Consider the following 281,357-nt stretch of genomic DNA (forward strand, 5'->3'; position numbering starts at 1 on the left):
GTCTGCGGACTGAAATGTCCCAGGTTCCATTCCGGTCAAGGGCATGTACATTGGTTGCGGGCACATCCCCAGTAGGGGGTGTGCAGGAGGCAGCTGGTCGATGTTTCTCTCTCATAGATGTTTCTAGCTCTCTATCCCTCTCCCTTCCTCTCTGTAAAAAATCAATAAAATATATTTTAAAAAATAATAATAAAAAGCAGACAGGTGACAGGTGCACCCCGTCCGGTGCAAAGCCGAGGTCCCCCTTCTCGCCGCGGAGGAGAGGCACGCGTGCTCCCCGCGGGACCCGCCCCCCGCGCGCTCAGCCCCGGCCTTTGCCGGCTTCCCGGCGGCCGCGCTCCGCCGCTCCCCGCGCGGGGGCGCTGTCGCTGCCGTCGCTGCTGCCGCTGCTGCCGCTGCCGGCGGGCGGGCGCGGCGGGCGCCTCCGCGCGCGGACCTCGGGCTCGCCCACGCGCGGCGCGGCCTCCAGCAGGAACTCGCCGCCCCGGAAGGTGACGCGCACGTCGGTGCGGGGGAACGTGCCGTACGCGCGCCGCAGCTCGCGGCGCACCGGGTCCGGCAGCGCCAGGCGCGCGCCCCACGCGCGCTCCACGCGGCCCCAGCGCAGCTCCGCCCGCAGGCTGCCGCCCTCGGGCCACGGCGCCCGGCTCGCGGCCGCCGTCTCCGCGGGCGCCGGCGCCAACGATCCCGGGGCGCCGGGCGCCGGGAGCGGCGGGGCCAGGGCCGCGGCGGAGGCCGGCGGGAGGGCCCAGCAGAGCGGCGCGGGCCCCGGCGGCGCGCCCGGGCCGTGGAAAGTGTGGTATTCCCGCGGGGCCGTCCAGCCGCCGGCGCCCGGGCCCGGAGGCCGGCTGCAGACGGTGTGGGCCCGGATGCAGGGCAGCAGCAGGGGGCCGGGCAGGTAGGTGTAGGCGAGGGGCTGCAGGGGCGGCCAGGCGCCGTGCCCGGGCGCCAGGCAGCTGTAAGCGTACATGGCCGGAAGCTCAGGTGGCAGGCGCCGTCACTGGGGCCTGGTCCCGGTCCAGACCTGTAGGGGGTGTGTATGGATACACTTCGTTCTTATTAATAGATGCTAAGTCCCTGGGACCCGCTAGTCAAGGGCTCTGGGTCATCGCTTGGGGCTGAACTAGCCTCCTGATTTTAGGGAACTCTTCCTAAGATGTTGACTCCTACCTTACCCCGTCCCAGGGTTGGGTGGGAACCCTGCTCTCCCAGCACACAATAGGACCCAACACCTTTTCAAGCAAGCCCTTAGCCCAGAAGAGCCGTTCCACTCACTCACTCACCTCCTTCAGCCAGGCGCAGTAGGTCCTCACAGGCAGGGGTTCCTCTCCCGCTTTTTCGTTGAGCTGCTCCCCTGCAGGCCCTGTGCCTCAGCCACACCTTCCCGTTTCCAGGCAAAGGGAAACACCTTGAGCTGGCCAGGAGCTAGCCAGTCTGAATGAGCCTGCTGGTTGTGCCCACAGTAACCTGGATGTTGAGCCCTGTGCTCCGTGATACCCTCATCACAACTTGCTCAGGCTCACACAGCCAGTTATGGTAAAGGGGCGGTTCAATCTCATGTCTGTCTCAAGTCCATGCTGTGGCTATCTCACCATCCTCCTGCTCTACAATGTTACATAAAAACTTAAGAGTTCTATATATATATAAAATTGATTTCAAAGAGAAGAAGAGAGAGAGAGAGAGAGAGAGAGAGAGAGAGAGGGAGAGAAAGAGAGAGAGAGAAACATCAACGAGAGAATCATTGATTGGCTGCCTCCTACACGACCCTTATTACTGGGGATCCAGCCTGCAGTGCATGTGCCCTAACCAGGAATCCAATGAGACCTCCTGGTTCATAGGTCAACGCTCAACCACTGAGCCACTCTGGCTAGGAAGAACTTCTAGTTCTTAATAATCGTGTGCAGAACATGGTGATATCATTCTCATTTCATAGATAAGGAACCAGAAACTCAGAGAAGTTAGGCCATTTCCCAGGCTCACTGTTGGTAGGTAAATAGCACAGTGATTTGAACCCTGATTCTAAAGCCCAGAAGCTAGTTGGGGGAAGCCAGAAAGATTGCTTCCGGTCGCTCCCTCCACCTTTTTCTTCCCCGATGGGTGGATAGTAAACACTGAATGATTAAAACCGGTGCCCTCTCCCAGCTGCTGCGAGGCCAGGCCACCATCATTTCCTTCCCCCTTCTGTTGACTCAGACAGCTCTGGGTGGAGCTTGGGGGGAGGGATTGAGGGGAAAAAAAGAGAGAACTCGTGGACACTGACAATAGTGTGGTGATTGTGGTGGTGGTGGGGGAAGAGGGGGGTGGGTGAAGGTGGAGGAGGGTATAGGGTGATAAATGTTGATGGAAAAAATAGTATATATTAAAAAATAAAATCACAGAGTTCTTAAAAGAGAGAGTGTTGAAAATGGAAACTTGGGGGACCCTCCCTCCACTTTTAGAAAGCTCTAGAAAAAAGTGAAGGAGACTGAGAAGTTGTTAGGTAGGAGGAGAACCTGGGTCAGAGAAGTTGGAAGGCAAGGAAGGAGAGAATTTCAAACAAAGACATTTTTGTTTGTGCATCTATCTGTACCAGGATCCAGGAACTCGGATATCATTCAAGAAGTCAGGCAAGCAGTATGACCTCAGTCACACCTCCTGTCCCCTCTTAGTTAGCTCTGTGCTTGGCAACCAGGAAGGGAAATCGGAGATAAGCACAAGGCCCAACCCAGGTGACAACATGAAAGGATAACTGGCTACACTGACTGTAAAACCGGATGGCTGGGAAGCCTCAGTGTGTAACCATAGGGGCCTAGGTGCAACCCAGGGGCCAAAGTCTTTCCTGTTACTTCACGTTAGTTCTGGCCCTTCGGCAGCCTCCCCCTTCCCTTGTTCCCCAGTGGGACACCCAGGGAGGGCTAAGTAAAGACTCAGGGTTTGCTTTGACTGAAGGCACATGCTGGCCAGAGATGGAAAGGCAGGGGCACCTCTTTCATCCGTTTACGGAGGCCCTACCGTGCCAGGCTCTGAGCTGAATGTTGGGTTTCTTGTCCTCTATTCTCACAGCCAGGAATGCATAGATGAAGGTCAGGGAGGGATGGGAGAAATGGCCACCTTCCTTCTAGCCATGAAGCTTTCTGGAGCAGAAGGGGTTGCTGCAATTCCTCGAGGTCTAGAAGAGAAATGATGTGTGTGCGTGCCTGTGTGCCTGTGTGTGTGTGTGTGTGTGTGTGTGTGTGTGGCTTCGGAGAGATTTAGGAGGTAAGAATAGGGTCTGAAGGGGCAAGATTGGGAAGGAGGGAAATGAGACAGGCTGGCGGGAGATGAATTCTGAGGGCAAGGCCCTGGGATCCCTGGTTGCACATGCTCTGGCCCTTGGGTGTTAGGGTTTTGTGTTGGACCATTTGCTGTGAACGGGCCCTTTACCAGGATGTCAGGAAGGAGGAAGAGAATGATATTCCTATTGACAACAATCAACAAAGGCATAAGGACCAAAAGTTTGCAAGGCTTTTATGCCCCTGCTTCTCATTTAATGCCCACAAAGTCCCCATAAGGCATACTCATGGCTTACAGAAGCGGGGTCCCATCACCAAGAAGTGGAACCAGGGGAAGGAGTCCAGGTTCCCCAGCAGCTGAAGGCCATGCTTGTCGCCCTCTTTCCCGGGAAACAGCAGGTCTTGGGTGTGTGCTGCTTGATTGCCTGGAAACCTAACCAGGCCTACAGGCCTGTGGGAGAAGACATGGTCATCCTCCCCAGACTACACTGAGCAAAACAAAACGTTGAGGGCCTGCAGGGGTAAGAAGAGAAAAGACTCTTGTTCGGAGATCCAGCTTGTCTGGCCTCTTTGCTTATTGTATATATGAATGTTGGTGAATCTCTTTGAACCTCAGTTTCTTCATCTGAAAAATGGTGATAATAGGCACCTGCCTCCAAGGAATGATGTGAGGATTCAACAAGAGAATGCACATAGAGTTCTTGACACAATACAGGGCACGGTGTGAGAGCTCATTTCTCCTTATATTTTATTATTACTATTATAAATAGGAGGAGTTTGGGCTGCATGTTAGCTGTCTTAGGGCTGGTGCCCACAGCTCAAGCTGGGTCTGTCTGCTCTTGAGGGGCTCACAATCCAGCGGTAGGGAGTCCCAGGTCATGCCACTGCCATCTCTTTATCTGTGTCATCTGTGCATCCAGTCAGACAAGCCTTGAGCTCTCATTTTTTTAAAAAAATATATTTTATTGACTTTTTACAGAGAGGAAGGGAGAGGGATAGAAAGTTAGAAACATCGATAGATGAGGAACATCAATCAGCTGCCTCCTGCACACCCCCCACTGGGGATGCGCCTGCAACCAAGGTACATGCCTTTGACCGGAATCGAACCCAGACCCTTGAGTCCACAGGCCGAGGCTCTATCCATTGTGCCAAACCGGTTTCAGCTTGAGCTCTCATTCTTTAGTGCTAAGGAAGGACAGGGGAATTGATTTAAACTTGTTGTCTATAAATGAATCAGGAGGCTTTGGCTAGACATAAACGATAAAGATTTATGTGATGGTCTTGGGATTTACAAATGGGAAATACATGTACAACTAGGCAATACCCAGAGTGTTCCTAGTAAGAGACAAAAGCTGAGAACTCTTACAGTAAAAAGTACATTCTTGAGAAGAATCAGTCCTTGTCTTCTTAGCCTCTGGGATTGATCCGAGATAGGAATCTCACAGATGTCAGAATCTGGTCTGGACACTCAACATTCTTTCCTAATGTTTGCGGGGTGGGTGGTGGTGGTGGGGGTTTATCTACACATTTCCATACTCCAGGCATTGTTGCACAACTGAAACGTTCAAAAGTTTAAGTTCCCAGGCCGATTAAAGCAAGACTAGAATCATTTCCTCATGCCTCGGCCTACTTTGATGTTAGTCATGTAGCCTTTTGACCACAAGGACTCCGTTTTATTTCTTCACTCTGTCCTCACCCTGAAAGGACGTGAAGCACTGAGAAGGGGATGAGCAGGTCGGAGTTAACAGGCAACCCGTCCCTTCACCCACGTTCTCCTTTGTGGTCCCTAAGGGCAAGTGCCCACAACAAACATGGCGGCATCGGCCTCGGGCGCGGGCTCCCACCTGCCAGCGGCTGGGCGGTCCCGGGGCTGCGCCGAGCCAATCGCTGGGCGGGGGCGGGGCTACGGGCCGGGGAAGCCGCTCTGGGCGCGCAGGAGCACGGGCTGGCACCTGGCTTCGGGCAGCCGGGAATGGGCTTCGGCTGCCACGATTGCGGTGAGGGGGTGGCCGCGGCAGGGCTGAGGGGCAGGAGCGGGCCGGACTGAGGGCCAGTCAGACCCCAAAGGCAGACGGGAGGGGGGCGGGAGTGCAGTCCGCTCTGGGAGTCCCGGGTGCTGCCTGCGGGGTCCCCGGGGTGACCAGGTTGTGGTTTGGGAGAGCCTTGGGTCAGGATGGGAGAAACCTGAGCGCGTGGAATCCTTGCACGGGGGGCTCCCTGGGGCTGGGGCGCAGCATGCTTGGGGCCCGATCCATTTTATTAACCTAAAGGCCCTTAGCCCAGGTGTGGTAATAGAACCTGTTGGGGAGCTTCAGAGGAACACCATTCTGGACCCCATCCCTAGAAATCCTGATTTAATTGGTCAGGAGTGAGGCCTGGGCTTGGGTGCTATTGATTAGGTGATTTTTAACGTGCAGACCGGCTGGAGATCCATCTCGTGTTTCAGCGCCAGCCCCTGAGTAAGGAGCTCCTGCGGGGGACGGAGAGGGAGAAGGTCCCTCCCCTAATCAGGTGAAATTCCATTTCCAGCCTGAGGAGGAGGAGGAGGAGGGCAGGCCCACCTGTGTGGGTTCCCCCAAAGGCCCTGTTCGGCTGTGCCCTGCTGTGGGGACACTGGGCAGGAAGACAAGGTTCCCTATAGCCAAGGAGAAGGCAAAACTGAGAGAGACAGTGGGGTCTGGGGGTGCTGCTCTTCCTGAGGGTTGGAGGGTGCTCATATTGGCCTTTTAGGGGCAAATCCACCCACCATGTATTAGTTGAGCACCTACTGTGGCGAAGGAGCCTGGTGGAGGCAGGGAGCAGAAATCAGAAGTGGATCTGACCTGGCCCTGCCCTTAAGGAGCCCATCGGAGGCGGGAGGAGGATAAGGGAGGCATTGGGGTCTGATCCAGGAGCCAAGGGATTTGAAAAGGAGAGAACACCTGACTGGGTGTTCTTTGGAAGGCTGGTGCCACCAACCTGGGCCTTGAACCAGCAGGATCTGATAAAATAGAGGTGGGCATGGTGACATGAGGAATGCTGAAATGTTTTAGTCAAAAACCCGTTTTGAATCTTGGTTTCAGAGGTTAGTAGCAATAATCTCTATAGTGCTCACCATACATACCATGCTAAGTGCTTTTCTCATGGACTCATTGACCACTGACAGTAGCCTTAGGAAGGTTGGCCCCTATTGCAGATGAAGAAAGAGGCACAGAGAGGTTAAGCAAATGGCTTCAGGGCACACAGGGACTAGATAGTGAAGCCAGGACTTTGGAGACCTCCAGTGTGTCTTCTCTCAGCTCTGTCACGTAGAAAGTGCCACAACCAAGGTACATGCCCCTGACCGGAATCGAACCTGGGACACCTTTCAGTCCGCAGGCCCATGCTCTATCCACTGAGCAAAACCGGTTTCGGCCAGACCCTCTTTCTTTAACAGTCAGTTACTCCCAGAGCAGAAGTGTCAAGTTCAGCCCATTCTCCTTGAGCGGTAGGTAGAGGGAGAAGACACAGGCCCTGTCCTCGAAGGCCCCCAGGCAGGCTGCAGTGGGGGCAGGCAGGAGAGTCAGCTGGGCAGGGGCAGAGGTTGACGGATATGCTCATGATCTCAGTTGTGGCGATGGTTTCACAGGTGCATACATGTTAAAACTGACCAGACTGTACACTTTGAATATGTGCAGATCGTTGTATGTCAGTGAGGTTGACGGATATGCTCATGATCTCAGTTGTGGCGATGGTTTCACAGGTGCATACATGTTAAAACTGACCAGACTGTACACTTTGAATATGTGCAGATCGTTGTATGTCAGTGAGACCTCAGTAAAGCTGTGAAAGGTAAGGAAACATTTCCCACCAGCCGTTCCTTCAGGGCCTCAAAGTTCCAGAGAGAAGCCACTCGGCCATCTTCCTGCTTTGGGGCAAGGTAGGACCATTGTGGCCTGGGAGAGGTTCTTCTAGACTGAGCGGGTAGTTTCAGGTAGTTTTGGCTGGTTCTCCTTTTCTCATTCCTCCACCACTAGGCAGAGACTGCCAACAGGTTGGGGGTGCGTACACATCTCTTGAGTGATGGCCCCTTGGCTTCCAATGAGTCTGAGAGCAACACCAGTGAGATTCTCTCCCATCAAACCCTCTTTTTTAAAAAAAAATTAAATATATTTTATTGAGTTTTTACAGAGAGGAAGAGAGAGGGATAGAAGGCTAGAAACATCAATGAGAGAGAAACATCGATCAGTTGCCTCTTGCACAACCCCCACTGGGGATGTGCCCACAACCAAGGTACATGCCCCTGACCGGAATCGAACCTGGGACACCTTTCAGTCCGCAGGCCCATGCTCTATCCACTGAGCAAAACCGGTTTCGGCCAGACCCTCTTTCTTTAACAGTCAGTTACTCCCAGAGCAGAAGTGTCAAGTTCAGCCCATTCTCCTTGAGCGGTAGGTAGAGGGAGAAGACACAGGCCCTGTCCTCGAAGGCCCCCAGGCAGGCTGCAGTGGGGGCAGGCAGGAGAGTCAGCTGGGCAGGGGCAGAGGCAGCAGGGGAGTTGGAGAAGGTCTCCTGGACACAGTGCTGGCTCCTGAAGGACGGGTGAGATGGAGACAGGGGGGTGGGGACGGTGCTCCTCGGGGGAGGCTCCAGCAAGCACAAAGGCCTGGCCAGAGGGGAGGGTGACTTGAAGATCCAAGGCAGGCCAGACTGGACAGACTGGGAGAGGCCAGAGAGCAGAGGCCCCTGAAGGCTGGACAGCGAGTAGGCGCCATGGTGGGTAATGGGGGAAGGACAGGTCCTATGTATGAGAGTATGTGTGAGCGTGTGTGTGTGTGTGTGTGTGTGTGTGTGTGTGTGCGCGCGTGCGCGCTCACCCACACACACATGTGTGCAAGGACATGTAGATGAGGCCCATGGGCAGGCTTGAGTCACAGAGGATCAGCCCCCAAGGGTGGATATAAGTCTCCGAGGGCTGCTGTAACAAATGACCACAAACTGGGTGTCAGCAGGGTCATGGTCCCTCTGGAAGGAGGATCTAGAGGTGTCCTTCCTCGCCTCTCCCAGCTGCTGGCAGCTGCCCTCATCCTTGGTATTCCTTGACTTGTAGCTGCATCACTCGAATTTCTGCCTTCGTCTTCATCTGGCTTCTCCCTTCTGTGTGTGTGTGTGTCTGTGTCCAAATTTCCATCTCCTTATGAGGAAACCAGTCATGGGGTCAGGGCTCCCTCTAATTCAGTATGACCTCATTTTAACTTGGTTACATCTACAAAGGCCCTATTTCCAAGTAAGGTCACACGGGTGCCGGGGGTTAGGACTTGAACGTATCTTTTGGGTGCAGCTGAACTCACAACAGGGAGTGTGAGAAAAGGAAGCACCCGTAGCTTCCCGCTGGGGGTCAGTCAAGCACAGATGGGATTGTTTTTCTAACAAGAGAACGGCAGCTTTGAGCCTAACAAAAACGATGGACTTAGTGCCTCACTGTTTCCAGTGCACTCATGGGCCAGCAACGAGGTGTTACCTGGGAGCCTGTTAGAAAAAGAAATGCAGAATCTGCCGGGACTGGTTTAGCTCAGTGGATAGAGCGTCAGCCTGCGGACTAAAAGGTCCCAGGTTTGATTCCGGGCAAGGGCATGTACCTTGGTTGCGGGCACATCCCCAGCGGGGGGTGTGCAAGAGGCAGCTGATTGATGATTCTCTCTCATGGATGTTTCTAACTCTATCCCTCTTCCTCTCTGTGAAAAATCAATAAAATATATATTAAAAAAAAAAAGAAGAAGAAATGCAGAATCTCAGGTTCCTTCCCAGACCTTCTGAGGAGGAACTGCATCTTAGCAGAGCCCTCGGGTAACTTGAAAGCACACTGCAGTGTGAGAAGCAGTGCTCTATTAAAAATCCTGCTTTTATTTCCTTTCCCACCCATGGTGATGAGTCCCGTCAGCCAGCGTCTGCACAAATCGGCCTGGTTGGGAACCAGGCAACCACGCTGTCCTTTGTTCTCCCTCTTCACGCAACGTGTTCTTGAGTTTCTCTCCCACGTGTCGAGTTTCTCCGTGTGCTTCCGCTTTCTAGAGAGCACCAGCTCGGTGAGCCAGTCCCTTTGTTGTGTTCTTGGGCTGTGTCCAATTTGTTGTTGTTTATAAACGTGGCTGCCATGAACATCTCTAGTCACATTCCTTTGGGGTTAGCTCCTGGAGGAGGAATTTCTGGAATCAAAGTGCATGGGCAGTTGTGTCCCTTATTACATTGTATGCTTCTGTATCATCTCAGCAGCTTTCTCCATTTTATCCAACCGTTTGTGGGAAGCCGATTTGGGAGGCCAAGTGGCAGATAAGGCTTTGGAGCCAGAGAGACCAAGGTTCAAATCTACATTTTTTGCTGTGTGACATTGGGCAAATTACTTAACGTCTCTGAGCTTGGCGTTGCTCTATAATATTGTAATAGTGCTATACACTTTGTAGGGGTTTTATAAAGCTAACAATGACATCGCCAACACCCATTTACTGAGCACTTTCTGTGAGTTGCCTTGTTTAATCCTTTAGGTTTCTCTGCAGAGTAAGCATGATCATCTCCTTTTCCCTTCACAGAAGAGGAAACTGAGGCTTGGGTTAAGTAGCTTGCAGTTATATTGTAGGTACGCCGCCTGCCCAAGCCCAAGGTTGTAACGTCTAGAGATCACGAAGGGCAGATGGTGCCCATGAAAGAAGATACTGAGCACAGAGCCCGAGCAAGGTTGGACCTGGCTCAGCACTTGTTGGACGCCTGCCTTTGCTTCCCACGCCTTTATCGGTTTTCTCGGGTTACTCCTGGGCATGGTAGCGAACACAGCCTTGTTTCAGCTGTATGTCATTACCAGCTCCCCGGCTTTATTTTACGTGCAAACTTTCTCCCAGTTGAAAATGAGTTTTTAAACAACTCAGGCCTGTGGTTTGGAGCACAGCTGGCTCTGATCTTTGCAGCTAACGAGCTCCTTCTTCCTCAGGGACAAGGATGGCCAGGCTGCACGTGGCCACGAGTGCGCCTCAGCGCTCCTAGGCTGAGGCTGGGCTGCCCGCCATGGGGCTGGGCGGGCCCCAGGCCTGGCTGCTGGGCTTGCCCACAGCTGTGGTCTATGGCTCCCTGACCCTCTTCATCACCGTTTTGCACAACGTGTTCCTGCTTTACTATGTGGACACCTTTGTCTCAGTGTACAAGATCAGCAAAGCTGCCTTCTGGGTCGGAGAGGTAGGCCAGTGCTGGGGGGCGGGGAGGGGGGGTGCGGGCAGATTGCAGTGCTGGGTCCCGCCCGGAGCCGGGAGCATGGTGCAGGCCAGGCTGCCCACTGAGGCTCAGCAAGAAAAAAAGCTGAGCTGGAGGCCTTGATGACGCTTCAGTGGGGATTGCACCAGCTCTGGCCACTGTCCTATGAGCCAGGGACTGTTTTATGTAGTTACACACGTTGGGCCATGGCCAGGTGGGCTTTTGATGGGAGCAGTGGTGTGTAGAGTGGGTTTTAACAGAGGGACTGACCTGAGCAGAGTTTGGAGGCAGGAAAGCTGTTGTCATCTTTAAGAGGTGGTGAGCAGGCGGGGGAGGGGAAGCCTGGAAAGGAAGCTGCCTGGAGCCCACCCATCTCCCCTCTGCCCGCAGACGGTGTTTCTCCTGTGGAACAGCCTCAACGACCCCCTCTTCGGCTGGCTGAGTGACCATCAGTTCCTCAGCTCCCAGCCCCGGTTTGTGTCCTGGGGGAGGCTCACCACTGGTCCTGTCCCGCCCCACCCTTCCCCAGGCCTGGAGGAACCCCCACCTGTGTTTGTGGTGGGGAGGGAGAGGGAGACCATTTTCAGCTATTGTCCAGGCTTCCTCCGCTCCCTGAGGTCAGGGCAGACTGGCCAGGCTGGCGAAGCGGCCTTGACTAACTGCTGGCCTTGATCACCTTGTGGCGAGATTGACCTCAGGTCCGCTTGTCTGTCCCTCGGGACTGGGCACTCAGTGTACATCACACTGCTGCTTCCGGCAGGTTATCCCACCCCCGCCCATCCCTGCCCCAGCCCTGAAGAAAAGGCGTCACACTCCTCTTTGGCCCTCAGCCCTGGCAGGCTGGCAGGGAGCAGAGCAGGGAGTACCCCCTGGGGAGTTGTGCTTCCTAATGGGAGGCTGAGGGCTCGAGGGTCAGTGGGACACCCAGGGGTGAGTCCCACATTCTGGGCCTCTGACCCTCTTCCGGGTCCTGAGCCGGGGGAACTGGGACCCAAGGCCGCACGGGCACCTCCCAACGGCCCTCCTCTCCCCGGCAGGTCAGGCACCAGGCTCTCCTCGAGGGCCGTGGTGCTGGCACGGGTGCGGGCTCTTGGCTGGCATGGACCGCTGCTGGCGCTGTCGTTCCTGGTGTTCTGGGTGCCCTGGGCCCCGGCGGGCCTGCAGTTCCTGCTGTGCCTGTGCCTCTATGACAGCTTCCTGACGCTGGTGGACCTGCACCATCACGCCCTGCTGGCTGACCTGGCCCTCTCGGCCCACGACCGCACCCACCTCAACTTCTACTGCTCCCTCTTCAGCGCAGCTGGTTCCCTCTCTGTCTTTGCCTCCTACGCCTTCTGGAACAAGGAGGACTTCTCTTCCTTCCGTGCCTTCTGCGTGACACTGGCTGTTGGCTCCGCGCTGGGCTTTGTGGGGGCCACACGGCTGCTGAGGCAGCGGGTAGAGGCTGCTGGTAGGGAGCCAGGGTGTCCAGAGCTGGCTGCGGATAGCGGGTGAGTGGCCAGCACTGTTCTGAGCCTGATTTCAGTGCTGATCCCCTTTCTGATGGGTGGCTGCCCTGGGGCGGGGGTGGATCTGGCCCAGCCCCACGCTGTTCTTGACTCCCCTCTGCCCCATAGCCTGTGTGGAGAGGAGGTGGGCAACATCACCTTGGGCCAGTACCTCTGGCAGCTGGCGCATCACCGGAACTTCCTGTGGTTCGTGCTCATGGACCTGGTGCAGGTACGGGAGCAGTCTCCCCACCCAGGATGGGCAGCGCAGGCCTCACTCAGCGGAATAGGTTTCTCAGGCGCTGGAAAATCCTGGGCTTCGAGTGATGACTGTAGGGTGATTTGAAGTCAGGGACACAGGTTGGGTAGGTAGAAGACCTGGGTTCTAGCACCATCTGAGCTTTTTTTTTGTTTGTTTGTTTGTTTTTTTTAAATTATATTTTATTGATTTTTTTACAGAGAGGAAGGGAGAGGGAGAGAGAGTCAGAAATGTCGATGAGAGAGAAACATCAATCAGTTGCCTCCTGCATACCCCCCACTGGGAATGTGCCCTTGACCAGAATCAAACCTGGGACCCTTGAATCCACAGGCTGACACTCTATCCACTGAGCCAAACCGGATAGGGCACCCTCTGAGCTCTTAACTCCTTGTGAAGTCTTAGGCAAGACTCAGCCTCTCAGGGCAGCCCCTCTGGGGACTCTGTGACAAACTTGTAAAAATACCAAGAGCCACACCTAAAACACTGGTAGTATATAAGCTAGCCAAATAGTTTTTATGTCATTAAGCTTGTTTACGAAGGTGTTTTTAATTGAAAAGAAAAACACCTTTAATTGTTCCAATGACAATGTTGTCATTCCTAACTTTCAGCGAAGTTCGGTAAGCAGCAGGAATTGGTTTTAGGTGTTTCCTGTTGAGGGTGGGATAAAGGCCGCTCCTGCCCGGCTGCCTCCTCACCGCCTGTTGGGTTTCAGGTCTTCCACTGCCACTTCAACAGCAACTTCTTCCCGCTCTTCCTGGAGCATCTGTTGTCAGACCACATCTCCCTCTCCACCGGCTCCTTCCTGCTGGGTGAGTGGGTGTCTTGGGCAGGCTGGAAGGACAGAGGCTTGCACCCCAGGACCCCTAGCCCAGCTGCAGGCAGAGCCACTCCCCAGCTCGGGCCTGGGTGGCAGAGGGCAGGACCTGTGGTGGGTTGCACCTCCAGCCCCAGCTCTGTTTTCCTGAGGAACGGGTGGAAGGAAGCCTCTGGTGGGTAGGAGGGGGCGGGGCTGCTCTCACAGTGGTCCTCTCGGGGACGGCGCCATCCAGAAGCAATATGGCACAGTGTGCCGGGCCCGGCTGTGAGTCCGGACTGTGCTCATTGACTGTTTGGCCTTGCGTGTTTATTTTATATCTTTGGGTCTCCATTTCTCACCTGTGAAGTAGGAATAGTAATATTACTAACCTTAAAAGGCAGTGGGGATTAAATAAAAGGATGCAAACTATAATAGCTCTCAGCAGAGCCTGGCAAACGTTGATTCTGATTGTTCGAATGTGGACGATTGCGGGAGCTGCTGCAGTGTCCCGACAAGGCCGCACCCCTTCTCCTCAGGCATCTCCTATGTCGCCCCCCACCTCAACAACCTCTACTTCCTGCCCCTGTGCCGGCGCTGGGGCGTCTACACCGTGGTGCGGGGGCTCTTCCTGCTTAAGCTGGGCCTGAGCCTGCTCATGCTTCTGGCCGGCCCCGACCGCCCCGGCCTGCTCTGCCTCTTCATCGCCAGGTATGCCCTGCCCTCCCTCCCCCCCGCGCCTCTGTTGCACCCCTTCACTCTTGCCTGCTCTCTCTCTCTGCTGGCAGCAACCGTGTCTTCACGGAGGGCACCTGTAAGCTCTTGACCTTGGTGGTCACTGACCTGGTGGATGAGGACCTGGTGCTGAACCGCCGCAAGCAGGCAGCCTCGGCGCTTCTCTTTGGCATGGTGGCCCTGGTGACCAAGCCAGGCCAAACCTTGGCCCCGCTGCTGGGCACCTGGCTCCTGTGCTTCTACACAGGTGAGAGCCCAGGGGCTGGCAAGGGGCTTCCCTGGCACACTACCCGGGAATGGCTCTAGGTGTGGTGAGGGAGAGAATGGCAACTGGATCACCCTGGGTGCCACACCTCTCCCCCATGAGTAGAAAAACTGGGTTTCTGATTCTTCTTTCGAGAGTTCATTCATTGATTGAACAAATATGTATATACTGTCTCTGCCAGGTGTTGCTCTGAGTGCCACGGAGGTAACAATAAGGCATACGGGGTCCTTGCCATGATGAGGCTTATGTTCTAGTTGGGGAAGAGGGGGATGTGGTGGTATGTAGCCAAACAAGAAAATAGCAGATAGTGGTAAGTGCAATGGTAGAAAGACAGCCGGTCTTCACAGGTGGGGTTTTGTTCAGTGTTGTTGCATTAGAATGTTGATGAGATGCTGTAGGAGCGTAACTTGTTTATATCAGTTATCCTATGCTAGAATTAGTTCATTACACATTGTTTCACTTAGAGTCACAGAACTTACTGATGGCATTGGGTGAGGACTTATTGTAATGTGTCTGAAAAACTACTCAGTGTGGCCTGGGAAGGTCTCTCTGAGGAAGTGACAGCCAGATGTGAACTGGATGGGAAGGATCTGGTCTGCGAAGATCTCAGTGGATCCAGGCAGAGGAGTGACAGGTGCAAAGGCACAGGTAGCAGGAGTGGTTAGATGAAGCTGGAAACGTTGATGAGGGCTCTGGAGAGCAGGGCAGGGTTTGGATTTTATTCTCAGTTCAAAGAGAAGCTATTGGAAGGGTTTTAAGCAGAGGGTGACACGGTCTGATTTTTTAAGAGCTGGCTCTGGCTGCTGTATGGAGAGTGGATTGTAGGGAGGCTGTGGCGGAGGCGATAGAGGCTTGGACCAGTGGTGCTAGGAGGCTGGGAAGAAGTGTTTGGGGCTGGGGTGTGTTGGAGTTGGGGGGAGGTGAAGGATTGGCTGTTGGGGAGTGCTAAAGTTAACCAAGGAATCTAGGAAGACTTTTAGGTTTTTGGCCCATTGGGTGGATGCTGGTGCCATTAACTGAGAAGCAGAAAGGGAGGAGCAGGGTTGGGGTAGAAATCGGGCTGTGTTTTGGTTGTGTATGTGTGGCATCTGAGATGTGGCACCGTGGACTTGAGAGGAGCACAGGGCCGACTGCTTTCTGCATGCGCTCTTGTCGTAGGTCACGATCTCTTCCAGCAGCCCCCACTGACCCCTGTGGTGAGTGCCCAGCCCTGGCCAGAACCCCCGGCCCCACCCCCGGTTCAGGCCCCTACGCTCCGCGAGGGCTGCTTCTACCTGCTGGTGCTGGTGCCCATCATCTGTGCTGTGCTGCAACTGTTCGCCTGGTCCAAGTTCAAGCTGCATGGGAGACACCTGCGCATGGTCAAAGCCCAACGCCAGAACCTGTCACAAGTCCAAACCCTTGGCATTAAGACAGTGTGAGAGGGGCAACAAGGCCACTCTGATGAGGACACTGCCCACAGCTCTGGGCAGGAGCCACTTTTGCCAGCCTTGAGTCCTGCTCCCCTGCCTTCCTTGGGTGCAGCCTCGGGATCAAATGGCAGAATGGGAGCTTCTGGGTCTGAGCCAGGAGAGTCATTGGGTTTAAGACCTTGCTTGGCTATCTGGCCCAGCTTGGGCGAGAGCTGTGCCAAATTTGCTCAGGGACCTGCTTGCCCCTATGGGCAGGAGTAAGAAAAGGACCAAGAAGGGATGGGACTGCCCTGTGGTCACTTGGGGTTGCCACAGGGCACAGAGGCCTATCCCGCCTGCCTGGGGCTGGGGCTTCACTGCGCTCAGGAACCACTTTGATACTGCCTTTCGTCCAGTCAGGGGAAGCTGACTGGGAGCCCACCCCCCTTCCCTCCGCCCTCCCAGTGGTCTGGCTCTCTGCTTCAGTTGTGCCTGAAGTAGCTGCCCCCACTGCTGCAGGGCTTCTCCTCGCCCACCTGGCCTCCTAAGAGGGTTGGCTCATCAAACGGATTAAAGTCATTCTGTTCCCATCCTGAGGTCTGTGCTGTGTGGGCGTGGTGGGGTTGGGGAATATGACCCATTTAATGTGAAAAGCACTCAAGAGCACTTTTCCAAAGTGAGTTGAGTGGCCACCCACATCCATCACAGAGGCAACAGGGAGAATCTGTGGAGCGGTAACTGCAGGGGCACCTGGGATGCAGCCGAAGCCCCAGGGCACTCCAGGTATCACTGCGGATCACCGGACACCGTGATCGGAGGAGTGGCCCCTCTTAGGCCAGAGCCCTCCACCTTACAGACACCAGAGAGCTTTCAAAGATGGTGATGTCTGAGTTCTGTTTCCCAAGGTTCTGCTTTCAAGGGTCTGGGGTTTGGAAAGCTGTGGTTATTTTTCCTCTGTTCTAGGCCTTGGCAGCCCTGGCCTCTGCTTAGATGCCAGTAGCAGCACACCTGCCCCCACCCCCACCCCGCCCCATCTTGTTGTGACAGACATTTCCAGGCATTGGCAAATGTATCTGGAGGGCAAAACTGACCTGATTTTTGGCCAATGGTTTGTTGAGGCCTCATAGTGCCTAAGAATGCAGGCTCTAGAGCTACATTGCCTGGGTTCAAACCCTAGCTTTGGGAAATTACGTGATTTCTCTGTGGCTCTATGTCCTCATCTATAAAGTGGGTGATAAAAATATCCTATATACATTGTTGGATCAAATGAGTTAACATTTGTAAAGTGCAGGGCAATTTCCCCCCAAGTATATAGAATTAAAATAGAGAACTGATTAATCAGAATACCTGAGCATGGGCCTCAGGTACTGCATTTTAATAAGCTCTTGAGCTTCTTACACACAGAAGTTTTGAGAACCTCCAACTTCAGGGATGTCAAATTCTGCTCCCCTCATTTGGGTGGTCTCACCCATGGGCTCGACAGGCTGGCACTTGGGCTAAAGCTGGCCAAGTTTGGCTGGGGCAACAGTGCCCTCTAGAGGACGGATGAGGCCTCAGATTCAGGACCTTGGCTCCTCCCTCTTCCCCGCCCAGCACTGACTAGACAGAAACCCAGCTGACGTGTCTATTGGAAGGACTTTATTTAAAGTACACTGGGCCCCACCAGGCAAGGCTGGTTTGTGGTTTGTGCAAGGCTGTGTGAAGGACAGGCTTGGGCTAAAAGAAGGGAGGTGAATTGGTTAAGCACACTGCAGTCCGCGGGCCGCAACATCGCTTTCACACACACGTGCTGCTGTGGCCCACACCTGGACGGGCCTTTCATCGTTGGATGGCATGGGGAGAATACTGTCTGAATCTGGGCTTGGGGCAGACCTTGGTGTCAAGTGAGGGTGCCGGTGGACATTGGTCAGCCCCAGTTTGTACCATCGGGGCTGAAGGGCCTTTGGACCACTGCTAGGCCAGCCCAGTCCAGAGTACGTGCTTGCCCCACTGGACCAGGGATGAACCTGAGCCCACCAGCTCCTGGCACCGGGGTCTGGCCTCCTCGCTAACTAAATAGGTCCAAAGTAAAGAATGGCACAGTATCAGTCCAGAGGGGGCCTTCTCATCTCTATAACCTAGCCCCTCAGGTCAGCTAGAGTGGGAAAAGGCAACTTGGTTCATTGCGGCTCTTTCTCCAATCCTAAGGGAGCTAGATCCCCCAACATCCCTCCTTTGCTAGGGCCTCTGCCAAGGAGTGATTCTACCACCGGCTTCAGAAAATCCAACCAGCAACCAGCCTGTGGATTCTAGGGAAGTGAGCAAGTGGAAGAGGGAGAGAGAGAGGCTGTGGGAGTGACTTTGAGTGTAGCCTCAGATCCCAAATGGCCCCAGCCTATGGATACTGTCAGTTCACCCTTAGCAGGGAGTGGCGGGGCCCTGGAGGCTATGCTAAGCTTAGATGCTGTAAACATTAGTGTGAACAGGGTGACTGGTGGGCAGGAGGCAATAAGCTCCCTCCCTCCAGCTCCCATACTGCACAAACAAATAAATAACATGGTTGGAAAATGGCATTGCCCAAGGATGGATGAAAAGTAAGTAATGGCCTGGAGCCAAGAGGCTCCTTAAATTCTCCCAAGATTCCCTAGATGGGGCTTGGGATTGGAACTTGGACTCTGCCGCCAATCAAAAGTAGCACTACTACTGCCTTCCTCAAATGCCCAGTGTGGTCCTGGCCCCCAGGTAAAGTTAAGAGCATCGTGCCCTCCTTTCCAGCCTCCCAAACCCAAACTGCAATCAAAACCAGATAGAACTCAACCCCAGTTCCAGTCCTCAATCCATGACCAAGAGGCATCAAGAACAGAATGATGAACAAGGAAGGCAGCAGCTGCCTTGGGCCTCGGCACCCGGAGGATGGGGCCGGGGTGGTGTTTAACTAGCCTAGGATGGGCAGCAGCAAGGTCTCCCTGGGGTTAGGTCTACCTCCCTCTGTCCCTATGGTAGGTAGTAAACAGTCCCGCACAGCCAGCCAGAGGCCCAGTAGACGAAGGAATGGAGCCCTCTGCCAGCATTCTGTCCTGTCAGGGCCAGTTAGTGGTCAACCCCAGGCCTCAGGCCATCACCATCGTGGGTAGTTCATCGTCCTTTCTGGGCCCTGGGATCCCTGGGCCACACGGCACTCGCATAGGTGCACATACTTGTACACACACACACACACGCGCACACACGCTCGCACACACGCAGTTCCTCGCAAACACTTCGACTCAAGAAAGCGAGTTTTAAAGTGGAGTTAACTTCAGAGAAAGGTGAAGATGATGTCCCGGCATTAGAAGGTTTTCCTGTGGATGGAGCGGGCACCGTCTTCCTCATACTCCTTCTTGGAGACCCACATCTTCTTAAAGGTGTCCAGGGAGGCGAGGATGGAGCCCCTGGAGCAGAGGGAATCCAAAGGACCACGGTGAGAAAAGAGCGTGGGTGTTTGCTTCCTATTCCACTCTTATTCCCAGAACTACTCACCCGATCCATGTGGAATACAGTCTCTCCTGAGGTGCAGATATCTGCAAGAGGAGCAGAAAGAGGAATCTGAGACGTTCATCCTCTCCTCTCACTTTTCCTTTAACTCTCTCCTTTATGGCTAATTCTCACCACCCAAGACAGTGGATGCACTTCACACAACAGACCACGTGGACCTATTGGACCCTGTGGCCTCTCGCAGCCCTAAGTACAACTTCTGAAAGGCTGGGGCTATCTGGGGGTGAGATGCCATTGCAGGAACCACACTCCTCTTAGAACCCCTCCTTTCTCAGGCAGGCTAGCTCCCTCAGCAGTCACTAAGATGTTGGGCTGTGTCACAGGGAGTAGCAAAAGTCAACCTCCTATCAATGTCAGTTTCCCTGGAAGAACACACGTGGGGCCCTCAACCTAGCACCTGCGTCATCTGGGTATTAGAACTGTCCCCCTCTGTCCTCCACTCTGGCAGGCCTCAGGGTGAGGGTGGAAATGGGAGCATCTGGCAGTAAAAGCCTGAAAAGCTTGGGCAGAGCTGGAAAGGGGCCATACCATATGGCACTATGGACCCTTGGAAGCCCAGTCCCACCCAGCCCTAGCCTGCACCGCACTCCTACCCTGATCTTCACATCTTTCGGAGCCAGTTTCTTCACTTCACTCAGCAGCCTGTCACCAAATCCTGAATGGGCAAGAAAGGAGAATCGCAAGTCAATTCTCTGGGCATCTGGGCCCAGCAGGATCTGGAAACTTTCTGGGGAAGGGCCCAAGAGCAAAGACCAACCTTTGAACAGGGTGGAGCCTCCTGAGAGGACAATGTTGGAGAAAAGGGTGCGCCTCAGGTCCATGTCAGACTTCTGGATGGCAAACACCAGCACCTCGTGGATGCCCTCGCTTTCCTCGCCTATCAGGTCTGGCCTGAACAGAAGCTCAGGGGCCCGGAACCGGGAAGGACCGATCTGCAGGGTGGAGGGCAAGCTTCAGAGGGGGGACTGGGGATGGAAGAGGCCCCTGTGCCCACCTCTTAGTAACCAGGTGGCTATGAAGGCCAGGCTTAGGAAAGACCTCGGATGTCAAGGTCTCCAGGAACAAAGATAGAATTCCTGGGAACAAATAGGGAACAAAAAGAAACAGGGCTCCCAGGAAACTAGAGAGAGGAAGTTCCTGTGCTTAATCCTAGCTCTGGCATTATCCGACCCAGAGACCTTTGGCCTTAATACATGGACTCATTCCCTCATAAAAACTTCTTCCAATCCATGGAGGTCTGGGGAGAGGCAACTCAGCCTCAAGTAGTTAAGGACAGCACTAACCACCCTCTTCCTAATCCTATCCTGACCTAGGAAAACGCCTCCTCCCCACACAAGAGAAGCAAAGTCCCTGGCACTCATCGCTGGGCAGGAGACGGTGCTGCTCAAGAGCTCCACTGCTCCAGGCCAGACTGACAGACTGGGACATCCGACTCCGGCCTCCCCATGAAGAGTTCTGTTCGAGCCCAGAGCTTCTGGGGGCCTGAGGGCATGGGTTCAGTCGCCTACCTCAATGGTGCTGCCATCGGGCAGGTAGTACTGAGCCTTCTCCGTCTCTAGCGTCTCATCCTTCTGGGGGTTTATGGATAGGTAGCAGGCTCTCTGCAGAACCAAGCATGAGTCAGGCAGGCAGGAAACCTGGCACCTACCTGGTCAAAGTCCCTGAAGACTGACATGCTGCTGCAGAAGTCTGCCCATCGCAGTGATTGCCCTAAGGTCGTGAGGGCTGCTGCCCTACAGCAGGAGCAGGGAGGTTTCGTTGGCGTCCACTAGCTGGCATTTAGGATAGGAGTTCCCACCCATTCCACCTTCCTGGTGGGCAAGTGTGGAAATGGGGTTCCCTGGATCTGGGTCTGAGAACACAGCCTAATCTTAGTCCATACTCAGGCATCCTTCTTCTATTGCTCATATGGTTCTGGGTCCCACTCCCCAGCTCAGAGGTTACCCTACAGCCCCCGGTGCAGGAGGACTCAGTTTACTTAAAAAGATAAATGTATTCTGAATTCCTCAAGGATGGAAAGAACATGTAATTTGTACAGAAGGTCTGAAAAACAATGATCACCAGTGTACCCATCATCCAGCTTAAGAAATAGAAGCAGCTCCCTTTCCCCTACTTGGGGGAGGGGAGTGTGTCAGGAGGTCTCACGCTGTCAGGAGGCCTGACCCAGGCCCCTAGGACAGGAGCTTCACCTCTTTTCACTCCAGGTCCTGGAGGTCCTGATGCTCCGTTCCCATCCCCTAGCCCATCCCTGGGCCCACGGGGCAGCACTCACTTCTTTGATGGCCTTGACAATCTCAAACTCTGAGGATGAGTGGAAATCATAGCCCTCCTTACGCAGGTAGAGTCGAAGGAAGCGAGAGACGTCTCGGCCAGCGATGTCGATGCGCATGATTGAGTGAGGCATGGCAAAGCCCTCATAAATGGGCACAGCATGGGTGACGCCATCCCCAGAATCCAGCACCACTCCTGTGGTCCTGCCTGTGGCATAACTGAAGCAAAGGGGGCAAACCATCACTAAACCCTGACTCCTCACTCTGGGCAAAAACTTACTTTGTTTAAAGTTCAATGTCAGCTGAACTAAAGCTGGGGCCTGCCTTTCTCCAGGGCCCGGAAACTGGATGGAGTACTAAGGATGCTGAGCACTGAAGCAAGCTGTGGAAGATCTGAATGAGAGGAGCTGAGCCTCTCCAAGCTCCCTGCCCAGGCCCAGAAGAGCAGGCCTTCCAATCTCGAGATGGCTGGCCTTCAATGGTTCACAGACCCAGCCTGAGGGCAGATTTTACTCTCTAGACAAGAGGAAAAAACTCAAATGCCTACGAGGGCCAGGCAGGGCAAGTAAATGAGTAAAGGAAAAGAAGAATATTTTCACTTCCACAAAAACTAGCTTTTCTCCCACATGATTCCCTAGTTTTTTCTCATTTGGTAGAGACAAGGAGACAGACATATACTTCTGTGGTATGGTGGGGGAGAGGGTTAACCTTATAATGTTTGATAATTAGCAGCTGACACACGGCCTTCGTGCTGGGAGGACAAGAAATGGAGTGAACTATGGTGAAGTCAAGCTGGCAAAACCTAACAATGGCAGCCTATTTTAGCTGGTATTTTGCCCTATAGGAATGCCAAAGGAACTGCTTTCCCCAGGCTGCTACTCACAGGCTGAGCACAGCTTGCATGGAGATGAAGAGGGCTGGCACATTGAAGGTCTCAAAGAACACTTCAGCAGCTCGTTCTCGGTTTTTCCGTGGGTTTAAAGGCGCTTCTGTCAGGAGCACAGGATGCTGGTGAAAGATGTCCAGACAGCAGTCAGGTTGAGGCCAGACGCCCACCCTCATTAGTGCTGGAGGAGAAGCCCATGTATGGACGGCCAGGGGACCTTAGTTGGTCTCCCTCCAAAAAAAGACAAGCTGGGCCTATCACTTACCCCTGCCCAAGTCAGACCCTCAACTTTCCAAAACCATGCCCCCTTTAAAGCCTCATTCTGACCTCACCTCCGCCCCTTTATTACTCTTCTGTTCTTCCATGATTCTTACATTACTATTTCTGCTATATATCTCCAGTTGTCAAAAAGATTTTGCTAATAAGCTATTGGAATTATAAAAATAGTTTAAATTTTTAAAAAAATAGAAAGTTAAATTTTAATATTGAACGTACTTTTAAAAATTAGAACATATCTCTCCCCTGGGAAATTCTGGTCCAACTAGTCTGCACATTCCTCGGTGTTCCTGAGTGGAGAGTTACTCCTTAGAAGTTAGAGTATACTCTCTGAAATCTGAAAGATGTGGGTTTGAATCCCAGCTTTACTTTATTCATTGGGTGATCTTGGAAACACTGCTTGGCTTTTCTGAACTTATCCCCCTGTTTGTAAACTAGAGAGAATACTACCTACATCTCATAGGAATGGTGTGAAGATTAAATGCAAACATATCTAAAAAGCACATGGTCTGATGCCTGGTACATAATAAAGACTCAAATACTCTCGGCAGCTATTGTCATCTTTCTCATCTCTGAGACTCTGCTCTGCACTCCCTGCAGGGCTGCCTCCCACACAGAACCTCACCTCCTCTGAGAAAGTCTGCAGCTGATCCTTAGAATAGACATATTGCCAGATGCGCTCCATGTCGTTCCAGTCCTTGACAATGCCATGTTCCATGGGGTACCGGATGGACAGCAGCCCTCGGTGCTCCTGGGGAAAGAGAGCAGGACTTACAGCAGCAGCCAGAGTAGAGGGCTTCTGCATTTCCATGGGCCCTTGGGTGTCCTCAGGGCAAGTGACAGGAAACACCCTCTTCATTGCCTGATCCCAGGACATAATCTCCTGGCCCCCGCCTCTGGGTCTCAGCACTTGGAGCAAGGCTGGCAACTATGATTCTGTTGTTCTGCTTCTAGAGGCTCTGCCAAACTGTTAATTAACTCATCCCCAGGGTACCCCAGCCAGGATCTAGCCCCCCAATCCCTTTTGCCAAAAAATAACCACGCCAGTCATTTTGATTATTGGCAAGGTAGTGGCAGAATACAAAAGGAAGGCAGAAGCTCTGTGTCCTAGACTGCTCTCTGTTTCACAAAATTAGTGTTTTCTTTCCAAAACCAGAAGCTGCTCCTGGGAGAAAGAAATGGATGAGGTCTAGGATAAGAGACCTAACGGGGAGATTTTAAGAAGAAATCACTCTTTTTACTCATCGCTATGTCCCTCTGCTGGGACACTGTCCATGTGGCGACTAAAGAAGGTCTTCTGTTAGCTCGAGGGGTGGGAATTACCTCAGCTTTGGGGCCAATGAAGATGTCACCTTCGAGGGCTCCTGCCATGACACGAACATGCTTGGGTCTGCCCACACTACAAAAGAAAGTGGGGAGGACCCATCACTTTTCATTTCACAACACATGACAGAACACAGGAAAGTTCTATAGAGGCACACACTTAGGAAGAAATATACTCAATGCTACTATGATTATCTTCAAGGAGGGAAGTTACAGTTGATTTTTATTTTCTTATTTCTCCTTTTCTGCATTTCCCATAATTTTTACAATGAACATGTATTATTTATGTTTTATTTTTATACTAGAGGGATATGTCTGATTGCAGGTTTAGGCCCTATTGGACAGGAATCGGGTCTAAGCGGCAGTCAAATATCCCTCTCATAATCCAGGGCTGCTGGCTCCCAACCGTTCACCTGCCTGCCAGCTTGATCATCCCCTAACCGCTCCCCTGCCAGCCTGATCTACACCTAACTGCTCCCCTGCAGCCTGACTGCTCCTAACTGCCCTCCCCTGTTGGCCTGGTCTCTCATAACTACCTTTCCCCGCATGCCTGGTCACTCTTAACTGCCCTCCTCTGCAGTCTCTCTGCCTGAGGAGGAGAGTCCCGAGAACTCATTCTCACTAAGGCTAAAGGTATGGCTTCATAGTTAACCCCATCCTGGGTGACAGGAGAGTTTTAGAAAGAGGGCTCCATGAAGAGACAGTCACCCAAAGCAATGAGTTCCTGATGAGAACATTTTTGGCATCAGATAAAATCTGCCAGTGCCTCTCCAATTGTACTATGTAGGCTGTCTCCTTAGCTTCCTCCAAAAGCCAGCTCCTGTCCTTTGCTTGTTGTTTTGAGTACCAGGGCTGTCCTGAATGACAGATCCCTTCTCCCTAAAGGATGGAGGGCTGAGCCTGTAACAAAGCTGACAACCTTCTAAGCTTCTAAGTTACAGAATGACTTACTAGTTTGGAAAACAGTATTTGGGGATCTGATCACCAGCAAAACCAGCTTTAATCACACCGGATCCCTAAGGAGAAAGGAGAAAGAAAAGTCAGAAGTATCACAAAAACAAGAGATTTATATCATACAGCATGTATATGGTTCTATTTTTATTATAAGTGAGAAACCTTAGAGTTGTATATGATATATCTATCTATATAAGCATTTGTACAGTGGATGCATGCCAAAGGGAAGGAAGTGAGACTGGAGAGGGTGAGAACTTTCACTGTACACTCAGAGTATCAATTGATTTTTCTGTATTCTTTGACTTTCCTACACTGAACATGTTTTACTTTTGGCATTAAACATAATGTTAATAGCTTTCCAGTGACTGAGAAGCTGGGAAGTCCCGGTGGGCTGAGAACGCCAGATCTCACTGTCCTCCGGGCTTCAACCATCCCCTAAAGGTCCTCAATAAAATGGTTTGATTCCCCCTAAAAATACCCCCCCCCCCAACATTAATAACGGGGAGAGAAAGAGAAAACCTGAGGAGAGAAGAGGAAAGTAGCTAGAAGCACCAAAGCAGCCAAGTTCAGGAACACAACCAAGGGGGGAAGACGGTATGACTCAGTCATACACCACCAGATGTGGGAACTCTCCCTGCCCCCAGGTGTATGACAGACACCACCATGAGCACTCCCACGGAACACACACTGTCTGCTTCTTACTGCAGGGACAGACACTCTGCTTTGTAGGGCTTTGTGGTTATTGTTGTTTTTTACTCTGCTTTGTTTTACGCACTCGTAGGTCTCCTGATGATAAGGAGGCCTAAACCATTGTCTGAGGAGAGAAGAGACCCAACATTACAATCCTGCTGCTCCAATTCTTGGTACGCTGGGTGGGATGCTCAGAAAAGAACCCGACTCCTCCCTCCAGCATCTCTGATACCACCCTGAGCCCAACCAAAGTAAACACTGATTCTATACACACAGATACTAACTCCACGCAGGGCAGTCGTCGAGGCTTGATATTGTTTGCAGATATAACCTGTTCTCTTCCTTCTCAGCTCTTCTACCTCCACAGCCGATACCCTTGTCCTTCCAGCCCAACACAGTTTGCAGCTAACTGGGGGCAAACCTTTTCCTGCTGCCTGTCACCAGGGGCTACTAATCCTGGGATGGAGTGTGATATTTCCAGAACCCACATGCAAGCAGTAAACATATCAGGAGACACTAAATAGCCAAGGTTGTCTGCGCCAAAGGCTTCCCAGCAACATCCCTGGTTCCCTCCCTGTCTCTTATTTCTGCTCTTCCCTGAGGGAAGGGGTTGGGATGGGCCATCCTGGTGCCTGACTGCGGCATCACAGGCAGTAAGTAAGAAGTGGCTGAAGGACAGGGAAAGCAGAAAGGTGAGCAGAGCAAGCCAGTTCTCTAAGACAGCAAGAACTTCTGCCAATAGGAAAGAGAGAAAATGGGAGTTAAGGGCAAACTCATCGGCCTGAGCAGAACAGCAAGAAGCCTGGGAAAGGTGCAGCTATACACGGAGCTGAAGACTGGGAAGAAGGAAGAACTCCCCTACTGCAAACACTGGGCTCTGGGGCAGAGGCATGGGAGTGAGAACAGTGCTGCATCAGAGAACTCGGGGAGCGTGTCAGTTCAAGCTTCCTATAATTGCTCACTGCCTTCATCTGGGTGTGGTGATGCCAACAGACTCATGGGATCTCCTGGCACAGGTTGAAAAAAGAAGAGTAAAGATGAGACCTGTACCTCAGACTCTAAATATTTCCCTGGATATTTGATTTTGTGTTTACTAGCAAAAGGACTAGAGTCTAAGTGACAAAGCAGAGTAAGATGATAGGTTCATTTCCTCCTCTCTGACCTTCCTAGCAAGATTATAACAGGCCCAGTTCAAATATCACTGTCTTCCTCCTGAAAAACAGTCCCTAGGTGGGATTAATTATCCTTGTCCTATTAAATCACAAAATCACCATTACCAATACCACTAGGTAGATGTGTTTCGTTCTGCTCTCATAGTTGAACTTTATGGTTTCCATTTATGTCTCTTTTCAGCCTAAGTTCCTCGAGGTCAGAGACTTTATATATCAGCAGTAGCTGGCGTTTGCAGGGTACTCAAATAGACGCTGGATGACTAAAATGAAAATGAAGCTCATTTTTGGCAGATGATGTCTAATATATGGAACCCGAATGGGCAGCGGGAATGCCAAAAGCCCCAGGCAGAGGTGGGGCAGGAAAGACCAAGGCAATGTTGGGAAGATGCACAAGACCCAGGAACCAGACCCAGCTTGTTCCCGCAGCCCCACGAGCTGGCCTGCCACGCCAGCAGTTGGGCGAAGAATGAGTGAGGCTGAGGGAGATGGTTTCCTCCTCCTGTGTTGCCAGAGTTAGGCACCAGGATGTCTCATTTCTCTATTCTGCTCAAGCCATACCATGAGATCATATAAGAAGGTAATCAATTTCTTTAACAGTATTTATAACTAGGAACTGTATTCTTGGCAAATGGGCTGCCACTCTATTATTCACTGTGGCAAAACCAAGTAAACGAATGCCTTGTAGAGGCTTCTTGAAAAAGTAGTCTCATTAAATATTGGATTTCTGAGGACTCAAATCTGCTGCCAGCCACTGCTGACCGAATATTCATTCTCCTGCTGCTGCAGGCAAACAAATAGCAAATCCCTTAGCACAGCTCTCCCAGTACCTGCTGGCTATAGGCCTTATGGCTTGGGTGACCTTTATTCTAAGCTCAATGATTATTCTAGACATGCTGAAAAGAAAACTAATTGTCTCCCATTTTACAAGTGGAAAAAGGATGCTAAGAGACGGAGCCTCAGATTCTAGGATATTGGCCCATTTGGGGCCCAAAGACATATTATGTTTGACTCACAAAGTACTTAAAAAAACACACCCAACTTTATTGACATAAAATTCAATTTACCCATTTAAGGTATATAAGTCAGTGGTTCTTAGTATATTCACAGAATTATGCAATCATTACCACAATCTAACTTTAGAACTTTTTCATCATCCCCCAAAGAAACTGTGTATCCATCAGAAGTCACTCTCCATCCTATTCCTCTTCTCCCACTCCTAGTCCTGGGCAACCACTAGTCTACTTTCTGTATCTATAGACCACAAACTATCTTTACATTAATTTCTGACAGTTAAAAACTGGAGACTCATATGACATTTAAAATTTCTAATTTATCTTGAAAAATCAGATCTGGTGACACTGGGTCTGCATTCCTGCAAATATGGTAAATATCAACATTTATTAAATATGGGGGGCAGACACATGCTATGTATGTGCTCATTATATACTTCTCTGAATTTTTCTTTAGGTTTAATGTCTTTCATTTTTTTTTTTTAAAAGGGGGCTGAAGCAGCACAACATTCCCCAAAACAGTAAAACTCTTATTGATACCGTTCCTGCATTTAGGCTCCTATAGCCACAAAGGCAGTATTTTTGTAAAAAAAAAACTTATTTTTATTGATTTCAGAGAGAGGAAGAGAGAGGGAGAGAAACATCCATGATGAGAGAGAATCATCCATTCACGTCATTGAGCCTGCAACCCAGACATGAGCTCTCACTGGGACCCCCCAAATCTCCTCAAATGGTGGTGTCTCACTGAACTCAACCTCTAGCTTTTCAAGTCAGAAGCCATACTCCTAGAGAGAAGGAAAGCTAACAACAAAAACAACTTTCCTTGAAAAAAGTGAGAAACTTGGCACCCGATCTCAATTTGCCTCAACTCACGAACCTGGCGGTCTGAATACTGTTATTTAAGCTCTCCAGGCCTCACTTGCCTGCATCATCTGGGTTAGTTATTCCCATCTACCTACCGGATCGGAAGCTTAAATGAGACGATGCCAATGAAAGGACCTTCTAACTTGCCTAAAGTCCAAGGGCTGGGTCAATGGAGCGAATCTGACAGTGGGTTTAGGACAGAGGGAACTGGCAGTTTTGCATCAAGGGACTTGGAAGGGGCACAGAAAAGGTCAACCGACCTCGGTGGGACTAAACCTACAACTGGGTCGAAACCGGTTTGGCTCAGCGGTAGAGCATCAGTCTGCGGCTAAAAGGTCCCGGGTTCAATTCCGGTTAAGGGCATGTACATTGGTTGCGGGCACATGCCCGGTAGGGGATGTGCAAGAGGCAGCTGGTCGATGTTTCTCTCTCATCGACATTTCTAGCTCTCTATCTCACTCCTTTCCTCTCTGTAAAAAAACATTAAAATATATTTTTTTAAAAAGTACTTGATCATGAGAATACTCTTAAAAAACAACCCTACAACTTGGAGACAGAAATGCAGTTGTTTTACAGTTGTCCCCCTCTGCCCACAATAAGAGCAGTACTTAGATTCCATCTGTCACTATTTATGCCTTTTCCTGGCGTTCTGGCAAGAGGAATAACGAATAAAGCACTGGATTTAGGGCACCTCTATTGGATGACCTTGGGCTCACTTTAATTCTTTGCGCTTCCATTTTCTCATTTATAACATGAGAATCAAACTTCCTGCCTTAACCATTCACCCAGTTTTTGTGAGGATCCAATTCGAACGCATGTGAAATTCCTCCTCCGTAAGCTCCAGAGAGCCTGGCAAATATTTTCACCAGCAACTAGGCATCCCTGCTTGCTTGGTTCCTCTTTTAGCCTGTCGACCATTATTAACGCGGTGATTTACAATCTCAGAAATAAATGAAATCCTCGGACCCCACCCAAATGCACAGCCTAGATTCCCGGCTCTGGACAGAAGGAAACTTAGCCCTTCTCCACACACGGGCGGGCGGGCCCTAGTCTGTCAGACCCCACCACGGAAAGTTCCGGAAGCCAATCCCAACAGCCCTCTTGCAGCGCCCCGCCCCTTAGAGTTGAGAAACATGATGGCGGCCCGGAAGAACTGCAGGGGCGTAAGCCAATCACTGCAGAGGTTAGCCCTCATCCGGCAAGGCTCAGAGGCGGGGTCACCGGTCAAGATCGACAGCCAAAGCAGCCAATAGAGTTACCGAGAACTGGGAAGGGGTGGGTACCGAGCTCACAGAGCGGTTAAGGCCCCTGGAGCCCCGGGCCCAAGGACCCGGCTCGGACTGACAAGTCTTTCCTTTATTCACCCCATAGCGCTCCAACCCATGGTTGCCGACCGGCCCCCCCTGCCTGGAGACTATGGGTGGGAGTAGGATGGAGGCAGCGGTGGTTGAACCCGCCTGACAGGCCTGGCCAGTGACAAAGAGCTGGCGGCATCGGGAAACGATCCCTTCGGGGAGGATAGCGTAAGTCCCTTTAGAAATAGAAAAGATGCAACTCACGTTGTCGATTACCACAGGCTGGTTGGCGATAACATCGTAGGACTCCATGGCAGAGGAATCTCTCCCTCCGAGGAAGGAACTGCCTGCCCGGTTCGCTGCTAGTGCCACTGACACGCATGCGCAGACTAGCCGCCGGTGCAGGGCGGAGAGGGAGCGGCCCGATCTTGCCTTCAAAGAACTACAACCCCCAGCATGCCTTGCAACTGAGGTTGGAGGGCCAGGCAGTTTCCGAGACACACCTAGTTTTAAGAGATGGAGTGACACAGTACCCTGGGTTTTGTAGTCTCCATGGGTAAGTACAAGGGAAGCAGATTTTTTTTTTCCTTTTTATTGAATTTTTTAGGATGACCAAAATTACACAAGTTTCAGGTGCACAATTTTACAACATGTCATCTGTACACTGTGTGTTCACCACCCCAAGTCAAGTCTCCTGCATCATCATTTATCCCCCCTATACCCTCTTTCCCCCTCCCCACGTCCCCCAGCAATCACCAGACTATTATCTGTGTCCATGAGTTTTTTCTTTTTTGCTCAATTCCTCCACACACATCGCCCCCATCCCCAGCTATCAGCTTGCTACCTATGAGTCTCTATTTTACTTGTTAGTTCATTTTGTTCATTAGATTCCACATATCCTATGTAATAAAAGGCTAATATGCAAATTGTCCCATGGAGAGTTACACCTACCAGGGACAATTTGCACCGACCAGCGACAAATTGTCCCATGGAGAGTTGACCGCTCGCTATGACGTACGCTAGGGGGCGGTACAGAATGAAGGATGGCCCAATTGGCTCTTATCCCGGCCAGGCCTATGGACCCTACCTGGGCACAAATTTCATGCACCAGGCCTCTAGTGAGTAAAATAATATGGTACTTGTCTTTCTCTGATTGGCTTATTTCACTTATGGTAGGACTCTCCAGTTCATCTATGCTGTCACAAACCCTAAGATTTCCTTTTTTTTTTTTTTTTTTTTTTTTTTTACTGTTCTGTAGTATTCCATTGTGTAGATGAACCATAGCTTTTTCTTCTTCTTTTTCTTCTTCCTTTTTTAGTGCAGCCAAGGTGGAGCTTTATTAAAGAACAAGTACAGACACCCACATGGGGAGAGGGAGAGAGTCCCACAGAATGGACTCCCATGGGTGGAGGGGGAAGAGGGTCCCATTGAGTTCTTTTTTCCTATGTGTACCACAGCTTTTTTATCCACTCATCTACTGATGGGCTACTTCCAAATCTTGGCTATTGTAAGTAACGCTGCAAAGAACATAGGGGTGCACATATTCTTTCAAATTAGTTCTTTGGGTTTCTTCAGATAAATTCCCAGAAATATAATTGTTGGGTCATAAGGCAATTCCATTAAAAAAAATTTTTTTTTAAATTGATTTCAGAGAGGAAGGGAGAGAGAGAGAGAGAGAGAAACAGCAATGATGAGAGAGAATCATTGATCAGCTGCCTTCTGTACACCCCCTATTGGGGATCAAGTTCCCAACCTGGGCATGTGCCCTTGACTGGAATTGAACCTGGGACCTTTTCAGTCAACAGGCTCACGCTCTATTCACTGAGCCAAACCAGCTAGGGCTGATTATCATGTTTTTATTTGTTGATTTATTGATGATAACCATTTCATAAGACATTAATAAATATCGATCACTATCAACACTCTAATAAAGAATTTAATACCCATGGGGAAGGACATATTCCCAGAACAAAGGAAAATAATTTAAATTGCATACAAGTACTTTTTTTTCTTTTTTTCTTTTTGTATATTTTCCTGAATAGGAGTAAACTTTGCAGGAGGCTAAAATTCATTTGTCTGAAGACTAGCACTTGGAACTACTGGCATATAATTGACACTGATAAATGAGAATATAGAGATGAAAAGAAGTTATGTGTCACTGCTTTCAAATGAGCTCAGCACATTTTTCTCTAGATGATTTCCTCCCCCGATTCAAGTTGCAGGAACCCTTTTAGCTAATAGCACTGTTCTATCCCTGTCTCTTGGGATTCTTTAAGATCATTGAGTGGAAGACATTACTTTTTGGGAAAAGTTATTGTAAACAGGAAAATAATTCCCAAGCAGGTGCATTAGGAATTAAAAATTCTCCCATTAAGAAAGAGTAATGGGGAAGGGCAGGCCCATAGTAGATAATGAATACTGGTATTCCTCAAGGCAATCTGCATATATATGCCTAAAACACAACAAAGAATAGATTATCATCACTAAAAATATTGAGTAAATGATTATCATTTTAAGAATTGATCATGGTTTACTTAATTGTTACTTTCCTGTTTTTTAAACTTTCCTTTTAAAAAATATATTTTTTATTGATTTCAGAGAGGAAGCGAGAGGGAGAGATAGAAACATCAATGATGAAAGAGAATCATTGATTGGCTGCTTCTTGCACATCCACACTGGGAATTGAGCCTGCCACCAAGACATGTGCTATGATTGGGAATCTAACCGTGATTTCCTGGTTCTTAGGTTGATGCTCAACCACTGAGCCATGCCCTCAGGCCAATTCTTGTTACTTTCTGACAGAACTCCAAAATAGGTATTTTGACATAGAACCCCTGAATTTGGCAGTGTGTCAGTCAGTATGATCAAAGGACATTCAAAGACATAGGAAACTTTTAGATTTATAATCTATTAAAACTAATGTCCCATGGCCCATAGTGTGTGGCTCTGTGGTTGAGTTTCCATCTATGAGCCAGGTCACAGTTAATTCCTAGTCAGAGCACATGCCTGGGTTATGGGCTCTGTCCCTGATAGGGGGTGTGCAGGCGACAGCAGATCAATGATTCCCTCTTATTGATGTTTCTCTCTTCCCTTTTCCCCTCTCAGAAATCAATAAAAAAACCAAAACAAAACACTAATGCCACATGGACGAATGAATCAGCCCATTGCTATATCCTATATAATAAAAGGCTGATATGCAAATCGACTGTAGGGCAGAATAACCGGTCCTGGTGGTCAGTGCGCTCTCACAGGAATTTCGTGCACTGGGCCTCTAGTTTATGTTTAAATAAATAAGGTTTGCGAGTCAGAAAACCAGTGACAGGTCCTTTGTTGGCCCACTTCCCAGTGCTTTTGAGGGACCCTAGCACCTCAGAAGGATGCCTGCACATCTCCATTGAAACCTGGGTTCCTCCTAACACTAGGGGGAAGCCAAGAGCTTTGGGACGCCTATAGGGGGAGGCGAGACTTACTGCCGAGGCACGCCGCCTCTGTGACTGGCACGGACGTCAGCCAATGGGGTCTGGGATCAGGCGCGCCGGGGCCCCGCCCCCTTGAGCGGCCCGCGGCTCCCCAGGCGCTCTCGGGCCCGCTCGGCGGCGGCCGCGGCCTGGGCGGACGGCTCGCCGTGCGCAGGCGCGGGTCCCAGCCCTCGCTGCAGCCCCCAGCGCCTCTGGGAGTCACACCTCCGGGGTCCGCCCGCCGCCGGCGCGTCAGTGCCCTCGCGCTCGCTCGTCTGTCCTCCCGGGTCCTCCCAGCGCCGGGATGGCGGAGCTGCGGCCTAGCGGCGCCCCCGGCCCCACCGCGCCCCCGGCCCCCGGCCCCACCGCCCCGCCGGCCTTCGCCTCGCTCTTCCCCCCGGGGCTGCACGCCATCTACGGAGAGTGCCGCCGCCTGTACCCGGACCAGCCGAACCCGCTCCAGGTCACCGCCATCGTCAAGTACTGGTAAGGGGCCCGGGCCGCGGGGGACGGCGGCGGGCCGCGAGGAGTTTAAGCACCCGCGGCGAAGTAGTTTGCGAGGGAGGAAAAGGAGGAGGAGGAGAAGAAGGAGGAGGGGGAATGGTTAAAGTCCTGGGAAGAAGGGCTTCCTGCTGGGAGGGAGGGAGTTAAGGCTCCGGTTAGGAATGGGGACAAAGGGGTTAAAGAAGGCTGCGGGCAGCGAGTGGCTGACGGGGCTGCGGAGGCTGAAGGGTTAAGGGGGTTTGGAGAACGGAGTGAATTGGGTGTGTGTGTGTGGTGTGTGTGTGTGTGTGGGGGGGAGCCGAGGGGGGTCGGGAGGAGAGGGGGACTGTAAACGTGGTGGAAGGAGGGGGCGCCTGCAGGGGGTCACCAGCGGGCGGGCCAGGGGAAGCCCGGAGGGGGTTGCGGCTGCACTGGGCCGGGGCCGCGGTGGGCCGGGGCGGGGGTGGGAGTGGGACGGCGGGGCGGGGGCGGGGGCGCCGTGGCGGGGCTTTGCAGGGGCGGGGGCTCTGCAGGAGCGCGGCTGGCGGAGCTGGAGGGCAGGAGACTGGCCCGGGTCCGGGTCCGGGTCCGGGTCTGGGGCCCCGGGCTCCGCTTTGGGTGAGGGGGGGCGCTCGCTGTGAGCGGTGCGCTTGGGAAGCGGTGGAGGAGGAGGAGGGCAGCCTTTCTATTGCTTTCCGGGGAGCTCAGACATCGTGTCAGCGCCGTGCTTTTGTGTCCTAAGTTTCACGAGACAACTTTTCCCCCCGATAAACTTGGTGCTGACTCCGCACAGTTCTCGCGCCGAGCTTCCCGCTAGCTCTGCAGCTGCTTTCCTTTATGGCACTGGCCAGGGCAGAGGCAGGGCCGGGGAGAGCCAGGGCTTGGCCGGGGATCGAAGGGGACCAGAGGAAACCCTCCAAGTGTGGGCCTCGGACAGGGAGGGGGGAAGGCGGTGAGATGCGGAGGAGCTTCCTAGCCACAAGCTTCAGGATGCAGGCAGCAGTTCCTCAGGGGGTCTCTGAGGGATCTCCGTTAAGGATCAGACCTTTTGCAGAGGGGCTGGCCTTGAAGTAGGAATGGTCTTCTCTAGTTTCCCATTCCTGTTTCATCCTGCAGCCTCAGGGCAAAACGGGCGTTATGGGAACTGTGGGAAAGAAAGAGCCAATCTTCATGATCTTTCTGGACCAAAAGTTGACTGAGGGATTGGTTGAATATGTCCAGAACCACATTCTTGCAGGCAGTGTGTTAAGATGACCCCTTCATGGAGCCCTGAAAGACTGTTCAGGCAGCTAGCCGCTTGGGATGTGGCCATAGATAGGATAGACCTGGGTGGGGGGGAGTGAGTGGGTGTCTCTTCTGGTTACCTCTCCCTTTAGGACTGAGTCTCCCCCAGGACAGTGTCTTCCTCCAGAAGTGGCAGAAGGTAGGCTCCGGAGGACTGGAGCATGTGAAGAGGTGGACGGTGTGGAGGACCAGCCACCTGCTCCTTAGGGGGAGCCGTGGGGAGCAGCCTGCTTCTGTCTGGTGGCCAGGAGGTGTGGCCAGTGGTACAATTCTTGGGTTGAGACGAGTTTATGAAGAGAGCTTCTGAATGAAAAGCAGCTCTTGATAACTTAATCCCCATTCTAATTGCACCTCTGTATTTAAATGCGTATTGTGTTGAACTCTCCCGGATTGTGTCATGAGAAAAGTGGGCCTGGCTCTGCCATGCTGTTTGTTCAGGCCTCATTTGAGTGTAAAGAGGAATTGCTACACAGACTTGGGCGACTGTCTCTGTCTCCAAAGGATAGAGTTGTGTGTAAAAGGTGGCCATGAAGGATAGAGTTGTGTGTAAAAGGTGGCCATGAAGGATAGAGTTGTGTGTAAAAGGTATGGGAGCACAGGCAAAGGACAAAGACTAGTTTGGGAAACTTGCCCCCCCCCCTCCCCGCAAGCTTGTTAACCAGGCAGGACTTATTTTCAGAGATGGACTAAATTCTAATGATGAGTCAAGGCAACTGTACAGCATTCTTTGCAATTAGAAATGCTTCCTAGATTCGGGAAAATATAAGAGGAGACAGCTTGGCAGCTAGTTCTTTCTAGATTTGGAGGATTGTGCATGATTAAGACTCTGAAATTAATCCATCGATTTAATTTGGGATTCCTCCATTTGGGATTCCACCAAGGCCTCTTCAGTTCTCCTAACAGGATGACTGACTGAGGCTGCCTGGGTCTGGCTGTGGCCCAATGTACCTTGGGATTCCTTTTCTTGCAACAGAAGGGTGGCTCTTGGCTAATGGACCCTGGTCAGCAAGGACATTCTGAAAGCTGAGACTTCGGTGAGTAGGGATCCGAAGCAGAGAGGCAGAGCTTGTGCTCTGGGGCTACTCTAGTCCTGGGGAGTGAAGTCAGGTGTTCAAGGTACTAAGTTGAAGGATGCTGGGTCCTTGGATAACATCTTTTCTAAGTACAGAATATGAAAATTTTCTGCATACTCATCTGCTTCCCATCAGGTTTCTGAGTAAGTAGAACAGAACTGTCTGTGCCTGGGGATGAGGTTCGTTTGGTCTGACACTTGGTCATTCCCTGCAGTTGGAGTTTCAGGGTAAAGTCTCTCTCCTTGAGAGTGCGTCCTGGGAGCCGTGGCCAGAAAGAGGGTTGTTGTGGAGTGGCAGGTGAAGCATGGAATGGCGGATGCAGTTTGTCACTTGTTGCTGGGTGGACCAAAGCTGAAGGAGGGTAGGACTGGGGTTTTGCATCAGGACAGTGGAGCATACATGGAGCCTGTAGTCACTCCATCTGTTCTTGGGCTTTGCACTATCCTAGGGTCCTTTCAGAGTTAGCTGCTCTTTGCTTTTTTCCTTTCCCCGACAAGCTCTCCTAAATCCAACTGGTTGTGGAATTAGTCAGATGATTTTGGCAAAATCTGAGTTAAGGAAAGACAGGGAGATTTGTCCTTTTTTCTAATCCACTCAGTTGAAATTCTAAGCTATTTGTAGCAACTTTTTTTTTTTTTTTTTTTTTTAACAAGTTCTAGAAATAACAGCATTTCTTAGCGGAGAATAAGGATTTTTACAAAAGCAAATAATATCCTGGCAAAGAGGATAAAAAGAGACCTACTGGTTTTAAATAGTGCTTTAATTGCATGGTGTTGGCGTGCTTGCTGGGATCACAGATAAGCATGCCTTTTATTTGGTTGTCAGTGTTCCTTTAGCATATGAACCCAGTTGCAAAGCGCACTCCATCAATGTCCCAGGAGCAGCAAAGTTTTTGCAATCTGTGGAACAGTCAGATGTCCGAGGCAGCTCAAATGCAGAGTGTCTGTGAGCTAACTGCAGACTTCCTTCCACTGATGGTTTCCATTTATTTCATCTGTTTCTCAAGTCTACCAGTTTCCCTATCCATTCTGAGGAAAAGCAGGATTTAAGAAAAAGAGAGCACTAATTGGTCTACAAAAGGGAATCCTTATTGAATTAAATCCTCAGAGTGAGGTAATGACTGAATCTCTTCCTCCACTGCCTTTCAGTTGGAATTATGTGGGAAGTTTAATGTGGTCTTCAGAGGCCCCAAATAATTTAATGTACAGTTCTACCTTTGAGATGGTAGTCTGCTAGGGTCATCTTCCAGTTCTGGAGCTCACAGGGCTCAGCCTGGCTTCTGCTGCAGTTATCTTTATCTGTGCTGAGGTGAGCTAGCCCAGGTTTGGCTCTTGTCATTTGCATGATGAAAGACCAGCTTTGGGCCCTGGCTGGTGTGGCTCAGTTGATAGGAGCATTGTCCTGTACACCAAAAGGCTGTAGTCCAATTCTCAGTCGGGCACATGTCTAGGGTGCAGGTTCGATCCCTGGCCAGTCAGGGCATGTGCAGGAGGCAACTGATTGATGTCTCTTTCCCCTCCCCTCTCTCTCCCTCTCAATCAATCAAAAAAAATGTCCTTGGGTGAGGATTAAAAAGGTTTCCCAGCCGAAACCGGTTTGGCTCAGTGGTAGAGCGTCGGTCTGCGGACTGAAGGGTCCCAGGTGCGATTCCGGTCAAGGGCATGTACGTACACTGGTTGTGGGCACATCCCCGGTAGGGGGTATGCAAGAGGAAGCTGGTCGATGTTTCTGGTCGATGTTTCTCTCTCATCGACGTTTCTAGCTCTCTATCTATCCCCCTTCCTCTCTGTAAAAAATCAATTTAAAAAAAGATTAAAAAAAAAAAAAGTTTTCCCAAACAACCAGCTTTGGTCTGTGGGGCACAGGCATGGGTCTGAAGGCATTGGGTTTGTTTACAACAAAATGTAATTAGCGAAGGGCACAGTTAGTCTAAGAGGCAAGAGTGGAGCTGAGCCTCTGCTTCCAGGAACAGTGCCCATTGGGGATGCTGAGGATGGTCTTTCAACAGAGGCCAATTGGATTGACAGATGCACCTCTTGCCTTGAAGCATGACGTGTTTACAGGCACCAGGAAGGAGAGATAATCCCTGCCAATCGCATTTGGGGGATTGGTAGTTTGAAACAGGAGGAAGCAAAGGGGCAACCATCCAATCTGTTTTACTTCTAAAAGAGGTCCTACCTGTTGGGGATAGGAGGAAGGAGCCTGTCATACGTGGGGAATTAGACAACTTCTAGCCACTTATCCCATGGTCTTATCCCAGGGAGAGGCGTGGCCTCCCTTTAGTTACCTTTCACCCCCGTTTCCTTCAGTTTGGGGCCCCTCAGGTTTGTAAGACATCCCTTAGCTTCACACTGTCTGCTTTCAGACTCACACTAACAATCCTGTGTCTTGTCTTTTGCAGGTTGGGTGGCCCAGACCCCTTGGATTATGTTAGCATGTACAGGAACGTGGGGAGCCCTTCTGCCAATATCCCCGAACACTGGCACTACATCAGCTTCGGCCTCAGTGACCTGTATGGTGACAGCAGAGTCCATGAGTGAGTGTGTGCCGCTTGTCCACCCTTCGCCTGCCTGTTCCTTAGCTTGAACCTTTTCTCTGAGGTTTTTCCAGCGTAGAGATGATGACGTCATAGTCCTGTGGGATTGGTACTTCTCTGGTGGAACCTCTGGGTGTCTGTCCTCTGCCTATATCTCCTTGTGCCACCAAGGTCCAGGTCAGCACCTGAGCTCTGCTTACCTGTACAGGAAAGTGTCGATGATGAGCAAGAGTTCTAAAACTATCAGGTTTTCCCAAGCTCGCTCTGGTGTTTGAGCTCAGAGGACAGGCAGCGTAGCTATGACTCAGAATTTGTGTTGATGCTTTTACTAAGTATACTTCTTTTCTCCTACTAGCTTATTATGAAAAAATTTAAACATAAAGCAAAGTTGAAAGAAGCATATAGTGAATACTCATATACCCACTACCTAGATTCTGCCATTAACATTTTACTCTACTTGCATCATCAAGAATATAACCATGTCTATAGCCATCTCTGTCCCTCCATCCATTTTACCTACTTCCTCTTTGAAACAGATTCATGGATTCTTATTTAATTTAGTGTTTAAAGATGAGGTAAGAATAGTGAAAGTTCTAACTTCTAGCCTAAGTGCTAAGAGGTGTTAAATTGGAATTATGGCAAGTGAATTTCTGGCAACATTCTTCTTCCACTGTCTTTTGTCTTCTCGTTGAGTGAAAAAAGGCCAGAAGCATTGGTTCATTCAGCATACACTCATCAAGCACCTATTTTGTAATAGAGATAGAATGTCATATGTGTTGGGAATAAAATCCCAAGGACATAGTTCTTGCATTGAGCTCGTGTTCTCGAAGGGAAGGAAGCGTAAAGAGAAGGTTGTAGTACTGAGTAATAAATGCTGCAACCCATGGACGTAGACATGCTCTGGGAGCAGAGTGGAATGAGTGACTGTTAACCAGCCTGCGGGATCAGAAGCTCCAGGAAGGAGGTGACATTTGAGAGGAATCCTGTAAGAAGGGGTCTGGGGTGAGAGCTGCACCTGACACTTGAAGACACCAACATTCACTTTGAGGACTGCGAGAGGCTTTAAAAATCTTCTAGCCCCATGTTTCCAAAACTTCTAGTGCTGCCTACATAATTTTTGCCACCTGTAGCATATTATCTCCTGGGTCTTCTCTGTAAACTAACCCTCCTTTTAAAAATTGATATAAATAAATCATTAAAAGTTAAATCGCTATCATATATGGAAACCAATATCATTTGCTATATATTTAAAGGTAGTTATGGAAATAAAACATAGTAATAACAAAGCATGGTTATTAAATTCTAGCTTAATACTGTGGCCTGTCACAGAATATTCTAAGCCTGAGGCCACCTTTCTCTTTGTTCAAAAGATTAGCAAGACATATGAGAGAGGTATTTAAAAAATATGTTGAGCCCAGCCTATGTGACTCAGTGGTGGAGCATCAACCTGTGAACCAGGAGGTCATGGTTCAATTCCCGGTCAGGGCACATGCCTGGGTTACAGACTTGAGCCCCAATGTGGAGCATGTAGGAGGCAGCTGATCAATTATTCTTTCTTATCATTGATGTTTCTGTCTTTCTATCCATCTCCCTTCCTCCCTGAAATCAATAAAAATACATTTAAGGGGGGGAAAAAGATATGCTAATACCAAATAGAACCTGACACCAGATATGATTAGAAAAACTGAAAGAGAATTGAAAAGGGAACTTTTTAAAAAACATGATTCAGTATTATCTATTGTCACAGATAAATAGGAAACACTGATCTAGCCCACCTCCCCTAGTTGTACAGCTGAGGTAAGTCCAGCAGCCTGCCAAAGGCCATATAGCAAGTTAAGGAGAGCAGCAGGATCTCCTGACATTCCCACTGTTCTCTGCTGTCTCTTATGATTGGGAAGAAAGGAGTGTATGGGGCATTTTTTTGTCTTTAAGATGATAATACAAGCAAACTTTAAAAATATATATATATATATATATATATATATATATTTATTGATTTCAGAGAGGAAGGGAGAGGGGGAGAGAGAGAGAGAAACATCAATAATGAGAATCATTGACTGGCTGCCTCCTGCACACCCCCTACTGGGGATCGAACCTGCAACCCTGGGCATGTGCTCTTGACTAGAATCAAACCTGGGACCCTTTGGTCTTCAGGCCGATGCTCTATCTGCTGAGCCAAACCAGCTAGGCTGCCTTTCCATTTTAATTAATCCACAATATATATTAAACATCTAGTGGGTAACTCCTCCCATTAATATCTTTCCTTCGCCTCACAGCTTGTGGAGGGTAGACAAGCAGAAGCCCAAGGGTTCCCTGCATTTCTTGCCCCTGGCACACTTGCTTTGGGGGCAGAGGAGAGCCCCATCCTGGTAGCCCTGAAAAAGGGTGAAGAGTAAACTGATTGGATGAGGCCTGGGATGGCTAGTTCCATCCAAGTTTTTTTTCTATTTACATTCATGAAAGGAAACAGGGCAAGAGAGCACTTGTTTGGATTAAAAGGTTCTCAAGAGGCTGTTTCTGAAGTTGGAGAGATGGAACAAGTTCCAGCTTGGGGCAGCCACAGGGGAGAACGGAGTGCTTTTCTGCGGAACCTAAGGCTACTCCCAACGACTTCAGCAGCAGAGACAGTCCTGTTGCTCTTGCCTGGACTTGGGAGGTGTGAGACAGCTGAACAGCAGCTGCCAAATGCTTGTTGGAAGCTTGCAGCTCTGGCTTTTCCTTTGTGGCCAGACAGCTGTGGACTGGACTGTAGAGATTTGTGGGGCTCTGCAAGAGGTGGCTCTGTGAGGATTTTGGGCTGCCCCTGGTGCTGCCAGCAGCCCTGGCTGGACCCATACTACGCCAGACCTAACCACAACGCACTCAGCTGTCCAGGTGTAGAGTATTTGTGATCTCAGGCAGACTCCCCTGATGAGATTCCACTGGGCAGGTCATCTGTTAAACATGTCGGGCTGCTTCCAAAGACAGCTCTGGGAGGTATGGCCCAAAGGGTGGCAGCTCCACAGTGGGGAGCCTACTCCTCCCCTGCAAACTGGCTTCTGGCAGGTGTGTCCATGGGGTTGGAGTTGTACTCCCACCCCCCCACCCCCCCCGGGGGGGACTGGTTTTCTATGGCCGCCTCAGGTTTTGCTTTTCCCCCACAGGTTCCTCTGAGCTGGGCTCTGCATGGAATGAGTTATTTATTAAAACACTGGATACAGATTAACTTTTTCACTTGTTGTTTTGTGTGGTCTTGGTCCTCTACAGATGGGAAATGCTAATTTCCTTCTTACAAGCCTGGTTGGCAGGAACTTTTGTGCCATTTCATCCTCTAGGGTTCCCAGTGGAAACCCTGCCTTTGCCATAACACACCTGTCCTGAGAGCATGTTTCCCTCTCTGGTTGGGCATTTGCTTTCATCTCAAAGCTCTCACGAGACTAACAACTGGACTGCTTTTGTAAGCCACACACTGACAACAGGTCCCCGCCCCGCCCCTAGCTGGGCCCAGCAGGCTGAGGAAGTGCTGTGTAGGCTCATTGGAGGGCAGGCCTCCCTGAAGCTTCGGTCCCACTGCCTTTCTCTCCGCGGTCTCGAGTTTCAGGATGACTGTTGGTGTGACACGGTGACCGATGGCTGAGGGCAGGGATCTGGGCTCCCGTGGGTTTGGCCCAGGGTGGAGTAGGGGCCAGCAGTGGGACCAGGGCTCTTCCCGAAGCTGAAACCACCACTCTGGGTTGGATGTCAGGCCTCAGGTCTCTGACTTTTGAAATGTTGAGACTTTCTTTTCTTTGGTAATCACAGGAACACCTAAGGCAGTGTGGGGCTCCCAGCAGATCTGTGCAGGTGTGTGGTTTCATCCTTTATCTAGCATTTCATTTGCAGCATAGATTAGCTCTTCCTCCATGGGGTAGTGATTCCAAATTGTCTCCTCAGCACTAAGGGACAGTGAGAAGAGGTTCCTTAAGCTGGCTCAGTCAAACTCACTTTAAAAAGTCCAAGAGGACGGTTTGGCTCAGTGAATAGAGCATCAGTCTGTGGACTGATGAGTCCCGGGTTTGATTCTGGTCAAGGGCACATGCCCAGGTTGCAGGCTCAGTTCCCAGTAGGAGGTATTCAGGAAGTAACCAATCGGTGATTCTCTCTCATCATTAATGTTTCTATCTCTTCTTCTCCCTTCCTCTCTGAAATCAATGAAAAAATACATATTTTTTTTTAAAAGTCCCAGAGGAGATGATTATGAGACTTATTGTGGTGAGTACTTGGTAAGGTATATACATGTTGAAAGACTGTGTTGTGCTCCTGAAATATGTCAAATATGACATAATACTATATGTCAGTTGTAACTTGTAAAAAGAAGTCTGAGAGGCCTAACTACTGACCAGCACTGGGGATTTCCTTCTCTTCCTGCAGAGAGAGGCATACTGGAAGCCTTTATGGGTTTGACTTGATCAGATCTCTCAGTCCTAGGATTCTTCCCTGTTCAGCCTGTCTTTCTAGACTCCCATCTTTCACACTGTGACTTCTCCACATTGAATTCTGATCCTCACACCTGCCATGTTCTAGGTCTGTGTTTGTCAGCATCTCATTGCCCAGGTCCTGAATCTGGATTTTAACCTTTGACTCCTAAATTTATTCCTCTCTCCTGCCTCTGGGGTATCCCACTCAGCTATGTTTTGTTTCAGTATCTCACTTCTGATGTCTGTTCCTAAGACATGTGTGGAGTGATCCTATCCTCTGACTGAGCCCTGTAGAAATGGTCTTTTCTCCCCTGCACACATCCTTGACAGCGCACTGACCTGCCTGCGAGCTCTCCTGCACTCAGTGTTGGACTGTGCAGCACATCCCACCAGCAGAGTTATGCCAAGTTCCCAATACGAGCAGACTGTTGGAGAAGATGATAAGTTGGGGTTGGGGACAATGAGAAGTTGTCATATCCCTAACTCTGGTTCCTGGAAACCCCAACATCTGTTTGACAAGAAATGGCAGTGGCTGGGAAAGATGAAAGAAGATAGTGTGGATTGGGGCTGGAAACAGCTTTTGACTTTAGCTGACTTCTCTTACCCTGTGATCTTCGGTGCTTCCAGAGACTTAAAAAATGTAACAATAGCAAACCCTTATAGTTTTTGCTGTGTGCAAGCACTCTTCTTAGCATTTTATATGAACTCATTTCATCTTCACACAGTCTTTATGGGGTAGGGATTATTAATATTATTTTCCAAGGAAACTGAGGCACAAAGATGTTGAGGTACTTAGGTACTTAGCTAGTGAATCCTGGAGCTGAGCTATAAATTCAGGGACTCCTGCTCCAGATGTCCTCACCTTTTCCTTCCCTTCCTTTACCTGTGTAAAGAGGAGGGTAGGGCTAGAGACCATTATTACAATTATGCGCCTAAGTTCAAAGGTATCTTGTCTTAATGGAGTGTGAATAGTTAAGGAGGAATTGCTTTGTAAGGGAAATGTTGAGCTGGATATTGAAGTAACTTTACAGAGAAGAAAGAGTCCTGCTGGGTAATGGAAGAGGGTAGAACTGGAGAGCAGGCCACAGAATCCTGTGTCAATCTGTGAAGGATTTTTGTTCTGATAAAAGATGTCTGCCCTGGCCGGGGTGGTTTAGTTGTCTGGGCATCGTCCCATGTACCAAAGGATTCCGGTTGGATTCCTACCTCGTCAGGGCATAAGCCCAGGTTTCAGTTCTTATTTCCCAGTCAGTAGAGGGCATTTAGAAAGCAGCCGATTGATGTTTGACACAGTGATGCTTCTTTCTTCTCTCCCTCACCCTCTTTCTCTAAAAATCAGTTTAAAAATATTTTTTTAAAGAAGAAAAAAAAGATGTCATCCTGCAGAGGATATTTTTTCCTTCAATCTTTATATGAATACTAAGGCCCGATGCATGAAATTCATGCATGGTGTGTGTTTGTGTGTCCCTCAGCCTGGCCTGCACCCTCTCCAATCTGGGACCCCTCGGGGGATGTCTGACTGCTGGTTTAGGCCCAATACCACAGTTGAACATCCCTCTCACAATCTGGACCACTGACTCCTAATTGCTTGCCTCCCTGCCTGATTGCCCCTAACCACTCCCTTGCCTGCCTTATCTTCCCCAACTGTCCTCCCCTGCTGGCCTGGTCATCTTTAACTGTCCTCCCCTGCCGGCCTTGTCATGTCCCCAACTTCCCTCCCCTGCCAGCCTGGCTGCCCCAACTGCCTTTCTCTGCAGGACTGGTCACCCCCAACTGTCCTCCCCTGTCGGCCTAGTCACCCCCAATGGCTCTCCCCTGCAGGCAGTTCATCCCCAACTGCCCTTCCCTGCAGGACTGGTCATTCCCAACTGTCCAAAAGGAAGTCAGATGTCTGGAAGATGACTGGTTGATCTGGTCTAATTGGCATAGTACTCTTTTATTAGTATAGACTAGAGACCTGATGCACAAAATTTGTGCAAGAGTAGGCCTTCCTTCCCCTGGCTGCCAGCACTGGCTTCCCTCTGGCACCCAGGACCAGGCTTCCCTCTGGGCAGGCACCTGGAACCCGGGCTTCCCTCACAGCCCTGGCTTCATCCGGAAGGTCATCCAGAAGGTTGTCTGGAAAGATATTGGGTATGATTAGCATATTATACTTTATTATTATATATACTAGATTTTCATATCATTTTTATTTATTTATTTTTTATTTTTATTTATTTTTAAAATATATTTTATTGATTTTGTACAGAGAGGAAGGGAGAGAGATAGAGAGTTAGAAACATCGATAAGAGAGAGTTATCGATCAGCTGCCTCCTGCACACCCCCTACTGGGGATATGCCCACAACCAAGTTACATGCCCTTGACTGGAATCGAACCTGGGACCCTTCAGTCCCCATGCCGACGCTCTATCCATTGAGCCAAACCAGTTTTGGCAGATTTTCATATCATTTTTAAAAAACTGTTTTTGGCCGAAACCGGTTTGGCTCAGTGGTAGAGCGTCGGTCTGCGGACTGAAAGGTCCCAGGTTCGATTCTGGTCAGGGGCATGTACGTTGGTTGTGGCACATCCCCAGTAGGGGTGTGCAAGAGGCAGCTGGTCGATGTTTCTCTCTCATCGACATTTCTAGCTCTCTATCTCTCTCCCTTCCTCTCTGTAAAAAATCAATAAAATATATTTTTTAAAAAAAATAAAACAAAAACAAAAACAAAACAAAACTGTTTTTGTAATGGTTTTTTAAATTAGTAGACTTTATTTTAGAGTAGTTTTAGGTTTACAGAAAATTGAACAGATAGTATAAAGAGTTCTCACATACCCTTTCTCTTCTCTGCTTATAGTTTCCCTTATTATTTAATACTAGAGGCCCAGTGCAAGAATTCGTGCATGGGTGGAGTGCCTCAGGGTGGCCTGCAGGGATCGGGCCCCAGCTCGCCCTGCAGCCCCAGCTGGCACCCTGCTTTGGCCTGGTGCTTCCCCCTCACTTGCTCCACCATCCTGCCTGTGGGGCAATTGGTGGAGGAGAAGGGAGAGAGGCCCCTGCCTGACTTCCTCAGCACCTAGGAGTCAGGTGGCAGCCTTGCCCCCTCCTGCTACCACTGCTGGTTGTTGTCTGTGGGCCAATGGCGGGGCTCCTGGGCTCCTACTTGTACCCGCACCTGCCTTGTACCCGCAGTGGCCTGCTCACCTGCTATATCCTGCAGCAGTCCTGCTCTCCTCGGGGCCCATCATGTGGCAACACCTCCACTGCTGCTGGCTGCCAGCCAGCGCCACTTCATCAACACCACATGTTCCACATAACCCTCTGGTGGTCAGCGCGTGTCATAGTGAGCAGTCGAACTCCCAGTTGAGCGACTTACAGGAGGGGACAATTTGCATATTAGACTTTTATTATATAGGATCTTGCATTAGCATGGTACATTTGTTACAACTGATGAACCAGTCCTAATAACATTTTTATTAACTAATGTCCTTACATTAGGATTCTCTCTTTATGTTATGCAGTTCTATGGGTTTCAACAAATACGTATTTTGTACCCACCATTACAGTGTCATACAGAATAGTTTCGCTGCCCTAAAAGTGCCTTGTGCTTTGCCTAGTCATCCCTTTCTCCGTCCTCCCAAACCTCTGGCAACCACTGACTGTTCTACTGTCTCTTCAGTTTTGCCTTTCCCAAAATATTATATAGTTGGAATCTTAAGTAAAGTATCCCTTTCAGACTGACTTCTTTCACTAAGCAATATGCACTTAAGGTTTCTCCTTGTCTTTTGGGGGCTTGATAGCTCTTTTCCTTTTATCACTAATTAATATTTAATTGTATGTTTGTGCCATAGTTTATCCATTCACGTATTAAAGGACATCTTGATTGATTCCAATTTTTGGCAATTTTGAATAGAATAGAGCTGTCATAAACACTCATTTATAGGTTTTGTGTAGACTTAAGTTTTCAACTCATTAAAATGCTGGACCTAATGTTTAGCTTTGTAAGAAACTGCCAAACTGCCAAAACCGGTTTGGCTCAGTGGATAGAGAGTTGGTCTGCGGACTTGAAAGGTCCCGGGTTCGATTCCAGTCAAGGGCGTGTACATTGGTTGCGGGCACATCCCCGGTGGGGGGTGTGCAGGAGGCAGCTGGTGGATGTTTCTCTCTCATCGATGTTTCTAGCTCTATCCCTCTTCCTTCCTCTCTGTAAATAGTCAATAAAAATATATTTTAAAAATTACAATTTTTCTTTATTAAAAAAAAAAAGCGATCAGTGTTTGGATTTGGTGGTCATTATCACCTGGAAGTGAACACCATGAGCCTCCTTATTTCTCCCTTTCTTGGGTGTGTGGATACAGAAGATGTGAGACTGGATTTCAGAGTGCCCTAGGCTCCTGGTACACAAGGTATACAGAAGATCCACAGAATAAGCACAAATGCCAAGAGACAGATGTGATACTTTTCAGGCAGCTGCCTGAAATAAATGACTACCATCTTGGGCTCGTGAGGCTTTCTGCCATGTATAAGAATCGAATAATGTACTGATACTGTATGAATGCAGCAGGATCTAGTTCAGGGGTCCTCAAACTTTTTAAAGTGGGGGCCAGATCACGGGGGGGCCCTCAGAGAGCTGGAGGGCCGGACTATATGAACTACTAATTCCTACTGTAACACCTCGGCTGCGCTCACTGCCCAAAAAACCTGGCGGGCAGGATCAGACTCCTCTGCAGGCCGCATGTGGCCCGCGGGCTGTAGTTTGAAGACCCCTGATCTAGTTAATAGATGTAGGAAAAAGGGTGGCCCACTGTTCTGTCCTGGCACTGGGTCTACCTGATGTGTGGTACACCTGGTTCCCATCCAGTGTTAATCACCAGCCTCTCTTCTTCATTGGGAGGGCCGGCCTCTTGTTCATTACAGTGATAGTCATTGTTGGGACAGTTCTGGGCAGAGTAATGAACAGCATACTCCTGTCCTGGACTTCATGGAGCCTCCAATCTTTTTGGCTGAAGGATCCTTTAACTGGAAATCATTGTGGGGAGGTGGGCCTAATACAGCCTCGGAGCCATAGTTCACCATGGAGGACCTCCTTGCCTCCTTCTCAGAGTGATGTGGTTCATTGGGCTCCAAGCTTTTTACTTGATTGTCAGTGAAAGCTAATGGCCTTCAAGGATCCCTTACCTTCCTACTCCCTCCCATGTTATTCAGGCTTCTTGAGTCCTGGGTCTTAGAACCAGCTTTGCCACAAGAAGGCCAATCAAGGAGATGTTTTGTTTTTCCAGCACTGACCCTGAGAGCGCTTGGAGTTCTGCCTCTGACCACTAGTTTCCCTTACTCTGATCTCAGGCTTTTCAACATGAGGTCAGGAACTCAGGAGCCATGCCTGTGGGGAGGGGTAAGTACTAGAGAATGGGGCCTGGCCCAGGCTCCCGATCCCAGGGGGTCAAGCTGGCGGCTGCGATTTCTGCCTGTGATGGATTTGATTCCCAAATACTTCAGAAACACTTGGTGGTTAGAGGGGAAAAAACATAATGGAAACAGACAGATGACGCTGTGGCTTGCCCTAACCCCTTTCCTTCTTGCTCTAGTTTTTCCAGGATATTGGGTTGCAGACATGCTGGATTCCTGCCCTCTTAGAGCTAGTGTGGCAATTTCTCATTTCTGTAGCCAGGGGTTTTGCAAAGAGAAAGAGCCCAGAAGGATAGCAGTAGCTGAGCAGGGAGCCTTTGAGGTGGAAGCTTGGCAAGAATATTGCTGATGTGGGTCCCTTAGTTCTGTAGCCGGGGGCAGTGTCCATAGCATTTCATGCATGTCACTCCCTGCTCAGAACCATCCAGTGGCTTTCCATGCAGTTGGTGCTCTCTGAAGTTGTACAGTGCTCTGGTCATTCAACCATGTGAAGATGGTATTATAGTTAGTGAAAATAGCTAGTGCGAAGTCCCAGTGGTAGGAAGGAGTCCAAGGAACAGAAAGAAGGCTGGTATTTTTGGGACTTGGTAAGAGAGGAGAGTAGTGGAGCAAGATGAGGTGGAGAGTTTGAAGGCATTGTAAAGAATGTGACATTTAACAAGTTATCTGTTGATCAGAAAGGGAAGTAAAGGGATGATGTTTTGGAGGCCAGAAATGGGCCTTTAGGAAACTTTTGCAGTAATGTGGGACCTCAGCATTGGTACAAAGGCAAGAGAACAGAGTTTAGTGATGGTTTTATTTCCCTAAAAAGGAAACGGCAGCAAAAGTGGCTCAAAGGAAATGCCATTAAGGTATTTGGATCTGACTTTGATAGTGACTGAGAGGAAGACTCATTGCTTTTTAATACTGTCTTATCTTGTTTGTGTTTGACTGTCTCAGCCTGATTATCTCTTTGGATGACAGTGGGAATATTATTTCCATTTAGCATTTGCTCAGCTGTGACATAATGTGCTCATGTACAGAACACGCAAAAGTACAGTCTTTGGGGAACTGAGATGCTGAAAAGATTTGTTTCTTCCCATTACCCTCAATCAGATTTCTTAATCTTCTAGGGCAGCTGGTTCCCAGAGTCCTGGAGGATAGTGGGTGGACAAAAGGTCCTTGTGAAGAATGCCTGGCTCTTGGGTATGCAGGAAGCCCCCAAGCTGTACACCTATAAGCAGATGGCGCCTCATTTCCAAATTCAGACTGTGGCCTTGCTGCCTTTGGCCTAGCCTGTCTTTTCTTTTCTTTTTCTTTTTCTTTTTTTTTTTTAAATATATTTTATTGATTTTTCACAGAGAGGAGGAGAGAGGGATAGAGAGTTAAAAACGTCAATGAGATAGAAACATCGACCAGCTGCCTCCTGCACATCCCCCACCGGGGATGCGCCCGCAACCAACGTACATGCCCCTGACCAGAATCGAACCCGGGACCCCTCAGTCCGCAGACCCACGCTCTACCACTGAGCCAAACCGGCTTCGGCCTCTTTTTTTTTTTTTTTTAAGCTCTTTGTATACATGTTGCCTTATGCCAAAGCCAAGAGTGTGGCAGCTGTTAATGATGCCAAGAAACCAGGCACCAGGCTTTTCCTTGGCCCGAAATTCCTAGAGAGCATCCAGTTGGCTTGGAATCCCCCAGGGTACTGACTGACCTTTCAGTCCTTTGGTGGCCGCTGGGAGTGGCGGGACAAGGTACAGTAGGTCTCCACTAGGGGAGAGTGAACGGTGAGTTTTCACCGCCCTGCGGAGAAAGGGTCTGCTGCCCTGGGCTTGGTGTTTTTGTTCAGTTTAGTGTCTCAGTCTGGGAAGCTCTTTGCCCACTGGGATAGAGTTAAGCCACCCTAAGTGTTGGGAGCCAGGTGAGATTGCTTGGCTGGATTCTCAGCTGAATCAGTCCTGGGAGCTACTATTTTTAAACTTGTGGAATGCTGTGGGAATGTGCTCCTTGGCTCCCAGCAAGGGATCTCAGGAAACATCAACTTGAGCGAGGCAAATGCATTCCCTGAATCTGGTTGGATGGCATGTAGTGGAAAGAGCATCTCCTACTCAGAGTTAAAACTCAATGGTACCCTAGTCAGTTTGGCTCAGTGAATAGAGCGTTGGCCTGTGGACTGAAGGGACTCGGGTTCCATTCTAGTCAAGGGCATGTACTTCGGTTGGAGGTTCCCCGATCCTGGCTGGGGTGCATGCAGGAAGCAACCCATTGATGTGTCTTTCCTACATCGGTGTTTCTCTCTGTCTCTCCCTCTTTCTTCCGCTCTCTCTAAAAATTCTCGGGTGAGGATTAACAACAAAGCACCAAAAAACCTCAAATGTGACTGGCCTGCACAGTAGCCTCCTCAGACTTCCCGCTCAGTGTGACGGTGCAGTCTTAGCTGTTGGGGTTTTTCTTACTCTTTCTTGTTTCTAAATTTCTTTTAAAATGTTTCAATTATGGTTGACATTCAATGTTAAATTAGCTTCAGGTTTATAGCATAATGGTAAGACATTTATATAACTTATGAAGTGATCCCCCTGATAAGTCTAGTACCTAATTGACACTATAGTTATTACAATAATATTGATTATATTTCCTGTGCTGTAACTGTCCCTATGACTATTTTTTAACTTCCAATTTGTACTTTTTAATCCCTTCACCTTTTCCCCCAGTCCCTCAACCCCCTTACCACCTTGTTTTTTCTCTATTTTTTAAAAATTGATTTTAGAGAAGAAGAAGAGAGAGAGAGAGAGAGAGAAACATTAATCAGCTGCCTCCCAAATATGACCTGACCAAGGATTAAAACTGCAACCTGGGTATGTGCCTTGACCAGGAATCGAATACTACCTTTCAGGGGGGGACACTCCAGCCAATTGAGCATACCATTCTTTGGCTAGGGCACATTCTTTTTTTTTCTTCTTTTTTTTTAAGATTATATAAAATTAATATATTATAGCTGGAATTTTAAAAAATCTTAGCTATATCAGAATATTACTATATAAACATATTTCAAAAGAATTTTATAATATTTTACACATAGTATATATATATATATATATATATATATAATATAGTACTTTTGTAATTATCAAACACCATTTTAAAATAGCTAATGAAATGTCAATAATTGTGAACTGTTAAAAATAAAAACATCATATTTGCAAATGTTTATTTAGTAATTATTTACTGAATTCTGTTGTAATAATGGCTGTCACTCAAAGCATGATAGCAGTCAGGAAGAATCCACGGCCTAATTGAGGGTTCTGGGAGGAATCCAACGTCGGGAAAGTCTCTTCTATTCATCTTCTGCCTGACGTTAGCGGTCATTTTTGCCTCTTGGAGGCCGAGTGATACCTTCTTAGTCAGATGCTTTGAGACAGACCTTTGGGCAGGTTCCAGGGATTGGGCAACTGTATCTAGAATTCAAGGCACATGTTCTTCCTGCCAGCAGGTTTGATGTTACTCTTAAGGCTGGCACAGCCATGCCTAGGCTCACCATGCCTAGGACAAAGCCAGCCTGTCCCCTGGGCACCTCAGTGAGCAGGATCCGTTCTTTAGCTGGAAACAATTTTTAGGGGCCATTTTACTCATACTTCTGCAACAAGACAATTAGAACCCCGCACTCCTGGTGATTCCTGGTAGTGAGTGAGTGAGGGGAGAATCTGTAATGTTTTTTTTTATTTTAATTCCTGTTGTAAGAAACTCCACCAACCAGTTTTTTAGCAAAATTTTTTCTCTCTAATCCAGATCCCACTTTCTGCCACACATGCCGATTTTCTCTCATCTTTTCCTTTCCCAGAAGATGTGAGAGTCAGCTGCTCCTAGAAAAGGGGCTTCATCCTCTGGTCAAACAAAACAGCTTTGGCTGGAGAAGCTCTCATGTTGAGGAAATACAGACCAAGCCAGGCCCCTGCAGGAGACTTTAAAGACTGAATGACTCTGTCACTTGGCTATTGCCTGAGCAGTCTGCTTTGAAAGAGAGACCTGACAGGCCCCAGGTTGTGTGTTTATCCTGAGGCAGGCCCATTCCAAACTCATGTTTCAGAGTTTAGAGGTTGTGTCCAGCCAGCCTGGTGGGTGGTAATCAAACCCAGGTGGAGACCATCTGGATGGGCCTGCCCCTCCCAGTCAGTCCCATGAAAGCTGGCCTGCCCACCACAGAACTGGCCTAGAAAGCACCCTGTGTGCAGGCAGATGGTGTACATGTGCATGTGTGCACAACCCTCCTCAAGAAAGTGGTGCTGCTTGGATACATTATTTTTTCCTCTCTGCATCCAAGGGTTCCCCCTATTGCACATGCCAAGGAACGTGTTTTTTTAAGTCTGTTTCTCAAGTTTTTGTGGTTAGAAATCATGTATTTTTCTTGGCCCAGCATGAAAGGCCTGGAGTAATCGTATAATACATTTTACAAAGCTGCCTCTAATTGGTGGCTGCTTGAAATCTTCCCTTTGACCTAGTAACCCAGCTCCTTTTGTAGAGTTTTAGCTCCCAGTCAGTCTTGCAATACCCCAGTTCCTCACACTCCTGTCGTATCCGCAGCCCTTGGGAAGCAGGTCTTCTAGCCTCAATTTGCTTAGCTGTTTCCTCAGCCTTCCTGCATGGCATTGCCCCCAAACAGGGCAGTTCAGCAAGGAAAGAAATAGTTTACACTGCATCCTGCCAAGCATCTTCTTGCGTGGTCTCCAAAACTCTAGGCGTGTACCCTCAAAATGAATTTTATTTCCCACACTGTTAAATGCTCATAGCAAATGCAAGCCATGGACACCTCCTTTGCATAGAATTGGGTATGGCCATGGTGACTTTAAGGATGGGTTCCTTTTCAGTCCTTGAGAGAACTTAGCTGTGAGAGGTAATCATGTGCAGGAAGCCTGAGTTCATCCAGGCACACAGCCGGGTAGGGCTGGTGTCAGAGCTCCTGAGACTTTGAATATCTTTCTCTCTAGTTTCTGGGCCTGGTCTTTTGGGGTTGGTGGTGATGATGATGATGATGATGTAAAGATGCCACATGAAATTCCAGGGTTCAGCATTGGCTGTCACTATCCCTTCAGAATTCTCCCCTCCGTTCAAGCCTGTTCCAGTAGCTTGGCTGGCAAGGAGGTGTGGGCTGTCATCTTAGTTTATGGTTTGTATTTGTATGCTGAGGAACTAACATGTGTATAATCATTGTAGCTCATGTTTGTACAAGATCTAATTACTGAAAATTATATCATGAACACATTTTAGCTTTTAATACTTCCCATGCTGGCAGACCTCCTGAGCTCAGGAACTCTCCCTGATGCTCCCCTCACCTAGGGAGGTGTGTCACCCCCCCCCCCCCCCAACCAGGCCTTGCTCTCTAATCCATATAATTTCCCTCTCTCCTCTCTCCTCTCGCAGAAGTCCATTCCAGGGACTTCGCTGGAGACTTACGGCTCCTGAACACTTCCTAGCAGACAGGGAGGCAGGCGCTCCTTGCCTCGTCATCACTGTGATGACTGGCTGCAGAGGCAGTAACTGGTCATTCTGGGCCGCCTAGATGGGAAGAGAGGGCAAACCTTGCTTCCTGAAGGTTCCAGTGATTGAAGAGTGCCCATGGGCTGCCAGATTTTAGGAATTCTATGTGCTGATTAATGAATGCACATAGAATGTGCAGGCCTCCCAGTATTTGGAATCTGCCCTGGGACCTATCTGAAAATGCACTCTTGTGGGCCAAGGTGGAGGTGGGAGCAGAGAAAGGGTCTCATCCTCACAAGGATACAGCAGGACTTGAACCTTAGCAAACTTAGTAGATGCTTATTAACAACTTGAAGGAATATGGAGCGTGAATAGGGAAGGTTAGGCCCTCAATCACACAGAAAGGAATGTTCCAGAGCCACAAAATGTGGACCTCATAATTTAGGGTGCCAGGAGGGGAATTTGATTGGCTGGGCTAAGGTCATACACGAGTGTTGTAGCTGGCTGGAGGTGAGGCGAGAGTTCTGGTTCCTTATTGAGGTCCTTTTTGACCTCGAGGCTCACACAATGGGATATTCCTCTGACTAAGGGGTTTAGATGCTGAGGCCACCAAGAATAAGGGAGAACTTCAATTAGGCTTTCCAAACAGTATTATTGCTTTTTTCCTAAGGTAGTCGAACTAAAAACATTTGTTTTTTATTTCTTCTAGATTTACAGGAACAGATGGGCCTAGTGGTTTTGGCTTTGAGTTGACATTTCGCCTGAAGAGAGAAACAGGGGAGTCTGCTCCCCCAACATGGCCAGCAGAGCTAATGCAGGGCTTGGCCAGATACGTGTTCCAGTCAGGTAAGAGCCCCAGGACATGGTTGGTTGGTGGTTTTACTGTCATGGATTTGGTTGTCTTTGGAACTCACAGGTATGCTTTGATGTCTGCAGAGTGACCTTTCCTGGGAGTACTACACCCCATTTGTACCATGAGGGTGATTTGTTTTGCCTGTTGTTTTGGGTGGGAAGCTACCTGGGACATGGAGGAGAAGGATATGCCACTATGACCTCTGGCAGCAAGTGAGAATCCTTGCTGCTGTTCTGACACCCTGAGTCCTGTTACAGTCTGCCAGCCATGCTTCTGATTTCCATTGAGCCAAAGGCCAACTTGGCCTGGAATGGATTAGCTCTTCTCTGTCTGCCCCATTTTCCATAATTAGCCTGGTCCTGGCTCCCTGCTGCCAGTGGCCTAAACTGTCTCAGTCTCTGGGGCCTCAAGGACACATCTTAATCTTGACTAAGGATTGGGTGAATAGGAAAAGAGAGAGAAGGGGGAGGAGGGAGGGAGAGAAGGAGGAAAGGAAGAGAGAGAGAAAGAGAGACCTTCCGTACCTCTGCCTTCTGCTGCTCCTCTGAGTCTCTGTGCTTTTCTCTTTCCTTCTAGTTGTAGAATTCCACTCAGCCAGCCTTCCTGTGGTTCTGGATGATGTCTTTTAGTTGTAGTTTTGAAATTGTTGTGCAAGGCAGCAGTTCAGGTGTTTACCCATGCTGCCATCTTGGTTTCTCTCCAAAGAATTTCTTTATAATGAAAAGATTTGGGTGGCTATCACTTTAAGGAAATGATCAAATGTAGCAACACCAATAATGAAACAAATTATGTATGTTAGGTACCTCCTTGTGCATTGCAGTGTGAAGTATAAAATATCAACTATGTAGCACTTTTCCAAAAAAATGTTTCATATGAATTGAATTCTGAGCAAATGGACAAATCCAAATTGTGGGACATTTTATTAATTAATTAGTTAATTAATTAATTAAATATATTTTATTGATTTTACACAGAGAGGAATTAAGAGAGTTAGAGAGTTAGAAATGTCGATGAGAGAGAGTCATTGACCAGCTGCCTCTTGCACACCCCCCCACTGGGGATGCGCCCGCAACCAAGGTACGTGCCCTTGACTGGAATCGAACCCGGGACCTTTCAATCTGCAGGCCAATGCTCTATCCACTGAGCCAAACTGGTTTCGGCTAGATTGTGGGACATTTTATAAGACAACTGCCTAGACTCTTAAAAAAATGTCAGTCCTAGCCTATCTAATAAAGATGGAATATGCAAATTGACCATCACTCCATGACAAATCTGGCAGTGCCCACAGCCAATAAGGAGGGAATACGCAAATTGATACAACAAAGATGGCAGCAGCCATTCCACCCCACCCTGACTGCTCCAGGCACGGAGCAGCCTGGGTAGGGTGAGGAGTCTGCTATGAGGGGGGTGGCAGGAGGTGGAAGGAGCTACAGGAGGGTGGCAGGGCCGGAGTGAAGGCAGAAGTCAATGGCCAGAGCAAAGGCCCGCATCCTGGGTGCCAGAGGGAAGCCGATGCTGGCAGCCAAAGAATCTTCATGCATCAGGCCTCTAGTGAAAGATATAAAAAGACAAGGGGTGGGGACTATCCTAAATTGAAGGAAACAACAATTTAAATGCACTTATGATCCTTGATTGGGTCCTAAATTGAAAAAATAAGTTCATTTGTAGGGCACTTGGAAAAATAGAAATACATACTGTGTATTAGATAATTGTATTGTGCAACTGTGAAGTTCCTTGGGTATGATACATACAGTATTATGGTTAATGTCCTTGTTCTTAGGAGATAATAGCTGAAGTATTTATGAATGCAATGATATGATATCTGCAACTTAATAAAAAAAAAAACTTTTGTAGGCTCCTCTGAGTTCTTATTCTTTTTTTTTTTTTTTTAATTTATTTTCAGGGAGAGAGAGAAAACATTGATTTGTTGTTCCACTTATTTATGCATTCATATGGGAGTGAAGCACTGTGTTATACCAGATTTATAGAGAGGTGACGTAGCATGTTCAAGATCAGAGCTCTAGTAGGTGCAAAGGCAGAATTTGAGTCTAGGCAGCGTAACACTAATGCCATTCTTATAGCCATGATGCCATGTTGCCTGTAGCTCAGCTGATGTCTGGGCTGCTGGATGTCTCGGGCTAGAAGGTGAGATTTGCCAGTCATCCATATGGGTGATTGCATGATCTCTGAGCTCCATGATGCCTTGCTTGAATATTCAGGATCATTTGGAAAATCGAGGAGGGCAAACGCATAAGTAGTGTCCATTTCCACACCTCTCCCTTTACTGTTTGCCATCTTGCAAATGACTGCTGGATCAAGGGAGCAGCATAGTATGATGGTTAAGAGCGTGGCCCCTGGATCCAGACTGCCTGCATTCGATCTCAGGTCTTCCAGTTACTGCCTCCGGACCTTGGGCAGTGTAACCCATTTACTCATCTGTAACGCAGGGATAATAATAGTAGCTACACAGGAAGTTATTAAGTGAATGAAATGAGTTTAATACCTGTCAAAAATTTAGGACAGTTATGTAGTAAGAACTATATAATATTACCGTCAATTATTATTACTCAGTTTTTAAAACTTTATATGGATCAATAAGGTGGATACTTTGGTCTTTTTTTTTTTTTTTTTTTTTTTTTTTTTTTTTTTTTTTTAGTGACAATAAATACTCCGTTTAACAGTGAAACCCTGTTAGGAAGGAAATGCCTTGCTTGTCTTGGATCAATTACCTGCCTCAACTGATATGATGACATTTGGTGCTATCACTTTTATCCCACACAGAAAATCAGTAATAGTGCCCTGGCCGGAGTAGCTCAGCGGTTGGAGCATTTGGCTCATACACTACAGGGTGGCAGGTTCGATTCCCAGTCAAGGGCACATACCTGGATTGTAGGTTCACTCCCTGGTCCTGGCCAGGGTGCTTGTGGGAAGCCATCAATTAGTGTATCTCTTTCACATCGATGTTTCTCTCTCTCCTCTTCCTCTCCTTCCATTCTCTCTAGAAATCAAGGGGTGAAATATCCTCAGATGAGGATTATCAACAACAAAAAAGAAATAAAGAGAAAAAAAAAGAAAGTCGTTATTAGTGATACAAATAAAATTAATTGGTTTTGTTCATCACATTGTACAACAACAAAAATTCAGTTCAACTGTGGCTCCTTGATTATGTAGTTGACAGTACCTGTACAGCCTTATTATACAAATCAGATCCTATTCTAAATGCAATGGAGCCCAGGCAGTTTCGTGGGATCTGTGGTACATCCTTTCATAAAGTAAAGAATCTTTTTAGGGGGGGGTGGGACTGCGGGGCGGGGACGCAAATATTAAAAAAAAAAAAAAGAAAAAAAAAAGAAGAATCTTTTTATAGTGAGAATGTCTGCCCCTTATTGTAACTGTTTTGTAGGATTGGGCTTAGGTGTTTCAGTTTCCTCAGAGCAGGGCGCTCTGATGCTCGGAGAACCTCCCTTGAGATGTGTAGGCATGGTTCTGCCCCCTGATTGGTTACACTGCAAAGTTTACACAGATGTTATTATTCAGAACATGTATTTTATGTTTGATGTGTACATAGATATACCTACATATGTAACTAGCAGCGGAATTCTGTTTGTTGGTCTTGCCTCACTTGTGCTGTCCATCTTCAACTCAGTGACTTTATGTGGTGCACCCCTCCCATTTGCATGTGAGAACATGCAGAGCAGTGTTATCAAGTAAGTGGAATGCTTAGACCTGCTTTTCCAGATCTAAAAGGCATCCACAGCCTTACCATCCAGGCTCGGAAATAGCATCAGGGAAGTGGTAGGCAAGGGAAAAAGGACGAGGAGACTCTGGGGGTGGGATGGTGATGGGGCTGCGTGAGGCTGCCTCTGAAGGCTGCTATGAGGAATGACTCTGAAGGGTCCTGTACAGTAGCCTGACCTGCCGGAAGATGGATACCTTTTGGTTGGTTTGCTCAGAGGTGGGAAGTAGAAATGAGAGAGGCCTGGGAAAGAATAGCCAGAGAAAGTAAAGGATTCAAAGTGGGCGTGGGGCTGGTTGGTGTTTATTTTAGTTGTGATGCTTCTAGTTATAAGAAAATGACAGAAACCTAACTCCAATGATCTTAATAACAGACATTATTGGTATAGGTAACGGACATTCAGGGTTTCAGGCATGGCTTGATCTCTGTGTTCAAAGTGTCCCCAGGGCTCTGACTCTTGTGTTGGCCACGTACTACAGACTGACTCTCCCCATGTGCCAGGGAGGATGAACGCCCCCCCATCAGAGTTTCTGTTTCTCTCAGTTTGTAGTCCCAGCAGGCAGAAGGCCTTTCCTCCAACATTCCTACATTAATCCTGGGGAAGGACTCAGATTAGTTCCATCTGGGTCATGTGACCACCCTAGTTGGTGGTCGTGGTCCAGAGGAGCACCAGTGTTTATGTTTAAAGTCCCGTTCCTCTCCCCCACCCCCCACTTCTAACCACATGAAGTAGAAGTCCTTTAAAGCAAAAGGTAACTGCTGGCAGAAAAAGAATAGGTCTAGTTCTGGGTAGGCAAAATCAGTTGCTCTCACAGGGCCAAAGGGGAATCTAATACCCTTGTAATCCAGCTGTGCAGTTATGCTTGGAAGTTGAATCATTAGAGGATTGATGGATAGCAGGCATCTTTTGTTCTTTGTTGTTGTATATGCTGGGATGGGTTTGACTCCCAAGTAACAGAACACCCTGACTAAAATGGCTTAACAACAAGGGCACTTATCTTACATAGCAAGTCATCTGGAGGTGGGGCAGTTCCAGGGTCAGTTGTCATCTCTTCAACAGTGTACTATGGCCCTGAGTTCCTTGTAACTTCCTGTTCTGCCTTCCTCAGCACTTTGGCTTGTCTTTTTAAACTGTTTCCCTCGGATTCCAAAGATGACTACCATAAGCCCTAGCATCCTGGCATTACACTTGATTCGCAGAGTCTATCAGCAATAAAAGAACACTCCTGTACACCTTTTTTTTTTTTTTTAAATATATTTTATTGATTTTGTACAGAGAGGAAGGGAGAGAGATAGAGAGTTAGAAACATCGATGAGAGAGAGTCATCCATCAGCTGCCTCTTGCACACCCCCTACTGGGGACATGCCCGCAACCAAGGTACATGCCCTTGACCGGAATCAAACCCGGGACCCTTCAGTCCCCAAGCCGATGCTCTATCCATTGAGCCAAACCGGTCTCGGCTCCTGTACACCTTTTTTAAAGACCAATCAAAACCTCCACAGAGGCCCTGGCTATGTACCTCAGTTAGTTAGAGCATGGTCTGATACACCAAGGTTGTGTGTTTGATCCCCAGTCAGAGCACATACAGGAATCAACCAATGGATACATAAATAAGAAGAACAGCAAATTGATGTTTCTCTCTCTTTCTCTCGTTCCCTCCTTCCCTTCCTTCCTTCTTCCCTTTCCTTTCCCTCTCCCCCCTTTCCTCTCTCTTTCTAAAAATCAATAAATAAACTTAAAAAACCTCCACGGAACTGCCCTCATTGATCTCCCCTTGCTTCTCATTGGCTAGAGTTATGTCAGGAAAGTGAGACAGTCTTATCGGTTTACTAATCAGAATTCACTTCCTAGGGCTGGGGCTGGGCCCCTGGTCCCCTGAAAGTCATGCCAAGGAGAAGCAGAGGAAGAAAATAGGAGTTCTGTTAATAAGAAGGGGAATGGCCACCAGGTGGCAAACAGTATCTGTACTCCTACCCGAGAAGCGCCGGCCCTCCCTGGGGTCAGAGGAGCCTTCCATATTGATCAGGATGCTAGGCCAGCACAAAAGTGTCATATGGAGAGAGAATGTTCCAGGCGTGAGGACAGGATAGCTGTCCTTGTTTCACCTGCTACAGCAGATTTAGAACCATATCGGGATGTATCATTTGGAAAGTTCTGCAGTAATTTACATCAGTGACTTCACCAATAGGTATCCAACTTCTTTCCTTCCTACCTTGAAGCCAGTTTATCTTACTTTCCCATTCCCTTTTAATTTTATGATCTGCTTATTCTTTCTTCTCAGATTGCCAGTGACTGCTCCCCTGCCCCCCACCCTCTGGGTTTCATTAGAAAGAAACCATTCCCCAACTCAGCAGGACTTGATTTCTCAGCTGCGCTTTAGAATTCTGCTAGATAGGCTGTCTACTCTCAGTTCTGCCATTGGTAGGCTTTAACCACAAATTCCAAGGCAATTTCACTGGAGTTTTAGGAGAAATATGGCCCCCCAACCTTGTAACTGACACTGGAAATTCAAGTGCCTTTGCTGCTGTTTAATGGCAACCTCATGACATATGCTGAGTCGGCACAATTTGTGATTCCGGCCCAAGAAGGGAGACAGGACGTGCTGTGTGAGCATCCTGAACCATCATTGCTGGTGACTGATTAAACCCTGTGGTATTTACAGATTAACGCCAACAGAGATTTTATTTTTATTTTCCTTTTCTCATTTATAAAATAAGCCAGAGGCCCGGTGCACGAATTTGTGCACCAATAGGGTCCCTTGACCTAGCCTGCAGGATTGGGCTGAAACCGGCTCTCTGACATCCCTGAGGGGTCCTGGATTGCGAGGAACCCCACCAGTGCACAATCGGGGCTGAGGAGAGACATGGGAGATTGGCCACCTGCGGGGGGGACCGAGGGAGATCTCCAGGGTGTGTCCAGCCTGTCTTACTCAGTCCTGATTGGCCGGACCCCAGCAGCAAGCTAACCTACTGGTCAGAGCGTCTTCCCCCTGGTGGTCAGTGCACATCAAAATGGTTGAGTGGCCTTAGCATGTCATTAGCATAATTACGCTTTGATTGATTGAATGGATGACTGGACACTTAGCATATTAGGCTTTTATTATATAGGATAGTTTCTCATTATAAAAACTGAAACATAGAACTATATGACACAGAAAATGAAAATCCTAAGTCATTCCCCATTGGAAAAAAAGTTGGTGTTTCTATTTTCAGATTTTCTTTCCAGAACATGTTCTATATAGAATTAATATTTTAGCCCAGCCTGGGTAGCTCAGTGATTGAGCATTGACTTATGAACCAGGAAGTCACAGTTTTATCCCTGGTCAGGGCATAAGCCTAGGTTGTGGGCTTGATCCCCAGTGTGAGGCATGCAGGAGGCAGCCAATCAATGATTCTGTCTTATCATTGATATTTTTATCTTTCTCTCCCTCTCCCTTCCTCTCTGAAATCAATAAAAATAATTTTTAAAAAACTAACATTTTATAAAAATGAACCATGATTTTTATACTGTTTTTCAGCTAGCTTTTTTTTTAACTTCATATATTTTGGAAATCTTCCTATGTCAATATATTTTTTTTTATTATCAAGCTGTACTATGTTTTATTTAGTAACCAGTTTCTTGTTGTTGGACATTTGGGTGATTTCCATTTTTTCCCTACCACAAATCTGCATTGTGCATCTTTGTATTTGTGTCTATACTCCTAAGTATTTCTATGAGATAAAGTCCCAGAAAGGGAAATGAACATTTTACATTTTAATAGCCATTGCAGATGAATACTAGTAATTATATTATTAGAATATTGGTGTAGCCGAAACCGGTTTGGCTCAGTGGATATAGCGTAAGCCTGAGGACTGAAAAGTCCCAGGTTCGATTCTGGTTAAGGGCATGTACCTTGGTTGTGGGCACAACCCCAGTAGGGGTTGTGCAGGAGGTGGCCTATTGATATTTCTGATTCTCTTTCCCTCTCTCTTCTTCTCTTTAAAAAAAATGTATATATATATATTTTTTTAAAAAAGAATATTGTTGTAATCATTTAGTAAATGTTACAGTTGTTTTCAACAAACAACAGAATAATTGTTATATAAAATTATATTTATAGGAACGAAGTCCTCTCTTGAGTCCTTGATAATTGATCCCCATTCTTAGGTTATTTGGCCTGAGAGATTGTTAATTCATGTTCAATGACATACGTTTGGCATTAGGAAAGTCAGGAAGCTCTTACACAGTTTCATGCAGCTTAGATTTAGCCCAGGAACCCATCCCTCAGGCTTCCTTTCTCTGAAGTTGTAAGTGGTGAGAGATACAGCATACCTCTTCAAATCAGAGACTTTTTCAAATATTGACAGCAGGTCAAGTTTTATATAAAGAATCTCAATGAATTGTGGAGTTTTCTTGAGTTTTGCCTCCTCCTACCTTTCCTAAAGTGAAATTACACATGCAACTCAGGCGTTTTCTGTTGAGGCCTTTTTAAATTTATTTTTTAATTGACTTTTTGAGAAAGAAACATCAATTTATTGTTCCACTTACTTATGCATTCATTGGTTGGTTCTTGTATGTGCCTTGACTGGGGATTGAACTTGCAACCTTGCCACTTTTCAGATGAGAAAATGGGCTCAGAGAGGTGGTGGCCTGCAGCTGGTGAGTGGCAGGAGTGAGCGCCTGGATGCTCTACCCAGCGCTGGTTTGCATGCTGTAGCCTCTGAGCCTCTAAGAATCCATTTTAAATGAAAACAAGACTTGGGGGGAAGGAGCTCTTTCCATTAGTTTTATTTTTTCTTTAAGAGCCTGCTACATGCCAAAGACTCTGTCACATATATCCGACCCCTGCCATAGGCAGCGGAGAGAGACACTGAAACCACAGGCAGATAAGTATTTGATTCCATAGACCACTGAAGGAAAGATCAGGGTGCACCAAAAGAATAAGGCAGTAGACTCATTTTTGGATTGAAGAGCTGGGCAAGGACAGGACTAACAGCAAGAAGAAGATTTTTTATTTTTATTTTATTTTATTTTATTTTTTTGGCGGAGGGAATAGCATGTGGAGGCCTCTTAGGAAGGAAAGAGCTTGAGAAACATGAAGAACTGGCAGAGGGTCCTGTGGCTGGAGGGAGGTGCGGGAGAGAAGGGAGCTCAGGGAAAGCCGGAGGCCTGGCAGGCTTGGGAAAGTGTGGGGTCTTGCACTTGTACTGAGTCGTGATGAAAGTCTGGAGTTGATTCTGAAGGCAGTGCAAAGCTGTGAAGGCATTTTAAGGAGGAAGGTGAAATGACCAGATTGGGGAGTGTAAAACCTCCTTTTAAAAAATGTATATTAAGATGTGCTTGCATTCGCAGTGTCAAGACTTTTCTGCCTGTATTTTTTTTTTTTTTTTATAATTTTATTTTTATTTTTATTTTTATTTTTTTTCAAATCAGTCTTTATTGTTCATATTATTACAAAGGTTCCTCATTTCTTCCCCCCTCCACCAGGTTCCCACCCCACCCTCCGCCCCCTCCCCATCCCCCATTGTCCTCATCCATAGGTGCACAGTTTATGTTCAGTCTCTTCCTCCCTCCCTTTCCCCGATAGTAAATCCCTTTTCAGATAGTAAATCTGTTACTTAGCATTATCTCATATCAATAATACCTCCACATGCCCAATGATACACTTCACACAAAAGACATTTCCAAATAGGTCAACCAGCCTCATCCAGGCCCCACCCAAGGCACTCACAGATCAACACCCCAGCGCTATACTAACTCAACACATCCAGATCTAAGCCTTCATCACTTGATTCAGCAGACCCTCAAGTTCCCGCAAAAGTTTCCAGCCATGTCTGAGAGGCAGCCGTGGGCAGGTACAGGCGAGGAGCGCGCTGTTTCGGGCCTGGCTGCTCCGGGCCTGGCCTCTGTTGCTCTGGTTCGTTCCACAACCAGCTGCTCCGGGTCTGGTCACTGCCGCTCCCGACCTAGTTGCTCTGGACTTGGCTGTTGCTGCTACAGGCCTGGCCGCACCCGACCCGGCTGCTCTGGGACCGGTTGCTCCGGTCCCGGCCGCTCCGGTCCCGGCCGCTCCCAGCCTGACAGCCGCTGCTCCGGGCCTGGCTGCTCCCAGCCTGGCAGCCATTGCTCCTGGCCTGGCCGCACCAGACCCGGCTGCTCCGGGCCTGGCCGCTCCCAGCCTGGCAGCCGCTGCTCCTGGCCTGGCCGCACCAGACCCTGCTGCTCCGGGCCTGGCCGCTCCCAGCCTGGCAGCCGCTGCTCCTGGCCTGGCCGCACCAGACCCGGCTGCTCCGGGCCTGGCCGCTCCCAGCCTGGCAGCCGCTGCTCCGGGCCTGGCCGCACAAGACCCAGCTGCTCCGGGCCTGGCCGCTCCCAGCCTGGCAGCCGCTGCTCCGGGCCTGGCCGCACCAGACCCGGCTGCTCCGGGCCTGGACGCTCCCAGCCTGGCAGCTGCTGCTCCGGGCCTGGCCGCTCCCAGCCTGGCAGCCACTGCTCCGGGCCTGGCCGCACCAGACCCGGCTGCTCCGGGCCTGGCCGCTCCCAGCCTGGCAGCCGCTGCTCCTGGCCTGGCCGCACCAGACCCGGCTGCTCCGGGCCTGGCCGCTCCCAGCCTGGCAGCTGCTGCTCCAGGCCTGGCCGCACCAGACCCGGCTGCTCCGGGCCTGGCCGCTCCCAGCCTGGCAGCCGCTTCTCCAGGCCTGGCCACTCCCAGCCTGGCAGCCGCTGCTCCGGGCCTGGCCGCACCAGACCCGGCTGCTCCGGGCCTGGCCGCTCCCAGCCTGGCAGCCGCTGCTCCGGGCCTGGCCGCACCAGACCCGGCTGCTCCGGGCCTGGCCGCTCCCAGCCTGGCAGCCGCTGCTCCTGGCCTGGCCGCACCAGACCCGGCTGCTCCGGGCCTGGCCGCTCCCAGCCTGGCAGCCGCTGCTCCGGGCCTGGCCGCACCAGACCCGGCTGCTCCGGGCCTGGCCGCTCCCAGCCTGGCAGCCGCTGCTCCTGGCCTGGCCGCACCAGACCCGGCTGCTCCGGGCCTGGCCGCTCCCAGCCTGGCAGCCGCTGCTCCTGGCCTGGCCGCACCAGACCCGGCTGCTCCGGGCCTGGCCGCTCCCAGCCTGGCAGCCGCTGCTCCTGGCCTGGCCGCACCAGATCCGGCTGCTCCGGGCCTGGCCGCTCCCAGCCTGGCAGCTGCTGCTCCGGGCCTGGCTGCTCCCAGCCTGGCAGCCGCTGCTCCGGGCCTGGCCGCACCAGACCCGGCTGCTCCGGGCCTGGCCGCTCCCAGCCTGGCAGCCGCTGCTCCGGGCCTGGCCGCACCAGACCCGGCTGCTCCGGGCCTGGCCGCTCCCAGCCTGGCAGCCGCTGCTCCGGGCCTGGCCGCACAAGACCCGGCTGCTCCGGGCCTGGCCGCTCCCAGCCTGGCAGCTGCTGCTCCGGGCCTGGCCGCTCCCAGCCTGGCAGCCGCTGCTCCGGGCCTGGCCACACCAGACCCGGCTGCTCCGGACCTGGCTGCTCCCAGCCTGGCAGCTGCTGCTCCGGGCCTGGCCGCTCCTAGCCTGGCAGCCGCTGCTCCAGGCCTGGCCACACCAGACCCAGCTGCTCCGGGCCTGGCCGCCGCTGCTCCGGGCCTGGCCGCACCCGACCCGGCTGCTCCGAGCCTGGCCGCTCCCAGCCTGGATTCTTCATGGTTGTCTACTGCTGTTCTGGGCCTGGCTGCTCCCAACCCGGCTGCTCTGGGCCGGGCTTCTCCGGGCCCAGCCACTCCGTGTCTGGGTGTTCCTGGACTGGCCACCCTGGGCTTGGCCGCCTCTGCCTCAGGCCTGGCTGCCACTGCCCCAGGTCTGGCTGCTCCAGTGCTGGCCGTTGATGCTCCTGTTCTGGCTGCTGCTGTTCTGGGGCCTGGCCACTGCTGCTCCGGGCCCAGCTGCCACTGCCTTGTGCCTGGCCACTCTAGGCCTGGTCGCCGCTGTTCCAACATTCTGTCCCTTTTTTCTCTTCTTTTTTTTTTTTCTTTTTTTAAAAAAAAACAACAAAACGCATTTATATTGCAATGTTGGCTGGTGCGTTGAGTTCTGACTTAGTCTTTGATTTTTCAAGATCTTCTTTGTATTCTTTCTTAAGTAATTTTACTATCATTTGCTCTCACTTGATTTCTTCACATTGAGAACTTCTTTGGTTTCTTCCTCCTTGTCCTGGGAGCTCAGCAGGTTGGCCTGTGGCACCCCTTTGTTCTCCGCGGGCTCCCACGCTGCTCCAGCCTGTTGCCGGGGTCGGCGCCGCCCAGGAAGCAGCCCCCGTCCTTGGCTCCGTTGCCAGCGCTCAGCAGTCGAAGGCTCAGGGGCACCCCCCCCACTGGGGGCCCCGTCGCCCGGCTCCTTGCTGGCGCCCAGCTGGCCGGTGTCCGGCAGGGGCTCCTGCTCCTCGTGGCGTTCCTCCAGTCTGGAGCTTTCTTTCTCCCTCCCACTAGGGGAGTCCAGGATCAGAGTCAACAGACTGTCCTCTGCGCACAGTGTGCGCGACTCCGGGGGCTCGGCCTTTCGCTGCGCTCCCAGGACTCCACCTCACAGCCCCGTCTCCCCCTGCCCGAGCCTGGGTCCCCAGGGACTGGCCCAGACCTGGAGTTCGGGGAGGTCTGGACTGAGGCTCAGAGCTGCCGCCGGAGGCTTTGTTTCTTCCGGCTAGGGTAATCCAGCATCAGAGTCAACATTCAGTCCTCTGCGCGCCATGTGCGCGCGACTCCGGGGGCCCCGCATTTCGCCGTCCCCCGGGATTGTCTCCCCCTGCCAGAGCCTGGGTCCCCAGGGTCTGGCACATAACTTGGGGCTCAGCGCTGCCGGTTCGGGGGTTCCGCCCAGGCTGGGGGTTCTATTTCCTTCCTGCTAGGGAACGCCAGGCAGCACCCAGCCCTCTCCTCCTCTCCGGCTGCGACCTCTCCCTGCCTGTATTTTAAGAGTGGCTCTTCCCCAGAAGATGCTGGAGCTGTTGCAGCACTATAGCCACGGAGTCATAGATTTTTCTCTTCTCATTCTAATCCTTGGGGCCATAGCTCGGTACAGTCCTGGCTCATCCTGCCTCCCCCTGAGGCTCTCCAGTCTAGAGAGGGACCCCTCTTCTCTCTTGAAGGTGTTAGCCTCCACATACCTCCCACAGCATACCACAGGGCTCTCCTTCCAGATCCAGGAGGTAGATTGGGTTTGCTTCCTGACTCCTGCTCTTCAGGTGAGTGAGGAAGTCAGGAAGATTGAGTAAGGAGCTTAGAGAATATCCCCAGGTGTGAGTTATGGTGGGGCTGTAGTTCAGCTTCTCATCAACAGCTTACCCAGCTTTTTTCTCTAGATGTCCCAAGTGTATATGATCTTAATATCTTTGCCCCAAGTAAAGTTTTCTGAAAGGAGATGCTCCATCATTCCAGTGAGAGCTGTCGAATTCTCTCGTTTACTGGTTTGGATAAGCTGCCCATTGCTCCAGTTAGCTAACTGAAGCCAAATGGAGCTGCCTGATTATATTAATATCATTTTTCTTCCTCATTCTCTTTTTTATTTTCTTGACATTTTCTTTCCCTGAGCCTGAGTTATCTTCTTTTCTGGTTGCTATGGATCTGTAAAATATTTTCCCTTTCATCTGTTAGTAATACTGACCACAACTAGAAAGCAGAACAATCCCTGATTTCTCTGTTCCCTCCCAAGACTTAAGGTTAATAGTTAAAGGATTATATTCCCACTCCACTGGAAAAGAACAGGTCAGTCCTTCAGAAGTGAGCTTATGCCTTAAGTGGTTTGCATGTAAACTAGATTCTATCTAGCCAGTATCTAAATCTGGGTACTTTTAGGGAAGACTTCAACCTTAAGAGCAGAGGCTGGCAAAGTACAAGCCTGGAGGCCAAATCCTAATGGCCACCTGTTTTGGTAAATAAAATTTCATTGGACATAGCCGCATAGTCACATATTATCTGTGACTTTTTTGCTGCTACAACAGCAGAGTGGAGTAGTTATGACAGATATGCAGCCCTCAAAGCCTAAAAATTTGATATCTGGCCTTTTACTGAAAAAGTCTGCCAATCCCAGACTTAGAGATCATTTTCCACTTTTGAATAATGACCAAAGTAGAGGAGTGGCCATCTTTAAATCTCTATGAGATAGCCTTTTGAAATTAATTGCCTTAGCTGGGGCCTGTGCTCTGGCCCATGATAGAGGGATCATATTTGCAAGAGGTTTGTTGGAGGAGGTGTGAATGCATCTTCTACTGAGCTGCTGTTTGATTTGAGACAAATTCATTTAGCTTCTATGGGTCTGTATCTCACAAAAATTTGGGGAGCTCTGGCCAGAAGCTGAGTTAAAGTCCCACATATTTCTTTCTTTCTTGTTTTTAAAAGTTAATTTAAATTATTTATTGTTTAAAGTGTTAAATATGTTTTCTTTTTCCACCATTGACCTTTCCCGGGCCACTCCCACCCCTCAGCACATGCCCTCACCCCTCTACTGACTGTGTCCAAGGGTTATGCTCATATGCATGCATACTAGTCCTTTGGTTGATCTCTTATCCTCCCCACCCCCCTTCCCTCTGAGGTTGGACTGTCTGTTTGATGCTTCTATGTCTCTGGATCTATTTTTGTTCATCAGTTTATGTTGTCCGGTATATTCTACAAATGAGTGAGATCATGTGATATTTATCTTTCTCTGATGCTTATTTCACTTAGCATAATACTCTCCAGGTCCATCCATGCTATTGCAAATGGTAAGAGTTCCTTTTTTTCTTTTTCTTTTTACAGTAGTATAGTACCACAGTTTTGTAGATGTACCATTGTGTAGATATATCACAGTTTTCATCTGCTGATGGGCACTTAGGCTGTTTCCAAATCTTAGCTATTACAAATTGTGCTGCTATGAACATAGGGGTGTATATATCCTTTCTGATTGATGTTTCTGATTTCTTGGGATATATTCCTAGAAGTGGGATAACTGGGTCAAATGGTAGTTCCATTTTTAATTTTTTTAGGAAACTCCATACTGTTTGCCACAGTGGCTGCATCAGTCTGCATTCCCACCAACAGTGCACATCCTCACCAGCACTTGTTTGTTGATTTGTTGATGGTAGCCATTCTGACAGGTGTGAGATAGTACCTCATTGTCGTTTTGATTTGCATCTCTTGGATGATTAGTGACTTTGAGCATGTTTTCCTATGTCTATTGGCCTTTTCTATTGATATATCTTTTGAAAAGTGTCTGTTTAGGTCTTTTGCTCATTTTTTTTATTGGATTTCTTTTTTTTTCTTTTTTTCTTTTCTTTTTTTATATTTTATTGATTTTTTTACAGAGAGGAAGGGAGAGAGATAGAGAACTAGAAATGTCGATGAGAGAGAAACATTGACCAGCTGCCTCTTGCACACCCCCTACCAGGGATGTGCCCGCAACCAAGGTACATGCCCTTGACCGGAATCGAACCCGGGACTTTTCAGTCCGCAGACTGACGCTCTACCACTGAGCCAAACCGGTTTCGGCTTGATTGGATTTCTTATCTTCCTTTTGTTAAGTTGTATGAGTTTCCTATACATTTTGGATATTAAACCCTTGTTGGATATAACATTGGCAAATATGTTCTCCCATGCAGTGGCTCTCTTATTTCTTTGTTGGTGATTTCTTTTGCTGTGCAGAAACTTTTTATTTTGATGTAGACCCATTTGTTTCTTTTCCCTTAGTTTCCATTGCCCTAAGAGCTGTATTGGTAAAGATATTGCTATGACATATGTCTGATATTTTACTGCCTGTGGATTCCTCTAAGATTTTTATGATTTCCCATCTTACATTGAAATCCTTTATCTATTTTGAGTTTATTTTTGTGTATGGTGTAAGTTTATGTTCTAGTTTCATTTTTTGTATTTATCTGTCCAATTTTCTCAACACCATTTATTGAAGAGACTGTCTTGACTCCATTGTATGCTTTTGCCTCCTTTGTCAAATATTAATTGAGTATAATGGCTTGGATTGATTTCTGGATTCTCTCTTTTGGTCTATATGTTTGTTCTTATGCCAGGACCAAGGAGTTTTGAGGACAGTGGCTTTGTAATATAGTTTGATATCTGGTATTATAATACTTCCAACTTTGTTCTTCTTTCTCAGGATTGCTGTGGCTATTTGGGGTCTTTTTTTATTCCATATGTATTTTTGGAGAGTTTGTTCTAGGTCCATGAAATATGTGATGGTATTTTAATGGGGATTGCATTGAATCTATATTGCTTTGGGTAGTATGGACATTTCAATGATGTTGATTCTACCAATCAATGAGCAGGGTATATTCTTCCACCAAATACGTATTTCTTATATCAGTATAATAGATTGTAAGATAACAGAACCTCCCACCCCCAGGATAAGCAGACTCTTCTTGATGAACTTTCAGATAGTTTTCAATTTCCCCCACTTTAAACAGCTCTAAGGACTGTTCACATATTAGTTTCCATTGCCCTAGTGTGTACATGTTGGCAACTGTGTTCAGTTATCTCAGAATAAAATTCTGACATGGGAGGGCTGGGTCATAAGGAGTGTACATTTGCAGTTTGGCGTATATGTGCCTTTGTCCTCCTGAAGGGGATTGCAGAGGCAGCCGTTGGTCACGATAGCCGCAGTGCTGTCAACCTGTACTTGTGGCCACTTGCAGCCCAAGCACCAGGAAACGCTGTGTGCTCTTTGAAGCCCACAAAATAAGTCACAGGAGTCATCCATCTTTTGGTAAATTTAAGGCTGGCCTTACTCCAGTGTGAAGGAAGTTCTTTGAGACTGGAGGGCTATCCTAGTAAGTTAAGTGGACTCCATGGTTCTCCAAAAGCCCAGTTAAATGCACTTCCAAGCTTACCCTCACAATTCAGCCCCTACTCCATCCCTCTCAGCAGGAAGAGAAATGTCCTGGCAAGGAGTCTGGCCTAAGCACTAAAATGTTATTACTCGTAATTCACTGCTGTTTCTTCTTATAACATCCCCCAAATTTGGTTATTGCTGAAGCCCCTTCCTGCGTCTGATCTGATAGGAACTTTGGAAGTGCATGGGCAGACACACAGACACGGGCGTCTGCTCGTTACACATGTACTCAGAAGCCAGTGTCTGCTTCCCGTCCCATCTCCAACACAACAGCCCCTCCTGGTGCAGCGTTCTCTGAGGGGCATTGGCAACTCAGAGCATATCCAGAGAAGAGTGTTTTCAGACTGGCAGGAGTCCTTTAAACTGTGGTCTGGAAGGAATGGCTTTAAAACTGAAGAAACTGGAAACGTTTTAGTCAAGAAGAAAAGACTTTGGGATGAGGTGTGAGGAGTGGTGAATATGACGCACAACAGGTGTTTTAAAAATATTTGAGGTCTTGCCATATGGAAGGGGAATTTGACTTTTTTGTTGTTACCCAGAGGAGAGAACTCAAAAGCTGTTAACTTTTCTTTGGAATGTGGAAGCACTTCTTAACACGGATAGGCCTCCAGAGACGGTATACTCACCGTCTCTGAAGTGGGTCTAGTAAATCTGGGCAACTGCTGGCCCAGGGCTCTGCGGAGCGGCTTTAAGTGATGGGAATGGGGCTGGTGATCTAGGAGCCCAGCCCACTGAACCCAGAGGCCACCTAATACATGCTGGGTTTTCTTCTAACCCAGCGTGTTGACAACTACTTCTGCCGGGCTCCTGTCTGGCTACAAACCGCCTGCTTCCTTCCCCTTCTTGCTTTCTGTCCCGGGTTCTTCCAGGTCTGACTCTGCTAGGTGATCTTGGACAGTATATCCGTACATACTGTAGCTGTGTTTCTTGATGTAAATTAAGGCACCAAGAGGGGGGGGTTCGTTTTCTAAGCCAAAAATTAGAATCCTGGCTCCCTGAAGAAACTATCTGCTCTGCCACTGTGGATGGACTTTGTGTGTCTTACCTCCCACTGTGCCTTCCGTCTTCATTCTTTCCTGTAAAATGTGGCCTTGCTTTCCAGTGGTAGAGTCTTTCAAATAAGTAATGGTTCCTTAATTTGTATAGTACTTTCAGCACACAAGATAATTTTACGTATTTTAATTCTTTTTTTTTAAATATATTTTTTATTTATTTTAGAGAGGAAGGGAGATAGAGAGACATAGAAACATCAGTGATGAGAGAGAATCATTAATTGGCTGCCTCCTGCATGCCCCCTACTGGGAACCAAACCCAGGCATGTGCCCTGACCAGGAATTGAACCATGTGTGACCTCCTGGTTCATCATTCGACATTCAACCACTGAGCCACACCAGTTGGGCTACATATTTTAATTATTTATTTGATTCTAAAACTACCCTGCAAGGTAGACAGTAGCATCTTCACATCATTATGTCTTGATACACAAAGAAACAGATGCAGAGAAGTTAAGTGACTTGTTTAAAGTCATAAAGCAAAGAAAGATGCCTTAGAGAATAAAGCAAAGAGAAGTGCCATTACATGAACTCTTCACTTGAGGATCTGTTTTTACCTTGGACTTGAAGGTAAACACAATATGTATATTTGGAGTGACTATTTGGGAGGTTGGGGTAGTGGTCATAAATGACTCAGGATTGTCCATGAGTTGATTATTATTGAAGGCAAGTGATGAGTATATGGGAATTAATTGTATTATTATCTCTACTTTGGTTTAAAATTCACCAATAATAAATTATTATTTTTGTTTGCTTATTTCTGAAGCCTAAAATTCAGATTTGGAGGGGGAAATGAATTTTTTAAAAATGTGCTTTGGAGAACTTTGAAGTACAGGGCTGTAAAGTGGGCTGGCCAAGGCCTAGCAGATTAAGTGAAAACGACTTTTTGAACCAGGTTCTCCAGTGCTCATGTCTCTCCATTCCATATGCTTTCCTCCCTCCTCAGACTCTTTCAGTATGGCTGGGAAGAAAGGTTGAGACTTCTTGGTTTGGTTTGATTGATTCATCCCGTTTTCTCTACTGTCAGACTGAATCTAGTGACTCAGCAGTGGCTTCTTCCAGAGAATGCTGGGATGAAGCCCTCAGCTCCACACCGGGCCTGCCCTTCGGTGGTCCCCGTTCCACTTTGGGCTATGTTTGAACTTGCTGTCTGGATGAAGATAGGCATGTTTTCTGTGGTGAGATCAGCACTTGAGCTAAGAATTTCTTGTTTTGTCTACTTAACTTTTTACCTGGCTCCAGAAAGTTTCTCTCTTCATAGTGATTGGAAACCAAATGCTTTATGTACACAGGGCCAGGGCAGGGCCAGGTTCTTCTCCTGAAAAGTTCAAAGCCACATTCTGGCCTCCTTATCCTCTCCCTTGAAGGAACAACCAAGTGCCAGGAACAAAACTCTCTGCACTCCCCAAACAAATACAAAACAACAACAGAACAAAAAAGTTTATCCTAGGACACTGTGTCCCTCCTGATTCCCAGACTTCTGTGGGGCAAGATGGCTCTCCCTTTGGAATTGAGGCAAAGTGAGGGCCATGCTAAAGTTCTTAGGCTTGGGAATGTTCATAGATACAAATGCAGCTTTGCTCCACAGCAAAAGTACATCAGCTCTGTCCCCCAGCCCAGAAGAATAGCAGGTCAGTGCAGTATCTTCACCCGGCCTGTCCGGTGTTGGTCTGTAGATGTGTTTACCATTTTGATCTCAGATTTTAGATGTTGTAAGGGCAGTGTTAACCCTGAGATGCAAAGCAGTAAAAATGCTCAAAGTGCTAGTAAGAAACAATGTGCAGTGTGCAGAAATAGGACTGAGAAACAAATCTGCCAGGGAGAGAAAGGGGATTGTTTTTATGTAACTGACCATAACCACCAAGAGAAGAAAAATAAAGAAATGGAAAAAATTTGAAGTCTGTGGCAAGAGGACCAGCGTCATTAGTCTGGTTAATTTAGGAGAAGGTGGGGTGTTTGTTCAAGAACTTAAAAGCTAAGCTGGTGGAAGTGCCACTGGTGACATTTCAGATGTGAGCCAAGGATGGTCTCCTAGATACCTGGCCCTCCCGGCCTTCGCCCTGCACTCAGAGTAAGTGGCGTGTGGCCAGCCTGGTGGCTGCGGGAGCTGCTAACGGGGTTTCTGCTGTACTTCAGAGATATGGAGGAGGGGTTCTCCTTGTTTTTTAAGTATGCAAGTAATACATAAATACATATTTGAGGTTAAAAATTCAAACTTCACTGAGAAAATTCCCCATGACCATACAAGCCCAAATCAAGCCCCTCCCTAAGGGAACTACTTTATCCTTTGGTGTGGATCCAGGCTTTTCTTCTGTGTATTCACCTTATTCCAGGGACCTATAAAATGGTCTGGGTTCTTCTTTTATGTTAAGTGAAACTGTACTGCTGCTGCCTGTGATTTTGTAGCATGGATAAGCCATAATTTAGCCATTCTTCTAGTGATGCACATTTAGGTGGTTTCCATTTTGCCAACAGTGCACGGATGCCGTGAGCACCCTTGCTCATTCCTCCTTGTGAATGTATTTTGCTCTAGAGTGGACACTAAGTAGAATGATCAGGTCAAAGGGAATGCCTTATGCTAATAGAGTCTGCCATGCGGCCCTCCAAAGTGACTGTGCTAGTTTACATGTGTCTGGCAACTGCATGGATTTTCATTGTAGATTTAACTAGTCTCTTCAGGAAAAAAGATGAAAGGAGTAGAAGCATATGCTTGATTTTAAAGCTTCAAAGGATCTCCTGACATTTGGGGCCAGAGAGTGTGGTGGTGAAATGTATAAGGGAACTGCAAGTTTAAAACCTCAGTCACTTCAGCTTTAAGAACAAAGGGGCTTGGGCTCTGACCTGAGTGTAGGTGGTAGCCACTGTGCCAGCTATGGGGCTATGGCGAGTGAGAGCAATAAGGGCAGGAAGGGCAGGTTTTGCCCAGTTACAAGCCTTGGGGAAAAGACTCTTGTTCCCCATACTGACAGGTGTCTAAACAGATGGAGCTGTTTTAAAAGAAAAGTGAAAGCACTTGCCAGTTTAATGGGAAAGGGTCTTTTAAAATGGTGAGCAAGGACCTGTTTCCTTACAGAAGGGCCTGGAACAGCCCTGGCCGGTGCTCTCAGTGGTTAGAGCGTGGGCCCAAGCACTGAAGGGTCAAGGACACATACCTGGATTGCAGGTTTGTTCCTGCCCTGGTCAGGGTGCATGCAGGAGGCAACCAATCGATGTGCCTCTTTCACATCGATGTTTCTCTCTCTCTCTTTCCCTCCCTGTCTCCTTCTTGCCCTTCCCCCTTTCCTTCCATTCTCTCTGAAAATAGGGAAAAACCATCCTCAGGTGAAGATTAACAACAACAGAACTTTAAAAAAGGGCATAGCACACAGTGGATGAAATAGGATTTGTCTGGTGACAGCTACAAACTGCAGTAGACAACCCTTTGCTGAGCTCCGTTTGCAGTTGAGGTTTCCTGCCCTGGCCCTGTGTGTGCAGACCCGAGGCGAGTGCCTGGGATTCAGTCCGCTCCTGGGGAAGCCGCCCATTGCTGGTAGTGGGCCATTCGGAAAGGTCTGCAGCCCCCCGAGACTCGCTCCCGGCGAGGGTCTCCCGGGCTTCAGCAGCCCACAGCCTCCTGCCTCCCTTGCTTTAACCCTGTGTCCGTTGAGTTTTCCTGCATATAAAAGGGATTTTTCTTACACTTCACTTTTTGCATTTATGATTGTGACTTTGAGGGAGAGGATGGAGGCTGGAAAGCCAGAGGTTTTGAGAAAATACATAGGGAAACAATTTTTTAGTCTCCTCTGACTGGCTTTCTGATCCTTGGTGATTCCTTTGATTCTAGGCAAAACCTAGAAGGAATATCCTTTGTTTTCCTTCAGTTTTGTAAGAACAAACATGTCTCTTCTTGCTCTTTTTATTTAATCAAGTGTACAGCACATCCACTTCCCAAGCAGTGTCTTGCAACCACATTTAGCCAAATTAGTATCAGACAGAATTTAGTTAAGGGGAACTCTCTAATCAAGCATTCAAATTAACTTTTCAAATTACAAGAACTGCATTCAGAACTTTAAGAAGGTGGGAGGGGGTTAGTTCTTGCTTCGCTGCTTGACCAGTTAGAAAAACCTTTACAATTGGCCAGCATCCAGCTATGAAGAACTCTGCCTGCTAGCTACAAAAGCTCATGACACGTACGGAGAATCTGTTTCTCTTCCTCTCCCATACATGATTTGTTGTCTTATTGTTATTTTTTCTTACTCAGGAGGAGTTAGATTTGAGGCCCTGCAGTGGGGCTGTTGTGCAGTTATGCTCCTAGGATCTCCTCCTCCATGAGGATCTTGTCTGCTCTGCATGTGTGTGGAGAGGAGAGGGGTGTCAAATTCCATTGGTTTGTACCAAGTGAAGCCTCTAAGCTCCAGAGTATCCCGCTCTTATCCTCTCCTTGCAGGGCTCAAATGTTAAAGGGGCATTGCCCAGGACATGATTACTTTTTGCTCTCATGTGATGTGCATACTAGTATATCACTGCTCTCAGCTGTTATCAGAGCTTATAGGTAGGCCTTGCCTCACCACTGCTACAAGGCTCTGAACTTTGGCTTGGGGATGGGATTCGGAGTAGGGGTGGGTAGGCAGGAAAGTGCTCACTCACTCACAGCTTTATTTGGAGCCCAGGAGGGAGGAGAGCCGGAGTTAATAGAAAAACATGCGTGCTGATCTTCCCCAGTGAGGAGAGAGTCTGCGGCCCTCCATTGGTGGGTGCTGGCAGGTGGAGATAGAAGCCTGAAGGAGGCTCTGGGTCTTTGGGTGCTAGGACCGTAAGGGTAGTGCCTAGGATCACACCCCCTCCCAATGAGCATAGTATCATGCTTGTGTTAAGGACTTCAGAAATGTAATCTGTGGCAGTGGCATCAGGCTGTCCTATATCCTATGACCTCCTCATATTTGGAAATAGAGTAACAAAAGGGTAAATTAGTCATACACATTCTCACGCCCTTCCCCCCTTGGCTTAGAGCCAAGTTATAATAGGATTATGTGAGGGACCCAGTGAGGACAGTGGTCAGACTAAGAGGCTCCAGTTAGGAACTTCTGAGCTGGGCAGAGGCCATCAGGACTGACTTTGAACTTTACCTCTCCCACTGCCTAAGCCAGAGCTGGTTCATTTAGCAAAACCTCCACGTTGTCTCCTTCTCTCATGACGGGTCATAAGGCTGCCTGGGCCTGTGCGGGCTTGTGTTTCCGCTCCCATAAATATATTTTAGTTTGTGGGCCTTCAGTTGACTGTAAAGGGGTTATCTTCCAATCTCAGAGGAATCCTTCTCTGAGCCCAGCTTCACCAAGCAGCCCCCAGTGGCTGCAGCAGCAGCGTGGACCTTCTCAGGAAGGAGGGTGGCGTAGGCAGTTGCCAGGGTCTCCCCATGTGTGCTGGTTTCACCCTGGAACTTTCTGGAGACAGGAGGGCAGGCTATCTGACCTTCCCTACCAACAGTCTGTGCTGCTGCGGGTGACTCGAGTACACCTGGCATTTTAGAGAAAAACTGCTAAGCCCTCCTAGGAGCCAGCTCTGTCATCATCTCTAGGCCACTTGGGGCCTGGTTGTGAAAGTAACCTGTGAGGACCTTCTTTTTGTGTGTGTGTGTGTGTGTGTGTGTGTGTGTGTGTGTGTGTGTGTGTGAAGACCGTCTTAAAGACCAGAAAGATGGAGACTGTTGCTCAAGAGACCATATGGCTATCCTGTTGTTCAGAAGTTTGACCTCAACGTTGACAGACGCCAGTCTGCCAGCCTGTTTTGGCACCTCCTGTCTTCCTGGCCTTTCCAAAACACCTCTGCAGACCAGCCGCTTATTTGACACCTGACAGTGTCAGCAGGATTTCCTGCCCCTGCCCTCTGTCCTCAGAAAGCATGTGACAGCGCAGAACACTCAAAAGGGCTTTTGATTCCCAGGCTCCCAGCTTCAGCCATAGAAACCCACTCTTCTGGGCTTCAAAAGACAGCCTGAACCTGTTCTCCTCGGACCAGTATGGTAATTTTAACCACTGGGATGGGACATGGGGGTGGGATGGGAGGGTTGCTTTTTGCTTTGTGAGCTGTTGTGTAGAACATCACTAGGACTGTCGTTTCAGAGAAAGGACAGTCATTCTCCAGAGTTGAATTAAGAACTCTTAGAGAATATATTTGTTTCTCAGTATTTCAAAGGCAGCACTAATTATTTTGCAAACAATTGCTGTTTTCTTTTGCAACCCATTTCCCTAGATTTTGCTAACTTATATCTGGCACAGTCCAGCTTCAAACCACCATGACTAAAGCTGGATGTTTGGGAGTTGGGTCAATTTGAGGGACCAGTTAGAATCTGCACACCCACACCCTGTCCCCCAACTTTTTAAATAGTTCTCGCCAGGGAGTTGTTTATTAATGGGGATAGAGGCATAGAGTAACAAAACCTTTCTGTCAACAAAGCAAGGGCAGAGCTGTACCTGGAAGCTTCTGGACCCTTTTTGCCACCCTGAGGTGGTATTTCCCCTCCAGTGAATTTGCCAAACAGGCAGCAGCTGAGGGAGGTTTCTCATGGTACTTGGAGACGGAGCTCAGAGCAAGAGGGGAAAGACCTGCCTTTGGATCCCAGAGAGCGCTCTGCTGCGTGGTTTGGGTAGGGGTCCGAGAGATTTGCATCTTAATTGCTTGGTTAGGGTACTTCAGGCAGTCTGAGAGGAAGAGGGAGGCGCTCTCTAACCACTGGGCGGAACAGCTGGGCCTCTGACTGAGGCCGAATTAGCATTTGAAAACCCTCTGAAGCGGGCTGAGAGCTTCCTGGGGTGAGCGCTGGGGCCTGAGGGCTGAGACCCACCGAGGCTTCACACAGAATGGGGCTGAGCATCCAGAAATAAAGACCAGAGCAGACTCAAGAATGAACCCTTTGTGGCTTTGTCCCAAGCTTGAGAACTGTGACCAAGGCTCTTTGATTGTTAAGAAAGGCTGTTTCTTGGCCACAGCAGAGCTAATACATCTAGTTCTCCCGTCAGGCAGGGGTAGGGAAGAAAACACTGTCCCCGGCTACGAGGTTGCTCCACTCCTGCTCTTTAAACCTTTCTGTGTGTGGCTATGCTTTCTCCTCACCTGCCCTCCTTAACTCGCTAGTACATTGCCAGAGCTTATCACACACACCAGGGAGGTGTGTTGGTCCTAGAACAGCAACGGGGTCTGTTTCCCGTTCCTGCTTTACAGTCTCCTCTCCCAGCTGCCTAACTTGCACTCCTTCCCAAATTAAGTGTACCTTTAATTTTTTTAATTAAAAAATGTATTTTATTGATTTTTTACAGAGAGGAAGGGAGAGGGATAGAGGGTTAGAAACATCCATCAGCTGACTCCTGCACACCCCCCACTGGGGATGTGCCGTAACCAAGGTACATGCTCTTGACCAGAATCGAACCGGGGACCTTTGAGTCACTCTATCCATTGAGCCAAACCGGTTTCGGCTTAAGTATACCTTTTAGTCATTCTTCATTTAAACAGTTCAGGTTTAGACAACATTTAATAAATGTCGATTCTAGTTCATAAAAGATCATGGCTTCAAACCTTTCCAGTCCTTTCCCTATTGCCAGTCTAAGTACCTTTCAGGTTTGGGGTATACGTATTTCTACAGACCAAAAGTCTGCTAGACCTGAAGCATTGGAGGGACTGGCCCAGCTTTTTAAAATCAGGAGTGCTGGTGCCACCTAGTGGCAACTGCTGTTAGCTACAGGCTCTGTGGCTGGTCCTGCTTCCTGGTAAAGGAAGTAGGGCCTGGGTGGAGTAGCTGTACTGTATTCCAGGGCAGGCGTGGAGTCATAACATGCAGCAGTGGAGAGCACTCTAAGTGGGTGCTCTTTTCCTACTTACAGAAGGGGAAACAGGCTCAGAAATTGCCCAGGGTCACAACTAGTAAGGGGCAGAGGCAAGTAGGAACAGGGCTTTCCCAACTGCAAAATTAACCACGATGCCATGATTTGCCAATGCCAGCAGGAGATTTAGGTGGAAACTGGACAAGGCTTCCAGTAACATGAGTAGTGAGGACTCTCTTTCCTCTTCAGAGCTCTGACTCAGTCCTGCTGTTTTTGTCAGTTTGATATGACTCACTTTTTAATTCTTAACAGCTCTAACCCTTGATCATTTCAGTTTTAACAAGGTTAGGTAAGCAACAGTATCTGTTAGAGATTTAAAATATTTTGTTTTCATTCAATCATTTTGAAGTCATCTACATTACAGTGAGCAACACTGATTTTCCCTGTGTAGTGTTGTGATGGAAGGTTTCTATTTAAAGGAAGTTTGCTTAGGTTTTTAAAGTGAGTCAGTTTTAGTGGGGAAGGGGGAGACACAGGTAGGTAATAGTACACGTGGTACACAGATAGATGTAAGAAATCCTGCCAGTGTTACGGATAACTCGGAAGTTTGGGAAATATTTCCCTGTGCTCTGTCGTCACTGACTTGCCCTATGACCTTGGGCAGTCTTGAGGGTCCTTTCTTCATTTGTAGAAAATGAAAATGTTGGACTAGGTGGTCGTTCGGGTCACCTAGACTTATAATAAGTGTGGTGTCTGGGCATTATGAGTGAGGCCTCTCCCATGCTGGGTGCTTACCTGGAGGAGGGGGTGAAAAGGAATCCAGGGCGTTGGCCTGGCTTCACACACTTTGCCTCTCCCCCAGGTTCCTTCCTTTTGCCTTCTTTCTTTCTTTCTTTCTTTCTTTCTTTCTTTCTTTCTGCCTTTCTTTCTTCTTCTTCTTTTTTTTAAATATTTTATTGATTTTAGAGAGAAAGGGAGAAGAAGAGAGAGATAGAAACATAAATGATGAGAGAGAATCATTTATGCCTCCTGCACCCTCCCCCCCCACCCCACTGGGGATGGAGCCCACAACCCAGGCATGTGCTCTTGGCCAGAATAGAACCTGGGACCCTTCAGTCCGCAGGCTAATGCTCTATCCATTGAGCCAAACCAGCCAGGGCCTTTCTTTCTTCTTAATATCTTTATTAAGATGTAATTCACATACCATGTTATTCATTGTTGTGACACCATCACCACAATGAACCCTAGAACATTTTCATCACCCCCAAAAGCAGACTCATACCAGTCACTCTCCATTCCTCCCTAGCAACCAGTAATCTATCTGTCTACATAGATGTGCCTGTTCTGGAGATTCCGTGTAAATGGCATCATATATGGCCTTTGGGGACTGGCTTCTTTCGGTTCGTGTAATGTTTCTAAGGTTTGTGATGTACACTGTTGAATAGAAGTGGTAAGAGTGGGAATCTTTGTCTTGTTCCTGATCTTAGAGGGAAATAATTCAGTCTTTCACCAACAAGTATGATGTTAGCTGTAGTTTTTTTTGTAGATGCCCTTTAACAGATTGAGGAAGTTCCTATGTATTTGTAGTTTGAGTGTTTTATCATGAAAGAGTATTGAATTTTGCTGAATGCCTTTTCTGTGTCTACTGAGATGATTGTGTTTTTTTAAACCTTTAGTCTATTGACATACTTTTTCAATATTACATTTTTTTAAAGTTACTTTTATTTTATTTATTTTTTTTAAAATATATTTTATTGATTTTGTACAGAGAGGAAGGGAGAGAGATAGAGAGTCAGAAACATCAATGAGAGAGAGTCATCGATCAGCTGCCTCTTGCACACCCCCTACTGGGGATATGCCCGCAACCAAGGTACATGCCCTTGACCAGAATCGAACCCGGGACCTTTCAATCCCCAAGTCGACGCTCTATCCATTGAGCCAAACCGGTCCCGGCTAAAGTTACTTTTATACCAACCTTGCATTTTTGGGTTAAATCTCACTTGGTCATTGTGTATAATCCTTTCATATGTTGCTGTGTTCAGTTTGCCTGTATTTTGTTGAGGACTTTGTGTCTATGCATCAGAGATATTGATTTATGGCTTTCTTTTCTTATGGTGCCTTTGTCTGATTTTGGTATCAGGGTAATATTGGCCTCATAGAATTAATTGTGAAGTGGGACTTTTTTAAAAAATAGTTTGTGAAGAATTACTATTAATTCTTCTCTGAATATTTGGTAGAATTACCAGTGAAGCCATCTGGACCTGGACCCTTTAATTGTGGATGAAGCTTTAATTACTAATTCATTCTTTCTACTTTTGACATTGTTTCTAACTTGAAGATACTTATAGACATGCACTTCTGTAAAGGAGAGGAAACCTGGGAAGAGTGAGTTCAGAAAGAGTTTAGAAATTTGGGGGTTTATAATTGGCTCTGCCTGGAGCCAGGCTCTCTCTCCCCTTTATTATTTCATGTCTCTTAGAGGAAGAAGTCTTTCTTCTCTCCCTGAATGAATGCTTTTGAGGTTAGGACCAATAACCCTAGAAAAAGTAGTGTATAACTTCACCTGACACAGGAGGGAGTATTTAGACCAAGACAAATGAGAGCAGATGTGCTTTCAGGCCTTCAGACTGGTGTGTGTGTGTGTGTGTGTGTGTGTGTGTGTGTGTGTGTTTTCTGCCTTGCTTCAAATATTGATAAAAAGTGAAGGGACCTCAGCTGTTGAGACTCCCTAGGTTATATGTGATAGACCACGGTGAACTGCCATACAGCCATTTAAAGAATGAGGTAGCTTTCTCTGTGCTGATGTGAAATGATTCCAAGATATATGAAATGTACAAAATGGTGTATATGTATTTGAAGAAACAAGATAGAGAGAACCTATAGATACATACAGGCGGTAAATGCCGAGTTCCTTTGGAAGATCACCCAAGATGAAAGTCGGGGGTAGTGGAAGACTTCATACCACATAGGTGGTTTTTCCCTTGTGGCTGTGCAGCCTTAAACTTTTTGAGTGATGGATCTGTGTGAAGGTCAGTGGTGAGGCTATGAGGTGGTTGTGTTTGCACATATTTCTGTTGGGCAGCCTGGACACAATATCTGTGTCCTCATGGAAACAGCCCCCCGCCCCCAGGTCTGTATGTCTCTGCCGCAGTGTGTGAGGCACAATTTAGACTTCTGTTTAGTCTCCAGTGTTCCTCCCTGAGGAACTGTCCCCTAAATCTGTCTTCCTGGGGGAAACTGCTGACAGGTCTCAAAGGCCCTGCAAGGTGAGGTGTTCTCTTCTGAGCAGTCTCAGCAGTACATTAAGCCCTGGTCTGTTTGTCCAAGGTAAAAGGCTTTCACTGCCCTCCAGTCTCCTATTCAGGTGGCACCACAATAAAGCACTTTATTCTTTCTTGGTGGGTCCAATCATGACTGTCCCCCACCCCCACCCCAAGAAGTGAAGGTGCTGGGGAAGTGGAGCAGATGCCAGAATTCTGGCTTTGGACTTGCCAGGCCAAGTGAGCATGCACACTAGCAGCCTGTCCTTTTCCGGAGAAGGCTGGCAGAACTGGCCAGAAGGAGTGCATTTGGCTTGAGGGAAACATTCAAACCCTGCTCTCATCTGCACGAATGCTTCCCCTCCATCATAGACTCCCTTGGAAAACTTGGGGGGCTGAGGCCTTCCTGCCTGGGTTTTTCAGATCCCAGGTTGAGTTCTGGGCCTGGATGCAGGGCCTCAAACACCGAGGATTCTCTTGTCTCTCCCACAGAGAACACCTTTTGCAGTGGGGATCACGTGTCTTGGCACAGCCCTTTGGATAACAGTGAGTCAAGAATCCAGCACATGCTGCTGACAGAGGACCCGCAGATGCAACCCGTGCAGACACCCTTTGGGGTAGTTACCTTCCTCCAGGTGAGGCACAGGTTGGACATGGGCAAGAGCCTTCCCTGTAGGAAACGTCTTGGGAGGGCAGGAGGGCTTGGGTGAGGGGAGTGAAAGGAACGGGAGATTTCCTTGTTCTTTTCCCATTTTCTCCTCCATCTGTTTACCATGTTTATTCAGAAGGTCTGATTCAACCTGCTGAGAGGGAAGAGGGGGAAAGGAAAGCGACCATTTGGGTAGGAGAGGATGGTGGTAGCAGAGGCGGGTAACAAGGAGGGTATTTCTGTAAACTACTTAAGACCCAGGCAGCCAGAGGCACAGTAACTGCCAGCATTGGGGTATGCATCCATCCCCGCTGCCGAGGGCCTCTTTGTGATCCTGATGGGTCTGCGTGAAGATTCAGTTGTTTCTCTTGAGATTTATCAAAGGCTTAGTTAGCTCCTGATGAGGAAGGGAGCTCTTCTGCCATCTGCTGGGCCCTTTGGTTGTTGTTTCGAGCTTGAAGAGTTTCAAAATCTATTTACATTCCCCATGATCCCAGATTGGGCAGGAACATTCCCCATAATCCCAGGGCCTCCACTACTTCTAGGGACATCCTGAGTAGGCAGGACCCTGATTTTCTCTGCAGTCAAGGACTTGACTTTGTGTCACCAGAAACCTGACCTATCACAGCAGAGCAAAAATCAGCCATTAGTGCTACATCTGTGGACCCATCCATACCCTGGCCAGGCAACTATTTCCTCCTAAGGGAACCATCCCATTTCAGATGCACTAGCCTGTAGTCCCATCACTTGAAGTGACACAGAGTCTGGGTGGCTGACCTTCTGGATTGGTGGGAGGATTAGCCCTTAACACACTATGGTATCTTGTCCCTGGGTCTCAGATCGTTGGTGTCTGCACTGAGGAGCTCCATGCAGCCCAGCAGTGGAATGGGCAGGGTATCCTGGAGCTGCTGCGGATGGTGCCCATGTGAGTACCTCCCCTCCCTATGAGGTGGGTGCCTGGCTTCCCAGGCCTGGGGGTGGGACCCCCTTCTTCCCCCACATGTGGGCTTCCCCTTACATTGCTGTTCAGTCACTGGCTTTTCACATCAGGGCTTCCTGACAACTCACTCCCTGATGGCCCCCGACCACTAACCACGAGTGTTCTGGGCCTGGGGCAGCAAGCAGGGCAGGCTGTAGGCCCAGCCCAGACCCTCCTGCCCCCTTTCTTTATCCACAGCGCTGGCGGCCCCTGGCTGATAACTGACATGCGGAGGGGAGAGACCATATTTGAGATCGATCCACACCTGCAAGTATGTCTTGAGTGAGGAAAACCTTTCTAGCACACTGTGCCTAGGCCTCTTCCAAATAACACTGGCTTTCATCCTGGGAAAACAAGGAGCTTTATTTGTGAGTGAATGACATATGGCATGATTTGGAACTTGTCCTCTGAATTCTGCAGAGTGCTTAAGGGAGCAGAGATTTCAGACCAGAAAAACTGGTCTCAGACTCATGTATTTTTGAATTTTAAAAGGATACTTTTATTGTATGCAAATCACATATCAATAAACCTGACGTTCAAAAATATGATCGCTAGCAACTAAATAATAGTGGATATAGCTTACCCAGTATTCACCCTCCCACATTCCCCTTCTATAAAGAACACAGACTTTCTTTCTGGGAGCCATCCCACCACTGTCACCAAATCCTATAACAGACAGAATAGGTGATGCAGTGGGGAGTCCTGATTGGTCTAATGATCTTATCCCCTTTCTAGATACATTTTCATCTTGACCAGTCAGATACCAAGCTCCTTCCCTGGGTAGGCTGGAATTTCTTGATGTGTAAAGGAAGTCTTTATACACACAGGCCTGCAGTTGCCCACTCATGTGGCCTGGCTGTAGAGTTTCAATGTCATCATTGATTTTTTAGAAGAAATACTCTTTTTTGCAGGCAGGTGAATTTTGGAAGCCACATAGAGCATAACTTCCTTTCTTACTGGTCACTTCTGATGCAGGAGCAGCAGGTAGCTATAATGTGCCTGGCATGTGTCTGCCTCTACTTTCCCCCAGCCAGTTGCAGGTCATTGCTTCTGTGAAAATCTTGTAGGACACAGGCAGCTGTCAGGAGTTACTATACATGTCCTGTAGGAGGGATAAGAGGTGGCAGGGAAGAGGTGGACACATAGCCAGCAGCCCCTCTGCGTTCTTTACTGCAGACCTGTGAGTTCTTGGGTAGAAACCCTGCTCATTCACAGATGATGCTCCTCTATTTTCCTAGTGCCTTTAACACTGAAGTTTTCAAATTGCTGCCAGGATCCTCTGTAATCTGTACTTTAAACTTGGTTTCATTGTAACTTCTGCTTATGCAAGAACAAGGAACCACCAAGGGTATATTTCCCTAAACCCTTGTACTATAGCCACACTGGATTCAGCATGGTGGAACACTGTGGGCTGTTGTTTTACCCCTATCACAAGTGCCAAGGATTGAGAAAGAACCAGTCCTTTGAGCTAATAGGGTAAGCAACCTATCATTTCCTGCATGCCAAGAATAGTTCTCTTCCTAATCTTTAGGCTCCCCCCTCAACCAACTAACAGGACCAAGAGTACCTAAGAGGTTGTTTTTTAATATATTTTTATTGATTTAGAGAGGAAGGGAAAGGAAGAGAGAGAAAGAAACATCAGTGATGAGAAAATCATTGATCGGCTGCCTCCTGCATGCACCACATGGGGGATGGAGCCCACAACCTGGGCATATACCCTGACTAGGAATCAAACCGTGACTCTTCTGGTTCACAGGTCAATACTCAACACTGAGCCACACTGGCAAGGCCCTAGAGCACATATGTCAAACACAAGGCCCGCGGGCCAAATCCAGCCCGCCAGGCCTTGCAATGTGGCCCGCACCGCGCTGTCATCACTGCACTCCGCTGTCAGTTTATGACATTGTCAGTTTATGACTGTTCAGTAAACCATTCAGCCCGCGATTTAGGCTGGATTTTAGATTTTGGCCCTTCTCTGATTGAGTTCGACACCCTACCCTAGAGGTCTTTAAAAGTAAGCAGGCAGCCCTAGGTGGTTTGGCTCAGTGGACAAAGCATCGGCCTGCGGACTGAAGGATCCCTGGTTTGACTCAGTCAAGGGCATGTACCTCGGTTGCAGACTCCTCCCCGGCCTGGGCCCTTAGTCAGGACTCATGCAGAAGGCAACTAATCGATGTGCTTTTCTCACATTGATGTTTCTCTCTCTTTCCCTCTCTCCAGTAATCAATGGAAAAATATCCTCAGGTGGTGATTAAAAATATATATATATAAAAAAATAATAATAATAATAATAATAAAAGTAAGCAGGCAGCCCTTGATGAGAAAGTCCAGCTTTTTTTCCTGGTGACTCTGTGCCAAGTGGGAACTCCTTTGTGCTCATGTGTGCCAGTCGGGCCTGCTTGCAAGTGGTTCATTTTAGAGTTGGCTCCTGTTCCTTTGCTCCAAGTTCTACCACTGGGTAGCTGTGTGCCTAAACAAGTTCCTTAACTTCTCTAGGTATTAACTCTTTTTTACTTATAAAGTAAGTGGTCTTGGCTAGTTGAGCCAAGAGGTATTCTTAGCTTTTTGCTTCAGTAAGGGGCTTTAGGGTGGCCGCTAGAAAGAGGGGAAAAGTCAGACTCTACCCTGAGCAAACTAGGGCCCACATGCTCCTGCCTGGAGCACAGAGCTGCTCCCTTCCTCAGCCTGTCCCTGTCTCTGCTCAGAAGCCCAACTTTGTCCATGCGGTGCTAGCACTGGAAAGGAGGAGAGTGTGATTGATGAGAGGGAGGCATACAGAGCCAGGCCTGGTCTCAAGAAAAAGGACCTTACTAGTATGTAAGCTTACCTTGTGCTTCCCCAGAGAGGCTTCCTGGCCCAGCAGCAGCCAGATGGTGCCTGTGAGGCCTGGGGATCTCACTCAGGAGCTTTGTTTGGCCCACGTGGTTGTTTATGAGCAAGATTATTAGAGCCTTCCAGATGACCTTTAATCCAAAGCCCAACATCACAGAGCGATGTTTTACCAGAAACCCAGGGGTGGGGTGTTTGGGCATGACTCTTCCTCAAGGCCATTTGGCAAGGCCATTTGGAGGGTATTTGGACTCAACAGTGCCAAGGCCTGCACGAAAGAAGGGCCTCAGATGAGGTCTGCAGATGGTCACTGACCTCCAGGCACCCATTTCATTCCAAGAAACGGAAAGGAAACGTCATGCAAAGTCTTTTGTGGAACAAGTTAGCAGTGCAGGAAGTCCCGCCCTTCTGCTCTGTGGCGGTGCTTCACTGTGACGACACCCCCTGCTGTTAGAAGAGGAAACTGCTGGTGTGGAGCCGGGAGAAGTTGATCTGAGTCCTGGCCTCTCCCACCTGTGCCAGCTTCCATCCTGTTCTCTGTAGTAGCAACTGAGGAGGTTCTTCCTGGGCGATGGGAGGAGAGGAAGGACTGCTTTTCCTCAGGGAAATAGTTCCTGGTTCTGCCACATTAGCCACACAGGCCGCATGGTTGAGCAGAGCTGAGGCATTGAAACAGGTGTGAAGGGTTTTTTACTGAAGATTGATGATAGAAGAGAAGCTTCTCTTGGGATTTATCTTCTTCCTGGCTTCCCCTAATCCCTGGTTCTCCTGGAGAAGGGCTTGGCTGGCAGAGACGGCTGTGTGTTAATAGCCAGAGGTCCTGCTCTTCTAGCACTTGTCCCGTGCTCAGCACCTACAAGGGCTCAGTAAACACCGGAGAGGTGGTGTTGACCTTGGGCCACCGGTTCGCTGAAGGAACTCTGGCTCTTTGGTTCTTTCTAAGCAGGAGAGAGTTGACAAAGGCATCGAGACGGACGGCTCCAATCTAAGCGGTGTCAGTGCCAAGTGTGCCTGGGATGACCTGAGCCGGCCTCCTGAGGACGACGAAGACAGCCGGAGCATCTGCATAGGCACACAGCCCCGGCGGCTCTCCGGCAAAGGTAGGAGCTCTCACCGGCCTTTCTCCTCCTCTTTCCCCAAGCCTGGCTTTCAGGCTCTGTTGGATGGGTCTCTGACATAAACAGCCCACTCAATAGTTTTTTCCTGGCAGGACTTAAACAGCATACGAAGTCTTCCAGCAGTGGAATTAAGGGGGCGTTGCTGACCCATTTCTCCTGTTCCCTTTGTGTGTATTTCAAATGTACCACCAGCAGTGACGATTGTGTTTTAGATTTATCCCTTGCAATCTGAGGTCAGGGAGGTGAGTGGAAGCCATAGAACAGTTACAGGAAAAGGCCACAGTCCACCCAAGTACAAGAGAACAAGCATCGGTCACCCATGGAATTGACTCAGGGCCCAGCTCTGGCCTGAAAGCCATGCCAGATCGAGGGTCACTCTGGCCTCCTGCCTGAGACAAGAGAGGCCCGAGTGTGAGGCCAGCTTGCAAATTTCCCTGCCCCACTGCTCTGCAGATACAGTGCAAGGGGCTGTGGACAGGGAACCCTGTGCCCACTATATTCCAGGTGAGGCCATGGAAGAGGAGGATATGGCTCTCTCGTTAGAAGCTCATCACGTTGTTCTTGACTATAGAAATAGTTGTGGTATTTAGTAAAGAGCATCCAGAACTAACTCCAAAAGAAAAGCAGCCATTTACAAATATATAGCTTCTTTTTCTGCTTCTTTTTTCTATTCCTCCACTTTTTTTCATTTTTTGAAGAATAAAATGCCTACATATGTGATAGCACTTACGAAAGATTTTCTTCCCATAAAGGACATTTTAAAACCCTAACACAAATATCCGACCCAGTTCTAATGGTGTGCCAAACCCACGGGAGGTTTCAAGAGAACGTATACAGCCGAAACCAGTTTGGCTCAGTGGATAGAGCGTCGGCCTGTGGGCTGAAGGGTCCAAGGTTCGATTCTAGTCAAGGGCATGTACCTTGGTTTGTGGGCCATCCCCAGTGGGGGGGGTGCAGGAGGCAGCTGATTGATATTTCCCTCTCATCGAAGTTTTTAACTCTCTATCCCTCTCTCTTCCTCTCTGTAAAAAATCAGTAAAATATATTAAAAAAGAAAAAAAGAATGGCTTCTTCAGACCAAAAGTTTTTTGAGAACATAATGCTTTATCAGCCCTGTGTCCTCACCTTGCACCCACTCAGATCGCACAGCTGATGCCTAGAGCAGGCTCAGGAGGCCTTCATGGGGGCCTTTCGCCAGCATATCTACAGAACCGGGTTTCTAGGGCCGGTTGGGGGATGTGAGAGTCTAAAGAACCACCAGACAACTTAGTGGTGTTGTTGCAGACACGGAGCAGATCCGGGAGACCCTGAGGAGAGGACTTGAGATCAACAGCAAACCTGTCCTTCCGCCAATCAACCCTCAGCGGCAGAATGGCCTCACCCATGACCGGGCCCCGTAAGTTCCCTATCACAGAGGGGCTTAGCACTGGGACCTGTTAGCAATGTCCCAGGGCTGGGACAAGGGGACAGTTTTGTCCTGAAGGGCCTGTTTCTGTGACTTGCATGAAAGAGAACAATGCTAAAAGATAGCCCTTGCTGGACAGGCCCTGGGTCTGGGGAATACTGATCTGTGGGTCATAGATAGGAAAGGGCCTCAGAGGGGACCAGCGGAGCAGGATTATAAACATTAGTAAATATTTATATGGGCTGTGTGAGCAGACGGGAGGCCAAATTGGGGCAAAATCTGAGTTGGGGCCTCCCAGCCTTGTGGGAGCCCATTGTGCTGAGCACGGCTCCCCCTTATCTCAGCCTCGACCAGAGTTGCCCTTCCTTCCTTCCTGGAGCCTGGTCTCCGGCTGATAGCTGCAACCCCAGGGGCCTCACTGTCTGGCCAGCCCCATGCGGGACGCCTGCTATGAGGCCCTTCTTCCTGCCTCCCTTCCATGGGGCCCAGGGCCGGGAAGGGAAGTCCCTTGCAGGCCCCTGCTGCCTGTCCAGGGGCCTCCAGAGCCCTTGGGAGAGACTGTGGCCACCCCAAGGTCAGATCCGTTTCCTGCTGACCTCTTTTCCTCTGAGAGGGGACAAATGGTGGGTAGGGCTGGAGCTGGGCACCCCCCTCTGCTCTTAGTCCCAGGGCAGCTCTAGGGAATAGCTGCTGGCAGGGGATACCTGGGAGCTGGCAGGCCAGAGCAGGAACCTGGCCTGCCAGGGAGGAAGTTGCTGTGCTCTGAACTAAAAAGGAAGCAGCTCGCTTCTGCAAGACCAGTGTAATCTGTCCTTCTTCTAAAAAGTCTTTATTACACACTTGCTGTGTGGCAGGCTCAAGACCCAGGGGTCCATCTGGGCTAAAGGTTCTTTTAGGGTCACACGAACAAGTTAATTAATTAATTAATTAACTAACTGACTAATTGGTGTGAGTCTGGCTGTCTTTGCAATTTTTTAGAAATACCTACTTCTTTCTATTTTAGCTCCAGATGCTCATCCACAAGCCCCAGGAGTGGTAGTGGTTTAATACACTGCAAAAAAGACAAGTCAGCATCATCAGGAGTAGTTAGGGAGGCGGGCTTCTCAGAGGAGGAAGAACATGAGCTATGGACCCTGAAGGCAACCTAGAATTGTAACAAGTAGGGAAGGAGCTGACAGGGATGGAACAGGGAGGCCTAGCTAGTTAAGGTTAGTGCTACCTGCTGGGAGCAGATTATGGAGCAGAGAGAGTTGCTCTGGGGGCAGGCCTGCCCAAGAGGGCTCACCATGCAGAAGCCATGAGAACTGAGCTGTTCAGCAAGTGCCAGGAGAAGCCTCCACTGCCGCCTCAGAGCAGTTTTCACCCTGAAGTAGCTGGCTGGAGGCACCGTCATCTTCCCTTGGCAGCAGCAGATGGCCAGGCTGGGGTGTGTGGCATCTGGAGCCTCTCCACCTGTGAACCTGGACCCTGTCCTAGGCCACACTCCTTGTGCCCTGAGCTTGGCTTCTGGGCCCCCAAGCCCTGGTGATAGGCCTGGAGGTACTTTAAGGCTTAAAGGCTCAAACAGATTGCCTATAGTTTGCAGACAGTCTTAGCCCAGGTGGCCCTTCCAGCTCTGGAAGGTTCAGCTTTCTAGGCAGAAGGGCAGGGACTCCTGTGAAGACACCCCACTTGCCCTCTTGTATAGCTGATACAGGTCTGAGGTCTCACTTCCTGTCTTGGGTATACTTCTGGGCGGTATGTCCCCCAGACATTGCAAGGAAGCACAAGTCTTTGGGTTTCTGGATGCACACATACCGCTCCTTCAGACTGGGCCGTGGGCGTCAGATCTGGTCTGAGGGCTGTCTGTAGACACAAGACAGAGGCTGCAGCCTCCAGCGCTTGACCTGAGTTGGCTGAGCGGCAGAGAGATGGGTAGGAATAGACCAGAGGTGCTGGCCCTCTGGGCTCTCCCTTTCTTGCAGCTCAGGTACGCAGTGATGTCTCCCAAGTGCCAGAATCTGCAGTTTGGAGGGAATCGGAACCTTTCCTCTGAGATTCTCAGTGCTGGTTACTAATTTGTTAACAATTGGTTGAGAAATGGTTCCTCCTCCTTTGCCAAGAATATTTTCCAACACACGCCTCCAGTCTCTCAGGACTCTGGCTTCCTATTATCTCATGATCAATGATGATGGACTTGGTTCAGATAAGCAAGCACAGTTGTAATATTGTGCTTCCCACTCTGGGACTTGACCCCGTTTCAGATAAACCACATGGTTTGCAACTGAGAAAGCCGACCCCAAATGTGTTGGCACCAGCGTTTGCTCCTCCCTGGGAGGAGGCGGGGAGCAACCAGCCCGGACCTTATTGTGTCTGCACGTCTGATTTTCCTTCAGTCAGGCTCTCTGGGCTGGGCATTCCGATGCATGGGCTTCCTGGGTCTGAATGGGGCCTGCGGGAGCTGCAGGTCAGAGGAGCTGATGGAGCCCGGACATTGGCAGCTGGGCCCTGGCCTACCTGGGGAATCAGGTACTTGCTCTTTTTATGCCTCAATAGCAACTAACATGTGCCAAGTGCTGTTCCAAGTGCTTTATGGCATCTGAATTTAGCTCATCCTCATAGTCACTCTATGAAATAGATAATCTTATAGATGAGGAAACTGAGGTACAGAGTGGCTAATGAACAGCTTGCTCACGGTCACAAAAGGGTGGAGCTTATGGCAGGCTTAGCCATTCATACAGTGTGACCTTCCTCATCCCATGATTGGGGATCCTGTGAGGGACACATAAGACTGTGTCTCTGATGTGGTAACCCTCACTGATGGCTCTTACCTAACTAGTTGGAGCACAAATAGCAATCTTTCACGTAACATCAAGGGCAAGGCTAAATCCTGGAGTTAGAAGCTTACTCTGCATATTTAACCCTAGAGAGGACATTCCGTCAGGCTCCTGCTTCCAAATCCCAGAAATAGCGAGCTGTGTCTATGTCATAATTGGCTCATTTATTCCAGAGCTACTTTTTGACACAGAGCCTTTTCTTCATGCTCAGAAACAAAACCAACCCTATCTGTGGCCCCTCCACCACCTCAGAGGTTAGAGTTTTCTTTCTTTCTTCCTTGAGGCCTTACTTCCTGCTTCCCAGAAAGGCAGGCCCCTCTGGGCAACCTGTTCCTCTCCCACTAGCCCTTGCCATCCCTCACTCCGCCCACCGCCTTCCCGGAAAGGAGAGTCCTTAGCCCTCTTTGGGGCTCCTTCCAGCATTTCACAACCCTTGCATTCCAGCCGTGAAATTTATATCTGGCTTTCCCCAAGATGATCAGTTGAGAAAAGCCTCCTTGGGCTTGGCTGGCACCTTCCTTCCCACTGCCTGCCCGAGTGAGTTTAGGAAGCATGAGAAATAGTTCCTTTGTCCACTCAGGAGAGCCTGGCTTAGAGACGGCGCCTGCCAATACTTGTACGGACCTGGGCGGAAAGTCACTGGTGTCTTCCCTGTCTGAGGCTGCCGTTAAACACACAGTTCTGCGAGTCTGGCCTCAGCTCCCAGCCTCCTACAGTGAGTGTGTCGGAGGATGTGAGTGTCCGGTGCATCATGTGGGGAGTGCATCATATGCGTTTCTATTAACTTACTCTGATGCTGGGAACCTGCAGCAGTGTTCCAGGCCCTCCCCTCCCTCTGCCAGTGACTCACTGAGGTGGGGGGACCCCTCGGGAGCCTATGGGTCAATATCCTTCCAGAGAGGGACTCAGGTGTGTGTGTACACAGGTTCCTGACTGTGAGAAAAACTCTTTGTAGTTGAGGCACCTTTAAAAATCAAACTAACCTTCCTTGCTAATCCAAGTTTCTTGGTCTTCTGGACTTGCACAAATAGTTTTTAAGGTGTAAGGTTTTTGTTTTTTTTCCTTTTTGCCTCAATTTCCCAAAGAATTAAAGTTTCGAATTCTGTTGTGACATTCTCAGCTGCAGCCTCCCTCCAGCACGGACACACATACCCACACATAAATTTCTCTCCACTTTTATGGGTATTTCTGCTCCCATTTGTTTGGCCTCCTGGGTGGGGTGACCTTGCTGCCTCTCTTCCCGAATCTTGAATAGCTTGTGACCTGACTAGGGAGTCATCCTTTAGGAAAAAAATGTGTTTTGTTTTGCTCATCCTCAAAGCCATGAATGATAATTAGGAGAAATATCTAGTTTGCATCCAATGAGCTGGGTGAAAGAAGGTGAGTTTCCATCTGGGAAAACATCTGGGCTGTTGCTATTGCTGCTCACACGCAGGGCGGTCTTCAGTAACCCTGTTCTAAGGGGTCTGTGGCATCAATGCAGTGGCCAGCCAGGAGCCTGCATCTGTCACATTGTCTTCCCTCATCCCTCCCAGGCTCGGGAAGTATAGTTTTTTCACTGGAGAGAAAAACCCAGAAAGAAACAGGCCTGTTCTCAGGGTCTTTGTCAGGCCCCGCAGAGCTGAGGAGAACAGACCCGGCCTCTGTGATGTACATGTGTCGTGCCGAGTGCCTGGCTTTATTTGCCTTTCTCAGAAATACATGTTTGAAAGGGTAAAACTAGGTGCTCCACAGCAAATCCGGCTCAGTGAATTTGTTTGAACTCCATTCTCTGCTCCGCTTCCCCGAAGAGATGAAGCCATACTCATTGTTGACTCCCCAGCCTCGAGTTCATGGCCAGCCCATTGAATTCCCCATCCAAAATACATCCCCTCATCTTCAAGTTGCACAATCGGGAGTATTTTTATCGCCCATCCTTGATATTCATTGTCACCCAACACTTCAGCAGTGAGTCACTTCTCCAGAGAAGGGAAAAGGAAGGCTCAAAGGTGAGAGCTGGAGAGAGGAAATGACTCAGTGTCTCACAGAATGGGAAGCCAAGGGCTCTGGCTAGAGTGGGCTCCTTCAGGAAAGCAGGGGTCCTATTTGCCCACCCAAGTCAGAGCCCAGGCTGGGATGGAGGTCTTTGGTGCCCATAAGAGTTGACTATTGGCTGAAACCGGTTTGGCTCAGTGGTAGAGCGTCGGTCTGCGGACTGAAAGGTCCCGGGTTAGATTCCGGTCAAGGGCATGTACATTGGTTGCGGGCACATCTCCGGTAGGGAGTGTGCAAGAGGCAGCTGATTGATGTTTCTCTCTCATTGACGTTTCTAGATCTCTATCCCTCTTTCCTCCTCTCTGTAAAAAATCAATAAAATATATATATTTTTTTAAAAAGAGTTGACTATTAGTTAAGGAGTCCCTTAATAGAAGTTTTCTCCCTCTGTCTTTAGCTACACTGTGTCCCATTGTTCTGTTATCACATTCCATACTTGGAATATTCACAGTGAAAAGACTGCTTCTTATCATTTGGTTATTGGTTTACCAATTCCCTGCCTTTTACTACTGGTCTTGTCCCCATCAGAGAATTTCTCAGAATGACCAGGTTGAGCCTTTTGCTTAACAGTAATTGTGGAGGGGAGGTGAGCTGGTGCCCTCATCCCCACCCATACCCTGTTCTAGTCCCGCCCTGAAGACAGGTCTACAAGCAGTTCTTTCTCTGGAAAGTTCAGAGCTTTCGTCAGCAGTCTGAAAGCAAAAGGAATAATCTCCCAGGCTACACACAGAATCCAGAGCCTGGGCTGGGCTCAGCAGGCCAAACCCACTTCACTTCTGAATAGTTGCCAACCCTGATGCCCTGGTTCCCACTCTGGGCAAACCCAAGGAGAAGGCCCCAAGTCGTGTGGCTCGTGTGTACGTCACCACTGTCATGGGACTGGGATTGTGGCTAAAAGGAGCCTTGGTGGTTAGGCTTCTCAAGTTCCCACGCCTGCTGCCTTTGAAAGAATATAACCAGTATCCTGGGATTAAAGTGGAAGAATTGAGACTTTTCAATCTGAAGAGACCACGGTGAAGAAAATGGATAAGGGTCTGTCGGTGTGTAGAGTGTGGGTAGGGTGAACAGAAGCATGTACTGTAAACTATACAGCACTAGAGATCAGGAGCCTTATCTTAACACTGGAAGGAGATGGTATTTTTGGATATGTAAAAAGTCACCTTATGCAGTGTGAAGTGTAAATATAGAATGTGTTATATAGACAGGTGGTAAAAGGGAAATGAATGGAAAGATTTAGATCAATTCCTGAATTACCAAGGTGTGCCTCTAAGCTATCTCACCAATCTCCGCTTGGTGTTCCCAATACAGGAGGAATCCTAGGCTAACTAGGTTTCTGTGGCCAAGCAGGCAGTTTTTATTGAGTATTGCCATGTGCCAGGCCCTGTGTTGTTGTCCTCACTTTATAAATTAGAGCATGGAGGCCTAGCTGAATTATATAATTCACCCAGGGTCAATAAACTGGGAATAAGGGTCAGAGCCAAGATTTGAATGTTGGGTTGTTTGACTCCAGATCCAGGCCTCTTCACCACTGGATATTGCCTGTAAAAGAGGATAAACATGCCAGGACCGGTTTGGCTCAATGGATAGAGCGTCGGCTTGGGGACTGAAGGGTCCCGGGTTCGATTCCGGTCAAGGGCATGTACCTCGGTTGCGGCCATATCCCCAGTAGGGGGTGTGCAAGAGGCAGCTGATCGATGACTCTCTCTCATCGATGTTTCTAACTCTCTATCTCTCTCCCTTCCTCTCTGTATAAAATCAATAAAATATATTAAAAAAAAAAAAAAAAAAGAGGATAAACGTGGGGTAACTGCCTGCCAAGTCCCAGGAAAAAATATCTGGAAAGAAGGCCATGGAAGTCTACATACCAATGCACAGAGTAAATGTGGTATTTTAGTTTGCCTGAAACCCAAGAGGGTGGCAGGTTAGAAGAGAGGGGCCATTTGGCTGAGAGAAAGAGACTAAAAAAAAAAAAGATGCTGGAGTATGTGCTTCATTGGAATGAGTGGGGAGAAGGTACAGGAAATGGGATCCAACAAGAAAGAGACAAGAGGGCCCCCAGGGTGAAGGTGAAGAGTGGTCCCATGATGACAGCTGTGTTGCAAGAATAGAAGGCAGCCAGTTCAGACTGGAGCAGTTTGGGAGGACCCTCCAAAGAAATATCTCTAAGAAGATAATATCCTATCTAATAAAAGAGTAATACGCAAATTGACCATCACTCCAACACACAAGATGGCTGCCCCCATGTGGTCAGAGATGGATACCCCCATGTGGACACAAGATGGCCACCACAAGATGGCCAGCAGGGAAGGGCAGGTGGGAGGGACCAGGTCAGCAGGTGAGGGCAGTTGTGGGTGATCAGGCAAGCAGGGGAGGGCAATCGGGAAGTACCAGGCCTGCCAGGGAGGGCAGCTGGGGGCAATCAAGCCTTCAGGGGAGGGAAGTTAGGGTGACCAGGCCGGCAGGGGATGGCAGTTAGGGGCAATCAGGCTGGATGGGGAGCTGTTAGGCATCAATCAGGCTGGCCGGGGAGTGGTTAGGGGGTGATCAGGCTGGCAGGTAGAAGTGATTAGGGGCAATCAGGAATGCAGGCAGGTGAGCAGTTGGGAGCCAGCAGTCCTAGATTGTGAAAGGGATGTCTGGTAGGATCGGGCCTAAATGGGCAGTCGGACATCCCTTGAGGGGTCCCAGATTGGAAAGGGTTCGGGCTGGGCTGCGGGACACCCCCCACCTCTCGTGCGTGACTTTCATGCTCTGGGCCTCTAGTTGACAAATACTTGATGTATTTGAATCTCTTAGGAGAATCTGTAGACCATTGGTAGTTAGTTTAGAATTCAATTTGTAATAAACACATTGAAAACCAAGACAGTAAATCCAAGAAAAATTACATCAGAAAGGAAGAGTAATCAAAATATACTACATGACTCAGTTGTTAACAGCATTCAGTATCGTATAACAATGTAAATACTTAGTAATGACTCAAACAAGATCACCATACACTTATCTTGAGAAGATGGGAAGGTGGGGTGTGGGGATGGAAGAGTACTAAAAGCTCATCTTCCATATTGGGAAGCCTGAAAGGGAATACCCAGAATTAGAAATAAAGCATATTAGAAATATTGAGGAAAATCCCAAAAGAATCAGCTTACAGATGAAAGTGGTTGTTTCTGAGGAGGGGATAGTGGGAAGATTGCTGACTACTGTAATGAACCTTACTTACAGAACTATTTGACTCTTTAACCTTTATATTAAAAAAAAAAAAGTTAAAGAAATGCTATTATAGTAGCTGTTATGGCTTGCCCTACCCGGGGAAAAGGAAGGATGACACTTTTCAGGAAAAAAATCACAAAGTTGGTGCCAAGGCAAGCCCTGGTCATGCAGAGGAACTTCAGCTTCCCTGGCATCAGCTGAGAGCTGAGTAGTGTTTAACCATCCAGCAGGCCTCCTAGGAGTGTCTGTCTTGGGGTAAAGGAAATGATGAGGGACACTCGTCTGTGCACCTAATTCTGACCAGCGAAGAGGCTGATGGCGTAGAAGTGACAGGGCCTTGGGAGAAAGCATGTTGGGCAGAGCAGTGCCTGCTGGTCAGTGGTCTCCAGGGGGAGGGCCCCCACAGCCTGTTAGGGGGTTTTGTTGGATGTTCAGTGAAAAGGGAGTTCTCAAAGATACAGACTCACACAAAATGAAACCAGTTTGCTTGCTTTCTATATCCCTCCTCAGAGTCTTCAAAATGCCAACATTTTATGAGTCTCTAATCTGAGATGCAGCATATTACATTCAGCCCTTGCCACATCTGCTTTTCTAGAAGCTTCTCTTAAATTAAAATTCCATCAAATACCCATTGGGAAGCCCTGCCCTGACTTTCTAGGAAGCAGTTCTTTTAAGAGTTCAGGGGAAAAAATAGATGTGTCTTCATGGTCTTGAAACCCCCAGAAGAAAGACCACTCAAAGGGTTGGGAGGTTCTTAAGGAGTAATATTGTGGTTACATTTTTAGCTGGCGTCAGGAACCTGGGGATTTTGCTTCAGCCCTTTATTTGCTCAGCGTGTGACCCTGGGTTAGTTATTTAAGTCTCTGAGTTTCAGTTCATCTGTAAAATGGGGGAAATAATAGGGTTGTATGGAAATCAAAGTATTTAAAGGGTTTAGCATAGGACCTGCACCATAGTCTGCACTCAAAAAAAAAAGTGCCTCTTAGTCTTATTATTGTAAATAGTCCCTTGAAAATTAAAAGGAGGTTGAATACTTCCAGAGACCAGTATAGATGTGCAAAAAATAATTTATATAACTCAATTTTTTAAAAAATTTTTGAGCAAAAGCTGGAAGGAGAAGTATGTTATAGCAACACAGACTTTAAGGAACAGGGTCAAGAAAAGCTGATATTTAAGAACTGAGTCTTGCAAAAGTGTTTTGACCAGCAAAAATGACTTCAGTTTTTATACTTCTGTTTGGAACAACAGCAAGAAGGAAAACGTACTCCTTTTTGGGCAGAGTAAAGTTAATCAGTGGCAGAAAGGAGGCAAAATTTACTCAAGTTCTCTTATGCTTCCATTTCAAAAAGAATGGTTGTCAGATCAGGAAGGTGATCACACAGGCATAGGAGGATCAAAGCCATGATTTCAAATCTCCTGGTCCACATGTATTGTGCCCCAGAATCCCAGGCAAATTGGCAGATGAAATTCAGGAGGCTGAAGTCAGAAATCTTTGAGGGGATGGGAGAGAGGTATGGGCATACTGAAAGCAAAAAGTATCTTGACTCTCTAGACAAGTGAGCTTGGTGTCAAGTCGGGGAAAATTCTGGACCAGATTATTCAGCAAGTAGGCTGTGAACACTCCGTACGGGAAACTGCCCCGAGAGTCAGCAGGGGCTCACGAACGGTCAGACCTGCCAGGCCATCCTCAGTGCCTTTTTAGAAATAAGTTACTTATTTCTACCTGGTAGACAAAGAAAGTACTGTGGAGCTTTTATAGGTGGGGTTTAGTAAGACATTTTGAGAATGCCCTCTGCTATCATTGTTGGCAAGACAGAGAAATGTCCACAGAGCATCCAGGAGGGGGAGGGGCTTGGTGATGGGATGGTTGGGTTGGTTTATAGTTGGTTGAGTGAGCATACCCAAGGGTACTGATGTCAGTCTATCAGCCTGTTTGCCTGGCCCTGTCATGTTCACTGTTAGTCAAAGCCTGGGATGAGAACATTGATGGCAGTTTATCAGCTTTGTAGAGTGATGTGAAGTCAGAAGGGAGAGCTGATATGATGAATGCCAGAGTCAGTTTTCAGGAATATCCGAGCTGCTTAAAACACTAGCCAGATAGTGCGGAGTTCTGCTCTTAGCCCCAAAAACTCCACAGGACCCACAAGATGGGGGTGAAGAGGTCTCAGTGCAGCACAGGGGAGTGCAGTATGAGTTGGCAGTGCGATAAGGTTACAAGGAATAGACAATTTGATGACAGTTTTAAGAGAAATAAAATATCCTGCACAAGAAAGTTCATAGTCCCTCTGTAATCTGCACTGGTTAGGCCTCATTGTATATTTATTTCCACACACAACCTTTCACTTCTGGACACGACACTCTGGCTTTATGCGCTAGAGTGAATTCATAGGAGAGAGATGTGGATGGAAGGAAGATACCAGAACCTTGTCTTTAAAATATAATTGGAAGTTGAGGCCACAAATTCTGGAAAAGAGAAATTGTTAATGGGCAGCGAGAGCGGCTTTAGGGATTTGAAAGGCGGTCATGAGGGTGGATTAAACTTCCTGGGCATCTTGACGATGAGTGGGTGAGAACTACAGGAAGGCAGATGCAGGAGGGAGGCCTCAAGGGTTTTCATTGGCCTGTAGTTGGGCCTTCCCAGGGCCCCTTTCCAGCCCCATCTCAGAAGCCCCCTCTCTCAAGCTCAGGGCAAGGCCTTTGCTCAGAAAGGGGGGCTGACTTGGCCAGAAGCAGATGGAATATGGGCCCAGGGAAAAGGCAAACGGTCTGTATTAAGCTGTCAGCTTCTTGCAGGAGGAGCAGATAGACTTCTAGAGGCAGCCACTAACATCCTGGTAATGCATTCCAGATATATTTTGAGCGCCTAATACATCCCAGACTCTGTTAGGTGCTTAGCTTGGGTCATCTCATTTAATCCTATAAAGAAGGAGTATTGTTATTTATTTCCATCAAGAGGATACGGAAGCTTAGGGAGAGGTTTAAGTCATTTGCCTGAACCAATGCTTTTAGCCATTCTGTCATCCTTCACCCCTGGCTCCATATCCCAGCAGTCCTAGGGGGTGTGGGCCATGCCTCCCTGGGAGCCCTTCTCCCTTCCAGCCCCTAACCTCTGCCTTCCCCTCCACTGCGAGCTCCAGGAGAAAACAGCCCCGCTGAAAAATTAGGCCATGCTGGCGAGCACACTACCTATTTTTTTATGACTAAGATTAAGCTGACAACCATGCAAAACATTGCAAACCTGTGTCGGCTGCAGATTTAATACCTCACCCAGCCCACACAAATAATTCATGCTTCTGAATCGATGTCCAGAAAAAACAAATCAGCAAAAAGCTGGGCTCCTGCGTGAGTGCGGAGCAGCCGCATTTCCATTGAAGCAGCATGCCGGAAATACCTGAGCTCCAGGACTGCACATCCAGCATTCTGCGATTTTTTTTCTCTTCAAAGATTAAAGTACGATTTCAAATGATTGAAGGTTGGTGGGAGGTGTAAATGTGGGCACTTGTCACATTAGTTCTTCAGATGATTAAGTTCTTTTCCATTTCTTTAAAGCTGTTTGCAGTTGGGTTTGATGTCCTCGTTCAGGGTGAGTGTGTTGTAGCAGTTACCAAGGTGACTTTAGCTGACTTTCAACAATTTATTTTTCCCTCCAGCTTGAGATGTCTCTAGTCCTGTGTGCTGTTGATTCTTCTCTCCCAGCCTCCCACCCCCACTCCCAGTTGCTATTCATCAGCATTTTTGCCTGTGCCAGAGAGGCCCGGATCCTCCTAGCAGGCCCTGCAGGCTCTGGGGCCCTGCCTGGCAGCCAGGCCTCGGCCTCTTCCTGGAGGGAGCACGATGATATGTCAGTGTGCACCAGGGTAGTCAGAGATCGCACAGGGAAGCAAGTGTAAGAGCCACGCCCTGTCTCTTGCACTTAAACTCACTCTGTGACCTTGGGCTTGTCACCTCACCTCTCTGAGCCTCAGTTTCCTCATCTGTAAAAGTAGGGTTAGCCTAGAATCTACCTGGGGTGTTTGATGCAAGGACTCAGAAAATCTCTGGTCTCCTAACTCAGGAGCAGAGGAGGCGCTCGGGGCAGGAGAGCTCTGCTGAGTCCCCCCCTTGTCTGGGCCTGGGAAGGAGGCCATGTTTGGTGTTGCTCTCCTTTCTGGGGAGGGAGGCAGGAGGCCTAGCAGCTGGACATAAGGGAAAGCGCTGGTCAAAGGTCCTAGGCTCCCACATTGGCCTGCTGCAGACCAGTGTCCTGGCTCTATTTTGTAAAGGAAAGAGGGAGATGAAACAACCTGAGTTTCCTTCCAGTGCTGAAATTCTGTGACCCTCTGGCCAGAGCGTTTGTCCCCTTAGGTCTTGTGAAAGGGTTTGTCAAAGGAGAAGCGAGAGCAAAGGGCAGTTTCAGAATTGGCTTTGGGAAACCAAGGGGAGGGAGTGCTTGGTGAAAGAGCAGTCACATACATCCAGGGGTGGGTCCACCCAGCTCGTGGGGGGTCCCCATTACCTCAGGGGCTTTTATAAGTCTCTGTCACCCTGCAGCCTTTAGCCTGCTGACCTCACACCTCCCTCTGGGGAGGTCCTCTGCCTCACTGGCCGAAGACCCCAGCGCTCAGCCTTCCAGTATGTGAGGAGGCTGGCCCTGCCCCTCACTGGCTCTCCGCCTGTCAGGCCCAGGCATCCTGGGTGGCTTTGGCCACTTGAATTATAAATAACTAGAGCTTCTCACCCAGTATTTTGATGGACACTGGGGGATTGTTCTGAGAGTCACTGCCCAAACCAGGATCCGGCCTTTTGAATGGGATCAGTGGGTAACCCTCATTTCTGGCTGAGGCAGATTTGAGGCATTTCAGTAGGGGCAGCTGAACTTGAAAAAGCAAATCTTAGATTGCGGCGGGCCCCCGTGACTTAGCTGTGGGACAGGCTGTTGGTAGGAGGGAGTATGAGGCAGCAGTGACAGCTCACTGTAGCCAAGGCCACAGTCAGAGTCTGTACAGGGCTCTGCAGCCCATCCAGGCTCACGGTCTGCCTCCTGAGGGCCTGGCTTCCACCCCTCGCTGAGGACTGCATCATTTCCTGCTTAGAGAAGGATGTGTATGTCACTGCAGCTCCTGGCCATCAGCAGAAGTATGTAAGCCTAGAGCCTTTTCAGAGCAGCTGGAAGGAAGCTCTTGGAGCCTGTCTCCTGGGTTTCTAGTAACCACAGAGAACTCGGAGTCTGAGGCTCCGGGTCAGAGAAGAAGAACCCCAGAAGCTTCTGCTGTCGTCATAGGGAAAAACAAGTCACCGTGACACAAACATTTATACCGCGTGCTGGCCAGAGATGTGAGCTTCAGAACCAGATCTGTCTGCGACCACAGCCCAGCTTCACACTCCCTGGCTGTGCGGCCTAGACAAGTTCCTTAACCTCCCTGATCCTCAGTTCCTTATCTGTAAAGGGATAGAACAGTTCTGCCCACCTTGTGGGGTGCTGTAAGGTTGTTTAGCAAGTTCTTTTTTTAATTAAAAAATTTTTATATTTTATCCATCACCATTTATCCCTTCTATGCCCTCTTCCACCTCCACCTGCTCCCCACCACCTGCAGTCACCACACTGTTGTCCATGTCCATGAGTTCTCATTCTTTTGGTTCCCTTTTTTGCTCAATCCCTTCGTCAACCCCCAGCACCCCCTCCCCACCCAGAGCTGTCTGCCTGCTCTCTCTGAGTCTGTCTCTGTTTTACTTGGTAGTTCTTTTGTTCAGTAACTTCCACATGAGTGAAATCATATGGTACTTGTCTTTCTCTGACTGGCTTATTTCATTTAGCATAACGTTCTCCAGATCCATCCCTGCTGTTGCAAAAGGGTAACATTTTTTCCTTTTTGCAGCAGACTAGTACTCCATTATATAAATGTGCCACAGCTTTTTTATCCCCTCACCTACTGATGGAGGCTTTGGCTGCTTCCAAATCTTGGCTGGGCAGGTTCTTACGGAGTGGTGGCTGTTGTTATCATTACCGTCAATCACTGCCATTGTCGTCGTTCAGGATTCTGGCCTGGGAGATGCCCATCTTGTTCCGCCCTGTGGTCAGAGCCTGTGCCTGTGCTTGCTTCACAGGAGCCGCAAAGACAGCCTGGAGAGCGACAGCTCCACAGCCATTATCCCCCACGAGCTGATCCGCACGCGGCAACTCGAGAGCGTCCATCTGAAATTCAACCAGGAGTCAGGAGCCCTCATCCCTCTCTGCCTAAGGTGAGAGCTCACAGCACCCAACTCGGCCTCAGGAGCCACTGTGCCTGTGCTTGCCATCTCCCCCCCACCCCCCACACCTCCCTGGAGCTGGGACCAGGGAGGAGCACCAGTCAGGCAGCTCCATGGAAGCCTGTCGGGAGCCTGCGGACTCCGAACCGTCCAGTAGCCCCCACTGTGCTGAAGATCTCTCCTTTGTCCAGAGAAGTGTCCCTCAGCCTGTTCCCTTAGGAGGGGAGGGGGCTCAGTGACACAGGGCATCTCAGATGCCCCTGCCCTCCCCCAAACCCAGAGTTAGGGGTGGCAGGGTCCCCAGAGCACTGGCGTAGTAGGGCAGGGCTCTGGTGGATTGGACTCTGCTTCCTCCTGCTTGCTGCTTTTCCCATGTAAAACACGCAGCTCTTCAAACCCAGTGACAAGTCCAGCAGACTCCTCGAGGGGCCAGGAAGCCCAGCTGTGTCCCTTCTGCTACTGTCCACAGTGCCAGAAGCCCAGCCCGTGTCCGGAGTTCAGCTCTCCGCCTGGGGATGCTGCACTGGGCGGAATCTGTTGCAGCCGGCTTCCTCCACAGCTTTCTGGGGTTCCACCCTCCGTTCATTGCAGGGAAGGCAACAAGACTAATTCGAAACATCAGTAGCAAGGAAGAAGGACAGGGGAAGAAGGAGCCCCAAAAGCTCCTGCTGCCATCAGAGGGAAGAACAAGTCACTGTGACATAAACAAAGTTTATATAGTGTGTTGGCCAAAGATGCGGGCTTAGAACCAGATCTGCACTGGTTTGGACCCTCCACCCTGTCCCTGGAGCCTGGGGAGGGAGCTTGGGTGGTGACAGGCTGGGCCAGCCACCCTGGTTAGCAGCGCAGAGATAGTTAGTCGGCAGGACCAATGGCGGCTGGCAGGGTCCCCCCCTCCCCAAAGCTAGGACCCCAGGATTTCCTCCCCAGCTTCCTCAGCCAGGCTCAGGGCCTTTCGATTAGTAAAGGGTTAATCTGGGGCAGCCTGAGAAAGCGAAGAGCAGCTTTGCCTCCTTTGCTGACTGGCATCTTTGCCCCACTGGTTGCTCCTGCCTGCCTGCCCCTCCCCCAGATGTATTTCCAGACTGGGGATTAACAGTGACTTCTTGTGCTCCCTCAGAGTGACCCCACTTGGCTTCAGCTTTCTCTCTCTCTCTTTCTCTTTCTTTCTTTCTTTCTTTCTTTCTTTCTTTCTTTCTTTCACATTAAAAATGGGCTTCTCCCTTTGGGGCTAGTCATTTATTTTTTTTTTTAAATTACTTTATGATTAAGGTATCACATATTTGTCATCATTCCCCCCATTCCCATCCCAAACCCCTCCCCACGCATGCCCCCACTCCTCTGTTGTCCATGACCACTGGTTAGGCTCATATGCATGCACACAAGTCCTTTGGTTGATCTCTCTCCCTTATCCCCACCCTCTCCTACCTTCCCTCTGAGGTCCGACAGTCTGATCAATGCTGTTCTTGTTCATCAGTCTGTTATTCATCATTTTCCCTAGATGAGGGGGCTATCATTTAAATCTGATGGGAGGGGCAAGCTGGTGGGAGGTTCTGGGCATAGGGCTTGTGCTCTGAAGGCACTCCACCATCATCCAGGAGCGTGGGAAATTAGGAACTACTTCACCCCCCATCCTCTAAACAAAGGGGCCATGACCCACCCACCCCACCTCAGCTCTGGGCATGACCCAGGGTGCACTGCTGACTGCCCTCTCTGGCCTCACCAGGACATGAAGGAGGCGGACTTGACTTCCCCCGAGGCCCTCTGAATGCTGCTCTAGTGTCTCTGCTAGCTTTGAGCGCTTTGGAAGAACGCCATGAGAGAAATTGTGAGAGGCTTCTCTTGGAAGGTGTTGAGATGAACATGTGTAGTTACAGTCCCCCTGGACTGGTGGGCCTTCAGGAGGGCATGTGCCAGGCATCCTGTCCCAGGGAGCAGAGCCCCCAATCCCTGAGCCTCGGCCAGGCCTGCTGCTCACTGTCTTCCTGTTCCCACCCCCAGGGGCAGGCTCCTGCATGGACGGCACTTTACCTATAAAAGTATCACAGGTGACATGGCCATCACATTCGTCTCCACGGGAGTGGAAGGTGCCTTTGCCACTGAGGAGCACCCTTACGCGGCTCATGGACCCTGGTTACAAGTGAGAAGGCTCTTTTTCTTCCTCCCACCTCCTTTCTCCGGGCTCTACCAGCCCCCGTCCCCTCCCTCTCCTCCCTTGGCAGCTCTCAGTGGCTCCTTCCTGAGGGCTGGGTATGAGAAGCCCCGTGGAGTGTGGCTGCTGCTGCCTGTCCGTCAGCTCCAGAGCCCTTCCTGGCCTCTCCCCTATCACCTGAGACAGAGTGATAACTCTCTGGGCCCTGGCCATTGGTAGTTCTGTTTGCCATGGAAATCCAGGTTTTAGGGTGTGCTCTGCACCCTGGGGAAACCAAGGGTGAAGTAGAATGGAGGGCGTGTGGGGGCCACTCTCGAGTTCCTGTGGAAATTCCACCAGAATTCCTAGAAAATGGGCCTGTGGACCCGGAGCTGGGATGGGCAGGCCTCGGCAGGCAGAGCCTCTCCCTCCCCTCATCCAGTGGCTCTCCCATTCCTCCGGATGGAGACCAGCTTCTCTGCACAGAAACCTGTTGGCTTGTTCTCCTTTGCTCTTCTGGCTGGAGCACAGCTTCAGTGCCACTGCCAGACGAGGTGCTGGGCTGACAGCTACAGGCCCCCTTCCAGACCCCACCTGTTTCAGGCCTCATAGGTACTTGGTCCAGTCCAGGTGTACTAGACCCGTGGTGGGCAAACTGCGGCTCACGAGCCACATGCGGCTCTTTAGCCCCTTGAATGTGGCTCTTCCACAAAAGACCACAGCCTGGGCGAGTCTGTTATGAAGAAGTGGTGTTAGAAGAAGTTTATGTTTAAAAAATTTGTCTCTCAAAAGAAATTTCAGTTGTTATAATGTTGATATTTGGCTCTGTGGACTAATGAGTTTGCTGACCACTGTACTAGAGGAACAACATCCTTGTTTGTTGTTGTTTGTTGGGGTGTGGGAAGAGGGACACTCTGCCTTACCTCTCTCCGGAGTATCAAGAAAGGGACTCTGACCCTAATCCAAAAGGTGGCCTGCCTTGTTTGGGGTGGGGGTGAGATTACAGGAGAGGAGAAGAGAGTTTGTGGGTTTAACACGGTCTGGGGTGGGATGGGGGAGGGTCTGTGAAGCATATACTACACTGTTAATGTGGGCGTGCTTTTTGTTTGCATGTGTGTGTTGTCTTGCAGCTGAATTTCTCCTCCTTTAGGCCGGCACTCTTTTCCCCTCCCCCAAAATACTAACCCTTAATTAAAACAAACAGCAGACAAGGGACACCAACCACACTCCCCAGACTCGGCCAAGGTAGAAGTGGAGGCTGGTGCTTTAGGGATATTGTGCTCCATAAATTATCTTGCCTTTTTCCACTGTTGTTATTATATTGTTTCATAACAAAATTACTTTGAACCATAAAGTTATAAATACATTTTAAAAGTCCCTCTTGGTAACATTAGATTTCTGTCCGTGTGGTGTTGATAGTTACTGTAGCAAAAGCTCTGAAGTATAACATTTGAAGTGAGCTTAGTACAAGTGGAAGGGCCTCCACACCCCACCCCCAGCGGTGTCCCGGGCCCCAGGCTGCCTCTGTGGACAGCAGGTGGGAGCAGGCCTCTTGCCTGGGCAGAGCCAGTCAAGAGGGGGAAGGTGGAGACCATGCAGGAGACCCCATCCCCTGAGAGCTCACAGGGCTTCATTCCCAGTAGATGACCGAGTGCTGACAGATAACATTAGTGTATATTGGAGGTTCATGCAGTTTCTTGGGAAAGTAGAGCCTGGGGCCTCCCAGAACTCAAAAAGAAATCCCCCGATACAGTTTACGTCCTCAGTTCTGAGCCTGTTGTTGGAGTCCCACCTCCCCCGGGAAAATCTTCCTGCCCTGAGGAGGGGTGGTCAGCATCTCCAATTCTTACAAGCCTGGGGACCTTGAGCTCCCAAGGACTGAGCAGATGCCATGTTGCCCATCAGTTCCCCTAAAGTTCTGGACCCAACTCTAGTTCCCAAGCCTCCTATCCCCAGCTCTGGCATTTCAGCCCACTTCCGCTCCCCTCGCCTCGCCTGCAGCCCCTCAGTGAGCTTCAGTACTAGGGCTCTGCTTCTCCCCTGCACATGTCCCCTCCCGTTCACTGTTGCCTGGGGAACCGGGAGCAGTGGGAACCAGCCGCTGGCTTCAGCATGTTTCAATAAAGTTGCTGTGCTGGGAGCTGCTTAATCAAAGGCCTGTGTTATGGGCTCATTAGTGTGGTCCACCACAGGGGCCAACTCACAGGGGAGCTCCCAGGAAAGCTGGCTAGGGCCTCACTCTCCAAGCACACACCCTCACTTACCAAGGGGTTTCTCAGGCCCTTTCCAGAAAGTCCTGGGAAACCTTCTGCCCTGCCCCCAGCTGGTCCTCACCATAGAACCAACACCTACAGCAGCCCTCCTCCCCATCCAAGCAGTCAGCATTTTCTGCATCTGACTGCCAGCCTGCTTCCTTTAGGGTCTTGCCACAGTGGTCATAGGCAGCTCCCTAGCTTGTGGGAACCTGGGCCTGTAATTACTTGTGGGCCTGAAGGTCTCCCTCTGAGGCTGGTTGTCTCCCCGGGAGTCTGCAGGACCTCCTCGGGGCCTGGGATTAGGCTTGTCACCAGTAAGGGCAAGAGACCCAGACTTTTTTCTTGGCTGCTACTTGAACCTTCCTGTTGGTCCCCGCTGAATTGGGAGGGGCTGGATGACTTCTTGCATCAGCCTTCAACAGTCTTGGAAGCCTTCATTTCCAGCCTTGGCACCTTGTTCTGGCTACCAGCCCAGGCCTGTTATCTCTTGGGGGAAAGGCATGGCAAAGACACCCCACATGGGAGGAGAGTGACAAAGGAGAGGCTGAGAGAAAAAGGCAGAAAGTGAGGAAATCTGGGCCTGCACCTGTTCTCCATGCTGCTTTTCTCCCCGTCTCTCCAGCCCCACGAACGTCAGGCCCCAGCAGCACAGAAAGGCAGGGTCATGGCAACCCCAGGGTGAGCGCGGGATGAGCCTGGCTTCCCGGAGGAGCTGGAGAGGCAGAATACTGCTCCAGTTCCTAGGCTTCTCCATTTCCAGAGGTGGACACCTTGACTCCCTCTGCCCTCCCATCCTGCTGTTTTCACCCTCATCGAGATGGAAAAGCCTATTGACTAACTCTGGAGCTGGGCAGGCAGGTCTTCAGACCTGGGGAGAGGCCTGCCAGCCTCCTCTCCTGCCTGCCTTCCCCCAGAATTCTTGGTCTTGGTGGCTTGAACAAGCCCTCTCCCTTGAGTCTGTCATCACCATGCTGTTAGTGCTGTGAGCAGGAGCCGGGCCCAGAGCTAAGTCATTCATCCGTCCCCAGCCAGGATGATCGAAGGGGAGGAAGTCGGCCCCAGAGGTTATGTAGGGGTCACATCACCAAATATGAGAATATTTTTTTAAGCCCTGCAATGCTTTCTCAGCTGTGTGGTGTCTGACAGCTCACCCAGGTGGTGTTCCCATTCCGAGCCATTGCCTCCCAGCCCTGATGGGAGGTCCCAGGCTTGGGAGAAGAAACCCTGCAGCTGCTCTGAGTGGCTCCACCCTGCAGGCCAGGTTTAGGGACTCACTGCTGGGCTCTCCTCCTCTGACTCATCACTGTCCTCAGGAAAAGCCCCTGCCCTCTCCCCTCCCTACCCACCCACTTGGATGTGTGTGAAAGACACTTGGTAATCCCTGCCCAGGCCCTGAGCAGCTCCTCTCCAGTGCCTCCAGTTTCCCCTTCCACTGGTGAGCCTGGCCACAGCTGTTCTCCCTGGAAGCCTTTGCTCGGCTGTCGTGGTGACCTCATTGTCCAGGGGCCCACCCATTGGGGTTTAGATCCCAGCACCGCCGGGGAAATATACTGCCCTCCCTTTCAGGAGATGATGGGATGGCCCACCGTGCCTCACCAGCCAAAAACAGCCAGAGCAGGGGGAGTCAGAGCCACCTCCTCCCCACCAGAGCCAGCTCCTCACCACCCACTGAGAAAGGGAAATGGGTGAGGCCTACCTGCCACACACGCTGCCCCTGAGTGTGTGTGTGTGTGTGTGTGTGTGTGTGTGTGTGTGTGTGTTCTAGGCTGTTTCTGGCTGTGGTTGTAGGTTGGAGTGAGGGGGGACACAGACTGGACAGCTTCCTCACCCCGCCTCCTTCACTGCCATCATGGGTGCCAGAGCAGCTCTTTGGCTTGGCCCTGCCCTGTAAACAACAATTTCCTTCCCTCAGAGAAGGAAGAGAGAGAAAAAGAATCCAAACTTGTTGGAAAGCAAGAACAACGTGTCAACACGAAATGCAAACAAGGCCCCAGACAAAGTGTGGATTGTCGTACCAGGGGGAAGGAGTGGGCATTGTCAGCACTATTTGCAGACTCAGAAATATCATTGACCACAGACATTTGAATCAGACCTGCAGCATCTGGGCTTCTGCCGGTAGCATAGCCAGACCTGCCCGGGGCAGGCACTGACAAACAGTCCCTTTCTGAGTTCCTTTTGGGACTTGCTGGGGCCTGGGAAATTGGGCAGCTGTTGACAACCCTCCCTCATCACCACCAGCCAGGCTGCCCCAAGGTACCTGTGTGAGTAACTTAGACTAAGTTTCTGGCCTAGATTTCAAGCCCCCTCCCTGATCAACCGTGGGGTGTGATGGGGGCAAGGAGCTGCAGCCACCAACTCACCCCTGCTGGTTAAGCCTGTGCCCAAACTCCGTTCCCCTGTGAACCCGAGTGTTTCACACACACACACACACCCGCCATGATTTCCTGGAGCCCCTTTTAAAATGCACTTGCCTTGGCCTTGCCCAAGATATTCTGGTTCCGGAGGTCTGGATGGGGCCTAGTCTTCCTATTTTCAAAAATTTCCCAAGGGAGGTTGGTTGGGGGCTTTCCCCTCGCAGTAGAGTGTCTCTTCCCTCCGGGGGCTGTTTGTGCACAAATATTAACATTTTATGCCCAGCATTTTGTGAGTTTAGACATCAATGAATGCTATTAAAATTTTCATCATCATCATCATCATCATCATCATTATTTATACTGCTGTTTTCTGGACCAGAGTAACTGTTGCCTTATGTATGCATTCTCTAGCTAGCCTGGAAATTTTCCCTGCTGTCCCACTTGGAAACCATCTTTGGGCATGGGTTTCCCTGCCTTTCCAATTGGCCAACTTAGGCTATTGGATTTTTTTGTTTTTGTTTTTTTAATGTTTTTATTGGTTTTTACAGAGAATGAGAGGTATAGAGAGATAGAAACATGGATTGGTTGCCTCCTGCAGACTCCCTACCAGGGATCAAGCCCTCAACCAGGCATGTGCCCTGACCAGAAATCAAATCAGTGACCTCTTGGTTCATAGGTCAACACTCAGCCATCGAGCCACCCCAGCTGGACATGTCCAACCTGGTTTTTGAGCAGGTATGTCTATGTTTTTTAGCAGCTATGTCTATGGCACCTCAGGGTGCCAGCCCTTTTGAGCTTAGCAACTAGCCAGGAGTTATGTGGCTAGTTGGGGTTAGGATTGTTGATTTTCCAGGCCATTGGTCAAAGCCAAAGTCATCTTCATCTCCCCAATCAAAGGAGAGAGCAGTGTTGGCACTAATTATATAAGGTTTCTAGAATTAGGGTGCCTTCCCCAGATAGAAAAAGTGCCTCTACTACCATGAGGTCAGATTACTATTCCCTTTTTTTAAAAAATTGATGAGAGAGAGAGAGAGAGAGAGAGAGAGAGAGAAGGGAAGGGAAGGGAAGGGAAGGGAAGGGAAGGGAAGGGAAGGGAAGGGAAGGGAAGGGAAGGGAAGGGAAGGGAAGGGAAGGGAAGGGAAGGGAAGGGAAGGGAAGGGAAGGGAAGGGAAGGGAAGGGAAGGGAAGGGAAGGGAAGGGAAGGGAAGGGAAGGGAAGGGAAGGGAAGGGAAGGGAAGGGAAGGGAAGGGAAGGGAAGGGAAGGGAAGGGAAGGGAAGGGAAGGGAAGGGAAGGGAGGTGAGAGAGAGAAAAACATTAATTTATTATTCCATTTATTTATGCATTTATTTGTTGCTTCTTGTATGTGCCCTGACCTGGGACCAATCCCACACCTTGGTATATCAGGATGATGCTCTAACCAACTGATCTACCCAGGATCAGATCACCAGATCACTCTTCTTTTATGTTAATCCTCACCCATGGATTTTATTTATTTATTTTATTTATTTATTTATTTTTTTTGAGCGAGAGTAGAAGGGAAGGAGAGAGAGAGAGAAAGAAAAAGAAATACGGATGTGAGAAAGACACATCGATTGGTTGCCTCCTGCATGTGTCCCGATCAGGCTGGGATCAAATCTGCAACCCAAGTACATGCCCTTGACTGGGTATTGAACCTGCAGCCCTTTGGTACGCTGGCTGACGCTGTAACCATTGGCAGCACCATCCAGGGCAGGTCACTGTTCCTTTAAAGTCCAGAAGACTCTTGTCCTGCTTGTCTACACAATGGAAATGATAGTTTTCTCCCTTGCAGGACTGCCATAAAGATTCGGTGAAACAGTACAGGTCAAGCACTACGCCCAGTGCCTGGCACACAGAGGAGCATTGCTCCTGCTATTGGTGGTGGTGTCATTGCTACTGTCATTGTCATCACCGTTCCCGTTATTATTTGTGGCAGAGCCAGGCAACTCCATAGGGACCCAATGAGCTTCAAGAACCCCAAACCCCAGAATTGCACAGGCTTTTCCCACAGTTGTATCACAACGGGGAGTCTGTTACTAGTGAGAGTGCTCCATCATAGCTGTCTATCTCCAGTGTCCTGTTGATAAGATCTGTTAACATTCTCAGCTCCAGGTCTGAAATATACAAAGAACGGGGTCTTTGTTGAATTCAAGCGTCTAAGGTTTAACTCCCAAAGGAAATTAAATTAGGTGCCTGGAGCTATGACAGTCTGTCGTGTTCCTTTGCAGGGAATGTCACCCTTAATATCATGCAGATCTCATGTATAATTTTACCCCGTTTAGTTTCTTTAAAATAATTTGAAGTTTCCAGCAGGAACCAGCAAATCATCAGAAGTGAAAATTAACCAGCAATTAGGGTTGGTCCCCTTTTTTTGGTCCTGCCGTCCCCTCTCCCAGCTGAGTACAGAATGAGTCCACAGACAGATGGTACCCTACACCCTTGGTAGTTGTTCTACTAAAAGCCCCCATAACCCACCCTCTCCACCACCAATTCCAGGCCTTTGTCAGAGGAACTGGCTTAGCGCTGAACTCAGCGTTGGTGGGGTTCTCTCTTCCATTGCTGTAAAACAGCTCTTTGGAGTCACACTGGGTGGGCACAGTCCCTGTGAGCCTTCCCCCACCTCATCTCACCCCCAGAACTCATTACCTCTCTGGCAGAAAAGTCTTCTCCCTCCAAGTTATTTGTGGGTTAGAAATCAGCCCAGCCTGCCCCAGACTGGAGCCATTGTAATATAACTGGGTTTTAGGTATGCTTATGTTTGTACTAGCATTTGAAGAGATGGCAACGAGTCCCGGAAATGCCAAAAATATGAATGTGACTTTTGTACTACTCAGGCAGACTGGTGATAACTGGTAGAGAAACTCCGGACTTGGCGGTGGGGGAGAAGTGGGGGGGGGGGGGTGAGGTGGACCCATGGGATAATAGGAGGAGGAGGAGCAAGGAGCAAAATCCCAGTGGGAGGATCCGTGGGATTGGGAACTGTAGTCTGTGAGAGGAAGTCAGCCAGTCCCACTGTGCGGAACTGGAAGAACAGGGCGGCGGGACACACACACACACACACACACACACACACACACACACACCTCAGCCCTCGGTGGGGCGTTTCCCTAGATCAGCTTTGCCCGTCTGAACCTTGTCTCTGTCCTCACTTGAGGCCCAAGCTCCCCAGAAACTTGAGTGAGGAGACGGAGGCCGGTGGTCGGAGCTGTTTTGTTCCTGACTGTGGGCTCATGGCCTGAAATGGAGATATCCTTTGGCTCCCTGTCAACAAGGGTGGGGGGTGTGCAGGTGGGGAATGAACTGACTTCATTCCTGTGTCCCTGGGGCTCCACCCAGGGCTGGGCCCAGCAGAGGCACCCAGGGAATGCTGTGGAATCATGTAGATTGTTGGGCAGATGAGTGGAAGAATGAGCAAAAGCATAAACATCATGTGGTAAGAGTTCAGGATTTGAAATGAGGCAGTACTTCAGGCACTAACTAACTTCAAAGTCCAGGAATGACTGCGATGTGGTCTTGTCTCAGCCACTCACAAAATGTGAGGTGTTGGGCCGATGACAACCTATCTGTGCCTCGGGTTCCTCATCTGTAAGGAGACGGAGAGGATAAGGCTGTGAGCATTTGCAGGATGCCTGGGGTGGTGGCTGGTCTATTCACTTGGGATAGTTTTGCTCATTCCTTGTTCCTATCTGTACCCCATCAACCTCCTCCCTTTGGAGTCCTCTATCCTGGAAGGTCCTAGTGACCCTGCTGCTTTTCCTGTCATTTCACTTCATATCCCAACCTGACTATATTCTTTTTCTTTTTTCTTTTTTAATATATTTTATTGATTTTTTACAGAGAGGAAGAGAGAGGGATAGAGAGTTTAGAAACATCGATGAGTGAGAATCATCGATCAGCTACCTCTTGCATACCCCCCTCTGGGGATGTGCCCGCAACCCAGGTACATGCCCTTGACCAGAATCGAACCTGGGACCTTTCAGTCCGCAAGCCAATGCTCTATCCACTGAGCCAAATCGGTTTCGGTTCAACCTGACTATATTCTAAATGTTGGAATTTCTGCTCTTATCAGAGTGTACAATTCCCAGGGGAAATCTGATGGGTATTTTCTCAACTTCTTCATCCCCATCCTTCTCATAGAGGGTTTTCCCTCAGAGGAATCCTTCACCTTGGTCTTTGCCCATTGTTTTCCTTCCTCTGGCCACACCAGGTCATTCAAAGAGTGCCGGAGGAGGCAGAGTAGCAGCAGGGAGAGCCACAACCTGGTGGTGGAGGTGTCTGGTGCGGGAGGCCCCACAGACAAGCACAGGGAGGAGCTTGGCAAGAGGAAGACATCCTCAGCCTGGTCCTGGGGTGGTCAGGCCTGGGGTGGGCCTGGCCTGGCTCTAGAGCCAGCCTGAGCAGAGGAGCCGGCTGGGAAAATGGCCCGTCGGGCTGAGGAAGGCCCGAGTGTCCTTGGACATCCCCGTGGGTGTGAAACTTCTTTAGAGGGTGAGGGTGGTGGTTGTGCCAGCTGACTAGCGGGGCCAGGCTGTCTTAGACATCAACGTATAACGTGACAAGGCGGCCGACTGGAGCAGCAAAGTGGGACAGCTGGGAGGCGAACTGGAAAAGAGGTTTCTCCAAGGAGATTTTGAGGAACTCGGGCTGAATGGGCTGCAGGACGGAGTTTGGGAGCTTCCGGCCTGAGAGAATGTGGATACACAGATGGAAGTGGGAGTTGAGAGTCCCTTTACCCATTTATAAAACGAGATTGGTGCACAGATTCCACATTCTCCAGCACATTCTTGGATGTACCTTCCGGGGCATTTCCAGATTCCAGACCAGCTTGTATTCCAAATCCAAACAGATTCCTTTTGTCCTACCAAGTGAGGGCGAGGGGAACATGTGACCTGGTTGGGCAAGGATGTTGGCAATCACTCTTCTCTGCCCCTCGGCTTTTGTTCCCCTCTGTTGCACTGAAACCTGCAGGAGGCCCCAACTGCCAAAACTGGCATTTGCCCACCCATTTCCCATATCCCTTCTGGGACCAGCCCTGCTGCCCCTCCAGATGGCCCCACCTTGCTTCCCTATTGTCCTCTGATGCCCTCCCTTCTTAATCCTAGTTCCTCTGATATTGCAGGTAGGTGGGGGGCGGGGGGGGGGGAGGGGGGGGAGGAGGGGGGGAGGTGGTAACCATCGGAATAGGCCTCCAGCACTTCCCTCTGTCCTCGAACAGATCGCCGCAGGGGCTCATATCTTCTCCATGGCCAGGAGATGGTCCATAGCTTGACATTTGGCAAAAAGACCATCTATTGAAAACATAAAAGTCTTGTGCTTTCTTTCCAGATTCTATTGACGGAAGAGTTTGTAGAGAAAATGTTGGAGGACTTAGAAGATTTGACTTCGCCAGAGGAAGTAAGCCTATTTGATTCCCTCTGACAGAGGACTTAGGTCTCCAGGAGTGGGCATGCATGTCTGCGTTTCTCTTTCTCTCTCCCTCCATCCCTCCCTCCTCGCGCACTCTCAGGTGTCGGGATAGGCTGGAAGGAGACTCTGGAGACGTTAAACAGCGTTCTCTCTTGTCTTCCCACCACCCAGCCCTCGTAAGGACACCCGCACACTGCATTGCCTGCTCCTGAGAACCGCATTGAAGGGCAGCCAGGGCCTGCAGGCTAGTGCGTGTGCTCCCCGGCCCCTGCTGTTTCCTGGCAGGTTCTGAACAGAAAGCTTCTGCCTGCTGCCAGAGAACATTCCGCTGGGGAGTTCTGGTGGGCAGCAAGGGACTCCTGCTCTCGCCTCAGGCCACCCAGGAGCCACTCTCCTGACTCCTTTCCCCAGCCAGAGGCTCTCCCCTCTTGGTCCGCCTCCTCTGACCCCAGCCCAGAGCCTGAGGAGCTGGCAGGCCAGGTGGGCCCTTGTGCTTTCCTTGGCTGCTCCTCGGGGGTACAGGACTGGAGCCCACAAAGCCCTTTGTTTTTCTTCCTTGTTCCCGGCATCCTCATTTGCAGGGACTTACCTCATCCTGGAAAGTCCCTTCGCCTCCCCTGGCCTCCTACTAAGCAGCACCCCAGTGGGATCTGAGCCTTCCTGGCCTTGATGCCGATAGGTTAGTAGAACATTAGCAAGCTGGCCTTGGCCTCTGGAGAGTTCTCCTGGGCCCTCCCCGGCCTGTGGAGAGACAGGCCCTCCCTGGCCTTTTCTGCCGGGAAGTGTGTTTGGGGGAGAGCTCCTTCACTTCCCAGGGTCCAAGCTTCCCAGCCAAGGAGAGGCCAGGCAGGAGCTAGCTTTCCGCCAGGAGCTCCCAGCTGCCAGGACTCCTGGGCGACACAGGACAGGTGGCCTCCAGCCTCCCAGGGTGCGGGAAGAGTGCACAGGGCGGGCCTGTCCTGTCCAGGGCTCCAGGTGGACAGGAACTTCTGAGAGCCTGAGGTCACCCCTCATAGGACAGTGTCTCCTCTCTCCTCTGGGATACAGCTTGATAAATTAACTCATTTATACATTCAAAAGTCACCAAGCACCCAGTCTGTGCCAGCCAATCAGCCCCCACAAGCCACTGGTCCCTGAGGCCCAGCTCCCATTCACACAGACCAGAGCCAGCTGCCCAGAAGGCTTCCGGAGAGGCCATGTAGCACTGGATGGCGCTGTGCCAGCTGCTGCTCTGCGCTTGGATGTTGAGGGGGTGAGAGGGGGGCAGTCCAGGCAGGAGGGACAGGAGCCAGGGGAAGCTTAGGAAAGTAGGTCACTAAAAATGACTTTTTTTTTTTTCCTTCTTTCCTGTCCGGAGGCTGTCCCCATCCCTTGTCCCACTCTCCATTTAGTCCTGGCTGGACAGTCCCCCATCAGAGGAACAAGCCAGGAAATATCAGGGTTTGCTTCCAGCCCCAGCTCTAGACAGGCTGAGGGCCGCTCTTCCTCCTGTCCAGCTGGCCTGACCTCTCTCCTGGCCCAGGACAGGGAGCGTCCTGAAAGGTGGACCCTGTTTCCCAGTCAGTGCACATCTATTGAGCACTAGCTGTGTGCCAGATCACACTCAGGGGCCTAGAATATGGAGGGAATAAGATGTGTCTTTCCTCTACCCCACCGGAAGCTCTGAAACAAAACTATAAGCAAATCAGTGATTCCTGCGGGGGGGCAGGAAGACCTTGGTCTCCTTGGCCACCACTGGGACCACTCAGCCCGGAAACCTTGGGAAGCAGATGAGGATGAGCAGGGGGCGCATGATGGGGGATTGCTCTTCTGGAGGATGACCAGACCCAGAAACCACCTCCAGCCATCCTGCACCTCTGCTCCCTCCCAGGCCAAGTCGGAGCCTCCTTCCCTCGGTCCCTTTGGCAAAAGCTACAGAGGGCAGTTTTCCCTGTCCTTCTGCACCAGCTTCAAAAGAGAAGCCATGGCAGGGACAGGTTTGCAGTTTTAGACCTCAAACCATTTCCCTGTAGCATCTGTACCCTCCCCCTGCTCCCCATTCTCCAGCCCCAGGGCCTCAGGGAACAGATTCCTTACATGCTTGTGGCCAGAGGCAGAACCAAGGAAGTGATCTGGAGGGAGGTCAGCACAGTCAAGAAAGAGTTAGAAAACATGCCTCCCGCAACCTGGGGTTAATGATTGGCCTGGCCAGGAGAGGGGAGGAAGGGGTCACGAACTCCAGCAGCTTGACTTCAGCCACCCACCTGGGTCTAGCATTTGAGATTGAAACCAGGCAACCAGTGGCCTGTCTTGTCCAGGCACCCTGGGACAGGTCTGGGTGAGAGTCCCAGCCACTCTAGGCAATCTGGAGAGCAGGCCACGGGTTCTGCTGACATGTGCACTCTGGCTCTCTGCTTGCTCCCTCCACAGTTCAAACTCCCCAAAGAGTACAGCTGGCCTGAGAAGAAGCTGAAAGTCTCCATCCTGCCTGATGTGGTCTTCGATAGCCCACTGCACTAGCCTGGGCTGGGCCCTGCAGGGGCCAGGAGACCCGGCTGCTCCGCGGTGACTTCCGGTGTAAGCGAGTCCCACCAATAAAGGACAGACGTGAGGACGACGGAGCACCTACAGGAGCACCTTCAGCCCGGCGGGATGCCAGGCACGGGCAGCTGACCTCCGCCTCACCTGCGGTGCCAAGCCCACATGACCAGGCCCTGACCCCACTGGGTACTGAGTGGGCAAATGCAGACCTTCCTTTCCTGCTGCCGCCTCAAGTTCTGGTTTGAGAAGCGACTCTGGACCTTCAATGTGCCCCTCGGTCTCAGGCCGCCTCCTGAGCACCCAGCCGAGCGCCCAGCAGGAAGGAGGTGGGGTGGCCCTCAGGGTTCACTGCCCAGCTCAGCCTGGGAGCCTTGGTAGTCAAGCTCCTCTTGCCACCGAACAATTCCTCTGATTGTGTTTGGTTTTCTTCCTCTATTTTATTTTGTAGAAACCGATGGTATTGTATTGCTCTTCAGACATGTCCAGAAGCTGTGTATATAATGTCTTTTAAACAGAACTTTATTGCCAGATGAACTTTCGCATTCTCTCAGACAAGGGCCTGGGGCTATCTCCCCCTGAGCCGCCACCAGAGGAGGTGTGGTGCTCACCTGCCTGCCCAGGGCCCTAGCAGCCAGCTTCAGAGAGAGGCTTTCTCCCCGGTGGGCCCGCGGAGCCTGTGGCAGGGGAGAGCTGAGACTCCCCCATGAAGCCTTGAGCCCACTTTAGCTGGCCAAGAAGGAGTGCCGCTGCTTCCCATTAGAGGACCATCAGGATCTCAGATACTGGGTCGCCTCAGCCTCGTCTTCCAGGCTTGCCTGGGAGCGGGTGAGGCCAGCGCCTCCCAGATCATCCCCACCTGCCACTCAGGGCCTGGGTCTCCGGCTCTTTGACCACTCCCACCCCATTTCCTCACCCCTGGCCTCCCAGCCTCCAGGCTGCAGGACTCTGGCTTATTAACCTCTCAACGTCTTTCACTTTGATTTTGCAAACACTGCATTCTACCGCTCTTCTGTCCTCCCTACATCCGTTCATTTCTCATCCTTCACTCCCCATTCCTGTCCTGCCTCTGGGCCTCTCTGGGCTTTGGTCCCTTGCCCCAGTACTGCAGTTCTCATGGTTTTCCTCCCAGAAGCCAGTCTATTTCTGGCCTGTGATTTTGGGGTCCCCCTTAGATGATCTCCCACTTCTGTCCTAGAATCAGCAAGCCCCGTTCATGCTCTTTTACCCCATCTCCAAGGACTGCTATTTCAAGATCATCCTCCAGGCCTGTCCAAAGCAAAGCCATTTTGTCTGTCAGGGATCACATAGGACTATGCTCTGCCCCACCAACACCACCGTGCACACCAGGAGGCCATCGGGCCCAGCAGCCCCCTGATGGGAGAGCTGCCTCCGGGAGCCATGAAGACAGTGACCGTCTCTCCAGGGAGCAGCAGTTGGACTTCCAAGGGGCCTGGCCCCTTCTCTGCACACACGCTGAGGGCTACCTGGTTAATCCCATCAAACTCAGAGCATCAAGGCAGATCAGCCTCTGGAGGATTGGGAGAGATGGACTCCAGGCTTCCAGCAGCCAAGGTGCAACCTCTGGACCTGACGCTGGCAGCAGCTGTGCCTTCTCAGAACTTTTCAAAAGGACGTTTCCCGGCCTCCGTCTGCCACAGCATCTCTGCCTTTGAAGCTCTTGTCTTCTGATGCCTCGTGGCCACAGAGGTGCCATCGCCTTTCCTCCTCTCCTGCCACCTGACCTGCTCTCCACCAGTTCTCTTTCTGGACCCCTGCCTCCACCTGCCTGGTTTGGCGACGGGGAGGGGCTATTTTATAAGCTTTGTCATCAGTATGGGAGGCAGTAGGTGAGCTATGAGCCCGTGAAGCCTGTGGCCCCTGCCTGCCTCATGTTGGGAACCTCCAAGGTCATGCTGGGGCCAGGCCTCCATTTCCTTTTCCTACAGGGCAGTGGCTCTGGGGCAGTGGCAGGGCACCCGCTGTCTCTGACCAGCCCTCCCTTCCCGGTGTGACCATGCCTTCCCAGGGGTACTCCATGAAGCTGCCTGGTGAGGGGACGAGCAAAGCTGACCACGCACTGTGCTTAGCACAGCGCCTGGAACGTGGTGGCTGCTCACCAGATATATCCCTTCTTCCCCTCCCTGCAGCCCTTCTGAGCCCGACCTCATAGTGAGTGGGAGATAAGAAGCTTCCCTCTTTCATCTGCCTCTTCCACTGGCTTCCCTGAGGCTTGCCTGGCCCTACCCCACCCTCCCAGTCCCTGGTGCTAGGAAGGGGCGCCCCCGTGCTGTTTGCCTGTGGCTCCTCAGGTCCAGTATGGGACGTGAGAGGACCACAGACCCAGCTGCCATTTGGAGGGGGTGGAGAGGCTCATGCAAGCTCTCGGATCTGGCCAGGGAACTGGCACTTTCCTGTCCTCTTCCTGTTCCAGAGGCCAGGCTCCAGCACTGCGACTGGGAAGCCTTGGGGGAGAGTCTAAAAGGGCTAGAACGTTTTAAAAATAAACACAGGGTCTTGGGCCTGGGTTTTGAGATTGAGTTGAGGACCAGGAAAAAAGCTGAAAGTTGGTGCCCCTATGGGGCAGACCAGTAGAAAATCCCTTGACTATTTTTTTATTGGGTTGTGTTTCCTCTCTAGCTTCCAGGTCCTCCGTGCCAGGTGAGGTACCTGGGTCCCTATAATAAGTCAGGAGCCCTATAGAGAGAGCCCTCCTTTTGTATAAGTACCTGAATGCTGCAATAAGCAGACTTTTGTAAAATTTTCATTAGTTTCTAATGTCATTGGCGACTCGGTTCCTAGGGGCTGCAGCCAGCCAGGAACTTTTGTAAGAACGTGGCTGCCTCACTTAGATGTCGTTTCCTTCGTGCCCCTCTTCCTCTGTGTAATCTAAGTGCATTAAACAGGTTTGCAGAAGTGCCGGGTCTTGTGCTCCTTTCTGGCTGCCTGGATCGGGGTGCGGGAGCCCAGGGCCCCGGCAGAGGGGGTGGATTGGACTCGGCCTTTTAGAAGCTGGGGTTACACACGCACTCCCCCCCCCCTTTGTCATCCCTCTTTCTCTCCCCGCCCCCCCACCCCCGCCTCCCCTCTTAGGCACAAATCTCCAAAGCTCTAAGGGACCCCACAAGACTTGCAACCAGGGGTGCAGTGGGCAGGGCAGCTTGTCCCGGGCTAACCCCTGAATTTGCCTCCTAGGCTGTCTTTTCTCTGACTTCTCAGTGAGCCAAAGCAGCCCCACCTAGGTCTGTCCTGTTGCGCTTCTGTCTTAAGTCCTTCCTCGTTTCACTGTCCCTGGCTTTAATAAACGTACTCTCAACATGAAAAAGAAAAGAAGAAGCTGGAGTGGGGAAAGGTCCTAAAAACTGTTGCTGGGAGAATGTGCGAGGGGGTAGGGTGGCAAGGGACAGGATCATGCAGCTGGTGACTCTTCAGTCATGCAGAAATGACTCTGCTGGGACAGTCTCTCTTTTACTGGTTTTGAATTCCTCTCAGGTCAAGAGGGAAGGGGCATGAATGGGACACAGTCTGGGGAGATGAATGGGTGGGTAAAGACTTCATTCCTCTTCTCTCTTCCTCTCAACAAAACCCTTTCCCCTCCGTTCTCCTCACCTCCAGTTTGGAGTCCTTGCTCCCACTTCAGCTGGGCCAAGAGACAGCCACTCACTAGACTGCTAAATTCCACCTCCGAACCCAGAGCCTGGGGCAGGATGGAGGAGCAGCCTCAGAACCAGCACACCCACTGGGTGACACTGAGGCCCGCCCACCCTTCCTCTCAGCCTCTCTGGGCCTGGTCTGGGTGAGGAGGGGGTGGCTCTTCCTTCCCTGGATTACCCAGCTCCTGTCTCTCCAGGGCACAGTGTGGGAAAACAGTTCAGTGCCCAGGGGAGAGAGCAACTGCCTGGGAACTTACAGACAGACAGGCGGTCTGCACGGAGACAGCTTCCCGGGTCCTGCAGCACTGTTCTGTGTCCTTATGCACTCGTTCCCTTGCTGCCAGGCCTAAGTAGCAGGGTCTTTTCTCTTGGTGCTTGGGGTGAGATGCAGCTATAGCAATCAGGGTTCTACTGGGGCAGGTGACATAGGCATCACAAGAGGGCAGGGGGAAGGGTGTCGGCGCCTATGAAGGTACGGTTAGCTCCCTTCCTGGTTTTCTGTATCTGGGAACCTTACCAGGAGGAGCTGTGGCTGGTCCCTGGAGCAGTGGAGCAGTTCCTGTCTGGGGCACTCGGCCCCTCTGGCAGTCAGAGCAAGGGACCTGGGAGAGTCTGGAGCCAGGCTAACAACCCCAGACGGCCCAGGCCATACCTTTCCCCTTCCTCCTTGGAGACCAGGGTGGGGGTTCTTATCTAACCCTCCTCATCTGACTAACCAAGAGGATCCAGGGTCAGAGAGGTTCTTGCTCCAAAGATCTTGTGCTTAGGTGATTTCCAGAGACGGGACTAGGCTGGGGTTGTTCCTGGAAAGAGAAGGGCTCCTGGGGGTGGGGGTAAGAAGCCCTGGCTGGGGGGGCAAGGCTTCTTATCCCCCCACCCCCGGGGTCCAGGGGCTGGGGAGCCTGAGAGATTTGCCAAACTGGCCAGACAAGGAGAATGCATGCTGAAGTGACTCAACCCAGCCCGTCAGGCACTGAGGCAGCCGCAGCTGCAGAGGGGAAGCAGGTGGGAGGCCCCAGGGGAGTGATTTGCTGGGCAGCTGTGTCCCTAGGGGAAGGTCAGGGTGTCATCTGGGAGGGACGACCAACTCCAGGCCCTCCTATGGGAGGCATGGGACTGGCCAGTCCCTCCTCCCTTAGAGCCTGAAAGCCTGTGGGAGAGAGCTGAGGGCAGGATGGAGGAAGCGCCAGATGGTACTGGCTGTGTGGCACAGCTCTCTGAGGAACTTGAGGGGCGAGGCAGACTTTGAAGTTGTGATGAGAGGAGTGGTCTTATTGGGGCCAGAAAACGGAGGGAACACCTCTGCTCCTTCGTTTTTCCAATGTCACCCATTGCCAGCCCATCTCCCATCTTAGCACTGAGAGCCCTGAAAGGAAGGAGAAGGAGCCCTCGGGGTCTCAGCCTTTATACTAAGACGGGGAAGCCTCTACAATACCACTGTGGAAAGGGTAGGAACTAGAAAATATATCCACTCGCTTGTTTTTTCAACAAACCTGTAACAGGCACTCTCCTACATGCTGGGAGGCCGACACAGGCCTGCCTGGCCTTAAGGAGTTTATAATGCAGAGAGGGAGAACAGACGAGAAACAATTACAAGGAACAGCCATGAAAGAGGAAGGAGTAAGCTGCTTTTTGTCCTACCCCAGCATCACCAATTATTGTCAGTGTGACTAAAGCTAATGAACTTGTGCCTTCGTTTTTTTTTCATCTGCAAATGGATACTTGATTCATAGAGTTTTTGCAAGGATTATATGAGATCATGCACACAAGATGCCTCGCACATAGTAATTGCTCAGTTAGGGTTAACCCTTTATTAAAGGGATATGCTAGGGTATACACACAGAAAAGGTGCTCAGCTCCATTTAAGGAGATTTTTTTTTAATTTTTAAAAAAATATATATAGCCGAAGCCGGTTTGGCTCAGTGGTAGAGCATCGGTCTGTGGACTGAAAGGTCCCGGGTTCGATTCCGGTCAAGGGCATGTACCTTGGTTGCGGGCACATCCCCGGTGGGGGGTGTGCAGGAGGCAGCTGGCCGATGTTACTCTCTCATCAACGTTTCTAGCTCTCTATCTCTCTCCCTTCCTCTCTATAAAAAATCAATAAAATATATATATATATATATTTTTTTTATTGATTTCTTTACAGAGAGGAAGGGAGAGAGATAGCTAGAAACGTCGATGAGAGAGAAATATCGACCAGCTGCCTCTTGCACACCCCCTACTGGGGACAACCAACGTACATGCCCATGACCGGAATTGAACCTGAGACCTTTCAGTCCACAGACCGATGCTCTACCACTGAGCCAAACCGGTTTCCGCCATCTAAGGAGATTTTATAAGGCTTCCTGAACCCGGACGTCGTGGCTCAGTATGAACCAGGAGGTAAGAGTTCAGGGCGCATCCCCAGTGTGTGGTATGCAGGAGGCAGCCAATTGATGATTCTCATCATTGATATTTCTCTTTTTCCCTCTCCTTTCTAAAGTCAATTTTAAAATATTTTAAAATAACAAAAGGCTTCCTAAAAGAAATGACATTTAAGTCAAACCTGAAGGACGCTTAGTAGATGAACTGAGCAAAAGAGGGGCTTTACTTTCAAAAGCTCCCTGGCAGGCAGAACAAGGGTAAAAGCCCCAAAATTCTTCTTGGGAACTGGAGAGTCCAAATTGCTATATGGTTTCAGGCATCAAGCTTTCTACCTTTGAACCACCCCCTACCAGATTGTAGAGGACCTTGCAGGTAATTATAAAAGTTTGATTTTTATTTTGGTTGAAGTGCGAAGCCATTGGAACATTTTGAGCATAAAATTGACATAATCTGACTTGTATTTTTTTTAAAATGACTCTGGCTTCTCTGTTGAGATTGACTCCAGGAAGTAAGGGCAAAAACAGAGAAACTAGTTAGGACCTACTGAAATAATCCAGGCCAAAGATTATAATAAAGTAATAGAGATATTAAGAAGTAGTCAAGATTTGCTGAAAGGTTGGCTATCAGATATTTGCCGAGAAGCAGAAGACTGAAGTTGGCAGAGGTTTAGGGGGAGCAAAAATTAGGATAGTTTTTGGATATGTTGAGTTTGGGATGTTTGTTGCACCTCCAAGTGAAGACGCTAAGTGAGTAACCAGTATACAAGTAAATTATTGGAGATTTAAGAGTAGGATCTATAGGAACGGAAGACTGATTGAACGGATAAGAGAGACGAGAGCGAGATGTCAAGGTTGCTTCCCTAATCCTTAGTTTGGTAACTAAGTGGCTGGCATGTCCACTGACTGACATGGGGATCACAGTGGAAGGGGAACGGGCCGGAATGTGAAAAGGATAACGTTTCCTTCCCAATACATTGAATTCAAGGTGCCTGTGGGACATCTGAGTGGAGAGCATAGTTGACTACATGGATCTGCAACTAGGAGGCTGATGATCTGGGCCGGAGATACTGCCTGGGGAGCCATCAGTGTATAAACAGTAATAAAGCCATAGGAATAAATGAGATGCCCCAGGAAGCAGGTATAGATTAGCAAGAGAAGAAAATGGAGGGCAGGATTCTGAAGACCAACAGCATTTATGAGATGGAAATTAGAGAAGTCTGTGGTTAAAAAAAATAATAAAGCCAGAAGAGTATGATGTCTTACAAGTCAAGGGAGCAGTCTAGAAAGGTGAGAAATGAGAGGGATCCTTTAGATTTATTATCTAAAGCCGAAACCGGTTTTGCTTAGTGGATAGAGCGTCGGCCTGTGGGCTGAAAGGTCCCAGGTTCAATTCCAGTCAAGGGCATGTACCTTGGTTGCGGGCACATCCCCAGTAGGGGATGTGCAAGAGGCAACTGATTGATGATTCTCTCTCATTGATGTTTCTAACTCTCTATCCCTCTCTCTTCCTCTCTGTAAAAAAAAAAAAAAAAAAAAAAAAAAAAAATCAATAGATTTATTATCTAAAAAATAAATAACAATGGAGGTCATCATTGAGGCCACAAAAGGACCCTCTGGCTCCAACCTAGACCTTGTGTTACTGCTTTTTAAGATTATCTTTATTGATTTGAGAAACATCAACTTGGTGTTCCACCTATACATTCACCCACTGGTTGATTCCTGCACAAGCCGGGGATCCAGGTTACAGCCCTGGTGTGTAAGGACAATGCTCCAGCAAGGCGAGGCCTCGTTATTTCTTTGCACCACCTTTAGAATACGTAATTAAGGACGAGGATTTGAAACCCATTTTCTCCTTTTTTGTTCATTGAGGCATGCATGCATTCAGTCATTTTTCATCTGTTCAGCTTGTGAGGGGATGCCAAGTGCTAAAGACACAGACTCTCCTCGAAGGGACCACATTAGCCCTCACATCAGGAATAAGGAGAGAGATTGTGCAGCAAGAAGGCCCTCTGGTTTTATGGAAGGATCAGCACCCGCGGGTCATACTGAACTGGATTTGAATTTGTTTTACCATTTAAAATGTAATAGCTGATGACTCTGAAATCCAGAGTAGTCTCTAGCACAAACCTCCCCCCTGAGTCTGTGTACCATTGCTTCCTCAACATTTCCACTGGGATACCTGAGTCAACTTAGACAGCTACTAAAAATCTCCCCACCCAAACCTGCCTACTCCTCTTCCACTCATTCTCAGTAAATGGCACCACCATTCAGCCTCCTGTGGAGGCCCAAATCCTAGGAATCCTAGGAATAATTTTAAACATTTTAGGGGTAGTATACACACACACATATAAACATATATATCACATAAACTACATAATGTTTTTAAAGTTCAGAAGGATATATACTATGTATAGTGATAAGCACATCTTGATCCCATTCCTACTCTATTAGTATTATGTATTGATTCCCCTCCATCCCATATCTAAGCCTTATCTAGTCCTACCGTATTAGCACTACTTCCAAAATATATCCGAAATCTGACAGCTTCTCACAACCAGCTTCAAGTTCAAACTCCTTACCATGATCTACAAGGAAGGCCTTGTGTGTTCTGGCCCCTACCTGTCTTCTCCCTCACCACACAGCTTCCATTCTGCCCTAGTACATGTCTAATCTATTGCTTTTGCATTTGTTTTTCCTCTGACTAAAGCACTTTTCCCCCCGAATGTCACTTGCTTGACTCCTAGACATGCAGATTTTGGTTCAAATGCCACTTTTTTGGAGAACAGTGTGTGAGCCCATATCACAGAAATTATCCTACATATTTAATTAAAAAAAAATTTTTTTTTGTACATGTTCTCTGAGGAATCCCTGGATCCTAGAAAAATGCCTGGCACATAAAGGCTTGTGTTAAGTATTTGTTGACTGATCGACCTATGGTAGATTACTTCCGTTTTTTAAGCCTCTGTTTCTTTTCAAAATATATATATTTTTATTGATTTTTTACAGAGAGGAAGGGAGAGGGATAGAGAGTTAGAAACATCGATGAGAGGGAAATATCAATCAGCTGCCTCCTGTAGACCTCCTACTAGGGATGTGCCCACAATCAAGGTACATGCACTTGATGGGAATCGAACCTTGGACCTTTCAGACCGCAGACCGACGCTCTACCCACTGAGTCAAACCGGTTAGGGTAAGCCTCCGTTTCTTTATTAATATTAACTATTGATATTACTATTCAATCTTGCTTAGTAGTTTTAAGTGTCGGAAGTGGGGGGTTTAAAGTGATGAGGACATAGGAAAATTGTCCCACAGTGAACCTTTGCAGTCACCTGCTGGAATGAGCAGGTGACTGCAAAGGTTCACTGTGGGACAATGAGCAGCCCTCCTTTCCCTCTCAGGTAAGAAGAGCGACGGGTGAAGAAGCCCCCGGAGAGGCGGTCACCATCGCCCTTTTAAGAAGCGCGGAACGCTCCTCCCACCCGATGTTTAATGAACCCAAGTTAGTGCGAGTCACGTGAGGAGCTGCGGCTGGCCCGGCCTTAAAGGGGCGGGGCCTCCGCCGGGGGCCCTATAGCTGGAGCGTCCTCCAACTCCAGACGGGGAAAAGGGGCGGGGCCGGGCGCCTCCGCCGCCGCAGCAGCACTTCCGGACAGAGCGCCCCGGCCCCGCCCCACGCTCGCCAGTCCATTTAGTTCCCCTGCGCCGGGCGGGCCGGACCGGCGGGCGCTGATTAAAGGTGCCGCGGTTCCGCGCCCGCTTTCTCCTCGCCTCCCCTCCCCGTCTCTCCGCCCCTTCCCGAGGAGCGGGGCCGGCGGTGAGGTAGAAACACCGCCCTCCGCCTCTCCGCGCCCGGGCCCCGGCCCCGGCCCCGGAGTCCGGCTCCCCGCAGCCCCCTGCCCGCTCGCGTCCCCGCCCTGCCCGCTGCGCCCGGCGGCTGGGGGAGCCCATTGTACCCGCACCCCCCGGCCCGCACACTCCCCGGCCGGGCCGCCGTGGGAAGATCCGGGACCCCTGGGCGCCCCTCCAGCCGGTCCCGCGAGCGAGGGCCCCTCCTCCGCCCGCCCTCCTCGCCGCTGCGTGGCCGCAGCCCGGGCGCCCTTCCCTCCCGGCGGAGGCCGAGGCCAGCTGGCGGGCGGCAGGGCGCACCCCTTCCCGAGCCCCAGCGGCGAGGCCCCCGCCGCCGCGCCCCCTTCCCGGGGGAAGGAGAGCCGCAGCCCGAGCGAGCCGAGGCAGGAAAAGGCTGCCGCGGACCGCCCGGCCCGCAGATCATTTTTTATTATTGAGATTATTATTAAAAAAAGGGGGGGCGGGGAGCCCGGAGTGCGGGGGAGGGGGCAAGAGACAGCTCTATTTTTATTAAACAGATTATTCCCAAAATAATACGCGCAAGATGGCTGAAGGTGGCTGTGATGAGCGCTGGGGTTTTACATCCTCCCCCCCCCCCTTTTTTTTTTCTCCTGATCTGAGGATAAAGCTCTGAGGCAGCGACAGCGGCAGCGGAGACCCTGCCGGAGCGCCCTCCTCTCCGCGGAGAAGCTGCGGGCGGACAGACGGACCCGCCGACCGAGCGCCTGGCGCGGGCCCGCCCCGGACGCGTCGCCAGGGCAGCAGCCGGGGGGGGGGGGCCGCGCTCGCCTTTCTGCCGACTTCTTCCAATTCTCATCTTTTTTTATTTTCTGGAAAGGACCGGGGTGGGTGGAGCAGAGGTGGAGAGGAATCGGGACTTGGCATTTTCTCCCCTCTCTCCTAATTTGAGAGAGGCCGCCAGCTCTCCCCTTTAAGAGAGGAGAGAGAGAGAGAGAGAGAGAGAGAGAGAGAGAGAGGGAGAGAGAGAGAGAGAGAGAGAGAGAAAAGAGAGAGAGAGAGAGAAGAGAGAGAACTGCAGGACCCTCGAGTGCGCGCCCGGCCCCCGGCCCCGCTCCGCCCGCCGCGGCCGCAGGAGCCCAAGATGGCTGGGCGCTGAGGGAGGCGGCCCGGCCGCGCCGCCGCCGGAGCCGGCCAGGCCGGAGCGGAGGCCGAGAAGAAAAGAAAGTGTTGGGGGGAAGGGGGGCGGGGTGAGGCCGGGCGGCGGAGGGGGAGGGCGGCCGGGGAGGGAGCGGGAGCCGGCCTCGGCTCATTAGCAGTTGGGAGGAATTCCTTTCTAGTTGGATCCCTCCCGGTCCCCCGGCAGCGCCGCCCGCCCGCCCCGCGCGGCCGGAGAGCGGGTCTCCCCGCGGCGGGGGCGCCGGCGCCGGGCCCGGGAGCGCACCCGCGGCGACGGGGAGGTCAGGCCGGAGCGCCGCCGGGCTCCCCGCCCTCCTCCCTCTCTGGTTGGCGTTCTTTTTTTTTTTTTTTTTTTTTTCCACTTCTCTCCCTCCCCCTTCCGTTTCTATTTGTGAAGGGAGGGAGGAGGAAGGCAGAGGCGGGCTGGTGTCTCTGGCCGGGGACTGGAATTTCATCTGAATGACTGCCCCGCCGCGCACGCAGCGCCCCGGAGCCGGCCCGCCCGCGCCCCGCAGCCCGCGCCCGCGGACGGACGGCCAGCCGCGGGGCGCCCGGAGCCCGCGGGCCCGGATCTAGCCGTCCGCGGCGCCGCAGCACTTGCTTCCCCGGCCCTCGGACCCTGGACCGGGCGCAGGGGAGCCGGGAGGGAGCCACCATCGCCGCCGCCGGAGGAAGTGTGCGGTTCCCGGGCTCCGTCCGCCGTGGGGCGCGCCCCGATGCCAGCCGCGGGGCCCGGCGCAGGCCGCGGGCCGGGGCTGCCCTAGCCGCGCAGCCGGGGAGGCGGCCTCTTGTATGGAATTTGGACTCCGGCGCCCCCCCTCAGGGCCGGTGCCCCGGCCGCGGCCCTGGCGCCGCCCGCCGCCTCCCGCTAGGCGCCCGGGAGCCGTGAGGACCTAGCTCCCCCCGGGGCCCGGCGCGCGGAAGGCGCCGGCGACTGAGCGGCTGTCCGGGCCTCCCGGGGCCGCAGCTCCGGGCTCGGCGGGCCTACAGCGGCACCGGCCGGACCCCCAGGGTTGGGGAGCTGGGAAGGTCTTGCCCGGGCCGCCCGCCCGCCCGCCCGCAGCCGCCATGGCGGAGAATTGGAAGAACTGCTTCGAGGAGGAGCTCATCTGTCCCATCTGCCTGCACGTCTTCGTGGAGCCGGTGCAGCTGCCCTGCAAGCACAACTTCTGCCGGGGCTGCATCGGCGAGGCGTGGGCCAAGGACAGCGGCCTGGTGCGCTGCCCCGAGTGCAACCAGGCCTACAACCAGAAGCCGGGCCTGGAGAAGAACCTGAAGCTCACCAACATCGTGGAGAAGTTCAACGCCCTGCACGTGGAGAAGCCTCCCGCGGCGCTGCACTGCGTGTTCTGCCGCCGCGGCCCCCCGCTGCCCGCGCAGAAGGTCTGCCTGCGCTGCGAGGCGCCCTGCTGCCAGTCCCACGTGCAGACGCACCTGCAGCAGCCCTCCACCGCCCGCGGGCACCTCCTGGTGGAGGCGGACGACGTGCGGGCCTGGAGCTGCCCGCAGCACAACGCCTACCGCCTCTACCACTGCGAGGCCGAGCAGGTGGCCGTGTGCCAGTACTGCTGCTACTACAGCGGGGCGCATCAGGGACACTCGGTGTGCGACGTGGAGATCCGGAGGAATGAGATCCGGGCAAGTATCCTGCACACACACACACACACACAGACACACACACTCACACACTCCCTACCGCCTGGGACCACCCACCCAGGCAGGCTGACTCTTGTGACCTCCGGCCGGAGGCTCCCTTCTCGGAGCCTCTAACGCTCAGAAAGTTTGGGGGCAGGCTTCTGGGAAGAAGGATCCCCCATGGCTACCGAGGGCCTTTCTGCACCTGTGCTCTCGTGAGTCATTTGTGGAACTCAAGTGTGGGGCTGTTAGAGCCGAGTTTGGGTGTTGCTTTTCCGTTCCCCGCACAGCCCCCTCCCCCAGCCTTGTTTCTGTAGGCCCTGCAGGAAGTCACCAAGGCAGTGACCCAGGTTCTGCATCTCCAGCTGCTGTTTATGTAATGAGTGTCCTGGTGCCGCTGCTGTGGCTGACATGATCCATGATGTTGGCATACCAATGAGGAAGTAAACAAAAGCAGCCATGTTAGTTTCAAGCCCTACTGGAAACGCATTGGGGGGTGGAGGGGAGCTTCCGGAGGGAGGGCAGAACTCCCCTGTCTGTGAGGACAAGGCCCGGACAGCCAGCAGTGTCCGGAGTGTCCCAACTGTTTGGATTATCCTGGATGGCCCGCTCCATGTGTGGGAACCGCAGCCCTCTGTGTGCCTGTGTGTGTGTGTGTGTGTGTGTGTGTGTCGAACGCTCCTGCATGAACAAACCTTAAAGTATGTGCCTTCATCACCCTGAGCCCTTTGCTCCCAGCCCAGCCCTGTATCACAGCCCTCCCACATTTGGGGAGGGGAAGTGGAAGACGGAAAAAGAATCCTGTGGGTTTAAGGTTGAGCCGCCTTACAATCTGGTTTCAGGCAGCTGGCTCCCCTGGGCTGCCGGCTGAGTGATTACGGAACCACATCCCCTCCCATTGTATACACCCTGCAGCAGCGGCCAATGTCAAAACCGCCTTCCCCCTCGGGCCTGCGGGCCAGGCTTTGGAGCTGGACTGAGGCAATACTTCCGTCCCCTCCGGTGGAGGGGTCTCCTCCTCCGGCCCTCCCTGGTCCCCCGGCTTTCGGAGTTGAGTCATCCCCTAGGAAGGGGGTTGGCCTCAGCCTGGATGAGCCGTTTCGGAAGCCCAAGCTTGGGGCCCGGGGGTGAGGTTGGGCTCCGGGAGGACTGGGAGTGTTTCTGGGTGGGGGCCCCTGGAGGCTAGTTGAGGCCGGTGGGGAGTTTGGGTATGAGGAAGCAGGATCTGGGGGACGGCTGTCGACGGGGCTGTTTCCTTTGGAGGGACAGTCAGAATGAGTCAGTGTTTAGCCATTAAAAAACATACACAGACAACTAACAAAAGGCAAGAGGGCCGCCGCAAGCTGAGGGCAGGGACAACAAATAAAATTTGCTGTATAATTAGTTTCCAGTCCGATGGGCGAGCTCTGGGTTTTTGTGCCAGTACAGGGCCTCTGGTTTCTCAAAGGAAGTGTGGGGGGTGGAGAGAGGAGCCATTTCCACTCCCTCCCCGCTGGGGTTAGAAGCGGCAGGAGCCCGGGGGAGGCACTGAGCCCCAGGGCCGGTGGAGCCCAGGCTTTCGTCCGTATTGGGGAGCTGCTGCTGCTAATAAAGACGGGAGGGCCCGGGAGAGGAGGCTGGGGGAGGGCAGGGGCAGGAGAAGGGCTGGCCAGTTCTCAGCCCTGGGCTTGGCAGGGGGAAGTGAGAGGAGGGGGGAAATCTGAAATGTGGCTAAAAAACAGAGGAGGGGGCAGCAACCAGGGTGATGAGTGTATGTGTGCCCCCACCCAAGGTTTTGCTCTCAGCTGTGTCTGTGCCAGTGGTGTCTGTCATTTGGGTGGGGGAGAAAACATGATTGTACCTAATTCGGCAGTAAGAAGGTACCTCTAGATGTGTGTGTTGGCAAGTGTCTTTGCCCTCAAAGGCACCTGTCTCCTGGTTGTGTAGTTGGGGTGTGGGAGGGATGGCACATGCATGCAGAGGGCATCCTGGGGTTCCCACCGGCAGGTCCCTGATCCCCAGCTCATGGGAGGAACTGGATGGGAGCAGGCCCCGAACTTTGTCAGCAGCTGGGTGCATGTGTGCGTGCGTGCCTGTGTGTGTCTGTGTGTGTGTGTGTGTGAGTTCCTGTTCCTAGCGTGAGCAGGGACTCAGAAGTAGTGGGTTTCATCAGGGCCAGATGTGCAATTCTATTTGCTCAGCATCTGTGCCCCCCATCCTGAGTCTCATCCCCCCCTCTTCGTCCCCCCCTCCAGGCCCTCAGGATTCTCTCTGGTGCCCAGGGCCCTGGAGTTGGAAAGCCTTCAATAGCCCAACACCACTCAGTATGAGTTGGATTTAGTGAATGTGGAGGAAGGGGGAGGGGGGAGCGGTGGAGAACTGAATGGAAGAACCCATTTCATTCTCCATCCTCTCTGGGAAACAGGGGGGAGGAGCCTTTTCTCTTGGGAATCAGTCCTAAAGGTCCTCCTCTGGTACCATGGATGAGGGCGACAGAATTCTCCCGGATATAGAAACAGGAGCATGGGGACCCAGCACATGCCTTAAAATGTAGCTCTGCTTCTTGTGCTGCTTCTTCTGTCCTCCCAGGAGAGGGGAGGGGGTGGCTACTGGAATGCCCTATTGCCTAGAAATAGAAAACCCTGATCAACTTCTCCCTGGCGGCCCCTACGTGCTTATTCAAAAGCACGCACGTGTGCATGGAGCAGGGGCCCAGCGGGAAGGCAAGCAGGGCCTCCGTTCAGGGGTGGGGACTCGCAGGGGGTCTCGGAGTTAGGCCTGGGACGGCCACAGCCCCATTCTACACTCGGGAAGCCAGTGTGAGGCCACATTGCCCTGAGGCCCGGATGCCCACTGCATGGGCCTCAGAGACCACTCTCTGGGACATACAAGATCCTAAATACGTCCTAAGGGCCCAAGATTAGGACATTTAGGTGGGTTCAGGTCTGGTAGCCTTGGTGTGTTCAAATCCTCTTCTGTCCCCTAGAATTAGGGGTTCTTCTGAGCATCATGGTACTGGTATGAGCTGTGAGTGCCTCTAATTCATGACCTCCCTCAACATGGAAAGATGACTCAAGATAAGCCCCAGTTATCTTGTGTGAGGGGCTATGCAAGGTGTGTGTGTGTGTGTGTTTTCAGGTCATAGTTATGCCTGTGTCATTCCTAGGATCCCAGCTCAAGGCTGGAAATGTTCCTTGCATTCTTGGAGGTTTAGAGTTGAGGTGATCCCACTGCTTGGGCCAGGTTGGAGTGGCTCTCACATTGCCCCTGGCTGGCGGGGTTGCATGGGACCCTGGGTGTCCACTCCATGTGTCCGTGCCAGGCAGGCTGCGGGAGTGAGGGTGTCCTGGTCCAGCCCACTCGGGCAGTGCAGAGCCCACTGCTGCCTCCTCCCCACCACACACACTCCCCGGCAGAGTGGAAGCTGGGGTGGGGAGGCTGTGTGTGTTCAAGGCACCAGGGTCATAAGCGCCCCTTCCGTGACCATCCTGAGGCTTACACAGAAGGGGGCCTGGCTTGGCCTTGCTCCATGGGCCCCAGACAGCGGCCCACCCCCACCTCCTCTCCAGGATACTGCTGACACAGCCGGGCGCCTGTCACGCACATCCTATTGATTCCTCTCCTCCTGCACTCTAGCTGTGCATCCATGTCAGGCTGCAGGTGTGTGTAGCCAGCATGCCTGGCTGTGTCTCTCACATGTGACCAGTTTTTTGTATCTCATGTGTGTATCTCTGAGAAGGTCTGATGTGAGTGATTGACTTATTTCTGTAGTTATCTATGTATGTGTGATGTGGGGTAAGATTGTGTGATTATGTGTGTGTGTGAACAAGCATGCTGCACACCTACGAGGTGAAGTTGAGTGTGTGTGCATGGCTGCTAGCGGGACGGCCTGCTCGGGCTGTGGTTGGTGGTTGTGAGTCTTGTGCGACTTTTCTCACCTGGTGGGGTGGGAATTGGGGAGGGAAGGGGGAGATGGGATTCACCTAGGGGTGAGCTTATTGCTCGTGGCAGCATCAGGGCTATAGCATCCTGGGTGGATCCTGCGATGCTGCATTGGGGGCAGTCGGGGTGGGCATGGGAAGAAGGTGAGCCTGGTTGGGGCCCCTACCCTGGATTAAGCAGGCAGCCTCATCCCTGGCTCTGGAAAAGCCTTCCTTCCCGGCTGGCCTGGCATTCAAACCCAGACAAAGGGGGGCTTTCTCTCTCGCCTCTTTGTTCTGCTGCCCCAGAGCACTGCTCTCTGCATGGCAAAAGCTAATTTGCCTCTGCAGCTGGGAAACCCTCTCTGGGGTCTGCAGGGCCTGCCTCCCAAGTGCTGCCTTTCTTCCTGCCCTGGCTTCTGCCCTGCCACCTCCTCTCTCTGGGGCTGCGGGTGCCCCGCCTGGAGACTCAGAGGGCAGCCCAAGGCAGGAGTGAGGCACGAAGGGGGCTTCTATGGCAGGCACACGCCGCTCTGAGACAAGGGGCGAGTGCTGGGGCCCAGGAGTGAGGAGGCTGACGTCTTCCTGGGATGAGGTCTTCGGTGGGAGAGTGGGGAGGAGGTTTGGCAGCTGGGGAGGAGTCAGGACAGGGGAGCTCTGGAGCAGGGGGTGCAGCCAGAGCTGGAGCCAGCATGAGAGTCCTCCGGGCAGGGGTCTGAGTGGCTTAGCTCCCTCTTTCTGCCCCCACCCTCCCACCACAGGGGCTGTTGGACCCAGCCCCGGCTTTGTCTGAAAACCTCAGGCCTGCTTCTGGCCCAGCCCCTGGGGCCCTGTTCCCTCCTGACCTTGCCTCTCTTCAAGGTTGACTTGCGGGTTTTATTATTATTTATTAACTTTTATACAGCCTCCAGTCCCCATGGCCTCACCCGTCTGCCCAGTCCAGTCTGACACCAAAAATGCCAGTTGGGCCCGGCCAGTCCGGCTCCACAGGGACACGAGGCTTACCCCAGGGCAGGAAAGGGGCTTGTGGTTACCCCCTCTCCAGGCTGGGAGGGCATCAGAGGGAACAGCTCAAGGCGCAGAGTCTAGACCCCTAGGTGACAGGTGTGAGAAGCAGGAGGTGCTGGGGCCTGGGGGACATGGGAAGGAAGTGCTGGGAAGCCTTCTTGATGCTTTTCCCTCACAGATTCAGAGCAGACCATGGAAGGCCCTAGGCCCTCGGGGACAGACCGGAGGGAGCTGGACCATCTGGACCGGGACCTGTGGGGCGGGGCTGGGGCTCATAGTGTCCCTCCTGCTGGAGGTGGCCTGGTCCCTCAGGTGCTTCTAGTCTAGACCATGGTTCCCCTCTTTGCTCCTCTCCACTCCCCTCCTGCACACTTGAGGTGTGCCACTGTCCAGGTGACTCACTGTGGGCTGGGCGACGTTTATAAAGTGCCCTCCACTCCGCATGGAGAGCCCTTGCTCTGAATCCGGGTGGGATGATCTCAGCTGTGGCTCTTTCCCAGGTGAGCAATGGGCCTCCGGTCTCAGCAATTCCCTGGAGGCTGAGATGGAAAGAGGCTGCTGGTAGCGGAGGGGGGTCCAGGCCTTGCTTCCTCTGTTCCCCATCCTCCAGCTTCTCAGCAACCTGATCCAGGCGTTCGGGGTAACGGAGATGAGAGGTAATGAAGGGGGCAGCCCGTCTCCCCAATTTCCCAGGGCCTGAGGCGGCGGCAGTCCCCCACCCCTGCATCCCCCTAGGTGTTATCTGTGGCAGGATTAAGAGCACCTGGCCCCAAGGAGGGCATTCCCTGCAAAGGTAAGCTGGCCCGCACGGACCCCCTCCCCTACCCCTGCAGCAAAGACAGGAGCCCAAGAGCGTCTGAGCTGGGGGAGGGGAAATGGAAAACCCAGGAGGGTGGCACTGCCTTTACCAGGCTGGCCTGGGCTCCCTCCTCAGGGCTGTGGGCAGGCGGGAACCAGGACCTGGGACTGGTGAAGCTGGGAGAAGATGCTACAGGTCCCAGGGTAGAGGTGCTGCCAGGAAAGGCTCTGAGAAACGCCTATCAGAAGAGAGAAAGGGCTAAGCCCCCAGACTGGACAGGAGGTGCCTCCCATGGCTCTGCCTGAGGGGTCACCCACGAACTCCCAGAAAGGGTTTCCAGGGGGCAAGGGAGGGGCTTCCCACTGGTCTGGAGGGTGGAGCAGAGCAGCTCCATTCCTGTCCTCTGGGGAAACAGCTGGGAACTCTCCTGGGCCGCCCTACCCCACCCTCATTGGGACTCAGCCCCAGGTGCTCCCCTGTTAGATGAGGGTGAGTTTGAGCGGGGAGTCCTTGGTGATGGGGGCCATGAGGCATGGAACCTGGGCTTTCAGGTGTCCAGGGCATTGGGAAGGCAAGAGTGGCCTGAAGTCTGAGATGCATGGGGGAGGGCTGTCTTCCTGAGTGTGGGTACAAGGTCTCCAGCAGGAAAAATCTGAGGGGAGGTAAAAAGGCATATGTTCCTAAGAAGGTGTTCTGGCCACCATGCCTTTATGGCAGGCCTCCCTCCACTGTCTGGGGCCTTCAGGAAGTCCAGCCTTCACCCGGAAGGGGGTTGGACTCAAGTACCTGTGCACCTGGTACAGCACTCTGTATGAGGTATTCGCAGGGCCCAGAGGCAGTGTGTGTGCATGCGCCCGCGCAGTTGTATGCCTATATCTGGGCGCTGCCTGCCCCCTTCACACAGCTGGGGGCTGTGTCACAGGTGGGGAGGATCCATGACCACTACCTGTCTCTATTCCTGCCTCGCACCCAGCAGTGTTTCTGAACAGGTGCTGATCCCAGATTGGCCACAGATCCCTGTGCATGTTGGGCTGGTGGGGGAGCCGGCTGGAAGGGCAGGTGCTGGGGGCAGGGCGAGGGCTCCTGGGGCTGGTTCTCAGCGGTCCTGCCCTGGGTCATTGGAAGGTTAAGTTTCTCAGGGAGACTGCCCCAGGCGTCCCCACTTAGCTAAGAGCCTGGCCCCCACCTCCTCCTGGTATTTTGTTTAGCAACCAACACAAAAGGGGGTCACTGAACTCCTGATTGGCCTATCGGGGTGGGGAGTGAGAAAGGGATTGGAGGCCGGTTGGGAGGCCACCTGGTGTGGATGGGAGTGGGAGTCATGGCATCAAGCTTGAGGGTCCCTCGGAGGCCCCCACAGGAAGGGAGAGAATCATTTCTTGTTGAGTGTATACTCACTGTGAGCAGGGCTCTGCAATTGGCTTTGCAGACCTTACCTTATGTGTAAAACCCATGGGTTTGTTCAGAAACATATTAAGCATCTATAGGTGCTGGGGCCTGGCTCAGAAGGGAGGTGAAAAAAGATAGCAGCAAAGCCCTATGTTCCAGGGGCCTTGAGTTTTGTAGGGAGATCAAACCACAGTTTATGAAACAAATTACAGAATAATGTATCCTGTAGATCTTTCTGGGGCGGTGGCTGTTTTGTCTCTCTAATATTCAGTACGTTTGCCAGTAGCTACATGTAGCTATTGAGCACTTACACTGAAGCTGGTGCAACTGAAGAACTGATGTTTAATTTCACTTACTTTTAATTAAATTTAAATAGTCACATGTGGTTAGTGGCCATCATACTGGACAGCAGAGCTATAGAGGCAGGCAGAATGTGACAGCCCCTTTGCATGGCCAGGACTGGGAGGGGCCTGCATACACTCTGAGCAGGGCCATGAGAAGTCTCCTAGAGGAGTGGGGTCTGGAAGGACAGACAAGGGGAGGGAAGAGGCCTGTGGACTGAGAAAACCATCAGCGGGGTGCAGGGAGTTCAGAAGTGCACAGAGTGTTGGGGACAGGATACTCTCAGGTCTTAAGAGAGCCTTCATTGCCATGCCAAAATGTTTGGAAGGAGGGAGTCGTCGAGGGTTCTGGAGCAGGAGCAAGGCCCTATTTGAAGAGGTGTGTCTGATGAGGGGGGATGACAGGATGGATGGAGCAGCTGGGATGGGCAAGCGGGAGGAGAGGGGTTGTAGAGATAGGATGTGAAGGGCTGAAATAGTAGCTTGGTCCAGCACCTTGCAGCAGACTGGCCTCAGGCCTTAGGAGAGCCAGTGTCTCCTTTCCACCTGGGTCCACCTGAGGGGCTGAGGCAGTTATCGAGGACTTCAGAGGCCTGGCTCTCAGGGTCAAGAACAAGGGTGGGGGTGGCTGGCTTGATGCTCCCAAGTGTAAGGTTGTTTGACCCTCTGCTTAGGGCACTGATCTCTAAACTAGGGCTCCCAGAGAGGCAGCACGCCTTGGATAAGAACAGACCTTACTGCCTGTCTGAGTAGCTCAGCTGGTTGAGTGTCATCCAGAAACAAATCGAAACCAAAGGATTTGTTTCGATTCCTGGTCAGGGCACATACCTGGGATATAGATTTGATCCCCAATCCCCCTTTCTCTCCTTCCCTCCTTCGTGTGCCCTCTCTCCCTTCTTCCCTTCTTCTCCTTTCTTCTCTCTAAGCATGTACTCGAGTGAGGATTTAAAAAATAGCCCTGGCTGGTGTGGCTCAGTTGGTCAGCCGGGCACTGGATTCCTGGTTCTGTTCCTGGGCACGGCACATGCTTGGGTGGTGGGCTGGATCCCAGTGGGGAGCATACAGGAGGCAGCCCATCAGTGTTGCTCTTTCACATCAATGTCTCTCCCTTCCTCTATCAAAACCAATAAACCATTCTTTAAAAAAATAATTAATTAAATCATAAAAAGAACAGACCTTACTGCCAGGTCACCTAAGTTTGTGTCTCAGCTCTGCCACTTACTAACTGTGTAGTTTGGATAAATTACTTAACCTCTCTGGTTTCCTCTTCCCTGAAATGAGGATAATAATAGTACTCATCTCATAGCATTACAGGAATGATAAGATTCCTCGGGGGTGGGGGAGGGGTGCTTAGAACCGAGACCGGCCTGCCACTGCCCTCAGAAAGCTCACGGTTAGATGTGTGTGAGAAGCCATTCCAAGCTTTGTTCTCCTGGGAACAGGCTGGCCAGGCCGTGTCACCCACCAGGCCCTGGGGTTGCACGAGGGCCAGAAGAGGTTGGATGGCAGGAATTTTCGGTCACCTGGGTCAAAGGATCTATAGGACGAGTCTGATCTACAGCGGGGAGGTGGGAGCTCACCATCCTTGGTAAGGGGTGGGGCTGCGGCCCCCCTGACGCCCCTGCCTCCTCTGTCCCTGCAGAAGATGCTGATGAAGCAGCAGGACCGCCTGGAGGAGCGCGAGCAGGACATTGAGGACCAGCTGTACAAACTGGAGTCAGACAAGCGCCTGGTGGAGGTAGCTAAGCCCGCCTTCATGGCGTGGGGTGGGGGCTGCTTGGGTGCAGGGCCCTGGGCTGGTCCTTATTTGGGCTAGGATCTGCTGTGTGGTCAGCTCTGTGCCAGAACCCTTTGGACAGCCATTCTGTGAACTGTTAGTTGCTGAGCCCTACAGGGGTAGCTGGCACAGAGCCCAGAGCTACCAGCAGGTCAAACTTTGCCCTGAGGAACCCAGGGCAGTCTCGGGGTTTGGGGTCCCAGACTCTCCCATCCAGGATGTAAGGCAGGCAGACGCAGCAGCCAGTGGTCCCCAGGGCTCACCTGCCCCCTGTGCCCGCAGGAGAAGGTGAGCCAACTGAAGGAGGAAGTGCGGCTGCAGTATGAGAAGCTGCATCAGCTGCTGGACGAGGACCTGGGGCAGACGGTGGAGGTTCTGGACAAGGCCCAGGCCAAGTTCTGCAGCGAGAACGCGGCGCAGGCGCTGCACCTGGGGGAGCGCATGCAGGAGGCCAAGAAGCTGCTGGGCTCCCTGCAGCTGCTCTTCGACAAGACGGAGGACGTCAGCTTCATGAAGGTGGGCTGGGCCCGGCCGGATGGCGGGACCCAGGGCATTCCTAAATCGGAGCCTGCAATTCTTTTTTTTTAAAAACATTCATTTGTTTGTTTTTTTTAAAAAACATGTTGTTTTTTTTTGTTTGTTTTTAATTGATTTTAGAGAGAGAGGAAGGGAGAGGGATAAAGAGATAGAAACATTGATTATTTGCCCCCTGCATACTCCCCACTGGGGATCAAGCCCGCAACCCGGGCATGTGCCCTGACTAGGAATCGAACAAGCAAGTCTGCGATTCTTTATTTCCACCCCCAGTGTGCTCACAGGGCTCTGCAGCCACCCTGTTCCTTCCGGCTTTGTGACCTTGGCCAAGTCCTATACGTTCCTTATGCCTCTGTTCCCTCACCTATCGAATGAGGTTGATAATACAGATCTACTCTCCTTTATCCTCAATTCCAAATTTTAGTAATCTCTGCATACTCAAAGTAAAAAATTCTGGCAACTCATTTAACAGCAAAAATTGACCTGAAGTGATGTTGGCAATGTATGGTCTTTATTTATCTCACCTGGTACACATATTCAAACATTCTGCTACAGAAACATTGGTGTATTGAATTGTGGTGCCTACGGGGGGGTGATATATACTATATGGTACAGGCACTGTATTTCCCTTCTGAAATCCAAATAATTCCGCATCTGGCCCCAAAGATTTCAAATAAGAGGATTGAGTGCCTGCAAACCTTCCTTCTAAGGTAGTTGTGTGGATAAAATGATGGATATATAAGAAACACTTGCAACATCGCCTGTCACATAGTAAGTGCTCAATAAACGTTAGCTTTTCTTCTAGAAAAGCAGACACCCCCACTCTCCCACCACCTCCCGGCCACACTGTAGCCACGGGCTGCCCTGCCCGGGGAGAGGGAGGAAAGGGCAGTGCTTGTCTTCCCCTCTGCCTTTCCACTGATGGCCTTTTCTCTCTCCCTAGAACACCAAGTCTGTGAAAATCCTGATGGACAGGTGAGCAGGTGGCTGCCGGCTCTCAGGGGAACACATCTTGGGAGGGTCAGGCCCACGGGGCGGGGGGAGGTGGGGCGGGCTCACCGGGGACACCTCCTCACAGCAGATGCCCCGTCCACTGCCCCCAGGACCCAGACCTGCACCGGCAACAGCCTCTCTCCCCCTAAGATCGGCCACCTGAACTCCAAGCTCTTCCTCAACGAGGTGGCCAAGAAGGAGAAGCAGCTGCGGAAGATGCTAGAAGGTGAGAGGGCCCTTCGGGCAGGGGCGTATGCCAGAGCCTTCCCTCCGAGAGGCAGCGTGGCCTCGTTAGGTGGCCCTTCCTGCGTGTCCTGGCTTTGCCACTCCTGGCTCTGGGACTTTGGCCAGCCATAGTGCCTCCCTGAGCCTCAGTTTCTGCAACTGTAAAATGGGAGTAATGGCATCTACCTGCTAACGGAGCAGTGAGCACCGACCCAGGGGATGCTGACCTGGAGGGCTGGGTCCCCGGGGGTGAGGAGGACGGGAACGGCATCGTGTTTTGTCCCAAACTCTCCGCAGGCCCCTTCAGCACGCCGGTGCCCTTCCTGCAGAGCGTCCCCCTGTACCCCTGCGGCGTGAGCAGCTCCGGGGCGGAGAAGCGCAAGCACTCGATGGCCTTCCCCGAGGCCAGCTTCCTCGAGACGCCGTCGGGCCCCGTGGGCGGCCAGTACGGGGCAGCGGGCACCGCCAGCGGCGAGGGCCAGTCGGGGCAGCCCCTGGGGCCCTGCAGCTCCACGCAGCACCTGGTGGCCCTGCCCGGAGGCGCCCAGCCGGTGCACTCGAGCCCCGTGTTCCCCCCGTCGCAGTACCCCAACGGCTCCGCCGCCCAGCAGCCCATGCTCCCCCAGTACGGCGGCCGCAAGATCCTCGTCTGTTCCGTGGACAACTGTTACTGTTCTTCCGTGGCCAACCACGGCGGCCACCAGCCCTACCCCCGCTCCGGCCACTTTCCCTGGACAGTGCCCTCGCAGGAATACTCGCACCCGCTCCCACCTGCACCCTCCGTCCCCCAGTCCCTCCCCGGCCTGGCCGTCAGAGACTGGCTCGACGCCTCCCAGCAGCCTGGCCACCAGGATTTCTACAGGGTGTACGGGCAGCCCTCCACCAAACACTACGTGACCAGCTAACGCCAGCGGCGGCGGCGCTGGGGAGTCCCCCCCAGCCCCCAGCGGCTCGGGAATTATGCATCCAGAGACCTGTCCTCCTTCCTTCCTGTCCTCCCTCCCTCCCTCTTTCCCCTAAGTCTTGTCCTTTTGGATTTCGTTTTGTTTTGGGCTTTGTTTTTGATTTTTTTTTTTTTTTTTTTTATGAATCTCTGGACGTGGAGTGACAGTGGGAGCTGGGCTGGGCTGGGGCCGCAGGTGGCCCTGGAGTTGGGAAAGCGTCTACCTCAAGGCGCTGAGCTCTCTCTCTGTCTCTCCTGTGCTCTCCCACGCCTTCTCCCTCTCTCCCCTGCGGCTGAAGGGGCCTCAGCTTTCCCTGAAGCCTTGCGGGGTGGGGCAGCCCTCCTCACCCAGCCCTGGGAGGAAGGACCAGTGCCCACTGGTCTGCTTCCCTTGTTTTTCTTTTGGGCAGTTTGATCACTGACTGAGTAAGAAATGACCTGTAGATTGTGGGGCTTTTGTTTTTTAATTTTTTTTTTTAAACCAAGAATGATTTCTCCTGCTTCTTCTCACCATCCTCCCAGACGGAGTTCAAAGGCCACTTCTCAAGCAGCTTTTGGCACCTTCAGCCTCAGAGTGGAATCTTACAGACAGGAACCCCATGTCCAGGAAAGAAAAAGAAGGAACTTTGCCAATAATAGTGACCACACAGCAAAAGCAAATAATAATAATATTAATAATAATAAAGAGAAATAAAAGAAATAATTAAGTAAAAAACCATAGCACAGCCCTTGTTGAGGTCAGCGGGGGAAGAGGGGCTGCCCTGAGTTGGGTCCTGGCCTGGATTTTGACACAGCAACTTCCTGTAGTGAGCACTTTGTATGAATCGTGGACTTCCTGTTCTCAAGGCGCAGGTATTCTGTAATCTGTCTAGAGCACACACCGAAATCCGAGTTCTAATAAACAATGGCGCAGTCCCATCCCTGCCTCGCCTCTTCCCCCAACTCCTCAGGCCGGGGTCTCCAGGCACCGGGTGGGGAGGGGCTCGCTAGGAATGGAAGCCCGGCCCGCCTTGCCTTGATTCTCGGCGGCTCTAGCTTGTTCCAGGCCTGTGAATGGCAACCCGTAAGGCACTGATTGCATCTCCTCAGCCCTGGGTTCATTTGGGAAATATCGGCTAAGGGTCTCCCATGCCCAGTCCTCTACTGTGTGGGCCCTGGCATCTTAGTTTCTGCTAACATGCTCTTAGCTAGGACAGACAAGGGAAGAAACCTTTCTATGAGTCTTGCAAAGTTTACCTCCTGCAGTCCAATGTTTATTGAGCACATGCTAAGTGCTGCATGAGCAGAGTAAGACCCCCCCATTGGGAGGGTGGGGTCACTCGGCTCCAGGCCGGGGCCCCTGAGCATGGAAGAACGGGCAGGATAATCTGGCTCTGGGAGGCATGGAAGTGGGTAGCAGCAGGAGAAGCACATCTTCCCTCTGTCCCCTGAGGGAGCTTGCTGAAGGGCTGAATCTTAGATCCCCATGTAGACTCAGTCTGAATTACTGGAATCTGCACTTTTAACTCCCCGGGAATTCTGACAGAGCCTGGGGTTTCAGGGGTGCAGCCATGAGGGACTGTCCAGGCTCCTGCATGCCACAGGGGCCCCTGGGGTGGAAGGAGGGGGTGGGGCACACCAAAGGCCCTTCTCCTTTGCAGGGGAGCTGACCTCTAAAAAGTGTCCCTGGTTTGTTGCCTAATCCTGCGTGGGTCTGCTTACGTTGTGAAGCAGCCTGTACCCTTCCATACAGAAGCTTCTGGGGTAGAACCAGGGCCTTAGAGAAGCCGTAGAGAAGTCCTGTGCCAGGGGTCCACGCCTCACAGACCCCTAGTCTCCCCTCTTCTCAGAAAAAAGGAGAGCCAGATTGGAGGACATGGGCTGGCCGGGCCAAACCAGCCTGGTCCTGCTCAGTCCCTCTGCCCTGTCCCGTGGGAGAAAATGACTGTGGGGCGGGTGGGCCCTTGTTTCAGTGCTCCCCCTTTCTACGTGGGCAGGGAGCCAGGAGCAGGGTGACAACAGCTGGCCTGCCCCTTCTCGCCCCCTGCACCTGCTTGGAGCTAAAGAGAGGGGGCAGATGGCCGGAGCGCAGCGCCCTCCCGCCCAGGGTGGAAGGAAGCCCGGGGCAGGTGGTGGTGGACACAGAGCGGTTTAGCTCCACTCACATCTGTGCCTGTCGCACTGCCCTTTCTCTGGTTGTCAGGGACGCTGGGGCATCTCTGTGCCAGGAGCCAGAAGCCAGGAGCAGAAAGCTGCCCAGTTTCTCTCCCCCTTGGCCCAGTTTTGCCCCGGCGGACAGGAGGGACCCTTTCCCCAGGTGCATCCGCCAGCTCGGGCTAGAGGAGCCTCAGGTGGCGCCGGGATGGGCTTGAGCCCCCACACCTGTCCCAGCTCTGCAAGCCTCGCGCACACAAGCACACGCGCAGGCCGGAGGCAGAGCAGCCAGCCGCCTGGGGCACGGCCTGGGGGTGCCGGGCAGCCCGGGGAGCAGGGAGTCAGAGCTCGCCCCATCCAGCTGCCCCGGCCTCCCAGCTGTCCCGGCTTTGTGGGAGCAGCTGTCACCGCCTCCCAAAGCGGCAGGGGCAGCGGAGGCCCAGGACGAGCGGAGGTGCCGGGACGCGGCCTGCGGAGAAGGTGTGTGTGTGGGGGGGGGGGGTGAGGAGGGGGGCCGCGGCCCGCACCGGTGTGGGCGCTCAGGCCCTGGGGCGCCCACAGGACAGCCTGCCTCCCTCTGCCGCGGCCCGGAGACGCGGCTTTCACACCCGTGCCCTCCGCCCCCGGAGGAGCCTTCCGGGAAGGCTGGGCGCTGGGGGCGCGGTTCCCCACCCCGCCGGCCAGGGGGTGGGGTGGGGGTGGGGTGAGGGTGGGGGTGCGGGCAGGGAGGGGCCCAGTCCTGGGGCCCAGATGTACGCGGGCGGGAGGGGGGGGACCCCCGGGGGTTCCTGAGCCTCCCCCGCGGCCGGCGCTTTCATGTCGCTGCCGCCCCGCCCCGCCCCGCCCCGCCGGGCCCAGCTGTCTTCGGGGCGCGGCTGGCAGCTGGGCAACAGCTGCAGGGGGGGCGGCACCGGTGCCCCGGCAGCGGCCGGAAACGGTCTCGGTGCCCCGGACGCGGTGCAGGGGGCGGGGAGGGAGGGGAGAGGAGGGCCCGAGGGCGGGTCGCTCCCCGCCCCTCCCCCAGCGCATCTGGCCGGCCGGGGCGGACCCGGATCAAAGCCCCTCCCGGCTTCAAAGGCCCCCCTTCCCTCCTCCCCCTCCCCCCGGGCGGCGGGGCGGGGGGGCGGCCGCTGAGTCGGGCCCTGGGCCCCTCTCCAAGCCCGGACCCCGCGCCCTCCCCGCCCTCCGGGATCTTCCGCGCCCGTTCACACCACCCACTCAGCTCCCGGGCTGTCACCCGTCCTCCCCTCCGCGGGCGGGGGAGACCCGCGATCGCTCTCAGGACCAGCCCTGGCTCCTGGGGGATTCCCTGCCCCACTTTCCGCGGCACATCCGGGGGCGGGCGGAGGTGGTCCAGGTCCGGCTCTGACTCACCCCGGCTCTGGGCCGCAGAGAAAGGGGCGGCTCCTCCCTGGGGCTGAGGGGTTCGGGAAGTGGAGGTGATTTCCGGGCGCCCCGGACAGACCACCGCACGTCAGCCCCTCCTGAAGTGCAAAGCGAGCGTCTGTCTCCCCGGATGGCTTTGGAAAGCCCCTCCTTGGAGGTGCTCAGGAGCAGTGGTCTCTGGAGCCTGGGTCCTGGTCCTGGTTCTGGAGCCTCTGAGTCCTTTTTCCTGAGCGGAAGGGGCAAGGAATGACCTGGAGGCCCTCTGGGATCGCCCTCCCCTCCTCCGTGCTGAGGTGCTGAGGCCAGGCCCCGGGCCCCAGGCTGGGACCCAGAATGGCCGCTGGACGCTGAGGGGGTGGGATGGGGAAGCAGATCCTCAGGCAGAGTCCTGGGCCCGCAGGAGGCTGGCCTGGGAACAGCAGCTCCTTCCATCCGCTTCTCTCTTCCTTTCCCAGCACCCCCTCTCCACCTGCACCCCAAAGCTTCCTTCCCTTCCAGGAGAGGTGCCTTCTCCCCGGGGACAGGGAACTGACAGCCTCAAGGCGCTCTTTTCCCGGGAAGGCTTGGACAGAGAACACACAGAAACCTAGTGGGCAGAGCTTGGGCCTCTGCCCTGTCCTCCGGGGTGGAGGGGACTCGGCCCTGGTGAGGGAAGCCTTCAGGAGCCCAGAGCTTCTTCCCTAAACCCCCGCCCCTGGCAGCTGTGGCGCAGGGACTGGCCATGGCTGTGCCCCGAGTTCTGCACCGGAGTCTGGGTGTTTCCTCCACAGGCGGCCAGTGTTCGAAAAATGCTTTGTAGTTGATTCCTCTGCCCTGAGATATGTATTTATCCTTGCACTAGATCTTTAATAATTGGATATTTCTTGAGAGAGAACTCATACATTTTTTGTGGGTTTTTTTTTTAATTTACATTCAGGCAAGAAGAGGGTGAGGTGTGAAGTGGTGTGAGGTGTGAAGTGGTGTGTGGTAGTTGTTGACAGCTTGCAGGAGGGTGGGGGCAGGGGGAGTTAGAGATGGCACAGGCAACATCTCAACACTGCAGGTAAGGAGCGAAATGAGGGAGCAGGCTTCCAAGAATCGTGTGTGAAGGGTGGTATGGACTTCTGGTAAGATGGCATCCAGTCCCCTGACCTACGGAGGCCCTGGCCACCTGCTGTAAGCTGGGTGTTGTCATCATCAGGCACTCACTCTCCGTGTGGCCGGGCACGGAGGAGGGAGGGAGCATCCATGCAAAGGGGCAGCTCCAGGCCTCACCAACAGGGACTCCACAGCCACACCCAAGGCCCCTGTGGCTCTTCTGATCCCTCTGCCTGGCTGTCTGCTAGACTCACAGCCCTGCCCCCCCTCCCCCCCAGGACCTCTCTCCGCCCTCTCCAGAGCGAGGAGTCATGAAATGGCCCCCGTGAAGCGCCAGGTCTGTGCTGGCAGGGCCCGGGTGTTCAGGCATCGATGGCTATCGCAGTGTTTATGTTTCTGTGAGCCGGTCCCACTCCCATGCACGTAACGTTCTTCCCTGGTATTTTAACTGACTGGCTACCAGCTGCATCGCTTACTTGTCCAACGAGCCTGTGTGTCCCCGGAGGACACGGAATATTAGTCATCTTTGGTGTTTCCGGAGCCGAGCACAGTGCCTGTTCCATTCATTCCCTCAGCCGTTCGCTCGGCAGGTAGTTACTGAGGTTCTAATGCTGGCACCGTTCCCAAACGGGGGTGTTTTGGTGAACACAACAAGCTCTGCCTTCTTGGAGCTGATAATTTAGGGAGGAAGAGACAGATGACAATCAAGAAACCAATCGATGTGAGCTGGCGATAAGTTCTATGAAGGAAAGGAAAGCAAGGGGCAGGGGCAGGGGGGGGGTGTCACAGAAGAGAGAGGCCGCGGAGTTTTTATCCAGGGAAGTGGGCGGGGCAGGGGACATGGAGCAGAGACTCCGGAGCGGAGGAGGCAGGTCCGGGGCTCTGCAGCAGGAGTGTCCCAGGCAGAGGGAACAAGCGTTGCCCGAGGCGGATGCTGCCTGTTTCAGGAACGGCGAGAGGGTGGGTGTGGATGGAAAGGGTGAGTAAGGGGCGGAGAGTGGGTGATGAGGTCAGAAAGGCGTGAGGGAACCGGCCAGGACGGAGACATTGTGAGTGCTTGTCTCTGCCCAAGAGACATTTGCTGAGTAAATGAGTGAATGGACAATGAATGAATGAATGCCAAAAGCCTCGGCTGTCAGGGCTCTGGAAGTTTCAGAGGGAGCCCTGTGGGCTCCAGGGTACTAGGCCATCTGCCTGGGGGGACAGAATTTGAATCATGGCCTGGAAGAAGGGGGCAAGGAAAGCACAAGAGAGGAGGGAGACACCCCAGGCAGGAGGTGGCTCTGAGCACAGGTGGGGAAATAAGATTTTGGGGTGAGGTTGAGGGGCAGGGAGGATAGCTCACGTGAAGCTCAGGGTAAGTGTGCAAGTCCATGATTGACAGGTCTACAAAAAGGTTTGGGGTTGCCCTAACCGGTTTGGCTCAGTGGATAGTGCGTCGGCCTGCAGACTGAAGGGTCCCTGGTTTGATTCCAGTCAAGGGCATGTACCTTGGTTGCTGGCACATCCCCGGTAGGGGGTGTGCAAGAGGCAGCTGATCGATGTTTCTCTCTCATCGATGTTTCTAACTCTCTATCTCTCTTCCTTCCTCTCTGTAAAAATATCAATAAAATATATATTTTTAAAAAAAAGTTTTGGGGGTCAGTCAGATCAGAGGGGCCTTGAATGGCAGGATAAACAGTTTGGCCTTGAGTGCCCCACAGCAGCAGGGCCTCTGAGGGCACCTGAGTGGGAGAACTGCATTTCAGAGCAGAGTGGGTGCGTGGCCAGGCAGGAGAGGGCGAGGTGGCGAGTGAGGAGGCAGCCGCAGGTCCATGTCAGGGAGGAGGAGGGGGCAGGGGGCCAGGAAGGACGGTGGCAGGTCCTGCTGCTCAGGTCAACGGATGGAAGCCCAGACCAGGCCTCTTCCTTCCCTGCCAGCCGCCTGGGCCCCAGAGTCAGCAGAAAACACCAGCCCCGGGAGGCGGCGGGCGGCTCGGAGCCAGAAGCTGCTGAGGGAGCACTGGCAGCAAGATGCCATTGTATGGCCGCAATCAAGATACTTCAGAGGAAATCAAAAGCACCAACTGGGGAAATGAAGTGTGCACTCTCGCTTTCTCCCTCAAACACACACACACACACACACACACACACACAAACTTCTGCCTCCAAAATGGGTCAAGTGAAGGCTGTGGGCGTGGGCTGTGGGGGAGGGGGAGGAAGGGGTGGAGGCCCAGGCCTGGGAGCCGCGGGGGTGCTGTGCCCACTCACCCTTCTGGCGGAGGGGAGGCGGCAGCTGCGGGGCGGGGCGGGCCGGGAGGATAAATATACACCTCCCCATGCATATGGATAATGCACACAGCTGCCCTGCCTGCTCTGCGTTCATTAGGACCAACTGTCTCAGGAGCGGTGGCAGGCGGGCAGGAGGGGGTGATGTGCCCATTCACAGCCCGGGGGTAGGGGGCTGCCTGCAGCTGTGCAGACACCCCCCCCCCCCATCAGCATCCCGGCCAGCCCTTCCTCCCTCTTTTTCTTCCTTCAACTCTCCGCTCTGGCCGATGTGGGGGTCTCAGGGGGTGGGAATGGGGGCTAGGGAGTTGGCTGACTCCTCGCAGGAGCTGGGGGAATGGAAGGGAGAGTGGGACCAGACTGCACCCCCTGTTGCTTACAAACCAAAGTTCCTCATCCCCTTCGTCCCAAAAGCCACCTGCAGCACACAGGCAGGAAGACGTTTTGGTCCTGGCATCTGGAGGCTCCAGGGAGGCCCCATGCATGTTCACAAGATCTGTGCCCCCGGACAGATGCCAAGGGCCAGGGGGTGGTTTCATGTGATTCCGACGTCTTGGCAGCGACTGGCCGGCTCCAGCTCCCGGGGCAGGTCACCGGGTGTGTGTGTGTGTGTGTGTGTGAGGACTGAGGGGGGGGGGGCGCGGGGAGCGGGGAGGGGGATATTGAGAGCCAGACCGGTTGGTGTACTAGTTAGGGCTGTGCAGCTTTGGCCCTACCCAAGGCCATGCCGCTGAGGGGCCCTGGACTCGTGCCAAGCCTTGCACCCCGGTGTGCACATCCTCTCCCATATGGGCCAGCGGTGGCCCAGGCGACAGGCCTGTCTAGTGTCAGGAACGTGAGTAAACAGGCAAAGGAAGACTGGGTGGGCAGTGGGTTCATGCATGTGTCTCCAGTGGGCCCTTCTCTTTCCCCTGGAGAATCTAAGGGGGCGGAGGGCTGTATGGGGCTGCTGAGCCCTGGAAGGGGATGGAGACAGCTGACGCCAGGTCAGGGTCCCAAGGGCAACAGCTATCCAGCCTCTTTGTTGTGAGGTTGGGGCTGGGGCCCCTGCCCCCTCTGCTGGTGGCCTCCGGAGCTGCAGTCACCTGGGTCCTGAAGAGGAGGTGGGTGGCACAGAGAGGTAGGCCTCTGGCCCACCACCTCCCTGGTTCCTGGAGCCCCGCTCCCAGCAGGTCAGGGCCCTTCCTTTAGACAAGAAGGCAGGCGTCCTGGAGGAAGACGGGCTTTGGAGGGGGCAGGAACCCCCGCCACGCCATATCCTAGCCGTGCGACTCCAGGCAAGTGACTCCACCTCTGCAGGCCTTGGTTTCCTCAGCTGGGAAACGGCAGTAGCCAGTGACCAACAGGAGCAGCAGTTGGCTTAGCTTCGTGGCAGTCCTGCCCCAACCTTCTAGCCTTCAGCGTCCGGTAGCCAAGCAAGTTCTCCTTCAAACCCTGCCCCTCCCGGACGCCGCGCTGCAGTCCTGCCATCAGTATTTCATTTCTGGAGCGAAGGCTTTGTGTGCTTGGGGCTCGGCTATCACCTGGGAACAGAAACCTCTCCATGTCCCTTTGTGCAGGAGGCCGCCTTCGAGTGGTCGGCAAACTGCAGCTCGCGAGCCACACGTGGCTCTTTGGCCCCTTGAGTGTGGCTCTTCCACAAAATACCACGGCCTGGGCGAGTCTGTTTTGAAATAGTGGCGTTAGAAGAAGTTTTTTAAGTTGAAAACATTTGGCTCTCAAAAGGAAGTGCAATCGTTGAACTGCTGCTATTTGGCTCTGTGGCCTAATGAGTTTGCCGACCACTGCCTTAGCCTCTTTTCTGGGCTTAGAAGCCTACAGGGAAAGAGGAACCATGCTATGAACTTGGAGCCCCGTAGTCAGACAGGCTTGGGTTCAAATCCTGGCTCTGCCTTGCTCTTCCTGTGTGATCTTTGAGCAAGTGAGTCAAATTCTGTGAGCCCTGGGTCCAAACTGTGGGCGATACTACCTACAGTTAATAGTGTTTGCAAGGATTACATGCTAACGAACCCTGGGGGCTTGGTCAGATCTCCACAGGCTCATGTGTGTGGCTGGTTGTGGACACACACACACACACACACACACACACACCTACTCCCCTGACAGTGCTGGCCCAGCAGATTCTCTGCAGGGAGTGGGAGCTCTCTCCCCCTCCTCCCTGCCCGGCTCCTGCAGTGCTGGAAAAGGAAATTACTGAACAGATTGCAATTAAGGGGGGAGCGGAGGGAGAGGGAGACAGGGGCCCTAAAATGCAGCTTGACTGTGTTTTTGCCCGGAGCCAATCAGGAGCCTCTGACAAGAGCGTGTTCCCACTTACAAACCTGATTGCAGGAGGTGTGGCTGGGTGGCCCTGGGAGCCGGGGGAGCGGGCTGCCAGCCTCTCCAGGAAGAAAAGTTGCCATGGAGGGGCCAGGCAGCCGGGTAGAGGGCCTGGGGGCCCGGGCAGGCCTGGGTTCAGAGTTTCCCCCGTGGTAACAGTTACCGATGATCTGGCATCGACTACACACTGGACATGCAGGCCTCCGCTAATCCTCCGGAGAATGACTATCACCGCCCTCTGCAGATAAGAAACTGGAGGCACAGAGTGTCCCCACTGCAGGCTGACTGTTGCCCGAGGTCTAGGTATTTTATTGACATTTTATCTCCTTCCAATCTCCCTATAACTTTAATCCCATTCCACGGGGAAGAGGCAAGGCTTGGAGAGAGTAACCAACTTGTCCAAGATCACAGAGCTGATTTATAGATGACTCCAGAGGACACACTTAAATTGTACCAGAGCCAGACATTCTGGATAGCGTGACTAGATTTAGCAAAATAACAAAACCCAGCCGAAACCGGTTTTGCTCTGGATAGAGCGTCAGCCTGCGGACTGAAAGGTCCCAGGTTCGATTCCCGTCAAGGGCATGTACCTTGGTTGCGGGCACATCCCCCGTGGGAGGAAATGTGCAGGAGGCAGCTGATCGATGTTTCTCTCTCATCGATGTTTCTAACTCTCTATCCCTCTCAATTCCTCTCTGTAAAAAAATCAATAAAACATATATTTTAAAAATAACAAAACCCCAAAACCGGGATGGCCAGTTAAAATTTGAGTTTCAGATAAACAATTACTTCTTTTTTTTCTTTAGTGTTATAAGTATGTCCTAAATATTGCATGGGACATACTTATACTAAAAATTATTCCTTGTTTATTTGAAATTTAACCGAATGTCCTGCCATTTATCTGGCAATACCAGACCTCTCTCCTTTGGCCTCAAGCTCCCTTCTATTTTGCCAGCTGTTTGCCGTTAGAGGTGGGCCCTTAGAGAGCCAGGCGGTATCTCCTCTGCTCCAGGGGGCAGAACCCTGGACCAGTGCCTGCTCCACCACCTCCTGTGTGGCTGTGGGCCCGTCTATCCCCCTCTCTGAACCCCCTTGAAAAGTAAGACCCAGGATCAGATCATTGCAAACATCCTTGTCAGCCCTGACTTTCCTGTTGTCTTCACCCCTTTTTCCATCTGTGCAAAGGAAGGTGTGAAATACATGGTTGTGGCCTGGCTGGTATGGTTCAGTGGTTGAGTGTCGACCTATGAGCCAAGAGGTAATGGGTTTGATTCCCGGTCAGGGCGATCCCCACTTTGGGGCATGCATGAGGCAGCCCATCAATGATCCTCATTATGGATGTTTCTATCTCTCTCACTCTCGCTTTCTCTCTGAAATCAATACAAATATTTTTAAAACAAACAAACAAAAACAGGCAGTTGTGCTGCGAGGACAGAAGATAGCCAACATGTGGGACAGAAATGGCCAGGGAGCAGAGCTGGGCGTGAAGGCGAGGGGCTGCTGGGAAACGGGCTGCTACTATCTTAGCTCCAGAGGCAGCTCCGCGCTGCAGCGTTCAGGCCTGGGTCCAGGCCCCTCCTGCACTAACAGCTCCGTGGTCTTGGGTAAAACCCTTCACCCAGGAAGGGCCTCAGTCTCCTCCACAGCAAAGTAGGCCTAATGCTGCCCCCCGATGCATGCGGAGTGCCTGGTAGGTGGGGGAGCTTACTAAGCGGTCATTTTTATTTTTGTTATTGGTGGTGTTAATATCACATCCTTCTGAGAGAGAGAAAAAAAGCACCTTGAGGAATGCTAACCTCTGAAACAACAAACAGATCTCAGGCCCTCTCTGAGCTTCAGCAAAGAACACAGCACATTCCAGGCGGCCCTTGCTTCAGCTAGATTTTATTGGCTGGATTTCTGACGGACATCTAAATTATACAGTGAATTTTCCACATGACCAAATACCGCGTCCACGTCTTTATCATTTTCAAAGGGGACTATATAAAAGGAAACTTGCAATGGATCAGACTGAACCCTGAAACCACATGGAGTGCAGAGCTAAAAATAAAAGGGAGGAAGAACTTGCCCCTGAGAAGGAAAGAGAAATCAAAGGGCCGGGTCCTGGAGGGGGTGACATGGCGTCACCCTCCGGGGCAGGTCCGGATAAGGAGTGGCCGCAGTGAGGGTGAGGCACAGAGGGACACAAAAATAGCCACCGCTCGAGCCCAGAGGGGAATAAAGAAATTTGCCCAAAGCCAGGATGGAGGAGCGGAGGGAGGGAGGGGGCAGGACGGTGGCCTTCAGCAGTGCCGGGACCCGTGGACTTCTCTCCCCGCACATTTGTACCCACCGGCATACGCGCTGACTTTCAGCTTCGCGCCTGCCCGCCCGACATGTTCCCCGGCTCAGCCCACATCAATGACACCCTTGTTTCCATAGTAACCAGGGGAGAGTGAAGGGGAAAGGGTGTGCTGCACTGGGCTTGGGGATCCAGCCAGGAGGAGCTGCACTGGGAAGGTCAGTGGGAGGGGAAGGGCGTGTTTCTCATAACTGGTCTGAGCACACATCCTGGGGCCCCGACCCGGGCCTTGCTGCCCCTATCCCCCCCTCTCCCTCTCCCCCTGCACATTCAGATGCAGAGGCGCTGGAGGGAGGATGGGAGACCCACCGGGCATCCCCTTTCTAGCTTCACATTCTATCTTCTGGTCACGGCCCCAGGGGGTGGGAGTGGGGCCGGGGAGAGGAGAGGGGACTTTAGAAGAATTTTGTTTTTACAAATGGGAGCTCTTAAAAGTCTGCCTTTTTCAGGCATCTCTCATCTGCCCTGTGAGCCCCCAGGGGGGGTCCAGCAGGGTTCAAAGGGAAGATGAAAGCTTGTGACATCTACCATGCCACTCTGTCTTTAGCTGCAAAGCAAATGTGAACGTTCACAGAGGCTGTTATCAGAGGAGGGGAGTGGCTTCTGCCTGCTGGCCCGGGCCTGGGAGGACTCTTGCAAAGAGTTCCCGAAGTTGGTGGCAAAAGAACAAAAGTACTTTGCAGACTATCCAGTGCCAAAGCTCCGATCACATCGGTCCAAAATCACAGCCCTCACAGCAGGCTGCTGCCCCTCAGCTCGCATCCCCGGTGCACTATCTGGAGGGAAAACCCATTTTTAAGCCCTGGAGCCACATTTCCAGCTAGATGGCAGGGGGTGTTGGTTTCTTGTGATTCTGTTTTTCTTGTTCAAAGTGGGAGAGGCCCTTGGGTGAGACAAGGAAGCCAGAGGAGGAGGCAGCAGGAAGCAGGCATCTCGGTGGTTTGGAAAAAACCTCACCTCCTTTTGTTTTACAAGCCCTCACAGGCCTGTCCCCGGGGTGCACCCCTGGCCCAGCCTTCCGTGCCTGCAGGAGTGCACAGCTTGGTCCAGCTTGGTCACCTGCACAGCTTGCTCACGGGCCTCAGTGGGTTTGGGAAGGGCCACCTCCTGGGCTGAGAAGGCAGCTGGCCCCTGAGGCCCACCAGCCAGCCACTGGACAGTCCCTTATTCATTCTCGGAAAACCCCTCGGCTCAGGCACCAGAACAGAGTTCAATTCAGGAGCTGGGTGATGCTCTGGCCAGCTTTCATGCTTGAAGCGAGGGATTTCTTAAGACTCAGGAAAACAAGCTCTTTTTGCAACCCGGGGCGGGAGCAGCCTCCCTCCAATCCATCAACAGAGGACACATTTTGCTGGAGAGGCAGGGGAGATGGGCAGCTGGGGTGCCTCGGGCCTCCCGGGAGTGGCCCCTGCAATCACACCCCTTCTTCCCAGCAGCAAGCCCTCCCGCCTGTGAGCTCCGCGCACCCCCGCGTTGCCAGCACTGTAAAAATTGATCTTGAAAAAAAATCGATCTGCCTGCCTCTCCTCAGTGCAGCAGGTTCATGGTAAAGCTGCATTTATTTAAAAAATCTGATAGCGACGGCCTATTGTGATCATTTAGACACAGAATTCTTTGAGCTTTAGAAATCCCCTCTATAGGACTGCCGCGCCGAAGCCAGCTAATCTCGCAGTCGCTGCTCCCTGCTCCACTGAGCCGGAGAAAGCCTGTTTGCGCTGGCCCGAGCCCTCCGTGTGCGGGCTTTCTGAGGACCTTGTAATTTTTCTGGAATTAAACCTCCCACCTCTTCTCACATTCCACATGTCATTATAGTCAAAAGTCATAAGAATTTGCTTCCCTGTATAGCTGGCCGGGGGGTTGGGGATGGGCTATGTTTATGTGGTGACTTGTTTGCAAGAAAGGATTTTTTTTTTTTTTTTCCTCTCGAAAGGGTGAGGATTACACACACAGCCTCCTACCTGCATGACAAGATGGTTTAATCATCTGCTCTTCCTCCCCTTCCCCCCAGCGGCCTCCCTCCGGACGGAATGCAGTCCTGGCCCCGTTGGTGATGGTAAAAGTCACTGCCCAGCACCAGCAAACACTGTCCGAGCTTCCAAAACCACGGGGAGAGCAAGGGACAGGTCAGTAAATAAATGAACGCAGCATAAGCTGCTTCTTTCTCTTTTACTTTTTTCTTTTTTTAAAAGGAAAAAAAAAAAAAGAAAAAGCCCACTGGAATTGTCTGAACTGCAATGCAATCTCTTGCTCATTTAAAAGATCTCATTTTCTAATCATGTGCTTTGAGACATTGAATACTATTTCAATTATGCAGAGGAAATAATATAATTCCTTTATTTGAAAAATGATACCGAACCTCAGAGATCAGTTAAATCTACTGCTGGAATAGGGATTCTTTTTAAACTGTGTTGTATCCTCTCTTCAAACAGCTGTAGCTGTACACAGATGGAAAAACATTTGGTCAGAAAGCAGCAAATTAGTGTTTTTTTCAGGACAGAACTCAGCTCCTGAAGCTCCCGCGTCTCCATTCGTCTAGGTTTTATTTCTTCTTTGCGATGACATTTTTGCAGACCCAGTTCATGCCGTCCTTAGAGGGAAATGGGCAGAGAAAGGCAGCGTTAGTTATAAGAAAGACACCACACAGGCAAGCCCAGGGCGGGTGTGGCCTTCCCTCCCTCCCACTCGCCCCAGGGAGCCTCTGCCCCAGGGCCCACCTGGGCGACCAGGCAGTGACCTCCTGGGGAAGCCCTGAGGGCACAGGAGGGAGGTGGGAGTGGGAGTGCCCAGTGTCTGAACTTGAGATGGATTCTCAGGAACTCCCTCTGAAAAAATAAACACATCTGCTTGGCTCCAAGGCCCGATTGAGGCGCTATCAGGAGTGAGTCCAGCCCTTTTTGGCTTTTTCTAAAAGCTGACCTTTGCTAGGGCACTCCGTTCAATAAGCCACTCTTCTGGTGCCCGGTGTGTTTACACATGGCCGTGAACACGGGTTAAATTAAATTTCTTTTTGGAAAAACAAACCAGCTGCAGTGTGCGTTACTAGACACACACTAGGGCAATGTGCATTTATTTCTCTCTGTGCAGCGCTCCAGACAGGCTTAGAAGGTCCGGGCCTGGTTCTTGTAGCTTTAAGCGCTACCCAGCGGAGGGCCTGGGGAGAAGGTTCCCTTAAAGGCACAGTGACCTTGAACGTGTCCTCTCTTAGAAGGCTGGAGAGGGACGGAGGTAAAAGCCACACAATGCCTACAGCCACCTGGCAGGTGGCAGGATTTCTCCTGGATGCCTGGCCTGCCAGAGATGACCTCCTTTCCAACCCACTTTGAGACACCCCTGAATACTCTCCTTTCCCCCAGAGTCTCTCCGACCTTGAGGGGTGTGCAGAGTTCCCTTGGAAGCTCACAACAAAATCAAAGCAGGATCCTGCTCCCCCTCCCCCCCCAATCCCCGGCGCGTCTGCAATACAAGCTAGCCGAGGGCCCAGTCACACTTGCACATCTCCGGGCACACATGACACGAAGAGCCCTGCACTTCCTGTGACCACGAGCTGGTGGTTGAACCTGAACAGCTGAGCCAGCTTAAAGCAATAAATATCCGCTGACACCTCTGGGCTTTCGGAGCATTAATCCCATAAACAATACATCACTGCAAAACCACCAGCAGGCACCCTATCTCCCGGCTAATCTGACCATAACCTGCATCTACAGTGATTAAAACTCTGCCAGTTGCCATCAGAAGGCCTGGGCGGGAGAACCAGATACTCTGATGGCTGCTCCAGAGCAGACCTCGGCGCCTCTGCCGAGAGGGGACTGGCCACGGCCGAGAGCCGGAAGGTGGGCAGCCCCTGGCACGGACGGGACGGAAAGGGGGTGGAACGCCGAGGTGGGAGGAAGGTGGCCTCCACACACGTCTCCAATCACAACTGGGTCAGCTGCCGGCTTCCAGAGCTGAGGCCAGTTCCAAGACCATCTTATGAAAAGGATTAATTTAAAAAAAGCATGTTTAATTTTAGTAGCTAATTGGTTTCCAGGAAAAAAAAAATGATCACCTGCCAGGAGACAGAAAAGATTTTACAAACACAAGAGGGATGAATAAGATAACCATCTTCTCTCTGCTCTCCAAGCTGAATAGCTCAGCACTTAGGTAGCACTTTCCATCTTCAGAAACCCGCACGAACACCATCAAAGGCACGCACCTCCATATTCTCTCCTCTGCGGAGACCTGCAGTATTTTATCACGTCATCTCAGAGACATCAAGTGCTCCCACACTCTATGAATGCCAGTTTCCCCCCTGGTTTTATGGCTGATTACAGGGGGGTAGTTCTTTTTATTAACTAAACACGAATACAGTCAGAGAGATAGGAACAATATTTACTCAGCTGCAGGAACGGAAGCAGAATGTGGGGGTGAGGGGCAGCCTTCTTTTCGGTATCTGTGATGGAGGCGGAGGGAGGGGATTTAAATGCGGGAGCCCTGCTGGGGAGCCATGTGCTCCAGATGTCTGTGAGGCCAGCAGTGGCAAAGCCCTTTCAGCCACAGTCCTGCCAACAGAGGGCGCTCAGAGGTCTCCTGCTGGTCCCTGAGCCTCTGCAGCTGCCCCGGCAGTCTGGAGTTTGGGAGGCACAGGGAGATTTAAAAGGGGCCCAAGCCACAGCTGACTTGGCTCAATGAGTAGAGCTGTCAGCCTGGGGACTGGAGTCCCAGGTTCGATTCGGGTCAAGGGCACATGCCTAGGTTGTGGGCTTAATCCCCAGTGTGTGTGTGTGTGTGTGTGTGTGTGTAGGAGGCAGCCAATCAGTGATTCTCATCATTGATATCTCCCCCCCCCCCCCCTCTCTCAAGTGTTTGAGGAGTTGTACCTTTCCTGTTATTACTTGAGGAGAGAGAGAGCTGGAGGTGAGGGGCAGTTGGGGAGGCAGCAGTCAATGGGGCTAATACCTCTCCAATCAATTCAGGACAAGCTGTGCCAAATTGGCCACAGAAAAGGAAAGATAATAAGTTGTCCAAGCTCCTTGAAGGGAGGGTCCATATCAGACTGGCTTGAGGTTGAGTTTACAGAACCTAGCATGGTGTCTGGTCTACAGTACTTAATTTATACCTTTAAAAAAAATTTAAAAAATATTTTTTAATGATTTTTTACAGAGAGGAAGAGAGAGGGAGAGTTAGAAATATTCATGAGAGAGAATCATCGATCAGCTGCCTCTTGCACACCCCCTACTGGGAATGTGCCAGCAACCAAGGTACATGCCCTTGACTGGAATCAAACCTGGGACCTTTCAGTCCGAAGGCTGACACTCTATCCACTGAGCCAAACCGGTTTTAGCAATTTATACCTTTTTTTTTTTTAAAAATCAATCTTTATTGTTCATATTATTACAAAGGTTCCTCATTTCTTCCCTCCTCCACCAGGTTCCCACCCCACCCTCCGCCTCCTCCCCATCCCCCATTGTCCTCATCCATAGGTGCAGTTTATGTTCAGTCTCTTCCTCCCTCCCTTTCCCCGATAGTAAATCCCTTTTCAGATAGTAAATCAGTTACTTAGAATTTTCTCATATCAATAATACCTCAACATGCCCAATGATACACTTCACACAAAAGACATTTCCAAATAGGTCAACCAGCCTCATCCAGGCTCCACCAAGGCACTCACAGATCAACACCCCAGCGCTATACTAACTCAACACATCCAGATCTAAGCCTTCATCACTTGATTCAGCAGACCCTCAAGCTCCCGCAAAAGTTTCCAGCCATGTCTGAGAGGCAGCCGTGGGGCAGGGGCAGGCGAGGAGTGAGCTGTTCCGGGTCTGGCTGCTCCGGGCCTGGCCTCTGTTGCTCTGGTTCGTTCCACAACCAGCTGCTCCGGGTCTGGTCACTGCCGCTCCCGACCTAGTTGCTCTGGACTTGGCTGTTGCTGCTCTGGGCCTGGCCACACCTGACCCGGCTGCTCCGGGCCCGGCTGCTCCGGGTCTGGCCGCTCCCAGCCTGGCAGCTGCTGCTCTGGGCCTGGCCGCACCCGACCTGGCTGCTCCGGGCCTAATTTATACCTCTTTAATGAACCCTTTGAACACCCTGTGAAGGAGGGACTATGATGTCCACATTACAGAGGAAGAAATGGGACACAGCTCAGTGTGTGGCAGAGGCGGGCTGGGAACCCAGGCTCTCTGGCTCCAGCGCCCATACTCTAACCATTGACCATTTCTCAATGAGTGCGGGCAAGTGCTGGCAGGAGGAGCTCTGCCTGGAGCTTATGGAGAAGCGGGGAATCACCCTAAAGTTGGGAAATAGCAATTCTAGTTATTTCTTCCTTAGGACTTCCCACTATAGGGGCCTGAGACTGGGGCAGCCCCAGGCTAAGTGCCAGGGGCTGTTTTTGGCCACTCAGTGCTCAGGATTCCTGGCTGCCAGGTACACTACCTGCGGGAGCTGCATGTTTACTTGCTGCCCGGCCCAGCACAGTCACTCCCCGCCTTCATGGAAACGCTACATTTAGAGACAACATCACAGCAAAGCCGCAGAACCTTCTGCTTCTCAAGTTTAAATTAGTGCTCCACATCACTCTTGCCTTAATTTGGCAAGGCTTTGTGTGTTTTTTCAAAACAGACTGAGAAAAAGTGATCAGTGACTTGAAGTAGGTTACTGCTCTGCTTCCAAAGAAGGAAATGAACTCATAAGTTTGTTTAACGGTGGAACCTTTATTGTTAAAAACTGGTTTGACCAAATTTCTGTACATTTGATCTTCGTCATGGGGGTGACAGTACTGTGGCCTGAGCAGTCCTCCCCTTCCTTCCTCCGCCACACCTCCTTGCTGAAACTGAATTTAAACTGATTAGCTTTAATTCAATAATAGAGACTAAAGCGAGACATTGAACCTCAAGTACTGAGCTTTGTTTGGCCTCGTGGAGAGGAAATAAATTTTGCTGTGTCATGAGATTATCCCCTAATATGGCCACTGGGAAAAATAGAAGGCTGCCCCTAACCACAGGGGTGGAATAGTCATCACGGAGCTCAGAGGCCCAGGAAGGGTGGACCAGGGCTGCACTGCTCCCGTTAATTTGATCACCCTACCATGCATCCATCACTGCTCAGTGGTTGGAAGGAAGCAGCGGCAGCCATGGTTGGGTGGGCCTGGCTTTTTATGCCATGAGGACTACATGCACATCAGTAATTGCTTTAGGAGGAGGCGGAGCTCAGGCCCTCGCTGAGCAATGCAGCCTATCCCATTGTGTCACCAGGCCCCCAGGGTCAAGGAGCAGCTGGATGCTGCATACATAAAATATTGCTTGCTATTAATATTTTTTTTTCTGGTGACAAAGGGCACTGCACCAGAGAGGTAGCAAAATTGCCTGTCCTGAGCTTGCTTTCTTAGTCTGGAGAGAGGTTTGAAATTTTAAAAATAAACCTGAGGTCTGACTTGCAGATAATGAACACTTGGAGTAAAAAATAACTGATGCCAGGCCTTGAAAGCAGTGGTAAATGTCATATTTAAAAATACCAAATCCTATCGGTATAATATTAAGGGAAAAGGCCCCTAGGCCAAGGAAAAAGGAAAAAGAAACAAGGAACTGGGCTAGGAAATGTGTAACGTTCCCCGGGAGGTGCAGCTGGTGTGCAGCTCACACACCAGGCTCCAGTGCTATGGCCCTTCCTAGCGGGGAGACCACAAGCCGGACCACGGCTCCCGTTTAGAGGAGGAAGGAAGACGGAGCGTGGGAGAGATGTGAAAAAGTGTGAGCATGAGGTGGGGCATGGAGAGGTATACCTGAGAGCTTTCTGCTAGATCAAAGCTACTGGTGGAGGCAGGTCTCTGATATGATGAAGGCTAGAGGCCAGGCTGAAACTGCTGAGCTCTGCACCGAAAGGAAATTCTCTTCCAGTACAATTTCACACACACACACACACAAACACACACACACACACACACACGATGTTTTACAGAGAAAAAGTCTTCAAACACCTGACACTGCAACAGACAAGGACAGCGCTGTGGTCTGGGTTCAAATTCAGATGTGCAGGTGGAAGAGGCTGATTTCGCGCTACCTTTCTCTGGCTCTACGCCAAGCCCTTTGTTCGCTGTTCGTAGAAGAGCCCCAGGGCTCGCTGCCATACACCAGGGGAGGCCCTAGCAACACGGCCCAGCCCTCGGGGGCAGAGGGAGCGGCCTCCATGCCGGGAGGCAGTCTGGCTCAGGGGCTGCAGGGTTTCCCTCCAGGCGTTGTTCAGTTTCTCCCCTTCTGCCTTCCTCTACGTGACACAACTGGTCTCTTCTGATCGCTCCTCTGGACTCTGGGTCTGGCTCAGGGGCTGCAGGGTTTCCCTCCCAGGCGTTGTTCAGTTTCTCCCCTTCTGCCTTCCTCTACGTGACACAACTGGTCTCTTCTGATCGCTCCTCTGGACTCTGGGCCTCCAGCAGGCAGGGCTTCCAAGATGGATGTTCTCCTTCAGCTTCTACAGCCCTTTGCTTATGCCCTCCTCCGGACAGTTTCTCATGGAACCCCGCTTTAATTACACAAGGGGCTGGCCTCCTGGTCACCATCCGTCAGGCAAAAGAAAGGCCTGTTCTGAACTCCCGGAAGCTCTCAAAAGTCAGTCTCCACACCCACAACAGGGGCGGCGGAACAACATAGCGGATTGCCTGTCCTTGTCAAGACGGCACGTATTTGCCATCAGAACATCAGGTAGAACAAGAATCTGAAATCCATCCCAGGAATCACTAACTTTCATAACCTTAAGTCATGTGTTTCGGCCGCTCAGCTAAGAAGTGATACACCTGCCCCCTGAGTCCAGAGGTAGCTCACCACCTGGTGGATCTGTGGCTGCTCCCCTGCTCACTCACTTGAGGGTGTTATTTATGAGTAGAAGACGGGTCTCTCAAACATTCTGATTAAAACACACACACACACACACACACACACACACACACACACACATACACTAAAAATAGACCCCATGTCTCTAAACACTTGAAACTGTAGCAGAAAATCCAGAAGATTTTTTGTTTGGTTTTTTAACCTTTGTACATTTTTCCTTTTAGGGTCATTAGAGCCATGGTGCCAGATGTTGTTTGAGTGTCTGATCATTTTAGTAGCTCTGCCCATTATTGACTGGCTCTCCTGGGGCAGCAGGAGGGGAGGAGGGAGGGAAGATGAAACAGGAATTTAGGGAATTTTAGTAATGACTATGCAGTATCCATGTCTGAAAGTGATCTTATGGACATTTTTCTGGTGAGGTCTTTCATTTTTAGGAATCCTTGAAACCTTAGAAAATAAGAATAATTTAAGGCCTGCACTTGAGTTAGGCAATGCAGGAAAACAATTCCTCCTAAGTGACTCTTTTTAAAGTAAAAACCATGACACTGGCTGAGTGGACGAGAGCCTAGGTCACAGGTGTTACCTGGGGGAGGGACATGGCCAGTGGGTGCCTCACAATGAAATGTTTCCACAGAAAACTCCACGACCTTTCTGCAGTCCCCAAAGGTTACCATTAAAGGACAATAGAGAGCAGATTCCCTTCTTAATTAACATTTTTATTAAATAACTCATTTCAAATAATGGTTAAATTCTCTAAATTTATATCATTCTATTAACCATAATCTAATCTCATTAACCTTGAAATCCCAGTCTTAACTACCCAATTCTATACACCACGGTACTATCTACTAAACTAATTAAGTGACCTTCAAACTGTTTCTCCTCCATATAAAATCATTATATATATATATATTTTTTTTCTTTTTTCTCATAGTTCTTTGTTAGATTTTTCTTGACATAATTTCCTGTGAATCTGGTTGCTGAAGGTCTTTGATCTAAGAAGAACTTGAACAAAAACAAACCATACATGGTTGTCTCACTTGATTTAAACTGACTGATTTTAAAGCCTTCCCTGGCTCTGCCTGATAGCTCACTGCTGCTTTTTTGGTCTAAAGATCCTGTGACTTAGGGGAATGCCATTTCTGTGGTGGTTACACAGCCGAGAAGAGCTCTATCCCTGTAACCTCCCCACACAGGTTGGGGTGTGGTGGGTGGGGGCTGGGAGGACAATGAGAGCTCCCTCCCGGTCTCCGGGCTCTGAGGAAGTACCCTTGACATGAATGCCACTACCCAAAATGCTGATTTTAGATAACTCTAGTCCCTGCTTCAGGCTGGCTCAAGGAACAAGGACCTTTACTGTTAATCTGCTTTTTCTTTTTTTCTACACTCTGACCAAGTGAAAAAAAGATTACGGGCTGCCACTTTCTAAGCAGTAGGCACACAGAATGTGTGCCACCTTTAGAGCCCCCGACCTTGAGATGTTCTCTCTATATTTGTGTTTGAGGCCATTTAGACAGGCAGAGTTCTCTTGCTGGAGTGGTTTGTATAAACACAAGAAAGCTTCATCCAAACCCAAATCATTTTAGGCCTCATGAAAGCCATCTTATGCACAATTGAGGGAAATACCTTAGGCTAAACTTGAATTTTTTTTTTTTAAGTGAAAAACTAAAATGATTTGAGTTTACTTATTAAAAAACATTCTGGGGGCCTAGCCAGTTTGGCTTAGTGGATAGAGCATTGGCCTGCAGACTGAACGGTCCTGGGTTCAATTCAGGTCAAGGGCACATGCCTGGGTTGCAGACTCAATCCCCAGTAGGGGGCGTGAAGGTAGCCAATCAATGATTCTCTCTCATCATTAATGTTTCTCTCTCTCTCTTCCTCTCCTTTCTTCTCTCAAATAAAAATAAAATAAAAAAATAGAAACATCCTGGGTTGTAGTATAGTTGTTGAACCAGCCTAAATTAAGCTGGAAAAAAAAATGCAGTTAATTTGAAACTAAATAGATCTATAATCACATATGTGATTATAATTTTAAAGAGGAGACTTAAGAAGAATAAAACTATTAATGATAGTTCCTTTGTCAAGTGGGATTAGGGGAGAGGAAAAAACTTTACAGTTTTAAATTTTATATGTTTTTATATGGTTAATAATGAGAATATATTACTTTTATAACCAGAGTCTAGGAAGGAAGGAAATAAGACTTAACACCTCCCCCCTCCCTAAACAAAAACCTCCCAGAGACCCACAGAGCTCCAGCATCCATTTTGGGGAGGTAGCTGAGCTCATCTCTGGCTATTTTAGAACACCCCCCCACACACACACACACACAGAGGGTGTAGGTACCGAGGGCTGTAGAAGAGAGGGTGCTGGTCTTGTGCTGACTGGTCTGCTCTCAGATCTAAAGGCCGAGCACAGAAACAGGCCCTGGTTGTTTGTGTAACAAAAAGAGAAAAACCAAGCAGCAAGCAGATGGAACAAGTGAGATAATGCTAGGACGTGACTATTTTCTTGAAATAAAAGCAGTCAGGCGGTTTTAAGACAAATCAATGTCACATGTCCTCAGAGAGAGGGAAGGAGAGTATTAGAAAAGAGATGGATAGAGGCTGCAGGATGACTGAGAAGTTGCAGGCTCGTACCCCAACACACCAAGTTCAGAGAAAAGCAAACTGGTCATGCCATTAGATACACATGCCATATGGCAATGAGGGAAGACACACTGTGTTAGATGTTGATCCCCACAGTGTCCCAGAGCAGTACAGTCCGATTCTCACCTCGTGGTGTCACTTCCCCGGCAGGTCCACCGATGTTTAAAGGGAGGTGTGTGGGCCTGCCAGGGGTTTGGAATGAAGAAGTCCTAGAGCGCTGACTCCAAGTGTCACCTAGTTTGCGTCTGCTTGATGGGAAGCATCAGAGCTGAACCTGCTCACCATTCTTTGAGGATATACTAGGAGCCTCTCAGTTACTATCAAATGAGGGGAGCTGGATCCTCTGATATGTATTCCTCAGTATCAAACAGGAGCCCTCTGTGAGCAGAAGCCCACCAGTGGGAAACCAAACTGAAGTAGCAGGAAGCAGACACCAACTCTGAAGGCAGTGAAGACAGCCAACAGAAACAGAACACTTCGACAGGGTAACTAGTGTGCATCATTGTTGATGGCTCTGTTACGTTGGCCAAAATATGAGACACAACACAAAAACCCCAAAGAATCATCGAAGAGTCCTAGAGTTAGAAAGCATCCTCTAAGTCAGAGGTCGCTAACCTTTCGGACCTCACTGACCACCAGCTGGTGACCGCTGCTCTAAGTCTTCTGTTCTGACCTCCAACCTAGTGAGGTAGTTTGCTGCTTGTGTGGGGTGGTTTGCCTTTCCTAGAGCAGTTAATGATGTCACATTGGGTGCTAAGTAGGAAAAAACTAAACTCTTCACGCCCTTCACATCCTGGATTGTTCATCTGCCAATCAAAGGCTGTTTGTTTCATATCTTTCCTGTCTAGATCAGCCCAGCTAAGGAGACAGACTACTTTGGTTGGCTGTCACGTTGCCAGGTGACCAAACCTCCAGGTAATCTCACCTGAACGCCCTCTCCTGTGAGAGCTGAGCAGGACTGGATCTGCCAGACTCGGTCCCGGATGGTGTGCAGGTTCAGTCCTTCTGCAATTTCAGAGGCAGGGGCTGCCGTGAGCAAATCCTGCTTATTAGCAAAGATGAGCACTGGAACACAACTTAGCTTTTCTTCCTCCAGTAATTCAGCTAGCTCCTGGATCATTTTGAGAATGGATGGGGAGGGAAGGATGAAAGCTATGATATTTAACCATTAACTTCTAGCTGGAAAAATAATAGAACAGTTAAGCTGATCAACCAGCAACTTTCAAGGGCAGTGGTTCTCAAACTTGAGCCTGTGAAAGAATCCCCTGGCAGACTGCTGGGCCTACCCCAGAGATGCTGACTTTAAAAAGTCTGAGCGTGCGGAAACCTGTTTGGCTCAGTGGATAGAGTGTCAGTCTGCGAACTGAAAGGTCCCAGGTTCAATTCCGGTCAAGGGCATGTACATTGGTAGCGGGCACATCCCCAGTAGGGGGTGTGCAGGAGGCAGCTGGTCAATGTTTCTCTCTCATCAATGTTTCTAGCTCTCAATCCCTCTTCCTTCCTCTCTGTAAAAAAAAAAATAAAATAAAATAAAAAAAATAAAAAAAGTATGAGCGAGGGCCCAGAAATCTACCTTTTATCTTATTTATTTACTTATTTAGGAATCTGCATTTTAACTAGCTCCCCTGTAGTAGTTCTTCTATAGGGGTTCATAGATCATACTTTGAGAACACAGTTCAAGGGAGAACACAAGTTGTGACAAAAATTTAAAATTTAGCCAAAGTTGTTATCTGCAAATAATTTTCAAGGTGTGTGTGTGTGTGTGTGTGTGTGTGTGATTTATTTAAATACTAGAGGCCCAGTGCACAAAATTTGTAAACGGGTAGGGTCCCTAGGCCAGGCTGGCGATTAGGGCCGATTGGGCCCTTCTAGCTGTCAGCCAGGGCCTTCCTTCGTTCTGTGCTGCCCCCTGGTGGTCAGCACATGTCATAGCGAGTGGTTAAACTCACAAGGGGACAATTTGCATATTAGCATTTTATTCTATAGGATAAATTGAAAATGACAATTGCTTTAAATACTATAATTCTGTTTCATCAATCTTTACCTCCAAAACATGTCTATGCATTACGCTTCATCAAACCCACATCCTAAAATAACTGTATCAGTACACCTGGCAAGGTCTCTGATTTTTAGGCTATCGGTTGGGGTCTACCCTGTTGTTTCTGTCTGCAATAAGTATAGGAGAGGGTGTGTACTTACCTAAATATGAGGACCCCCCTCTCCCATTAAATCCACATTTTAACCCTACTTAAGACACTTGTGCTGTCAAAGAGAACTGGAGGGTTCAAGAGGCAGATAGTTATATGACACCCTTCACCTTCAAGCTCACATGAAGTGATGAACCAGAAGTCATCAATGTATAGGAGGGTTATCCTGAAGAGTTCTCAAACTAATTTCCAGGAAAAAGGAACAGAAACATGGGACAGCTACCTTTGGAAGGCCACCAGTGGTAGTTTAGGACATAAGCCAAGGACTCTGCAATAAAATGCTTCTCCAAAGAGGTCCACTCTACCCCTTGCTTCTTATCAGTGTACTCAGTAGAATGGTCTGTGCCCACCGCGTCTCTGTTTAAAACCATGTGTACAAATTGCACTGTGTAATCATGTTGACATGTAGTCTGCCTTTGAAGCCATTTTTTGGGTTCAAGGATACCTATCTTTTGGCTTGGAAACAAGAGCAGGTTAGTCTTGGCTTACATATTTCTTCCATCCCTTTGAATTTGTTAGTTGCCCTTGGGTCAATCAAGTTGATATTGAAAAATGTACATAGAAATAATAAGTGAATTGTTCTTCTGGGTTCATTTCTATGTGGAATGAAAAGAAACTGAAGAGCTTTTGGGCATGGTGGTAAATTCCATTTTCTTATAACTTGTTTATTCAATTTGATTTAAACTAAAAGGCTTTAATACAAAAAAATTGTTTAAAGGATTCTGAACTAATTTTTTTTTTGACAACTGGTATTTTTGCCTACTTGCCAGAGTGACTGCCTTATTTAAACTGCAAAGGTTAAACAACAAAAAAAAAATCTCTCTCACTATCATACATTTACAAGGCAGATTAATGAATACCCAGTTATTTGGGAAATAGGTCAACAGAAGAATTATTTACCTGGCCCGTCTCTTCAAATCTTTTTCTGTCTGCGCTGTCAATTACATATATCTGTAAAATAAAAAAAAGGTTATCTCAATAGCAGATATGTAAAAGACAGTGCACCTTTATGGAAAGAGAGATGAACCTATCAGCCAATTTTACATTAGCATAGCATATAGAAATTGAGCTGGTAATTATTACCTTACCTATGGATGCAAAACAAACAAATTAACTAACTAATTAATTTAAATGGAGGGTGCCCCCAAAATATCTCCAGCAAAGCTCCAAAGTAAAAAGTAGAGCTATGCAGGATGAAAATAGCTATACTCACTAAGCATTCTTGCAAGATTTCTCATATTAATCCTTGTTACAACTCTATGAGATAGACTGCACTACTTTCTCATTTTATACATAAACTAGAGGCCCTCAGCCCGGCCTGCACCCTCTCACAGTCTGGGACTCCTTGGGGGATGTCCAACTGCCGGTTTGGTTTAGGCCCAGTCTCAGGGGATTGGACCTAAGCCGGCAGTTGGACATCCCTCTCATTATCTGGGATGCCTTGCTCCTTACCGCCTGCCTGCTCGTTCCTTACTGCTTGGCTTGCTGCTTCTTAGCGCTGCTGTGGAGGTGGGAGAGGCTCCTGCCACCACCGCTGCCCTTACTAGCTGTGAGCCTGGCTTCTGGCTGAGCAGTGCTCTCTCTGTGGGAGTGCACTGACCTCCAGAGGCAGCTCCTACGTTCAGTGTCTCCCTCCTGGTGGTCAGTGTGCATCATAGTGACCGGTCATTCTAGTCGTTCCACCGTAATGGTCACTTAGGCTTTTGTTATATAGATAAACATAAGCCCAAAGAAGTTAAGTAACTTGCTCAAGTTACATCAAGTACTTGACAAAATTGGGATTCCAACTCAAGCACACCTTAAGCACTCTCCTAATACTGCATCTCAAGTCGTCTGGGAGGGATGGTGTTTTGAGACATCTACAAATCATAGTCTTCGAACATCATCACGCTGAAAGTATCATTTGCAGTATTAACTATACACTGACTTCATGTACTGAAGCAGGAGACCCAGTGATCTCCACCCCTTCCTACCTTGCTTATAACCTCCACGGCTGCTAGGAGCTGTAAGTAAATAGCAAGGGCATAGCCTTTTCCAGAGTAGAGAGACGTCTTGAGATTCACCATAAGTTAAAAATCTCAAGCTTTCTCTCCCATCACTGAATTTTATTTATTGCATAAATGACACCCTATAACAATAAAGAAAATTATTTATAGTTACAGAACCCAAATATATTATTTTAATTTCTTATGAATGTTCTCTTAATTCTTCTTCTTATGAAAATTTAAAAAGAAAATTAGATATAATGTTATAGTCCTTTAAAACAATTGAATGATATATTAAATATTTTCCCAGTTTCTAATCTTTTTTTTTTTTATGGGTCCAGTTTATTTTATTTTTTAAAATATATGTTTATTTTTTTACAGAGAGGAAGGGAGAGGAATAGAGAGTCAGAAACATCGATGAGGGAGAAATATCTATCAGCTGCCTCCTGCACACCCCTACTGGGTATGAGCTCGCAAACAAGGTATATACCCTTGACCGGAATTGAACTTGGGACCTTTGAGGCTGATGCTCTATCCACCGAGCCAAATCGGTTAGGGACCAGTTGCTAATCTTAAAAATTATCAGATTTTCTAACTTTTAAAAAATAATTTAGAACTGTTATTAAACTAATGGTACAATGAAAACAGCATTTTAAAAGAGCATACAGTAAATCCTCAACGTCATCAATAGGTTTTGCAACTTTAAGCAAAAAGACATATAACGAAACCAACTTTACCACAGGCTAACTGACATAAACAAGAGTTAAGTTCCTACAGCTTCTCATCCATGTTATAATGAAACAATGTTGAACAAAGTGACATTATTTGAGGGCCTGCTGTATTCATTTAGAAACAACAACACAAACAACTCTCACCTTTACATGCCTTAAATTACATAAACTAATATATTACAATATACATAGGCATTTCTGTATGTAGGTTAAATTCTGTGCTACTTGAAAATTTGCTCTCTTTTGAAAGAAAAAATTACAATTCCTTGGTTTAATGCACTCTCATTTAGAATCACTAATGCAAAATATGCAGGAACAAAGTTTAGGCTTTCCTCTGAGAATACCCTATGTTTCCACCTGTGTTTCTTTCATGGGGAATCATAAAAGGAGGAAGGATGTTGTCTCAGTATTTTTCCCCCCCAGCCTTATTATTATTGTTGTTGACTCAGTGTCAATAGGTTCTGCACACCACAGACACCCAGAATTTCATACTGTTTTCCACGAGTGAGGCTCTCATTATTAGGTAGCAGATATACAATAGTATAAATGTAGATGTAGAACGAAGAAATGTAATGGGAGGGTGAACCTCAACATAAAAGACCTAATTAGGATTATTTGGGAGTCTACAGTGGATTAGGATTATCTTCACCCAGGAAATAGCTCAAGATGTGAGGGAGGGGAGAGGGCCAAGTGAGCAGGGGAGCGTGTTTGGGGTTCAGAGGGCTTTCTGAAGGCTGTGTGCAGGCCACTGGGCAAGAAGGGGATTTCAAAGTAAGAAAAAGTGGGTCTGGGAGCAAAGGTGTGAGTAACAAGGGAAGAAAAGAGGAGGTTGAACCAAAGTGGAAAACACAAACATAAAGTTAGGAAATGGATGCTTGATATTATGAAAAACAGTCGGGGGAAGATAAGAAGGAATGGGAAGAGATTTAAGGACAAGAGAGATGATACCAGAGAATACAGAGGCTGAAGATCAATGAGAAGAAAGTTTTAACTATTACTTATAATTACTTGCTATTTATTGCCGCCATTAAAAGATTCAGTATAATTAAAGGAGGGTTTTCCTCGACTATACATTTAGCCTAATTCTCTCTATAATTTTGCATAATTTTTATAAAATTTGACAACTACTTCACAATAATTCCAGGAAAAAGTCTAATTTGGTGATACACCAATTTGTGTTTCTGCAGTGGTATATGCTTCTCTTGGTTGCTCGCCAACCCAGTGCTGCCCAGTATCTGTTTTCTTCTGGTCAATAAATAAAGGTAAGGAGAGCGCCGAAACCGGTTTGGCTCAGTGGTAGAGTGTCGGTCTGCGGACTGAAAGGTCCCACGTTCGATTCCGGTCAAGGGCATGTACGTTGGTTGGGGCACATCCCCGGTAGGAGGTGTGCAAGAGACAGATGGTCGATGTTTCTCTCTCATCGACATTTCTAGCTCTCTATCTCTCTCCCTTCCTCCTCTCTGTAAAATATCAATAAAATATATTAAAAAAAAAAAAAAGTAAGGAGAGCATCTTGCCTTAAGGGGGAAAACTAATATATAGTTTTTTATTATATAATATATATATTGGTGTATATATATATATATTAGTATGTATGTACATATATATATGTGTAAAAATTTTAATCCAAAAATAAATAATAAAAATACTCAGAAAGTATCAGATAAAGTTAAAACATTTATAATGCTTCTGACCTTAAAACATTATGGAGCCTCAAAAATCAAGTTTCATAAATCTGCTCTAAAATGTAGTTATCCATGGCACTCAGAATGATGCTTTAAGCAAAGCCAATTCACATCTTCTTTGGCAACTGCTTTGAAATTATTATTTGGTTATGGAGGAAGACTAGAGAAAGAGGTTTTTTGTTTGTTTTTCTGATGGAAGTACAGCCTACTCTGGATTATCCAGACTGACTATCCAGCTTGTGGATGGAGGGTTCTTTGTTTCTTCTTTTGCTTCTGGTCCTCCTCCCTCCTGCTGCCACCTTTTGGTCATTTTATTGCTCCCAAGTATTTCTCCACTAGAGGGGTAGGGAGCCAAGTAGAGATGATACTAAGATGTGTGGCTTTTTAATGACCACTTGAGCAGAAGTCTAAAAGGAGGTTGAAAACAACAAATAAGGTTTTGGGTAACGTGGTTTTCAATTATGTGTGCTGCAGCAGTATCGATACTCAGGTGACTCGGGTGTGAGTGGCATTACGGAAATAATACATGAGACAGTTGTTAGAGATCTCACTTAAGTCCTACACACTGGAAATGGAAATGATGACACAGTTGCTTTATTTAAATTATGTTGCATTTAAACACAAAACTGATAACAATAAGTAAATAGAGTTTAGTAATAATATGAACATACCTTAAAAAAAAAAAGATATATTTTTATCTATTACAAGGCTGTTATTTCCTGGCCTAAAAGAAATGGAAGACAGCCTCTCCCTCCTTTCTATCATACTTTAGGTTTTATTTACTAGTATTAGTCACCTCCACAATTAATGAAGGCGAAGTAAAATGTTCTCAGTATCATCTTCCCTGAGAATAACTTCGGCACTCTTAGGAGTTGCCCTGACCCTGTCAAACCCCTAGAGACCCATTTAATGATCTAAACAAATCTTTTTCTGTAAGGGGTCAGGTAGTAAGTATTTTTGGTTTTGTGGCCCACATAATCTCTTTCACAACTATTGGATTTTGCTGTTGTAGTGTGAAAGCAAACATAGAAAATACAGGGTGTGCAAAAGTAGGTTTACAGTTGTAATGAAATAAATACAATAATTAGTAAATAATAATAATAAAGTAATAAGCTGTGTTTTGCATGCTCACAATTATAAATCTACTCTGGCCCATCCTGTACGCAAACAAGTGGATGTAGCTGTGTCACAACAGAACTTTCTGGACACAGAAATTAAAATTTCACTTCATCTTCATGTAAGGAAATCTTACTCTTTTGAATTTTTTTCAATCATTTAAAAATACTGTATAAAAAGGATATATATATATATAATATATATATATATATACAGTAATACTTTAAACAATAAAATAAAACTTAAAAATAAAAAAACTGTATAAAACCTATAGCAGGAGGCAGACTAGATCAGTTTTGTCGACACACACTCTAAAGCAAGAACTTATTATGGCGCTCTAGAGATAATTGAAAAGTGTTAACCAGGCAACTAACTGTGTCAAGCCTCAATACTATTGTGGAGCCTAGTGTAATAGATCTTTTTAAACAACAACGGAAAACTATTAAATACAAACAAATATAATCCATCAACCACTACCACTGCAAGCTGCTACAAAACTGTCAGACAGAACTAAGAGTCACAGGCCTTAGAATTTAACGCTGGGGACCCAGCTGCTCCCCAAGAGTTGCTTAATCCCAAATGGCACTGGGAAATAACGGAATGTTGACACTGAATCCAAAATACTGTCTGGTACTGGCAACGTAATGTAGCTAGTGAAAGCCCCTGCAGGGTTGCTCCCAGCTGATTTCTGCTGGCTAGTTCTATAATTCCCAGGCACTCCAAGCAAATGGGAAGTGTGGAATCCAGAGTCAGATTATCACTCACTACCTTGCAGTCTACCCTCAAAGTGTTAAGAGTTTATAATTTAAAATTCTCATTCCATACCTGGTTTGGCTCAGTGGATATAGCATCGGCCTGTGGACTGAAGGGTCCCAGGTTCGATTCTGGTCAAGGGCACATGCCCAGTTGTGGGCTCGATCCCCAGTGGGGTCTTGCAGGAGGCAGCCAATCACTGATTCTCTCTCATCATTGATGTTTCTATCTCTCCCTCTTCCTTCCTCTCTGAAATCAATAAAAATATATTTTAAAAAATTCCCTGACTTGAGGACTGGAAAGTTTCCAAGACCTCCGTATGGAACCTTAGAGTCATTATGTCCTTATGAACTGCTCTTACTTGAGTATTTCTTTCCAAGGACCTTAAGCCAGGAGACAAACAGTAGTTCTAAAGAATGTGACGGAGAGCTGAAAACTAACATCCCAGCCTCTGCCTGAACAAAGGCCACCTGAGCCAGGGAATTCCCAGTGCCTGAGGCAGCTTCTTTAATTCTGGGCAGTTGCAATTATAGGAAAGTTCTTCCTTATTCTGAGTTAAACTCTACCATCTAATACTCCCCGAACTGCTTCTAGTCCAGTCCTTTAGAAATATTCACAATGATGCTAATCTCTGATTTAAGACAGTTCTCAAAGTAACCTAAGACAGTTCCAAGTGTTTCTTTTCAGGCCTTTCAACCATTCCTCACACGTCACTGTTCCCAGGACTCTCACTGCTATCTTGGTTGCTCAGTTTGGGATACACTTGATTTGTGGATATCCTTGGGATGATAGAGTTAGCTGCACAATCTTCTGACTTCCCTACTGCTGTTCAAATCACTATGGTAATAAACAAACACTTTATTTGCTAAGGTGGGTGTGGGTACAACATCGTTACTGAGCGACAGCAAAACATCTTATACAAGTTATACAAAGATGTTTCTCTCTCACAATCTGGAGCCTTCTGCTAGCCCTAAATTTAGTGATTGATGTTATGGCAATGGAATTATTGGCAAGACAGAACCTTATAGAGTTAATGTTCCTAACCCGCAGAAAAGGCTATGAATTAACACATCAGAAAGAGTACTTACAAGAATATCAGTGTTTTCAAAATAATTCCTCCAGTATGGTCTGATTTTCCTCTGTCCACCAATGTCCCATACATTCAGTTTAAACCCTTGTGATTGTACACTTTTGATGTTAAAACCCTGCAACCAAGAAAGGTAAAAAGTTTTATTAAGCTTTGATATCATAATTCTGACAAAGTTACACTGGACAGTTATGTTATTTACTAATTCTGAGGTACTCTGCCAGATGTGACACTGATAATACTAAAAACAGTTTGCTATGAAGGGAACGAAGAAATGTATTTATACATGCTTACTTCATTCAGGTTGAAGTCAGTGTTAAAACGCCATAGCTAACATGATGTGCTTCCTATCATGAGTACACACACACAACCACTGAGGACAACTTGGTATGAGAGAAGCTCTGATAACACAGGCCATGCCTCTGATGAATCCTCAGGATGGTACATTCAACAGGACATTACTTGTAACTAACAAAAAAACCCTGAAGCTGAATCTGAAAACTTGACAGAACAGAACAAATGCTACATTTGAAAAGGCAAAAACAAAATAAATAAATTAATTAATTAAATAAAAAGGCAAAAGCAAAAATCAGGGAGATTGCATTCTCTAGTAGTTCAAAATTAAAAAATTTTTTCTCACATGAATTACCCAGGAAAAGGAAGGAGCTGAACTTAGGAAACTCTGGTGGAGGCTGGCTAAGAACTGGATTGTGAGCCCAGTGAGAAAGGTAGGGCTGCTGGGACAGCCTGTTCAAACTCTGAAGTAGCGCCCTCAATTATAGGCAGTGATGAAAACAAACCAACAAGCAGGTATTTGAAATTATTCTTTAGTAGGTATCTCTAATGAACCTGAAAAGAGAGCACTCATTTTCAGGACAGGTACTCAAGGTGGAACTTTGGGGAAGGCGAGCAAATCAGAAGCAGGCAGAATTATGAGCTGGGAGGTAGTGTGCAGAGAAACAAATTAACAAGAACTTTGGGGTTTGGAGAGAAGGCATTTCATGAGCAAGAATAAAAAAAAAAATCTTCTTGCAAAAATGATTTAGTGAAATCAGGCTCTGAAAAATCCAATCACCAGTGTGCTACCCCAGAAATGACATTTCATCCAGAACAGCTGGAGTTAAGCACATCTGGGGATGCCTCCAAACATTTGCCTCATCTGGCAGCCTGCCGGCACTACTGCCTCGCCCAGAAAGACAGGCGCAGTGCAATGGTACAGGAGCACTGCCACCCAGTTTCTCCTGAAGATAAGTAATCACTAGAGAATAACTGGGATGATGCTGATTGAAGCTCCTCTAAAATGCCAATGACTGAATACTGTAAATAGGAAGTTTAAGAACTAAAGGGATGTGACTTCAGATTACTGTAAAAGGCTGCTTCATTCTGACTCATTGACAAAACCACTTTTATGAACTTAAAAGTACTATACATAACTATAATATTACATGTCAAATCCAATTACATTAAATCCTTCTAAAAGGAAGCAGTAAATAAATAAGAGTAAATTCTGGAATTCAACCATATGTATCAACTGTCTTAAAATTCTATTGTCATCAAATCTAATAAATCTACTAAGAAATCATTCTAAGAAAATAATGAGATGTATATTATATTCATATTTATAACAACAAAGAAAGGTGTTACATACCTTGTATTGAGTGAAAAAGATGATATAAAACAGCATATTCTCTATAAACCTTTTTTATTTATTTTAAATATATCCATCATATATATGCATAGAAAAGAAATCGAATGCATATATCACTAAGTGTTAACAGTGGTTATGTATGAATGGATATTATATTGATAGGTAATTTTTAATTTCTCAATTTTACTTATGTATATTTTCTAAATTTACTATAATGAGCATCTATTACTTTTTTAAATATAAAAACAAAAATACAATAAAAGTTTGTTTTTAAAGTATATGAAAACAACATAATACATGATGTGGCAAAAGTAGGTTTACAGTTGTTAGTACACGAAATAGTTTACTCTTGTGTTATTTATTAATTATTGTATTATTTTCCATACAAACAACTGTAAAACCACTTTTGCTCTACCCTGTAGAATAAGAGTCACCTACAACACATCAAACAAAGCCTGAAAGTTAGAATTGGAACTTTGGGTCCATACTTTGAATTCATTTCCATGGTTGTAGCATGTTCTTGAGAAATACAGCCTATCTCAAATCAAACAAACAAACAAGGCCCCCCCAAAAAACAAAACAAAACAAAACACCAAAATCCAGCACTTCCTTTTCTGGCTGAAATCCTCGCACACTAATGTTTTCAGCCTTTCTAGGCTATACTACTGTAATATGCTTCTCCTTCGACTATACATTAAATTTGTAAACTTGCTCATTTGGTAAGAGTTGAAATGACTTTCCTGCAAAGTGTTTTGAATCAGTAATATTCATAGCTGTGAAGTACACACCCTCGCACAGCTATTCAAACCTGACACCACACTCTTAGTATAGTGTGGCGACAGAAAATGCTAACTAAACCCGGTTTTGCTGACTGTTAATGCTCAAGCACTTTACAGTGACTGGGACTGACTGATAGGGCTGTTCCTAGTTAGGAAATCCAAAGACTTGGCCAAAGGTCCAGCTTTCTCGGAATTTCCAACAGGAAAGGAGTCTAAAGAAGCGGACTGGAGTTCTTCCAACCAGGACTTGTCTTTCTACTTCCGTACAGTGAGCACCACCGTCTTATCCTTTGTGCTTTACTTGCTAAGCATTAGGAAAGAGGAAGGTTGATGAGACTGCATTAAAAATATGGGTAATTTTGCTGAAACCGGTTTGGCTCAGTGGATAGAGCGTCGGTCTGTGGACTGAAGGGTTCTGGGTTCGATTCCGGTCAAGGGCATGTACATTGGTTGCGGGCACATCCCCAGTAGGGGGTGTGCAGGAGGCAGCTGGTCGATGTTTCTCTCTCATCGATGTTTCTAGCTCTCTATCCCTCTCCCTTCCTCTCTGTGGAAAATCAATAAAATATATTTTTTAAAAATATGGGTAATTTTAAAAAATTGATATATATTTGTGTTTATTAAGTCTGAAAAATACACACTAAAATATTAACAGTGGGTTTTCTCACAGTACTCTTTGCTTCTCTTTATACTTTCTCTATATTTGCTATATGAATTAATTTCATAATCAGAGAAGATAAAGCTATTTTTTTTATTTTTTATTTTTATTTTTTTTATTTTTTTTAAATCAATCTTTATTGTTCATATTATTACAAAGGTTCCTCATTTCTTCCCCCCTCCACCAGGTTCCCACCCCACCCTCTGCCCCCTCCCCATCCCCCATTGTCCTCATCCATAGGTGCAGTTTATGTTCAGTCTCTTCCTCCCTCCCTTTCCCCGATAGTAAATCCCTTTTCAGATAGTAAATCAGCTACTTAGCATTTTCTCATATCAATAATACCTCCACATGCCCAATGATACATTTCACACAAAAGACATTTCCAAATAGGTCAACCAGCCTCATCCAGGCCCCACCCAAGGCACTCACAGATCAACACCCCAGCCCTATACTAACTCAACACATCCAGATCTAAGCCTTCATCACTTGATTCAGCAGACCCTCAAGCTCCCGCAAAAGTTTCCAGCCATGTCTGAGAGGCAGCAGTGGGGCAGGGGCAGGCGAGGAGCGAGCTGTTCTGGGCCTGGCTGCTCCGGGCCTGGCCTCTGTTGCTCTGGTTCGTTCCGCAACCAGCTGCTCCGGGTCTGGTCACTGCCGCTCCCGACCTAGTTGCTCTGGACTTGGCTGCTGCTGCTCCGGGCCTGGCCGCACCCGACCCGGCTGCTCTGGGCCCGGCTGCTCCGGGCCTGGTCGCTCCCAGCCTGGCAGCTGCTGCGATAAAGCTATTTTTTAAAGGAATCTCTTATATCTGAGGGACTTGATTGTGTCCTGATGTAAGTATACATATATATTTGTATTATTTAAAAATTATTTTAAAAATTATAAAATGTACATAAAATGTACATAAAATGTACATAAAATGAAAATGTACCATTACATTTTGAAGTGTACAGTTGAATGGCATTAAGTACATTTGCAGTGTTGTGCGACCATCACCGCCATCCGTCCACAGAACTTTCTTCATCTTGCAACACTGACTCTGTGCCAATCTATATATATAAAAGCCTAAGTGACCGCTTGACCCAAATGATGCACACTGACCACCAGGAGGGCAGACGCTCAATTAAGGAGCTGCCCTCAGTGCACTGCACTCCCACACCCAGGAGTGGTGCTCAGCTGACCGATGGGCACCAGACACCGGGCTCACGGCTGGTGAGCGCAGCCGTGGTGTCACGAACCTCTCCTGCCTCTGCAGCAGCACTACAGAGCAGCACTGCGGCAGGCACAGTTCGGCTGGGATGAGCAGGAATGGTGAGGCACCCAGCCTGGGCTTGGACTCCTCCCAGGCAGCCTGCCACTTCCCGCACTACTACATCCCTCGGGGATGTCAGACTGTTGGTTTCTGTCTTATCCCAGGGTAGGGCCAAAATTGGCAGTCTGACATCCCCCAAGGAGTCCTGGATTGCGAGAGGGCATAAGTCAGGATGAGGGACCTCATAGGTGCACGAATCCGTGCACTGGGCCTCTAAACAATAATTCCCAATTTCCCCCTCTCTTTCCAGCCTCTGGTAACCATTATTCTACTTTCTGTCTCTATGTATTTGACTAAGTATCTCATATGAATGGAATCTCGATACATTTTTGAAATCTTAAGATTATTTTATACAGTGTATACTTTTCCCAGTAACAAAACTTAGAGATGGACAAAACTCTATTCCCCATTTTGTCTCTCATGTTGCTATTATCGTATTCCGTGAGTCCCACAAATATCTGGGGCCAGCGCAGTGCTCACCTGTGTAGGTGTGATGTGGCTGATGTCTTCAGATGCAAGCTGCTTCAGAAGGGTGGTCTTGCCAGCATTATCCAAACCCAGGAGAAGGAGTCTCACCTCCTGGTCTGGTGCACTTTTCAATTTACGCAAAATTGAGAGTAAGCCCTTGAACAACCATAAAAAAGATTACTTTTGGGGCATTGACTTTCATATTATCAAACATCAGAGTACCTTCTCCTTGAAAAAAGTTCTTGAAAAAAGTAATGTGGATAGCTTAATTATTATTCTTTCCCGCTTTGATGCCATTTGTTCCATTTGCTTTCCCCTTCTATGTTTTGGCAGAAGTAGGCTAGTAAATTCAACAACTTAATAAATAGCATGGCTTATTCCTGCTCCTTCTATTAATCCAGTTTAGTAATCACCCCAAATCTCCTAAAGCTCTTTATATAAACTTAGAGTACAGTACTCATCGTATCAGACTACAGGTGACTGACTTTTGTGTTTTCCTCCTTTAGTAGAGTGAAGTTTCTCGTGGTTAAGGACTTTAGTTTCTGTTTCCCACATGCCTGGCACTAGATAGATACTAGATAATAGTTGTTTAATTAAACAGAATTAACACCCAAGTTAATGTAAGTTAAAGGTGCTATACAAAGAAATACAAAAAAGTTATATAAAATTGTATTTAGCTTTGGCCCAGTAGCTCAGATGGTTAGAGCGTTGTCCCGATAATGTTAAGGTTGCAGGGCATATATCATACAAGAATCAATGCATAAACCAATGGAACAACAATTTGGTCAGGGAACATACAAGAATCTCTCTCTAAAAAAATCAGTAAATAAAATTTGAAAAAAGAAAAGAAAAATAATTCATCATTCAAAATACTTTATCATCATGAGACCCTTACAGGACAGGTACACAGGGTGGATTATCTGTTTTTCCCCCCAGATTTGTTCCAATAAGGCAAAGTTACAAGAACCAAAGAATACCAGATTTTCAAGGGCATTTAATCTAATCTCCCAGCTCAAGCAGAAATCCCTTCAATCTTAGAATTATATAAAATGGTCATATATATATATTTTAATATATTTTATTGATTTTTTACAGAGAGGAAGGGAGAGAGATAGAGAGCTAGAAATGTTGATGAGAGAGAAACATCGACCAGCTGCCTCCTGCACACCCCCTACTGGGGATGTGCCCGCAACCAATGTACATGCCTTTGACCGGAATCGAACCCGGGACCTTTCAGTCCGCAGACCGACGCTCTACCACTGAGCCAAACCGGTTTCAGTTAAAATGGTCATATTTTTTTATCTGCATTGCATCAGGCAATTATTCAAACCAGTCTATTCACTAGGATCAAATAATTCTATGAAATAATTCCCAACAACTGAGTCTATGGACAATGATATGCAAATATGCATAATTTTTAAGAATTCCTTTCTCTTGAGAGACTCTTTGTTTACTACTTCTAGTACTGTATTTGCACTGACTTGCTAAGGACAACATTAACCTCTCTATGCCTCAAATTTTCCAACATTAAAATGGAAGGTTTGGTTAAAGACAGAAAGACAAATTCTACACCAAAAGATCTGGGAAAGAGAGGCTGAACAGATTTGAAACTAACAAACAAAAGATAGGCATGACACTTCTTTAGTTTTCATTTCTTCTGGCCTTGAATACTTTGACACCATTCCTTTTTTAAACTATATTTATGAGAATTCTCCCTGGCTTCTGTTAGCCACATTGCAATCACTCATTTATAATACCCTCTTTCAGAACAGTTAAAATTAGAATTCTGAGATCCTCAGGGGACTGGGATATAAAAAAGCTAAGAACAGGGGAAACACATTGTACTACTCCTGAGTTCCTGGTTAGATGTCCTCATTACCTTTCCAATAAAATTATAAAACAACTGGAATTTATCCCATTAGAACATTAAACAACAGTACAGGTACAGTTCTTCTCATGCGTTATCTACTAGTGTAGAAATCGTGAAAGAAGGTCCGTTTTCTATAAAATATTTTGAAGGTTCAAAATGAATGTTTCCTCACGTGTCTCTTCTTTTGAAAAACTATTAAATAAAAATACTGCATTCTGCAGGCTGAGATTTTTTTATGTACTCATTCTATTTGAAACTGATTAAAAGAAAAATACAATTTCTATTCATCTTAAAAGGAGAAAAGCAAAGCACAGATGAGAAAGAAATCATTTATTTTTATTTTTATTTTTTAAAAAATGTATTTTATTGATTTTTCACAGAGAGGAAGAGAGAGGGATAGATAGCTAGAAACATCGATGAGAGAGAATCATCGACCAGTTGCCTCCTGCACACCCCCCACCGGGGATGTGCCCGCAACCAACGTACATGCCCTTGACCGGAATCGAACCCGGGACCCCTCAGTCCGCAGACCGACGCTCCATCCACTGAGCCAAACCGGTCTCGGTGAAAGAAATCATTTTAACTATAGTTAAGCTTTATTAACCTAATGGTATACAAAACAAGGCATCTACATTTCTAATGGGCAATATTCCTCAGCGGGAAACAATGGCTTCACATTTTCACTTTTAAGTGAAATTACTGAGAAATGAAAAGTTCAGCTAATATTTTCTTCCAGCAAAATAATAAATGGCATTTCAAGCATGGTCCAGGAGAGACAAATGCAAATACAGTACAGCCTCATATTAACCCAACTACTGAGCACAGGGGATCACAGAATTACAGGGTTTGCTAAATAGGGAAGAGGATATTTATAGATATCAGGATTCTGCCTGAAAGGTACAAAGTAAGCTGAGGAAAGAGAACAGAATAAGTCTATTCTGTGTTTCTATCTATATAGGTCCATATTTCATTTTAAATGTCAAATGAAAGAAGGCAGACATTAGAAGTTAATTTTATTATGGAGCTAAGTGTGCAGCATAAATCCAAGGGAATGGATTTTAAAGGTGTATTTTTTGTCAAAACATTCATTCATTCATTCATTCATTCAATTCCCATAATGTGCCCAAGTGCAGTAGTGAATAAAATAGACACGATCTCTATGCAGGATTTGTGTTCCTATGCCATTAAACAAAGGCAATTTAAGAAACAAGAACTTCAGTTCTCTGTGGATTGTGTTATCACCATGCATGTACTAATATACAAGTTGTATGCACCCTGGTGGACAAAAGTGGTCTGACTCACCCATAAATGTTTATACAAACTTTCTTACAGGCAAATCATGAATAGGTGTGCTACATTATACCTGCCTCAAAATCAACTTAAACTCAACTACTGGCAGAGGCGTGGAAGCACTGACCTAAAATGATACAAACTAGGTCATTTAAAGAAACTGGTGTAGTGGAGGGGGGAAAGGAAGATAATGGTATATGGAAAATACCTGCGGCTCTGAGGAGCAGCTAACACTTAAATAATCCAAAGTCATAAGGCAACTGTCACGTGCATGCACTCCCCATGACTAGCTTAAATAGAACTGACTTCAATTTATTTTTACCTCTTTAATCTAACAAAAAATTGGTGCTGCCTAGTAAGACCTTACTAATTTTCAGGAATTCCTATAGTTTAATAGAAAGAACTTCACCCAAATTTTGCCTTCTTTCTCCTCATCTCTCAACTAAATAAAACACCATGTTTCTTGAGGAACAAAATATGGGCATCTTCTCCGAAAGATTGTGGGTTCCCGCCTCATCAGAATACTAATGAAAAGAACATCATGGGTTTTAGAGTTTCATAGATTTGTATTCAATTTCCCTATAGATGTAACTCCAGGCATAGTTAGATCTAGAAAATGGGGACACTACTTTTAAGAAAAATGTTAGAGCCCTGGCCAATGTGGCTCAGTTGGTTGAGCATCATCCCGTGCACCAAAAGTGTGCCTGTTTGATTCCCGTCAGGGCACATACTCAGGTTGCAGGTTCGATCCTGGGTTGGGTACTTACGGGAGGCAACCAATAAATGTTTCTTTCTCACATCGATGTCTCTCTCTCTCTCTCTCTCTCTCTCTCTCTCTCTCTCTCGTCAATAAAAACATTTTTAAAAAAAGAAAAAATGTTAGGAAGATTAATAAGGTAATGCATGTAAAGCATAGGCACATATTAGGCACTCAAAACCATTGTTGTGTTTCTTCTTCTTTTTACTTTTCAATGACTATGTCTAACCAGAAAACTATCTTGGCAACCATCTTCAAATGTTTAATACTATCACTAGGTTCATTCATGTAGAAAGCCATCAGTAAGTAATTCCTGAATGAAGGAGTCATTATTAAATAACAATAATTAGTTATACCCTAAAATTACTGCCATCTTAGTATTTCACCAAGGATGTAGAATCATAAGGGGTGGTGGTGGTAAAATAGCTGACCCTAAATGTTCAGAGAAACCCCAATGGGTTTTTGTTGTAATACTCTCCAAATTAAAAGTATGTATTAGTCATAGCTGAAGATATATTAAAAAAACAAAAACAAAACCACAACCCCAAACCCAACACCCTGGGACTTACTGTTCAGTTGAACAATTACCATGGGGGCCCACGGGATACAAGATGTGACACCACTGACCCTTTAAATTCCATGTTCCACTTTCAGTTCTAAGAATAGCTTGCACTTTGGGAGATAGGGGAAAAAGTGTATTTTGGAAACCAGATAAAGAATCCAGAATAATTTGTCCTAATTTCCTATTGCTCATTTTAAGTAAAAAGAAAAACAAAAAAACAAATCTGTCTTGATCACTGAACAGAACAGTTGCATAACAATGTTGTATACACTGTGTATTTGTTGTATGCAGTGTACTTTTCACCTGGAAACATGAGCAGTGGTTAATTTATTATGGTCCGTAATTATAAGCTAAACAATCATGAAATTACAGCCCATTTGATTGATAAAAAAAACTGGGAAAAAGGCTACTCTCATACATTTCTCATTTATGATGACATCTCATTCTTGATTAGGTTGGCATGCCTTTTTCATTTCAATTCCAGTTATTTTCAATAAATATAAATATGTATGTTTATATTCATTTGTTGAGAAAAGCTTAGCCTAATGGACAACTCATGTATAAAGGATTAATAAAAAGAAAATGTAAAAATCTATTTAGCCTGAGGCTAATAAAACTACAATGTAGCAAGTGTGAAATGTGATTGGCAACTTTAGATAAAATAATTCTACTTCTTTATCAGTCTGACAGTGTAAAATCAATAGAAAAATTTTTTTTCTTATCGACATTTATTCATTAAATAATCTGACCAAAGGTACATATTTTTTCCTTGTGAACACTTAGTAGCTTTTTCTTCTAAATCAATAGAAATGGTTCACCCTGGCCAGTGTGGAGCATTGAGAGGTCGCTGGTTCTATTCTGGTCAGGGATATGCCTAGGTTTTGTGTCTCTCTCCCACTCTCCCTTTCTCTATCTAAAATCAATAAAGACACATTAGATGGAAATATATATATATATATATATATATATATATATATATATATGTGTGTGTGTGTGTGTGTGTGTGTGTGTATGTGTGTATATGGATATACACACAGTTCAACATTTCTAAAAGTCAAAAAGAGTTTGGGGTTGGGGTAGGGAACTGACTCTTAAGTGTGAGTGCTGGCTCTTTACAGTTGGAAAGCCAACCAACCTGTTCTAAACGCTTCAAAATCCATTTTTCTTTGCTTCCTCCTAAGACTACTTAATTTCATTTTAACACCCTCCAGTTACCTTCAAAGAAATCATCAAGGAACAGAATGTCAACGGTCAAATCTGTCACACATCATACTTTACAGTTTTGGGAAGGTTTCCTTAGGTCTGACGGAGAAAAGGATTGCCCCAGGTTGATGCCCACCCTATAGTTTTCATTTCCCACTCAATTTCGTTTGCAGACCCCACGCTGAAATTGCCCCTGTGGTTCTGGTGTGGCCATCCGCAAAAGAAGGCTGCAGCAGGTTCTGCAGGAAATGCCAGGGACTGGGCAGCAAATCTGCTTCCATCTGCATGGATTAAGTATTGATCATCACGTAAAACCAGACCTTGCAGAAGCCTCAGCAAATACAATAGCTCAGGACTGCAGAAGCAAGCCCGCCACACACACACACACACACACACACACACCGAGCACACCGAGGCAGCGTAAAATCCACCAGGCACATCTTCCAAGCGGGACCTCTTTTGTGTCCTGGGATTTACACCCTGCCCCCCAGACGGCCGCACACCGCTAGGTGAAAAAAAAGGAGCGCTAGGCTACCAACTCCCAACGGTACCGCTAGGGCGCCCTGAGCCGCAGTAGCGCTGGCTCTGCTCCCCGCTTCTGGCCCGGCGGGACCCCAATGTCTGGCGGCGTGAGGAGGCCAGTTCCCTGGGAGGATCCAAGCCTGAGTGTGGAGACCGCTCTGCGCAGCTCCGCGGCTCCGCCCTCACCCCAGTCCCCAGGGTAATGATGGAGCCCAGGCTCCGAACGGAACATCCACGCACCCTTCCTGCCCCCTCTCCCCGAGCTTCAGACCGCTGCAAGTCCCGCCTTCCTCCCCAGGCCCGGGTCCCACACCCTCGGGGTTCCCCGCCGCCCCGCGAAACCGACCCAAGACCAGCCAGCAAGCTGAGCTCCATCCCATTCCCAACTTTGCTGTAAGCGCGGTGCCCCGCCCTGGGCCCGGGGCCGAGATGGGGAGTAGGGGAGGAGGGGGAGGGATGACCGACGGGCTTAGGAGGGGCCCAGGCCCCCACACTCACCATCCTTCTGCCGAGTCCCACCTCCTCCTCCTCCTCCTCCCTGTGCCACCCCCGTTACCAGGGGCAACTGTTGTGGCGCCGCCCCCGACGTCCCTCGCACGCACCGCGGCGGAGCTAAGCAATAGAACGCGCGGGTTCCAGCGCCGCCGTGCCCGGAGTGCGCAGGCGCGCCGCGGTTCCCGCCCACTGCGCAGGCCCGCCCCCGGGACGGCGGGAGGCTCTGGAAGAGTGAAAACTCGCCCACGTGGCCGGCGGGCGGCCCGGACTGTGATTGGTCGGGAAGGAGCGGCGTGGGGGCGGGGCGAGGGGAGGTTCCCGGGCGGAGTCTGACGGGGCCTCCGGGCCAAGCCGGCACGCACTCTTCCCGGGACCAGGTAAGTGGTCTTGGGAGCCAGCCGCCAGCTGCCAAGTCTACCTTTTAGTTCTTCAGTCCCGGGAGGGGGCTTGTGTGTCTGTCCACACTCAGACCGGGCTGGCCTGCAGCGCAGCCTGGGCTTCTTCCACCTGCTGGAGCCACGTGGCGAGCGGAGTGGCCAGGACCTGCCCCTGGACCTCTCCCGTATGGCCCCCCAGCAAGCTCCAACTGTCAGTCTGAGGGGAGGGGGCCTAAAGGGTGGTGCACCCTTCTCCACACCCCGCTGTGAAAGCCTGGGGTGGAGGAGGCCAAGGGGTGGGAGGCTGCCTGTCCGCTGCTGAGGAGCTGGTCCTGAGCCCTGAAGTGAGCTGACAGCGCGGGTGAAAGACGTGGTGGGTTAGCCGGGGTTTTGCTAAGTGACTTTAGGACCGGGAGGTACGACTTATGCAGTCCCCAAGGAGGCAAAAAAAAAAAAAAATTATAATAATAAAAATGGGCCTCTTCTTCTAGGCACCTAAGACGGAGAGGGAGGGAGTCTGGGTGAGTTGGGAGGTCCTATCTCCCACCTCCTCCCCAGGCAGAGGACAGGAAAAGAGTATTCACAGGGAGCCAGATTCTGGAGACACAGCAGCGCACAAAATGTACCCGCTTGGATATTACATCCTTATTTCCCACAATATTTCGTTTCATTCTCAACTCTAGGAAGTGGTTAGTTTAAGCAATGTAGAGGAGATTTGAACCCATTTCTGTCTGACTCTTATGTAAGTTCTTTTAAACGTTTTTGTATTGTCCAGAACAGAGTGGTCTATATTTGTGATGTAAACCTAGAACTTTTTAATAACCGATATAGTGTGTGTGTGTGTGTGTGTGTGTGTGTGCGTGCGTGTATGTGGGGTGGTGGGGATATACCTTGACTGGACATGCCTGTGTGCCTCTTACTCACCTCCCTGGGTAGGTAAGGATTATACAAATTATAATTGGAGATTATATAAATTATTATATGCCCAGTTTATAGAACATTGCCTGGCACATAGGAAGTGCTATATAGGACTTAGCTATTACAGTCATGCACCGCATAACTTAGTACCAATCAACAGTAACATGTGTTCATATATGTTGGTGACCCCCATAAGATTATGATGAAGCTGAAAAATTCCTACTGCCTAGTGACTCTTGTAGCTGTTCTAACATAGCACATTACTCATGTGTTTGTGGTAATGATGCTTAAATAAACCTACTGTGCTGCCAGTCATATAAAAGTATAGTACACACAATTTTCTTATCATACTAGAAAATATGCAACTATATTAATGGTTTATGTATTTACCATACTGTACTTTTTATTGTTATTTTAGAGCAGAGGTCTTCAAACTATGGCCCGCGGGCCACATGCGGCCCGCAGAGGAGTCTGATCCGGCCCGCCAGGTTTTTTGGGCAGTGAGCGCAGCCGAGGTGTTACAGTAGGAATTAGTAGTTCATATAGTCCGGCCCTCCAGCTCTCTGAGGGACCGTGATCTGGCCCCCACTTTAAAAAGTTTGAGGACCCCTGTTTTAGAGTATACTCTTTATACTTATAAAAAAAGTTTGCTGTACAACTATTCTGTTACACTGGCAGCAGCCTCCTACCTATCGTGTTTACTGTGTCTCTTGTTTTCATCATTTTCTCTTGCACTTGATTTAAATTTGTATTGTTTATATAGTAACATGCTGTACAGGTTTGTAGCCTTGGAGCAATAGGCTATCCCGTATGGCCTAGCTGTGCAGTAAGCTGTACTATCTAGGTTTGTGTAAGGCACTCTGGTGTTCACACAACTGCACCGTCACCCAATGAAGCATCTCTCAGGGTGTATTCCTGTCGGTAAGCGGAGCATGACTGTATTAATAGTTTCACCTAGGTTTTTAGACTTTGCCCCTCTTCCTGTCAGCAGGTTTTCTAGTCTGGTGAAGATCATTGGAACGAAGGCAGATTTCCCCTGAATGGTCCTTAGCTATTTAAGAATCCAACTAAAGTAATTTTTTAAACATCTGCTCCCTGCATACCTGCTTCAGATCATTGGAGAGAAAACTCAGTTAACATCCTTGACCAGTGTGGGGTTCTATAAGCCAAATCGGTGTGTGATTTGCTGTCCAGGCCAACTTCCTGTAGGTTCTTTTGGAGTCAGGTGAACGCTTTCCCCTCTCCCTCTCCTGGCTCAGTTGGGGCTGAGTGAAGCGCCTTTGGTCTTTGAACCAGCCTGCTCCTGGAGGGCAAAGCCCAGAGCTCCATGGGCACAGGCTGTGCATGTGAGCTTGTCATTCTCTGTGTATGGAAAATTCTGAGTTACGGTGATATTTTAAAGAAAAAAAAGACATATAACCTAGTAGTGGAAGATATAAATTAAATCTGAAAATTATTCATTAAAAAACGAGTAGGTGTTATTTAGTGAAAAGGGGAAGGAATAGCACTCTGGACAGGGAATGTATTTGCAAAGGAACAGGTGGCAGGCAGCCTATTGCATCTCAGAAAGTCCTATGGGCCCTAAATGGTTTGGCTCATGGATAGAGCGTTGGCCTGCGGATTGAAAGGTCCCAGGTTCGGTTCCGGTCAAGGGCATGTACCTTGGTTGTGGACACATCCCCAGTGGGAGGTTGCAAGGAGGCAGCTGATTGATGTTTCTCTCTCATCATGTTTCTAACTCTCTATCCCTCTCCCTTCCTCTCTGTAAAAAAATAAATAAATAAATAAATAAAACATATTTTAAAAAAGCAAAAAGAAAGTTTTTTGGCACTTGAAACTCAACATGTGGAAAAATAAAACTTACTGTTTTTTCCCCCGCCTGAAAATCTATCTTTCTATATTCTCAGACTCAGCACATTTTTGCCCAAATCAGAAACCCCAGGTATCACTCTAAATATTTGTGATGTGTCAACTTGACTAGGCCAAACAAAATTCCTTAGCATCCCCCCCGCCCCCCCATATGTTTGTATTGGACTATGAGGGAGAAGCAGCCATTCCTAGCCAATCCCTTCCCACACACTTTCTCCCAGTTATTCCATGGAACACTAATTTAGGGGCTGTGGTGAAGGAATTTTGCAAATGTAATTAAAATCCATAATGGATTGGTTTTGAATTAACCTAAAGGGAGATTATCCTGGGTGGTCTGACTTAATCAGATGGCATCCCTTTAAAAGAGGGCTAGGCCCCCCAGGAGTCCGAGACAGCTGGGCCTGCATTACTTCCCTTTCCCCCAGGATCAGCCCTTTCTGACTGTCTCTTTTGTTGACCTCCTGCTTACTTAGCCAACTCCCACAATTGCATAAGCCAATTAGCTAATTCCTTGTACTAAATCAATTTTTATCAGTGTGTGTGTGTGTGTGTGTGTGTGTGTGAGATTTTTGTTGTTGTTGGCGGAAACAAAGTTTATGGTGGATAGACAGACCTCCTGCCGTAAGAGGGCAGCAGTAAGGGAGCCCAAAGTGGATTGCCTGTGTATGAGATTTTATATGTCTATATATTTCTTATTGATTCTACTTCTCTGTTTGAACCTGACTCATAATATTCCTCTTATACCTGATCACTTAGGTTCTCTCCTTTTGGGCCCTCCTCTCTGATTAGTGCATTTGGGTTCATTTGAGCCCCACTTCTTGCCTGGATTATTAGGGTCCCCTTCCAGCTCCTCTTTCTGAGTCTTTATCTCATACTAGAGGCGCAGTGCCTGAAATTTTTGCACAGGTAGGGTCTCTAGGCCTGGGCAGCGATCAGGGCCAATCAGGGTCTTCCTTTGTTACATGCCAACACCTGGTGGTCAGCGCATGTCATATTAACCTTTTATTATATAGGATGATTGTTCTGTATAAGCTACACATCTGATCTTGTCACTCTTCCTAAAATTTTTTTTTAAAATATATTCCATTGATTTTGTACAGAGAGGAAGGGAGAGAGATAGAGAGTTAGAAACATTGATGAGAGAGAAACATCAATCAGCTGCCTCTTGCACACCCGTACTGGGGATGTGCCCGCAGGCCGACACTCTATCCACTGAGCCAAACCGGTTTCGGCACCTTCCTAAAATTTTTTAATGGCTTCCTAAATTTTTATTTATTTATTTTTAATATACTTTTATTGATTTCAGAGAAGAAGGGAGAAGTAGAGAAATATAGAAACATAAATGATGATAGAGAATCACTGATTGGCTGCCTTCTGCATGCCCCACACTGGGGATCAAGTCCACAACCTGGGCTGGTGCCCTGACCTGGAATCGAACCATGACCTCCTAGTTCATAGGTTGATGTTCAACCACTGAGCCAAGCTGGCTGGCCTTCTTCCTGAAATTTTTAGGCAAAAGTTTCTAAGCCTTAGATTTTTGTTTGACTCCAGTTTCTCTCTTCTCTTAGCATATCTATTATTAATTTTTCTTTTGGGAAAATTTTTTAATGTTTGCAATATACATTTTGAGTTTGCAATATACATTTTCAACTAACTCAAGTCCACTTTCAAATAATACTATACCACTTCATTTCAAGTACCTTATAATAGAGTATTCTCAGTTCCTCCCTCCCATCCACTATATCATTCACTTATCTATAGCTATAATCACGGGATACATGGTTGCTATCATTATTTTGAATACACTGTTATCTGTTTACAATTAGAATAAGAAAAGTAAAGATTTTAAAAAATATGCATTTTATTGATTTTTGAGAGAGGGATAGAGTTAGAAAGATTGATGAGAGCAAATCATCGATCAGATGCCTCTTGCACACCCCCTGCTGGGGATGTGCCCACAACCAAGGTACATGCCCTTGACTGGAATCGAACCCAGGACCTTTCAGTCTGCAAGCTGATGCTCTATCCACTGAGCCAAACTGGTTTCAGCCTCCGTTATTTTTAAAGGATCGTTTTGTTTGATGCAGAATTCTAGGTTCATGGGTTGTTGTTTTATACTTTCAACACTTACTAGTAAATATTTCACTCTACTCTTGATTACATGGTTTCTAAAGAAATGTCTGATGTAATTCTTTGCTCTAAGTAAGGGTCCTCTCCCCCCCCCTCTTTCTGGCTGCTTTCTTGATTTTCTGCGGCTTGAATATAATATGCCTACTTGTAGATTTTGGGGCATTTGTTCCCTGAGACTCCTCAATTTGTGGTTTGGTGTCTGTCATTAATTTTGGAAAATTTTCAGTCATTCCTTTTTTTTTTTTTTTTACACCAAGCAACCTATATAGCTGCTTTTCAATCATTACTTCTTCAAATATTTCTTCTTTTCCTTTCTTCTCCTTCTGGTATTCCCATTATGTGTTTGCCACATCTTTTGTAATTGTCTCAAGATTCTTGGTGATTCTATTCTTTTTTAATTTTTTCTCTCTCTTTTAAAAAAAATTATTGATTTCAGAGCGGAAGAGAGAGAGAGAGAGAGAGAGAGAGAGAGAGAGAGAGAGAGAGAGAGAGAGAGAGAGAGAGAGAAATATCAATGAGAGAATCCTTGATTGGCTGCCAGAAGCACTAGGGGATAGTTTTCTGATCTTCACCTTGAGAACCTAGTGGGCTCCCGGAGGTAAAACTCACAAAAGTAGTGTCCCCCCAAGATTGAGTCCCCACTTGTCCACATCGAGTTCCAGAAATTCATTGATTACAGTTTTAAGTTTTCCAGTGAGACTTGCCCAGGCAGTGGGCTTCTGCTCTCAATGAGCTGTGTGTCTCCTTACCTGCCTGTCTCCAGGTTTTGAGGCAGTGGTTTGCCCTGTGATCTCAGTTCTCTGATGGGTCTAAGAATAGTTGTTGATGCTTAGTTTGTTCAGCTTTTTTTCTTCTTGTGAGGATAGGAGTGACATTGTGCACACCATGAGCTTTAAGTGCTGGCTCTTCCTTTTGCTTGAAATACTGCTCTTCCATCTATTTAACTTCTATGCGTAATTCCAAAGCATTGTTTATTTCTCATACTAACAAAGTGTGTTCAGAATCCCTCATCTAGCCCAGAACCCACGGCGGCAGGCTGTGGGGGGCGGAGGGGTGGCCCTGGAGTGGGGGATTTGGGACCTAGCATGGTGGCTGTGGGGCTGACGAATGGAGAAGAGAAAGCCTTTGGTGGCTGTGAAGGCCCTGATGCCGCGTGGCCCAGGTCAAGTTGCTGAGAATGACAAATGAAGTCAATTTTAGAGAGATCCCTTCATATGAACTATCAAAAGCATGCATGGCCGAGACCAGTTTGGCTCACTGGATAGAGCGTTGGCCTGCAGACTCAAGGGTCCCAGGTTCGATTCCGATCAAGGGCATGTACCTTGGTTGCTGGCACATCCCCAGTGTGTGTGTGTGTGTGTGTGTGTGTGTGTGTGTGTGTGTGTGCAGGAGGCAGCTGATTGATGATTCTCTCTCGTCGATGTTTCTAGCTCTCTATCCCTCTCTCTTCCTCTTTGTAAAAAATCAATAAAATATTTTTTTTAAAAAAGCATGCATGTATTTTACTTACAAGGTTCGCTACACTAACAGCTTCACAGAGATTTCTGAATTCCCAATTGCACCTGAAATTGCACTGGAACTGCTGATGGCTGAGAACTTCCTAGATTGTTAAATAAAATAAATTATAATAAACTGTTAGCTATTTTCAGTATTTAATACCGGTAGTTTGGTTAGTAATTTTTTCATAGATAGTATGTTGCTTGTGTGCGATTGAACTTTAAAGTCCATTGCAAAGCAGACTATCATCTCTTCTTTTGCATGACACAGTTGAAATTTGTTTTGCTACATCAGCAGATTAAGGACATATTCACCAATTGAGAAATAAACAAATATGCCATTTGCTCGGTAGTTTGCCCTTACCCTTTGGATGTGATTTTTAAAATCAGAGCAGTGGCGATATAGTAAATGCTGAAATTTAGTCATAAATGAACATATTCTACAGGTAAATATTGGGGCTATGTATTTTTATGTTCTTGTATTGTTGTTTTTAAACCTATTCTGATCTTATAGCTGTCATTACCTTTATTAAAATTATGCAAATAATTGCATTGTAAACATGTTTATAACTTTAGACATGTTGATTTTTTTTATTTTTTATTTTTGGACATCAAATAAATGTTTTTCTTTTTTTTTTTTTTACACAGCAAATATAATTGATTTTATATTAGTACCAGATTATAGATAACTATTATTTATTCTCTGTGATTTTTCTATATTTTAAGTTATCTGCATGAACATGTAATCCTTCTGTAACTATTTTTATTTTTATTTATTTATTTTTTTATATTTTATTGATTTTTTTTTTGCCCCCCTCCCTCCCTCCCATACATACCCTTCCTCCCCAGAGTTTTATGTCCATTGGTTGTACTTATATGCATGTACACAAGTCCTTCGGTTGATCTATTATCTCCCCCAGATCTTCCTCCCCTCCCCACTGTAATTTGACAGTCTGCCTGTTGCTTTACTGTCTCTATATCTGTCTCTTGGTTCATCAGTTTATACTGTTCTTTATCATCCACAAATGAGTGAGGTCATGTGGTGTTTCTCTTTCATTGATTGGCTTATTTCACTCAGCATGATGTTCTCCAATTCCATCCAGGTTGCTGCAAATGATGAGAATTCCTTCTTTTTTATGGCAGCATAGTATTCCATTGTGTAGATGTACCATGGTTTTTTGATCCAGTCATCTGCTGATGGGCACCTAGGCTGTTTCCAAATTCTGGCTATTGTAGATTGTGCTGCTATGAACATAGGGGTGCATATATCCTTTCTGATTGGTGTTTCTAGTTTCTTGGGATATATTCCTAGAAGTGGGATTACTGGGTCAAATGGGAGTTCCATTTTCAGGTTTTTGAGGAAACTCTACACTGTTCTCCACAGTGGCTGCACCAGTCTGCATTCCCACCAGCAGTGCACAAGGGTTCCTTTTTCTCCGCAACCTCGCCAACACTTGTCGTTTGTTGATTTGTTGATGTTGGCCATTCTGACAGGTGTGAGATGGTACCGCATTGTTGTTTTGATTTGCACCTCTCGGACAATTAGTGACTTTGAGCATGTTTTCATGTGCCTTTTGGCCTTCCTTCTGTGACATGTTGATTTTTATAACTGTCAAAGACATGAGTTGAAATTTCTTATCTGTCTTTTGATAAACTGCAGTATTGTTTTAAATGTATCTTGTCTTTTTGTTCATTGCTAAAATTTAAGAACTTTATTTAAAAGCAATTTGGAAGATTACTTAGTAAGGCTATTGGAGTAGTGACCTTTTGAACTGTAGCCACGTGGTCAATAAGTGAAGTACAAGACCTTGATTTCATGTGTACTGTGCATTTTGGCCAACCCAAAGTATTGTATTTTCATTGATTACAAAACTTCCTTTGCAATATTCATTCTAATTACATAGGCCCTTGTTATGATTATACTTCTGGTTGCTTAAATGTTTTAAAAGATTCACTGTGAACTTTACTCACATCTTAAAAGCTGTACTTTTCTGAACAAATCCAGTCTTCCTGTATCCAACTGAAATGTTATAAAATATTACAAGCATGTGGACACATATAGGGAAAATCTTGTAATGCATTGTGATATGGTATATGAATTATCTTCTATTAATTAAAATGTGTCCCAATAAATATGCCCATCATCTGTGGGTCTCCTACTGATATCTAACTTGTAAAGAGGTCATTCAGCTTTTATACTAAGCAGACCAAAAATGTTTCAAAAGCTATGACAGAGCATCTCTGCTTGGGCCTGGGAAAAGAGAACTGTAGTTTGGTTTATTATTGTTTCTATCTTAGGCAATCAAAGCTATCATTAGGGTTTTTAAGTTTCTATCTTAGTTCTTCAAGACTGGTTTAATATGGACCAATTTTTATGGGAACTGCAAAAGTCATAAACAACCAAGGTCTATAAATGATTTTCCTCTTAGAAAAACTTAACATACTTTCTAGCTTATTGAAAGCAGTTAAATATATATGTTAATTCCATACATTTAGTAACTTATTAAGATATACTGCTGGTACGTATTTTAGTATAGAAGATTACCAAGTACAAGAATTATATTCTGCTACTTGAGACAAATGATGATAATTATAAATCTAAATAATAAAAGGTTAAGCCATGAGGCTGGCATGGCTCAGTAGTTGAGCGTTAACCTGTGAACCTGGAGATCCCAGTTCGATTCCCGATCAGGGCACATGCCAGTGTCTTGATCCCCAGTGGTGGTAGAAGTGGTGGTGGTAGAGGAGGAGGAGGAGAGGGCGTGCAGAAAGCAGCCGATTGATATTTCTGTCTCATCAATGTTTCTCTCTCCTCCCTTTCTCTCTCTAAAATAAATTAAAAAATATATTTAAAAAAATAAAAAATAAAAGGTTAAGGTGTTAGTTAGGATCAAATTTTACTTTGACCGATTTTAGTAGGTTACTTCTTATGTTAGATTCACAGTAATCTTAAGTTAAAATATTGAAAAAGAACTGAAAGATTAGGAGAACATGTATATCTTGTGGCAAATGATACTTGCATATTAATAAAGGCTCTATTGACTAAAAAAAAAGAACCCCTCATCTATTTCAGATAAGGTGACCATTTCATTTATCATCCAAATTGGCACACATCCACATTGAGAGTGAAAGGGGTGCTATTCGTAATGACCCCAGGCCAACACTCCTAGGCAAACTGGGAGATATGATCATCTCAGTTTTAGATGTCTCTTTGCTGGCTTTCCCCTGCTCCCAGTGTCTGCTGCCCTTACTGAATTACTTACCTGTTTAACCTCTATTCTGAAAACCCTTGAGGGCAGACATGGCGCCTCACTCACAGCCATGGGCCTGAAGCTCTCACAGGGCCACCATGCACCACACACACACAGACACGGTAATGATGGAAGTGATCATGCCACGTTCATTTCTACTTTACCTGTGATTGTTTCTACCTTTAACGGGATCCCCTGCCTTCTACTTTCTTCAGGAAAACCTGTCTTCTAGGGCCTTGCTCACATTCCACTCCTCCTGGGAAGCCCTCTTTGATTGCTCTGCTCCTCCGCCCCTCCGTCTCTGCTTCTGCGTATCTCCTGTTTTATGGTTGCTGTACATATTACATACTGTTCCACTGTGGGCTCTTGTTCCTCAGTCAGTCTCAGCTCTCCAAGTACAGGCACTGCGTTGACCCTTTCCCCAGTCTCCCCCGCAGCATGACCAAGCACAGGGCTGGCCACTAGTAGGCACTCAGGAAACACATGTTGGTACCCAGTTGCTCAGTCTGAGTCCTTCCCAAACTGAGTTAGATGACGGCAGTGGCTGGTGAAAGCAGGCAGTTCACCAAAGTGGGAGATGGGACCAGGTTTTTTTTTTTTTTTTAAAATATATTTTTTATTGATTTTTGTACAGAGAGGAAGGGAGAGGGATAGAGTTAGAAACATCAATGAGAGAGAGTCATCGATCAGCTGCCTCTTGCACACCCCCTACTGGGGATATGCCCGCAACCAAGGTGCAACCAAGGTACATACCCTTGACCGGAATCGAACCCGGGGCCCTTCAGTCTCCAAGCCGACTCTCTATCCATTGAGCCAAACCGGTCCCGGCTGGGGCCAGGTTTTGATTCAGGGAACAGCCCTCATTTTTCCTATCTTCCTTAAGTACACAGTTGTGTGTGAGCAAGATGGAGCCTGACCTGTCTGGTTTTAACATCGATGCCCCCCGTTGGGACCAGTTCACTTTCCTGGGGCGGGTGAAGCACTTCTTCAATATCACGGACCCTCGCACTGTTTTGGTACCAGAGCGGGAGCTGGATTGGGCCAAGATGATGGTGGAGAAAAGCAGGTGAGTGGTTAGGGGGAGGGGTTGGAGGCACTGGGGCAACTTGGATGGGTTCCCTACAGGAGGTGGAAGCGGAAGATGAGGGTATAGGGAGAAATCTCAGGAAGGAGAGAGAAAGTAGAGCAGGATGACTTGGAGTGGGGGGACAAAGGGGTAACTCTGTCCTTGGGTGACAGGATGGGGGCCGTGCCCCCAGGGACTCAAGTGGAGCAGCTGCTGTATGCCAAAAAGCTGTATGACTCTGCCTTCCACCCTGACACCGGGGAGAAGATGAACGTCATTGGACGGATGTCCTTCCAGGTTCCCGGCGGCATGATCATCACAGGCTTCATGCTCCAGTTCTACAGGTGGGCTTTGGGAACAAGGCAATGGGAGGCGTAATCACTTGGGTCTGCTCAGCAGGGAGCCATATTATTATAATAGCCATCGTTATTGAAACTTTCCTGATACTAGGCACTGTGCTAAATTCTTTGAATGTGTTACCTCATTTAATTTTCTCAACAGTCCTACAGATAGGTACTATTACCTCTCCATTTTATAGATGAGAAACTGAGGCTCGAGAGAGGTTATATAACTTGTGCATGATCATACAGCCAGGAAGTATTCGTACCTGGATTTTAACATAAGATAGTCCTTTCTATTATAGAACTCTGAGTGAATAAACTATGCTAATTTCCTCTTTAAAAAGTGCTTATATTAACAATGAATTCAATGTATTTTATAATCTACACTAATAAAAGAGAAACATGCAAATTAACCATCATTTTACTACACCCACCAGCCAATCAGGAGCAAGTATGCAAATTAACCCAACCAAGATTGTGGCCACTACAGAGTTGGAGCAAGCAGGAGACTTGGGTTTCCCCAAGCGATGGAGGAAGCCAAGCTTCCTGCCCTGGCTGGCCCTGGCCTCCACTCAAGGCTACAAAGTTTCAATTATAGAAGATAAATAAATCCCAGATACCTGTGGAGGAGCAAGCAGGGTGGTGGAGGCAGGAGGGAAGCAGGCGGGACTTTGCTCCCTTCTTTGCTTTACTCAGGAAGCCCTATTCTTGCAGGAATCTTCCTGCAACAAGCCTCCTATTAAAAAAAAATAGGAAGGCCCTTTCAGCTCACTTGGGGAGAGAATAAACGTAGCTGCTGCATGTGTGGCTGTTCCCCTTCCTCTCTTCATTCTCCCGCCCCCCCCCCCCCTATGCATTTATTTGTCTTGTTATTGAGCCAGACTTTGGGCCCTAGCTCTTAGGAATATAAAGACTTTAGTCCTTCTTTCCCCTCAAGGAGCTTCCAGTTTTGTTAGAGACCAAGAAGTAAGTGAAGAGTTACAGTCCAGCTTGCTAAGTGATAGGTTGAGGAGAGAATATGGGATTGTAGGAGTTGGGAGCATGGGATGACTTTGTCTCAGAAAGGGCAGGGGAAGGGTCAAAAAGGTTCCAAGGAGCAAGTAATCTCTCAGCAGGGTGTGATTTAGCTATGTATGGAACAGTGTGAGAGTGTGAATGTGAATGAGTGTTGTGTGTGTGTGTGTGTGTGTGTGTGTGTGTGTGTGTGTGTTCGTTCCAGGAAGAGGGGAAAGGCTGTACAAAAGCCCAGGTGTACAAAACATGGGGACAGTTTGGGGAACAGCTGTTAACATGGTTTGACCTGTGCATACCAAACCCTCCCTTCCACTCTCCTCTCCTTTCCGGACCTCGATTCCTGGTAGGACGATGCCCGCGATCATCTTCTGGCAGTGGGTGAACCAGTCCTTCAACGCCTTAGTCAACTACACCAACAGGAACGCGGCTTCCCCCACCTCAGGCAGGTAGGAGACCTGAAGCCCAGGCTGTGCACGTGGGTTTGGAGGAGGTGGCTGTTCTTTCGCCTCCAGGGGAACAACCTTTCCAGAGGGTTCTCAGGCTGTCCGTCCTCCCCGCGTAGGGTTCACACTGGACAGGTGACGGAGTTTCCCCTTTTCAGGGTTTGGAAGTGTTCTCTTAGGCTGACTAGGAAAGCATCTTCTTCTTGGACCAATTCAAAATATGTTCATTCTAAAAACATTTCTTCTACACTCATTCCACACATATGCCAGGAATGGTTCAGATGCTAGGGATACGTTTGAGTAAGGCACTTGTGGTCCCTCTTTTTGTAGACTTTAAGGTCTAAGAAAACAAGTGCAGTAACCTCAGATTGTCGCCATTAGGAAACACACAGGTGACAAATTAGGGAACAGCAGGGAGGTGTCTGTGTAGATAGGCTGGTCAGGGAAGTCCTCAGCTGGGAGCTGGATTCTGAAGAACAAAGATTTCGCTATGAAAGAGCCCAGGGAGCCCAGCCAGTGTGACTCAGTGGTTGATCATTGACCTATGAATCAGGAGGTCCTGGTTGAATTCCCCCTCAGGGCACATACCCGGGCTCGATCCCCTGGATGGGGACATATAGGAGACAGCCAATCAACGATTCTCTCTCATCATTTTGGTTTCTATCTCTTTCTCCCTCTCCCTTCCTCTCTGAAATCAATAAAAATATATTTAAAGAGAAAAGGAAGAGCCCAGGGAAGAATACCCTGGGAAGGGAGCAGCAGTGTGCAGAGATCCTGAAGTAGGAAAAAGCGGGGTGTGTTTAAAGTACAGAAAGGAAGTGCCCGGAATGATATATGGCACATAACAGACACTCAGTAAGTATCTGTTGAATTGAAATGTAAATAAAGCACAGAAAGGAGGCCCAGGGGGCTGGGTCATCTGGAGTTAGGGTGAGGCCACGAGATGACACGGGACAAACCCCATGAGCTTCGCAGGTATGAAGCCCCATTTCCAGACTTTCTCAATCAAGCCGTGGTCTTACTCTCAGCCAGAAGGGCCCCCCATTCCTAAGCATCTCTCTCCTCCACTAGGCAGATGGCTCTTGCCTACGTCACAGCCACAACCACTGCAGTGACCACTGCTGTGAGCATGAACATGCTGACAAAGGTACTTCTGGGATTGCTGTGGGCATGGTGGCCACTAGGGGGCAGCAAAGTCCTAGGGAGAACTAGGCATTTCCCCAGTCTGGGTGAGTTGGGGTATAACCAGAGCCTAGCCAAGTAGTGGGGAATGCAGCAGGGCTGTCTCCAGGTTGGTCTTTCTCAGGCCTCTGAGAGAGTTTGGGTTCCCAGATGGATGTCTGAGTAGCCCTTGTTTTGTAGTCCATAAGTCAGTCCCTCTACCCTCATCTTACAGCGAGCCTCAGCAACTCCCATTGTTCCCTTTCTCCAACAGAAAGCCCCACCCTTGGTGGCCCGCTGGGTGCCCTTTGCTGCTGTAGCTGCTGCTAACTGTGTCAATATCCCAATGATGCGACAGCAGTGAGTACAGGGGTCCCTTTCCCTCCTTACAAGCCACAAGGCCAGCAGGGAAACCAAGGCAAGAGGCCCGGCTTCTTGGAGCCGGGGTGGATGTGGGGGGAGGCTGGCCTCTGAAGGGTCCCCGAGGATTGACTGCTCCAGCAGTGAAGGCCAGTCCAATAGAGTGGCGGGTGATTTAGGTATAATCTGTGATGGGTACGTGGGAGTCATTTTTTTGGATGGTGTGGGATGGAGACATAAGGGGAGCCTGTGCATTTTATACTCAATCATGTCCTTCCAACTGCAACTGTATTTAAGTGTGAGCGCTGCCTACTTCCAAAGCCCTGGGGATGGTTTACAGAATGAAATGCAGCAGAGTGAGGTGTCCAAAGGAAGAACAGAGCCAAGAAGCTTTGAAAGAAGCCGAGGAGTTAGATAGATGTTTTCCAGGTACCCGGCTCTAAGAATAGGTAAAAGGAGAAACCTGTTGTGTCTCAGTTCTTATTTCTTGACTAGAGAAAGCATAGATGTTCCTCTGTTATAACATTGAATGATGTAATATATGTCAAGTCCTCAAAATAGCACCTAGAAAATAACAAGTGCTATATAAATGTTAGCTTTTTAAGAAATATATATTTTATTGATTTTTTTACAGAGAGGAAGGGAGAGGGATAGAGAGTCAGAAACGTTGATGAGAGAGAAACATCAATCAGCTGCCTCCTGCACACTACCCACTGAGGATATGCCTGCAACCAAGGCACATGTCCCCAACTGGAATCGAACCTGGGACCCTTCAGTCCGCAGGCTGATGCTCTATTTACTGAGCCAAACCGGTTAGGGCTAAATGTTAGCTTTTATTGCTATGGTTGTCAGCATTGCCTTCATCATCATCACCAATTTCTACAGCCACATTTTCTTAGAACTGTTAGTAAATGGGAATGCATCGCACTTGCCCAGAGCACACTACTGGAATAGTCGTGCATGCACATTGCTCCTCTCCTCTCTCCCTTCCCCATCAAGTTGCTACTTTCCATCAAATGAATAAGCCCCAGCCACCTACCATGTTTTGGGTTGAGTGCTGTCAAGAACTGGCCTGAGAATAATAACCAGAGCACCTATTGTTCGTGGTGCAGTCGCTCCGTGTCAGACACCGGACTAAGCACTTTGCAGGCATTATCCTGTTAAAACACTGAGTCCTAGGATGTGGGTGTCAGGATTGTCTTCATTTTGCAGTTGAGGACAACTGAGTCTTTAGAAGGACTAGGGAAGTTGCTCATTAGGGAAGACAAGCTCTGCGGTTTCAGGGTTCACCTAGGCAGTCCAGGCTCAGGACTGGCTCTCCTAACCAATGCCCTAGATCACTTCAGATTCCACTCACTGGAGTGCAGAGGAAGGTCACAGGGCAAGGCTACAGAGGTGGCTCCCCAGAGCTTGCGTGCCCTGGCTGTGGTCCCCTGGTGTGTCACGTTGTTGGCAGGCTTCCAGCACCCCTTTCCCATATCCAGCATCTCCTGTCTGTGTCTAGGGAACTCATCCACGGCATCTCTGTGAAGGACAAAAATCACAATGAGATGGGTCATTCCCGGGTGAGCAGAGGTCCTCCCTTTGGGTGGGAGGAGGGAACTCCCTTTCATACCCTTTCCTGTTCTTAGGGGTCCGAGCAGGCGTGGGCTCCATTATAGGACCTCCCCGACTCCACTCTCATTCTCCTCAGTTTCTCCCACATTTCTCTGTTTGGGACATTTCTCATGTCCTTTTTGTATCATTTCTAGTCCTGAAGCTGGCTGGGTTGGTGAAGGTTGGGAGAAGTCACTCAAGCCCTGGCAGGTCCATCGCTTCCCCTTTCCCAGCTCAGCCTTGGCTGTGACCCTGACTCTGACCCTGACTCTGGCCCAGCCATGGATACTGGATAAGGTCATTCCTAACAGCTTGCTCTTCTTTGCCCTCAGAGAGCTGCGGCCATAGGCATCACTCAAGTGGTAATTTCTCGGATCACCATGGCAGCCCCTGGCATGAGTAAGATGGCGAAGCCTTCCCCTCTGGGGGTCCCTGGAGCACACGATAGAGGCCTCAGCCACACTCAGCTTTTGGGTGGGAGGTGGAATCCCAGCTTCTACAGCGATACTTCTCTTACCGGTTTGCTTGAGCGCTGAGAGCCACAGGAATACCACACTGTAGTTCTTGGAACATCAATTGATGAGCCATTTTAAAATATATTTCATTGATTTTTTACAGAGAGGAAGGGAGAGAGATAGAGAGCTAGAAACATCATCGATGAGAGAGAAACATCGACCAGCTGCCTCTTGCACACCCCCCACCAGGGATGTACCCGCAACCAACATACATGCCCTTGACCGCAATCGAACCTGGGACCTTTCAGTCCGCAGACCGACGCTCTACCACTGAGCCAAACCGGTTTCGGCTTGATGAGACATTTTAAGTTATTTTTATTCAGCATGTATTTCTTAAGTGCCTTCAATGTACTGGACACAGTGTGGGGTGCCGGGGAGACAGTGGTAGGTAGCAAAAATAAACCCCCTGCCCTCGTGCTTCCAGCAGGGGCATGTTACGGAGTAAGATAAAAAGGCTGTCTACATGAGCTTTCAGAGGTAGTTTTGAGTCCTGAGGACACTTTGGGCCTGGGGCACATGTTCTGTGATTGCAGGAGTGCTTGGGGAAGCAGCCTCCTGCTGGGACTCGGGGGCCAAGTCAGAGTGCCCATGCCTACAGTCCGCTGTTCTCCCAAATGAAAAGTATTTTCTGGAACTTCTGTGGGAGGAGGGAGGATCATTCAGTCCCTGATCTAACTCCGGAAAGGGGTCTTAGGGATAGTCCTACAGGTCCCCCCAGCTTCTCCCTGGTTTCTTTCAGTCTTGTTGCCAATCGTCATGGAAAGGCTGGAGAAACTGCGCTTCATGCAGGTGAGTGGGGTTACCTTTTGCCTCTTCCCTGCCCAGCGTCTTCCTACCACACCTGTGCCTGGGAGCTCCTGATCCTCTCATCCTTCCCTCTAGCTTCCAGTCTTCATCTCACGGAAGTAGGGCTCATCAGACCAGTCCCCCCTGGCTGCCCGCTTCAGACAGCATAGCCGGTGCTCGGCCTTGTCTGCAGAGAGCAGGGAGAGCCCTTGTTCTTTCGCTCAGGGCCAGCCGTCTTACATCTGCGGCTGGTTTGTCGCAGGGCAGGCGAGGGGTTCACCTTAAGGTATATAAGCCCCATGTGGGTTTTCTTGTTGTTTGTTTTTGTGCAGAAAGTCAAGGTCCTGCATGCGCCGTTGCAGGTTATGCTGTGTGGGTGCTTGTGAGTAACATGTTTTCTTGGTTTGGGTTCTGCGGTGGCTGGGGCACCAAGATCTGTCTTATGTCACCTGTGTTGAAAAACACGTCCTTCTTTGCCTGACTTCCACAGTGCTGGAGCTCAGTACATCTGTGATCCATCTGGAGAGTTCTCACCTCATCTTTTTGGAGGAAACCAGGCTAGCAAGGCTCTGTGCACACAGTAGCATGGAAGGCAGAGGGCTTGGGTACCCTCCTGTCCCAGAGTCTTCCCCTCTGACCTTACGTCTGGAGAAGAGACAAAAACGATGAGACACATGGGAGATATCTGAATACTATCAGCAATAAAAACTATATTTCAAAGGAAAAATTAAAAAAAAGATGAGACAGTCCCACCATGAAAAAGAAGTGATACTGATGCGACAGGACAGAGATGTTAGCTAACACTCAGATCATTGTGTTGCGATATGTGATTCACAAAGAGACAAAAATATGAGACAGCCTGGGGCTGTCAAGTATCCCAACCTCACACAGGAGGAAAACACGTCATGGCAGCATTATCGACTGGACATGCCCTACCATTAATCATGATGCCTCACAGGACTACAGCGCTAGTGACAGCAACAACAACTGACAATTATTGAATGTGCCCCCTGTGCTAATGCTGCACATCTATAATTTCACTTACTCTCCTCAGCCCTAGAGGCATAGATGCCCTCATCTTCTTTTACAAAAGAAGAAACTAAGGCTCAGAGCAATGAAGACACTTGCCCAATTGCTGGAGCTGATATTGGTCCTTGGCAGACATGCTGTACTTCTGTTTATTGAATTACTTCTTCTGTTCATTGAATGGGCACTTGCCATAGGTTGGGCGCTGTATATAAGTCATCTCATTCAATCCTCACAGTGACGCAGCAAAGTAGACACTCTGATCCTCCCTCTGCTGGCCAAGAGATAACATGCCCCAGACGGTACCACTTTTAAGTGTCAAAGCTGTGATAGGAACTCAGGTCCGTGACTCTCAAATCTTGTAAGACATGATCCTGGAACTGCATCGTCTGAAAATTTGTTAGAAGTAAAGACTCGCAAGCATTTCCCGAGACCTACTGAATCAGCATCGCATTTTCATAAGCCCCTGTATGCACATTGGGAACGAAAGCTATCTGTATGCACATTGAAGTTAGATGGACCCTGCCCTTTACTGTTCTCCAACAGTCCAGATGCTCAGTGAATAGAGGAGCAGGATCTTTGGATTCACACCCTTCGCTGCTTTCCCTGTATGTCAGTGGATGCATGTGGTCTTTAGGGCTGCTGCTTACATTCCCTAGTGACTTCATGTGCTTGAACAACAGGGGTGGATTGGGGTAAGGGATGAGGGATGGAGGCTGGCTGATTTTAGTACGTACTAGAATGAGCATCCTGGCACCTAGAGACCAGGAGAAGGGTTGAAGGGAGAGGAGTTATGGAACCAGATGGGAGGCCAAGTGAATGGGCATCTGCCCTATCCTTTAGGGGGCTCAGGCATGTGGGAGGGCCTGTGGGGAAATGCCCCCTAATGCTTTGGTTTCTCCTTTTTTTCCAGCCTCATCTTCATGGTGCCAGTGGCATGTGGACTCTTCCCACAGATATGGTATCAGCCATTCAATCCTTACTTTATTTTACCAAATGTCCTGTCCCTACTCTCCCTGCCCTGCTTGCTGTCCAGAAGGAGAGAGGGAGGGGCAAGAAGGGCAGCATTTGTCCAGGGACAAGTGCCTCTCAACCTAAACTCTGGCCCTCTTAACCCTGCGTGAATGGTAAGGCAGAACACGTCTCCAACGGGATGAAGTGCTTCCTCCCAGTGCAGTAAGGGCTGCCTTGGAGAGAAAGTGGGGGAACAACAAGAGACTCTGTCCTGCTGGTTGGGTTATTAGATGAATCTCCCCTGGCTGGATCCAGTCTTTGAATTTGAACAAGGGGACAGGTCCTTATAATGGCTCTTATTTGCCAGAGGGTGGATGACTTGAACCTCTTCACTCCCCTTGCATGTCATGGAAGGAGAGCATCAGATGGGTGGGAGGAAGGACTGGTTCCAGGAGACCAGGTATGAATACATACCTGGAACATATACCAAGGAGATGCCACTCTCCCCTCTCTTAGTGCGCTTAGCTCAGTGGTCATCTGTTAGATGTCTCCTGTGTTCCGAGCACTGTGCCTGTAATCTTGTGGAGAAGGTGGGAGTTGAGCATCAGGGAGAAGGAAGACAGGCTTGAGTAGAGGTAAAAGCAACATATTGTGAGTGTACAGCAGCTACTACTAATTCTGAAGGCAAAAATGGGGAAAGGGCTTCTTAGAGCAGGTATTTGCGTTGAGCTTTATCTAAGGGTAATTTGCTGCTGTGGCATACTCATAACCATCTTCTCTCCTCAGTGAATTGCCAGTTTCCTACCTGGAACAGGAGCTCCAAGACACCATCAAGGCCAAGTATGGAGAACACGTGCCTTCCGTCTACTTCAATAAGGGTCTCTAAATGTCCCACCTCAGCAAGGACTGGTCTATCCCAATATTCACCAGCTCCTCCTCAGCTGCCTGTGCCCTCATTCCTCTTTGCCAACAGGGCCTAAGGCTAGGGTGTATTTGGGGGTGTATGAGGCGCAGAATTCCTCATGCTTATACCCAGGCACTTGGTTTATTGGGCTCCAGGGGATGGAAGTGAACAAGGGGAGGAAGACCAAATCCTCTGTCTGCTTCCCCTTTTCATCCCATGGAAACCAGGAGCTGAGGCCCCCTCAGGGGGGCGTTGCTGGGACCTGAGGGGGACATTCAGCAAACCGATTGGAAAAATTAGGAAAACTTTGGGACTCTGGTTCCAGCCAGGATTGAAAAGAACCTCTGGGACAAAGAGAAGTTCCTACTCTTCTTTCCTCTTCCTTCTGTGTCATCTTCTCTTAAGCTATGAAACCTTTACCCTTGTAATTCTAGCTAATGCAGGAAGTATGTGTGTTGGGGGGTGGGAGGGGTAATCTGTGTCACTCTGGGGCTCATCTCCACTCTACCCCATTCTCCTCTCGCAGAAAGGTTCTTTGGGAGTGCTGCTAACCTTGAGTTTTACCAGGCACGTGGGAGTTCTTAGTGCTGAAAAGAGGTCATTGTGTGAGGCAGCAGAGTTCTGTGGTGCTCAAGCTCAGTGTATTGATACTTTGTTCTGCTCTAAAATCATGTCTGATTTCACTTCCATGTTTTGTTGGTTTTTTTTAAACCTCCTTTAAAAAAATATATATTTTATTGTTTTTTTACAGAGGAAGAGAGAGGGATAGAGAGTTAGAAACATCAGTGAGAGAGAAACATCGATCAGCTGCCTCTTGCACACCCCCCACTGGGGATGTGCCCGCAACCAAGGTACATGCCCTTGACCGGAATTGAACCTGGGACCTTTCAGTCCGCAGACCAACACTAGCCACTGAGCCAAACTGGTTTTGGCTCACTTCTGTGTTTAAAAGATAATTCTGCTCGGCCTGTATGGCTCAGTGGTTGAGCATTAACCTATGAACCAGGAGGTCACAGTTTGACTCCTGGTCAGGGCACATACCTCGGTTGCGGGTTCGATCCTCAGGAGCTATCCTATAGGAGGCAGCCTGTCAATGATTCACTCTAATCATTGATGTTTCTCTCTCTCCCTCTCCCTTCCTCTCTGAAATGAATAACTCACACATACACACACACACACACACACACACACACACACACACGCACTAATACACGCACACATACACATATATAGAGAGATCTAGAATGGCTGTGCCTTTGGTCACCTTGAAAAGAAAAAAAAGATAATTCTAACTGTGAGTATAAAGGATGTATGTAGGCATCAACCACACACTGTAATGGGTATAATTTTCTGGCTACCTCCCTTCTTCAGCCCATTAGGTTAAATACCAAAGACTGGTGTGTACTGACTAGGAAAGGGAAGCTTTCTTTGGACGCCTGTAAGAGAAAACTAGCAGGACCAAAGAGCCTTCAAGGACACATAGCAAACCACAGTCACTTGTCCTTTCCATCTTGCTGCTGTAGGCGATTTCTTACGCTCCTTGGGGGACTATTGTGGCATACCTGGGGTCAATGTCTGTGTAAGCTTTGTCTAGTAGAATTTACTGACTGTTCAACAGTACCACTATGAATAAATTTCTTAAAAGCACAATGGACTGTCTGTAGCCTGAGTTAATAATATCTGGATGGAAAATAGGACCTGGACTTTGGCCTTGTCATGGAGGGAGGGGAACATCTTTCAGGGGAACCTACCTGTCTGAAGCCTGGAAGCCATTGTCTATTTACCTTATTACAAGGAAAAAATCCACCTGTCTTTGCTGGAAGCTCCAGAGATCTTCCAGAACGGGAGCTGTGTTGCCCCAGAGCAGGAGTTGCAAACCATGGCTCAAAAGGGTTGTAAAAAGAAAAGGATATATGACAGAAACTCAATGTATGTAACATGCAAAACCTAGAATATTTACTCTCTGGTCCTTTACTCTGGAAAAATAGCTCTTAAAAAATGCATCAGGAGCACCTGTTAAAACAGATCGAATGGCTTCCTCTTCCAGGATTTCTAATTATGTGGGTCTGGGGCACAGCCTCAGAATTCAAATTTCTGGTAGTTTTCCAGTGATGATTCTACATACTACACTTGAAGGACCATTGCTCTAATGAGAAGGGCCTCCATTCTGCAGTCACAATACTGGCTGTAATTTAACTTTTTCCTCCATTAAAAAAAAATTAAAATGTAATCCATATAATATAAATTCATCCTATTAAAGTGTACAAATTAGTGATTTGTAGTAGACTCAACAAAGCTGTACAACCGTAATCATGATCTAATTCCAGAACTTTTTCATTACACCCAAAAGAAACTATGAATTAAGGCACTCCCCTCATTCTCCAGCCACAACCCTTCACAATCCCTAATCTATTTTGTCTCTAGTTTTGCCTGTTCTGGACATTTCATATAAATGGAATCACATAGTGTGTGGCCATCTGTATCTGGCTTCTTTCACTTAGTATAATGTTTTCAAAGTTCATGTTATAATGTAGAATTTGATTTTAGCTGATGTCAGAGCAGAAAGAAAAGGTCTGTGTCTGTGAGCTAGTTTTTTTAGGATAGAGATTTGACTTCAGCTTTGCCAACTCCCAAAGACAAACAGGGAAATCCTTACCAAAGCTCAGAAGCAGTTTGACACTGATGTTCTTTCAATAATCAACCACCTTTCCCTTCTCTTCCCAGTTTTGTAAGCCTCCTGGCATTCCTCCTCTCTTCACAGATGATTACTCTTCGGAAAAGTCTGGAGTATGTAGTGGCTACAGTTCAGAGGTACTCTGGAAAGCATTCAGACTGCATTTCAGCTCCATCTTGTAAGGCCTCTGCTTTCTTTCAGTTGGCTCTTGTCAGGGTGTGGAAATAAAGTTGGTAGAGTGACTAAAATGTCTTGGTGTGGGAAGTGCTAATCCAGACTAAGTGTTTGTCCTGTCCAGTAGCTCAGTTTGAGCTCTCAGGTAAAGGGAGAAAGGGAAGTTGGGACAAAATCCTGTCTGCCAAATTGAAGCCATTGGGGTTTCCCAATGATGAGAATACCTGACCTTTATATGGCCTCTGTAATTCTTTGATGCCAGGATTAAGACCCTCTATGAAAATAATTGGGCTCTTGCTTAGTACTCAATTTTTAAAAAAATTTACATAAATTTCCTTTTTCCTCTATTGACCTCTCTCCCCGGCTGCCCCTAACCCCCAGCACATATCCTCACCCCCACCCCCTGTCTGTGTCCATTGGTTATGCTCATATGTATGCATAAAAGTTCTGTGTTGATCTCTTATCCCCTCAACCCCCTTCTTCCCTCATAGGTTAGACTGTTCTATGCTTCTATGACTCTGGTTCTATTTTTGTTCATCAGTTATGTTGTTCATTATATTCCACAAATGAGTGAGATAATGTGATATTTATCTTTCTCTGACTGGCTTATTTTGCTTAGCATAATGCTGCCCAAGTCCATCATGCTGTTGCAAATGGTAAGAGTTCCTTCTTTTTTATAGGAGTAATATTCCATTGTGTAGCTGTACCAGTTTTTTTTTTTTTTTTTAATATTTCTTTATTGATTTCAGAGAGGAAGGGAGAGGGAGGGAGAGGTAGAAACATCAATGATCAGAATCATTGATTGGCTGCCTCTTGAACACCCCCTACTAGGGATTGAGCCCACAACCCGGGCATGTGCCCTTGGCCAGAATTGAACCTGGGACCTTCAGTCTGCAGGCCGACACTCTATCCACTGAACCAAACCAACTGGCTAGGGCAATGTACCATAGTTTTCTAATTCACTCATTTGCTGATGGGGCTTAGGCTGTTTCCCAATCTTAGCTATTATAAATTGTGCTGCTCTGAACATACGGTGCATATATCCTTTCTGATTGGTGTTTCTGGTTTCTACTAGGTCAAATGGAAGTTCCATTTTTAATTTTTTGAGGGAATGCCATACTGTTTTTCACAGTGGCTGCACCAGTCTGCATTCCCATCAGCAATGCAAGAGGATTCCTTTTTCTCCACATCCTTGCCAGCACTTGTTTGTTGACTTATTGATGATAGCCATTCTGACAGGTGTGAGATGGTACCTCCTTGTTGTTTTGATTTGCATCTCTTGTATGATTAGTGATTTTGAGCATATTTTCATGTCTCAGTACTCAATCTTTATTTATCCCCTATGGAGCTTGATTGTGGAGTAGATAAATTTCTAAGAAACTTGAAATGAAGAAAAATACTTGTCACCTTTTGCAGCACTTGGGAAAGCAGGAGCAACTATGGACATTCTTATATTGGGGCAAAACCTGTTTCCCACTTTGCCACCACTTAAGGCAAGAATGAACTCCCTGTGGGCTCAGAAATATTTCGGATTGGGCCAGGCTGTATAATGCTTTGAGAGGAAATTTACAGCCACAGGCAATTGGTTTCTCTGTCATGGGTCTTCATTTCACTTTACTACCACTGATTAAGTTCATAGTTGGGTCCTACAGGATATTGTAGGGATTTCTTAGGAAATGAGTAAGACTTGGTGTGCTGTATAAAAAGCTGCAAATTTGCTCCAGCTGGCTTGGTTCAGTGGCTAGAATGTCAGCCTTCGGACTGAAGGGTCCAAGGTTCAATTCCAGTCAAGGGCATGTACCTTGATTGCAGGCATATCCCCAGTACAGGAGGCAGCTGGTCGATGTTTCTCTCTCATCGATGTTTCTAACTCTCTATCCCTCTCCCTCTCTGTAAAAAATCAATAAAATATATATATTTAAAAATAAGTAAAAAGCTGCACATTTAGTAAGAGGGGTTCAGCCAGTCAGATGCAGATTAGATACACTGAGGGAGGAGTGTTATGTGAATCCAGAAGAAGAAAGGGGGGGGGGAACTAGGAGTTTGTATGTGTAACGTGTAAATGATGTTAAGTGTATTAGGTAACACAGCACCCTGAGGATCTCCTAAGTGTACAGTGTGAGCAGAATGTGTGGGTGGCAGTGGAGATAAAGAGAAGTATGCAGGAATCAGGACACAAGACCATATTAAGAAGTTTGGACTATATATCTTGTAGGTAGTTTATTTATTTTTTTAAATTTTTTTTTTTTGGGGGGGGACACTTTAATCCTCACCCAAGGATATTTTTTCATCGATTTTTACAGTGAATAGAAGGGAAGGGCCAGAGACAGAGAAACATCAATGTGAGAGAGACACATCGATTGTCTCCCTACAATCCGAGGTAGGCACCCTTGACCAGAATCAAACCCGGGACCCTTCAGTCCACTGGCTGATGCTCTATCCACTGAGGGAAAGCCATGAGACAAACACGGTGTTGTGTGTGTGTGTGTGTGTGTGTGTGTGGTGGTGGTGGGGTGGTGGTGGTGGTGAGGGGGTTATGAGGGTGGGGTGGGATAGTAGAGCACCCTGTTGTGTGTGGTGTGTGAAAGGAGACCATTTGTGTTTAGCCAGGAAGAGGAGAATATGGGTTAAAGCCTTTGGGGTGGACTTCAGAGCTATTTTTGTGGCAGAGTGACTAGAATTTTGCCTCAGGAACTTGTGGTGACGAAGCACTGTGCCTCAGCTAAAGGCACTGTCTCCTAGGAACTACAAGTTGCCCTATTGCTTGGCCAGTTTGAGACCAGCAGAGGGACCCTGGTACTGAGACTGTGCTTCAAGACAAAAAATATCAAACAATTTTTAGATTGCAGTTGTTATATTCTTTAGGAGCACCTGGCTACCTTCTTAAAAAAATAACATTTGCCAACACCACTGCGAATCATCATGCTCCTTCTCTTTCTTTGCTAAACTGTGGCAACCTAGTACTTCCGCCACACTCAAGATGGCTACATCCGAATGAGACTATCCGATACCACGCGTTCGAGGAGGCCCCGCCCCCCGACCGGAGCGACTCCTGACACTCCGCCTCCACACCGGCTGGCAGCACTCAAGATGGCCCAGCTTCCTCCTACTTTCCATTGGCTGGCTTCGCCGGTTTTCCGCCTCCGTGGGGCGGGACTTCAGTGTGGGGGGCGGGACTTCGGTTTGATCGACAGCCATTTGGACGAATGGACGGAGGGCACGAGCCAATGAGGCGCCGGTACCGGAGACCCTCCCCGGTGTTTGGGGGCGGGGTGTTTTGGCCGGGGTGGAGTAGTGCCGGAAGCGGGAGGGGTGGGGGGGAGAGTGAAACAGGAAAAGAAGGGAAGAAGGAAGAAGAGGGAAGAGGTGGAGAGGGAGGAGGAGGAGGGTGGTGGCGGCGCCGTGGCGGAGGAGCAGGAGCAGGAGGGGGATGGAGAGGAGAAGGCTCCTGGGTGGCATGGCGCTCCTGCTCCTCCAGGCGCTGCCCAGCCGCCTGTCAGCCGGGGCGGAACCCCCGCAGGTAAGGGGGAGGGGGCGTCCGGGCCCGGCGGGGAGCCCGGGGGTCGTTGAGGCCTGGGCTGGGGGAGGCTGGAGGCGGCCTCGCTGCTAGCTGGAGGGGGCTGAAGAGTGTGGCTGCCAAGAGTTGAGGGGTCCCCAGGGGGACACCTGGGCGCGGAGTGGACAGGACCTAAGGGGGCGTCGGTGTGCAGCTGAGGGACACCTGTTTTGGTTTCTGGGAGGTTGGCAGGGGCATGGTGCCAAGCGAGCGCGGGCCTCTGAGACGGCTGTTAGGTCAGGTGGGCTGGGATGCCTGTGACTGGGGAGTGGTGCCAAGCTGGGGCGTGTGGGGTGCATTCGTGTTCCCGGTGGAGCAAGTTCCAAGCAGCGGTGCCTCGTGTACGTCCGTGCGGGTGCAGGTCGGGCCCATGGGCTCCCGAGCTGGCCTGAGGGAGGAGCGGCTGGGAGGATATTTATCTCAGGCTGGAGCAGGGGCATGTTCTGAGGGCACCATTTTTAATAGTGCTGGAGTTAAGGGGTTGGAGGAAGGACTCTTGGAAGGCAGGTGGGATGAGGTTGGGGGTGGGGGGCGCACTTGAGATCTCAGAAGCTTTTGCTGTTAGGCTGGCCGGCCTGCGAGAGCCGGGCGCTGACGCTGATCTGGGCTAGCCTAAGGCTTTTGAGCAAACGGATGTGCCGATGCCAATAGGGGCAGCAAGTGGAGCACCCCGAGTGGAGCTTTTCTTGCTAGGTGGCTTGCTTTTTATTTAGGCAGAGAAGCTGGCTTGTATGGATTCCAGCTCCGGCTGGCATTTCGAAATCTTAATGGGAGCATTACTCGTAATGCCAAGTTGGGTGGGGTGCACCAGGGGTAATGACCCCTCCTTTCCTTGCGTTTGGCAAGGCTTTCCCATTCTGTTTTTTTTTCTTCTTCACTTTCCGTTCCCTTCCCTGTCTTTGCAGACAGACAGACACACACACACACACACACGCACACACACACACGATGGCAGAATCTATACAGCCTAGTACTTGAACCTTGCGTTGTGATCAAGAGTAGCAGCTGAGTCCCAGCAAAAAAATACTTATCTTTTCCCTTAGGAGTTCATGGGCTGCCTAGTTACATACTGTATGCATCTTTGTTTTGTCCATTAGTATTCTTTATTTTAAAGATAAAGTGAGGTGAAATTCACATTTAAAACCATTTGACCATTTTAAAGTGAAAAATCCAGTGGCATTCAGTATATTAACAAGGTTGTGCAACCACCACTCTATCTAGTTTCAAAACATCCCCAAAGAAACCCCCTTCCCATTAAGCAGTTCCCCCCTGTCCCCCACTTTCCCCATCCCAGGCGACCACCAATATGCTTTCTGTCTCTTACGTGTCCACCTATTCAGAATATTCCATATAAATGCAGTTCTACAGTGTGGCCTTTTGTGTCTGGGTTCTTCCCTTAGCACAACGTTTTCCAGATTCGTCTGTGTTGTAGCATGAACCAGTACTTAGTTATTTTTTATGGCTGTGTAATACTCCACTGTATGGCTATACCACAGTCTGCTTATTCATTTATCGATTGACGTGTCCTGTTTTTCCCCCCTTCAGAGTATATTTATGTATGTTAGAAATAACATGTGAATGTAACAGAGCTCACTTTCCGGGCCAGTATATTCCCTTTTCTAAGTCTGAACTCTTTCGTTTTAGGCTTTGTTGGGGCTCTTTATTTCCCCAGTTAAAATCAAACCAGCAGGAGAAATCAATTTTCTTTGTCCATTCGAAAAGTCACCACCATTTGGACTGGTAAAATTAAGTATAAATGCTGACAGAACAAAACATAGAACAAATTGTTGTTTTCCCTTTGCACCTGTCTACTTCTGTCTCTCTAAAAAGGGTGTTTCCACTTACCAGTGAAGAACTAGCCTTGCTAAAGGGTTGATTGAGGAATGTTGAGCCTCCGGAGGTGGGTGCCCAAGGTCTGTGGACTGCCTCGCTCTCTTGGAGGGGAGTGGTAGACCTCAGAGTCAGTGGTGGGAAACATCCCTTTCTTTAGCGGGAGGAAGGATGGCAAGTGGAGCTTCCTTACCATGTCATGCAAGCCTGGGAGAAAATGTGGGACAGGATCTCCAGTGTCATGTCCTAAGAGCAGTTTGTTGAGCACAGGCTATTTTCTTATCATGTCTCTGGCACTTCCAATACTTACTTTGGGGACAGGGTGGCTTTTGTACTTTGTTCCATTTGGATGGATGCACTGACCAGCAGCCATTATGTGGTTACAGTTCCTGCAGAGAAGGGAAGGTTTTTGGAATGAGTAGTCTCCCTCTTCCTGACCCCTTTCCTCCTCCTTCATACCCTGTCTCTTTGTCAGGGAATACTGTATATCTGTCGTGAGATTTGTGTTTTGAATCTTTAACTTTTGGAATGGGAGCTATTATATAATTATTAACTCGGAATCCACCACAGGTTAGCCAGTTTGGTTTTTGTTGGTTTTTGGTTTGTGGAAATCAGGAAAGAAAAAAATTCAGAGACCATTTTGGCACAGGACCTACTTCAGGTACGCACTGTCCTTATTTCAACAGGTGACTTTCAGCTAACCCTGAATTGAGGACTCTCCACACTCCTTGTTGAAATGGCTCTAATAAGTACAACTTTTTCCCCCCCTTATGTATTTAATATACGAAAAACATGATATTTAGGTGCTTCCCTCTTAATAGCTCTGAAAGGATTTCTTGCTATCCTGGCCCAGAAAAGTTCATTAGCTTAGCTCACTTCTGTGGTTAGGAACTTAGACTTAACTCACCTATAGGTTATTGCAATTCAGTTATGAGTCCTTGAATCCATAGAGAATAAAAAACAAAACAAACCCCCCCCCAAAAAAAAAAAAAAACCCAGTAAGGTCTCTAAATCGTAAGGCCTTGGCATTTGTCTCTTCCAGTTGAATTATGATTGAGATAACATAGATTTCTTTTTTATCTTTTTGATTGGGCTTAACCAGAAAAACCTGTGTATAGTATCTAAAATAAAGATTTAGTAAAGAAGTCTTTTTCCATGAAGTGACTCAACCAATGGCTTGAGATGCGGTCATTCCTTCTCCTCTGCCATGCTTAAATCTTTGAATTGGATGGGGGCCCTCGTCCCTGCAGTTTTCCCCCAGCTCTCAATGGAATACCCATTGGCCCCTAATTCCCTCCTTCACTCACCTACATTGCCCCAGTTTTCAGTCCAGAAGCCTTTCTTTCTTAAAAATGGCATTTCAGTACAATCACCAACACTCCTCGTAGAATAATGGGATAGGAGACTTCAGATTCAAATCCTCTTCCTTCATTTTTGAAGTCTGTTTTACACACCAAAGTGAACAATTGTTGAAAACCAATACCTTGAGTTTCTGTAAATCCCTTTAGTAGAATTCAGCAACATATACCGAAACGTCTACTCTGCAGCAGGCTATTATTATTGCTAGGCATTGGGAAGCCTCAAATAAGTAACAGATTCCCTGTCCTCAAGGAGCTGGTCATCTTGTGGGAAAGACAGATAGCACACACAATGATTTGTAATCCAGAGGGATCAATGAAGTGCAAAGGCCAGCGGGAGCAACTGGTTCTGCTAGGGCCAGGGGAAGGTGGGCATTAGGGAAGAGGCATTTGGATGAAGGATAGGTAGAATGTCTGTAGACCAGGAGAGGGGAGAAGCCCATTCCAGAGAGAAAATGGAGCATGCATGTGGAGGAGGCATCTTCCTATGGAGATGGACTCTTCCTATGTGGGTGTGAGAAGAGGCGTGTGAAAGTAGTGAGACTTGGAAAGTAGTTAGATGGTAAAGGAGGCCTTTGACCCATTCATTGATGCAGTGCTTATCCAGTAGAATGTTCTGTGATGTTGGAGGAAATGATCTTTCTGCACTGTTCATTTTGGTAGCCACCTACCCACGTGTGGCTCTTGCGTGTTTGAAAGGTGGCTAGGATAACTGAGGAACTGAGTGTTTAATGACATTTAGTTTTTTATATCAACTTTCTTGAGATATAATTAACATGTCAAAAGATTCATGCTTTTAAAGTGTACATAAAATGCCTTTTTATAAGTTACAGAGTTGTGTGACCATTACCACTATCTAATTTTAGGACAATTTCAATCACCCCGTAAAGAAGCCTCATAACCATTAGCAGTCTCTCTCCTTTTGACACCCTCCTCCCCCAGCCCCTGCCGACCGCTAATCTACTTTTATCTCTATGGATTTGCCTATTCTGGACAGTCCATATAAATGCAGTTATACACTTATGTGGTCTTTTATGACTGGCTTTCACTTAGCATAATGTTCTTAAGATTCATCAATGTTGACAGATCAGTTTATCATCACATATATCAGTATATTATTTCTTTTGTTAACATTCAGTTGTATGAATTATTTCTTTTCTTAACATTCAGTTGTATGAATATACCACATTTTATTTATTCATTCCTAAATTGACGGTCATTTAGGCTGTTTCCAGTTCTGGGTTATTATGAATAATGCTGTTGTGAACATGCATGTACAAGTTTTTGTGTAGACATATGTTTTCATTTCTCCTGGGTATGTATGGAATTGCTGGGTCATATGGTAACTCTATATGTAATCTTTTGAAGAACTGCCAAACTGTTTTTCCAAAGTGGTATGATACTTATTTTAATTAATTTAAATGAAATAGCTACATGTGGCTACTGACTACATATTAGACAATGCAAGTCTAACAGCTTTCCAATGAGGGCATGGGGTATAGTCTAACACAGTGGTGAGGTCATGAGCTCTGGAGGTAGCCCACCTGAGTTCCAAGCCTGACTCTTCTACTTAACTATCCTTTGAGCAAATTATCTAACCTCTTTGTGCCTTAGTTTCCCCATCTATAAAATGGGGGTAATAAGTAAATAAACCTAATGGGTTTGTCCTGAGGCGAAAAGACAATATATGGAAGGCTCTTGGAATATGTTTAATGGTTATTAAATATAATAATCATCACTTCTGTTAATATTGGTGGTCCTCAGCGTACATTGTAGCTGGTAAGTAATTATCAACTCCGAAACTAAGTTGGGAAACTGAGATTCGAAAGTGACTTCCTTGACTCTATACCATCACTTGAGTTTAGGTTTGTCCCTGTTGTCTTTTAGCTCTGTAGGTCACTTTCCATGGTGAATCTATGTGTTCAGAGTAGTGGTTCTCAGTTAGGGACAGTTTTGCTGCTTCCAGAGGACATTAGTCAGTGTCTGGAAACATTTCTGGTGTGTTACAGTTTGGGAGTGCTACTGGCATCTGGTGAGTGAAGGCCAGTGATGCTGCTTAACATTCTACAATGCTCAGGATGGTCCCTCTCCACGAAGAATTGTCTTTGTTGTGAGTAGGGCCAAGGTTGAGAAACTCTGGTATCTTACCAGATCCTACTTAGTTACCACAGGGTTCGAGGTCAGCTTTCCTACAAAGAGAGAGCATAGCATTGTGAAGTGTATGAAATACCCTCTGACAACACATTTTAGGTGGGATAACTTAAAGCTTTCAATCCTGATTCTTGATTACACTCAGATTTGTTGACATGTCAGTCCTACTTTGTCAGCCAACATCAGACATTTTGAAAAAAGCATATTTTTTTTAGTCTGTGGTTTAGAAAGCAGGTGAGCCCTCCCTTAGTCACCCAGTCTTGAACTTTCTTTTCCCTTGCTTTGGGCTGCCTTTGTGGTTTTTTTGAAGAACATGTTTGTTTTCGCCCCAGTGAAGCTGATGGCCAGTTACTTTCTTTTCTCAGTGTCCTCCATGGCCCTAATCGGAACTGAGTCATGTTCTTAGCACTTTTTCCTCTCCCGCTTCCAAGTCTTGGCTCTACCCTCACGTCCAGCCTCACGGACGTTTGCTTGTTCTCATACACGCTCAGCCTGCAGAAACTATTAGGTGTTTTCAGGGTCACCAGGAGGAAAGCCGACTCCTTCACGTCAGGAAGGCCGTGACTAGAGGAGAGCCTTCTCCTGCAGGCCTCAGGATACAGCTCATTGTGGATGTTGGGCACCAGCCAGCAACTCTTATAAATACTGTGGCCACTTTACATGGCTTTGGGTACAAAATTCCAACTGCCTTTGGAATTCCTGGCCATCCCTATGCCCTAGAGGGCCTCTTTCCCGTCGTAAATTGTTAGGAATAACCCTGGAGAAACCATCGGGACCCAGGTGGGTTTATTTCTTACCCTGCAACCCAGTTGTGGGCACTGCCAGGACCACCTATCCGTCTGAGCAGTCACTGAGTGACAGGGCGCTGTGACCTGTCTCCTTAGTGGCATACAACAGGCAGGCTGATGTCTGGCTGTGGGCACCTCCCTTTTGGACCATCCTTTGTGTTTCCACTAGGTGGAGCAAAGTCTGTCCAAAAAAAACTGCTTGCAATGTGGAAACCACAAACAAAGACATACAAATAAATAGAGAACATTGCAATCTGGGAAATAAGGAGAGGGAAGGAAACATATCTCATCCTATTGAATTCTACGGCTTGTTGATACAATCCTGGGCTTTCCCAGGGTGGGAATTAAAGTAGGTCATTCTCCCAGACTTGTAGATCGCCAGTCTTGCATGGGATGCTCTTACTTACTCAGCTACATTCCCATGGCCTGGATTTATTTACTTTTGGTTTCCTTCCTTCCCTACTTTCCTCTGTGGGAAAGCGGGTGAGCTATGTACATATCTTCTGTTTCTAGTGCCATCATCTCCCTCAGAGGGCCATAGCTAAGTTTTGATTCATGATTTTAGATGTTTTAAAGAATTTAATTTAAACTTGTTTTGAAAGAGGTAAAAGTGAGCGAAAGACGATGCAAGGATATTTGTGGCTGGGAAGGGTGTGGGACCTAGAGTCAAGTTATAAAAACATGTCTGTTTTTATTTTTAAGTGTCAAGCAAGACAGATCTTATGTCATAACACTGTTTCATTAAACATTCTTGCAGATCAGAGGCATCTGTTCATGGCGAAAGTATTCATGTTTTTCATAATTCTACATGCTTTTTTTGTTCACCCTTTCCTAAATTATGTTCCTCACCTGAAATCGGCAGTTTCACTCCCTTTGTATTAAAAATCAATCTAGCATAGAAACAACAACAAAAAACTGCACAGCTTCATTTATTGCCCGGCCGTCGTGGCTCAGTGGGAGGGCATCGACCTATGAACCAAGAAGTCACAGTTTGATTCCCATCAGGGCACATGCCCGGGTTGTGGGCTCCATCCCCAGTGTGGGGCGTGTAGGAGGCAGCTGGTTAATGATTCTCTGTCATCATTGATGCTTCTTTCTCTCCTCCCTTCCTCTCTGAAATCAATAAACATATATTTAAAAATAAAGTAAAACAAAAATAGAACTCCATAGCTTCATTTATTGGTCAGAACTTATTATTTTGCCTTTAGTGGCTTTTTTTTGGGTGAGAAAGTTAATATTTGGCTTTTTACACTGGGATGTTGGAGCATTGTAGCTTTTTAGTAGTTGAATAGTGTTTGAGTTCAATAGTGTGAGAAGTTCATCATCCTGTGTAGTTTTTTCTTATTTCTTTAAATATATATATGTATATGTATATCCAACTTCCTGACTGGGAATTGAACCATGACCTCCTGGTTCATAGGTCGATGCTCAACCACTGAGCCACACCAGCCAGGCTCACATCAGTTTTTAATTACACAAAAGTAACACATGATCCTAACAATGTTAAATTATCTAGAAATACAACAGTGTTTAGAGTAAAAGGTGAAAGTCTGTGGTTTGGTGTGTATTGTTGGTGGTTTTTGTGCTTATGCTGTCAATTTATAAATATACAGGGTGGACAAAGGTAGGATTACAGTTGTGAGTACACGAAACACAGTATATTTTGTGTTATTATTTATTATTATTATTGTATTATTTGTATTATAACTGTAAACCTACTTTTGCCCAAACCCTTTAGTAATAAATTCACATATATACATTTATTTATATATACACATATGTGTATATGTGTATGTATATATATATATATTTTTCTATAAATAAATGTAAAGTTGGTGGTATGTGTAGGGTTCTTTATTGTCTTTCATTTTTTAAAACAAAAATGGGGTAATTTATAACATGAACTTTTTAAAACCTGAATATATTGCGTTATATCTCTGATTTTTAAAAAAATTTAAACATTTAAAAAATTATATCCACTTTTTTTTGTTTCTTTTTAATCCTCACCTGAAGGTATTTTTCCCATTGATTTTTTTTTCTTTTTCTTCTTATAGAGAGAATGGAGGGTAGGGGGGGAGAGAGGCAGAGGCGGGGAGAGAGAGATGAGAAGAGAGGAGAAAAGAGAAGAGAGAAAAAAAGAGAAGAGAAACATCTATGTGAGAGGGACATATTGATTGGGATCAAGCCTAGGGAATTGAACCCATGACCCTTCGGTCTGCTGAGCCAAACCGGCCAGTGCATCTCTAATGTTTTTTAAATGCCTGTATGTTATTGTATTAGACCTTTATTTATTTAATCACTCCTTTATAGATACATGCATTGTGTCCAAGTTTTTGCTAGGTAAACATTGTTGTACTTAATTTCTTTCTGTAGTTGTGCTAGATCCCTAGAAGTGGCATTGGGGATGGTGAAGTTATGGGATAGGAAATTTGGGTTCAGTAGTGCCAAGTTGCTCTCCACAGTGGTTCTTTCATTTTCCCTTCCCTTTATTAGGGTATGCAAGAGCTCATTTCCCCAAAGTGTAAGCAACATTTTTTTTTTACCTGTGTCCTGTGAATATCCTTGAAGAGGTTCCTTCTGATTGTCAACATGAGCACTTGGGGAACATTTCACTTTACTTGTTCAAAAGTTCAGTCCTTTCCCCGTCTGCAAGCCCATTGTTCCATTTGCTGAGGAGGAGGATTCACCTAAGGACAGGGAGCCTGTGGCTGGAGAAGTAGAAATGCCTGCCGGGTTTGTAGTCCTCTGGAAAGTGTCAGGCAGGTGCCCTGGAGCAAAATGTCGCCCAGTTGCTATGTAACACACGTCTAATTGCATGCCTGCCCAAACAACCACCTATTTGTGATGATCATCCCAGGATAAGGGACCCTTGGATGTAACATTGCTGAGAGTACAGACTCTGTCTGGAGCCACACTCCCTCCCTATAATCTTGGACTAGTTCGTTAACTCAGTTTTCTCATCTGCATAATGGGATGATAACACCTAGCTTATAAGGTTATGGTGAGGATACATTGAATTAATACTTACAAAGCACTTAGAAATTAGTAAATGCTAATCTCCCTTATTGTTATGTTTGGGGAACCTTTTAAAAAAATATTTTATTGATTTTTTTACAGAGGGGAAAGGAGAGGGATAGAGAGTTAGAAACATCGATGAGAGAGAATCGATTAGCTGCCTCCTGCAAATCCCCCTCTAGGGATGTGCCCGCAGGTACATGCCCTTGACCGGAATCGAACCCCTTCAGTCCGCAGGCTGACGCTCTATCCACTGAGCCAAACCGGTTTCGGCATGTTTGGGGAACCTTTAAGGCTTCCCTATTTCTTGACTGACCCAAGACCCGTTTCCAGTGGAGGAATTTAGGAATATATTTTGGTTAACCCCTAGTCCAAAAGACATGCGCGTTACTTTCCATAGCATCCGATGAGAGGTGTTTTTCCAGCTATTGTTTTCTAATAAAGAACGAAACTGTAGAGCAGGTAAGTTAGAATATGTACTATTATTCTGATCTGTCCATCATTGTTGTTCTCTTGAGTAGAGAAGAGAGTGGAGGGTTACCACCAGCAAGGAAGTGTGATGTCTCGAGAGTGGGAGTTCTGGTTCATCGTCCGTTCTGACCACAGTGCTAGACCACACGCAGAACTCGGTGTACTGTACTGAGGTGAGGCGCTCTCTGGGGCTGTTTGACATCTGACCCAACCTCCATTTGGTACATCCTGTCATCCTGTTCTGAGGTAAAAATGGTTTTTGAGGCCGTTTTTTGTTGTTGTTGTTGTTAAGCTTTTTGAGATATAATTTAGATACCATAAAAACCATCCTTTTAGATTGTACAATTCAGTGGTTTTAGTAAATGGAATCATACACCATGTGGTATTTTGTGACTGGCTGATTTCACTTAGCATAATATTTTTGCAAGGTGCATCCATGCTGTAGCATGTGTATTTCATTTCTTTTTATGGCCGATTACTATTCCATTGTATGGGTGTAACACACCATTTATCTCTTCATCAGTTGATGGACTGTCGCATCCTGCACTCCCTCTACTGGGAATCGAGCTTGCAACTGGGACATGTGTCCTGACGGGAATCGAACCGGCCACCTCTTAGTACATGGGATAGTACATGGGACATTGCTCAGCCAACTGAGACACACCAGCCAGAGCTATGTTTATCCTTTTGTTTGTTTGTTTAATATATTTTTATTAATTTCAGAAAGGAAGGGAGAGAGAGAGAGAGATAGAAACATCAGTGATGAGAGAGAATCATTGATTGGCTGCCTCCTGCACACCCCCTACTTGGGATCAAGCTGCAACCTGGAATATGCCCTAGACCGAATCGAACCCTGGACCCTTCAGTCCACAGGCCCACACTCTATCCACTGAGCCAAATCAGCTAGGGCGATCTATGTTTAACTTTTGAGGAACTGCCAGATTATTTTCCATAGCAGCTGTACCATTTTATATCTCCACTAGCAATGTATGAAGGTTTCAATTTCTCCACATCCTTTTTATTTGTCTGTCTTTTATATCGTAACCAACCCAGTGTATGTGAGGTAGTACCTCACTCTGGTTTTGATTTGCATTTTCAATAACTAGTGATTGGACAGCTTTTCATATTTTTATTGGCCATTTGTATATATTCTTTGGGGAAAAAATCTATTTGATTTTTGGCCTGTTTTAAAGTTCCTTATCTAAAGAGAAAGGTGTCAGCCCAGGGGGAGATTTTCCTTTCAACTAGATTTAAGGCTCTGGCCATGTTACCACCTGTTCTCTGGAGGCTAGGCCAGCTGCCTTACCTTTCTGAGCTTTCATTACTTCTCTCACACTGTCCAAAGAGTGCCTGAGGCAGCCATTATCTGCAGTAAGAGGCCCATGTGGTTAAAGAAGTTGCTGTCTCTTTTGGAGATTCACCATGACCCTGCTTTACAGTGAAGCCACTGGAGAATCCTACAGTTAAGCCTAATGAGTCCTTTGTCAGATAAATGATTTGCAAATATTTCCTCCCTTTCATTTTTTATGTTGTTTTTTTCTCTCTTCACTTTCTTGATGGTATCCTTTGAAGCATAACTTTTTAATTTTGACGATGTTCAGCTTACCTATTTTTTTCTTTTATCACTTGAGCTTTTCGTGCTCCACAACCTGGGCATGTGCCCTGACCGTAAATCAAACTGTGACCTCCTGGTTCATAGGTTGATGCTCAACCACTGGGCCACACCAGCTGGGCTCCTTAGTTCTTTTAATAAAAATAAAGAGAACCCATGTACCCATCACCAACTTCAGCAATTTTGTCATGGACAGTCTTGTTTTATCTATTTCCCCTTTCATTTTAGTTCATCTCAGTGAAATTATTTTGAAGCAAATCGTAGATTTCACATTATTTCAACCATAAATAGTTCCATTTGAATGTTTAAGAAATAAAAGCTTTCTGCTCTTCAAAATAAACACCATCCCATCCCATACCCTAAACATGGACAGTAATTTCTTACTGTTATAAGATAGGATCTTGCATGAAACCATTTAAATTAGATCCTGGGGTAAAAACTATTAAAAATTCAACTAATTATGACAGCTCTTCAGTTTTCATAAGTAATTAACCCTCACTAAGTATTCCGCTACTTAAAAAACGTTACTCCCCATCTCTGGCTGGTGGCTCAGTTGGTTGGAATATCATCCTGTACGTGGAAAGGTTACGAGTTCAATTTCCAGTCAGAGCATTTACCTAGGTTGTGAGTTTGATCCCTTGGGTTGGGGCTTGAGGGTGAGATGGTGTCTCTGGATAATGCGAACGGAGGTAATATAGGCTCAGAACAGTAAAGTAATTGGCCCAGGGTCGTCAGAATAGGTTGTCGTATGGCTGGCTGGTCTAGAATGCCAGGGCCCTGACGGAGTCTAGTTGAAAGGTAAATCTCCCCCTGAGGGTACTCACTGGGGCTCCCTGGGAAGACCTCTGTCCCCTAGATCGTACTTCTGGGTCATTCACACTTTCAGACCTTCAGTAGACTCCTCTGAGAAGTGGGGATTGTAATAGCTGTCTAGCTCTGTCATCAGCTGATGTAAGGAACAACTAAAATGGATATGAAAATAGTTTATAAACCTTGAGTTCTCTGCAAGAAAGATAATTTATTGTGTTTCTCATTGGTTAGTGCCACCTTTTCTGCGATTTCCCTCTTCTTACAACTTATGGGAGTGATAAACTGTGAATGTTTTCAACCATGAAATCTTAAGAACTGGCATAGATTTGGTTACCACATAGCCTAAGGAGAGAGGAGGTAATATTTGATTTACATAAGATCCAGGAAACGAGGGAAGGCATGGTGCTGGGAGCTGTGTTTCCAACTAGATCTTCCTAAGTTTCACAATCCTTTCTGCAGAAAAGGCAACTTCTGGGTGTTGCTTATGGAGTTATCTGGTGAATGGGACACAAAACCAGGAGCAGCTTTGTCCCACTCGCGTAATTAAAAAAAAAAATGTTGGGGGTGTAGATCAAGTCTCTTGAAGACGGGACCTTTGCTTTTGAGATGGCCTGAGTACTTTAAATCCCTCAGCTGCGAAATTAGAGACGTACAGATAATGAGATCCATAGAGGGTTTCCCAGTAGTAGCATCAAACCTTGGAGTAATATCCAGGTGCTTTCTTCATCTCTTAGCTGTTTATCAGGTTTCTATGACCAGGAAAATGTTATCCACATTAATTGAGGATTTAGCTATATGAGCTTTTTAAAAAAAAATTATTGTATTGATTTTTTACAGGGAGGAAGGGAGAGAGATAGAGAGTTAGAAACATCGATGAGAGAGAAACATCAAACAGCTGTCTCCTGCACACCTCCTACTGGGGATGTGCCTGTAACCAAGGTACATGCCCTTGACTGGAATCGAACCCAGGACCTTTCAGTCAGTTCTCAGGCCGCTCTATTCAGTGAGCCAAATCAGTTAGGGCTGAGCTTCATTTTTACAAACTTATTTTTAGTCATGAAGTCTGTTCAACCATGTAATAATCTTTTATTGAGGGCTTATTTTGTGCAAGTATTGTGAGGGACACAGAAGTGAGAGTTATGGATCTTGCCCTTAAATTGCGTGAACTTAAAAGAGAACTAATCCCGAGAATAAATAACTTTGCTGAGTGTCTGAGCACAGAAAACAGGTAAGTGGATTTTTCTGTAAAAGCACAACAAGATGGTCTCTCACAATGCAAATGATTGCTCTTATGAGGGTCTGGTTAGAGGGACTGCTTCCAGGGATTCAGAGTCAAAAGTGCCTTTAATAAAATGACTTTCATTTTAGTTTTTTCTGTGTGCCTGCCACACTTTGCATTTACCTTCCCACCTAATGTAGACCACATCTCTCTTTGTTTTGCCCAAAGTTTAAAAGTGAAAGATGAAATCAGACGTATAGAGACCTGGAAGAATAATTTTCCTAATGGATTCCTCTTCCCAAGTTCTGAGTGTGTATCATGTAGTGTGAGTGACCTCTGACCCTCCTTATGTTGTTATTCCAATCTTTGGTTTAAAGAACAGTTCATTAAGAGACACGAAATGTGTCCGGGAACAGCCCTGAGCTTGGCTTGCTAATTTTCATATAATTCTTGGCTACTTGCCAGTTTGGTTGAGGTTGAACTGTTTCTAGGGCAGGAAAGATGAACCTTGTGTTTTGATTTGTTTTGTGTGTGTGTGTGTGGTTTTTTTTAATCCTCACCCGAGGATATTTTTCCATTGATTTTTAGAGAGTGTGGAAGAGGGAAGGAAAGTCAGAAATATCAATGTAAGAGAAACACATCATTTGGTTGCCTCCTGCACACATCCTGACTATGACCTGGACCGGGGAGGAGCCTGCAACTGAGGTACGTGTCCTTGACTGGAATGGAACCTGGGACCCTTCAGTCCGCAGGCTGATGCTTTATCCACCGAGCCAAACCAGCCAGGCCAAACCTTGCATTTTGGTATGAGGGTAGACAGGCTGCTGTTACGTTTGATAAAGCTAAATTTGCATATCCAGCAATAGCCCATTAACCATCAATGATGGCCCACTGCTGTCAGTGGTGAGTTTCAGAGACCCCTGTACTCTCTGGAGAGGGAAGCAATGTTCATCCATGAAAGTAATAAATATTTTGGAGTGATTGATTGTCAACACAAAAGGATTTTTTTTTATTTTTTGTTTTTTTGTTAGAGGATGAGAGAAGCAAGAGGCAGAAACCTTAGGAAGCAGTTGTAAAGTGGTTTCAGCTTCTGCTACTTTGATTTCTCCTTAAAAGACTGAGACTGTACATTGACCGAGTATCTTCCTTCCACCTCTCCCACTCCCATAGTATAACAAAGTCAGCTGAAAGATTTATCATATTTTAGTAGTAAATATAATTAAACAAGCAAAAAGAGAGCCCAAGATACTTAGTAAACCAGAAATTCCTGTCCTAGATATTTTTGGCCCTACTGTCATCATTCAAAAGAAAAAAATGTGCTGGTCAAAAGTACTCAGTAAAGACACACATTGTAGGCCTCTACAGTCTACCTCCAGCTGACCTTTATTTCTTCTTCCACCTTTCTCGGATGCTCCTTGTGTCCTTGTTTCCATGGTTTTGGCCATTGTTGGCCCTTCCTAGTGTGCTCATCTTCCCACCCAAACCCTACACCTTATTTTAGTACCCATCTCTTAAACCTTTTTTTGATCACTCTCAACACCCTCCCTAGTTCAAGCCCTTCTAGGACTTAATGTCTTTACTCCCCTCCAGTATTTATTAAGTGCCTATGTTTGTTTCTGCGTCTGCTATCTTTTCTTCCAAATTGGGCAAATAAACAAATCCTCCAGGGCAAGACTGATTCGTTTAGTAGTCCATCCTTCTCATTCCCATAATATATTCTGGATGACTGGATGTGACTGTGACATTCATAGGTGTTCAAGACATTTTGGAACCAAATATGTCTTGAAACACTGGTTCTACTGTCTACTAGGTGTGGGTCCTTGAATGATTTGCCCAACTTCATGTTTTTCATCTGTTAAATGTCACATATCAACATATGTTAGGATCCTCTCTCTCTGAAATACATCTTTTGGTGTTTAGCAAGTGATTATGTACTGCAGTTCAGAGTGTATGCCTAGGCTTCTTCCTGTGAAGACTCAATAGTGAGAGAGCATCCACAGGTTTTCGTGGAGACCGTGTAGAGGAATAAGCCCCGTGACTTATAAAGCTCCTCGTCCTCCTCAGAAACTAGGATTGGTGTGTTTTCTTGCCTGGGCAGGCTCGCCTTTGTTCAGCCCCAGGACACAGATAAGCTAGTATTCTTGGCTTCTGGCCGCTAACTGATCCTTAGCATTTCTCCTTGGCAAAGTTCTGAAAAAATCTTTGTTCTGAGTTTGGAATTCTTCCCATGGAATTCCCCAAAATAATGACTGCAGGATCCTTTTACTGAGGTTCATGCCGTGAAGGTACTTGGTTTGACTCATGGTGGCACTCACCTTGCTTTGGGTTTGCGTTAGTATTCCAGTCTGTTGTGTGTGTTTTTTGTGAGAACTCTAAAACATTTAAGTGTACCTATGCCAACCTGAGGAAAAAAAGGTCTCTTATCTTAGATGTTCTGTGTCTGCCTAGCAGCCTCTAATCAAAGCTCCTGGAAATAAAATGGCCTTAGATCTGGACATTATCTCTTACCCCAGAGCCTGGAAGTTGCTGGCCTGTTCTGATAAAATTCTCTTTCTTAGGATTTCTTTACTTCAAAATTAGAATTCCCCTTCAGCTTCAGCCATCCAGATGACTTTCGTGTGGGAACAGGTCACCAGGTTACCTGAGATCCAAGGCATGGGAAGGTCTTCCACACTAGCTTGCTCCTTGTCTGGGGCCCAGCTGTGTGCTGGGAACAAATGAGAACCTTATGGCTTCCCCAGTCATTTTCCTCATAGAACCCTGGCTCCACATTCCTGAACACCCCTGTCAGATCCAGTCTGAGTGGCTGTCTTTTAAACAAACAGGGTGCTGGGGCACTGACTGGGGACAATGTTCAGCTGACCCTTAATCTATTTTTATTAGTAACTTCCGATCTAATATTATTATTATTTTTAAAAAATATATTTTATTGATTTTTTTACAGAGAGGAAGAGAGAGGGATAGAGAGTTAGAAACATCGATGAGAGAGAATCATCGATCAGCTGCCTCTTGCACACCCCCTACTGGGTATATGCCCGCAACCAAGGTACATGCCCTTGACCGGAATCGAACCTGGGACCTTTCAGTCCTCAGACCGACACTTTATCCACTGAGCCAAACTGGTTTGGGCCCGATCTAATATTATTAATATTAGAGTAAAGGAAAGAGTCTTTGGAGTAAGAGACTTCATTGAAATTCTTGCTCTCCTACTACTAGCTTTGTGACTTTGGGCAAGGTCTCACTTGTCTCAGTTTCTGCAAGTGAACAATAGGGTTCATGCTACCTGTGCTGTGGGGGAGCTGTGGCATTGTGAGCTGTTGGTTAAATGGAGTTCCTAGCACAGAGTCTCGCTGATTGTCAGTGCTGAACAAATAACTAACTTTCCCAACCTCTGTCCCAGAACTATCAATAAAAACTACAAATACATAGGCTGCCAAGGAAAATGTTGCCAAAAGATTCTTAAATCAACCACAGTGAAAGAATGAATGCCAGCTGGCCATGAACATATATACTGTTGTAGTATGTTTTCTTAAATAATAATCAGGATACAAAGGCTTTTAGCATTACTGTCTTTGGGATTCTGTGAACTGGGACGGAGGGGGCTGGTCAGTAGAAAGATGTCTCAGACACTGCTTGAGGCCATAAACAGCTGTTTAACTGCAGCATTTTGACAACATAAGCCTGCTTAATTCTGGTTTAGTTCCCTTTTTTAAAATTGAAGAATTCATCGTTGAATTTAATTCTGCATTATCAGACAGATGACTACAACAATTATATGACGAAGGATTGGACTTACCTTTGATCCACCATGTATGAACCTGGATCACTTACACACAAAAAACCCTTTTTTTCCATACTAGCAGAAATTGCTAATGAACAGCTTGCCTCTTAAATCCCAAAGCTGACTACTTTGCCACTGGGCTGTGGTAATATTTCCAGGGCATGGCAAGAAATGAAGCTGCTTTCCTTGGAATGCCTGCATTTACCAACTCAGCCTCTTTCTCTCCTCACCCCTTCAAATCCCCAAATCTCAGTGCTCAGTGAGAGTTGGTCAGCAAGGGGCTGGGCAAGAAAAAGTAGATTAGTGAAAAGAAGCCATCCGTGGTCAGTAACCACTCTATTATAGTGTATGATATTGTGCTAAGTGTAATGCTTTGGGTTTAATGCTGCCTTGCCCACAGGAATGTATAATCTCATAAGTAAAAAAAAAATGCTGATTAGAAACACTGTCTTGAGTCATATCCATTAAAGTAATATTTATTAGGGGAACATCAGGAAGTCTATGATGCAATTTTGATCATTTATATTGAACTTCTACAAAATTATTATTTATTTTCTAGTAATTTCGTTGCAATTTCACTTATTCAGAGATCACTGCTGCTGAGTATTGTTTAGAAATGGGGAATGTTTACATAGCCTATCAGAGCAAGGGTTCTTGGGTATTTTGTTCATGGTGGTATCTGTAGGCCCTAGAACAGTGCCTGGCACACTGGGTGTTCAGTAGATGTGGAACAAATGAGTAAGAACACTTTCGCCATTGTACTCCTTCTGGAGAACTGCAGGTGCCACTCTGTCTTGTTGGGTAGGTTCAGGTCAGAGTTGCCCATGAAGGGCTTAGGATGCCCTTTCCTCCAGTTTGGTTGTCACACTTAATGATGCACTTGTTTTGTGGTGGTCGGCTGTTGCCAGGGAACTGAGGAAATGAAAGGAAGGCATTGAAAACAGCTCTTTTGCTCTTCTTTGGGTGGCTATGCCTTAGTGTCCAGGCCTAGGTGGCTGCCATTTGGCCTCTGGGTGAGGACTGTAGCAAGACATGGGGTAGACAGTCTGACCGTGTCTTAAGAACACATATGTGCCAAAGAATGGTTCCCGAGGCCATTCTTCTCTCCGCACATCTCCCCTCTTCTCTTCTCCTTGGCAGTGAGGCTGTGATTCATTCTTTTTGTAAGCCTTGAGGAAATGGCTCAGCTGGCCTGCCCCATTCATTTCCTTGTCAGGAAAGTCGATGTGACCTTGACCGTCAGTGGGAGACCTGAAGCAAGCGCCTAGTATTTGGCTGGATTCACTAATGATTGAAAAATACTTCTGGCAATTCACCATGCTCTGAGTGCTGTGTACTGCTAATTTATTATCCTAGGTGGGGGTGAAAGATACTAATTTGCAAGACTCATTTCTGATTTACCTGGATCACACTAAGCACCGTGCCACTCCCAAGGAGGCCTTTGATAAATATCACTGAAAGAAAATGGTTGAAGAAAATAAGATGATGAGATATACCTGCTTTGAGTCATGGAAACTATACCTAATTTGCACCTTGCGAAGTTAGCAGAAAGTAACTTTGGATTTATAAAGTTCCTCTAAAGATTGTTCTCCTTAAGGAGAGTTATGTCTGCAAGTCCAAATGCAAACATAGGCCCTTTGTCCTCTGCTGGTGTTTTCTTTGTGGAGGATTGCAGGTCAGAGAGCTACTGTGACCTGCCACTTAGGGCAGGTGGCCAGAGAGCTGGCTTACATCACTGACTAGGAAAAGTCAGATTAGGACACCAGCCCCAGGGGCCTTTGCTTTTTTATGCAAAGCTTGCTGTTAAGTGAGCCATTTTCTCCATAAACTGAGCTCAGAGGAGAAGGCATAACAAACCTAAGGCGGGTGAACTTTTCAGAAGCAAGAGTTAGTTTAAATATAGATGATCTGCTTTACTGGCAACTGGGAGGCTGCCGTGGGACTTGTTGTACCTTTTGTAAGACAAGTGAGGAAAGATGTTGGCACCTGTACATGCGCAGTTTGTTTATGAAATAGAAACTCTCCCGTTGAAGCGAGGGCTGGAGAGATCAGTGTCCAAGGTAGGAAGCATGTCCTATCTTAGCTGGGAAAGAGGTGCTTCTGCGCGCCCCCTGCGAACTGTCTGAATCCCTAGGGAAAGTTGGGACAGCTAGAGACTTAAAGCACTATTTGTTGAGCATGGACACTGTCAGGGGGGGCAGGGGGGGCGGGCGCAGGAGGAGGAGGAGAGGTTCTGTGAAACTAAGTCATTTGGCCTGATTTTCTTTCCCGTGGAGGAGAAACAATACCTTGGAGGTTGTAGTGTCCGGTCCTTATTCAGGGAAACGTAGCTCTTCTCAGCTTTAGACTCTTGCTTTATGTACACCCACGCCTGCTCAGAGCCGAGGGGAGCTGATAGGGGTGGGGCCGTTCTGCCCTCCGTCGTAGGCTCCAGCGCGAGGGGGTCCAGGACTGGCCACCGTGGGTCTGCAGCACATCCTGCTCGCCGTCCCCAGCAGCTGCCTGGAGCTTTTTCCGCTGTGCCTGAACTGATGTCATTTCCCCCTTGGCAGACAGCTTCGGCTCTGCTGCGTCTGAGCTATGTCACGAGAAGGTGGGGGTGGGTTGGAGCCAGGCAGTGGGGAGTAGCACGGAGAGCAGGAGGTAGAGCGCCTGCTTGGCCTCAGGACTCTGTTTACGTTCTCTGCTCTGCCCAGGAAGGCTGCTTCGCTGGGGCTGCGGAGCACACAGGCCCACCAGGGGAAATGCTCATTCCGAGAACTTAACTTTTAAAAGCCCTTTGTTGCACACGTTAGTGTGGATGATGCCCTTGCAGGATGCCTTCCCTTTTGGGTCTTAGACAGGTAACGAACTGGCTGTATGTCCGTGGATCCGGTGGGGAAGGGAAGAAGGGTGGGAGCTTGTTTATGGTACTGCTGCTTGGGGTGGAGGTTGGAACCTTTTAGAAAATGTCTCGCAGTTGTAACAGGACAGCTCCCATACAGAGATTTCTAGTCTTCCCTGGGTGTTTATAGCGGCTCCTTACGCCTAGAGCCACCATATTCTTAACTCCCTACATCCCTGAATCTGTCTGGGGCGTCCATTCTGATTTCCCCTTAGACACCGTAAGACCATTTCCAGAGCTTCTTGGAGGAAACAGTTGAGAGAGATTAGGGTGGGGGCGGGGGAGAGGCAGAATGGGATTCTTGATCAGAAACCCTTTTTTATTCCTTCTCCATTTTGATTTGGTTAGCAGAGATTTCTTCACAGTTCCCTGGTTCTAAAGAGATTTCTGAGTGGGGAGAGGGGACCTGTTAATGGAAAGGGCTTTCTCCCTTTAAGCCTGTGGTCAGGGCTGCGTGCCCGAGGGACATCCTGGGCACCGCGGAGGGATGGGGGTGGGATGGACCACCTTTCGGCCTTCTTGACGGATTTTTCAAAACCAGCAGACCCCTACGGCCGAGTCTTGGTTGTTTTGGGAGCTGCTGTTCGAAATAGGGGCACTACATTATAGCTGGTAACCTAGTTGGGATGAGAAAACAGTAGCAAGGGACCAACTGCTGTCTGCTTCGGACACAGCTGTTGCTGACTGTTTGTTCCAGGGCTGCTGAGAGTTGGCCATCCCCACCCCCTCCGTGGTCTGAAAGGCATGTCTGTATCGGAATGCTTAACTGTAACTGGCGGCTGCCACTGTAAGAGGGGGTGGGGAGGGACACACACCCTCTGCTGCCTGTTCCTGGTGAGGCAGAGCCACCGGGAAGATCAGACCTGAAGCCTTAGAGAGTCCCTGTTAAGGACTGCTGGTCTTAAAAGTGCTAGGTGAGCAGATCTCCCTTGAGTTGCCTGAAATTCTTTTAAAAGTAAGCTTCTCTGAATAGCTCCACAGATGTCATTATTGCTCTTGTTGGTCTTCAGTGTTCCTTTAGTGCAGTTGATGAGCAGAGAGTGAGGTCTCATTTGAGCATCTCCTCTGCCACCAAGACTGTCATTTTAACCTACGGGCAGAGTGAGCCCTGGTGAGGCTTTTGAGCAGCATTGGCAAGGGGGTGGGTGAAGCATCCCAGGCTGGGTCAGGTGACAGGGAGAGAGCCTGATGGAGACGAGAGCAGGGCTGGGGAGCCAGAGAGACCGTGTCCATGTCCTGTCTCCACTCAGGTCTCAGCAGGGCAGCCCTGCTTAAATGTTCTGACTCTCATCTTTGAAATGGAAATAATAAAGCCTGCTCAAAGAGTTATTGGGAGGGTTTCACAAAAGAATGTATTTGAAACAGGAGCACTTTGGCGGGCTGAGAGTTGGCATTTCGTTAAAAACAACTGTTATTTTTATCTACTCATTCCTGAAGGATGCAGGACCAAAGGGCCACCAGAAAGCAGAGGGCGGACTATGGCGGGTGTGGGTGGGCAGGAGCTCCTGTGCCAGTCATTTGGTGACTGCTGCTGTGCCTTGGCTGAGAGCTGGGAGATGTATGGACCAGTACACATCTTACGTATTGGGGGCGAGAGGAAGTCCAGCACCCTCCCCTCAGTGAGGTGAGAGGATGCGGTGACGGGAAAGGGCCCGGTTGGTTGTCAGTGAGGAGCACCTCGGAGGTTACTCTTGCTTCTGAACAGGTTCCTGGTAGAAGGCGGGACTAGAGAACCTCTTGGAGGCCCTTTGTGCCCTTGGCTTCTGGGATTCAAGCTTTGCCTTAAAAACCTTGAGTATTTTGGTTACAGAATTTTGTATATTTCTAGCGTTTCTGTGCGATAGTGTAACTATGCTCTTTATTGGACCTATGTAAAAGCCAGCCTTGTAAAGATTACTTGGTGATAATGTTTTTTTTAAAAAATGACATAAACTATATATGCTATTAGTTTTTTTTAAAAATTATCTTTATTGTTGAAAGTATTACATATGTCCTTTTCCCCCCATTGACCCCCTCTACCCCATTCCACTCCCACCCCTTTCTACTCCCCAACCCCCCTTTACCACACTTTATTGTTTGTGAGCTATGCATATATGCTTATCAATTCCCCTGTTAATCTCTCCCCACCCTCCCTGTGCTATTAGTCTTTATTATACATAACATGTATGCACTGTAAAAATATTTTTCCCCTTTTAATCCACAACTCATAATCTTGTTTTATATGATAGTATGATTCTGTTTCTACAAAAGTACATGCTGAGTACTTGCCCCAAATTCTCCAGCTCATTAGGAAAATGGTAGATGACTTTTTTTTTTTTTTTAAAGCTTGAAGATTTTCTCACCTAGACTGCTATGCCTAATGTCTGTGAGAGGAGAGTAGGATTAATTCCAGTTGGGGCATATTTTCTGAGGGTTTTATCCCAGGGACCATATAAGAAAGACATTGCTCTTCTCTGTGTGAACATTTGCATCATCTACCGAATAATGCCGCTGCATGGAGATTTTGGACACTTAATGAATGGGGTTAAGGCACAAAGGATGCTAAGACAAAATAAGCACAGTCCTTACTTTCTGGAAGCTCACACTCTAATGCAGTTCTTAAAATGCATAAAAATCACCTGTGAATCAGGCTATTAAAGTGCAGATTCAGTAGATGTGGGTGTGGGGATATGCATTTCTGTGAAGTTCTTCAGGTGGTTCTGATCCTGGAAATTTCTGGTCACACCTTGAAAGATGCCTCCCCATTCCACCTTCAGTAGCCTGGAAATAGTTACAGTACAATGTGCTGAGACCACACCTGAGGAATCCCCAGGGGTGATAGCTGAGGGCGGGAAAGCATCTAAATCTGGGTGGGGGGTGGGGAAGGGAAGTGGCTTAGAGGCAATATCTGACCTGAATCTTGAAGGATGAGGAGGAGTTTACCAGACATATGAGCTGGAGAAAGAGCCTTCTAGACGGATCAGGTTGGGACTGTTGTTTTTGTTTTCTCCTGTGGATAAGAAGGGAAACCGTCATCTGTGGGTCTTTGTTCAAGAACTTGGCTCACCAGTATTGGTGTCCTGTATGTCACAGAGAAGGAGGAAACATTAGGCACTTCAGGCAAAGTGAGTGTGGCATGAATTCAGTGTCTATAAAGGGCAGGTAGGCCTGTACCTTCCTTCCATTGAGCTGTCTTTACTGTTCTTTGCGTGGAAGAACTAATACAGGGTTGACTAAAGCATAGTTTTTGTGCTTAGAGGAGCTAAAGTTCAGAAGAGAGTTATCTGCTGAACTTTTTAAAAAAATATATATTTTATTGATTTTTTTACAGAGAGGAAGGGAGAGGGACAGAGAGTTAGAAACATCAATGAGGGAGAGTCATCGATCAGCTGCCTCCTGCATACCCCCCATTGGGGATGTGCCCGCAACCAAGGTACATGCCCTTGACGGGAATCAAACCCGGGACCCTTCAGTCCGCAGGCCAACGCTCTATCCATTGAGCCAAACTGGTTTCGGCTACTGAACTTTTTTTTTAATAGTGCGATGTAAATTTTAGATAAAATACACATTTTTAAGCATGCTATTTTAGTTTATTTTTGTATTATCTGGCAAGATCAGAGTTTTCTGGTTAAGGGAAAATCTATCATGTATAGCTAACAGATGGATTACTGATTTTCAGAGAACAAGATTTCAATAGAATGTTCTTCGTCTGCTGATTTACATGAATTTTATTTCCTGTTTGACTCAGAAGGCATTGATTTTATAATGCTGAAGGATTCTTATGACCAATAGTCTGTATCTGAAAAGTGTTGTGCACCTATTTTGTTCAAAACACATTGTGCATACAAATACGTATAAACTCTGTCCCTGCCCTCAAGGTTTACAGTCAAGTAGGGGAAATAGAACAAGTGCGCAGGGAACTGGAACATTCGGCAGGTGAAGCTGAGTAACATGGGAGAGGAGCAGAGTGCTCTGTGAGTGAAGAGGAGTGAAGAAGTAGCTTTCTACTGGTGGCCCTTTCCACGGTCCAGTAGTCTCAGTGGCACTCACTGTAGGGCCAGTTGAAGATAAGTTCTAGTCGATGGGATGCAGGCTAGATCCATCAAGACAATAATTTATATCTTGTACCTCAGAATGTTGTGGGAGGGGCTCACTGCACCCCAACTTGTCCTCACCAATAAAGTAAGTTGGCCTCTGATACTAGAAATGAGTAGTCTCCAATAAAGCTGGGGTAGGTCTGGGGCTCTCTCAGGCAGTATGCTCTTTCCATGTTAGAATTTGTCATGGAGCCAAAACCGGTTTGGCTCAGTGGTAGAGCGTCAGTCTGCGGACTGAAAGGTCCCAGGTTCGACTCCGGTCAAGGGCATGTACATTGGTTGCGGGCACATCCCTGGTGGGGTGTGTGCAGGAGGCAGCTCGTCGATGGTTCTCTCTCATCGATGTTTCTAGCTCTCTATCCCTCTCCTTTCCTCTCTGTAAAAAATCAATAAAATATATTAACAACAACAACAAAGAATTTGTCATGGATAGGGACATCTAAGAGGAACCAACACCTGGCCCAAGGGGCTCTTTGCAGTCTTGAAAGGGGGAGCCGGTACTTACAGGTCCTTGCTTGGCCGGATGCTTGCTGGATTGTCAGGTCATCCAGATGTTGAACCCCACTTGCTCCCTTGCATGGTCAGAGATCTTAGGGTCTTACAAGGACACACTGAAAACCCTTTGGTGATAGCCAGCCTAAAGCTGCAAGGTGGGAGCTCTGACTAGGAAGAGGGAATGTGCCAACGTCTAATTTACTCACAAACTACTGGATATTATCCGACATTTACATGATACTTTAAAAATATATATTTTTATTGATTTCAGAGAGGAAGGGAGATGAAGAGATAGAAACATCAGTGATGAGAGAGAATCATTGATTGGCTGCCTCTTGCATGCCCCCCACTGAGGATCGAGCCCATAAGCCAGGCATGGGCCCTGAACAGAAATCGAAGCATGACCTCTTACTTCATAGATTGATGCACAACCACTGCGCCACGCCAGCCGGGCTCACATGTTACTTTTATTATTTCATCAAGACAGGATGTAGGCAGTCTTATCTCCTTTCTGCTGTGAGGAAACTGAAACTCAAGCAGTTCTCTCTTCAGGACCTCACAGCGAATGGTGTACCTGGGCCAGGCCTTCTCAGTGCGGTCCTGCTCTTACGTATTGCCCTGGTGTGGTACCAGCACCAAGACCTCTGTGCATGTCCTGGGCTCAGCAGAGGACTAAGTATTGACTTCCAGTCACCATTCCCCTCTTTGTGTGCTTAGCCTCTCTCTACCAGGTTCAGGACAAATTGAGCAAGATCCTGCTCGGAAGGTAACTGGCTGTATATGGTACAGCACACGCCAGGTGACACTTGTTTGTGCTACCTAAGGTTGGAGCCAAAACTCTTCTTGGAACTGACTTGTAAAAGTCTAATGACGGCATCACAGAACACCTCAGTTCACTATTGTCCCCAAAAGGTGAGAAAGGGTGGCTGTCATCTAAGCCTTTTCAGGTGAATTTTTTTTTTTAATCCTCACCTGACGATATTTTTCCACTGATTTTTAGAGAGAGAGAGAGAGAGAGAGAGAGAGAGAGAGAGAGACAGAAACACCAATGTGATAGACACATCCACTGCCGCAGAAGCCCTAACCAGGGCTGAGGATTGAGCCTGCAACCAAGGTATATATATACCCTTAACTGGGAATCGAACCATAAGTTGACACTAACCACTGGACAAACTGGCCAGGGCTTCAGGTGGATTTTTGAACCCCAACCATCTTTATTATAAGAAGATACTTTTTAAAAGGAATCTGGCCTGTTCTCATCACATTCCTGTTATCAAAGCAAAGTGAAACCAGTGGACTGGACGATACGTTAGTGGAAAAGGAGACTGTCTGCTGATTTTGAAACTTTTACCCAGGATGGAGCCAAAGAAAACATTTACTTTCTCCAGTGACATCCCAGGAGTTTGATCCACCCCTTCCCTCCCCTTTCCCTTGAAGAGGTGAATTTTAGTCCAGAAAAACAGTAATTTTAGGCTACTTAAAAAACTGGGCTGTAAAATATCTCTGTTCGATTCCCTACCAACCAAATACTAGTTTCTTAACTCTATCTCCTCCCTTCCCCCTCTCCCCAGCAAGCCCTTCTTGACTGTGCTAATCTATAGTTGAAATAACCCAGCAGGTTGACCTGTTTTTGCCATTTCTGTGCCCCTCTGTAGCCATTGCTTCCTTGGGCAGAGCTCAACTGGGCTCGAACCCTGGACCTCACACGAGGCCTCTGTTGCCAGTTGTTGGAAATGGTGATTCAGTCTGAGGTGACTGGCTTGAATTATCTTGTTCTTTTAACTAAAAGGGAGCGGAGGGGCAGTGGTGGGAAGCTGTGTGCATTTTATAATAGGAGGGTGGGAGACATGCTTTGAGAATGGCTGGAATAGGACACAGTGCCTTCTTTTCCTGAAAGTGGCTGAGGGTTTGCTGGGTGGGACTGTGTTGCATGAAGACACTGGTTCCCTTGGGCACTGCATCCAGGAGGCCAGAGTATTTATTATCGTTTGGTTCTCTTGTTTAGCACCCTCCTCTCAGGAGCTTCCACTAACCTGTGACACACGGTCTCATTCATAGTTTTATATACCGCCCACCTTATCGTGTGGTGCGGTTTCCATCAAGGTTTGGAAATCCCTAGTTACCCACCAAGCTGTGATGTGAATACCTGTGACCTCCCACTCTGGGTGTGGCTCTGGAGTGTGGTGAGGAGGCCCAGGATAGGCTGGGGCAGGCTGCCAGCAAAAATAGAATGTGCAATCACTCCCCTGTCTCTGGGTGAGGTTCCAGAATAAATCTGGGCCAGGCATAGATTTTGCTGGGTTGCTGTAAACCTGTCATGACCAGAAAACCCTGGGGAGGTCCCTCAGCGGTGATGTGAAATCACATCACCACCGCCTAAGAGTTGGAGGATCCCTTCCCGTACCGCATAGCTAAGAGGCACAGGGAGTGCGGGGCAGAATCAGGAGTTCCTTGACTGAGTCACCAGGATCAGTACTTTCCGGAGGTTTTGCTAGGGTAGGTGCATTTGAGAGACTGACATGAGTCCTGTGCTCAGGGAACTTACAGTGGTTGGGGAGCCCCTGAGGCCACCAGGCAACAAGACTGGATGGAACAAGATCTGCACGAAATGGTGGGGTAAACTTTGTCTGGAACAGTGGTTCTGAAACTAGGGGAAGTTTCCCCCCCCCTCTCCAGGGGACATCTGGCAACGTTTGGACACTGTTGGTTGTTACAAGGAGGGTGGGGTGTTGCTACCTTCTTCTATCAAGTAAAAGCCAAGGACACTGCAAATAAACATCCTGGAAAGCATAGGACAGTTCTCACAGCAAAGAATGATCTGGGCCCAAATGTCAATGGTGCCAGAAAGTCTGGGTGGGAAAGTACGATCCAGCCCTCTGGCCCTATCCTGTTGCTCAGTGGTGAGAGCGTCTGCCTGCTGACTGAAGGGTCCTGGGTTCAATTCTAGTCAAGGGCACATACCTCAGTTGCAGGCTTCCTGGCTCTGGTTGGGGTGCATGTGGGAGGCAACCAATCGATGTTTCTCTCTCTCCCTCTCCCTTCCATTCTCTCTTTAAAAAAAAAAATCAATGGAGCCTAAACCGGTTTGGCTCAGTGGATAGAGCATTGGCCTGTGGACTGAAAGGTTCCAGGTTCGATTCCAGTCAAGGGCATGTACCTTGGTTGTGGGCACATCCCCAGTGGGGAGTGTGCAGGAGGCAACTGATCGATGTCTCTCATCAATGTTTCTCTCTATCCCTCTACCTTCCTCTCTGTAAAAAATCAATAAAATATATTTAAATAAAATTAAAAAAATCAATGGAAAAAATATCCTCCAGTGAGGTACAAATATATTTAAACAAAAAAATAAAAATAAGATCCAGCCCTCTGGAACTGACATTTCATCACTTAATCTGAATAATCTGGATAAGCAACCCCCTGCAGGGTAGGATCCCAGTAGTGCCTAAATAACTTCATACAGCTTAAAGACCAGTTAGGCAGGCTATGGTTATTTTAATGGCAGGCTGTAATTCAAGCCAGGTGCCTATTGCTGTGTCTTGGGTAGGTGCACGTGAGAGATTGACATCCTTTTTCTAAATCACCTTTTACTCTTTAAGTATGAGGTCTTAGAGTTCAGAAAGTTCTTTAGAGTTATTCAGCATCTTTTGGAGAAGAAGCCTCTGGATTCTGAAGATTTAAAAAAAAAAATTGTATCTGTTTGTAGGGAGACCGTTTTTAATGTGGCCCTTTGCCGAGGTAGAAGTAAACCGTTTCCGTGAACAGTGTTGAACTTTTTATTGGCACTAGATCTCTGGTACTTGTCTCTAGACCAACAGGCACACAGACAAGTCCCATTATTCTTTAGCTCCCAAAAAAAGTCTGCCGCGGCAGGATAGAGCTGCTGGCAAAAAAAAAAAAAAAGGGGGGGGGGGGTTAAATTTAGAATTTTGCTTAAAATGAGGACTGTACCCATGTGTGCTCTTCACTGTAAATGAAATTGGTGTATCTCTTTTAAAGCACATTAGCAACAAATTAACTTGTACCTTCAGTATTTCAGATCCCTTTCAGAGAAGTAATTTATTTGATCAAGAGCCATGTTCAAGATATAACAAAGACTTTGATGAGCTAAAAACCAGTCATAGAAATAATATTGAACCACAAGCCAGAAGACCAGGGATTTAAGGATACCAGTTCTGTCATCTGCAGTCTTATGCTAAGTGTTAGTTCCTTATCCATAAAATATGGGTAAACATTAAATAATTTTTTTTATTGATTTGAGAGAGAGAGAGAGAGAAACATCAATTTGTTGTTTCACTTATTTTTGCATTTATTGGTTGCTTCTTGTGTGTTCCCTGACTGGTGATCGAACCCACAACCTTGGCATATTGGAAAGACACTGTAACTGGCTGAGCTGCCTGGCCAGAGATAAACTTTAAAAAAAAAAAAATTTTTTTTGTTTTAATCTTTATTGTTGAAAATATTACAGATGTCTCCTTTTCCCTCCCATTGACCCCCTTCTCTCCAGGCCTTCCCAGCACTATTGTCTGTCCATGGTTTTTGTTGTTGTGTGTTTTCTTTTAACTTAACTTAACAGAACTTAGTACGAAGTTCCTCAAAGGCCAAGTTCACATCTTACCGGTTGTTTTTGTGCCTGTCACCATATAGTAGGAAAGTTTAGGTTAAGCCCTAAACATAAAATTCTTTCCACTAAAATTTGGGCTTTAGGTTGAGAAAACTTGTTCTAGCTGTGTGACCACTCTAAACTAGTTCCCTCATTTCCTATAAAGGGGAATATACGACATATATAAAAATGCCCAGCCAAATGCTTAATTAACACAGACACTGAGCAGAACTTGGCTCTCTGTCGCATCTCTTGAATGTTAAGATGTGAATGTTAAGAGGGCCCCCCTTTCTTGCATACGGGAAATACCTCTGCAGAATCAGGAAAACTGATTTTCCTGATTCTGCAGAGGCATTTCCCGTATGCAAGAAAGGGAGGCCCTCTTTGTCCGGGTACCCGTTTCACATGCCTGTGTAAGGTGTTTCTTGAGCTTCAGCATAGAGATGTCTGCTGTTTATATTTGGGCCTCTACAGCATGTCTTAATCTCAAATCTATTACTGAACATGAAAGCAAGAGAAGCTAATCAGATGCCTACAGGGGCCAGACAGTGACGTGCTTGAGTCAAGTAGATGAGATATTTAGACCGTAGGGATTGTGGGGGAGGCTGTGGTGGAGCCAGAACTCATGAACATCTGTGACTCAGCCTAATTTGGCTTAAGGCCCTAATATATGGGTCCTGGATTTTCAAGAGCATCTGGAAATCAGAATTTCTGTATCAATTGTTCTCATTTTAAAATGTTATACAGATACTTTAATTTTTTAAAACATCGGGAAACAAGTACCATGTGGATATAGAATTGATTAGTAGGAGGCCCATTGTGTCCTGAGGTCCACCAGTTTGCAAGTCCCCACTTTTAACAGGAGAGTCAGTGATACAACATGGGAAGGAAAGGACTACCCTCATAGGACCAACTGTGGACACATGCAGTCTGCTGCTGAATTGCCCACCTGCTCTGTCACATGCTGCCTGCTATTTTGTTTCTCGGCTGTCTGCACCAGCTCTTGCTGAAATGCCACATTTCTCGTATTTATCTGTGAGGAAACCAATGATGAGCCCTGGCTGGTGTGGCTGAGTTGGTTGAGCTCATCCCATGTACCAAAAGGTCACTCACCGGTTTGATTCCTGATCAGGGCACATACTCAGTTGTGGGTTTGATCCCTGGTCGGGGAGGCAACCAATCAATGTTTCTCTCTCATATCGATGTTTCTCCCCCATTTTCTCCACCTCTCCCTTCCTCTCTCTAAAATCAATTAAAAACAATTTTTAAAAAGAAAAGAGGTGTATCTCTTAAAAAAGAGAGACCAGTGATGAGGGATGGTCAGGGGGTACCATGAGGTAGGACTGCTTTTCCTTCTAAATATCAGGAGGGGTGGGGGGAAGAGTGACACGTTAATCCAATGTCCAGTACTGCTGCAGCCCGCCAGACCCTGCAGGCCTGCTTGCACTGACAAGTAGCCTTTAATAAAACCATGGGATATGTTGCAACTTCCAGTCTTTGCTCTGAGATTTTCCTACCAGGGTCAAGTGGCTTTATCTGAGTTTGTTATTCAGGTTCCTAAGAGCAACACAGGAAATGGATTTTAATTTATTTGCTGGCTGCTCTGTTTGGGGGCTATTTAATGAGGATCCAGTTTCAGTGCAGCTTTGGCAGCAGCAGTGCTGGAGTTGATAGGAATGCACCCAGCTGACATATTGCTTTAAAAAATCATGCTTGTGGTATACTATATGTATATTTGTATGGATTGAGGTAGAGAGGTTATAAATAATTTAATGTCTTGATTCAAAAATGGCTATTCTTGGGGGAAACTATGTTGGGATGTGTTTGAGATTCTAGAAAAAGAATATTAGACTAGTGCACTTTTAGGGGGCAAGAACTGTGTGTATTTTACGTTTATTATAAATCTAGGGCAGTGCTTCTCAAACTTGAATATATGTGAGCATAATCAGGGAAGTATGTTTTATTTATTTATTTATTTATTTATTTATTTATTTATTAAGAGAGGGAAAGGGATAGAAACATCAATGATGAGAGAGAATCATTGATCTCTCTCCTGCATACCCCCTCTTCCCCTCAGGATTCACTGTTTTGTCCTTCCTCAGATTCTTGGAGTGCCATTCTTTAAGAGAAGAGCGATATATTTATTCCAGGAGGCCCTCACAGGTTGAAGTAAATGCACCCCTGTCCCTGCTGCATCAGGGGCTTTTGGGACCACCTTTCAGCAGCACACACTTTAGCCAAGTCTGGAGGCAGCAGTTGCTCCCATTGATTCTAGGATGTTCTCAAGTCTTGCCAGTAGCTCCAGTCTTCAGCTTTACCCTGAACGGCACTTTACAGCTAGAGGGTGGGAGACTGGGTGTTCCTGAGCCCAGCAAGCTGGTGTCCAGCAGTCTTCAGGGCACACTATCCAATTTGAGGGATGAGGCTGAATCTTGTCAGATAAGATTTACTGGTTTGGTTAGGGAAACCTGCCCCATGCTATTTGTTTTTTTTGGAAAATTACTGAACTTAATCGAACATCATAAAAGTTATTTCCTAATATACCAGTCCATACAAAGCAGAGTCTTGGCTAACTTCTTAGCACTGGCCTGCCCTTCCTTTGTCTTAGCTCCTTTAGCTAATAAAGCTAAAAGGTGTCATTGTCATATACAGAGCACACTGTTACTGGGATAAAAGTAGTATATAACAACCCCTACCCTCAGACTGTGGGAGGTTAGACTAAGGGATAGGCCAGGACTCCTTGCGGAATCAATCATCCCTCTGTCAGAGCTTACCTTCCTTTACTCCCAGTTCTTCTGTAACTTCAAAATATGTGCCTTTGGACAATTGCACTCATTTTCCCATCTCTTCAGAAGTATTAGGGGTTGAAACCGGTTTGGCTCAGTGGTAGAGCATTGGTCTGCGGACTGTAAGGTCCCAGGTTCGATTCCTGTCAAGGGCATGTACATTGGTTGCGGGCACATCCCCGGTAGGGGGTGTGCAAGAGGCAGCTGGTTGATGTTTCTCTCTCATCGACGTTTCTCGCTCTCTATCCCTCTCTCCTCCTCTCTGTAAAAAACCAATAAAATATATTTAAAAAAAAAAGTATTAGGGAAAAGTGAACTTAACTTTCTTATTGTAAAGTACAGTGTGTCCCCCCAAATGTACCAATGCGCTAGTCTGCCCTCTCTCTCTTGGAGGATTCTCACTTTATGCTGGTGCTTCCTTCCAAGTCCCTGTTTCAGGTAGGCCCAAGAGCAGTAAACAGCCACTTTCCAGGGCAGCTGGGAAGGCTTGACCTCATTTACCAGTGTAGTTTCCCGCATTTTTGGCTCCTAGGGATCCTCCTTGCTTTCTTGAAAGCTCAGCTGTGTAATTAAAAGTATATTGTTATGTAGCCAGCATTTCTAGGGGTTCTGACAGGAGATTTTTTAAGTTACCTACCCAGCAGTAGTGCCAGAAGCAGGATCTCTTCCCTGAGAATCGCTAGCTCATTGCTGTAGGTGTAGCATCCAGCACAGTGCCTGGCACCTGGGGAAAGGGTTTCAATACATATTTGATTTGTGGAATTGGGCATTTCCATTAGAAACTGTTTATTTTCCCTGTAAAGAAAGCCCGAAGTTGTGCTCCAAATTCATTCATCTTTAGCAGCCAAAATAGTTAGTGTCCTGTGCCTGAACATCCTGTGAAGCATGAGTTTTCCTATTTTTTTTACTTTGAAACTTTAAAAACTTCAGTGCTTTCTTAAGAACATGAAGATGCTGTTGCCAGTTGCTAGCAGATTTTTCCAGCCCCATAAATTGGCAAATTAAAAACATCCCTGGGCAACTATTACTGCCCAGTGTCTCTTTTTATGCTGGCACTTTGAAAGTTCTTGTGCTGATTAAATTGACCTTTACAGTGGCTCAGCTAAGAATAGCAACTATAAGACCTGGAAACTCTTAAGGAAAATGTTGTTAGTCCCACAGTTTATGCTGCCACCAAAGAGATGAGATAATTTTTTGCATATGTGCAAAAGGCACGCTGTTCATCCTTTTCCATTGTAATAAATGTTCTTTCCAGTTCGGTGTTGGTCATTCTTGCTTCTTCTCTGTGCCTGTGCTTTTTGTTGAGTGACCAGAGGTGCCCCGTGTCTTGGAGTCGGTCACTGTGGTACCAGGGCTTGAAGGCACCTACCTGTAAACACGAGGATCCCAGTGGTCATTGCCACAGTCCTCCCTGAGGTAAAAGACCTCAGCCTAAAAGCACAAGTTATTTGCACAAAGTTCATTTATGTGAAGTTTTACCTTTCTAGCATTTTTTGGCCTTCGTGTTTTATGCAGATGAAAACTGCATAAAGGAAGGAGGTATCTTTAAAATGCTCTGAAAACAAACAAATTAATAAAATGCAGTCTGATCTTGTCACCTCCTTGCGAGGTCTGGTTCCCGCTTACCTAACTTTCCTAACTGCTTCCTCGACCATGCCTAGCTAAAGTGCTTTGCTTGTTTCCTTTCCTCAGCCTGTAACGTTCCTTCTGTCCCTCTTCCCTGGTTACTAACTTTCCAGCCATCCTGACGATCTCAGTTCCGCTTTACCTTCCTCCCAGAAGCTGTTCTGGACCTTTTTATGTGGTTACATTATTATTATTGCTATTATTATTTTCCTGAGACTGCAAGCTTCGCAAGGACAGGGATCATGACATTGTTTAGCCATTTTTCTATTGTGTTGCCCACCTCCAGCTCAGTGCTGAGGCAGGTTACCCAGTAAACGTTGAAGAAAGGAAGGTAGACCCAGTGTTCACACTGGGATGCAACACCAGTGTGGAACACAGAAAGCCAGTATGTGAAAGTGTGACCCTTTGAGCAAAGAAAGGAGGAGTCCCGTGTCGCCTCTCCTCGCTGCCAAGTAGAAAAGGAAAGATCCTGCTCTCAAAGTCAAAGAGCCGTACAGAACAGGATCCTTATCTTTTCCACAAAGGCACAATGTTGATTTTATTTTATTTGGGGCTTTTATTAGATTTATTTAAGCAACTGAAGTAGTAAAAGCAACTGAAAAAGTACAACTTCAACCAAAGAGGCTCTCCTATATAATAAAGAGGGAATATGCTAATTGACCACCACACCCTCACAAATATGTCAACCCACAGCCAATAGGGAGAGAATATGCTAATTGACTGCCATGCCCTCAAAGATGGTGGCGCCCAATCCCCTCAGCTCCGCTGGGGCGGCAGGTGCGTGGCCCTGCCAGGCCCGGCCTGGGCACTGTGCTTATACTGGGAGTGGGGGAGGAGGATAAGGAGACAAGAGCTCCTGTCCATAGGGCGAGTGCAGCTCATTCTCTGGTTCCCCTCTGCAGAAAGGGGTGGGAGGGACAATTACTGGTCACTCCTCAAGAGCTGGCTTGACCAACGTATGTGTGTTAAAGTGCTTACAGATGCTTGGGAGAAAAGCAAAGGATGATCATAAAGGGTGCTGAGAATTTTCCATATTTGAAGTTTCCATTACATGTTCTCCAGCTCCTTTTCTTATTCTTTGTGTCTCTGGACTAGCCAGTGAACTTTCCTATTCTGAAAGAGTTCTAAGTGAATTCAAAGTGCTGTTTGGATGATCTTTCATGCTGACAATCATGGTTCACAAAATAATATTGATATTAAAAGCTCAGAGAAGTTAAGTAACTTACCCACGCTCACACAGTTAATAAGCATGGTGGGCTTAATAAGTTAATAAACTGGGTTTTGAACCCAGGCCTGACTAACTCTTAATCACTTCTGCCTGACAGATCTTGAGCCATGTGAGGTCTGGGAGAGTCCACTGGGTAACCCACTGTTAAGCCATTCTTTACAGGAGAGGGTGGGAAGCACCAGGCGGCATTTGCACACGTCACTGTTCTTTGCTGTCACTGTGAATGAGAGGAGACAGATTACAGGAGCTCTTGAGTTGACTCAAGGCTGTTATGTCAGAGGGATGGGTGGTGTGTAGGATAATAAAGCCTTACTTAGGGTTGAAGGGGACATTAGAAAGCATCTTAATAAGTCTTAGGACCACTGAGGAACTTAACCAAAGTTCTGTTCCTCTATTGTGGCAGAGCTGGGAGCAAATGCAAGGCACCTGGATATTTTTTCTCACACCAGCAAGTCTCTGGAGGAGTTCACCTTGACACGTCTCACTACCCCAATCTTTCTTTTTTTCTTTGCTAAAGGTCCATGAGCTCACTTATATATTCCCATTCCTTAACTGCCCACCGTCTTTCCTTCTCCTGCAGCAGAAAATGACAGTTCCCATAATCAAACCTTCCCAGGCAGCGTGGGCACTCTGTCTGGGGGCAGAGGAAGGACAGATGAGATATATAGTTAGTGTTGGGAGAACTCTGTATGGAAGGATGCTGTCCCTGGCAAAAAGCCTGGGCTCCTGTTTATATCAGGCTTCCTGCCTCGGGAGGGAAGAGCCGGGAGAAAAGCTGACACCAGTCGGTCATGAGGATGCCACTTGTCTAGATTTCAGACATGTTCCATTCCACACCTCACTTAGGACCAGTTGGCTACTGTGTTCAGAGCCTGGACCTCATCTGGTACATTTTCCCGAGGCAGAAATATCACTGGATTCTTTAATGTGTCAGGGTATAGACAGCACAGCCTCTATGTGGACTTTTTTTTGTTGTTGTTTGTGTGTTTTTTTTATTATTATTTAATATATTTTATTGATTTTTTACAGAAAGGAAGGGAGAGGGATAGAGAGTTAGAAACATTGATGAGAGAGAAAACGTCGACCAGCTGCCTCCTGCACCACCCCCACCAGGGATGTGCCCGCAACCACTGTACATGCCCTTGACCAGAATCGAACCTGGGACCTTTCAGTCTGCAGACCGATGCTCTATCCACTGAGCCAAACCGGTTTCGGCTATGTGGATGTTTTTAAACTGTGCTTTTGTGAGCCAGTGTCAGAAGAACGGTATTTCCAGGCTTGTTAGACTTGGGTTTGGGGTGTTTGTTTGTTTGTTTGTTTGTTTTTTAGAATAAGAGAAAGGGAGAAGGAAAGACAGATAGAAACATCAGTGATGAGAGAGAATCATTAATTGGCTGCCTCCTGCACCATCCCCACTGGGGATCAAGCCTGCAACCCAGGCATGTACTCTGACTGGGAATCAAACTGTGACCTGGATCATAGGTCGACTCTCCAACACTGAGCCATGCCGGCCAGGCTGGGAGAAACTTTTTGATATCTTTATGAAAGCAGCGTCTTACTCTGAAGTCAGAGAGCGTATGTTCTAGCAAAAGTGAGCACAGATCTGCTTTCTCCAGGTGCTCCAGGCCTCACAGGTGATTGTATTCTGTATATGGTATACACAGGAAGGCAAAGACAGAAGAATTGTTTACAATATTGTGAAACCCTCATTGTCAGAGTTTACAAATGCCTTTCCCATGTTTCTTCTTCCTAAACCCCTTTACACGGGGGTGTATGATTCTTTAAAGACCAGGAAACACCTGAGGATGTGTGGTGGAAACCTGCACTGAGCCAGGGATCTGGTTTTTAGCCCTTCTTATGGCTTCAGGTACCTGTATTGTTGCTTTCTGGCCCCTATCCCTGTAGAGAGTCACTGGCATGCTTTGTTTATACCCTTGGCCAAGTAGATAGACTAGGAAAGCCAGGTGCAGAGAGCATGAACCGACCATGTGACTTAGGTTTCCACTGGCAGGCCTCTTCCCGGATGTGTGCTGTGGGCAGGGTCAGCCTGAGTAGCAGCAAATACAATACTGGGGTTTGAGTTTCTTTGCTGAGTAGGGTTTTTTTCCTTCTTAACTCTGAGCTTTCTGAGGATAGGAACAATGTCTTCTTTATGTATCTTTGCATAGTCCTCTTACCCAGCTCAGTGCTTAGCACAAAACAGTGTTCAGTAAATACACGTGTCACTTCTTTAGAATAAAGAAATGTTGAAAGCCAGATAGAGCAAGTGATTGATTTACAGGTCTCATCATATACGTTGTGGTCCAGAGAATATTTTGGGCTGAAGTTCAGGTTGGCTGGTGGGGTATTTCATATTTAAAGTGTGAAGTGTAAAAAATCTTTTTCACCTCCGTTTCCATTCCCCAGTGCTGTGAATAGAATTAGGCAAAAAATGGCTAGATGGTTACCCAGCAGTACCTTTTCTGTAGCTGTCCCTGAGAAGGGACAATATGAATCCTGTATCCAGTCAAGATTACTAAGAGATCATTCAATATGCTAAAAATGATCTAGCAAATTGAATTTGGACTAGGTCACTTGAGCAGGCCACCTCTGAAGAGTGAAGAATTTAGTAGCTGGTTTTTTAGCCTTTGTTTGAATCACAGTGTAATTAACCTTGGAGATCTTGTGTTTTGAAGGGAGGATGGAATGCCTGACTAGATGCTAATCCTAATCTTAGAATCCATACTGTATTAATTATTCCAGGAACTTTCACAGAAAAGCTGGTTTTATTTAAAACCACTGCTAATTACAGGAGAATCATCACCTTGCTACCAGCTGAGTTTAAATAACACTGGAATATACAGTGTTTCTGCTTGGATATAAAGAAAATGACATAACCCTTTCCTGTCTGAGAAGAATTCTGCTCTTTACCAGTCAGCTGTGTGTGCTGAATCCTCTTCCCTTTTTTTTTTTTTTTTTTTTTTTAATGTGGACCTTAAAAAAATAATTGATTCGGGGGGGGGGGAGGGGGGAGAGGAAGGAGAGAAACATTGATGTGCCATTCCACTTATTTAAGCATTCATTGGTGGACACTTATACATCCCCTGACTGGGGATCAAACCCACAACCTTAGCACATTGAGGCGATGCTCCAACCAACTGAGCTTCCTGGCCCAGGGCCTCTTCTCCCTTTAATAAACCATTTCCCCTCCCCCCTTAAATTTGCTGTTCTCTCTAATATTTTTTTCTTAACGGAATAAATATTAATACAATTCATTTTGGTGGAGAGTGAGCCGATGACCAGAAAGAGGGGGGATGAGAAGTAATTTAATATGCTAAATTTTATTTGCTTGCTTATTTATTTATTTATTTATTTATTTTTTAGGATAAGGAAACCTGTGTGGGTACCAACAATCAGAGCTACATCTGTGACACAGGACACTGCTGTGGACAGTCTCAGTGCTGCAACTACTACTATGAACTCTGGTGTAAGTTCTTGCCTGGAGCTTTCTTGGAACCCCGGGGTGCCGGTTACTGCCTCTGCTCATTGTCATTGGAAAACTGGGGACTGGTCAGCCTTTTTCTCATTCTCTTGGGAGCAGCGTTGGCAAGTAGAATCAGTTTCCTGGTTCCGTAAGTGATTCCTCCTCCGTAATGGAGGAGGGCTCTGATGTTCTTTGGACATTGGGGGCTAGAGACGGAAGAATATGGTCTGGGCCTTCTTCAGGGGCTGTGGTTGCCAGGTCTGCTGCAGAAATCCTGCCTGGGTTCTCTCTGACGCTCATTTCAGTGTGTGCCGAGCAGTGATAACCTTGGGCCTTTCCATGGGCATCCCAGACTCCTAGGCTTGCCCTCTTTGTGAAGAGAGGTTTCAGCAGCTAAGCTGCTGTGAATGCCACGCTGGGCTCTGGGAATGGCTGTAAATCCATTTTTTAATTTATTTTTTAAATAAGAACCACAAGGTTTCTGGCCAGTGTGGCTCACTGGTTGAGCGTCGACCTATGAACCAGGAGGTCACATTTTGGTTCCCCGTTAGGGCACATGCCTGTTTACGGGTTTGATCCTCAGTAGGGGTCATGTCAGGAGGATTCTCTCTCATCATTGATGTTTCTATCTCCTTCTCCCTTCCTCTCTCTGAAATCAATTAAAAAACAAAACTACAAGATTCTGGAACTCCCCATGGAGCATCAAGGAGCTGCTTCTGTTCCTGAGATCCCTCTCAAATGGATAATCTTTCTGTAGCTCCTGCCTCAGAGCCCTCCTGGAGAGAGGGAGCCCCGTGCTCTCAAGCTGAAGTGTCTGGAGGCTTTTCCAATGCCCCCAACCTGTTACCGTCAGCTCATTGCCCTGTGGAGACAGACAGTCCTTGTCTTGCCACTGGTTTGGTTGAGGCCAGGACCACTTGTACCTTCCAGAGTTGCCCAAGGGTGGGGATACTGTTCACTAACTCACTTTGTACTCTGATCTTCGGGGTACTCAGACAAGACACTATCAGATGCTCGAGGAAGACTGGGAGGGTGGGAGAGCCCTTAGGGCAGGTGGCCATCACTGCAGTGGTTCTCACAACTGTCTGCTGAGAGAGGAAATGATAGGCTGTTTCTCCAGATAATTCTAAGCACCCCTCGCTCCCTCCACTTGGAAATGAACTTTGGACTTGTTTGTCAAACCATTCCCTTATTGCCACCAGCACCCCTGTCCCTGTTCCCTCTCTTCTTTCCGAGTTCCTTATTCCCCCCACGTCAGTGATATGTCAGAAAGCAGCTAGAAGGGCTATGATCTGGAATGGAGAGGAAATCACACTCTTGGCCAGGAAGACTCCCTCTAAAAGCAAAAGGATCTTGTAGCCAGTGGGAGTGGTTTTTACAAAACAGGACCTCTTTTCACCCTGGTCCCTCCCCTTTGAGACTAAGAACCTTTCTGAGGAATCTCAGGTGCGGGTCAAGTGTAGACTCCTCCCTCAAGGAGAAGATAGATCTCAGGATATTTCTTTCCTCCCACCCCCCCCCACCCCCCCCCCCAGTCCTCCCACATATATAAGCAGCCACCAAGGAGGTTCAGAATTATTGTCGCTATTTTAGAAGGGGTGGGGCTGAAGGACTTACTGGAGAACACAAAGTGCCAAGCAGGTGGACAGACTCTGTTTAAATGTTTTAAAATGCAGATAACCACAGGGTTCAAATTCTCCCTCCCACCCCTTGTTAAAACAAAAGTCGAAGCCAGGCTGCCAGAAAGCCACTAAGCTGACAGTTTGTTTTTCTGGGGCCTGGCCCAGGCCCGTCAGTTGCGGAAAGGGCTGGAGTTGATGGCCCCATCTCAGACTGACAGAGCCTCCTGAACTGCTGGCAAAGCAGGCTCCGTAGCCACCAGAATCGGGTCACCGAAGCCAGGGCAGGGTGGCGGGGTGGCGGGGTGGCGGGACAGGGAGACCCAGATGACAGGGAGGCTTGAAAAAGCCAGAGGAAGAGCTGCATGAGTGGCCAGTTCTCTCTCCAGTTATGGTCAGCTGGGAAAGGGGAGGCCAGATAGAAACCACAATCTGGACGAGGAGAAAACCATTATTCCAGTTGCTTCATGCTTTCTAAGTTCTTCAGGGATGGAGACTGTAAAAGCAGAACTTTCCTCTCACCTGTGCTCAGAATGGCTTCTTGGTCAGGAGATGCCCAGAGAGTGCCCCACCCCCCTGAGAATCGTTTGGTTTTCCTCCTTATTAGGGTCTTGACCTTCCTCTGATGTGTGTGGAATGTGCCGTGTCAGTTCTCATCAAAACTGTCCTTTCTGTGGCCTTGAAACCTCCTCCCTCTAATTGCCTCTAAACTTTGCCTACAATGTGAAAGTAATGGGCTTTGGGTTATTCTTTTTGTCTCTTTACTTTGGAAGGAAGAAAATATCAGCCAGGAAATCCTTGGCAGAAGGCTTCCAGGGGGAAAATGCCATTTGCACCAACCCTTTTATCTCTGTTGAGCTGAATTTTCCTGTGTGCTGAGGACTGTCACACACACATATGTGCGTGCGTAGACACACACACTTGCACTTTAACTCATCATTCAATCATGTATTCGTTCAGCAAACCCTATTTCAGTGGTTCTTGAACTTTGGCAAGCATCTGAATTTCCTGGAGGACTCATTAAAGCACAGTTTTCTGGGCCCCACTCCCAGACATTTTGATTCAATAGGTCTGAGCCCGACCTGAGAATTTGCAATTCTAACAAGTTCCTCCAGAATGCTCTGGCCTCTTCTGGGTTGGAAAATGTGGGCAGATAGAATCCTTGCCTTCAAGAATGCCCTGCAGTACACACAGCAGAGGGGGGAGTGTATTTGCCAGAACTGCTGTGAATGTCCAAAGGAGAGTTTGCTTTGGCTGGATAGGAGTCAGGCAGGCTGGGTGGAAGAAGCAGCATTTGAAGTTGGGCTTAAAAGGTGGGTAGATTTAAACACATGGTCAAGGTTAGAATGATTTTCCAGGCAGAGGAACACCATGGGCCAAGGCCCAGTGAGAAAGAACAGAGTATGGATCACATTGCTAATCTTTCCCCTGCGGCTCCACTGGGAAGAAACGGCGATAACGTGGGTGCTAATGTGCATAGAATTCTCCTAGTGCCAGGCACTAAGCTGGCTCCTCATGCACATCGTCTCCTTTCACCTTCGCCCTGTGTCTCTGGACCAGGGGTATGCAGCTGAGTCATTAGGTCAGTGCTCCTCACTCCACAGCCGTCCCAATGCCAAGTGCCAGGGTGGAGGGTGATGGGCCCAGGTCCTGGAGGGTCTCGAATGTGCATATTTACTTTCCACCTAAAGATGCAACAAAACCAAACCAAACCAACAACAGCAACAACAACAAAATGAGACCCGGGAAGGCCAGGAACATACTCAAGGCCAAAGAGCCTGAACCTGGACCTCCCAGTTTTCATCTCCGGGCTCTTTCCATTCACCCGGCTCCACTTTCTAGGGAGAGGTCAGAGTTAGGAATTTTTGCTCCTAATATAATTTTGGGGAACTTCAAGCAGGCATCAATTTTCCCTGGTTGGGGCTTTAATGAGGCACAGGGGAATTTTCCTGAGATGACATCAAACAGATTATTAGCAAATTCAGTTAATGCTGCCCATCTTTTCACATTTTAGCCTTTTTCTTAATTTTTAGTTTCTCTTAAGATACTTATTGCTGACTGCCCTTAAAGAAGGCCTAGGGCACTTGCCCTGCTGAGCCAGGCGGAGAGCGGGGAGCTGGGGCCTTCTTCGAGGCACTGACTGGACCCCAGTTCCCTAGCTCTCCAGGCTTCAGAACAAGGGCAGGTTGATCAGTGTAAATGGGTTGGTTTTCCAATGGATTTAGACAAGAATAGAACCTACAAGCAGATTATGGATTAAAAGAGAAATTTAAAACCTTGCCTGTAACAACAACAGGAGTAATAATAAACTGGGGAACTTAAGTTGTATGCCATGGTTCTGAATACTCTGCATATATTAGCTAATTTTCCTCACAGTGACCAAGTAGGTAGAGAGCATCATTCTCCCCATGTTACAGACGAGGGAAGTAAAAAAATGATCGGCCTCAAAGCTAGGAAATGGCTTTTGCGCTGGGATTTGTACCCCGGTTGTCTGCCTCTTTTCTGTTTGCAGTCATGCTTATAGGAAACTTGTCCAGTCTTTGAGATCAAGTTGCAAGTTCGCTGAAGTCATTTCCCAAATTCAGGCCTTTTCCCAGTGGTAGTGGCAGGAGCTCCTGCTGAGAGGTGTAAGGAGCGCAGGGGGTCACGTACCATCCCGTAAGAGGAGAGCTAATTTCCAGTATGCTGTGGCTTCTAAGGAAGAATTTCCTGCCATTTGGGGAGTGGTGTTTTCTCAAGTTTATTGTGAACTCTGGGGCACGTGACTCTGTGCGAACATTGGACTCTGATTGTTTTTAAAAGCATGTTTCCATTTTGCTTAGCATGACATATGCCCCCTACCATGAGGTCACAGGTTTCAAAGTTTCATTGAGGGATTTAATCACTGGGTAGGTATGTGTCTTTTACTGTGTCACTTTCATTAAGTTTTCCTTTCTTAAGCTCTTCCTTGTTTGTGAAATCTAGCAAAGAGATCAAAAGTTGGCACAACTCCATTAAAGATTAGTCTGGATATTCCCCCTTGAAAGTTGATAGGACACTGCTTTGACTGGAATGGCTTCCAGGAGGATCCGTTTTGTGAGGGTCAGACAAGAATGCCTTCCACCTTCCATTAAATGGATGCCTTCCACCTTCCATTAAGTGGGATCAGCTCATTCGAGGTCTTTCTGGACCTTTACTATAATAATACTATGTCATCACACGTACCACTAGACTCATTTTGCTCCCCACTTTAGTTTTCCCATAGTTTTGATTCACACAGTAATCCAGTTGTCCTTTTCTTTCCCCAGTCCCCTTGACCTGCTTAATTTTTCCCTTTTTTTTTTTTAAAAAAAAGGCCCTCTTTTTCTTTTATATTTATAGTTCAGTGGATCGCAGCCTTTTTCTGGATCAAGGATCTGCTTATGAATCTGACTAATCTGCCCTAGCTTGTTTGGCTCAGTGGATAGAGTATCGGCCTGCAAACTGAAGGGGCTCAGGTTTGATTCCGGTCAGGCACATACTTTAGTTGCAGGCTCAATCCTTAGCTCATGGTACATGCAGGAGGCAACCAGTCGATGTATCTGTCTCACATTGATGTTTTTCTCTCTGTGTGTCTCTCTGTCTCCTTTTCACTCTCTAAAAATCAATGGGGTGGGGGAGAGGAGGATCTGCTGGACCCTTTAACCCTTTGTATGCCATAAATGTCTATAGACACAGTGGGGATGGTTTCTGTGATGGATGTGTGGCAGTTAACTGGCTAAATACTCTCTCTCACCTGAAAAGCCTATAAATTCATTGCATTAGTCAGTCTAGGTTATGCTGCAGTAACAAACATGTTCAAACTCCTAGCAGGTTAAAACAACAGGTTTACTTCTCACACTATAGTATGTGTGTGTCACAGATGGGTTGGGAGCTTTGTGCTCACTTCATCATCCTCTAGGACCAGACAGACCCTAAAGTCACTTTCTTGAATGTTGCCGATTGCCATGGCAGAAGGAAAACTCATGGAGAGTCCCATGTCAGCAAGAAGTATCCTGGCCTCTAAAAGATGTGTCATTTCTAATACCAATTCATTAGTTAAAGCCAGTCCCAGTGCCTCATTCAATCAAAAAGGGACCAAGAAGTTCAAACTACCCACGTCCCAAGAGCAGGGGAAACCAGAAATATCTGGCCAGTGTGAAAACTAATGCAGGAGATTTTTCCTATTAAAAGCAATGTTTTTTGTTTTGTGTGTGTGTGTGTGTGTGTGTGTGTGTGTGTGTGTGTATGTGTGTGTGTGTGTGTTTAAGCATGTTTAAAAGCTGAGAACTACTGCCTTAGATCATGAATATTGTGGCATGAATGTTAAAAGTTGTTTTACCTTTTGGTAAGGAACTACAAAAAATGACTCTAGAAGTAAAAAATAATAGAGTTAAGTGTTGATTCACTAATGCAGGGGAAGGGAATGTCCAGCCCCAGGGCCATGTAAGGCCCATGAAACCATTTGGTTTGGCCCTGCCAAGGCATTAGCGGTGAGTTAATTAAATGACCAAATACAGCAGGCTAATTTTTAAGTTGATAATTTTGTATGGTCCATGAATGATGTAATAAATACCCAAATGGCCCTTGGCAGGAAAAAGGTTCCCCACCCCTGATCTAATGGAAGAATGTATTTTATAAATTATCAAGTAACACAGAAATATGAAGGTTATGCTGAAAAATAAGAGAAATGTAGATAATATAGAGAGTTCAGCCCAGAATCTTTGTGACTTTTAAATACATTGGTAGTCAGGCTTTTCAGCAGAACGCACTGTGCTTATTTGTGGAGCTTTTCTCCAATGCAGTCCCTCCTAAGAGGCTGGAGTTAACTAGATCGACCTGGAGGCGATGTTATAGGATGGCAGCAGGTAGCCAGTTCTCTTTCAGAGCTCCTTTCTCGCCTCAACACATCCTCGGGGCTCCGCTAACAGTGTCTGTCTAGTCTTCAGTCATCCAAGCAACAGGAGAGAAATGTAAGTTGAATAAGCAGATGTCAGTAGTGAATCTGGGAAGGGAAAGAAGACTTCTGAGTTCAAATTAAGTTTATGTTCTCTGGTTGGGAATGAGGTTTTTCTGTCGGCTATTGGGAAAATGGGGAAAATTCCTCCGCCCACTGCCCTCCGCCTGTTGTCTTGCCAGGGCCGTGCAGAAAGTCCCATTGAACATGTACCACAAGCAGGTAGGTGCCACAGCTTGCCAGAGCCTGGCGGCTGTGCTGCCTTGCCATCTCACCCTGTAAGGCTGGCTCTGTGGGGAGATTCAGTGGGGACACAACTGGGGAACGGAAAGAGCTGTTGCCAGAGGCCACACCCTAAATGTCAGTGGGATCTTTTAGAATAGTGTGTTTTGGTACAAACAGAAAAAAAAAAAAAATCAGGATTCTATTCATTTATAGGTCTGTCTGTAGGGAGAGTAAGCCTAAAAAAACATGATGTTAGCTCATTCTGGCAAGAAGTACATGTGGAAATACTTAACAGATTCTAAACAGATTTATAATTATAAAGCAGATGATAAAAACTAGATGTAGCATTTGTAATGGAAAAAAATCTGAAGTTATTCAGAATAGGCAATAAATGAACAATAATATAATCTATTCTCATTTAATAACAGTTTACCTACAAATTGTTCCTCAGATAAAATTTTTTAAAATATGTTTTTATTGATATCAGAGGGGGAGATAGATGGACACGTAAATAATGAGGGTCATTGATTGGCTTTCTCCTGTATGGCCCCCTACCCAGGCATGTGCCCTTGACTGGAATTAAGCCTGAGACCCTTCACTCCGCAGGCTGATGCTTTATATCCATCCACTAAGCCAAATCGACTAGGGCCAGATCCATTTTTTAATTTCTAAGAAGTACATTCACCTTAGAAAAATTAGGAAATGTAGATAAGCAAAAAAATGAAGGAGCTGTTAACCAGAAATATGCCCTGATATCCAGGAATAACCTTGGGATTAACTTCCTGATCATTCCTAGATGTTTAGGTAGACTTTTTTTTTTTTTTTTTTTAATATTTTATTGATTTTTTACAGAGAGGAAGGGAGAGGATAGAGAGCTAGAAACGTCGATGAGAGAGAAACACTGACCAGCTGCCTCCTGCACACCCCCTAATAGGGATGTGCCTGCAACCAACGTACGTGCCCCTGACCAGAATCGAACCTGGCACCTTTCAGTCCGCAGACTGACGCTCTACCACTGAGCCAAACTGGTCTCGGCTAGGTAGACTTTTTTTAAACATTATTTTTTTTTAATATATTTTATTGATTTTGTACAGAGAGGAAGGGAGAGAGGTAGAGAGTCAGAAACATCGATGAGAGAGAGTCATCGATCAGCTGCCTCTTGCACACCCCCTACTGGGGATATGCCCGCAACCAAGGTACATGCCCTTGACCGGAATCGAACCCGGGACCTTTCAGTCCCCAAGCCGACACTCTATCCATTGAGCCAAACCGGTCCCGGCTAGGTAGACTTTTTTTAAAGCAAAAATTGGGATCATATTTTATACTGTTTTGTAATCTGCTTTTTAATTTAATACTAGAGGCCCAATGCACGAAATTCATGCACTGGGGCAGGGGGGCGGTCCTTCAGCCCTATGATTGATCACCCCTCAGAGGGAGGCCCTGTCCACTGCCGCCAGCTGGGTAGCCTAGCCTCCCTCTTTGGGGCAGTCACAGAGCACCCCGGCTGGTGGCCTGGGCCTCCCTCAGCGGCACAATCATGGAGCGATGGCAGGTGCCCTCCGACCAATCGCATCGCAGCCACCTTGGCGGTGGCAGTCAGTGCTGGATCACCGTGGTGCCCATGACCCAGGAGGGACCGAGAGGTCAGCAGTTAAGCCCACTTGCCAGTCCCCACCCACCCCAGCCTGCTGCACACGCAGCCTGGTGTTCAGTCATGTGTTTGGTTGTTTTGGATGTTACGGACCCTGGCTCTTTATATATTAGGATTAGAAACATCTTTAAAAAAAAACAGTATCTATGAAAATTTTTTAAAAAATATATATTTTATTGATTTTACACAGAGAGGAATTGAGAGGGATAGAGAGTTAGAAACGTCAATGAGAGAGAAACATCGACCAGCTGCCTCTTGCACACCCCCCACTGGAGATGTGCCCACAACCAAGGTACATGCCCTTAACCGGAATCGAACCCGGGACCTTTCAGTCCACAGGCCGATGCTCTACCCACTGAGCCAAACCGGTTTTGGCTCTATGAATACTTTTTAATGACACCTGTCATTTCATTATATGAATATATTCCCAGAGTAATTTGAAAGTCCATCCAAAAATATATTAATTTTAAAAATAAAAACCTGCAAAAATAAAATTAATCACAGATATATTAAGTTTTCATTTACTTTGTTTTGATTTTTATAATTTGAAAGAAGAAAATAATTGGGAGGGGGAGAATTAAAATTTGTCATAATCTCACTACTTAAAGATAGGTCACTTTTTTTGTGTTTTTTCATTCCAGTTTCCCCATGTGTATATATATATATATATATTTTAAAACAAAATTGCTCATTAATTAAAAAAAAAAATTTAGGAAGCTTTTTTTGTATACATTTGAAAATTGGAGAGGAGTAACTAAAAACCAGTGGGAAATGAGAAGAAATAATGCACCCGGAGAAAAGAGGGCTGTGGGCCTTCTCCCCTGTTCCTCTGCCCCTCTCTGGGACAGGGTGGACGGAGGGGAGGCTGCTCAGGGCCCTGAGTCGAATGCAGCTGCAGGCCAAAGGGAGGTGGGAGTGGATTGTGTGATAGGAGATGGAATTGTACCGGATTATATCAAGAGCTGAGGAAGTCATTTGCACTCCCTGGGGAAGAGATGGGCCTGAGGCAATTAGAATTTTCCACTTCTAACTTTAGGGATTCTTACATTGTGGAGGGTTCGTGGTAAAGAAAAGCCCCAGGTCCTTTTGATGATACTAGGAAGACCCTAAGAATTGCTTTATCAGGCAGCCCCTCCGAGGCCCCTTTGTAGTTAATAATCAGCTGAGCTGTGGCGATTTTGGGAGGCTCTTTGCTTTTGGTGAGTAGTCTGATATCAGCAGCAAAGCCTGGAGCTTTCCTCATGGGAGAAGATAGACACTAAGAGAAGCTAGAGCATGTTCTCAGAGATCTCTTTTTTTAAAATATGTTTTTATTGATTTCAGAGAGGATGAGAGAGAGACAGAAACATCAATGGTGAGAGAGAATCATTGATCGGCTGCTTTCCGTACACCCCACACTGGGGATCAAAACCCAGGCATGTGCCCTGACAGGGAATTGAACCGTGACCTCCTGGTTCATGGGTTGATGCTCAACCACTGATTCACACTGGCTGGGCTCTCAGAGGTCTCCTAACAGAGGAAGAGTACACTGTCCTAAAAGGGGAGCATAAATAATACCCATCAAACCAAAAATACGGGAGGACCAGTGGCTGGAGAGTTGCCTTGGCACTCTGCCCTTCCCCCGAGGTCCCTGGAGGCCCCCCAGACTGAGTGGCCTCCTTTACTGTCATTCTTACAATCCTGCCCTCTTCCGTCCCACATGTCTTTCACTTCGGCACAAACATTTATGAAAATGGAATGCAGGTTCTCAATGTGAATTCGCTGAGTGAGGCCTGACAGTGCCAGCGTTGACCAGGTGGGCACCGCTGGGAGCCTCCCTGTTCTGAGGGCTGCCCTCCGGCTGGTGTTCACTTTGTCCCTGCCTCTCTGTCTTGTTTCCCCACGCCCAGGGTTCTGGCTGGTGTGGACCATCATCATCATCCTGAGCTGCTGCTGTGTCTGCCACCACCGCCGAGCCAAGCACCGCCTTCAGGCCCAGCAGCGGCAGCATGAAATCAACCTGATTGCCTACCGGGAAGCCCACAATTACTCAGCGCTGCCATTTTACTTCAGTACGTACCCCAAAGCCCCCCAACCCCACCCTCGGGAGCCCAGGACACACAGACTGTGTGTATTGGTGGCCAGGGCTCCGATGGGCCCTGGGGGTTTGCCTCCTTGCCAAGCACGGAGCAGGGCTTTGAAAGTACAGGAGAAGGGGGCAGTCACATCAGCACCGAGCAGCCAGTGCTGGGGGTGCGCTGGGCCATTCCACACCTACGCTGTCTGGGTTCTGACCAGGTCTCTCTGCTTCTTTGGCAGATTTTTTTTTAGGCAGGTAGTTGGATGATGGACGATGTGAGTGAATTGAGATTTAGTTTACTATCATGCTGAGCAGAGGCTGCCATGAAAGGGACAGGTGTGTGTGGAGGTGACATTTCTGAGAATCAAGAAACTCGATGACTCACTAAAGGGCACTCACCTGACCTCTGGGCTTCCATACATAGGCCCTCTTAGTCAGTGGAGGCCTGGCTAGGCAGCTTGTCCAAAGCCATTTTGCAGTGTGTTCTATAGAAAAAAGTGATCACAAATGTGGAATTTCACATCTAGAAGGGTTAAGTGCTTAATACAGTGCCTGGCATGTAGTAAGTGCTCAATGAACGCTAACAGTTACAATCAGATCATCAGTGCCTCAAAGCATTCAGCACAGGGAAAAGATAACTCACCTGGCATGTTCTTACTAAGTCTTGGATGACAGGCCCTCATCCTTCACTGGTAAGCCATCCCCTCTTGATCTGAGTCAGGATGAGGTTTGGTTTGTCTTTCCAGACCACCTCCAGCCACACTAGAGTGAGAGACAACACAGATTTACAACCTCCCAGAACAAGGCCCTCTTCATAATATACATCTGGAAGGGTGAGGGAAGAAAAAAGTGGTCAGAGAGTCCTGTTAGGGTCCCTGACCCTGAGGCCTAATGGGGCATAAGCGGAGGACAGTCTGACAGTGAAACAGGAGACGTGCTTGCATGTGAAGCAGTCCATTCCAGACAGAAATGATCTCTTGGCCACCCACCACATTTTCCTAACCCTCTGCCTTCGCTCCAGACCAGACAGGCAGGAATCTTTGCCTATGAAGCAGCTTTAGGGGTTCTCAGGTTTCAAGAGGCTAGCTTAGGTGACTCCCACAGCCCTCTGCCCTGCCCACAACCAAGAGCTGTAGCTGTCACTCGGTGGGTATGCTGGGGTGGGAAGAGACAGATGCGGAATGTCTCTGTCCTAGAACAATTGCCAGTGCAATAACTTCTCCTCCCTGCCTCCCCATTTTAGGGTTTTTGCCAAACTATTTACTACCTCCTTATGAGGAAGTGGTGAACCGACCTCCAACTCCTCCCCCACCGTACAGTGCCTTCCAGCTGCAGCAGCAGCAGCTGTCTGCACAGTGCGGCCCTGCAGGCGGCGTCCCCCCAGGTGCTGATCCCGCCAGGGGCTCCCAGGGCGCCCAGAGCAGCCCCTTGTCAGGGCCCAGCAGAAGCAGCACAAGACCCCCGAGCATCATCGCTGACCCTGAGCCCTCCACCATCGACATGCCAGCCGACCCAGCAGCCACCAAAGCCCCTGGAATGGAGCCCAGCGGCTCTGTGGCTGACCTGGGGGAGCTGGCCCCCGGGGCCTTCCTGGACAAGGATTCCGAATGTAAGGAGGAGCTGCTGAAAGATTACAGCTGCGAGCAGGGCGGCGCCCTCCCCGACAGCAGGGACAAGACGCCTGGCAGACATCGCCGCTTCACGGGGGACTCGGGCATCGAGGTGTGTGTGTGCAACCGGGGCCACCACGACGACAGCCTCAAAGAGTTCAGCACCCTCATCGACGACGCTCTGGACGGGCCCCTGGAATTCTGCGACAGCTGCCACGTGCGGCCCCCCGGTGACGAGGAAGAAGGGCTGTGCCCGCCCTCCGACGAGCAGGCCCGAGATCTCGGGCATCCCCACCTGCCCCGGCCACCGGCGTGCCTGCTGCTGAACACCATCAATGAGCAGGACTCCCCGAACTCCCAGAGCAGCAGCTCCCCCAGCTAGAGCAGGCCCTGCCCGGATCTGAGAACTTGGCAAAGCAACCAGGGTAGGGGAGAACCACGAGAGAAGCATTAAGTGACTTTCCAAGAAAGTGGTACAGCCACTTGGTCTTTTTTTTTTTTTTCTCCTTCCTTCTTGCCCCCCCCACCCCCTTTGTTTCTGCATTTTCCTACATCTCCAGGTACAGTTTGGGGTGTGGATGCCCCGCCCCCCATAGAAGCACAGTATTGTGGAGGGCTGAGAGTTGGTTCTGTGACTCATTCCTCATTCCCCACCCATCTCCTTTTTTTCCTTCTCAAGTCATATTTCACTACCTGCCTGGTCGGAGGTACTGTGTGTTTAAGAAGTCCCCAAGGAAGTCACCCTGAGGTGACTCTTGGCGATGGAGTGGATTTTTGCTCTGGTATTCGTGTAAGAGAACCTTGCTGTGTCCGTCGGGAGAGGCAGCAGGTCTCAGCCCTGGGTGAAGGAAGCCTGCAGAGACCCAGGGCTTGTCATCCCTCTATGCCAGTGTCTGCAGAGCTGGACTTGGCCCAGTCCTGTGGGAGGGTGAGGGCTGATGGGTTGCTGTGTGGTAGGTAGGTAAGGGTTTGTTGCATTCCCAAATTCCAGGTGATGAGATCGATGCATCACTACATCCCTGCCCAGCACGTTCTGGCTGGCTGCAGACTGGTGCAGGCGGAGAACTTTATACTGCCTTCTCTTTGTATTTCTTTCTTTTTTTTTTTTTAAATAGAAAAAGAACAAAAGCGAGCTGAAAACAAGAGCTTTACCAGAGGGCAGGCAAGAATTCTATTCTGGAAAAGGGAAGTCTGCGGCTCTTTCTCAAGTCAGCCTTCAAAGAGCCGGGAGATGTTCTGTGTAGCGGCTTGGGCGGAGGCTGTCTCCGGGCCTTCTGTGGGTGCACAGGCAGCCCTGAGCCACAGTGGTGGATAGAGGGCCAGCCTTCTGCATCTCTGCCCTTCGGTCTGTGCCCACAGGTGGCCAGGGCCCTCCCCCAACCCAAGCATGCAGTCTTTGGGCCTGTACGTCTCACTGTTCTCTGAACAAACGAGGCTGTGGTGCTGAGCAAGGGCAGCCCCACAGGCCGGTTCTCACACAGTATTTTCTCTTGATTCTGAATAAGTTTGTTGTTGTTGTTTTAACTAACCACTTGGGGGGGAAATGGCCTTGGTTATCTGTGGTTTTCATGCCCCCCTCCCCTTGTGAGTGGGGTAACCAGCCGTAGCCTATGTAAAGAGTCTGAGTGGCCCCAAGAGGGGGTGGAGGAGCCGGCGGAGCCGTCCAGAAGGATCACGGGATCCTTGTCACTGCAGTTTGGCTTCAGATAACCAGTGGAGCTTTGATGGGAAGAATCTGAATGGAGAAAACAAGCAGCCGAAACTAACATTCCCTGCTCTGCCCTGTTCATTGGAAGAGTTTGGTTCTTCCCCCACTCTTGAACGATGACATTTAGACTAGGCATTGACCTTTTGCTAAGAAAGGGAAAAAATATAGACGTATACAAAAATAGACAAATCCAAGGCTGTGAGGTGAATGAGTGTCTGTGTTTGGAATCCACGAAACCAAAATCTGTGTTGAACAAAGTGAAGTCCGTATACAATGACTTTTTGGATAACCTGTGTGTGTGTGCGTGTGTGTGTGCGTGTGTGTGTGTGTGTTGTGTGTGAGCCCCCAACCCTGTTTTCCTGTGAATATACTTTGACTGGCAGCCATTCTGTTCCCATTTACCACGTGTTCGGAGCAGATATGGCCCTCTCAAGGTAATTTATTTTACGCATTTACTGTTTACTGAACAATTGTCTGACTGTGTACTCGGGTGTATTCAGCAGCGTTGTCGACGGCAGTCCCGTGTTTGCCAGAGATACTGTCCTCAAAGTAGAGGTTTTCCTCTACCCATCACTGCAATTTGCACATTGCTCCGCGGACATGCGGAGGCCTGTGTTCTGTTCCCTGTAAATGGAATCGTGCTCTGAACCTGTCTGCCTCCCTCGGCTGCTCCCTGCCCTCGGTATCAGCCCCCTGGGGGGTGTTCACAACCACTCGGCGCAGAAGGTGAAGGTGGAACTCCAGACCGAAGGCTTAATTGGATCTTCAGGGACAAGCTTGGACTAGCTGTGGCCCAGACGTCAGCCCTGCCCAGAATCGCCAGGAGGTTTGGCAGACACCGCAGGGCTTTCCTTCCTATGCCGAGGTCCAGCTCATGTCAGCAAGCCGGTGCGTGGCGAGAGTGGGTGGGAGTGCGTCAGCAGCCCTCAGATGCCTTTCCTTCCACCGTTAAAAAGAAAAAATCCCAAACAACTCACTGAAGTGTCTCCAAGAACATCAAGTTTTACCAAAATGAGTCCGCCTTCAGTTCACTGATCAAATGGATAAATTCTGGCCCTCTCATGTTTCCTGCCCCGTTAGAGGGGGGAACTGGTCCGAGTGTGAAGGTTCACTGCGGCGTCCCACCCTAAGGCAGGAGTCTGGGATAATGGAACCCGGAGCGGGGCTTGATTCCAGCAGTCACAGTCTGTCCCTGCTCCAGGAGGCTGCCCTGCATGCAAAGGGAAGGGAAATGGGGAGTTGAAGGACTGGTTAGGGGGCCAGGGAGATTTGGTGGAGTCTGGTTTTCCAGGTGAATGAGAAGGAAGGGGTTGGTCGAGGGTTTGGTGCTACAGTCAGAAGATTTGCAAATGCTAACACATTCCTGTGTGCGGCACATCACCATTTGTCAGTTATGTGAATTTGTGTATTTTAAGCAATAAGATTCAGCTGGTCAGACCTTTCTGGGCAGTCTCGGTGACGCATTTCCTGTGCTGTGATTGTTCTGAAGACAGAGTGGCTCTAACCACTGTGAGAAGCCCAAATAAAATCAATCCCAAAAAGTCCCAGTGCGCTTTTTTTTCTTGAAACACTTTGTTCCTTTTTCCTCTACTTCAGACTTCAGGGAGTCGTGCCTGGAGATTGCTAACCACCAGCGCGTTTCCCTCCTCCACACCGGCTGAGAGGCGCCCTGCAGTTGAGGACAGGCTCCCAGGCCAGGCAGAAACTGCAGGGCCAAGAGCAAGCCGGGGAATGCTGCTGCTGAGGCCAGGCTTTGTGCTGAGTTTCCCTGAAACCCTTCTTCTTCCACAGGGTACCTGTCCGATGTTTGAATACTTTGCAAATCAGACCCCTGAAAAGCAGACGCTAGTTTTGTCAGATACCTCGAACCTAAAACATGATCTTCAAAAGGAAACAAGTACTCTGAAATCTGTTAATGCTATGATAGCCATGTGGATGGGAACTTGGCCTTGGAATTGACTATGCAGAATGTGTCTTAGTGATTCTTCCACTTGGTGCCCAACACAGTGCCAGATGCTAAGGAGAATGCGAAGGCAGTACGTAAGTCGGGCCCATGCCCTCTGGAAGTTAAATTATACTTGGGAAGACAAAACCATACCCATGTGACAATAGGTAACAATATGAGGTGGATTGAGGAGAATGAATGTTACAGATTCAGAGAACCCCAAGGAGTCGTGGGAGGTAGTTTGAGGCAGGGAACTCAGAACTGATTTTTAAGCCGTGGGGGAGACGTTGATGTGCCAACATCTGTCACCTTGGGACAGGGATTATTCCTGAGACTCACGGTTACTACTTTCTAAAGACTCCTATTACATTTTTTCAGATGTTGAGTTCTTGCTCAAAAGGAAGGAACAGACCAACCCAGCAAGACGTTTTGGGCAGCCTACAGGTGGGCAAAGCAAGGTGATGTGGAACCCTCCCTGAAGGGGTTCCTGTCTCCCCGAGGGGAGCAGTCACTAGTGGGGGTGCTGGCAGAGAGCAGAGCGTTCTGTCCTAGCCTTGGAGTTTAACCTGCAGTCAGCACTATTGTTTCTAAGAGCCCAGGGTAAGCCAGACATGTCCCTGCCACCATCTTTGACCTTCAGCTAGAAGTCCCTGCCCTGGTCCTTCAGTGACTCAAGTGGGATGGTGGCTGCCTACTTCCTTCTGAACTGCTGGGCTCCAAGTATTCCCAGGGGAGCCACGATCGCATCTGGAGACAGTCGAGCTCTAACCACAGGGAAGACGTGGGAAGTACATCATTCTTGTCTTTAATCGAATGTCTGAGTGACAGAAAAACAAACATACAACTCAGAGGTGTGCATATACCCTTGTTGCCCAGGTCTGCAGCCTGCCCCCATCACTGCAACACCAGACTCCTGGGTCACTGAGTTCCTTTCCCAGGTGACCAAGTTCAAGTGGAGACAGTACCAATGCCCTACAGCACAAAGTAGGGTAGCTTTGATGAACTCGAATTTCAGGAAATTCCCCATTCTCCACTTTGCTCAGTTTTAGGGGGAGGGCAAAAATGGCTTCACTCAGGAGAAGGAGTGGGAAGTGGTTTGGCTGATTGTTGACCTAACCTGCTGGAAACTTGCTTCTGGCTGAGCCTGCTGCAGAGGGCAGTGGGTCCTGGGAGGTGTTTGAGGTGTTTGGGATATAGGTTTCCACCCTGTGGGTGAATGGTGTTAATTTAAGAATTGAGCATTTATTGAGCACCTACCGTGTGCTAGGCATTGGGAATGCAGATGTGCTCCAGACCTGTATCTCTAGAAGACCTAATGGTCTAGAGAGGAAGAAAGGCACGTAAACAGTTTCAGAAGCACATGGGAAATAGCATGTGGTGCACAGGACACTGGAGGAGTATGTGCCCACCTGGGCCTTCAAGACAGCCTTCCTGGAACAGACCTGAACTGGTCTTACCAGGTGAAGAAAGGTATAAAGGGAATTCCAGGCAAATGTTCAGTCTGTAGATATTGAGTGCCCACTATGTGCCAGGTGCTGAAAAGTACAAAAAAAACAAACAAACCAGGAGGTCTAAAACAGGAGAGAGTTGGTGTTATTCTAAAGCTGGGAGCAGCCCTAGCTGGTTTGGCTCAGTGGATAGAGTGTCGACCTGCAGACTGAAGGGTCCCAGGTTTGATTCCAGTCAAGGGCACATGCCCGGGTTTCAGGCTTAATCCTCAGTAGGGTGCATGCAGGAGGCAGCCGGTCAATGATTCTCTCATCATTGATGTTTCTGTCTCTCCCTCTTCCTTTCTGAAATCAATAAAAACGTAATTAAAAAAAAAAAATGGTAGGAGAAATTTAATCTTTCTAGATAATTGCATTCTGGGAAGTGGCAGGAGATGAAGCTGGAGAGGTAAGCTGGTAATGAAAATAATTTAACTTGTCCATTGTTTCATTTATTGACTTGACACAATGCTGGGTCTTGTGTAAGCATCTTACCTACTTTTTTAAATTTCAGCCTCAAAATAGCCCTCTGAGGTATGGACTAAATTATTCCTGCTTGATTAATGGGATTCAGAGTTGTTGACTCACTTGTCCAAGATCACACAGCTAAGTGATAGTCAGGATCTGAACCTAAATCAGTTGACTCCAAAGCTCAGGCAATCCACTAGTCAGTGCAACCATTGCAATGTTGGTGTCACGTGAAGAACTCGTCTTTTCAAAGATGTACTGAACAGGAGAGTAGCATGGTGAAGGTGAACCAGACACCAGTGCCCTAAAGGCCACTTTATCCCTTTTTCTCCTCCCCGTTGCCTTATCATAAGCCCTCAGAGGCCCCCACGCCCAGCCAGGCTCCGTCAGCGGAGCCCCTCAGTGCCGCAATGGCCTCCTGCCTGGGACAGCGGTGGTGCCTGCTGCAGATCACTCTTCACTACCACGGGGAGGTGTCACCTCTTGGAAACACCGTACAATTGTCAGAGTTTAAGCTCTGGGTCTTTGTGGCTTTCCCTTGCAAGAGTGTTTTGGTCTTCCTCTGAGGAGATAAAGCGCTTTGGGTGGCTTGTGAGGGGGAGAGGAGGATGTTTGATCTGAAGTCGCTCCTCACTGCACAACTCAACAAGAAGTCTCAAGAAACCAGCCCTGGAAAATAACAAACCACCTTCCGTGTGGGAGCCATGGAAAGTCTGTCTCTGGGCTCTCCACCCTCTCCCCCGCTGCCAGAGGGAGGGCCTGGAGGTCCTGTCCTGATGGACCATCTGGACACCTGCTCCTCCTGACCAAGCCCGTGTCCTTTGGGAGGTTTGTATAAAACCCTTAGGGAAGGACTTGCTTTGTGGATCTGGGTATAGGCAGTGACAATGAAGCCAGTGTTTATTGAGGCACTGACACTGAGGGTGATACACCTCAGCCACCCATGTTACAGAGGAGAAAACTGAGGTTTTAGAAGTTCAAGTAAGTTGCCCATGGTCATTTGGTCTGTAAATGACAACACCGAACTTGCCTCCACAGCCTGACTTCTTACCTTCTGTAACTCCGGTTGGTGTGGAACTCTCCTGCTCACACAGCTCTTTCTGCTTTTCATCCTCACCAGAGCCTCAGATAATGGGCAGCACAGGTGGTAAGTTGCCCCACTGGACAGCTGAGAAAAGTGGGGTTCAAGAAACTAGCAATGGGTCTAAGATCCAGGGCTAGGAAAACCAGAGAGTCTGGGGACTAGAACCTGGGTGACCAGGTCCTCGTTGGTGCTCTCTCCACCCCACTCTGCAATGGGCTTCCTGTCCTATAAAGTTGGATGTTTATACCCATAAGTATGACTGGTGAGAAGACTCCTCATTTGCTTCAGGTTTTGTGGCCACAAGGGGCCGACCAGAACAGTCATGCACTCTCATCACCCACACTGCACACCTAGGTGACCAGGGAAGAGGTCCTCCCCTCAGACCGGAAGCTGCTCTTCCAAAGGACAGGGCAGCTCATTTCTCCTAGGGGGGCCAACTCTTAGCTCACAAGAGCTGGTTATTAAATTTTCAGGAACTTTACGAGCTGTAGTAAATGGTATTTATTATCCTATATAATAAAAATGTAATATGCAAATGGTTGTTACACTGTGAAGCATAACAACCAGATCATGGATCAGCAGGAGGGTGGGGCAGCGAGCTACAGGGGGGGACAGGGCAGCAAGTTATGAGGGGAGCAGGGGAGAGGGACAGGGGGAGCTATAGGAGGGCAGGGCAGCGGGCAGATAGCTACTGGAGGGCGGCAGTGAGCTACTGGTGCACGGGTGATAAATAAAAACTGTGCATCTATTCCCAACTCTCTGGTCCGTGACATCACATTGGTGGCTTGAAATCGGTCATGATGGGGTGTCCACATGTAACCAGCACACATGACACATCAGGGTTGTTCCTCACCACCAGCCCCAGAGCACTGGTTTTGTTCACTGTTTATCATCACATCATTGGTTAGAGCAGTCTGAGGCTGGAAAAGTGACTGACTGAGTTATTGGCAAAGACCTTCCAGCTTACCCAAAGATCTGGGCTTCCTTCTGCACAAGGAGATGGAGTCTGTTTATCACTGGACCAATTAGCCAGTTAAACTTAGAGCATCTAATTCGGTCCTCTTGTGTGTCTAACCTACTTGCCAGGTGCCACATGCAGGGTAAAGAACATGAGAGGGCTCAGTCTTGAACTCCAGAGACAGAGGGGTAGGCAGTGTCTCTTGGGGACCCCACACCCATTTTAGGCCCAGGAAGGTGCTCAGATGCAGTCGGGATTTAGTATCAGGAAACAGAAGCCGAGGGGTAGGAGTCAAGAAGCATGACCTGGAGAAGGGCTTTCCTGAGATTCAGGTGGGAGGATTTAGGTAAGGGGTAAGAGGCCCTTCAGGCAGGGGAAGAGCAGCTGGGTAAGAATCAGAGTTCATGAGGTCATTTCCTGAAAGGACACTGACTGAGCTTTGTACTCTCCCCAGTTAGACACCCGAGCCCTCTGCGTGGACGTGGGACAGGTGGGAGAGCACGGCCACTCCTCATCCTGCATCTTTGAGATCCTGGGTTCTGGTCCCAGGCCTGCTGCCTAGGAGGGGTGTGGCTTAGGGCAAGTCCCTCCCCTGTGCCGACCCTCCGCTACCCCATTGGCCCTCAGTGTTATCTTCAAATTGAAACGTTAGTCTCATTTCCCTGCCATTCAGTGGTCTGATTCAACAGTTGAAGTAGTTTCCATCCCAGTAACACTCACCCACTGCTTCTATAGAGGACACAGACGCTCCTCTAGCTGTTTACCTGTTCATCACTAACCTGTAAAATGCTTTTCAAATTTTGAGCAAATTTGGAATACTTAACTCTCCTCCAACCCATCAAGCCTAGCACCAGAGTGGGGCAGGAGGGAGGGGATATCCAGTTTAACCCTTTCCCATGAGCTCACTGTGGTGTCCACATCTCTCCAAGCTGCTTATGGTGGGGCTGGGTCAGCCACAGCGGCCCACAAACTCTCCTGTGGGCCCTTAAGCAAGGCCCCGGGGTCTCTGGCCAGCGAAGGCCAGGACTGAGTTGGGGAAACAGTAAGGAATGGTCTGCTGCCACTGGGTTTACAGAGCTTGTTCTTTCCTTCCAAGGAATCCCTTTATTTCTTCCCTCTGAGAACTTGGCCAGGCATGGTCCTTCCAGAGCCCCTCCCCAGCCTGAAGGGAAGGACACGATGTTGATGATCTGACCCTGGTCTGGCTGGCGCCAGGGAGCTGGGATTGAGGCCTCTCTCTAGGCTAAAGAGCAGGGTCAGTTTTTCCAGGGACATCTTTCACTTGCAGACTGGCCAGTGGCCAAGGTTTAAAGATGCTGGTTTCAAGGTTTGAAAAAGTCTGTGTTTTTATTTTATTTTTTATTTTTTAAATGTTTTTATATTGATTTTAGAGAGGAAAGGAGAGAGACTTTGATGCCTCCTGCACGCCCCCTACTGGCGATCAAGCCCTGACAGGGAATCCAACCTGCAGCCTGTCAGTGTATGTGATGATGCTCAACCAACTGAGCCACATGGGCCAGGGCTGGGTTCCATTGTCTAGCGAGGCATTTATAGACTTCCTGGGGAGTGGGGAGCAGGGGCGGAGCCCGGCACCTTAGCAGAAGGCTGTGTGGAAGCCCTGTCCTGGCAGTGGCCACTGGGCAGGACAAGGAGAAGGAGAACTGCTGGTCACTGGGGACCAAGACAAGAGGGATGGGTAGTGGTGGGTTGAGTTTGTGGATTACACGCACTCCTTCTAAGCCATAGCATTGAGGCACATACAGCTGATGACTGTTTGCATCAAAGCAAACAAGATCCCTTGCTCTACTCTCAAAATATAACTCAATCCCACCACTTCTCACCATCTCCACTGCTGTTGCCAGCACAGCAACCTCCTCCTCCTCCCTCCCTGCCACCACTCTCATCCCTCCACAGGTCAATCTCCACTCAGCAACTAGGATGATCTTCTTAAAATGTGAACCAGCCTGGCCTGTGTGCTTCAGTGGCTGAGCATCAACTTATGAACCAAGAGGTCACAGGTGAATTCCTGGTCAGGGCACATGCCTGGATTTCGGGCTCGATCCACAGTAGGGGAGGCAGCCGATCAATGATTCTCTCATCATTGATGTTTCTATCTCTTTCACCATCTCCCTTTCTCTCTGAAATAAAAAAATATATATATTTTTAAAAATATATATTATTGATTTTTTACAGAGAGGAAGAGAGAGGGAGAGTTAGAAACATCGATGAGAGAGAAGCATCGATCAGCTGCCTCCAGCACACCCCCTCCTGGGGATGTGCCTGCAACCAAGGCACATGCCCTTGACCGGAATCGAACCTGGGACCCTTCAGTCCACAGGCTGATGCTCTATCCACCGAGCCAAATCGGTTAGGGCAAAAATACATTTTAAAAAGTAAAGTATGAACCAGACCTTTCCACTTGAATGTTAAGCCCTGCAGTGACTTCCTGGCACTCTTGGGATAAAAACCTAGATCCCTTCCTGCTAATTTCAAAGGCTCGATGGGACCTGGCCCCTGTCTCCAGTCTGGCCTTGTCAGGGACACTCTCCCCTTCATTTGCTCTGCTCTGCCCCAGCCACACTGACCTCCCGCCTGGAGAACTCCCTGGCTGCTCCCTCCGCAAGGGGGCACTGTCCCACAGGTCTTCTGCACCTTCCCCTACCACTTGGCTTGCAGTAGCCACTCCCCACCTCTGCCATTCTCTTTTCTTTTCTTTTCTTTTTTTTTTTTTTTTTAAATATACTTTATTGATTTTGTACAGAGAGGAAGGGAGAGAGATAGCTAGAAACATCGATGAGAGAGAGTCATCGATCAGCTGCCTCTTGCACACCCCCCACTGGGGATATGCCCGCAACCAAGGTACATGCCCTTGACCGGAATCGAACCCGGGACCCTTCAGTCCCCAAGCCGACGCTCTATCCATTGAGCCAAACCGGTCTCGGCTGCCATTCTCTTTTCAAATCACCATCACCCGGTATCAGTGACTTCAGAGGACTTATGAGTCTCTGAAATGCTGATCTATTTGTTAGTTCTCCTTAGAAATGTAAGCTTCAGGAGACCAGGAATCCTGAGTGTCCAGGGACAGTGAGTGGCACTTAGGAAGTGCTTAATATTTATTGAAAGAATGAGTGAACAAATTAAATGAATAAGCTACTCAGGGCCCTTTTTCTTTTTATCAAAGGAGGGTAACACTGATAGTAAGGAATAGAATAAGTTCAGGGACCTTCTTAAAAAAACACACCTAAGCACATCACTGTGAGGGCTGCGGGGTGGGAAAGAAGGCAGGGTGGGCCCGGGGGAGGGAGGAAGGGCCGGGAGGGTGGAGGGTGGAGTAACACCTCTCACCCTGTGCTGTGGGGCCACACAGGGGAAGCACACTTCTAGGTGCTCCCCTCACCCTGGGCCTCCTTCCAGGCCTTGCGAATCTTAATCTTCACTTTGTAAGAATCGATCAGGAAGACCACGTTGGGGATGCCCTCCAGGGAGGGCAGCTGCCCGTCATCCGGGGCCTCCAGGTCGAACCTCTGCAGCATCCAGGACATGAAGAGGAAGAGCGCCTGGCGGGCCATGTTCTCCCCCACGCAGGAGCGGGGTCCCGCCCCGAAGGGCAGGTAGCTGGAGGACGGCGAGATGAGCTGGCTCCCCGTGGGGTCCAGGAAGCGCTCTGCGGGCACGGGGGGTGGGGGGTGGGGATGCATCAAGCAGGGGCCAGGGCTGGAGTAAGTAGAGGACCCCCAACCTGAGGACAGATGCAGCCTGCGCTCTGGTAGCCCCTGATCACACAGAGGAGATGAACTACTGGGGAAGGATAGAAAGGAGAGGTATCGCGACCCATGGAAAATGCCACTATCCGAGGGGAGGAGGGGCCCAGCTCACGGGGCATATGCCTAGGGGGCTTCTCAGAGGAGAAGGTTTGCAGATGGTGGGAGGGGAAAGGAGAAAACCCAGCTGTGAAGAGGGCGGGTAAGTCCAGGTGGGATGGGGTGTCAAGTAGCTTCCTGTAATTGGAGGCAGGTGTTTGCTAGTTGCCCCCTTAGCAGAGGGGAAGCGCTGAAGTGGCAGAGCACAGAGACCAGGTTGGCTGCGTGGCCCGGTGGCAGGACAGACAGGACTCACCGGGCATGAACTGGTCGGGCCGGTGCCATTCCTTCTCATTGTGATGCAGTGCCCACAGATTGATGACAACGTTGGTGCCCTTGTCAATGGTAAAGTCGCCGATGCTGCCCGAGAGGGAAGGAAAGGAAAGGAGGGATCTGGAATATTGTCCCCCCCCACCTGCTTAGCCACCTGTTCAGCCCTGAGTCTCCACAGTCCTCCCTCCTCCACCCCCCACCCCCCAGCCTGGGGAAAAGAGCCTTCTACGCCCTCACGCCCACACCCTCTCCTTTTTCTGAGCTTCTGCCAGACTCAGTACGAATCCAGCTCTTCTCCAGCCCTCTCTTCCTGACGTGCACTTATGTGTCACACTTGTATGTGGATATCTGCATCTGTCAGGGCCCACTGCGTATGCATATTGTGCCGGTGCACTGTGTCTGTGTGGTGGCTACTGGACTGAGTAGGAGCGTAAAGGACCAGCTTCCAGCGCAGACCCCGTGTCCCCAGGACAGCAGGCAGCTCTGAGGGAGGGCAGGTAGGTCTGTGGGTCAGTCCTTGTGCGTCAGTGAGTGGAGGATACATTGATCAGTAGGGTCATGATGAGAGGACTGCCAGTCAGTGGTTAACTCTAGATGGATCAGCAAGGTGGGGGGCTGAGGGAGTGGAGGAGGGCTGGCAAGCAGTGCTGAGTGCCTCTTAGGGCTGGACGTTGTTGGGCGGGAAGGCATACCTGGAGTCAACGATAGCCTTGTGGGGGATGAGCGTAGGGGCCACGGGGCGAATGCGAAGCACCTCCCGGATGGTGGCCTCCAGCAGCACGAGGTGGTTCCGGTCACTCACGGTTGGCGTGCGGCCGAAACCTACGTACTGTTCAATCTCCTCCTGGATCTTCTTTTGCAGCTGGGGGCCAGAGAAGGGCAGATGTGACCAGAGTGCTTTTAAGTCCAGGAGAGGCAGGGACTTAGAAGAATCCTGTTGTCACATCTAGACGAGCTGGCCCTTGCCCAGCCAGTGTTGCTCAGTGGTTGAACATCAACCTATGGATCAGGAGGTCACGGGTTTGATTCCTGGTCAGGACACATGCCCAGGTTGTGAGCTCTTCTCCCAGGAGAGGGCATACAGGAGGCAACCAACCAATGATTCTTACTTTTGGTGCATATCTCTCTCTCTCTCTCTCTCTCTCTCTCTCTCTCTCTTCCACTCTCTGAAATCAATAAAAACATTAAAATAAAGTAGAAGAGCTGGTCAAGACCCTTCCCTGTGGTGGCTCTGCAGCCTAGGCTTTCCTTCCCGAAGATGAGGCGCTCCATCCGAGGGCCAGAGCCAACCCTGTGTGGCAAGGACAGAGGGAGCAGTCTAGTCATCTGCATAAAAGGCTTGGGAGTATTTCTCTCTCTCTCTCTCTCTCTCTCTCTCTCTCTCTCTCTCTCTCTCTCCCCCCCCCCCCTCCCTGTCTTGCTCTCGCTCTCGTCAGAGTTGCATCTGACTGGTACCAGGAGTGGCTGGGAACAGCAGTAAGGAGAAGCCCACCTCAGGATTGTGCAGCAGGAAGGCCACCGTCCACTTCACCACAGAGGTGGTGGTCTCCAAACCGGCCCCGAAGATGTCGCCTATTGTGGCAAGAATGTGTCGATCCGAAAGCAGCTTTGACTCCTGGTCTGAGCCGGTGTTGTTATTGCTTGAGTTCACCTGGGCTTGGATCAGTATGTCCACTAGGTTGGTGACAGAGTTGTTGCTGAAGTTCTTCTGTTTGGGTCAAGTTGGGAAATGTGAGAAGGAAGGATCCCCATCTGCAGCACCCTCCCACACTTCCATCCTAGGCTGGAGATACAAAAGCTGCTTCCACTTGGAAGTGGGGGACCAGGCGAGTCTAATCAGGACCTATGAGCTTGTGGAGGTGAGGCAGCTCTAGGTCCCCTGTAAATCTGAGGTGGTAGATGGGTCCCTTCTAGGATCCTCTTCAATTCCTCACTTCCCCACCCCTATTCATGATTTAAGTCAGTTTTTATTGAGCACCTACTATGTGCCAGGTTCTCTGTTAGCTTCTGGCGATGCTACATGTTAAAAATGGACCCCAATCCTGGTCTCACGATACTTTCAACCTAACTGGCGGTCTCTTCTGCACCATTACCTACCTTATGTTTTTCATAGATTTCAGTTAGCAACTCATTTCGCATTTTAGTACAATTCTTCATTGTTTCCAGGGCTTTGTTGGGGAAAACCTGGAAAGCAGAGAGGCATTTCAAATTCATCTCTCTTGCATTCTGCTTCTACAGCTACCAGAATCCCTCCTGGGGGAGATACTCGCCTTCTGTCTCGGACGAGTTCCCTTTCCAACCCCAACCTTCCACCAAAATGGAAGGCAAGGAGGGGACACAGAATGGGAAAGGCAGAGGTCTGGGTAGCCTCAATCTCTCCAACCCACCCCTCATTTGGAATTGGTCTCCACTTCCCCCTCCCCATTCAACCAAACATCAAGCACTGGTGTTTACTCAGTAGTCAGGCTCTGTGGTGTGCTCAGCCTTTAACTGTAAGATCCACTTGAGTCTGAAGCCATGGGCAAGTTTCTTATTCTCTCAAAGCCTGTATTCTCATCTGTATGGGGATAATAAAACCTACCTCCAAGCGGAATGCCATGATGAATGCATGTAGAGTGCTCAATACTGACACATGACCATAAATAGATATGATCCATTATTATGAGTATAACATGCATCTAGAGAAGCAGCAAAGTTTTAAGAGTCAGAGAAGACAAAGATCACTGTGACCAAGGTGGTCAAGAAAAAGGCGAGTCCAGCCGAAACCAGTTTGGCTCAGTGGATAGAGCATCAGCCTGCAGAGTGAAGGGTCCCAGGTTCGATTCCAGTCAAGGGCATGTACCTTGGTTGCGGGCACATCTCCAGTAGGAGGTGTGCGAGAGGCAGCTGATCAATGCTTCCCTCTCATCAATGTTTCTAATTCTCTATCCCTCTCTCTTCCTCTCTGTAACAAACTCAATAAAATATATTTTTTTAAAAAGAAAAGAAAAAAAGAAAGAAAAAGAAAAAGGCGAGTCTGGTGCTGGGCAGTAGGAGGAAGAATTGGGGAAGCTGTCAGGGTCTACCGGGACCTGAAGGTGGGGCCTGTTCTCATCCTTACCTTCAGCTTAGGGAATATGTCTACTATACTGTTCGTGCCCAGAGACTCCATGATGCCATCGTTGTATGTCTGGATGGTCTTCATTATAGGATGTTCGTTCTTGTAGGAGGTGTTGAAGCAGATCAAGCAGATTATTTTGGTCACCGCCAAGAAGAGAGGCAAGCCCAAATCTATGGACTGTCCGTCCTGGGTGGCCAGGAAATCACAAAACGAACTGATTTCCTGACATACTGAGGGGAGAGAGGAACAGGAGGCTGGGGAATTAAGCAGCACCCTCACCCATCTCTAGTTCCACCTCAGTCAGGGACAGGGAGCAGATGGCCACTAGGTGGCAGCGATAGCCAAGAAAACGCTAAGTTGAACCATTCCCTGTTCCTTCCCTCCCCAGCCCTCTTCTCCCTCCAGAGCCCTAGGGGCTGGCAGGGCACTTACAGATCTTCTCCAGCTTCAGGTTGCCATCCTTGAACAGGGCAAAGGTGGCCAGCACCAGCTTCCGATGCAGCTGCCAACCGGCACCATAGTCGGCAAAGGCAACGCCCTTTTGCTTGTCTGACAGGATATCTAAAGTCGTCTTTGGAAAACAGGAAAGGCTGTAGGAGTTAGACACTACCCATCCACCCTTGCCCCGGGTCTCCTGCACCCATTCCCATGCCCTAAGGCACATGTGTCAAACACAAGGCCCGCGGGCCAAATCCAGCCCGCCAGGCCTTGCAATGTGGCCCGCACCGCGCTGTCATCACTGCACTCCGCTGTCAGTTTATGACATTGTCAGTTTATGACTGTTCAGTAAACCATTCGGCCCGCGATTTAGGCTGGATTTTAGATTTTGGCCCCTTCTCTGATTGAGTTCGACACCCCTACCCTAAGGGAGAAGGCAGTCACCCGCCATGCTGTGGGGCATCCCTGCTTCTCTCCATGACAGTGAGGCCTTGGTAGGTCAGGCCCTATGCCCCTCTAATTCCCAATTCTATCAGAGAGAGAGAGAGAGAGAGAGAGAGAGAGAGAGAGAGAGGAGAGAGGAGAGAGGAGAGAGGAGAGAGGAGAGAGGAGAGAGGAGAGAGGAGAGAGGAGAGAGGAGAGAGGAGAGAGGAGAGAGGAGAGAGGAGAGAGGAGAGAGGAGAGAGGAGAGAGGAGAGAGGAGAGAGGAGAGAGGAGAGAGGAGAGAGGAGAGAGGAGAGAGGAGAGAGGAGAGAGGAGAGAGGAGAGAGGAGAGAGGAGAGAGGAGAGAGGAGAGAGGAGAGAGGAGAGAGGACCTCTGGACCTCTCTTTTCTCATCCGTTTCTGAGTGGGGAGGGCAGCTGTGGATGGGACAAGGTCTCTGAATTGGGCCTGTCTCAGGGACAGGAGTGGGGATGGGGGGCTTGTAGAGACTGAGGACTACCCATACCTCTACCTTGCCCTGGGCCCCCTGGGAAGTGCTAAAGGCACCGGAGTTTATCTCCTTCTTGTGCACTCTTCCATTACAAGGCCATGTCCCCCCACACAGCCACATCTGAGAGTGCAGTGCAGATGTCTTGTCCACCCACTCTACACTTGGGTCAAACGATCTCTTCCCAGAGGCACCCCAAAAAAGCACGAGGGTCCAAAGTCTTCACTCTGCCCTCCCCTGACCTGTAAACCCCAAACAACTAGCCTCCTCCTTCCTCTTTGCACTGAAGAGAAGAGCTCACTAGAGTTAGGAGGCAGGTAGTAGGCTAGCAAACCTGGCTGACTGGC

General features: G+C 48.5%; 9 protein-coding genes and 1 long non-coding RNA gene across 16 annotated transcripts in view; 6 read left to right on the forward strand and 4 right to left on the reverse strand.

The window, feature by feature from the left end:
• Window positions 1–301: 301 nt before the first annotated feature.
• LOC311632685 (uncharacterized protein C10orf95 homolog) lies at window positions 302–970 on the reverse strand (the record flags this gene model as incomplete). Its single annotated transcript, XM_084904389.1, has 1 exon — window positions 302–970. One exon carries the CDS (start codon window positions 968–970, stop codon window positions 302–304), a length of 669 nt encoding a protein of 222 aa, XP_084760515.1.
• Window positions 389–15,966, forward strand: MFSD13A (major facilitator superfamily domain containing 13A). 2 transcript variants are annotated; one of them, XM_084903866.1, is made up of 9 exons: window positions 389–491; window positions 10,192–10,433; window positions 10,839–10,921; window positions 11,486–11,938; window positions 12,065–12,167; window positions 12,907–13,003; window positions 13,527–13,698; window positions 13,776–13,969; window positions 15,146–15,966. In XM_084903866.1, the coding sequence occupies exons 2-9, from the start codon at window positions 10,266–10,268 to the stop codon at window positions 15,406–15,408; spliced, it is 1,533 nt and encodes a 510-aa protein (XP_084759992.1). In that variant the 5' UTR covers window positions 389–491; window positions 10,192–10,265; the 3' UTR covers window positions 15,409–15,966. The 2 variants fall into 2 exon arrangements, with proteins under 2 accessions (XP_084759992.1, XP_084759991.1); XM_084903865.1 differs by lacking the exon at window positions 389–491 and adding an exon at window positions 3,920–5,248.
• A 1,028-nt stretch (window positions 15,967–16,994) lies between these two features.
• ACTR1A (actin related protein 1A) lies at window positions 16,995–30,045 on the reverse strand. The gene is made up of 11 exons (XM_084903880.1): window positions 29,893–30,045; window positions 24,595–24,659; window positions 23,644–23,719; window positions 22,946–23,071; window positions 22,042–22,166; window positions 21,161–21,377; window positions 20,397–20,489; window positions 19,646–19,820; window positions 19,482–19,543; window positions 18,874–18,914; window positions 16,995–18,785 (listed from the first exon to the last, which is right to left on the reverse strand). The coding sequence occupies exons 1-11, from the start codon at window positions 29,938–29,940 to the stop codon at window positions 18,683–18,685; spliced, it is 1,131 nt and encodes a 376-aa protein (XP_084760006.1). The 5' UTR covers window positions 29,941–30,045; the 3' UTR covers window positions 16,995–18,682.
• Window positions 30,046–33,178: 3,133 nt separating this feature from the next.
• SUFU (SUFU negative regulator of hedgehog signaling) lies at window positions 33,179–122,109 on the forward strand. Of its 2 annotated transcripts, none has more exons than XM_084903872.1 (12): window positions 33,179–33,572; window positions 38,328–38,462; window positions 54,443–54,579; window positions 83,739–83,881; window positions 84,735–84,820; window positions 85,073–85,145; window positions 88,650–88,803; window positions 90,106–90,217; window positions 104,368–104,502; window positions 106,513–106,651; window positions 116,596–116,664; window positions 119,086–122,109. In XM_084903872.1, exons 1-12 carry the CDS (start codon window positions 33,391–33,393, stop codon window positions 119,173–119,175), a joined length of 1,455 nt encoding a protein of 484 aa, XP_084759998.1. In that variant the 5' UTR covers window positions 33,179–33,390; the 3' UTR covers window positions 119,176–122,109. The 2 variants fall into 2 exon arrangements, with proteins under 2 accessions (XP_084759998.1, XP_084759999.1); XM_084903873.1 differs by having other exon boundaries at window positions 33,205–33,572; window positions 88,647–88,803.
• An 8,178-nt stretch (window positions 122,110–130,287) lies between these two features.
• TRIM8 (tripartite motif containing 8) lies at window positions 130,288–144,422 on the forward strand. The gene is made up of 6 exons (XM_084904120.1): window positions 130,288–131,830; window positions 140,906–141,001; window positions 141,323–141,556; window positions 142,518–142,549; window positions 142,678–142,793; window positions 143,090–144,422. The coding sequence occupies exons 1-6, from the start codon at window positions 131,261–131,263 to the stop codon at window positions 143,695–143,697; spliced, it is 1,656 nt and encodes a 551-aa protein (XP_084760246.1). The 5' UTR covers window positions 130,288–131,260; the 3' UTR covers window positions 143,698–144,422.
• A 13,143-nt stretch (window positions 144,423–157,565) lies between these two features.
• On the reverse strand, window positions 157,566–188,092 carry ARL3 (ARF like GTPase 3). The gene is made up of 6 exons (XM_084903895.1): window positions 187,840–188,092; window positions 181,150–181,293; window positions 176,274–176,390; window positions 169,816–169,866; window positions 167,634–167,819; window positions 157,566–157,846 (listed from the first exon to the last, which is right to left on the reverse strand). The coding sequence occupies exons 1-6, from the start codon at window positions 187,840–187,842 to the stop codon at window positions 157,799–157,801; spliced, it is 549 nt and encodes a 182-aa protein (XP_084760021.1). The 5' UTR covers window positions 187,843–188,092; the 3' UTR covers window positions 157,566–157,798.
• A 40-nt stretch (window positions 188,093–188,132) lies between these two features.
• Window positions 188,133–209,693, forward strand: SFXN2 (sideroflexin 2). Of its 2 annotated transcripts, XM_084903890.1 has the most exons (12): window positions 188,133–188,213; window positions 198,761–198,943; window positions 199,117–199,287; window positions 200,646–200,744; window positions 201,813–201,888; window positions 202,177–202,262; window positions 203,767–203,827; window positions 204,191–204,257; window positions 205,113–205,162; window positions 205,492–205,541; window positions 207,099–207,146; window positions 207,926–209,693. In XM_084903890.1, exons 2-12 carry the CDS (start codon window positions 198,783–198,785, stop codon window positions 208,023–208,025), a joined length of 969 nt encoding a protein of 322 aa, XP_084760016.1. In that variant the 5' UTR covers window positions 188,133–188,213; window positions 198,761–198,782; the 3' UTR covers window positions 208,026–209,693. The 2 variants fall into 2 exon arrangements, with proteins under 2 accessions (XP_084760016.1, XP_084760015.1); XM_084903889.1 differs by lacking the exons at window positions 188,133–188,213; window positions 205,492–205,541; window positions 207,099–207,146; window positions 207,926–209,693 and adding an exon at window positions 205,256–205,449.
• A 4,518-nt stretch (window positions 209,694–214,211) lies between these two features.
• On the forward strand, window positions 214,212–268,007 carry WBP1L (WW domain binding protein 1 like). Of its 2 annotated transcripts, none has more exons than XM_084903881.1 (4): window positions 214,212–214,411; window positions 252,541–252,643; window positions 262,979–263,140; window positions 264,392–268,007. In XM_084903881.1, the coding sequence occupies exons 1-4, from the start codon at window positions 214,322–214,324 to the stop codon at window positions 265,138–265,140; spliced, it is 1,104 nt and encodes a 367-aa protein (XP_084760007.1). In that variant the 5' UTR covers window positions 214,212–214,321; the 3' UTR covers window positions 265,141–268,007. The 2 variants fall into 2 exon arrangements, with proteins under 2 accessions (XP_084760007.1, XP_084760008.1); XM_084903882.1 differs by lacking the exon at window positions 214,212–214,411 and adding an exon at window positions 234,100–234,325.
• LOC311632422 lies at window positions 254,892–262,962 on the forward strand. The gene is made up of 3 exons (XR_014796790.1): window positions 254,892–260,242; window positions 260,722–261,037; window positions 261,082–262,962. It is a non-coding gene; the product is annotated as an uncharacterized lncRNA (long non-coding RNA).
• Window positions 268,008–273,782: 5,775 nt separating the features above from the next.
• CYP17A1 (cytochrome P450 family 17 subfamily A member 1) overlaps window positions 273,783–281,357 on the reverse strand; it is an 8,884-nt gene continuing 1,309 nt past the window's right edge. For all 3 annotated transcript variants that reach the window (XM_084903869.1, XM_084903868.1, XM_084903867.1), the window contains 7 exons: window positions 280,074–280,212; window positions 279,642–279,871; window positions 278,639–278,725; window positions 278,034–278,249; window positions 277,234–277,403; window positions 276,525–276,628; window positions 273,783–276,072 (listed from right to left, as the gene is read on the reverse strand). In XM_084903869.1, the coding sequence (XP_084759995.1) occupies window positions 275,789–276,072; window positions 276,525–276,628; window positions 277,234–277,403; window positions 278,034–278,249; window positions 278,639–278,725; window positions 279,642–279,871; window positions 280,074–280,212 (1,230 nt within the window). In that variant the 3' untranslated portion in view covers window positions 273,783–275,788. The remainder of the gene's footprint in view (window positions 276,073–276,524; window positions 276,629–277,233; window positions 277,404–278,033; window positions 278,250–278,638; window positions 278,726–279,641; window positions 279,872–280,073; window positions 280,213–281,357) is intronic.

The sequence above is a fragment of the Pipistrellus hanaki genome (assembly GCF_964339955.1).
Source record: "Pipistrellus hanaki genome assembly, chromosome: 14".
NCBI classification, from domain to species: domain Eukaryota; kingdom Metazoa; phylum Chordata; class Mammalia; order Chiroptera; family Vespertilionidae; genus Pipistrellus; species Pipistrellus hanaki.

Coding starts and splice junctions, on each gene's coding strand:
- SFXN2 (XM_084903890.1), top strand. CDS start 198,783: ATGGAGCCTGACCTGTCTGGTTTTAACATCGATGCCCCCCGTTGGGAC. Junction 199,288..200,645: donor TTCATGCTCCAGTTCTACAG/GTGGGCTTTGGG, acceptor GATTCCTGGTAG/GACGATGCCCGCGATCATCT. Junction 200,745..201,812: donor GCTTCCCCCACCTCAGGCAG/GTAGGAGACCTG, acceptor CTCCTCCACTAG/GCAGATGGCTCTTGCCTACG.
- MFSD13A (XM_084903866.1), top strand. CDS start 10,266: ATGGGGCTGGGCGGGCCCCAGGCCTGGCTGCTGGGCTTGCCCACAGCT. Junction 13,699..13,775: donor CTCTGCCTCTTCATCGCCAG/GTATGCCCTGCC, acceptor CTCTGCTGGCAG/CAACCGTGTCTTCACGGAGG. Junction 13,970..15,145: donor GCTCCTGTGCTTCTACACAG/GTGAGAGCCCAG, acceptor CTCTTGTCGTAG/GTCACGATCTCTTCCAGCAG.
- SUFU (XM_084903873.1), top strand. CDS start 33,391: ATGGCGGAGCTGCGGCCTAGCGGCGCCCCCGGCCCCACCGCGCCCCCG. Junction 85,146..88,646: donor AGATCGATCCACACCTGCAA/GTATGTCTTGAG, acceptor GTTCTTTCTAAG/CAGGAGAGAGTTGACAAAGG. Junction 116,665..119,085: donor ATTTGACTTCGCCAGAGGAA/GTAAGCCTATTT, acceptor CTCCCTCCACAG/TTCAAACTCCCCAAAGAGTA.
- ARL3 (XM_084903895.1), bottom strand. Junction 167,820..169,815: donor GATTTGAAGAGACGGGCCAG/GTAAATAATTCT, acceptor AAAATGATCCAG/GAGCTAGCTGAATTACTGGA. Junction 157,847..167,633: donor TCACAGGAGAGGGCGTTCAG/GTGAGATTACCT, acceptor TTTCCCTCTAAG/GACGGCATGAACTGGGTCTG.
- ACTR1A (XM_084903880.1), bottom strand. CDS start 29,940: ATGGAGTCCTACGATGTTATCGCCAACCAGCCTGTGGTAATCGACAAC. Junction 22,167..22,945: donor TGCAGACTTTCTCAGAGGAG/GTGAGGTTCTGT, acceptor ATCTTTCACCAG/CATCCTGTGCTCCTGACAGA. Junction 19,821..20,396: donor CCGATGGCAGCACCATTGAG/GTAGGCGACTGA, acceptor TCCACCCTGCAG/ATCGGTCCTTCCCGGTTCCG.
- TRIM8 (XM_084904120.1), top strand. CDS start 131,261: ATGGCGGAGAATTGGAAGAACTGCTTCGAGGAGGAGCTCATCTGTCCC. Junction 141,002..141,322: donor CAGACAAGCGCCTGGTGGAG/GTAGCTAAGCCC, acceptor CTGTGCCCGCAG/GAGAAGGTGAGCCAACTGAA. Junction 142,550..142,677: donor GTGAAAATCCTGATGGACAG/GTGAGCAGGTGG, acceptor CACTGCCCCCAG/GACCCAGACCTGCACCGGCA.
- WBP1L (XM_084903881.1), top strand. CDS start 214,322: ATGGAGAGGAGAAGGCTCCTGGGTGGCATGGCGCTCCTGCTCCTCCAG. Junction 214,412..252,540: donor CCGGGGCGGAACCCCCGCAG/GTAAGGGGGAGG, acceptor TTTATTTTTTAG/GATAAGGAAACCTGTGTGGG. Junction 252,644..262,978: donor CTACTACTATGAACTCTGGT/GTAAGTTCTTGC, acceptor CCCCACGCCCAG/GGTTCTGGCTGGTGTGGACC.